At 36.0% G+C, this 257500-nt stretch overlaps 11 protein-coding genes and 1 pseudogene across 20 annotated transcripts; 1 reads left to right on the top strand and 11 right to left on the bottom strand.

The window, feature by feature from the left end:
• Positions 1 to 1225: 1225 nt before the first annotated feature.
• Positions 1226 to 8106, bottom strand: LOC113106987 (lysosomal amino acid transporter 1 homolog). Its single transcript, XM_026269096.1, has 9 exons — positions 7964 to 8106; positions 6977 to 7043; positions 6588 to 6759; positions 5664 to 5793; positions 5396 to 5483; positions 4584 to 4744; positions 4410 to 4502; positions 2762 to 2947; positions 1226 to 1942 (listed from the first exon to the last, which is right to left on the bottom strand). The coding sequence occupies exons 3-9, from the start codon at positions 6755 to 6757 to the stop codon at positions 1856 to 1858; spliced, it is 915 nt and encodes a 304-aa protein (XP_026124881.1). The 5' UTR covers positions 6758 to 6759; positions 6977 to 7043; positions 7964 to 8106; the 3' UTR covers positions 1226 to 1855.
• A 494-nt stretch (positions 8107 to 8600) lies between these two features.
• On the bottom strand, positions 8601 to 37288 carry LOC113106985 (E3 ubiquitin-protein ligase TRIM33). 4 transcript variants are annotated; one of them, XM_026269086.1, is made up of 21 exons: positions 36647 to 37286; positions 31637 to 31755; positions 29232 to 29379; positions 28714 to 28846; positions 28329 to 28445; positions 28057 to 28171; positions 26105 to 26251; positions 25747 to 25864; positions 24936 to 25240; positions 24440 to 24613; positions 22822 to 22836; positions 21817 to 22026; positions 21282 to 21408; positions 14698 to 14761; positions 14344 to 14494; positions 13877 to 14244; positions 13105 to 13228; positions 12671 to 12745; positions 11694 to 11846; positions 9838 to 9888; positions 8601 to 9636 (listed from the first exon to the last, which is right to left on the bottom strand). In XM_026269086.1, the coding sequence occupies exons 1-21, from the start codon at positions 37191 to 37193 to the stop codon at positions 9421 to 9423; spliced, it is 3477 nt and encodes a 1158-aa protein (XP_026124871.1). In that variant the 5' UTR covers positions 37194 to 37286; the 3' UTR covers positions 8601 to 9420. The 4 variants fall into 4 exon arrangements, with proteins under 4 accessions (XP_026124871.1, XP_026124873.1, XP_026124872.1 ...); XM_026269088.1 differs by lacking the exon at positions 9838 to 9888 and having other exon boundaries at positions 36647 to 37288; XM_026269087.1 differs by lacking the exon at positions 22822 to 22836 and having other exon boundaries at positions 36647 to 37193.
• Positions 37289 to 46105: 8817 nt separating this feature from the next.
• Positions 46106 to 53399, bottom strand: LOC113106982 (pre-mRNA-splicing factor SPF27). Its single transcript, XM_026269083.1, has 7 exons — positions 53239 to 53399; positions 52916 to 53008; positions 52759 to 52829; positions 51463 to 51624; positions 46975 to 47025; positions 46775 to 46855; positions 46106 to 46642 (listed from the first exon to the last, which is right to left on the bottom strand). Exons 1-7 carry the CDS (start codon positions 53329 to 53331, stop codon positions 46516 to 46518), a joined length of 678 nt encoding a protein of 225 aa, XP_026124868.1. The 5' UTR covers positions 53332 to 53399; the 3' UTR covers positions 46106 to 46515.
• A 4107-nt stretch (positions 53400 to 57506) lies between these two features.
• LOC113106981 (DENN domain-containing protein 2C-like) lies at positions 57507 to 76807 on the bottom strand. Of its 2 annotated transcripts, XM_026269081.1 has the most exons (20): positions 76409 to 76807; positions 75808 to 75860; positions 73044 to 74080; positions 69391 to 69512; positions 68740 to 68852; positions 68382 to 68552; positions 65992 to 66064; positions 65862 to 65906; positions 65563 to 65750; positions 64793 to 64902; positions 64641 to 64710; positions 64372 to 64449; positions 64129 to 64269; positions 63045 to 63193; positions 62784 to 62961; positions 61417 to 61458; positions 60348 to 60456; positions 58624 to 58866; positions 58450 to 58536; positions 57507 to 58367 (listed from the first exon to the last, which is right to left on the bottom strand). In XM_026269081.1, the coding sequence occupies exons 3-20, from the start codon at positions 73913 to 73915 to the stop codon at positions 58336 to 58338; spliced, it is 2823 nt and encodes a 940-aa protein (XP_026124866.1). In that variant the 5' UTR covers positions 73916 to 74080; positions 75808 to 75860; positions 76409 to 76807; the 3' UTR covers positions 57507 to 58335. The 2 variants fall into 2 exon arrangements, with proteins under 2 accessions (XP_026124866.1, XP_026124867.1); XM_026269082.1 differs by lacking the exon at positions 75808 to 75860.
• Positions 76808 to 77899: 1092 nt separating this feature from the next.
• LOC113106979 (AMP deaminase 1-like) lies at positions 77900 to 92887 on the bottom strand. Of its 4 annotated transcripts, none has more exons than XM_026269074.1 (17): positions 92722 to 92887; positions 90330 to 90341; positions 89154 to 89159; positions 88047 to 88212; positions 86236 to 86341; positions 85622 to 85787; positions 84764 to 84983; positions 83633 to 83762; positions 83356 to 83550; positions 82933 to 83064; positions 82695 to 82858; positions 82490 to 82616; positions 81899 to 82062; positions 80948 to 81068; positions 79931 to 80104; positions 79719 to 79829; positions 77900 to 78387 (listed from the first exon to the last, which is right to left on the bottom strand). In XM_026269074.1, the coding sequence occupies exons 1-17, from the start codon at positions 92741 to 92743 to the stop codon at positions 78232 to 78234; spliced, it is 2172 nt and encodes a 723-aa protein (XP_026124859.1). In that variant the 5' UTR covers positions 92744 to 92887; the 3' UTR covers positions 77900 to 78231. The 4 variants fall into 4 exon arrangements, with proteins under 4 accessions (XP_026124859.1, XP_026124860.1, XP_026124862.1 ...); XM_026269075.1 differs by having other exon boundaries at positions 90330 to 90338; XM_026269077.1 differs by lacking the exon at positions 90330 to 90341 and having other exon boundaries at positions 92722 to 92886.
• A 190-nt stretch (positions 92888 to 93077) lies between these two features.
• LOC113106980 (GTPase NRas-like) lies at positions 93078 to 107003 on the bottom strand. Of its 2 annotated transcripts, none has more exons than XM_026269079.1 (5): positions 106719 to 107003; positions 97405 to 97536; positions 96298 to 96476; positions 95060 to 95216; positions 93078 to 94892 (listed from the first exon to the last, which is right to left on the bottom strand). In XM_026269079.1, the coding sequence occupies exons 2-5, from the start codon at positions 97513 to 97515 to the stop codon at positions 94773 to 94775; spliced, it is 567 nt and encodes a 188-aa protein (XP_026124864.1). In that variant the 5' UTR covers positions 97516 to 97536; positions 106719 to 107003; the 3' UTR covers positions 93078 to 94772. The 2 variants fall into 2 exon arrangements, with proteins under 2 accessions (XP_026124864.1, XP_026124865.1); XM_026269080.1 differs by lacking the exon at positions 106719 to 107003 and adding an exon at positions 102826 to 102936.
• A 197-nt stretch (positions 107004 to 107200) lies between these two features.
• LOC113106978 (ankyrin repeat and SOCS box protein 13-like) lies at positions 107201 to 112868 on the bottom strand. The gene is made up of 6 exons (XM_026269073.1): positions 112820 to 112868; positions 111687 to 111886; positions 111458 to 111608; positions 109111 to 109245; positions 108522 to 108713; positions 107201 to 108170 (listed from the first exon to the last, which is right to left on the bottom strand). Exons 1-6 carry the CDS (start codon positions 112866 to 112868, stop codon positions 108013 to 108015), a joined length of 885 nt encoding a protein of 294 aa, XP_026124858.1. The 3' UTR covers positions 107201 to 108012.
• Positions 112869 to 113714: 846 nt separating this feature from the next.
• Positions 113715 to 120162, bottom strand: LOC113106977 (pleckstrin homology domain-containing family A member 2-like). Its single transcript, XM_026269072.1, has 12 exons — positions 119887 to 120162; positions 118549 to 118698; positions 118337 to 118393; positions 118206 to 118254; positions 118027 to 118124; positions 117651 to 117782; positions 117455 to 117571; positions 116819 to 116887; positions 116654 to 116724; positions 116298 to 116361; positions 115794 to 115871; positions 113715 to 115071 (listed from the first exon to the last, which is right to left on the bottom strand). Exons 2-12 carry the CDS (start codon positions 118687 to 118689, stop codon positions 114775 to 114777), a joined length of 1173 nt encoding a protein of 390 aa, XP_026124857.1. The 5' UTR covers positions 118690 to 118698; positions 119887 to 120162; the 3' UTR covers positions 113715 to 114774.
• A 3632-nt stretch (positions 120163 to 123794) lies between these two features.
• On the bottom strand, positions 123795 to 145661 carry LOC113106975 (uncharacterized). 2 transcript variants are annotated; one of them, XM_026269070.1, is made up of 22 exons: positions 144834 to 145660; positions 143110 to 143258; positions 142919 to 143014; positions 142743 to 142815; positions 139866 to 139957; positions 139602 to 139739; positions 139392 to 139519; positions 139266 to 139279; positions 138943 to 139042; positions 138709 to 138803; positions 138495 to 138595; positions 138329 to 138401; positions 135658 to 135729; positions 133337 to 135541; positions 132183 to 132966; positions 131108 to 131498; positions 126575 to 130207; positions 126365 to 126487; positions 125833 to 125986; positions 125623 to 125728; positions 125316 to 125497; positions 123795 to 124187 (listed from the first exon to the last, which is right to left on the bottom strand). In XM_026269070.1, exons 1-22 carry the CDS (start codon positions 144862 to 144864, stop codon positions 124090 to 124092), a joined length of 8838 nt encoding a protein of 2945 aa, XP_026124855.1. In that variant the 5' UTR covers positions 144865 to 145660; the 3' UTR covers positions 123795 to 124089. The 2 variants fall into 2 exon arrangements, with proteins under 2 accessions (XP_026124855.1, XP_026124856.1); XM_026269071.1 differs by lacking the exon at positions 135658 to 135729 and having other exon boundaries at positions 144834 to 145661.
• A 2827-nt stretch (positions 145662 to 148488) lies between these two features.
• LOC113106974 (protein unc-45 homolog B-like) lies at positions 148489 to 155699 on the bottom strand (annotated as a pseudogene).
• A 669-nt stretch (positions 155700 to 156368) lies between these two features.
• On the bottom strand, positions 156369 to 195190 carry LOC113106973 (phosphatidylinositol 4-phosphate 5-kinase type-1 beta-like). The gene is made up of 15 exons (XM_026269069.1): positions 195037 to 195190; positions 183531 to 183672; positions 183244 to 183312; positions 182141 to 182271; positions 179974 to 180091; positions 174172 to 174324; positions 172903 to 173199; positions 165061 to 165254; positions 164197 to 164280; positions 164046 to 164094; positions 163852 to 163936; positions 162663 to 162818; positions 160656 to 160791; positions 158557 to 158665; positions 156369 to 157295 (listed from the first exon to the last, which is right to left on the bottom strand). Exons 3-15 carry the CDS (start codon positions 183310 to 183312, stop codon positions 157293 to 157295), a joined length of 1584 nt encoding a protein of 527 aa, XP_026124854.1. The 5' UTR covers positions 183531 to 183672; positions 195037 to 195190; the 3' UTR covers positions 156369 to 157292.
• Positions 195191 to 195695: 505 nt separating this feature from the next.
• On the top strand, positions 195696 to 199720 carry LOC113106972 (frataxin, mitochondrial-like). Its single transcript, XM_026269068.1, has 6 exons — positions 195696 to 195875; positions 196285 to 196371; positions 196742 to 196818; positions 196989 to 197109; positions 198391 to 198488; positions 198703 to 199720. The coding sequence occupies exons 1-6, from the start codon at positions 195732 to 195734 to the stop codon at positions 198842 to 198844; spliced, it is 669 nt and encodes a 222-aa protein (XP_026124853.1). The 5' UTR covers positions 195696 to 195731; the 3' UTR covers positions 198845 to 199720.
• Positions 199721 to 257500: the final 57780 nt, after the last annotated feature.

Here is a 257500-nt window from a genome sequence, read left to right as displayed (position 1 = left end):
TTCCCAGGACAATTGCAAAGCCTTCTAAGAAAAAGCTGATTTTGGCTAAATTCAAAGGCAGCATTGCAAATATCTTTTAAAAAAGGGAATCCAATAATGCACTGAGAGTTCTTAAAGAAAAAAGAAAAAAAACTTAAGTCGGAAGACCAATTTTACATGTTTGTCTACTGTATATTTCTATATAAATGAACACTATTGATATGACACAGAATTGCTCCCTATGGAGATCAATGTTGTTTTATTGTTAAAGGGAAAGATCACCCAAATAAATTTCTGTCATTAACTACTCACCCTCATGTCGTTCCAAACCTGTAAGACCTTTGTTCATCTTCAGAACACAAATTAAGATATTTTTTTATGAAATCCAAGAGCTTTCTGACACTGCCAATGGCTTTGTGATAGTCTCATGAATGAATGGCAGAGATGACATAATGAGAAGAATTGTTGAATAAAGTCATTATTTCTGGGGGGTTTTCCACACAAAAGGAATTCTCATAGCTTCATAAAATTACGGTTGAACCACTGATGTCACATCCTGGGCCTTGAATGTGTCAGTTGCATTGCGGTCTATGCAGGGTCAGAAAACTCTTGGATTTCATAAAAAATATTGGAATTCTTGTTCTGAATACCTTTTAAAAGGTCTGGAACAACATGAGGGTGAATAAATAATGACAAAATTGTGATTCTTGGGTGAACTATCCCTTTAACTAAAACTATTAAAATATTTGTATTAACTGAATGACAAAATATAAATATTAGAAAGTGTACCCTTTAAAGAATGAAATGAACTAACTGAATAAGGTGCAGTAATAAAGTTACTTAACCTGTAGAATAAAACAATTACAAAAGCATATACAATTAAAAAAGTTTCCATTCAATATATTAATAAATACTAAAACAGTATATAAATCTTAGTGATGGAGATCCATTTCATTTAGGCAGCAAAGGCAACCCACTAGGTTGTAAAATAGAACTTAATTTTATTTAAAAAGCCATTAAAAGCTCCTGTGATGAGAACATGACTTTAAACCTATGGAAAGGGAATTGCTGCATTAACATACAATCACAATTTACCCTACAATAGCAAATAATAGGATTTCATATCACTCACGATATTACAGAAGTAAAAAGCAATTTAATGTTGATGATTTGTTTGGAAAGATAAATATGAATGAGATTTAGACAAATTGATTGTCCACACTAAAAAAGAAAACGTTCAAGCATGTTTGGCTTCAGAAAAACACAAATCTTTAGTGAGTGTTGTGCTGTGATACAGAACTAAAAAGAAGAAAAACAGGCAAAGTAAAGAAGAACTTCAATAAAGGTACCCAACTGAATGACAGGTGCAGTGCTAAATCAAATCAAAGGCCACAGAATAAAAATTTAAAACATCTTTACAACGTCAAAACATTTTTGACAATTGATTGCACAAAAACAGCCTTTAAACATTAGTACAGTACACATATTTAAGACAGAACCTTTTCACAGTCCTGAGTCAAGACTGCTAGGTCTGCCGAATGCAGCATTCATTCCACTGTACAAAACAAAAAAAATACATGATTGCATGCATTGTATATATATAAAAAAAAATCTGAATTCTGAAGTACAGTACAAACATTACAAAAGTGTTTCAATAAGTCCCTTTAGTGCCAAATATTGAACCAATTAAGAAAGTTAACTATTTACCATCAGACAAAAATATACTTAACCACTGACACTTCTAGGAATAAAACCTATTGAATAAAATCTAGATAAAACTATTAGGGGAAAAAAGGGATTCTTGTCTGTCAGCTGTGGCTGTGTAAATGTGAAGCTCTCCAGCATTTCATCCAGTCACAGCAGGAATGGGAATTGTTCAGTTATGGAGAAGTGCAGCGGTCTCTTCATCTCCCCCTGCAGAATCCCGAGGAGATTTGCTGTACATCATGAACTGTACGGATATCTAAAGAAAAGTGTCAAGGGAAAAAGACTAAATAATTTCAAACTATACCAGGCCCAGTGCTCATGAGATTATGACAAATGAGCTTCACATGAAAGGAAGACACATGGCTTCAGTGATGTAAAACACAGCTGGATGCTATGGCAGCAATCAAGAGTTTCGTCAATATGTGTGACCTCAAGTGATCCAGAATGTCAATCATACAATGACCCCAGCATTTATGCAACATTGTCTAAAACATTAGTCATGTGACCTTTGACCGCATGTTTTCAAAACAAACAATGTCAACTAATCAATGTAATTCAACACAGTTAAACAAAGTTGAGAAAACCTCATAGTTCAGCGTTTTATTTTAGCATCACTGATATTTTATTAATAATTTGAATTAATTTTTACACTAGCAAGTTTACATTATTTTATTTTTTTAAATATAGTTTTTATTTTTTAGTTTCAATCAAGTAAAAAGACAGAAATAAAAAAATATATATATATTTTTTCTTCAGTCAATATTTTTCATTCTAAAGCACCGAATAATTTTTTTTTTGTTTGTTTTAGTTTTAGTTAACTATAATAATCGTAGTGTGTCTCTGATAAAAACTTTTATCCTTCCATGGCTACATTAAATTAATATTACAATAAAGCCTGTTTTAGGTCCATTACGGTACATTATTTCATGCAAATTTCATGAGCATGTTTTATCCTCCAAATTCTAATTTTGATGATGCATCTAGAAATGTCATGTCTTTAGTTCTAGGAGGACTGTGTTGGGAATCAGTGACCTCATTAACAGCTCAGTGGCTAACACGTGACTTTAAAGGATACAATAAGGTCAAGTGAGAGTGTTCCCAGGCTGCCGATGAGCCAGGGGAGGTGGTGTATGATATAGCTGGCCTCTCCCTGTCCTGGATCTGGGTTCTTCAGTAGCACGCTGATGCCATATGTTGTGTTTCCCAGAATCACCAGAGCAAATAGGAAAAAAGACACGCCCTCTGTTGACTTCCTCTGAAACTGAAGGACAGCAAGACAGATTTCCATTACACCAAGAAGAAATACCTGTACTTAAGTTCTGCATGCATATGTAGCATGCAAAGTATGTATAATAAATGTAGTCAGTCACTGCATTAACACAGATGATGTCTGCAATGAAAAGCAACATTAAACATGTAGAAAATAAGAATTTACATTTTGTATTAACAAAATAAAGACTTTTAGAGACTTTAAAGGAGTAGTGAAAATGGCTGAAAATGTACTCACGCTCAGCCCATCCAAGATGTAGATGAGTTAGTTTTTTATCACAAAAGATTTGAAGAAATGTAGCATTGTCACTTGCTCACCAATGGATTATCTGCAGTGAATGGGTGCCGTCAGAATGAGTCCAAACAACTGATAGAAACATCACAATAATCCACACAACTCCAGTCCATCAATTACCAGCTTGTGAACCAAAGAGCCGTGTGTTTGTACAAAAACAAATCCATCCAGACATTTTGAACCATTGTTTCTAGCTATAATGTGAGTCCTCTATCTATAATATTGATTCTCCAGTGAAAACGTAGTCTCACCTGAATCAAGAGAAATATGCACAGATCAAGCAGAGTTTACCAGAAAAACAGTCCAATTCAGTTCTAAACAAACATTTTGGTGTGAGAAGACAACAGGAGATGGACTTTTTCACTGGAGGAAGAGTTAGGGATTTTGGACTCATATTCTGGCCAGAAGAAACAGTTTAAGCTTAAAATATCTTGATAGATTTGTTTCTTACAATACATACAGCTTTTCACTTAACAAGACATTAATTAAAGGACTGGAGTGGTGTGGATTACTGTGATGTTTTTCTCAGCTGTATGGACTCTCATTCTGACGGCACCCATTCACTGCAGAGGATCCATTCGGAGCAAGTGTTGGAATGCTACATTTCTTCAAATCTATTCCAATAAATAAACACCCTCATGCCATCCAAGATGTAGAACAGATTGAGTACATTTCCAGCAAATTTCAAGAGTGGCCTGCAAGGCCCCTTCTGTGAGATCTAATGTCCAACTAATGAAAAATACTGTTGCAAATATTAGAAATAATGTTGCAAACACAACAATGAACACATTATGTGATCAGTGCAAAAGAGAAAACAATGTACCATTACTTGTGACAACTTCTAAAATCACAAGTTTTAAACACACTGATGGGGAGCAGGAACAGATTACATGTTTTTCTTTTTTTTCACATTTAAAACGTAAAAAAAAAGAAAAACAAAGTTACTGTCAAGAAATTGTTTTATTGGAAACAATCTGATTAGCCCTTAAAAAAAATTGGTTTTATTATTAAAATATAAAGCTTATTAATATTAAAATGCATTTATTAATGTAAAATAAATTAATATGTCTTTCTCATGATTTCGTGGTGACATATTACCTGAACATGTTCTGGAGAGATTTAGTGCAATTCATCAACACATACATGCAGTAAGACTTACATTAGTGTACATCTGTGGCACTCTGGAGCATAAATACAGTACTGAAGATACTGAGCCAAAGACAAAGCCTATAATCTCCTTTGTATCAAAGGGCTGAAAAACACAAAAACAACCGAGTCTCAAATCAATGCTGAAATCACATAAATGAGTGAAGTGCATCTCATCTTAACTCACCTGCACCGAACCGCTGTCCCCCTCCACGGCCAGCAGCGCCCGACCCTTGAACCCCTCAGGCATCTGTTCCTCTAGGGCTGAGCGAGGGAGGCTACGGAGGGACGATGAAATTCCCAGAAGACATAGCACGCTGACCGCATTCAGCAATGCGCTGTTACTGGCTGCAGAGGAGAAAGACGCTTCTATGAATTAGCGTTTCAGGCATCAGCACATTCTTATAACAGACTGTGAAAGCTGAAGGTCACAGAGGAATAAACAGTAATGTACGGAGAGATGGGATACTGAGAGACATTCTTGAATAATGTTATCACCGTTACTATAACAAAACTTGTCAAGAACTGAAATAAAGATGAAAGTTTAAGTACTAAAATTATTCCTACTAAAGCTAATATGAAAAGTAAAGAATAATATAAACAAAGCTAAAACTTAAACTTAAATAATGAAAATATTCAAAGAAAAATTAAATACAAAATATAAATTAATACTATAAAAATATATAAATTATATGTATTCATATTTTGTACTTAATTTTAGTTTTAAAACAATATACTATAATAAAAATATAATGACAATTAAAGTATTCAATCAATTAAATTCATGTATATATGTGTGTGTGTGTGTATGCTTGTGTGTGTGTATACATATATGCAAGTATGTGCACATTAAATGCAACATAGTTTGATTAAAAAGGAAAAATTATTGCTGGAGACAAAAATAGATGAATGCAAGATATGTCTCGAAAGCAACCAATTACATAGAGCCTATCCTAATGGCACATTTAAGTCACTACTGAAGTATAATTTCCAACTCACCCCTCGATGACTTATTCTTTAGTTTATAGTAAGTGTACATTGACAGCATTAACAGGTCTGCCAGGACGTAGTAGACTGCAGTGTATTTCTAAAGGAGAAATAAGAGTAATAAAATAATAATTAAATCAGGCCTCAGCTCAAACTGCAGCAAAACTAGAATCATTTAATAAAAAAAATATATATATATATCAATTAGGGTTCATTTTCTTTCATTGAGCAGATATTTTATCTAAAGCGATAAATAAAGAATGTGTCAATTGTTCCTTACCTGTAGTGGAAGTTGATCAGCTAAGAACGATCCAATGAGATTGCACGAGTCACCGGCCAGCCAAAATAACAAGAACCAAATCGATAGAGCGCTGTCCATGTTTCCTGTCTTGCAGGAACTGTAGTATTGCCTACAGTAACAGTCAGTATGAGCTCATCATTTCTCATGTGCAAAATGTGTCCCTCTACACACAGAAACTACCGTTCAAAAGTTTGGGTGCCAGTAATGCTTTGAAAAATATCTCACCAAAACTGCATTTATTTAATCAAAAATACAACAAAATAGTAATAGTGTAAAATACTAATACTTTTTAATATGTATTTAGTGTTCCTGTATCTTAACTGGTAGAGTATTGCGTTAGCAAGCAACCAAGCACAAGTTTGGGGGTTCGATTCCCAGAGAACACATGATATGTAAAAATTGATAGCCTGAATGCACTGCAAGTCGCTTTGGATAAAAGAGTCTTGCTAAATGCATAAATTTAAATTTAAGTTTAAAATAAATGTTAAATGTGTAGAATGTAATTTATTCCTGTGATGCAAAGCTGAATTGTCAGCAGTCATTACTTTAGTCTTCAGTGTCACATGATCCTTCAGAAATCAATCAAATTTTGTTGAAAACATTTGTACGGTTTAATATTTTGGTGTAAACCATGACGCATTTTTCAGAATTCTTTATCTAATGGAATGTTCAAAAGAACAGCTTTTGTTTTAAATAGATTTAAAAAATATATATATTTTGGTCATTGTAATGCACCATTGCTGAATAAAAGCATTACTTTCCCTAAAAAAAATCATACCTGTTCCCAAATTCTTGAACTTTTATAAGAAATCTTAATTATTGCTGTGCCTGAATGAATTTTATATCCATTATGTCAAAACTACACCATACAGAGTGCAACAGCACAACCGTAGGCCTACTCACGGTAGTGAAGACACCATGAAGCAAACTATCGACAGCAGTCCGAGAACAACACTGGCGATGTCTCTGCCATCCTGAGCACATTCACCCAGTCCATACCAGATCCACTCGATCCCGTGCGGGCAGAGAGAGCTGAAGTTCCCATCACCGCCGAGCACCACCCCATCCGACATCACTGGAAAACAGCAGCGAGCAATCAGAAGAGCTGACATTAGCAGAATATCGGTTTAAAAACACTAGCACTCTCTGTTCTTATGCAAACAGCTCAGCTGGAACGCTTATAAAAACAGATGCGTTATGGATCCAAACAAAGTGCAGTGATGTTTAAACACTAACGGAGCCAAAAGACATTACAAATATGTTAATACATGCATATACGTTCAGCACATTACCGGTGATGTAGATCTTCAGCTGCTGAGGTAGAAAAGTAGCAGTGTGTCGATCTTAGTCCGCGGTTACCTCCAAAGGAAAACAAGTCGTCAAAAAAAAAAGAGAGGTCATCGTTTAACACTGTGATTGGATCGTTGAGGCAAGACGTCATCATCGGCGAAGACACCGGAAGCCTCGCTAGTGACTCATTTTGCGAATCGGTTCTTTCGAACAGTTAATTTAAGAGTTCCGGTACAAAAAAAGGAACATTCAGCTTTTTTTTTTTTTTGGGCGTCATCATGACGTAAATTCGTCATGTGATCATTGAAATATGACATGCTCTAAAATCTTCAAACTTTTAAGTAATATTATAAAGACAATATATATTTGCATGATTCAGCTTAGAAAACAAAGGTAATTTAGAACCGAAACAGTGTATTTAAAGTGAATTTACATTAAACAAACTACAATTACTTATTAAAATAAGATACGTGTTCTATAAAACTGTCATGTAATTAGGTGGTAAACGTTTCGGTGAAAGTGGAGAAGCGCTCGAACAATTCGGCACGAATCGTTCAACCATTTTCTGAACCGGTTAGACCTATCGCTAACATTTAACTCAAGTCGTAAGCTGTGTCGGTTTCTTTAAATTCTGAATATGAATATTACTTTTAATGTAGTTTTTTTTTCATATAACAAAACACTATAATATCGCTTAATTTAAGTAACGATAACAACAATAAATCTCTGAAATGTCATTTTCCCACAGTATGTGTTTTGGTCAACAAAATCACAGTTTAGGCACTACATAGTGATTAACATGTCCGACATTTTCACAGATAAGTGTTTTTTTTTTTTTTTTTTTTTTTTTTTATTACAGTTACAACGTTACACCGTTGATTAAACGTGTTGAGTAGCCTTCAGAGCTTTGAACCGCTAACTTTACAAATAAGGTAAATGCATTACCAGTGTGTAATGAAAGGGGGGTAAACCAGCAGAATTGTCTTTACCTTTAGGCAGTGTGACGCTCCGTCTCCTCCAGAAACAAGCGGCTCCGCTCATATCAGCTGACCATCACGCATGACTTCATGTCCATTCAGCAGAAACAGGACGCGCAGGTGTGACGCAAAACGTAATTTCCTAAGAATCTCTAAGCTGGCAAACGAACATGTACACAAGACAAACTGAGACTGCATAGGTCGCCACATTAGTAAAATACATCGGAGGACGGGGCTTTTCCCACACAAGGTCCCCATTTTATCTCCAGTAAACATTTCTCATTGGTAGTTTCATTTTTAAAGTCATTACCTGTATAGAAATAACCTAAAGTCATGACTACCAAAAAAAAAAAACAATATACAATTCACTGGAAAGGCCCAGCATTTCTGAAAACCTGCCATCAAGAAAATATATACACCTATTAAACCAATTACGAAGCACCACATATCATTGTGAGGTATTGTAAATAATACAAGAAAATACCACTGTAAAATGCTGTAAATAATACATGTAAAACCCACGTGTGACAATTTGCTTCAGTTTGACAAAAATACTCCTGCCATGGAACATAGTTAAAACCTAAATTTAGTTCGTTATATGGTTGACTTGTCTGAATGTATCAGCAGTTACAGGAAAGTCTGGAGAATAAAAATTCTGAGATATTTTATTTAAGGTTTTAGAAATTGTATAATACTGCGTCTTGAAATGTTTACATTTTGAACTTAATGGATTTCAAATTATTGGAATATACAAATGAAGAGTTTTAAATAATACAGTTCAACATTTACTCAAACATCCAAGGCTGTAACCATTCTAAATGTAACAATGGCAATACTGTCGTTTATATATAATTGGAAAGAAATAAACAATGCTTGTTGAGAATACTTTTGTATTAGCTTTTGTTGTGCATTTACTATGCATCTTTTGAGTTGAAGGGTCTGCGATTAAACTTTCCAACAATCCAGAAGTCACCGTTTTATTGAAAATAAAGATCAAGTTTTCATCTACTGAAGGGATTTAAACTGTAGGAATAAGAAAATACACATGCAAAGGAAGCAGGTGGGCCATATATGATAAACTTTATCATACAACAGAAGGGAGATGAGTATGATTTATAAAGTATAATTCACAATAGATTTACAAATATAATAATTACTCATAGTTTAAGAAAGAAAGAAAAAGAAAAACATGTTATTTACTAAATCAGACTAAAACAAGACTATTTAAATCTGTACAAGTGTCTTTATCCACACCCAACGATTAAGTTATCGATCCTCCGAGTGTCCACGATGCATGTTTTAAAGTTCTCACGCTGTATGTACAATGAATCGTCAGTGTTTGGGAGAACATGAAAAAAAAAGTATTTGACTCGCATCAGTTCCAGCATTATTCCACCCTTCAGAAGGCAAAATAAGACTGAGCTTGAGAGGAAGACCGTTTATTTCTCGCAGATGTTTCCTCATTTTCTTCACTTGAAGTGCAACAGCTTCTCGGTGTCCACTTTTAAGCGTTTGCGTTTCGGTTGTACGACGTCATCATCAGAGTCCTCCGAATCCTTATCGGCCTCCGCTCGCATCTCCTTCTCCACGACTACTGGGAACGTCTGTTCGGGAAAAATCTCAAGCAGTTTCTCTTCGAAATGCAGACTCACGGCTTTGCCGGCCTCTGCCACTTCCGAGTCGGCCTAGGAGAGGGAGGAGAGGGGAAAGAGTGTGGAAATGTGAGGAAGGGCGAGGGGAGAGCAGGTGAAATGCAGGCCCAGGGATGAACGGGTGAGGAGAATGAGGAAGAGGAGAGAAGCACAGAAAGAGTTAAAACTCCCATTTTAGATGCTTTGGGTGCCAGCACTGCTGAACCCATCGGTGTGGTGTACGAAACATCTTACCTGAACATTACTCTCTTTCTCCTCATCATAAACCTGGATTATTCGTGACATCTAAAAAGGGCACGACACCAAAAAAAAAAAAAAAAAAATTCAAAAGAAAAAGGGGGGGAAGAAAGATTTTATACCATCCACACAGTGAGGTCACAGCCTCATCTGGATTTAAGAATGTCCAAGGAGCACAATTTTCGGTTTGCTCATAATAAATGCCTTTCAGTTAGAAGGGATAAGAAAACGGCCTCTATATATTCACCAAGAATATAAACTAGAAGGGGATTTGCCTTTAAAATATGGGGGGGGGAAATAAAAATACGAAACTGTGCCAGTAATGATGACAAACAAACAAACTAAATGCAACAGAGATAAATTAAATGGAAAAATTACAGAAAATTTAGAAATAGCTCATAATAACGTGCTTCTTTGACATGAATGCCACAATCATGAAGTTTTGTGAAGATGGTAAAATATCTACCACATTTTACAGTTATCTTAAGGACAGAAATAACATTTCAGTAATCCTAAAAATCATCACAATAAAAGTGCAACAGTTCATAACATGAATGTTTCTACCGTTTCTACCAACTAACAACCTATTTGTGAATTTCAAGCATAATGTGGCCACTGTGATGAATTCCCAAACAAAACAAATCCATCCACTGAAACGACCTAAAATGGACGTACTCATCCTTTGGTAAAAAAGAAGCTGAAAATTCTCTATAACATTCAGTGTAATAATTGCATATTTGATTAAAGCATTGCCACTCTCTTTAAAAAGCCAGCTATCGCTGATGTCTAATGGCATGACTGAGATTTGCTGTCAATAAACACTTAAAACTTTCATAATCAACTAAATTGTAAAAATGATATCAAAAACGTAACTTGGCAAGGTTATTACAGACTAGTTGACAAACTGAAACTAAAACCATTTTTCTTACAAAAACTACCAAAAATTACAATGAAAATGGAAAATATAAAAATATTAATAAAAACTATCTTAGTACCTCAATACTAAAATAATAGCTTCCATGATGTATAAACCTGAAATGTAATAAGTTGTGTACATGGGATGCAAGTTTGAATGCATCAGAGCCATTTAGTTGTATTTTACAGTTTCACACTCACTAAACATGTAGACTTTACATACAGACTCCAAAAGACCCTATGAAATCAAAATGACGGTTTTACTACAGGTGTGTTTACTTTAAAGTTACTAATACTATGCTAGTACAAAAAGCTGAGAAATTCAATGTATTCTTTAGAATGAGAATGTTCCTCATTAAGTCTAGCAAAACTTGCAATTTAAAGCATGTTGGCCGTTAAAAAATAAATAAATTAATAAATATAAATAAATAAATAAATAAAAGAAAAAAAAAAAAAGAAAAAAAAAAATCAAGACCCGCCCAAACTTCCATTATTAACAGGAAATACAAACTATTGGAGTTTGCTTCATGGGGTCTTGAATGAATGTCAGAAACCGTGAATGACTGCGAAATCTGGCATTCATATCATGCATTTGATTGTCATCTTTATTGTTCAAATAACAATACTGAACAATAATCAAATGTATCATACCGAAACACTGTGCAACATTAAAATAAACATCCCTTCAATGACGTGAAACACCACAAAGTGTGTTAGCCCTGTGACAAACACAAGCTCAACATCCAGCCGCTGATTAATGCTCAGCTTGACTGAAACCATTCTTTAGATAGTTAGTACTGGTGACCATAAGAGGCAGTAAACTCATGCAAATCCATCACATGTTCTCATGCTGTGCTGCTTTAGTGCATTTCATACTCTCTAAAAACGTGTTTCTTACATGCACCCCCACACAGGTTAAACACATGCCCCGAACTCACCTCATTATATTTGGCACAATTGCTAAAGACCAGGCGCACGTCGGACACAAACTCTTTAGGGCTCTTGTAATGCAGAGGATGTTTTCGCTGCAGTTTCCGCTTTACCAGGGTCAAATCCATAGGATGCTTTATTATTTTATAGTAATTGGGTACCTGAAGAGAAATCAAGGCTTCAGCATTAAAACTATAATGTTGAACATGGGGATCTCTTCCAAACCCTTCAACTCAACATTAGGTATTATGTGTGCATCTCAAATGGAAAAAGTACAACTATTAATACTATTTAACAGTATTAAAGCTCGGTTTTCTCTGCTCCAGTGTAGTTAGTTAATACTAAAACCATTAAAATCATATTCATTCATTAAAGTGAAGCTAAAATAAAAATGTTACATGAAAAACTGACTGAAGAAAGACCAAGCTGTTTGTATGTCAGTGTGAAATGTAAACAACATTTCATATCAGGAACAAAATCTGACAACAATGACATCGCTTGCTGGAAATCCCCATGTAGACAGCAGTACAGCTCACTAGGTTTTAAAACAGAGCCACAGACTCAAGTAGTCATGAAAAAAAGTGAGTAAAATCAGGGGGTATATAAGACCAAATCCAATGAAAATACAAAATCACTGTTATTACCTGTCAGCCTGATGCATTATTGCATTCACTCAATAATGTAATTACACAAGAATCATAATCCTGCTATGACAAATAACAGCAGGAAATGGCCCAGAGGCTCAATCCATGTTTGAAAACAGATGACTGGAGTCACTACAGATCTACATGTGAGCGATGTTGCTGTTTTAGAAGCTTTATTGCAGTAGTGATAATGACCTAGCAGAGAGGCAGCAATTAAATAATACCAGTGGTACTGAGAAATGGTCCAATTACACATCTGAGCTTTGCCCTTTAAGAACACTTTATCAGAAACGTCTGCATTTATGGGAAATGAGGATATTGTGGGCTTGATGGAAACTCACCGATGTAGGAACAGGCTCTTGAAACTCTGTACTGAGCTCATGACAAAACACGTGCAGCAGCAAGCGCTCACAACGCTAAAAATACAGGAAGAGGAGAGAAGAAGAAACATTAACAATCTGCAGTTGTGGAAAAACTTGAAATGTATATTAATGAGGAACTCTGGTGGACAAGATTTGTTGACCATATATGATTGATGGGTCACTAAAGTTTACATTTTTAGCATCATCATTACGGTTTGTCAAATAATATACTGTGCATAATTTATATTACATTATAGAGTGTCTGGTATGAAGTTTTGGGATAAATTAACTGTCCTCATGAAGCAATCTTACTTTGCCAGTCTTCTAATTAGGGCTAAAGTACTATGTGCTCCCCATAGTTCACTCATTTTCTGAATATGATTGTTATGCGTTTGTTTCTCAGTGTGACTCACTCGCTGGTCCTCTGGACTCATTGACGTCTCACTCTTGTCCTTGTTACTTGGTGGATCATCATCACAGTTGTATTCCATCTCTGGATTTGCTAGACTTCTGCAGAAGGTGCACATCCAATCCCCACTGCAGCAGAATGAAGGTATAACATCATTTAACACACAAAAATGTATTAAAGCCTTAAAAAATTCATAAATGTTTGTTTTTACCCTGACGTCAATTTACTAATATTAGTCAAATTTCTGGAACCATAAACAGAACCCTCTCCCTGACCTACAAGCTGTTACGCTACTGAACTTTTATGACCACAATATGTAAAGTTCCTCTCTGTAATGACTGGCTAAACAAATTGGTCAGTTATTTATCTCTCTGCTCAATTTGTTTACCAGAGATAAATATTAGTGCAAGGTCTAACAAGCTGTGAAAAAAAAGAATAATTAACAATATAATTTAACATTGATATTATACCACCATGCCCTTTTAGAGTCAACAATCCCCTGTGGGCGCAGTAGTATAATATCAATGCATTTTCTATTCTTCTTTTATTCAATCTACTTGTTTTCGGTTTATTTATTATAAAAATGTCTAACACTAGCGCATTCTATTCTTTTATTATTATTTCAGCTTTCAACTGCTAATAGTCCACCGATTGCACCTTGTAGGGTTCAAACCCATAAACTTTCAGTTACCAGCCCAGACGTACTACACAAAAACAGCATTAATGCTGAATTAAGTGTGTTGCATTATCTGGATAAATAAAGCCACATTCTTCACCTGGGAGAAGATTTGAGTGTTGGGATATGGCAGGTCATGTGGAAGACTTTAGGACAGCGATCACAGCACAGTAGTTCTCCTCCATTCTGACAAACGGCACACCAGTCCTCGTTCGGGTCGTCTTCCTTTCCCACAGTGGTCTGGCTGTTGGCGTTAGCGGTGCTCCCCTGCTGACTACCATTTGACGCGCTGGTCCCATTGGTTAGAGGTGCGCTGGAGTTTGGCTTTGTACAGGATGAGCGCTGATTGCTCTGTTGTTCTGATTTAACATTTTCACCAAGTGTTCTTAAAATGTCCTGGACTGAACCGGTTGACACCGAGCCAAGGACAGGAAGAGGGGGAGTTAGGCTTCCTTCTGGGCTGCTCATCTGGTTTGAGGAAGAAGAAGAACAACAGTAAGACATCGTATAACAAGAAACAAACTGTATCTCTTAGAACCAAAAAGAAACTAAGTTGAAGATAAATACCATGCAAGCACTCCGTCTGCCATCTTTACAGCGCTCCGTTTTGACATTTGCTCCAGAATAGCTACATTCTTCCTCAACTCCCGGTTCCTGTTTGACCTTCACCTGGTCCACTGCAGTGTTCCCCGTCCCAGGTCTACCAGCTGACCCACAACTGAACCCACACACATAAGCAAAAACAGAAGACACAAATAACTATTTTTTATTCAAATGTCTCTTTTTTAAAGATACATAGTTTCTTAGCTATAATCAACAACTGCTGATATTAATGCAAGTATTAATATCAAAGAACAGAAACAAATTACTTTATTTTTTTTATACTTTAAATGACTAAGGTAAAAAAATGCAAATGCTGACCTGCCCCTGCTGCCAGTGCTTGACGTGCTGGATGGACGAGCTGGAGTGTGAGAATTAGATAAACCTAGAGAAGAGGAGTCATGGAAAGCATTAAAAGAATTAAATCTTTTAGAAAATTTACACGATAACAGTCATTGTTATAGCTGAGAAAAAAAAATACATCTAAAAAGCCTAAGTTTTAATAATGCATATTTTTGTCAATTTCCAAGAGGTACAAAATGCACAATTAGGGTGCTTTCACACTAGCACTATTGGTGTGCACCAGTGTTCGACTGACTTCAGAGTTCGGTTTGTCTGGATAATGTGAACGCTGTCTTCCAAACTCAGGTGTGCACCCGCAAACCGTATCCAAGTCCACTTTAAATGGGTGGTCTGGGGTACGGTTCATGTGAACTGTGGTACGGTTTGCTGCTAATGTGAATCCAATTATACTGAATCGCAGAAGTGAACCGCTATTAATGATGTATTATTTGATATAAATGTGTGTTTGTGTTTCACTCACTTTCCTGATGAGCTTGACTGACAGGGGGAGGGGGAAGCACAAGCTCAGGTTCAGACCAGGCAAGCAAAACTTTTCAACCATTAATTGTTTTTTATTTCAATTACCAAAATTTGTTTTTTGATAATTTTGTTATCATAACACTTGTGCACAGCAATGAATGAATATGCAAGCTGGAGTTGTTGGTGAGATACAGTGGGGCTTGAATGTTTGGGCACCCCTTGCAGAATCTGTGAATCTTCAAAAACTAAATCCATGTTATTTTTTATTTAGTGCTGTCCTGAGTAAGATATTATACAGTATTGTTCAAAATAATAGCAGTACAATGTGACTAACCAGAATAATCAAGGTTTTTAGTATATTTTTTATTGCTACGTGGCAAACAAGTTACCAGAAGGTTCAGTAGATTGTCAGAAAACAAACAAGACCCAGCATTCATAATATGCACGCTCTTAAGGCTGTGCAATTGGGCAATTAGTTGAAAGGGGTGTGTTCAAAAAAATAGCAGTGTCTACCTTTGACTGTACAAACTCAAAACTATTTTGTACAAAAAAAAATTTTTTCTGGGATTTAGCAATCCTGTGAATCACTAAACTAATATTTAGTTGTATGACCACAGTTTTTTAAAACTGCTTGACATCTGTGTGGCATGGAGTCAACCAACTTGTGGCACCTCTCAGCTGTTATTCCACTCCATGATTCTTTAACAACATTCCACAATTCATTCACATTTCTTGGTTTTGCTTCAGAAACAGCATTTTTGATATCACCCCACAAGTTCTCAATTGGATTAAGGTCTGGAGATTGGGCTGGCCACTCCATAACATTAATTTTGTTGGTTTGGAACCAAGACTTTGCCCGTTTACTAGTGTGTTTTGGGTCATTGTCTTGTTGAAACAACCAATTCAAGGGCATGTCCTCTTCAGCATAGGGCAACATGACCTCTTCAAGTATTTTAACATATGCAAACTGATCCATGATCCCTGGTATGCGATAAATAGGCCCAACACCATAGTAGGAGAAACATGCCCATATCATGATGCTTGCACCTCCATGCTTCACTGTCTTCACTGTGTACTGTGGCTTGAATTCAGAGTTTGGGGGTCGTCTCACAAACTGCCTGTGGCCCTTGGACCCAAAAAGAACAATTTTACTCTCATCAGTCCACAAAATGTTCCTCCATTTCTCTTTAGGCCAGTTGATGTGTTCTTTGGCAAATTGTAACCTCTTCTGCACATGCCTTTTTTTTAACAGAGGGACTTTGCGGGGGATTCTTGAAAATAGATTAGCTTCACACAGACGTCTTCTAACTGTCACAGTACTTACAGGTAACTCCAGACTGTCTTTGATCATCCTGGAGGTGATCATTGGCTGAGCCTTTGCCATTCTGGTTATTCTTCTATCCATTTTGATGGTTGTCTTGCGTTTTCTTCCACGTCTCTCTGGTTTTGCTCTCCATTTTAAGGCATTGGAAATCATTTTAGCTGAACAGCCTATCATTTTTTGCACCTCTTTATAGGTTTTCCCCTCTCTAATCAACTTTTTAATCAAAGTACACTGTTCTTCTGAACAATGTCTTGAACGACCCATTTTCCTCAGCTTTCAAATGCATGTTCAACAAGTGTTGGCTTCATCCTTAAATAGGGGCCACCTGATTCACACCTGTTTCTTCACAAAATTTATGACCTCAGTGATTGAATGCCACACTGCTATTTTTTTGAACACACCCCTTTCAACTAATTCAACTAATTTCCCAATTGCACAGCCTTAAGAGCGTGCATATCATGAATGCTGGGTCTCATTTGTTTTCTGAGAATCTACTGAACCTACTGGTAACTTGTTTGCCACGTAGCAATAAAAAAATATACGAAAAACCTTGATTATTCTGGTTAGTCACATTGTACTGTTATTATTTTGAACAATACTGTACATAAGATGTTTACATTTAGTCCACAAGACAAAACAATTGCTGAAATTATTAAAATAACCCCACTCAAAAGTTTGGTAACCCTTGGTCCTTAATACTATGTGTGGTTGTCTGGATGATCCATGACTGGGGTGAAAACTTCTGGAATTTGAAGATCAAGATAAATTGTACTTAATTTGTGTTCTGGGAAACATACAAGTATATTCTGTTGCTTATGAAGGGCAAAACTAAATGAAAAAAAAATTATTTCAACAAAATAAGAAAAATTTGTCCATCTTCATCGTGTTCAAAAGTTTTCACATCTTGTTTCCTTCTGGAGTATCAGTGAACGTTTGAACCTTTTTTAATAGTTGTGTTTGAGTGCCTCGATTGTCCTCAGTGTGAAAAGATGTATCTCAAAATCATACAATCACTGCTGGAAAGGGTTCAAATATGCAAAGATGCTGGAAAACTGAAGAATCTGCAGGACCTTAAAGGATTAGTTCATCGAAAAATGAAAATTATGTCATTAATAACTCACCCTCACGTCATTACAAACCCGTTAGACCTCCTTTCATCTTAGGAACACAGTTTAAGATATTTTAGATTTAGTCCGAGAGCTCTCAGTCCCTCCATTGAAACTGTGCACGGTCTTCTGTCCATGGTTAGAAAGGTAATAAAAACATCTTCAAAGTAGTCCATGTGACATCAGAGGGTCGGTTAGAATTTTTTGAAGCATCGAAAATACATTTTGGTACAAAAATAGCAAAAACTACGACTTATACGATATCCGGTTCGTGAACGAATCATTTGATGTAACCGGATCTTCTTTGAATGATTTTCTTAGAATTGTTTGAAACGGTTCTCGTCTCCAAAAAGCATTAATCCACAAATGACTTTAGCTGTTAACTTTTTTTAATGTGGCTGACACTCCCTCTGAATTAAAACAAACCAATATCCCAGAGTCATTTAATCAAACAGTACACTGACTGAACTGCTGTGAAGAGAGAACTGAAGATGAACACCGAGCCAAGCCAGATAACAAACAATAGACTGACTCGTTCTCCAGTCAAGAACCGGTTGCATCGGTTTTCAGATCACCAGTAGTGATGGGAAGTTCAGTTCTTTTCTGAGCCCTTTTCCTCACTCTGGATGTATACGGTTCTTGAAGGGTGGGCAGAGGAGAACCAATAGTCCTTTCGGCACTCTGAACAGTTCTCTGCAGTCTTCTGATGTCTGATTTTGTTGCTGAACCAAACCAGACAGTTATTGAAGTAAACAGTACAGATTCAATGACGGCTGAGTAGAACCGTTTCAGCAGCTCCTGTGGCAGGTTAAACTTCCTCAGCTGGCGAAGGAAGTAAAACCTTTGTTGGGCCTTTTTAGAGTCAATGTGATTGTCCCACTTCAGGTCCTGAGAGATGGTGGTTCCCAGGAATCTGAATGACTCCACTGCAGCCACAGTGCGGTTCATGATGGTGAGTGGGGAAAGTGCATTGGGGTTTCTCCTAAAGTCCACAATCATCTCCACTGTTTTGAGCGTGTTCAGCTCCAGGTTGTTAAGACTGCACCAGACAGCCAGCTGCTCAACCTCTTGTCTGTAAGCAGGCTCATCACCGTCCTGGATGAGGCCGATGACTGTAGTGTCATCTGCAAACTTCCGGAGCTTGACAGAGGGGTCTTTAGAGGTGCAGTCGTTGGTGTAAAGGGAGAAGAGCAGTGGGGAGAGAACACATCCCTGAGGGGCACCAGTGTTGGTGGAGCACCTGTTTGACCTGAATTTCCCCAGTCTCACTAACTGTTGCCTATCAGTCAGAAAGCTGGTGATCCACTGACAGATAGAGCTAGGAACAGAGAGCTGGGTCAGTTTGCAGTTTGGTCTGGAGGGTTGTTGGGATGGTGGTGTTGAAAGCCGAACTAAAGTCCACAAAACAGGATCCTCACATAAGTCCCTTTTTGTCCAGATGTTGCAGGATGAAGTGCAATCCCATGTTGACTGCATCATCCACTGACCTGTTTGCTCCGGTACGCAAACTGCAGGGGGTCCAGTAAGGGTCCAGTGATGTCCTTCAGATAAGCCAGAACCAGTTTTTCAAATGACTTCATGACGACAGACGTTAGAGCCACAGGTCTGAAGTCGTTAAGTCCTGTTATCTTGGGTTTCTTTGGAATGGGGATTATGGTGGAGCGTTTGAAGCAGGAAGGCACTTCACACAACAACAGGGATCTGTTGAAGATCTGTGAAAAGATGGGGGCCAGCTGGTCAGCACAGATTTTCAGACTGGCTGGTGTAACGCCGTCTGGGCCTGGTGCTTTTCTTCTTTTGTTCTTCTTGAAGACCTGGCGCACATCATCTTCACAGATTTGAAGAGCAGGAGGTATGGAGAGGGGGATTGCAGGAGGTGTTAATGGTTGTGTAAAGAGATCGTCAGAATGGGTGTTGGGGGTTTCAAATCTACAATAAAACTCATTCAGGTCGTTAGCAAGTCGTTGATTAGCCTCAGTGCAAGGGGATGGTGTCTTGTAGTTTGTGATGGCTCTCAGTCTTCTCCACACTGAAGTTGAGTCGTTTGAAGTAAACTCGTCTTCCAACTTTTTAGTGTAGGTCTTTTTAGCCGCTCTAACCTCTTTGTTCAGTGTTTTCCTGGCCTGATTGTACAAGACTCTGTCCCCATTTCTGTAGGCATCCTCTTTGGCCTGACGAAGATGTCTGAGTTTTACTGTAAACCATGGCTTATCATTGTTGAATGTTAAATAAGTCCTGGTAGGAATGCATATATCCTCACAGAAACTAATATAGGATGTTACAGTCTCTGTGAGTTCATCCAGATCGGTGGTAGCAGCTTCAAAAACACTCCAATCAGTGAGGTCAAAACAAGGTTGTAAATCCTGCTCTGTTTCGCTGGTCCATCTCTTCACAGTCCTTACTACAGGTTTAGCAGATTTAAGTTTTTGCTTGTAGGACCGTATAAGATGGATCAGACAGTGATCAGAACGTCCCAAAGCTGCTCGTGGTACAGAGTGATATGCATCCTTTGTGGTATAACAGTGATCCAGTATATTACTGTCTCTGGTGGGACATGTAACATGCTGTCTGTATTTTGGCAGTTCACGGGAGAGATTGGCTTTATTAAAGTCCCCAAGAATGATTAAAACAGAGCCCTGGTGTTTTTCTTTTCTGTGTCTATGAACTCTCTCTCACAACAGACACGGAAGAGAAGACAATGCTGAATAAAAGGCGTAGTTTTGCTATTTTCGATGCTTCAAAAAATTCTAACTGACCCTCTGATGTCACATGGACTACTTTGATGATGTTTTTCTTACCTTTCTGGACATGGACAATAGACCGTACAAACAGTTTCAATGGAGGGACTGAGCGCTCAGACTAAATCTAAAATATCTTAAACTGTGTTCCGAAGATAAACGGAGGTCTCACGGGTTTGGAACGACATGAGGGTGAGTTATTAATGACATAATTTTCATTTTTCGGTAACTAACCCTTTAAAGATTTTTTCTGAAGAACAGTTCTAAGTTTAACTGAGAACAAACAAGGACTCTTGCACAACCATCACAAAACAGAAAGACAGTCGTGGATCATCCAGGTAACAGCACACTGTATTATGAACCAAGGGTTCCCAAACTTTTGAATGGGGTTATTTTAATAATTTCAGCAATTGTTTTGTCTTGTGGACTAAATGTAAACATCTTTAATGTACAATATCTTACTCAGGACAGTACTAAATAAAAAAATAACATGCATTTAGAATGATCTCTCTTATTTTTTTAAAAATATTCACATTTTCACAGATTCTGCAAGGGGTGCCCAAACTTTCGAGCCCCACTGTAGGGCTGTGTGGTGAAGTAGCATATGGCATTAATAATGGTCTTGGGGCTAATGCAGCCTGAGCCTCCGGGGTTGGTGCATATGGTTGGATGGGAGACTTTGCCTTACAGAACCAGAGGCACTGAGCTAGGCAACTAGTGTAGCCTTAGGCCCCCAGGTTGGTTGGATAGGAGTTTTTTCCATATTTTACCAAGAGTAAGATGAATATGGCATATTTTAAACATATAAATACTATACATTCCAAATTCTTATGTGCATGAATATTATAATGACATTATTTAAATGCATGCAAATTTTTCCAAACAATCCATGATAAAAATTGACGCAGCAAGTACCTGACGATCCTGGGGAATGTGTAGAAGGTCCCGGTGAGGGATTGGTTGGGCCAACAGCAGGATATGAACTAGCAGAAATATATCGACTGAGAATGTGACCCAGTGTGCTCGAACCAGCATCTTCAAGCTGAAAATTACAAAAACTAAATTTGTTTTTGCAACACGAGCTCTAAATCAATTCAGCTTTGTTTAATTTTGCTTTGGTTAAGGAAGCGTCTGTTATATAAAAAACAATAATAGCAGAGAACAGAGATTGTCTTAGTCTCGTTGCCTTGGGTGCCTTAAACCTAATTATGTTTAAAACCTTTATTGCATTTAGGCCCAAAAGTTATTACATTTAAATGGTTTATTACATTTAAGCCCAAATGTTATTACATTTAGGTCCTTTATTACATTTCCACCCGATTATTAGATTTGTGTCCTCATGATCACACTTTCTGTGGTTTGAACTTAGAACCTTTGGGTTACCAGGCCAGATCTATATCATTCCACATTAATCTGACAGTCAGTCGAAGGAAATGCAACGGTACATTACCTGAATGGGAGGGATGTCAGGCAGGCAGGGCAGATTTTCGGGGTTGGTGACTGATGGTATGAGCTCTATGGGGGCGACAACAGGACTAGTGGGGCCACGGTGAATGTGGGCATTGGCTATGCTGGCACTGGTAGGACTGGTGGGGTTGGCAGCACTAATGTTGTGTAGCGACGCCACAGGGAAGGGCCCAGCATGCCCAGGATTAGAGTGCTATGAGGGAAAAAAAGGGAAAGGTGTTGGAAAATGGCAAAAGTTCTTTGATACAGCAAGTACATTTACTTTTTTCTTAATGTGGAATGTGTTGTTTATTTTAGTCCTGTAAGAAAGGCAAGACAAAGTAAACAACATCAGAAAACCATAAGCCTCTGTATTAAAGACACTGAATGTCTTTATAAATATAATTTGAGTATGAATAAGAATGTGTAAGCAGTAGGGCTGGGCGATTTCACAATATTATCATATATCGACGATGTCTCGTAAGTATCACAATGTTAACAGTCAGGTAATGAATTTCCAACCGCTTATATTTTATTTGTCTGTTGTTCAGTGCTGACTACTGTAATGGCAAAGTGCATCTGTGTATGCTATTATTTTGGAGATGCGTTCCAATATAATTTATCTTTATTTAGAGTATAAGCCTATTTTATTTTCTGCTGTTTAATAAAAGTTAAACAGAAAAAAAGACAAAGTAACACTGCATGCGTTTCTGAATATTTATTTAAACAATGTATGATGATGAAAAAACAAAAACATGAAAGGTAGGCTACAATTAAAATAAGCAAATTCCTGCAATAATTTCAGTGCAATATTTGTAAAGATTTTTTAAACCGTGTATACAATAAAATTGTCAAATTAAGCTGAGATAAAGCACTATAAATTCTTAATCCATCGGCAAAAAAAACTATGTTTATATTTAAAAAAAAACTATTAAATCAAATTACATTATAGATTTACTACAAGTTTAAAACCAAAGCTAATTGTTATAAATAAGGAAATTGAACTTACCATCATGAAACGTGTCTACACAGGCGAAAATGCCAAAAAGAAAGAGAAACATCGGAAAATAGGCATATTTTATTCAAGACATTATTATAATGACATCAACATGTATTTATCATTCTTACAATCATCGCCAGAATGTCCAACTTCCCCATTATGAACTTAAAATGGGGTTCTACAGCCCCTTTCACACTGCGATTCCGGAAAATACACGGGTAATGTGTCCCAGCAATTGTTCCCGGGGCGCTAGTTTTTTCCCCTTTCACACTGCCAGTGATTACCCGGAATCTGTGTGTGCGTTCACACACAACCCGTAAAAGTCCCTTAAAGACACATGACATCAGGATGTGATGTGTAATTTACGAGTCGAAAACGCTGTGCAGGTTAACTTTCACTTAAGCTGGTGAACGATCTGTCGCGAACGTTGATCTGCCTTCAAAACACCTGGTGAAAGAGTCGCACAATAACACGCGTCATCACTACGACACACCCTTTACTGCATTAGTGGCTTTTGTTCACACAGAGGTAGTTTTGGGACTGAACACGGCAATGTTACTAGATCCCCCGACCCGGGATCAGACCAGGGGTCGATCCCAGGATGCTTTTGCGTTCATACAGAAGGTGACCCAGCAATTTTCCGGGACCAACGTGCAGTGTAAAAGGGGCTTATTTCTTTTTCTCAACAGTTCTCACAAAATGAAATTGAAAGAACAGAGGGGAAATTATTAGCAACACCAAAATAACAGCAAAGCTAATGTTTTTTATTAGTTTAAGCACAAACTAAAAAAAGTCAAACCAAACTTTGAAGTAATAATTAAGACAAAACTGAACCTGGTGTGTGTTTATGGAGTATGTCGGCAATGTTATCTCGACGGGGGCGGAGCGAGGTGGAGGTGGGGCTTAGATAGATGATATTATCAGATTTCACTGTATTTTTAAAAGCGATTATCGATAAGAAATGTTTGACATATTGCCCAGCCCTAGTAAGCAGCGCTACGAAACTAAACTAAAACTATTGAATCTAAAATAAAACTATTTAAAATATAGAAATATTACTATTACACATTTTCATATATGAGATCAATATCAGTATCACTGTCCCGTATAAGGATTACATTATTGTTATAAAGATTCTACATACAGACAAGCTATTGTTTAATATGCAATAAATATTTTTCAAAAGTAAACACTGTTCATATTTTAACACTGTTTATATTTTTACATTTCTAATCCTGGGCTTTATGTCATGTTACTTACAGGAGCCAATGTCACATGTTTTGTTGGTGTCAATAACAGAAATGCTCACTCTCCTTAATCACAATAATTACTTAATTAAAAAAAAAGTAATAATACAATAAATAATGTAGTATGATATTTCATACATCATGTTTCAGACAAAATAAAATTAGGGTTGCAATGAGGCAGAAAACTTTCCGAAATGTTTGGAAATTTTGGAAGTTTCTGGAAAATTACCGGAAATGTTCCACCCTTTGCAACCATAAATAATATAAATAAAAATAAAAAATTCTCTCTTTTCAAAACAATCAAAAACAGAGAAGGAAAAGAGAGATATCTTAATTTTTATTTTTTTAATCATATGACCTGCTAGAGCCTCTGCACTGACCTGTCTCTGTAACTGAGGCTGCATCATAGGATACGGTTGCCCGTTGAGTCGGGGCTGCGCTGAAGACATGCGGTTCTGCGCTGATACCATGCGCAGATGATGAGGTGGATACATGTGGGAGGAGCCATTGACCCCACCCCTCTGGAGGGCTTGCATACTAATGAGCCTAGGTGGCTGAAAAGCGAGACAGAGAAAGAAATGACAGCCGGGCCAGGAACAAACACTTCAGATGACAATAATTTTGCTGACATCCATTCTGAACAAATTGTACAGTTATTTCAAAATTAAATCTTCCTTGTGTTTAACAATGTTCATCTGAAAAATATGAAGCTTAACCAGAAAAACCTTAATGGTCATCAACTTTCACCGAAAAACAGAGCTGGTCAACCAGGTTTTCCAGCTTTACAAGCTTTCCTAGTTAAACAGCACATCTATACTGGTCCAGAATAAACCAGACATGTGTGGAAAAGCAGGAAAGATCTAATCTCTTACTTACCGGTTGCTGTATACTGGTTATCTGTGGTGGACCTCCTTGCCTGGGATGCTGGGACATCTGTGAGGCGATGCGCATCTGCTGCTGAATTTGTTGCTGATGCTGCTGTTGTTGTTGCTGTTGCTGTTGGTGCTGGTGCTGGTGCTTTTGAGCGATTGCAGCCTGCTGCATGTGCTGCAACCTCAGCTGGGCCAGGTTTATCTGTCCTGAGTGCTTACCTGGGTGGTTGTGACTGGGAGAGATCTGCTGATTGACCATCATTTGGGGAGGAGGAGCAGTATGTGGCACCTTTTCAATTACCAGATTGCCTGGACAAAAAAGGAGAGAAGGCATCAATGCATTATATAAATGCCTGTTCACACTAAGTCTAAATGCACACTATGTTCTGAAAACCTAAAAAAAAAACTATTTCATTTTATTATATAAAATAAACCGAAAATGATGCATTATGATATTCCTATACTACTGATAATAAATGTATATTTAAAAAAATTGGAAATAAAAATACAATAATATGATATTTCAAATAAAAATGTTTAATTTTAGTATATATAAGCAAAAAGCAATACATTAAAACGTGCTGGAAAACTAAATTAAATAAAAAATAAAATCCTGTATTATGATATTTCAAAAATATCAAATAATATAAATAATATATTTTTAAAAATATATTTTAATAAAATAAAATAATTAAAGAATTATATTTCAGACACAAAGTTTAATTTTAAAGTGTATTAAACTTGGTGTAAAAGGGCTTTTGCTCTCGGTGTGCTATAAAAACAGGTTTCAAGTTTAGTTAGTGGTGAGTCAGTACCAAGATTAACCACATTCTTGGCCCAGAAGGTGGGGTCGCAGAAGAAGCGGACTGCTCCATTACTTTGAGGTACTGGGTCCACACGGGCCTTCATAATGAAATGCAGCTGGTATGTGATCTACAGTGTTGACAAAATCAGAAACAAGCAAATGAGGAAAGACAATGTAAAGAATAGCAATGCTGTTTGTCATTTAAGTAACTGATGTCAGCAAGGTCCAGATCCTGTTTAAACAACATCCTTTAGAATGAAGTAGTTATGTTTGAAATGGTGTAAGTGGCATCTCCAAAAACAGTACTGTTATTGTTGGACACATTTGCAAACACAGAACCTAAAAGAAAAGTAAACGTGTGTGCTGACCAGTCTCTTGCTGTAGAGCAGGGCTGTGCTGCTTCCGTTGCTGATGGCCCAGTTGGTGAAGTTGAGCACATGGATGATCTGCTGGGCCAGGCAGCCGATGTCCCTCTGTTGGCTGAACAGCTTCATACTCCTCTCTTTGGTCACACTCTTTACACAGTGATGGAGGGAATGATAAGGGAAGAGAAGAGTATTATGCATGACTGAAATTAAACAAATTCTGGGCCTCAAAATTAGGAACTTTCTAATGCCAACATCAGATGTACAGAGGCAGGGTAACTGTGTTCACAGTTTCATGAACAACAAAAACAAAACTAGATAAAACAATTAAATCACCAGTGTTACTTTAATATTTTATATATATTTTTATTAAAGTCTTTAGAAATGGCTTTTATTTTATAATACGTTTTCAATGTAATTTTAGTTTTAAATTTTAGCAATGCAATTTGGTAATTTTATTAGATTTTGTTTTACTTAATTCCATTTAGCTTAAATAGTTTTTGGTTTCAGTTTTTGCTTTGGGAATTTTATAACTTATTTCAGTTAGTCCCAAAGCAAGTTTTAATATTTTTAAACACCTTTTTTTACATCTTGTTTTAAAGAAAATAATGTGTAAAAGTTTTACTTTCCAGCAAGTTCACTGGTCTATGCTGAAAAGTACAATGTGGCAATGTGACACTGACTCAAATGTGTCACACGGCAAATTTTATACTCCATCAATCTAAAACAAAAACAACACATTGAGAATTGTATTCACTGTAACACCACCACACTGCAACAAAGCAGTAAAGTAGTCAGTTATCTCACTGTTCCGCTCTGTTCTTAGGTTAGTGGAAATTAAATGTGAGCAGTTTCTTATGTCTGGAGTCAGAAGACAATCCTCAAAGTCTGTTCACAAGCAGTCACAAATGACACGTTCATACCAGGGAAAGATAGCCATCTGTCTCTGCTGCCCACTTATGATCGGATCACCAGAAATGGAAATTAACATCAGGCGTAAATACAGACGCTGGTTGCTTAAAGTTTTACCACACTTGAAGGGCTTCATCAGTTATGAGATGAGAACAGTGAAGACTCCCTGAAGATGTAACATCACACACTGTGACATCTGCAGGACTCAATTCATCACAGAGTGGTGTGAAATGGAGTAAAATGTGTCAATTGGGGCTAAATTGGGTTGAGCCCTGAAGGACAGTGTTATAGGTGTCTAATAAGCAGCACTTCCATTTTCAGCCATCCATCAAACCATCTATCTTCAGTGTCCAAACTCTTCCTTGAACATGTCATCCTTTTTCCTTCAGATGTCGATAGATTGATTGTTGTTCATACTTCCGTCTTGCCTCATCCATTTCTAAACTCAAGTCATTTTGTTCATACCCTAGCAGTTTTGCTCCAATTCACACCATCAGTAAAAGATTCCTCCACAACAATTCGCAAGATCTATAGCATGTGATAAGATTCACACAAGATGGTTGCTGGAAAAACACAATGAATTTGTTTGCACTAGGTGTATTAACATGCATCCCAGGTGATCCAATCACAAATGGTCAGCTGAGACAAATCACTGTTTACATCTAGAATTATCTACATCTAGAGCTCCAATGCATCACCTGCGACGACTCAGGATCACATTTCATATGATCAATACATGCATCATTTATAATAAATTAATACATTAATACATATTTACTCTTTTAAATATTTTTTTTTTCCCTTGTTTTGTTGTAAAGGTTGTTTGAAAGGTCTGTAAGCAGTCTTTGCCGTTTGATCCAGCTTACACAACTGGACATATTTTCAATTCGCAATTTCAATTTGCGCAATTTGAAAAGTAATGGATATGCAGCTCATGATGCTTTGTCTGTTATTTCTTAGCTGTCCATGCAAACTTCTTTTAACTGGAATTTCATTCTTGCTGCCATTGGAAATCAAGTATTTTTGGATGCCTGTATTCTTACCTCCAACTGCTGCAGTAGAGATTTGCCTTTCTTGTTGATCTCATTGATCAGAGTAAAGACTGCTATTTTTATCTCATGTTCAACCTTCTTATGCGTCTCAGAAACTTCTTTAATTCTAAAGGGGAAAAGGGGAGCAAAATACATCAATTTTTTTACATTCATTACTTATAAAAAGTGCATAATAATTCAGTCATGTCCAGGCACTTTTCTGTAACAGAAAAAAAATATCCATGAATTGCATCTGATAAAACTGACGGGTAATAAAGTCCTACCTGTTTTGCACCTGAGATGCAGAAAACTCCACAAAGTTTCTTTTGTCTTGCAACTTAGCCATGAAGGCCTCAATGATGCCCTTCTGGTTTTGAAAGGCTTCTTCTAGAAACTGGTACCTACAAAAAAAAAAAAAAAAAAAAAAAAAAGATGGAGAGGGTAAAGATTATCTTATATGGTGCATATATATTCAGACTTTTCTGGAGCTATAAACTGTCGTCTGATATATTCCTTTAATACCATGCATTTGTTCTAGGTCTCTCTTTATTTAATTTTCTTGCTCAAAAACGCTTTCATACAGTGCCAGATGATTTAATACAGATGAAGATGATCATTATGAAGATGATGATGGTATGTGGTTACTGTAAACACTGTGATCCAGCTGACCTGTGTTCTTTGTGTTCAAGTAGCTGGCAGTCTCTGCAAGTTAGAGTGTCACATGTCTCGCAGAAGAGCTTGAGGGCTTCTTGTTTGTGCACCGGACAGAAGACAGGTCTCTGGCCTGACGTCCCAACCGATTCTGCAACACAGAACCACCTAAGTCAAATTCATTTTTTCCTGCTCATTTCTTCCCCCTACCCTCAATTCTCCCATATGTCTGCCATATGTTCTCATATGCCCCTCGCCAATCAAAATGAGGGAAAGTAAGTGGGTTAGCTTTAATGAAAACAGTACAGGCTGAGCAAGCGACTCACTCAAAACTCTGCCTGTTTCCATAGCAACTGTACTACGATTCAGTCTGCTAAATGTGCAAAACAGATACTCCATAGCGTTAATGAAAGATCCAAACTAGAAGACCACTAGACCAAAGCTGAATGTTTTAGCATAACGAAAACCGTCATATCGCAACTCCCTAGCAAATATAAGCAACTGAACATGCAAATGAACTAGATCCTAGCACATACCAGAAGATACTTCCTCTTTTTTGCGTATTTTATGGTCTTTAGTGAATTTGACTCGTTGATGTGCTTCAATGCAGGTTTTACAGAGCCACTCCCCACATTCAACGCAGAATCCAATGGCACTGGCATCATCGTCACAGCTGGTGCAGACCTGTTACAGAGCAAATAAATGACGACATCTCTTAAAATAATGACCAGAGGACTGATTTAATGACTTAAAACTCAAACATTTATAAACGATAGCATGCAAGCTAATAAAGCCAAGTTTAATCTAGGGGTGTGAATACCAACTTATTCATTCGTTTTAAATTTGATTTAAAAGCCATTTTAGTTAATTTCAACAAGATGACTTTCTAAAATACATTTATGTTATCCCTGCTGACTAACACAAACATTTTTTATTTAAAAGCCATTTCATGACTGATGTCAATTCTTTTTAACAGATGCAGTTGTTACACTAGGGATGTGCCACATCATACCATCCATGATAGTACCGATATAATTTTTTTACATGATAAATATATATATATATATATATATGATATGATGATATGATATCAATGATATAACGAAGCAATGACATATGAGGCACACGGAGGCTGTGTCAGAGACGTGTGCAGTGTAAATAAGGGGTAATTAGGTGTTTTTTCTGTCTGTGGCTAATTTGTGTGTGCAGTCACACTGGCGCGACCACCGCATTGTCCAACTCATAAGCGCTGTTATTTCTGTTGCATCTGAGAAACAAACGCAAACTAAACAAAAGTGAAACGAAAATGCGCTACTTTACAGAAGCGGTTATCAGCTCGAACTGTGATGCAAACAAACTTGCTTGACCTCAGAACATCTTTACACCAGAGCACCAAGTTGATTTCGCACAGGTTCTCCACAGATGCAACAGAATTATCTGTTATACACAACGCTCAGGAAAGCAGAAGCGGTTAGGGCTGCACGATTTTGGGGAAAAAATGAATAAAATATTTTATTTCTCTGCGATAAATACTGCGATATGAAATCTAATCAAATTTTTTTTTACAAAAAAAATGGGGTGAGCACACTTACATTCTCATTTTAAATTATTTAAACATCGACACCATCGTGTCAATTGATTAATATGAGCGAAGGAGAGAGAGCAAGACAGCACTCGTGTTGTTTGAAGACGGCTCTCTCTCTCTCTCTCTTTCGCGCACGCTCTCTCTCTCTCTCTCTGCCCTGTTAAACTTGCATGTGTCTTGCACAATTTTTATTTTGCACCTGTTACTGTTGTTAATAAAAGTACATTTTGCATGCATCTTAACTCAAGCTTAGTGCTATACAGTCAAATCTGTATAAACAATAAACAAAAGAATAATAAACAAGAAATTAAGATGTAATATTATTAGTAACTGCACTTATCAATGCAAAACAATAGTAATTTTATGATTAAATAATCTAGATTTGAATACTGCCGCACACACCCCGCAGTGCTACCACATCTGCTCCTTGTGACACCATCTGTAGAACTCTCAAATGTTAGTTTGGATCCCTGGGGTAATAAGGTATTTTGACGTCATACACTGATCAGTCTGCTTAAAGGTGAACACAGAGAATATGAGAATAGATTTACACTTTGAATTAGGTAGTTGGTCATCGATGACAATAGCTTATTGGAAAATGGTAGAAAATGCCCTTTATTTTGTATGCACTAATAAATGCTGCTGCCTGCCAACTACAATCACCATTAAAAAAAAGTTGTTCCATATTGTTTTTTATATAGTCATAAATCTCTGTAATCGCAAATATTCTTGAAATATTGTGATATAATTTTAAGGCTATATCGCCCACCACTATAGCCCCTTTCACACTGCCATTCCGGCAAATACACGGGTAAAGTGTTCCGGCAATTGTTCCCGTGTCGCTAGATTTTGCACTTTCACACTGCCAGTGATTACCCGGGATATGTGCGTGCTTTCACACACAACCCGTAAAGATCCCGTAACGACGCGTGACGTGTAATGTACGAGTCGAAAACGTTAGGCACGTTATACTTTCACTGAAGCAAGCGAACGATCTCGGCGTCAGCGCGGAAAGTAAGGAACTAACTGATCTCTTCATTAGAGTTTGCACATATCTTTTCACCGCGAACGTTGATCTTCCTTCAAAAAAGCCGGTAAAAGAGTTGCGCGATAACGTGCGTCATCACTTTGACACGGCATTAGATCTGGCTTTTGTTCACACAGCACTCGTCCCGGGTTGAACCCGGCAATGTAACTAGGTCCCCGACCCGGGTTCAATGCCGGAATCAATCCCGGGACGTGGTTGCTTTCACACAGAAGGTCGACCCGGCAATGTTCCGGCAATATGCCGGGTCCGACGTGCAGTGTAAAAGGGCTGTATGTTACACTCTACAATACCACAGGGCTGATACTGACCTGTGTAGAGTTCTCCACTGATGTGCTTGTGGCCTCCGAAGTGTCCTTGACAAAGTAATTGTCCACCATGTCAATCTGTTTGTACTCCTGATGGCACACCGTGCAACGCATTACGTTCACTGCACAAAAACATGAAAAAGGAACAAAGAAAAACAACACAGAGTTAGAAAAGTCTGGAAACAAACAGAAGAGTGCTTCATCTTTGTATACCATATAGGAGAGTCATGCAACTATTTTTAAACAGTCCTCATTTGAATCCCTAGACAAAAACTGATATTACAGGAAACCAAAGGAAAAAAATTAAATTAAATTAAATTAAATTAAATTAAATTAAATTAAATTAAATTAAATTAAATTAAATTAAATTAAATTAAATTAAATTAAAAACAATGACTTCAGAATTCTGTTCTGTTTCAGGTTCTGTTCCTGATATAATGTATATATTTTTATTGTGGGTTTTCTGAATGAATAGTTGACTTTTTTGGTGTTCAGGAGGTCCTGGTTTCACGTTCACCTGACGTCAGGTCAGATCCATTTATTTAAGGCCAGTTCTGGCATTTGTAAACAACTAAACAGAGTGCAATAGAATGAAACTACTTGGACTAGGAGAGTAGCTGACCATCAAGACACATCTCTAATTGCTACAGAAAAGCTTTTACAATGAGAAAAAAATCATGACAAAACAACAGGAAAGAAAAAAGAAAAGATCTTTAGTGGTGATCAGGAATGTGACTGGACTGACCAATCAACAGATAAACTGATGACTTCTTTCTGGCACAATGTATAAACTTTTTTTTTAACAACCTGAGATTAAAAGATACAAATTCAAAGGCTTCAAGAGGTTTTTCCTCTAATGAATACACACACATGCATAAACCTTCCTATAGGGAACGCTGAATTTTTTACTGAGATTGCATAAGACAGTAATGCCGTCTTCTTATGCATTTAAAATCCAAAAAGGGATTTTGATTTATTAATAATTCATAAGATTTTATTATCCATTATTGCCATCTGCTGCAATAACTAAGAGTCAGCTCTTTGTGGCAGGCTTGCAGCAGCATTTCACCACAAATAATGATCTATTCATAAAACTAATTTAATTCTATCCTAATTTAATTTGAAAACATTGAGTGATTGGAAACGCACCTCCCCCATCCATCACATGCAACACCCCCCACCTCTTTTCCATGACAGCCCATCAATCCCCCCACAAAGCTACAGATAGAACCAGTCCAAACCGGTTTGAGCCAGTCTGCACTGGCTCATACAGCTTTCAGCCGGTTTCCCCTAAGCACCCAGCTGCAAAACCCCTCTGATGATTGGCTGGTGAGCGCAGCTGGAGACACTGCACTGAAACACAGTGTAACTCACAGCTGAATTACTCTGTACTGATATTAACTGGAGGCAGTGGAGCATTGCCTGAGGCACATTTATTCATATGCAGAGCACTGGAATGCAATTAAATTGCCTTATTACTTTAAAACCAAGGGTGATGAACCACTCTCTTTAATATTAGGATACACTTAAATTATGTTTGAGCTCAAAATAGGTGATTGTTACTGATTTGTTAAGATTCAATAGCAAAATTCACAACATTTATATGATAGCACTAACAAACTAGAGCACATTTAGAAAATTTTGGTTTTAAATTTCATAAACATGCTGTACATTACTGACAAAAATAGGTTGCTGGTGTTTATATTTCTTTGGAAGGATTTATTTGCTCTGGACATCAAGGAAAGTCTCCATGAAGTGTCTGAAAGCAAAGCAAACAGCTACAGTCAGGCTGAGAATAACAGTTTGACAACTGTAGTTGGACGACATGCTTGAGTACAACAAAGTGCTTGTTAAGATTCTACAAACAGCAAAGTGTGTGTCATGCAGTTTCTTCACTCAGTTACTGTGATGAGTCACGCTGGTAAACTCTGAGTTACCTTCCTCCTGAACTTTAATTAAACGTCTACGACAAGCCCAAAACAAACCTGGCAAGTGAACCATCAATTACTGATCCCAAAAAAATTACAAGTAAACCACCAAATAATATAGCTCAAGTTTAGGGAATCATTTATACACACACACACACACACAAGAAAAATTTAAAAAGAAAAAAAGTATTAAGGAATGATGACTGTCCTGAAATTCATAAGCTTCAGAAAATTTTGATCATCCACTTAAGACTATCAAATTAAATATTATGAGTTGATAGTTTATTTTTCACCCATGTTTCAGAAATTAACTATTTAAAACCAAGACTTCCTTCAATAAAAAAAATAATTATATAATTTAAAAGTGATGGTAACAGGGTTTTTAAAAAAATCTTAATTGCAGATTTATACTATACAACTCTCTATTCTAGTTCTATTCCATCTATTTGCTTTAATTTTTAAGAAACAAAAAACATGACCTACTAACACTAGCATTCTCTATTATTTTTATCATAGCTCCTTGTTTTCTTTTTAATAACTGTAATAACTTGACACTCTAACACTAGCTCTATCTATTCTATCTACTTTATTGTTTTTATTTATAAGAAAAATATATTTTTTTAATTAAATTACATTCACAAAATTAATTACATAAAAATATTTATTTAAACATTTTCCATTCAATAACTTTGTTAACAGGACTGAAAGAATGAGATTGATGAACTTTTAACAATTTGAATTAAAAAAAAAAAAGAACTAAAAAGCCTGAATAAATTACTTGTTTTTGCCTATTAAAATTAGTTAATAAATAAAAACAATCAATTGAATATACATTATACCAGAGTATTTCCAAAATCTTTTTAGACATTAGCGGTTTCTATTCAAAGATTCAAATTTAACTTATGTGCAAAACTGGAATAATCGCATAAAACAATTGTGAATAAAGCACTGTTTCCATTCAACGCATCAAAGAAAACAAAATCATCACTTCCTGATAAACTGGCACGAAGTATCACCAAGAAAAGTAGGAGAAGCCCCTAAATACAATCAATTTCATATGATTGTATATGTATTTAAATTTCATGTCTGTAATAGATTCAAATGTAATGTGACACCCAATGTAGCCTATTCAATTAAAGCAAACAAAATCCTACGAATACAAAAATATCATTTTTGTACAAATTTGTTTCATACACTGAACCTGCCCTTAATTTGAATACTTCTTGTCAATGGAATGAACTTTTCAATATGTGATACACTGACAAAATATTCTGCAGTGTAATATGCACTGATCCAATATGATCATATTGTTCTGACTGCATTTAATAATAACAGTGAAGAGACTGCTTAGTGAAGTGAAGAGGTTTATCAGTGATCCCTTACATGGGCGAATAAACAAACAAAATATGAAAACGGCTTAACATGCAGCAGCTAATGCAGAGTTCATCTATTATTAACTACAGTGCATGGCACTAACTTATTATAAGAAACGCAAGCATAATGAATAATACACTGCACTCAGGAGTCAACAGAAAAGCAAGTGCTTGACCAAAATGTCATGCTGATCATTTCATACCTCCACTACACCAATAATGACACAAAGTGATAACGCTCCAACAAACCACACTAAAACTAAGCCATGCATCACAAATCAACAACACCACAGCATTGCTTCTAGCCTCATTTACAAGCAAAAACGCAGCAATTGTGGATGACACAGTGTGCATTGTCAAAGAAAACCATTGTTAATGAATGACAACATGAGTTCAGGTCACAGGCCATGACCCCTGCATTATCACATCCTCAGTTACCTCGTGTGTTAACCACATTAGGTGGCTCTTATGGCACAAATATACTGACAGCACCAAATCTGATCATCAGTACACAGACAATGACGTGTCAAAACATCAGGGCCATTTGTCTCATAAACCAGCAACTGTCTGAGATTGTCCACTGAGAAAAGATCAAATCTGGTTGCTGCATATCACTCAGATTGACACCTGTCGCATCATTTGACTGACCGTGCATGAGGCCGCAACATCATAGCATCCAATTTAAAGCAAACTAATCGACTTTAGAAAAGGCTGATTACTTTGAAAGGTTAGTTAATTGGAGAGTCTTTCATTAAAATGTAATGGTTGGTTAGTGCAGGGGTTTTCAGACTGCTTGCCTGTGTCAAGTCAATTTTATTTGTATACTGCTTTTTAACAATGCACAGCATTTCAAAGCAGTCTTACAGAAAATCATGACATTAACATTTATAACATCTTGCTTTATAGTCGCATTTAGCAGATTTAGAGCTGGGGAATTATTATAGTTTGCATTTTGTGATGATATAAACAATTAACCAGTTAAGATTTGCATTATAGCAAGTATTGCTTTATGTAAGCGTACTGCATGTAAAGTTGAATATGCAAATATTTAACTTTATATATACAGCTGTGCAATTCGATATCTCCAATATTGCTTTGTGCAAACCTATAGAACTATTGCAACAATACAAATCGTGACAAAGAATTAATCAGTAGTACATTGCAAGACTGTAAAAAATACAACAGGGTTTAACCAAATTAGGCTTAATAGATTAAAATAAATACCGTAATGCAAAGAATTAATGAATAGATAGCTACCTAACGGTACAGTATTCTGGTGAGTGTAGAGAAAAAATAATTGTTACTTAATAGAAATTAAAAATGTTCCAAATAATATTTATATATATTTATTGCAATCCTGTTGATTATACAGTGTTAACTGAATCTTTCGCTATTTGCACTTATTGTAAATAACAGATCGCTAAGAAAAAACTGCTATTTTAATTTAGTGTAAAGAAAATCTATCACTGCTATTTAATGCTATTTTAACGCATTTATCACTATTTACACTTTATATAATAAAAATAAAAATATATGGCTGTCTTTCAAATTTTAGGATAGTGACCCTCTGCGCATATTTGGGAGTCGGAGGCATCTAAAAGATTGAAACCAACTGGGTTACAGCATCCATAGGCACACACACAGAATAGTCGGGGAAAGAACTAGAATAGGAGACAGCACTGGCGAAGCTAACTTCCCTTTTCCTAACTTACCAATACGAGTGTCCTGTCCATGGGGCCCTTGCACCGGGACAGTGATCTTTCGCTCCGGCTGCGGGATGCACTTGAGGCAGAAGGAGTGCAGGCAGGGCAGGAGCTTGGGTTCACAGTCGCGGTTCTGGAGACTCTGTTTACACACAGCGCACGTATCCAGGAGGTTTATCGGGGCGGCAGGGGTTGAAGAGGAGGAGGTTGAGGATGCTGGTGGAGGAGGCGACATCTCGTTAATGAGAGCGGGTGATGCTCCAGCAGCGGTGCTTTCCGCTGAGGAGGAGGAGGAAGCCGGCGGCGGTGGCTCGGTGCTCTCGGTGTTTGGGGTCTCGTCTGTAGCTCCGCCGCCGCCGCTGCTGGATGTCGTCAGCGCTGGGGGAACTGTCTCTTGAGAATTGAGCTCGTCTGTTCCTTCCTTCGGCTCCGAGTCGATTAAAATCACCGCCTCTGGGTCCTTTGAGCCGCCGTCTCCATTATCTTCTGTTCCAGAAGCCCCTACCTCCATATTCGCGGAGCTCTCCGTACAATCTTGGCCTTTGTTGCCCGCCATCTTTGCTCCTCTTTGAACCGCCTGACGTTCGACGCACTCAGAAAACCTGATGGGTGTGACGTCATGCCGTCGCTCTCTTGTTCGTCACAGATAAATACAGAGTATTTCTGTATTTAATCTGTAATCTGAGTCATCTTTATTTGGCATCTTGTGAATGTCTTTTTATTTTAGTTTTTGATGCCTGTTTTTTCAGTAACGTTATTTACATGTTCTCAATAAAAAAAAAATAAAAAAAAAACGTTTTTGTTTTTTTTTTACTTTTTTTTTAAGTACGTATATTGTAAATTATAAAATTAATTAAACATCATAACGATATATTTGGCGTTAAATAAATCAACATCCGTAAATTAACATTTAATTGCAATACAATCTTTTTTATTCTTTAAATTAGAATTTTAAAGCTACAATTTCTTCCATTAATGGTCTGCAAATTATCAGACTTTTGATAATCAAAAGCGTCACACAAACCTATTATAATAAATGCCACACTTATATTCATTAGCTGATGTTGTTCTTTCACTGCTCTTTTGCGAAAGTAAGATGTTTGAGGGCGAATTGCGTCTATTTTTGTGCATGTTAAAGCTGCACTCATTAATAAGGTTTACACATAAATAACTGAATACTACTTTCGATAAAATGTTTACTCGATGATTCACGTGTCCAAATAAACGCTCTTCTATGATCATGATGTCGTGGCCAAGAGATATTAATTTGTGGGAACGTCATATTATGTCGTGTCCACGAGATCATTTTGTCAAGATAACGACTTATGTCGTGGCCTCGAGATGCTATGTTGAGGGAAACAACGTCCATGTATCGTGGCCACTGACTTCTTATGTTGAGGGAATAACATGTTTTTCTAGTTGCCACGAGTTTAATGCGTAAACAAACCTGCGTGACCATAGCAACCCAGGATTATCAGAGATGGATTCATTCATATTTAAATTTGAATCACGAAATTATTACATTATTTATACATATAAAATTTATGCATTTACATTATGACATTTTATGTTAATGTCGAGCATTTACAGTACGTTACTATTTACAAAAGTATTCAGAATGTTAAGTAAAGAGGTCGAAATTGAAGCAAAAATAATAATAATATAAACGAAATAAAAAAAAACCCAATAATAATAGGCTAATAATAATAATAATGTACACATATTATGGGGAAAAGACTATCAGTTAATGGACTTACAAGACTGTAGGATGGATAAGAAAAAGGATAAAAAAGTTTTTATATTTTATTATGCACTTTATGTAATATTTATTTATGATATTGAATGCTGACAATCGCATGTAATGCAGCCCAGTAGCCAAAGCATATGGTTAATAATAATTACTTAATTCAAGATAAAATATTAATGAATCCATCCTGGGTTGCTATGGTCACGCAGGTTTGTTTACGCATTAAACTTGTGGCCACGAAAAAAAAAAACCTTGTTCTATCCATAGACATATAAATACCTAGACGCCTCATTGGCCGCTTTGAGCCGTTGACGTATCGTCCGCCATGTTAGTGAGGGCAAGACTGCCTTAAAACAAATGAAAGTAACCGTGGGAGCTGCGGTTTTTACTGAATAAAAACACGATAACGTTCACATTTATCAACCGATTTCAGAGGTTTGTGATCTACGTGCAGTTAAAAAAGACTTTGCCTCCAGTTATTTTGTTAGGTTTGGAAAATTATGAATTGAAAGCTCGCATTTGCCTCACTTGTTGATTTCGTTGATTTTTTCGGTTTACAAATCTATATGACTGTAACATATTCATGTAATGTAATTTGACTGTACCTTGGAGATTGAAAATGTTTCTTTTTGAGACCCCAGCCCAAATTCAGACCCAGAACAATAAAACCCACAGAAGAGGTGGGAGTTTAAAAGAGGAATCTTTATATTACTGCAGGGAGAGGAAGATAAGATATAAATCATGATCTGCAAGATTAACGTTAACCACAATCTGAGGCATCGGAGCGAGTTCGCAAAACATTTGATTCAGATCGGGACTCCGAATCGCGTTTCACGAATCATTTGATCTGGGCTTCGGAGTGAGTTCACAAAAAAATGATTCAGATCGCGACTCCGAAACGCGTTTCGCGAATGATTGGGGTTTCGGAGCGAGTTTGCAAGATATTTGATTCAGATCGGGACTCCGAATCCCGTTTCGCGAACCATTTGATCGGGGCTTCGGAGTTCGCAAAACATTTGATTCAGATCGGGACTCCGAAGAGCGTTTCACAAATCATTTGATCTGGGCCTCGGAGCGAGTTCACAAAACATTTGATTCAGATCGGGACTCCGAAGCGCGTTTCGCGAATCATTTGATCTGGGCTTCTGAGCGAGTTTGCAAAATATTTGATTCAGATCGGGACTCCGAATCGCGTTTCGCGATTCATTCGTTCGGGGCTTCGGAGTTTGCAAAACATTTGATTCAGATCGGGACTCCGGAGCGCGTTTCGCGAATCATTTGAGATCAGGTCTTTCGAGCGGATTTGCAAAGCATTTGATTCTATCATGTAGGCTACTAGATCAAGTTTTAATAAAGAGAAAAGAGGTTTAGGGGAAAATTTTTGTTAATAGCCTGTTAGTAATCCCTCAATCCATAGCACCAGTAACTGTATTATTTAGTAAGGGAAAATTAAAACAAAATAGGATTAGTTTCAATTTTTATTTTATTTATGTAGCAATGGTCATCTTAACCTCTGTCCAGTGTTCAGGGTATTTCAGGACCCTAAATTAAATTCTAATTCATCTAAATGAAATGACACTTAATGACTTTACCAAAAACAGAAGTTGGGAGGTCTGATTGTATATAAGTGTAATAAAATCACTCAGAATTTTCATATAGTGCTTTTGTTTAAAATTGTAATTTTAAATGGTTTCCAGTAAATGGCAGAAATCTACCACTTAAGTACGGCAAATTTTTCATATGACCATGTATGAAAGCAAGAAATGTAGATATACTTTAAAGTTAACTACATATTTATTTTGTATAAGCATTTCATTTAAACATGTAATACTATTTTTTTTTTTTTTTACATTTAAACTAATTCCATATCAAATGTATAGTAAAAACATTAAAGGAAGTGATGTTACAATTCATGATTGTCTAGATATTGGTGTTTTTCATTTCACCTCTTAAAGCACTTTCTTTTATCATTGCAAATATCAGTATTCAACATTTTGGGATTAAAACATCAAAACATTATACATTTGTAATTGCAGGTTAAATGCATTTATATCATGCATTAAACAGTGTGTGTAAACATCTGTCGGGGCCTCTAGAGAGCGATGTGTAGAGGATTAAAACTTGAGCCAGAGGTTCTTCACCGCTATGAAGAGACCTTTGAAGTTAACGTTCTTCCATCTGGTCCCATCATCCACCCTGATGCTCCACACCTTGGTGCAGATGGCAAAGTGGTGGACCCAAATGAAGAGCCTCTCTGTGGCCTGGTAGAGGTTAAGTGCCCTGATGTGAAAGAAATTGGAGAGGCATCCCACGTTGAGTTTGTTGGGGACCATGCAAAACTGAGAAAGAAACACAATTGGCATTCCACGGTCAGCTGATGGTTACTGGCTTAGTTAACCTGGTGTGATCTTGTGACAAGTACAAGAGGTAACTTCCATGTGGACAGGGTATGGAGAGATGATGAGCTGATCAGAGAGATCACGGCTGAAGTTGTTGAATTCTACTTTTGGAAATACATTAATTTTTTGCTAGGAAGAAAATAGGCATGAAGAATTTACCAACAAATGATGTTCCTGTTCTATAGTGAATGTAGTTCTATAGTGTTCTATTACAAGAAAACAGTTACCTCAATAAGTCATGCTTCAATCAATTATATTTTATTGTTATTTATGTTATATTGTTGCCACATACCTACCCCAAACTGGAAAGATATGTCAGGAGGGGTTGGTGATTTCTGATGTGTTCAGAATCTGAAACGATATTGCAGATCATAAGTAAGGAGTTAGATTTTCATAAAAACATTCTGACTTAAAATTTCCCCCTAAAATCTAAGCATTAAATTCAGCAAAAAAAGCACACTGAGAATTATGTGAAAGATTATTATGTATAATGTTGGTTAAAACCCTGGCTGAGAAGGTAACAAAAGCTTAAACTTACTAGAAGATAGCAAAATTTGCTCATCACAAAGCAGACAAGTTACTAGCAGGTGAAGAGAAGCATGGTGTCACTAGCAGGTGAGGAGGAGCATGATGTCACTAGCGGGTGAGTAATGCATCTCTTTCGACAAGCATTCGAATAATGCATCTCTCAAATTGTGAGTGTAGTTGCATCTGATCAAATGTGCATTCTTATTTATTAGCTTGGGTTAAACTAATTTTACTTTGTTGGATCAGCAGCATGCTAATGATGTCTCTATGGATCCAGAACACCTGAGAAGAGATGATGCTGACCCTCAGAAGAGCCCAGAGGATGCTAACCCTGAATCAACAAACAGAACTAACAAATATTGCTACAAGTGTGACTGCATCATATAATAATTATTAATTAATAATATTAATAATGTTCATCGTCTGGCTGACTACGTCTTGTATTAATTTTTCTAAAAATCCTGTCAAACATGCACAAACTGACAGTCACCAACATAAGCTACCACTAAATATTGTAGAAACATAATTTTCTGTAAATTTACTTTGTAACGATTTGTATTGTAAAAAGCGCTATACAAATAAACTTGAATTGAATTTAACTGAATTGAGTAGATGATGCTGATGTCAGTAGCAGGTGTGTAGATGATGCTGATGTCAGTAGCAGGTGTGTAGATGATGCTGATGTCACTAGCAGGTGTGTAGATGATGCTGATGTCAGTAGCAGGTGTGTAGATGATGCTGATGTCACTAGCAGGTGTGTAGATGATGCTGATGTCACTAGCAGGTGTGTAGATGATGCTGATGTCACTAGCAGGTGTGTAGATGATGCTGATGTCACTAGCAGGTGTGTAGATGATGCTGATGTCACTAGCATGTGTGTAAATGATGCTGATGTCACTAGCATGTGTGTAGATGATGCTGATGTCAGTAGCAGGTGTTTTTTCCAGCTCCTTTATTTTTCCCATGCCTCAGCAAGAGCACTTAATTAACATAAAGCAAACAACAATACATGTATTATTTTGTGTTAAACATAACACTTTAATAAAAACAACTCATTAATTTGGAAAGTTACTTAGAACATCAATTCAAAGTTAAATAACCTACAAACTATTATAAAATAATTTTAATTCTGCTTGTACAACAGATGTTTGTTCAACTGCTCGTATTTCCTACATTGTTGTGGATTTTATTGATAACTTTAAATGTCTTTGTTAATTTTGTGTGACTTCAGCCAGAAAGAGAGCAGTATAAAAGGGTGATGGCAAAAGTATAAAAACACCGCTTCACTAACCTGCTTGACTGTTAGCATAACTGCTACCATATGCTACATTAAATGTATAACGTTACATCTAAGAATACAAATAAAACATACTATATTTGATTAATGTCTATAGTTGCCGATAAGCTTTTAATATAAGTTATTGTTTTAGTTAACACATTACACTCACCTGTGACTGGACGGCTGTTGTCATCGTGCTCCCGCACCATCTCAACATTTACTGCTCTGCACCACAAACATCCCGTTTTGATGGGTTCTCCGCAACTTTTCCACGCAAACCTGGAAGGCACAGCCCACGGTGCGAGATCGACCGTACTCCGGGTGGACACGGACCTCATCCTCCGTGAAGTGCTTAGCACACACTAAAGTACCTTTCCTCACAGTAATTGTCGCCTCCTCCTCTCGCCTTATAGCCCAATTTCTACGCTTTTTTTATTTTCGTCGGTAGGAAAACTATTAAATGATAACTACATTTATTATTATTATTATTAATTAGAACACAAAAGGCACACTATACACATCTGAATACTTTTGGTCTCCGCCATTTTAAGAGAATGATCGCTATAGCGCTAACATTTGATTCAGATCGGGACTCCGAATCCTGTTTCGCAAAGGGGCTTCGGAGCGCGTTTCGTGAATCATCTGATCAGGGCTTCGGAGTTCGCAAAACATATGATTCAGGTCTGGACTCCGAAGCGCATTTCGCAAATCATTTGATCGGGGCTTCGGAGCGCGTTGCGCGAATCATTTGATCGGGGCTTCGGAGCGCGTTTCGCGAATCATTTGATCCGAGTTCGCAAAACATTTGATTCAGATCTGGACTCCGAAGCGCGTTTCGGGAATCATTTGATCGGGGCTTCGGAGCGCGTTTCGCAAATCATTTAATCGGGGCTTCAGAGTTTGCAAAACATTTGCTTCAGACCGGGACTCCAAAGCGCATTTTGCGAATCATTTGATCAGGGCTGTGTTCAGCCCCGACAAAACATTGCACAACGTTTTTTAAACAGAAACAGGTGATGCCTTGAACACACTGTTCTGATGACGCAAGAGTTGCAACTATGGCAGCTGAGAGGGCCATTCTTTGTGAAGAATTTTCGGAGCCATCTATTTAGCCTCACATACTGACTTTATTTGTAATTCATACGGTTTTAATACCCTGTATTTTCTTTCTCATTTTTAGGAAAAGCACTTAATTACCATTGTTTATTTCTATACCAAATGTCATAACACTTGCAATGAAGCTAAAAATATAAACAACTACATCAAAATGTTGATTTACAGTAAAACTTGCGACAAACATGTCTTCTAATATCCTTAGTTGTTGCGTATACCGAGCTGCAACGAACACATTTGTAGCTACATTATTTTCCTTGAAGCCATTGTGCGAGTTCACTTTAATACCGAATGCTTTATATACATGTTGCTGCTGATTGGACTGCAGTGCAGTTCTGACACACCCACCAAACAAGAGAAAACGCGTCTCTAACCCCGTTGCACAGCGGTGCACGACGACGTTTCCAGGACACATCACGTTCAAAATGAAGGCAGATATTGTCTGAAGATTTTGCCAAAATATTTGACTCAAAAAGTCCAGATGATTCAAGCTGTTCGTGACTGTGAGTGTAACAGCAGCAGCAGAAATTATTAACCGTAAATGAAAACATTTAAAACTTTGATTCCTCGATTAAATATAAATAAATAAAAAAGTAGCAAAACATTACATTCAGATGATATGTAGAACTCTCTGTGATTATCAGTGTCAGACTGTGTGTGTTGTTTTCTCCGGGGCTCGTGGGACAGGGGTACTACTCTGGCTGTGACATCATCATCCTGGGGAGGGACTTTGAGAGGATTCAGATCATCCCAGGAGCCAAACACGGGAACATCCAGGTAAACACACACACACACGGTTCTGGCGTCCAAACAACATCAAGGTCTTTATAAACTGTTACAGCACTTACTCAGAGTGACACATAGCATAGCTCTTAGCCTCATGGTTGCAGTTTGAGGTTTAGGAATTAGTTTTTTTTTTTTTTTTGAGCCTTTATGTTTATGTCAGTTTTAATAATTTTAGCATTTCAACTTTTTTTGTAAAAAGTTACTACTTTAATTTTAGTACTGTTTTCATTTAATTTATAGTGCTTTTTACTTTACAAATCATTGCAAAGCAACTTTACAGAAAATTAAGTTTCTACAATATTTCGTAGTAAGCTTACACGATTTATCTATATCATTTTACTTTAGCTTTATTTCAATTACAGAAAACTGTTTTTAGTAGTTTCAGTCTTAGTTAACAACAATGACACATAGTTGGTTGCTTTGGGAATTACTAGTTAGGAATAAAAGTTTAACTGTGTGTGCTTATTTTACATATTTTTTTTTTTTTTTCTAAGTAAAAATTATATATGTTTTTGTACGAGTTTCTGCCTTCTGCTGAATGCTAAAAAGATGATGCTTTAAACACCAAATGGTTGATGGTACCCATTCACTTCCATAGTATTTCTTCCTCTATTATAGAAGTCAATGGGTGCCGTCAACTGTTCGTGGTGTTCTTCTTCACTGCAGAGAATGATGCTCTTCCTCTTGTTTTCCAGCTCAAATATCTGAACATTCTTAAATCGAGAAGCATTTACTGAAATATAAATGAGTTCATGTTTAAAACAAGAACTAATATCTGTCAGCGGCTAAGGAAAACGATTCAGTTGTTTCACAAACACAGACGGGGTGAATTTATGAATGAAAGTGTAAAAGTTTTGTGTCAGAACTTTTACACTTTCATTCATAAATTCACCCCGTCTGTGTTTGTGAAACGACTGAATCGCTGAATCCAGTCAAAAATAGAACTTGTTGTATAATGCAGAATGTCACGGGATTTGACTATTTTGGAATGAATACATCTATATTAGGGATGTAAAATGAATCAAATATCGATATGGACTAGTGTATATGAATATTAAAGTTAAAAGAGACTACAATTGTACTACGTGTCTCTGGGAATGAGTGCTCAATATGTGCATTTTGCCGTTCAGATACACACGATGCTCGCAGTGTTTTCCCCCACGCTGGCCACGCCCCCAGCTATGAATATTAAAATATTTTATCAATGTGATCGGGAGGAAGATCAATTAATTTAATTTCGTAGTAACTAACCATGTTGCATTCAAATCGATAAAAAAAAAAATCAAGTTAATGAGCAGTGTGCACTATTTTGGGAGATCAAAGAAAAAGCACCCAATTAAGCATATATTTAAAATACCTTGGGACTCACAAACAGACCACTAACTGCAAGTAACTAACCACTGTGGTATGTAACAATTTAATACAAAAGTTTAAAACTAAAGTTACTTTGATTCATGTAGAAGATTAACGGGAATGGCATGAGAGAGGAATTAAAAGTGAAAAAAGAAAATAAAAAGAACAAATGTGTGGAATGTAGCCTGTGATATTTAGATAATTTATATTTTCCATTTCCAGACACATTGGTGGAGTCTTAACTGAGAAACTGAACAATGCAAGTCATTTCACCATTTTATTGTATATGTAAAAAAAATATTACAAATTGAGTAGAACATAAAAATTAAGGAACTAAATGTCCACCAGGTAATCTTACATAAACATTAAATTGTTATAACTGCCAACACACCCACATTAAGTACTTTATTTATACAGTAAACAAATGTGAGTTACTGATTTCCAGAATCAAAATGGACATCTGGTTTAATTTTGGTGCAAAATCATGAACTATACATCAGCTCATCCTCTGTTTGCACTAAAACACTATTGCTCATTTGTGTTTTACAAAGACTGTTTTCTCGATTCATCACGAAAACAGAAACAAAACAAGAAATACAACATCACTCTTTGGTGATCCTCTGCTTCAGCAAAGTCTGACAGTTTCAAGATGGTGTTGAACGGTTTTCATTATTTAAAAATCCTGTCGAATATTCTCTTTGTTCTCATCACCCTGTTGCCGTTTCATCTGTGCCACTTCGTTCTCCAGCTGTACAATGGCTCTCTCAATCTCATAGTTCTTACTAACCAGAGACACCCAGCTGTAAAAACATAAGCAGAAATGCTTCCATCAGAGCTGAGCAAACTAAATTCAATTGAACTTGGGGACAATTTCTAGAAATGTCATATAGAAATATAATCAATTTCATATAGAAACAAAATAAAGTACTTACTTTGACTCAAGTTCTCGTAATTTGGCTCCTCCAGCCAGCTGATCATTTTTGCGCTGCCAGTTCAGGTCCTGTATCTGCTTTCTGAAAGGAGAATAGAAATATTAAGATTCATTTTGAAAGCTAGTTTAATAGATTGTGCACAATCACAATATACAACACCCATATGTAAAGTAAATTACATTGACCAACAAGTCACTCACCTAGCCTTCTGTAGTTCCTTTTGTGCATTTTCAATCATTAAGGCCAAGTTACTGTTTCACAGAGAAGACAACAAATTACGATCAACAAAAAATAATCCACAAACAGAACTCAGAATTGTTTATATTTTCTATTTATATTGTGAAATTAAAGAAATAGCATTTTAATCCTGTAAGCTTTTTAGTCATGACCCCGCAAATAGCTTTCACCATTTTTAAACTGACTTTAACCCCCCTAATGTAATATAAAGTAGGTCAGTCCTATATTAAAGGAATAGTTCACCCAAAATTTATCATTTGCAGAAAATCTAGTCACCCTCAGGCCATCCAAGATGTAAATGAGTTTGTTTCTTTGTGTGAACAGATTTGGAGAAATTTAGCATTATATCACTTGCTCGCCAATGGATTCTCTCTGCAGTGAATGGGTGCCGTCAGAATGAGTTCAAACAGCTGTTTAAAAACATCACAAGTAATCCACTCAACTCCAGTCATCAATAAACATCTTGTAAAGCTAAAAGCTGCATCTTTGTATAAAAACAAATCCATCATCAAGTCTTTAACTACACTCCATTGCTTCCAGCTAAACCGTGTCATATCTAGGGCTGTCACATCCAAAATAAGTTTCTGTTTACATGTGTGCGTGTACTGTGAATATTTGTTTACATGTATATACACATACATATTTAGGAAAAATATAGGTTTATATAATAAATTATACAAATATAAATATATAGATGTAAACATGCAAATATTTCCAAAATATATACTTTATACACATATATGTTTTGTAAACATTTTTTATTTTGGATGCGATTAATCACGTTTAATTGTTTGACAGCACTAACTCTATCCATAATATTGCTTTCTTCAATGAAAGTCACCTTAACTGAATTGTTAAAGTACTATGTACAGATCAAGCACAGCTTACAATTGCTTTAATGTTAAAACACCTTGATGATGGATTTATTACAAAAACACAGCTTTTCACTTTAAGCTGTTAACTGATGGACTAGAGTCATGTGGATTATTGTGATGTTTTTATCAGCTGTTTGGGCTCTTATTCTGATGGCACCAAATTACTAAGATGCGATGGATGCGTTATGATACCCCTTTGCAATATATTTACCCGACCTTCGGTTAAAATAAGAGAACGGTCACGCTGTCTGTTAATGTACGCATCTGAAGTGTCTGTGCAGGAAATAATGCATTATTTATCGGATCTAAGGTATCGGACAAATTCTCTTATTGGCTCGATAAAAATAACAGAAAAATGTAAATTTATCGGCCGATATTGATATGGTGGCCGATATATCGTGCATCCCTAGATGATTATACATGTTTGTGTTTTTCCCAATCCTGGTAAAAGAAACATTTATTTTTTATTTTTAGTGATGACTAAAACTACTTGAAATGTTTTGTTTTATATTGTGTGTTCCCAAAATATATTCTCATTTCATTTAAAAGAAGAGAATAAGACTCGGGACAACTGAATGTGCACGTGTGCATGTGTGTGAGAGAGAGAGAGAGAGAGACCTTTTTCCTATAGTCTGTCTGAATGTGTGTCTGTATGTGTGTGTGTGGAGGGGGGAGATACCCCTGATTCCTTTAGTCTGAATGTGTGTCTGTGTGTGAAAGAGAGAGAGAGAGTAAGTTTTCCGAAAGTGAACATGTAAAAACTCAGGGATCCCCTCTCAGTCTCGTATCTGCTGTTCTGCTCCTCTTTGCACTCTGAATTCAGCTTCAACTATCAACTGGCATTGTGTAAGATGTAATATCCATACCAACCCCTGAAAAATTTAAGACATTTGTAATGATTTATTTTTATTCATCAAGCTAAACATTTTTATTACTTTATTTTCAATTCAGTATACAATGTTATTTTTTTATATTGCTGAAAATCAGAAAAACAACCATTAGAATGAGTGTGTGTCATTTTATTGCAATATTTCAAATATTTTATTATTACTCATTTATTGACTCATTTAGTGATGTAATTTTATTTTAAACATCAATGCATTGACAACACGGTCAATGTCCACAACAATAATCAACATGAATTTTTCTCTCTAAAAATGTATATTCTTTTACTTATTTTTCAAATTGTCCCTAAACCAATATCTCTCTCACATCTGTGAAGGATGACCAAAACCCACCGGATAAGACCCTTCAGTTTGATTTAAACAGATGTCGCATAGCATACTACAGGTCCGGCATCTGTATTACAAACAGGTGACTGTATTGGATGACATAACCACTATCTCATTTCATGAAATATCGCAAACAGATGTCATAGTGCATCTGCGTGCATTAACGGACGGTGTGACCGTTCTCAGGTTTTGTACAGAAACTGCAGAATGAAATTCCAGAACTTTAAGCACTACTTTATTGGTTTTCAGGGACTAAAATCAGAGATCTCACTTATCAAACAATATTGTTATTATCTTTCAAATTCTAATATACTAATTAAAAACTTTAACATTTGAAAGGATATTATGGAAAAGTTAGATTTTTTTTTTTCATGAATTTAATTGACCTGAAGAATGAAAGCTGTATCATAAACTTGGGAAATAAGATATTTCACCACTTATCAACACTAGTGTGTGAGAATACACTTAGCTCACAAGATATACAGATACTTGGTTCACTATAATGAGTCAATATTTTTATACTATTTTTAAGATTTTTTAAAATTATAAAATATTTGTCTTTAAAATCACAAAAATCTAAATGCAGTTGTATTTTGAAATATTTGAACTAATCTCGGGCTGTAACTAAGGATTATTTTGGTAATTAAGTAATCCACTGATTATTTTGACAATTGAGTAATCTGATATTTTTTAGTAATACAAATAGACCTAAGTGAAAAACAGGCTTTAGTATGGCTATTTATATATAAACTAAGGATGACGCAAAAATAATTGGTTCAAATAAAGTATCAAAATCAAGTAAATACATGGTTTTATTGAACAACCCTGAAAAAATGGGCATACATAATTTAATATGCCTACACACAATATGAATATAACCAACTCAAGTATATTATGCACTATAACAAACACCTTCAGAGGGCGCCAACGGCCTGACGATGGTTCACTTTTAAAGTGTGATTCAAGGACTTTAAATCCATGTAATTTTAATATTTGGCCACCTGCAAACTCAGAGCGAGGATTTGAATTTATTTTAAATTGAGAAATATGTCAATGAACTCACTGCGTTGGCATGGGTTTATAAATGATTTACAATACAAATCTAGTGAGATAACTATCTTCCTAGATGAATGTAATGCTACACAAACTCACAGCATATGTAAAGGAAGAGTTTGTGTCCCAAGCGGCTGAGATGGAGATGTGCTCCATGCTTGTACCGTATTTTCCGGACTATAAGTCACACTTTTTTTTCATAGTTTAGCTGGTCCTGCGATTTATAGTAAGGTGCGACTTACTTATCAAAATTAATTTGACATGAACCGAGAGAAATTAACTAACAGAAAACATTACCGTCTACAGCCGCGAGAGGGCGCTCTAATGCTGCTCTGTGCTCCTGTAGTCTACACTGAGCAGCATAGAACACCCTCTCGCGGCTGGAGACGGTAATGTTTTCTCTTGGTTCTTGGGTCTAAATAAATGCCCAGTGCAACTTATATGTTTTTTTTTCTCGTCATGACGTATTTTTGGACTTATGCGACTTATACTCAGGTGTGACTTATAGTCCGAAAAATACGGTAAATTATAACAGTGCAACACAAAATGCATCAGACTTTAAATGCATTGCCAAATGAAACCCTAATGAACAGCACATGCAATAAAAGAACGAACAATATAATGCAATCACTATCAAAGTGATCGCGAGACTGCTTTTCACCTGAAGGAGTAACATCACAAAACGGCTCTGTATTTATATCAGACACGCTGCATCGTTAATTTTGCGTATACTCATTTCATATGTAGTGCCCTTTAAAAACTAAAGTACTTTTCAAGTACCTTCTCAAAAATATGGCTATTTTTAATGGTTTTCCAGGACCTCAAAAAAAAAAAAAAAAAAAAATCAAGCACTTTAAGCACCTTGGACAAACCGGGTATCTCAACGCATCCGCAGTACAACAGCTAAGCATGATATATTATAAAGCAGCTGGAGTATACTGGAGGTCCGGTGTCTATGTTATAACAGATGTTATAACACTTGTCATAAGGTTAATCCCTAATGACAAGTGTTATAACAGATGTTCCTAATGACATGATATATCAGAAAACAGATGTCACATCACAGCTGCCAATCATTCACGGATATTGTAAAGAATTACATATGCATGATTTATTAAAAACAGATGTTATATCATGTCATATCCACAGCTGTGACCATTAAAAGGTCATAAGGTTAATCCCCAAGGGGGCGGGTCAAAGGTCAAAGTCATCAATCATAAATTATGACTAATACACTAACTACTATGGCCTTAGGGTGGCTACACTTATGTTTTCTGGCGTGTTCACTTACTCATTAGACACCTTCCATGCATTAGATCCATACTGAGCCATGAGCTCGAGGTTTTCAATGCGCACTGCCTGGTGCTCCAGCTGGGCCATAGAGTTATTGACACAGTCCTGCCATGCTGTGATGTCATTCTTCTGCCCAGACGTTGGAGCAGGAAGCTCATATCTAAGAAAACAAGCACAAGAAGGTAGATTTAACAGCAAACAACTCACTTTTTTTAGATAAGAATGTAGACTCAAAATTAGCCCAACCAACACATTTAGGCCTTCCTATAGCTCAAAAGGTAGATCATGGCATTAGCAATGCCAAGATCATGAGTTTGATTAAACCAAGAACTGATAAAAACATGTACCTGGAATGCAGTACAAGTCTCTTTGGATAAATGGATGTGAATCTGTACATTGAATGTAATCAACAGTGAAGCTAGTTTGATTATTGAAACATCACTTATCCATTCAGTTTCACTTATTTTAGCTGTACTGCAAACTGTTATCATATTTTATTTTATCATAATGCAAAGTGCAGTAAATCAGTTTATACAGAAAATAGCTTACTTCTGCAATGCAAAATAAGGTGGATTGGATTATGCTAGTGTCATACTTCACTGGGAAATAGGCTGCTACAAGCTATTAATATTAGCGCTGCCTTTTCGCCCAGAGACATCTGTAGATTGGAAATGTTCTTGTGCCTCGTTATTCATTTTGTGCTAATGTTAGTGATGTGCATAGAAAGTTATCATGGCTGTTGGTGAAAGTTACATTTTAAATTACATTTACCACTACTGGTATATTGCCATAAAATATTCAAGTATCACACTCCCTGTTCTTTCTTTGAAAAGTTAGTATATGTGGGTTTCAGACATGTGAGTAAGGCCCATCTTATTATCAATATTATTATTTTACAATATCCACAAACAAATTTGATGAAAAGACTGTTTATCAAGGCTCTGTTGCTTGGAATATGGTTCCCATAAATATACAAAAGAGTAAAGGCAAGTATGCGTTGCGAAGAAAATGTGAAGGTATGCTTATATAAATGTTTATGTGCTGCTACTGCTAGAGGTATACTTTTGTGATTGCTGTAACTGTACTTGGGATCTTTTTTCTTATTTGTATGAATTTTGTTTTGTACAGATATGTAGACCCCAGGAAGATTAGCCAACAGTTTGTGGAAGCTCATAGGGATCCAAATAAACAAACAATAGATTCATTATAATTTAATTTAACTTCATTAAACTAGAAGAGGTTACATTAAGCAGAACACAATATTGGATTTGACCACCTGTAACAGAAACTTTACCTCTTCATACTGAGCAGCTCCATGGGTTGACGAGCCGACAGTCTCTCAAACTCATTCCTCATGATATCAGTCTAGTGAGAACAACATAACACTAAGATTATTATGCGAACATGAAGATTATAGTACAGAAGGAACAGAACGGGTATTTTTCTTTCACCTCAAAAGCAGAGAAATCTGGCGTGGGAAGATAGCTCAGATAGTTCTTGGTTGGTCTGTATCGTCTCGTCTCTTCCTCCACCAAAGCTGCTGCCTAAAATCGATTCGAATGTAATTTATTTTCTGCTAATAGAGATAACAGTAATACTACAGCGTAGTTAAAACAGAAACATGAGATGGTTAAACAACTGAACGGTCTCATTTTAGAACCAGAAGCAGGCTCCGCCGTTAGCTGACTGCATAGTGAGAACACAGGTCAAACGTATTATTTATCGTCGTTTTAAGAAGACAGAACGTGCAGATAGACATATTCAGTCTACTCACGGCTTCTCGGACCCCTGGAGCATCGTAACCCTGGTCGAAATAAGGCAGAGCATCGACAAAAACATCACCAGCGACTGAGGCTGGTCCTGCCATCCTTTACAAAAACCATAGACAGTAAAAGAAAACACGTTCCGTCTTCTTCTTCTTCTTCTTCTTCTTCAAGGTTTAACGGCGGCTTACATCCGAGAGCGTTACATTACCGCCATCTTCTGGATTATTCTCCTGAGACCCAAGCTTGTTTCCCGCGATCATATTTTCCTCATCAAACCCGTTCTAAACTACAAATAGTTTTCCTGCTTTGTCTAATCACCCCACTTTGCACTATATCTTTAACACCTGTCCCTGCCGACCCATCTCTCATCATGTAATCTCCTTTATTCGTCATAACTTCTGCATATTAAAAGTAGGCTATGTTCTGGTTTCTAATGTCTGACAATAGCTACTCACAAAAAACAGTAGGATGCTTCCCTGTAATGTACTATTTAAATGACTGTGTCCGATTCTTAATCTTGTCATCACTATTTCTTCTCTCCTAGTCCCTCATCCCCAATTCCTTTCTGTACCAACTTTATTTTGAATGGCATACAAATGTGTTCCTTTAGCTTTCCTGTCCCAGTGATTTTGCCATTCTCTCACTGTTTCTTTCCAAACTTTACTTTTCCACTTAACTCAACTGTATACACATTCAGTTCATCTATGGTTCATTTGCTTTCCTCACTTCCTTGATAAAAGGGTTAGTTCAGCCATAAATGGAAAATTGATCCATAAATTACTCACCTTGAAGTCATCCTAGGTGTATATGACTTTCTTCTTTCATACGAATCCAGTCAGAGTTATTTACAAAAATTGTCTTTTATCTTTCAAACTGCTTGATGCCTCTTAGTGGGTGTTGCACTGCATCAGTTCATGAGAAGTAAAAAAAAAAAAAAGTGTCTCAACTGGCTTCGGGGGGTGAACAAAGGCCTCCTGTAGATGTAGATGTTTTTGTAAGAAAAATATCTGTATTCAAAACATAATAATCACTTTAATCTAGTTTTTTTTATTTTTATGGATGCACTTTTTATTAAACTTCTCATGGACTGATGCAGTGCACCTGATGAGAGGCATCAATGAGCTTGAAAGATCAAAGACCATTTTTAAAATAACTCGACTGGAATTGTATGAAAGAAGAAAGTCATTTACACCTAGGATGACTTCATGGTGAATAATTTTTTAGTAATCATTTTTGGGGGAACTAACCCTTTAACTATAAAATTGGCTGATCCAGTCCTTTCTTTTTCAGGATCTTTCGACCCATCAGTATAAATATGAACATAGTCTCTGTATTTACCATCCACATATCTGTAGAATTCAGCTACAAGGTCTATAATACCATATTTTTTGCCTTGATGTAATTCAACTTCCATGGTTTCGATCTACCATACTGGAAAGTCAGGCCATCAAATAATTGGGCAGAGTTCTTTTTCACTCACCCCCAAATTTCTAGCTGCCTCATCTCATATTCATCCAAAACTAAACTTTGGCTCCCTCTCCTTTTCCCAGCTAGCTTGCCGAACTCTCTTAGTAGGATGTCCATCTCTATGTACCTTTAGATTTATCCAATTATTTACAGTAGTTTATGTCGAATGTCCAGTGGCATTTCTCCTACTTCTACTTGTAGTACACACACTGGTGATGTTTTTACTGCTCCAAAGCATAGTCTTAATGCTTTAGCCTATGTTATATCTAAGTCTCGCAAGTACAGATTTGGCTGAGGATCCATATACCACACATCCCATAATATATTCTTGAACTTATTAAGTTTACATATATATTTCAGTGATTGATAATCAAATCCCCATTCTAACCCTTATAAACATCTCATTATATTTATTACTTTTTTAGACTTATCCTCCACATTCCTTATATGTTCTACCCATGTTAATCTTGGATCAAAAAGTACTCTGAAATTACTTATGTATAGTTTTAAATTAAAGCCTTCATTGAGTTTTCTCCTTGTAAGAAAATATTATTTTTTTTCAACAGAAAATTTAAAACCCCGCTGAATACCATCTTGCATCTTGTTTTAAACTATGTTCTACATTTCTTCCTCTTTTCCAAATTGCTCCATCGTCCATATATGTTATTTATCATTACGGCATGTTGTTTTTCCCCCGTGGTTTAAATGTTTTACATATTGCATAGATTGTAATTGACTGAAATGTGTGTATTTAAATATTTTGATTTGATTTGATTTGATTTGCCTTTATTGTCTCCTGACGGAGAAATTTGTCTTGGGCATTCGGGATAACAGATACACACAATATACATATAACACAACATACATCCCCTACACATAATTTACCACCAACCCACACCCCTTATTTGTTCTTATTCAATATTTTAACAGAAAGTGGTACAAATGAAAATTTAAACCTATTTAGTCTACAGTTTGGTAACCTGTACCTTCTACCTGAGGGCATCATCTCATACTCACTGTAAAGGACATGATTCGGATCATTAGGAATTTTTAAACTTTGTTTCCTCACCGCCTCCTCAAAAAGCTCATTAAGAGTGGTCGGTGGCACTCGTCCAATTATTTTTCCCGCCCTTTTAATCAATGTTTGGAGCTGTGATTTTAATTTAACTGACAGGTTACCGAACCAAGCTACCATACCATATCGGACAATAGACTCAATTGCTGCCTTATAAAATAGTAACATAATATCCTTGTCAACACCATGAACTCTTAGTTTCCTCAAGAATGTAGACGCTGACATATTCTTGAGGAAAAATACTCCACTTGATTTGACCACTGTAACTGTTTGTCTAATTGAATTCCTAAATATTTATATGTTGTTACTTGTTCAATCGGTACTCCTTCAATTATAATAGGGCTTTGATCGCCTATAGACCTAGGGTCAAAAATCATTTCTTTGGTTTTATTAACATTAAGGAGCAAGTTATGCTTATTGCACCACTTAACAATCTCCTCTATCTCCTGTATGTAAACACCAATGTCTGATTTGTTGTAGAGTAAGCTAAGTATGGCCGTATCATCTGAAAATTTAATAATACAATTATTCCTAGCTCTGCATTCATTTGTTTATAATATAAAAAGTAAGGGCAAACTTACACAGCCCTGAGGGGCACCTGTACTTACACTAATCATATCCGAAAGAGTGGAGTTAACTCTCACCTGCTGCTTCCTTTCTGTCAAGAAAGAGCCATACCATTTAACAATAAAGGGGTTCACTTCCATCTGCTGTAGTCTACTTAACATTATCTGCGGAAGAGTACAATTAAATGCAGAACTAAAATCCATAAATAATAAACAAACATAACCTGATGGATTTTCCAAGTGCTTTAAGATGGAATGAACAGTTGTAATTAAAGCATCATCAGTACCCCTGCCATTATTATAGGCAAATTGGTACGGGTCCAAAAGATGCTGTACCTCACTCCTTAATTTACAAACCATTATACGCTCTAATGACTTCATCACTATAGATGTCAACGCTACTGGTCTATAGTCATCATTTTGCTGTGGGCATGATTTTTTGGGCAACGGAATGACAATTGATGTTTTCCAGATAGTTGGAATATTACATGTATCCACAGAAAAATGAAATAAGGGGCACCAAGCTGGAGTTAGTTCATCCGAGAATGTTTTCAAAAGAAAAGATGAAATTCCATCAGGTCCACTAGCCTTATTACTATTCAGCTTTTTAAAAACTGCAGTGACATCTTTCGGGTTAATTATTATTCTATCCTTTGTTGGGTCACATTGGTATTTACATAGATAACTCTTTGCAGCAGGTCACATTTGTTTCACAATTCACAATTCAATTTTACATTGTGCTAATGATAAAACTGTGCTAGATTATAAGTTTGGGCCCTTACGAGTAGACCTACTGGTGATTTTCAAGTAATAAATTATGTATAAGGCATTGTCATGACTGTAAATCATGTGTTTTAGGCATAGACTGTATAAAAACAATTTTAGGTATGAGAGTGGCATATGTTGAGTTTTAATATTTGGGTATGGTCTACAGGCTTGTTACAGCCTAGTTATAATTAGCCTTTGGGTTGATTTTATTACACCGACCTGGCACCAGTGGCTCACTTTTATTACTACTTTACATGTTTTAGGAATTATAGTAGTTGTAAAAAGTATGAAAAAACACAAATGCAATTTTGTAATATGTAAAAAAAAAAAAAAAGGGGTCAAATCTGTATTAGCCTTTAGCTATTTAGCTTCTTTCAAGTAGCCACCAAATCCACATTACCACTGTAAGTGCTGTTTTTTAATAATACTGTACACTCCACATTCATTATAAGTTTCTCACATATTACATCCACGCACCCTTTACATTCTCAATCACTGAACATTCATCCAAACGTTCCATTTCTACAAGATCACATTGTTTAACTCCCACTTCCTGTCCAACAATGCATCAGAAACTTGCTTTTTTATTTTCAAATGTTACAAAAAAAATCTAGTTTGTCTAAAAACAAAACTGTACAAAAATGTAAACTGAAACATTTTCATCGATCGTTTACAAGTCAGAAAATTTGGCTAAAAATAAATGTTGGACATTTAACTGGAAAGGCTATTTCTGTGCATACGAAGGATCATAAATTAATTCCTGAAGGGGAATAGAAGTCATCCTTCATCATATTTTCTTTTAAGCAACACATTTCCAGTTGGAAAAGGTTTTCGGTTAAAACATATGCTTACCTTATTGCCTGGTTTAAAAAAAATTACATTAAAGACAATAAAAACATGTAAGACCTCTGACATGGCCGTTAACCCAACTCTTGTTATTATGCATTCATAGTCCGATTTTTCCTTATTTATCAAAATTACAATGGCATGACACAGACTCCTCCTTTTCCTCTTTGTTCTAATTCAGTCGTCTTTGTTCCTTGTGCTTATGAACTCATTTCCAGCCTTTTCCTCTTTCGTGACAGGAGAATTCTCAGGGCAGAACAAGCTGATTCCAGTCTTGAACTCATCTCCACCCTTCAGCATTGGCTACGGGAGAGGAACTGACATGCTGGTCGAGTCATCACACATTTTTGAACAAAAAGCCTCTCCTACTTGGCATCTGTTCGCTATTTCTTCTGCAAGAATTTCATTTTATTTCCTGCAAAGCAAAATATTTGTAAATAAAAATGGAAATAAATGCGTTTTATTTTAGACAAATGCAAAAGAAGCTAAAGATTTACCGAGCCCCTTAAGAAATTTGTTGACTCCACTTGGTTCAGGTTCAGGATAAGAATCCAAATATTCTGCTGCTCTCAATTCAAACAGCCCTGTTCAACAAAACATTGCTCTCATTACTTAAAGGAATGGTTTACCTTAAAGATAACAACTCTAACCCAGAATATTTCTTTTCTCACCTTTAACACCTCCTTTTCGGAGTTCTCGGTCATGAATGAAACCAGCAAACATCTGCGTGTCCATGAAGAGCTGGAGAAACTGTCGCACTCCTCGGGACGGATGAGATTTCCTGAAAGCGTCGCTCTGCAGCTCTCGGGTGCCACGGGGTCCTGTGTCGCTCATGTACAGAGAATAATGTCCCACCAGCTCAACAAAGAACCACACGAAAGCCTCTGACACCAAAGTGCTCAGGTCTGATTTATCTGTTAGGAGAATAAAACCACAATGTGACACATTGATACTGCATAAAATATATAAAAATACACGGAAGCTTAAAAAGCCCATCAAATAAGACTTTTGTGGTTTATATGCTAATGTGAGGAATAAGAAATAGTTCACACCAAAATGAACATTTGGTGACAATGCCTCACACTATACAATATGTAGAGATGAGTTTGTTTCTTCATTGGAACAGATTTAGGGAAATTTAGCATTGCATCACTTTCTCACCAATAGATGCAGTGAATGGGTGCCGTCAGAATGAGAGTCCAAACAGCTGATAAAAACATCACTATAATCCCACCACTCCAGTCCATCAATTAACATCTTGTAAAGTGAAAAGCTGCATGTTTGAAAGAAACAAATACATCAAGACACTTTTAACGTCTTACCATTTCTTCATATGCTAAAATAAGACACCTCTATCCATAATTTTAAATGTCATCTCATATCTATGGGGAGAGAAAAATGCACAGTACTGTTTTAAAGCAAAAACCGTCCACTGGAGACAGTTTCACCGGAGAAAGCATTGGAGGATGGATATGGACTAATATTTTGACTAGAAGTGAAAGATTAAAAACTGCCTTGTTGGATTTCTTTCTTAAAAACACACTTCACAAGATGTTCATTGATGGACTGGGGTGTGGATTATTGAGGTGTGTTTATCAGCTGTTTTGCTTGTCAAACATTGAAGAAAAGCATGCAAACCTTCAAAATGGGACTTTAAAAACTATTTTAAAATGTGTATTATATACATTTATATGCATTAAATTCTATCACATGTAATTATATATGACTATAGCATGTCTATTTTCCTATTTTTAAACAGGACATTTAAATAATCAAACAATAAAATATGCTTTGAATAATAAGAATACATTTGAATCATAATAAGTATTTTTAATACATTTTACACAATAATTTATCCACTTGATTTTATTTACAGCAGACTATCATGTGACTGGCCACGCGAGCAGGCTTTTAGGATCACAGAACTTGTTCCTCCACTGTGAATAAAGCATCATCCGTATTCATGAGTGAATTTATTTTTACAGACATCCACATGAGAAACAATTACCATCCGAATAGGGTTTAAAAGTATTTGCTATTTTTGCTATTTGCTAAAACTCCCTGTTTTAACAGGAAATCTCAACAAGAAAATGCTGCTTGCCAAACCATTTGTCCTTTAATATTTAGTATAACTGCTATAATGACTATTTGTCATTGGGCCGGCTTAACGTAAGATCTATAACAACTTGATGACAACTGGATGATCCTGACCTCATTGGCCTTGTTTAACGGTTGGTTACTCATCACATTATGAATACACAGACAGTAGGGCTTTAAAAGATAAACAGCTCATTCTGACACAGTAAGACAATGGAGGAAACCTTCAGTTAAACCAGTTTAAAACTGAACTGCTGTGGGTTCGGCTGTGAATAACGGCACGTGTGAGGACTCTAACCTCCTTTCCTGTCTCTGGTGTTTTGTTCTAGGATCTCCTCCCTGTTCTCCAGTATCTCCTGAAGCGCTGCCTGCAGCTTTCCAGGTAAGATACAGTCCTCGTCTCCAAGCTGGGACAACAGAGAGTAGAGAAGATGAATATAGGCGCAAATGTAGGAAAGACACAGACATTTTGAAACAAAGACCAGATTGGCCCATGATTACATTTCACAAAATGATTTGTCAGCAATCAGATATTCAGCTGTTTGTAGTCTGATTGTACAAAGGTTGGAAATGAGTATTTATTTGTCAAGGATGCATTAAATTGACAGTTAAGACGTTACCAAAGATTTCTATTTCAAATAATGTTTTTAAACTTTCTGTTCATCAAAGAATCCTGAAATTGTCTCTCGGTTTCCACAAAAACATTAAGCAGCACAACTATTTTCGACATTGATAATAAAAAGAAATGTTTCTTGGGCACATTAGAATGATTTCTGAAAGCAGTTATATAAATAATCTTTCCATTGATGTATGGTTTGTAAGGATAGGACAATATTTGGCTGAGATGCAACTTTTTGAAAATCTTGAATCTGACGGTACAAAAAAAAAAAAAAATCTAAATATTGAAAAAATTGCCTTTTAAAGTTGTCCAAATGTATTCTTAGCAATGCATATTATTACAAAAAATTAAGTTTTGATATATTTAAGGTAGGACATTTAAGACATATCTTCATGGAACATGGTCTTTGCTTAATATCCTAATGACTTTTGGCATTAAAAAAAAAAAATCTATAATTTTATAATTTTGACCCATACAATGTTGGTTTTTTTTGGCTATTCCAGTGATTTAAGGCTGGTTTTGTGGTCCAGGGTCACAAATATGACTAAAACCACTTCTTTAAACAACCAGATTTATGTCTTTGAATGATAATACATCACAGCTAGTCAGGCCGTGACTTGAGTTTCATACCACACCCCACAAACACACACACACACACACACACACACACACACACACACACACACACGTGGTACATTCAAAAGGGCACACCTCGTATTATTAGGAGACTAATAACCTGCATACTCACCTGAACAACAAACTTGTCCGCACACAAATCCACAATAAGAACCTGGTTGAATAAGAAAAAAAGAAAGGAAGGTCAAAATGAAAACAAAAAGCAAGAACCTTTTTTTGTGTAACAAATGTATGTCTTTCATGCCCTTTCTAAATGGAAAGCATAAGAAAGTCACAAGATGGACCTGACAGGAACCTCAGAATTCAGTGTTGTATATTATTCCAAAGTTCACCAGTTTATTTGAACAAGACAAATGCAATTTTGTTTTCAGTTATTAAATTTTTTACTTAGCATCTGCTAGACTTTAAAAAAATAAAGGCTCCAAATGGAGCATTTTGCAGTAATGTCATAAAATATTCATTTAGGGTTCCTCAAAGAAACTTTTTAAGTGAACCACTCTTATTTTATTATAGTAAAGAACCTTTTTTCCCACTAAAAAGGCAATTTTGTCCAATGGAAAGGTTCCATGGATGTTAAAGGTTCTTCATGCAACACAGATGCCAATAAAGATACTTTATTTCCAAGAGTGTGTAGCACCTCAAATACAAAACAAGTCTTCATTTTTTGGGATCCTCTTATAGATGATTTTAATACCTAATACTTCTATCAGAGTATTTTATTGCTGGCATGGGGATTCTCAAGCTGTTAAACAATGGGAACAATTCAAGGCATGGCGGTTATTAAATTAAACTCCGGCTGTAGTCGTAATCAAATCTCAGAGCTCTCTTCTGTTGATTAGAAGCATCTTATATAAGATCCATGACTGCCTTTGAGAAAATTCCCTTTCTACAGGCCAGAAGATTCTGGAAAAGTTTTGTACATCACGTAAAACTGGATGGTTTTGAAATAAAACACTCATAACCCAGTTATGTTCATAACCCAGTCAAAGTATTAAAACTAATCTGAGAAAATCTCTGGAAATCATGACCACCAATACATGCATCAACATTACTCAGTGTTTATTAAATCATAACAGGTAATGTATGTAAAGATCTTTATTCTCTGGATCTTATTTAATCTTATGCAGATGGAAATGAGGCCGTGAGGGATAAGACGTACAGTCTTTACAATGATACGCACTCTATAAAGGTCCTAGAACAGGTTTTTCTCAGTTGAAAGTTATTTTCTGAAAGATGTTTCATCAGACGAACATTAGTTGCTAAACAAAAGTACAATCCATGAGCCCACTGTATTTCTATCCCTCACAGCCTCAATGTAATTTCTGTTAAAATTTAAATATGGCACTACCCTGAGTAAGGTCTACAGGTCAGAAAGAGGTCTGAAATTATTACTAAACAATTAATTACTACCAAATTTGGTGGAAAATCCTTGATTAGAAATCTAAGAGAACTTAAAAAGGCTCCTTCAAAGTGACTGACCTCCTCAATGGGCATGTCCAGCACCTCGGGCAGGGACGGAGACAGCGCCCCCATCACAAAAGGAGTGGGAGAGCAGCAAATGTCCAGCATGCTGGCAGGAAGAACCGGGACGAACGTGTGCTGCCATGTGAAGGGATACAGCAACGCCAAGGCAGAATGGGCACATCGGGACAAGACACTGGCCAAGAAAAACAGAGTTAGGTTTGAATTTATTTCTAGCTGTAGCTCTATTTGGGTATCAGCATGGGTGGTGGTCTGCACCTGAGTTTGTCTGCGATGAAGATCACTCTCCTCTCCAGCAGCAGAGAAGCGAAGACCTGCAGGAGTCTGGTCACACTGAGACACTGCAGCAAACTCTCAAAGTCTACGTGCTCCAGACGAGAGTCCACCGGCCTGCACAGAGTCAGAACCTACACACAACAGAGACGCGCGGATGATCCTCAGGAGACCGGTTCAAACAGTTAAGAAACTCCATGTAGAAGACAAAAAAATGTATAACAGCAACATGTAAAATAAGTGCCTACAATTTTTTTTTTTACATACTCATAAAACTATTTTCTTACAATTTTTTTTTAAATTAACAAAAAATTAAATAAAAAAGGTTTAATTAATAATAATAAATGTTTATGTAATTAATGTAATTATTATTACATTTGATAAAAAAAATATTTATTTTTGAGTTATATTATTTTTCAGAATAAGTGTCACAGGTGTTATGCTGTAAAAACAATTTTGAAAATATAGAAAGTTGTAGAAAGGTACTTCAAAGGTCAAAGTTCATATTAAAAAGGCTGTTCAAATGCGCATATGATTTTCCTACCATGTCGAAAAAGTTTTGATTTACATTCAAGATGATATTTTGATGTATGGTTGAAGTTCACTTTAACATTAGTTTAATGTTCATGTGATTTATTTTCCAAGATATTCTTTGAATTGATTATTTGATATTATTGTTATTATACTTAATTGATTTTCATCTGATCAGTGGCATGTGTTTTGAGATGATATTGACACATTCTTAAAAAATATATATATTATTAGAAGTCATCACTAGTGTTACAACCATTTATTTCTGAATTAAAATAATTATAAATAATAAAATAAATGTTGAAAAAACAAAATTATAAAACAAGAAAGATCAAGTCCTGCCATTTATGACAAGTAATAAATAATGTAAAGATTTAAATAAATACCTATAATCTGCTTTTATAGGAATAAATAAATTCAAAACCTCATTTTGTAAGCCATACATTTTTTTTTAAACCCACATGTAGTACTGAATACTAAATGAATGCATAAACTACAGGAATAAAGATGATCTTTCCTGAGTTACACAGTATCTTACCTCGTTCCCGGAGCCCGGCAGGAAGCTCTTGACGGTGATGGTGCGTCCAGGAGCAGGGAAGGGAGCTTCCATGACACTGTGCATGAAAGGATGAACCAAGGCAGGGGAAATCTCTCTCCTCCTCTCCACCTCCTCCAAGATCTGCTCTCAAACAATTCAGACGGTTACAATTCAGCGTCTGTCTTACAGGGTTAGTGCTGATTAAACAGGAAGTTCATATCTGATCTCTGAAATGTCCCTGACCTTTGAGAAGAGATTGAAGCAGCCCAGTCTGCTGATGATGCAGTGAACTTCAGGCAGTCTCTTCCCCTTCCCGCTGGGCTGCAAGACACAGGTCAAAGGTCAAGGTTAGTGTAGATTTACTACAAAATATGCCCTCCTTTATAATTTATTCACCATCATGTTTTTCAAACCTCCATGATGATCGATGAGAGGTTTGGAATGACAATGAATTAAAGTGACAGAAAGTATCATTTTTAATTGACTAGGTGAGATTGCGTTTACAAACTCACCAGGATTTTGCGGCAGTATCCAAATAAGCGACTCCCATCCTCCCCGGTTAGGACAAAAGAAAATGTTTCACTGTGGGCGATAATCAAAGATTATATTTGGAGTGTGAATTAGTTAGCCAAGTTACATCAGTGGTTTAATATTAGCATGCTACCTGTTGTGGTCCGAGGAGGGACGCCAGTCTTGACAGTCAGGAAAACAAAACTTGGGAATGGCCTTTAATCTGTCTTCAGCCTCGCGAGACAGACGAGAAGACTTCTCAAACTGAATGCAAAATAAAAGACAGAAAAATATTTTTTACAATCAAATAGAAAATAATGACATTTTCTATACTGATTTCATATTTATATAATTAAAATTAATTTAAAATTAAAAAGTAAAACGTAAATAATGTTATTGTATTTTATTACAGTCATATAAAATAAATGATAATTACAACATATTAATAAGTATTATATATAGTTATATATTATAACTTAAAAATTTGTATCATTAATTTGAAATTAAAATGTAAATAATTTGTATTATATTGTATTATATTTATAAAAAATAGTTACAATATATAAATGTAAAAATACATATAAATTACATAAAAGATCTATCAAGATAGATAGAAATGTATATTATAATTTTTTTAATAATTTAAAATTAAAATGTAAATAATTTTATAAAATTGTAGTATATTTCTATGAAATAAGTCAGAATTACAATATATAAATATAAAAATTATATGATATTTATATATATATATATATATATATATATATATATATATATATATATATATATATATATATATATTTTTTTTTTTTTTTTTTTAATAAAAAAAAAAGAAAGAAAATGCTGAAACACACATTCCATAAATTAAGATCTACCACGTATTATTTCCAGAATTTGTCATTACAATTTATAAGGTCTCTTCACCTTTGTGGGGAACTGTTGTGTGATCTCAGGGATGTATGTGTTTCCAGGGGAAGCTTTTCTAAGTGACACCACTACAAATTGCTGGAAAAGCTGCTGCTCTTGTAGTTGGATCAGGTCCCTCTCTAAAGTGTGGTAACCCGGCCGTCGCTTTAAAGTTGACTGAACGTACACTGTTCGCTGGGAGCGATCTATGGGAAAAGAATGTAAACAGCCTCGATAGGTTTAGAACTGGTTTAATATACAAGTTAAGCTTGAATAAACTAGAGTTCTCTGAGCCCAGGCCTGAAGGAGACACTAACCTTTAGAGCTCTCCTCAGGATCACTCTCTGTTCCACTTAATTCATCTGCCAAAAAAAAACACACATTTACTGCCTGGTAAGATGACTTCTCTTGGTAAACCAGGTAAATATGAAATATGTATCCTCTTACCTCTGGTTGCTGTCGCCCATACTCGTTTCCTTCCTCTTTTGGCTTCAAATATTTCCTGGATCCTGTTTACAAGCTGCATGAGAAACACAAATAAGATTTCATTTTTGTCTACTAAAAGCAATATTCTAACTTTAGATTTTTAAAATGTTTTTCTCATTTTCATCAGTAAAAACTGTAATATTGTGAAATATTTTTACTGTTTAAAATAATTGTTTACTATTTTAATATATTTTAGAATGTAATTTATTCCTTTGATGGAATGCTGAATTTTTAGCCTCATTCCTCCAGTCTTCAGTGTCACGTGATTCTTCAGAAACCGTTCTAATATGTTGATTTGCTGCTCAAGGAGCATTATTATGTTGAAAAGAGTTCTGGTGCTTAACATTTTTGTGGAAAATGAGATCATTTTTTTTTCAGTATTCTTTGCTGAATAGGAAATGTTCAAAAGAAGGGTTCTCTGGCAACAACCTACTTCTGATCAATTTAATGCATCCTTGCCGAATGAAGAAAGAAATCTTACCGAGCCCAAACATTTGTAGTCAACATAAAACATATTTACAAAATGCAATTAAAATAGAAGCCAAACAAATAAATGTTTTAAATTCAAAACAAATGCAAACAATACACAAAACTACAACCAGAAGACTAGATGCATCATAATGACCAGCGACATGCATCCAATGTGTACGTCTGGCCAGAGCAAACATGAGATGCTAATTATGATTCATATTCATGGAGAGGACAGAGGTCTACCCACATCACACAGTGAGACAGCACACTGTTGTGGCATCTGCCCTTGATGAGCGGAAACAGCTTGATGGTGCTTTCCCCAGATAAACACATAATGCTCACCATGTGTGTGGACAGTAAAGGCCTTTTAGGCACCACTCAGAGCAAGCATCATGCCTGCTTCCAGTTTCAAATAGCGTCATGGAAGAGGGATTTTATGAGGTTGCTAGGTATCACATTGCAATGCACTAAACAATACAAACATGTATTTGAGCTTAGAAACAAAAAAGTTGTGACTGAAACTTAGCAGAAAAAAAAAAAAAAAGAGTTGAATGTGGGTTCATGAATCTCTTATCTCTTATAATGGGTGAAGAAAAGCGGGTTCTTGCCTCCGCTTTCTGCTCATTCTCTTTATTAAAACAGAATTTCTCTATGAGCAACATCTACGCTGCCACGGCCTGCAGATTTGAGTTCTTCCAAAATAACTGTATGGATCATACTGACACAAAGCTGAATATAGCTGATTAGTCAGCAGCAGCGTCCAGTATGATGCACAGGCACTTCATGATAATCCTCAACCTCTCGTGTTTCCTGCCACCATCCATCCATCTTCTCACCACTTCCTCCCTCCTTTTCCCTCTTCCTGCTAAAGCATCAAAGCTGACATTTCTACTCAGACTATGTCTTTTTCTCTTCTTATATTCATTGCTATTTTATTTGTGAGAACTGGGACAAAACAGGCTAGAGAGATGATTTATGTATCAAATCCATCAAAAATAATTTATGTAAAATTATTACCCAGCCCTGCATCATATTTTTGGAATGAATTTCAATACTTGTTTCTTACTTGCTTACAAAATAGAACATGCATTGCTTACAAAATCTTACAAAATATGATGCATGTCATTACATTTTCTTGCTTTTGACAACCACTTGTAAGGTTAAGAGGGTTTGTATTATCCCTTCATCAGCAGAAAAACTGCCATAAAGACGTGATTCTTATTTCCCTCTAAGCCAGGTTACAACTATATGTTGAATTCTCAGAACACATTAACATGCATGAATCATGCCTATTCCTGATTTTATGCATATTCACGGTTAGAATTATGATCAATGAAAACGCAAACATGACACACGTTTTATGCTACATCTGTGGGTGTTTTACTACATCCAAATAGTGTCAGAAAATTACAGATTTTGTATTTATAAACTTGTGTTTATGTGAAGTTCTATGACATTAAACTGAGTTTTTTTTTACCATATTTTCCCACTCCTTTGGAGATTGTTAGTTCAATTAAAAAAAAAATTTGTCATTTAAACTATAATTTTGACATTTGACTGCTTTTGTTGTTTTGATGAGTGCATTAAAGCTAATATATACTTTTTATTAAGTGAAAAAACTGTCCCTAATGTAACATTTGTTTGAATATTTTTTAAACTCAACTTATGTAGGTAATATTAGGTCTTTTTCTCAAGATGCTGGGCTGTATTATCAGCATTTGGGTGCAGCTTCAGTTTCTAATATACTGAAGAATTTATTATATCACGTAACAGTTTGGTTAAAGTTCATATGCGTACAATCAGAGAAACAGGTGTCAGCAGGCACATGTTGAGCAATGTTTAATGACGTCTCAGGCACGTGTTTGTGCGTGTGGGTTTACCGGGGGTTGTCGGTTTGTCCTGTATGAAGTGGCAGGTTTGGCTGCTGTCGATGATTTAGGACTGTTTGTAGTACAGGTACGTGTAGGTGACGTTATGGATTCTTTGCGGTCCCGCCCCATTTTATGTAACCTGTCGGCGTTAGGTAATAGTGTGAAGGGCTTCGGTGAGATCTGCATACAGTAACGGACAAGAGAAGAAGTTTAGTTAATAAAGAAATTTACTGCAACATTACGAGTGCCTTTTATATCACTTTTGATCAGTACATCCTTGCTGAATAAAATAATTAAGATTTGAGCGAGTGTATATGCTACTAACTGAAATCGGACAAAATCCCTATGCATTTAAAATGACAGTCACCTTGATGTGTGGGCTCTCTCTCTGTCCGACTGTGTAGTTTCGTGGCCGTCTTATAGGTAAACACATAGGAGAAAGTTTGAGGTCTTCATATGGGTTCTCTTTTGAAATATCCGCTGTAAAAAATTGAAAATTGCAGCTACTATGATAAGAAGTCATGCAAAAAAAACATTTCGGTGTTTTCTACTCAGGTTTCATTACATTTAGGGGCATGCAAAACAACATGTTTTCAAAATCAACTGTTCGGCAAGTAAGATTACTTTCTGCTGCCAAAAACAGCTAGATGGTCTCATGCAGCTAAAACGGGATGCTAGACTATCAAATTGACATGGCATCACAAAAACAGAGGAAGACATCTAAGAAATCTGTCTGTGGAAGCATGTTACTTAATGCAAGTAAAGCATGCAACACTAAAACTAACAAAGCAAAAATAAATAAATAAATTTGTTTAGTTTAATGTATCCTTCCTAAATAATAAAAAAATAATAATAATAATAATTTACAAAAAAAAAAAAAATCTTTCTGAACCCAAACATTTGGATGGCAGTGTATGAAAAAATTAATACAGTAATTAAGAGTCGGTGTAAACATTTTCTAGTGCTTCACAGTAATATCTGATCGATGACATGTCTTGGCGTTCTCAAAATCACTCACAGATGTCCTCATAGATGCTGTCTTCAGACCAGGCGTGGTAAAGACCTGATCGGCGGCCCTCCTTCCCTTTAGAGGCCTGTTGGGCTGTCCGCCGTACCACATCCTCAAACTCAAATGACTTCCTGTGGAGAAGAGGACCAAGAGTGTGAACAGTCACTGTATTGTGATCCAACAACAAGTTTAGGGACTTTCATAAAGGGTAACCATTAATCCAAAAAGGAATGTACCAGAATTCATATCAAACCGTAAAAAAAAAAAACATGATATTGAATTGATACATTATGACTGGAACAGAGACAGGGTTCCAAATAATCAAGAAGAACAACAATTACTAGAGGAAGGAGTAAACACAACAGCGTGACCATACGAGTGTTCAGAAAGCCCTTGAGTGACTACAGCAGGCTTCGTTGAAACAGAAGTAGGTCAAATGTGGACAATGGGCTGCGATTCTGCCAAAGAACAGCTGACATGACAGCTGGGGACGAGGCCAGACAGCTAAACTATCAGCCACTCACAGCTAAACTCTCCACGCCATCCTCTGACACAAAGCTGTCCAACTCAGAGTTTGAAAATAAACAAGAACGACAAGTAGATCTGTACACTTTCTTAGGAACCTGTGAGGTGTTTACACAAAAGTTCACCCAAAAAAATCTGTCATAATTTACTCGCACTCAAACATGTATGACTTACTTTTATTCTCTGGAAATTTGACGAATGCTTTAGTGACAGGTCACACAGAAAGCGTCTAAAAATGTGAGACGCAGTGCTCAGGAATGTTTTTTGTTTTGTTTTTGTTTTACTTGCAACTTTAAGCAAAAGCTTTTAATGCTTGCCCCGCCTCCGGGGTCTTCTGATTCTACTGTTTTGAAACTGACATTGATGAATGGTGCTGCATGTAAAAGATGAAATTATTTTAACTTGACGACATCTTAAAAACATGGTACTCATGTGCAATACACTGCAAAATATGGTAGACATGAGCGCGACAGTCATGCATGTCCTTCTAGTGCATGTTTAGATCGACAAACAATTGCAATGTAGCGCGTTGCAATGGAAAAATGGATTCTGTGTGAATGGCCCCTTATGTTTTTTTCCCCATAATATGAAGGTCAATGGGGCACCACTGTTCTTTAGAAAGAAAAAAAAAAAGAGACATAAGGTAAGAAAATTACGACATTTTTCTTTTTCCGCTAAACTGTCACTTTAAAGTGCCATGAAGCGTGAAATGTTAACATATATGAACATGCTGAACAATGTGAACATCAGTGAAAACAATAATAGCACTCATTATGTATATTATTGGGGGAAAAGTGTTTTTTTTTTCCATTTATTTGGAGCAATTTCATTCTTCCACACTGTCACTTCACCTCTGTAAACATGAGCATGACAACACGTGGCGTATGCATGAGAGATCGTTTTCTGCGCTGAACACCGCTATGAGTTTAACTCACTGCTACGATCATAGTTCATGTGTTTCAAGTTTGGTGAACATATTTTATATTCTCCATTCTGTGATATTCGTGCTCGGGTCCTTTAATGTAAGTCTAAGGGATGTTTCAAATCTGATCACTTTGAAAACTAGTAGCACACACCTCTCCTCAACAATCCACATGATTTGAGCTGTTAATCAAGGTAAGGCATGTCGGTTATGAGAACGGTTCAGGCCAACACCTATTGTTCGTGAGGATATATCATTTGTTACCAGGTTTAACAGGTTTTGAAAGCCAGCAAAACGCTATTTATAAAGGGTTATCAACCCGATTTTTTGTACAACATAATTACCGTATATGAGGAAGTTGTTTGATCACGTTGTATTTCTAGTTTTTGGAATCTGCCATTTTAATAAACCAGTTATTTTAAAGAGCCACACAGATGGGAAATCCAAAATTACTTGTATTACAGTGTATGATGTAGCTGTACATCAGTGTAAACAATGTCCAAAGTAATTAAACCAAAAAGTACACGATTTATAAAGTTATTGGCTTCTAAAGTAAGGAGTCGACTCTGAATCGCTGAAACGAGTCGTTATAGTTTTCAAATCTTTTGCCCATCTCTATGTACGTCACTAGGAGCACTTTGCATAATAATCTCCGCCTACCTTCTTGGGAGAAATGTAACTCTGACCCGCCCCACACACAGATGCTCTGGTTGGTGTTAGAGCATCATGTCGAGGAGACCGTTTGTTTTATTTTCACTGCCAATGAATGAAGATCAGAAGAACCAATGGCTAAAATTCATTTTTACCACAATACCAGAGCAGTACAACAAATCCCTTTTGTTGTGTTCACAACATTTCACTGATGACTGCTTTTCTAATCTCGGTGAGTACAAGGCGGGATTTTCAAAGCGTTTGGCCATAAAAGAGGGTTCATTACCAACTTTATTTAGACCAACAAGCATCTCCGAATCACAACGCGAAGTATGATTATAAAGTTATGAGTCTGTTTTCTCCCGAGCGTCTTATCAGTATGTGTGCTGTCTGCAGCCTTTATCTGCGCTGATCTTCATTTACAAACACGTCATTAAAATGAACTGTAACTCCGTGAATACTCAACGAAGAGACATGAGAGAGATGTCTATAGAAAGCTTGACATGTCTTCTTTAAAACTAAACAAGTGCTGCTAACAGATATTCTGTGATAAAGTAATCCATATGAAAACAATGCGATGCCCGTTTTTCATATCTCCCTTCGTTATATCTATTGTGACCACGCCCCCGCGCTGAACGCGCTATTCAGATTCAAACTGAAACGCGCGGCTTGAATACACCCACGCAGAAGAAAAAGCAGCGAGACTGTTCAATTTTTTTATTTTACTGTTTGCTTCGCGATGAGAGGAACAAGACATAATTCACCCCAAAAAGATGCTAACGCATAGTTTACTGTGGAGGTGTGTGCGGAACAACCAATCAAACCTGACTATGTCAGTTGACCAATCAGAATACAGTATGCTACCGAAAGGTGGGGCTTAAGGAAACTGAATCTTTTGAACAGCTTCGCGCAAACCGTTTGGGGATCTCTGAGAATTGAGGTAATTTTAAAATGATATTTTGACAAAATGACAATGTTTTTAACCTTGGATGGATTTAAACCTATTGTACAGGACTTATAAACAGTGATAGGAAGCTTAGAATTTTCATCTTACTGGCTCTTTAAATCAACTCATTTGAAGCCATGAAATTACTTATGATCCAGCAAAATGAAAATTTAACAAACTGGGTAGAAAACCAAAAGTGGAAATAATAGATTAGAAATTAGAAATTCAAAACGGATCTGAAAGAGTGAACGTACAATGGTGGAAATTGCATCATATGAATCTAAAAACGCTGTTAAAGACTTCAACAATAAAATGTATTTTCTTTTTGTCTACCTTGCCCCTCTAGGAACTTGTAAGCCATATGATTGTTTTGTTGTATACATACTTGCTACCTACTCTAAAAACATCAATGAAAAAACTTATTGTTCATATATTGTGATTGTGAAGTGATTACATAAACATATTTAATGCAGCACCTGACAAGATCTTTTTATGAATAAGAAATTGAGTTTAAAGTATTTACAACTCATGGACGCTGTACTCAAACCCCCTTCATTTCCCTTCTTATGTTTGGAATTAGCTGTGTAATGTAAGATGCAGTGTGGGAAAAGTATTCACCTGTTCTTCCTGTTTCTGGAAAACCCGTTGATAGTACTGACTGGACAAGGAGGAGGTGGACAGCTGGGTGGCTTTAGTATGATGTCATGCTTCCGGACTTGATTCGATTTGCTGACTGATGGAGTCTGGTTCTCCAGTGGGATCCATTGGCCGGGCGGACTGCTCGCACCCTTGTACTGGAATGTGCGCTGTGGTTTAGGTGGAGGAGAAAGAGGTCTAATTTCCCCAAGACCCTTAGTCACCATCAAGGAATCCTTCTCCTTCTCCCAGAAAGAGTCATCTGTCTCCAGTCGTTTCCAGAAACCCCTGGAGGTGTAAAAGTTCCCTGGAGGCAAGGACGCCTCTGGATCCTCTACACATCGAGGTAGAGATGTAATTTCGACATCTGTGAAATGGTTTGTCTTGATATTATTGCTTTTAACATTCAGTTTAGCATCTTGGACTTGGGTTACAGTGCTTAGAGGCTTCGTCACAGGAGTTGATGTAACAAATTTATTTGAATGAGTTCGATTTCTTGGGAAATCAGACTGGAGTTCACCTGTAACTGGTCTAAAAGTCATCTGGTTTTCCCTGAAATCCAATCCCAGGTTTTTGGCTTTTGATACAGTCGCTTTTTTACAACCTCCATCATTGCCATCAAGTCCATTTCCAAGGAGGTCTCCCGAAAGCCTGCGAGATGCAAGAGTCCGCTGGGGCTTAATATTCCCACTGGGGACATCCTCCTGCTGGCTGAGTCCCTCCCATTGGGAGATTTTCTGCTTGATGTTGACGCCAGGCTCTCGCGTGATCGGCCATGCTGCCGTTGTTGTCGCCGTCTTCCCTGCGACGACATTCCCTCCTCTTTTTCCATGGTCCCCTCCAAGGGCTAGCATCACCACGAGGCTGCCGTCACACCGCAGGACTGTGTGGCATTGCAACAGTGAGCCGATGAAGGAAGAAACCCTTCCTTTGTGGTGCAATGATGTTAATAAAGATCAACAAAGAACCCTTTTCCTGTAGGAGTCAGTTCCTCTGCCATTCTTCCTTCACTTTGAAGCCTGCAAAGGAAAAAAAGCTAACTCAACAAGTGGATTTATTTAAAACTGAAATGGTTACTGAAAGAGGCTTACCATAAAAAAAAAAAAAAAAAAAAAATATATATATATATATATATATATATAAATGAAATTAAGCATGGTTTACAACCCCAAAAAAGTTTTCCCAAATCTTGCAGCCCTAAATTTCATTTCATATTTCATGCTCAAAATACATCTTCAAGGTAAACTTTTCTTAGATTTTTTTTTTTCTATTTATATTATCTTTGCAAATGCACACCTCAACAAAATCACAACACTTATTCTAGCATGATTCACTTTTTTAAAATATTGCTGTACAAAAACTTTCTGTATTTTCTCATATCACATATATATATCTCACAAAAACATGCAATGTCAGGTTTAACATTATGCATCCAACTGACAAGCACATTTTGCACACATAAAAGATGACAGTCCCTGCATGCTGCATAAATGCAGGAAACCAAAGATCGTCTCAGTCAAGGTCAGCAGCGAAACCAAAAATAAAAACCCTAACAAAGAAGAGACTGACAACCACAGGAACATGGTAGAACACAAAGCATTCTGGGGGCCTCCATCCCCAGGAACACCCACCACCCCCACTCCGACCCTCTTTATCTGGGCCCTTCTCAAACACGGCCATGCATTAGCACACTTGAGCATAATGCAATTCAATTTCACTCCTCCCCAAAAGCTTCTTTCAGCCGCTGCACGAAAAGGACGGGCATTCCAAGTATTTCCACATCCATGTGCACATAATAGAAGGGCCTTCATTGTGGCAAAAGAACGAGTGGTCAGCACATCAATGAACAAAATATGCATGATTTCATGCATGTTAATAAGTGCTGGTGTCTATGCAACAAAAAGAGGCCACTTGAAATTCCTCTTTCCTGTGTCTACTGTAGACGGGATCGATCTGGCTGCTCTGCCGCAAGCCCATCTGCAGCCAAAGTGTTTTGGACACGTTGCACATTACGCTGAGAGTGAGACATGCTGGAATTTCTTGGCACTGCGATTGAACGACATAATTCAGTAAATATGACCACATTTGATCAGCCGGACCCAAAAATGATGCCTTTGTTCTGGATGACCGACATCTAATGTACGCTCTGGAATCTCTCTGTGATTCGAGCCAGATCCCATCCCCCTTGATCATCGCATCTACTGACCCACTTGTGTCTGCGAGCGTGTGCAGGAAGGCCTAGCCTGTGTTTCCTGATTCACAGGAAGGCCGGATCAGCAGAATGTCCATAACGATGGTTTTACAAATCTGGTGTTGTATTTCCAAGCTTGTTTTTTGTGACTCAGATGTCTAGAATGAAATTGGACACGACAAAGTTCACACATGGTGTTACGTAGGTTTGGATGAGCCAGACCAAGCAGTTAATCATAACTTCTGAGGGTCTGTGGTAAGCCATCTAACTCTAGTCATCTTGACTTCAACTTCCCGACTGCGTGCGAGGAGGAAGTTCTCATGACGTTAACCCACAACCTGAAAGGCGGTATACATCACTTCTCTCTTTTCTCCAAGCCGCCTGATTCCAGGTACGCCAACGGAGCTCTATGTTTGGGGGTTGGTTATCAAAAGAGTCATCAGCAACCGCAGACATACACAAAACACCCCTACAACACCAACATCAACCAGACACTAGTATTACCCAAGCCCTTAAATGGTAGACAATCAAGACATAAATAAACTATAATATTACCTTGAACAGGTGATCCACCCACCGCAGGTACTTGTGCATGAGGGGACATGTCTCTGGGTGGAGTAGATCAAGAGGGGGGGAAAGTGAGCAAGTTCACTGTCAAAACTACACCTAATCATGTCTATATGACAAAACATTGTGTCAAATACTGTCTAGAATATTGAGCGGAAAAAGTTAATAAATAACTCAATTATTGTGTCAACACTACAGACATTTTCACCCAAAGGCGAAATGAGAAAAGCTGAATAATTAGACTTTATCCAACATGAATAAATTATTTTTTAGATAAGCATGTTTATTTGCAGGCTAAATTCCAGCATGGTTTAAATGCAAACAAAAGGTGTCTATAATAAAACATGAATTAAAAAGGGTATTTTTTTATTAAAATCAAGTAAGAAAAATAAAATATAGAATGTAAATATAGAATAAAATAATTAATTAAATCAAATTTAAAACGCAATAAATTAAAATAAATACAGCTTAATTAGGCTAAGTAAATAAATGCATCCATAATTACATAAAGAAATACATACATGCAAGCAGTAGAGCTCTATCATGTCAGCTAGTTCAGATCTTTTGTTATGAAGAAATATCAACTTACTTGCTCGCTGTTTCACAACACATATGTTGCACTCCGCGGAAATAAATCGAAATAAAAGTTCTCATAAGAGTTCACTTATTAGAGTAAATACTGAGTCTGTAAATCTGTTGTGGAGCCGAAGTCTTCATATCTTACGGCTGGTTAGCCAGGCGGCTAAAAAGTTGCTAGGAAAAAAAAAACTTGCTCGGGAAAAAAAACAAAAAAACTTTGTATCCATTCACTTTCACGGCGAATAAGCGACGCGTTTTCAAAGTAACAAATAATTCCCGGTAACTGGCAACAATGTAACTCCTGCTGCTGTTTATATTCCCGACTGAACATGTAATCGGCGTTCCTTGAGGAGTGGATATGTGTTCCTGTAAGTCCTCCTCCCGTGCTGTCAGTTCCTCATCTGAGCTTCGGTTCCTCTGAGTAGATGAATCAGCTGCAATAAAAGTGTCTCTTCATAAAAGCAGCCATGTGTGTTCATGGGAACCTATTCGGTTGGAAAGTCATCATCTTTTTCTTCTTATTTGGGTTTTAACGGCTGTTGCATCCTTAACGTTGCTTTAACTCGGAAATGCTATTTTATTGTCTTGAATACTTTTTTTTGTGTTAACTCTATAATGAAACGAGGAAAATGTATGCTATAACTGCTTTTTATTTAAATGCTTTGGCAATATTTTATTGGGAGCAGTGTAGCCCATAAAGCACTCTTTTATATAATTAGGATATTATTATTTACGAGAGCTTACAATACAATGAAATATTGTATTAAAGGTAAAAAAAAAAAATTAAGCACACTTGACGTCACATATTAGCCTGTTCATATTTATAGCAGTTATTTATTATATATTATGTACAACATGAAGTATAAAGTCATACAATAGGTCTGAGAATCTTTTATATGATATTCTTTGACTATCTTTTATACAATGCAAATTTTTCAAGATGCAGGACACATCATGCCTGTGTTTGGCATCGATGATAGCAAATGTCATTGGTTCTCATGTATCCATGACATGTTTACCGTATGTGTCACGATTCATTTTAATTAGCAGAGGCGCAAATTTCTGTATAATTATTATTTACTGAAAATCTTGCAAAAGCTACAGATGGGAAGATTTCATATAGCTGCTTAAACTTCTTGTATGACTTTAGAAGACTTGGTGGAATACAGTGAAAACTAACTTTAATGATAGTTTTGATGTGTGTGTTTGTGTGTGTGTGTGTGTGTATATATATATATATATATATATATATATATATATATATATATATATATATATATATATATATATATATATATATATATATATATATATATATATATATATATAATAGTAGTGGATGTTCTTTCTAAAGCTTGGTAGTCTCATTGTATGAAAAGGACAACATTAACATCTTTTAAGTTACTTAAATTATGGCAAGTTATAGCAAACAATGGCGTAATTTTCAATTCTGCATTAAAAATAAAAATCCGAAACACTTTTTAATTATACAGAACACTCATTTTAAATATAGATTTTGTTTATTGAGTCAACTGCAACAGGCTTTTTTCCAAAGTACGACCACAAAAACATGATACATTAAGGCACAAAGTAGATGTAAACTTAGTTAACTGTAAACCTCACTTACAGATCAGATATAAGACACAATGCACAAGCCAATGATGAATCGGACTCCTGTGTAGAAGACTCAATATGTTCTGGAGTGTCAGTTCTCATTAAGATATAGGCTATGTTTCATGGATGTTATCTCATGGGCTTCACATTGAACATAATATAAATGTCGATGGAAGTGACATCATTTAAGAAAAGTGAAGAACAATCCACTTTTCATGTTTAGTCAGCCATCACGCCCTCTCTAATGAGGTTCAGCTCATAGCACAGGGTCTCGTAGCGGTAGGCCATGCGAATCTGAGCTAAGTTGGTTTTGCGGATGTCATTACCTTCGGGACCATCCTTCAGGTAGTTGGTACCAAGGAAGTGAATCTTTTCCTGTTTGTGTAAGAAAAAAAGATAACGTTGCAATGTCAAGTCACCTTTATTTCCATAACACTTTATACAGTACAGATTGTGCATAGCTGCAGGGTATTTTAAGCTGGGGGGGGTAGTTAACCCGGGGTGGGGGGGTATGCGGGTTGGAGGCTGGGGTCATGTGATGCGAGAAAACGGACAATATGAGGATGGATCCAAAAGTAGCTTTTGTTAATAAAACTTAAATTTCTTTTTTTAATATAAGTGAGTGTCTTTATTGTTTAAGAGTAAGAGTAATATTGAATCAACCTAAAGCATTAATTTTGTTTCAAGAACAGGAAAGATGTAATGTTAAAGATCAAAATAAGTGCTACAGATGAGAGAATCCAAGATTTGTTGCTGCAGAGTTAAACACTCTTGCTCTTTCTCTGCTGTTTCTGATATTACTGTAGAAATGCTCATTAATTCTTAATTTGGGTATGACACAGACATGTTACAGATAATAATATGATCAAAAAATCTTTTTTTAAGTCAGGTTAATAAGTTGAAATGACGGCTCAGCTGGAAAGATGCGGCTCAGCTGGAAAGCAGCTATACAGAAGATGATGGTGCTGAAAGTCCACAAAAACAATGCTTAACCCTCTTAAGATGTGTAACTCCCAAAATTAATAAGTTAGAATGATTAATTATTAGATATGGAATCATTAAGTTCCTAAATACTCAAAATAGTTTTAGTAAGGTTTAGTTTAGAAACAAAGATGAAATAAAATAAAAAATATATAACTATGAACTGAAAAACCTAAACTTAAAAAAAGTAAAAAAAAAACTGAAATGTTCCCTTGGCAACTAAATTAAATAAAATGGGTTTAAGTTGAAGTAGCAAAATTACAAAAAAAATAAACTGATATAAATAATTAAAAGCTAAACAGAAATTTAAAATAAAAAATGAATAAAAATTGCAAGTTACTGAAACTTACAATGAAAACTCTAATATATATAAAAAATAAAGGCTCATACAAAGTATTAATAAAATAACTGATTAAATTCAGATACATAAATTGTAATCTGTGTTGTTATTGTGATATTATTTATTAAGATTTTAATCCAAATGAGCTTTAAAGTAAAATTAAAATGAAAACTGAAAATATAAAAATAAATATTACACTTACACACATAATTTGTGATTTACAAATCATGTATTACAGGGTTGCTCGTGAGGTTGTTTAGCTGAATTAAATAAATCTTTACCACCAGTAGCATTACCAAATGGAATTTCTAATATATATATATATATATATATATATATATATATATATAGTGTTTTAGTGATGTGTTTGGTCAGGTGCCCTCACCTCAGCAGACAGGCCGCTCTGGAGAACACTGTTTCTGGCAATCTCACACATATCACAGGTGCTGAGCTTGAACACCTGGGCTGCAATGGCATATTCCTCCATAAGGGGCTCCTAGTGTTGCAGGATTCAAATAAGTACACAGGTATCATATCAAAGGAAAAGAGGGAGAAGAAGCAACTCATTTGTACATAAGAAAATGGGTGAAGCCTTACCTTAGTGTAGTGGAACTGCATGGGGTCATCAGTGGACAGAGAGACCATCAGTCCCTTCTTGTGGAACTCCAGCAGAGGATTCTTGTTGTACTCAAGGAACAGACTGTTATTGCTGAGTGGGGACATGGCAATGGGGACCTGGGCTAGGTAATACAGATACTGCAGGACAGGGCTCTGTGGAACGTGAGAAGACAGTGAGTGTATTTTGAAGACAGAGAAAGTATATTGGTAAGGGTAAATGTAATAAATCTTATAAATTAGGGTAAAATGCCTTTATCACACAGAACAACCTCCTCAACAGCAACCAGTCAAGTTTCAGAAGTGAAAATTCAACCGAGACTGCCTTGCTCTCAGTTGTTGAAGCCCTAAGACAGCAAATGTTCAATACTTATCTTGCTGGATCTCAGGGCTCAGTTCTTGGACCATTTATCTTCTCGATCTACATGGTATCACTAGGTTCTGTCATTCAGAAACATGGCTTTTCATACCACTGCTATGCTGATGACACTCAACTCTACCTCTCATTCCATCCTGATGATCCGACAATAGCTGCTTGCATCTCAGCTTTCTTGCTCATTCTCTTCAAGAATCGGCTTAAAACATCACTTCCATCTTCTGTCTTTATTTGACCCTCTAAACTCTATTCTGATTCTATTCTTTAAACAAAAAAACTTTTGTCCCTTTAAGACTTGCACTCTATATTCATTTACTGCTTGTTTTCTTAAAAAAATTAAAATTAACTAGCTTTTCTAATCTTTTTGTATTCTATTTTCTCTAACACAAGCTTGCTTTATTCTTTTACTATTGTATCTGTTTTCTTTTTATTTATTATATAATTTAAAAGCCCTTGCTATGTGTACTGCATCAAGCTAACTGAGACTTGTTATAGCACTTGTGTATCATTGCTCTTTTGCTGATTTTGATTGCTTCCATTGTCCTCATTTGTAAGTTGCTTTGGATAAAAGCATCTGCTAAAAGACTAAATGTAGTATAATGTAATGTAAATGGTGCATTAACCTTTTTGAGGTTGAGACCGTGAGAGATGTTGTCTGCAGTCATGAAACAGGCCAGCAGGTGAGTGACAGCTCCAGCTTCACCACAGTGAGGTCTGAACTGGAATGTGTTCATACCTCTCTCCCTGGAAGCCACAAACGCACAGCACATAGTCAATTGCATCTTAGTGCAACTTTTCTTATATAATAACCTCTTATGGACTGGTTTTAATAATTTATTTGTTTGTGTACACAGTATTCCATATGAAATGTACATGACACAATGTTCCGTTTTAGATTTGTACATTTTTTTTTAAGTAAATGTGAATGGTGCATTCTTGTGCAAAAAGTAGTGCTCTACAACTCTACATACACTGATAATATGTATGTATATATATAACCCATGTATTACTATTACCATATTTTCCAGATTCACTCATATATATATATATATATATATATATATATATATACAGTAAACATTCCTCAAAAATATTAAGCTGCACAAATGTTTTCATCATTAATAATAATAATAAGAAATGTTTGTTGATCAGCATATTAGAATGATTTCTGAAGGATCATGACACTGAAGACAGAGAATTCAGCTTTGCATCACCGGAATAAATTACATTTTAATATTTATTATAATAATAATTACAATATTGATCCAATAAATGCATCTCTGGTGGGTTTTTCAAAAGCATTAACAAATGTAAATAAATGCCAATTTTATTGTCCAAAATAATTTTTCTTAGCTAAAATGTCGGACTCCAGTCTCCCTGCAGGCTGTGCAATAAGTGGTTTTATTCATGTCAATGAGAGGAACAGTGTGGGATGCATTACACACCAACGTTTATTAAATGGGGTTTGAGATGGAAGGAAACCCCTATTATTGGCTGTAATGATAGTAGCAAGCACAGCAATTATCCAGTCTACAAAGCTGCTTGCATTTTTTGTGTGTTATCGAGATACTCACTTGCGCAGCTGGTTGAGTCGGGCAATGTTTGCATACATGTAGTAAATCCAGTAAGAATATGATGGGCTCTTCACGACGTCCCACTCCTCAGGTTTGGGGCTCTTTGTGGAAAACATGTGACCGCTGTGTTTGGACTCATCATCAACACTGTCAAAGGCAGTCACCTGTAGACAGACAAAATGCAGAGATGAAGGAGATAACAGGCTACAGTAATATTGTGACATTTTATTATATTTTAAAATGTAATTAATTCCTATGATGACAAAGCTGAATTTTCAGCATCATTACTCCAGCCTTTAGTGTCACATGATCCTATAGAAATTATTATAATATGCTGATTTGTTGCTCAATAAACATTTATTATTATTATATCAACATTGAAAACAGTTGTGCTATTTTAGAAATGAATAATTTGATGAATATATCACATTACAAATGTCTTTCCTGTCATTCTCGATCAATTTAATGCATCCTTGCCGAATAAAGTGTTTAAAAAAAAAAATTTACTGACCCAAACTTTTGAACAGTAGTCTATATGGAACAAATATTGTCCCATGTATTACTATTACCATATTTTCCAGATTCACTCACATGCTTCAGGAAGACACTGAGCTCTGGGTTGGAGTTTGGGTCAATGGTGGCCTGGAAAACAGGGAGGAAGATGTTTTCCAGCATCTTTCCAAAGTGTGGCACAAAGTTCCTGCCTCTGAAAATATCACTAAAGAAGGACAAGAGACAAACTGTTAGTACAGTTTCCATAATGACTGAGTGTGAGGAGTGGAAAAAGTTCACCTACTAGATTCTGGGCACTTGAATCATCCACTTGAGGTGAGGAGAAAAGACTCTGTGCTTGTTAAACCAGCTTGCAAGCTTAGTCCACTCATTAGGGTTACAGCCATAGATGGACAGACGAGGCTCTGCGTACTGATATCTAGCATCCTCCAGGTCACTAGCAACTTCCTGTGAGATTCCAGTTGATTTGATTGGTTTCCCGTTAGTATAAACAGTAAGTGCATGGTTCACCCAAGTCTTACCTTAATAATGGTTGCAAAATACTCTCCGGATATGTGGTTCTCAGTCTTCAGATAAAGATCCCGCAGCTCACTGGCACCCACAGGGTTGTACTTGGCATTGAATTTATCAAAACGCTGGAAGGTTTGTCTGCCCTGCATTAAATCACTGTAAATAACTTTGGAGTCATCACAAATAACAGTTCTTGTAAGCAATTAGGAGCGCTAAGAATGCTGTCAAAACAGCTGAGGATACACAGAGTGGATTTTGTAACCCATGTGATGGCCTAAAAATAAAGCACTTGACAACTGCATAATGAGCACTGGATAGTGCTATAAGGATTCTTTCAAGTTCTGAAATTCTGTGGTGATTCTCTCTATATTTTCCTCCCATATCTGGGTAAGTAGGCCCTGAAGAACCTGTGTGAGGTGTTGTGTGATACTTACAGCATGCACATCCAGAGAATCGACAGTCAGGTCATAGGGGTGCAGATTAAGAGATGCAAAAAGCTCCTTCATGGTCATTTCCTTGCCCTTCAGAACATGCACCACACGATCCGCATCCACGCGGTAGGATTTCTTGATGAAGCGGAGGAGATGCTTCTGGTTCATGCAGGCAGCAGCGTGGATGTGAGTATCAACCTACAATTACAACAACAGAACTGTCAACATTTGTGGTCGTCTGTAAATGATTTAAGTCTAAATGACCTACTGGGAATCATACCTTTCTGCAGTTGTAAAAGTCTCTGTGAGGATTTTTCTTCAGCTCTTTCATTTCCTCCATCTCATTCAGCATCTCATGCACATTGAATTTTGACATGAGGAACTTCAGACGACGATGAGTGTATGTCTTTCTGAGAAACAAAACACAAGAATCCATTAGCACTGTTTTATTGTCTATAGCCTTAAAATTCAACATTAAACATATCACAAGTCTGAGGTCAGTAAGCGTTCAAAGATTATTTAGTTATTGCATTAAATTGATCAAAAGTGACAATAGAGACATTTATAATGTCACAAAAGTTTTCTGTGCCAAATAAATGCCATTCTTTTTAGCTTTCAATTCAAGAAAAAAACCTAAAAAAATAAAATAATAATAATAATAATAATAATTATTATTATTATTATTATTATTATTATTATTTTATATATATATATATATATATATATATATATATATATATATATATATATATAAAATGATTTCTTAAGGATCACTGAAGACTAATATCTGCTTTTACAGCATTTTCATCAAATAAATGCAGCCTTAGTGCAGATAAGACACTTCTTTCAAATAGATTGAAAAATCTTATCGACTCCAAACCTTTGAATGGTAGTGAATATAATATAATATAATATGTTAAATACCATATTTTTCAGACTATAAGTCGCACCTGTCCAAAAATACGTAATGATGAGGAAAATAAACATATATAAGTCACACTGGACTAAAGGTCGCATTTATTTAGAACCAAGAACCAAGAGAAAACATTACCATCTACAGCCGCGAGAGGGCGCTCTATGTCTTCAGTGTAGGCTACAGGAGCACTGAGCAGCATTAGAGCGCCCTCTGGCGGCTGGAGACGGTAATGTTTTCTCTTGGTTCATGTCTCTTAGTTCATTTCTCTTGGTTCATGTCAAATTAATTTTGATAAATAAGTCGCACCTGACTATAAGTCACAGGACCAGCCAAACAATGAAAAAAAAGTGCGACTTATAGTCCGGAAAATACGGAATGTACTGTAACATTCACTTCTTAACTGTATACATTTTTTTCTCCAAAAACTTGGATAGTGACATGCAATGGAAAAGAGAGAATATAGAACATAGATCTGCAGTGCTTTCGTGAACTCACGTTGGGCCCTGAGCAATCAATGCGATGAGGAAGTTCATGTCGTCTAAGAAGGTGACAAGATCTGGACCGGGGTTGTTCAGAGGCTGGTGTTTATCAGCAGATGCTGCATCTTTGTACACATAGATAACTCCATCCTTCATGCGAGCGACGTAGCCGAGGTTAGGAGGGAAGTCTTTCGTGCAGAAGGGATCCTCACCAGACTTAGGAGGAGAGGTGAAGACTGCAACACAACAGTTGTGTTATATTTCACTAAATTCAACAAACACAATCATTTTTTATTTTTACAATGAAAGAGTAAAAAAAGAAGTACAAATATTAAGGCAGCTATGTTAAAGGGATAGTTCACCCAAAAATTCTGCCATTAATTACTCACCCTCATGTCGTTCCATAGCGGTAAGACCTTCATTCATCTTTGGAACACAAATTAAGATATTTTTGATTAAATCTGAGCGCTTTCTGATCCTTCATAGACAGCAGTGCAACTGAAATGTTCCCAGACACAGTAAGGTGACATCAGGGGTTCATCCCTAATTTGACGAGGCTAAGAGAATACTTTTTGAGTGCAAAAAAACTAAAATAACAACTTTATTTAACAATATTTTCTCTTATAAAGATAATATCTTAATTTGTGTTCCAAAGTCATTATTTTAGTTTTTTTGCACTCAAAAAGTATTCTCGTAGCCTCGTCAAATTAGGGATGAACCCCTGATGTCACCTTTCTGTGTCTGGGAACATTTCAGTTGTATTGCTGTCTATGAAGGTCTTAAGGGTATGTAATTAATGACAGCATTTTCATTTTTGGGTGAACTATCCCTTTAAATCTTAGTTTTTATCATGGAATTCTGTTTCTGTTATTACCAGGGTGCACTCGGTCTTCGGCTTTCCACTGCTCTCCTTCAATCTTGCGTAAGAACTGAGAGGGAGTGTCGGGGAATCTCTGGAAAGCCAACTTCATGTACTTCTCTCTGATGGTCAGGGCACGGTACAGACCCTTACAAGCCAGCTCAAAGTCATCCATGGTCACCTGCAGAACAGTTTGGAAGGACGTGATTCTGTGCAACTCCGACGCTGATTGTCATCTTTCAAATGCCAATATCTATGATTGGAAATGGGATGTGTTGACAAATGCAAATGTATATTGAGTAATAGAGTGCACTGACTGGGTGACACTATATTTAAATGTCACAATGTCCTTGATGTCATGCCAGGGTGGATGAGATTGAATCTTAGAAGAGAGTAGGCAAGAATTTATGACTACATGTGAAAAGCGAATTCCTGAACTCTCTTAAATCCCCCTCCTAAATGTCAGATATAGATATCAGAAACCACATCCAAGGATGGGCTTCAGACGGAGACCCCCTCCCAGCTGATCCATTTCAACTGGCCGTGTACAAAGGTCAGTGTACAAATCAAAACTCACATAACATGTTCATGTTCCAGTCAGTTCCTGGAATGTATATTTTGGAACGTACCCCAGCAGCGTAGTCGCCAGTGATGGACACTCTCTGGAAGTGAGGGACCTCCAAGTAGGTTGGTTTATCTTCTAGCACAGTCTGAGTGCGACTGAGATACTTCTTACTGTGTAGGGATTGGTTAAAGATTAGGTTTGGGTGGACCTTCTCCACAGACTATGAAGTGTTTACATTTTCATTTACAATGTATATATATATATATATATATATATATATATATATATATATATATATATATATGCAAAATCAAATACAAAATAATTGTATTCAGAAAAAAAGTTTAAGAAATAATTAGTTTTCAAACAAAGTTTTAATAACCTCAAAACAAGTAAAAATAAGCTAACAAAAGTAGCATTTGCCTGAGGCCTGACAGTAGATCGCTGTCAGATCAGTATCAGACAGTAAGTACTCGTACCATCATTATTGTTGACGGCTACTTAAAGAAAAAAAATCATTAAAGCAAACATTAAAGCTGCAGTCGGTAACTTTTGACGCTCTAATGGTTAATAAACAGAACTGCTTGCGTCTTGCGGAAGAACATCGTAGCCGGAACTACTTCTCTCTGTTTAGTCAATGAAGAATCACAAAGGTACTGGGTTACTCCGCCGCGGTATCCCCGAAGCAATCTAAAATAGTCCGAATATAAACACTTATTATAGGTGCACCCTAGTGATTCAGGACAGGCTAAAAACACGGTTTGGAAAATGGATTCATGATGTACTTGCTTGTTATATACATTTTTCTACATTTTGAACACAAACAAAGTTACGGACTGCAGCTCTGATTGGTTGTTTCTTAACGGGAGCGATGCTTTTCTGCAAATGGCAATAGGACCACTGCGAGGAGCCAGAGGAGCTTGATTTTTTCACAGATTATTCGTCTCATATTCTACTGTCAGGACATAATGACAGATTTAACAAATATGTAAAAAATATATTTTTACAAAAGTTACCTACTGCAGCTTTAAGTACATTTTATAATGATGTTTAACAACTAAATTCATTAATGACAGTTCAAATGTGTTTTCGTTTGACAAATAATTTGCACTCAGAGGTTAAGCCTCCAGTCGTATCTGGCCTAAAAAAGGGAGTTCTCTTTCATGATGCTAGCCATGTTGAGACTACAGGTGAGTATTATCCACTTAAACTTAATTAATTTGAGTAGACCTCATGTTTGGTATTGAGGAGTAGACATTGCTGTTAAATATTGTATATTTCTACAAGTGGTCGTTACCCTAAAACATTTTATGCTGCATCCTCACCAATAGATGTCAATATAAAGTTCTGTTGTATCAACTAGCAAAACAATAATTACCTAATTTACCTAAAGGGATAGTTAACTCAAAAATGAAAATTCGGTCATTTATCTCCCTTGTGTCGTTCCAAACCTGTAAAGCCCAAAACACACGGCACGATTTTAGCAATCCTATAAGAGGCTGAAGACATTGTTAGCCTATATTTTTGATGAAATCCGAGAGCTTTCTCTCTGAACTGAAACATTCCCAGGCCCAGAAAGGTAGTAAGGACATCATTAAAATAGTCTATGTGACATCAGTGGTGAACTAATGTTATGAAGCTCCGAGAATACTTTTTGTACACAAAGAAAGCAAAAATAATTACTTTATTCAATGACTTCTTCTCTTCTGGGTCAGTCTCCGCCACCATATTTAATCAAAAATATATTAATTTGTGTTCTGAAGATGAATGAAAGTCTAGGTGAATAATTAATGACAGAATTTTCCTTTTTGGGTGCACTAACCCACTAATTAAAAAGCAGTTATGTAATTGAAATTGTATGACTTGTACACTGACCGCTTCTCCTCATTATCATCCTCAGTTACATGTTGGGCCATCTCTTGGTTGAGGATAGGACAGTCATCAGGCACATCAAACAGGGATATCTCGTCACGGACATCATCATCTTTGGTCTCCGAAGCAAACACACGCTCTGCAATCGCACGTGTGCGATCATCCGTCTCTGATGACCAAAAAAAAGCATGCACCACATTGGTTTTAGTACGAATTCATTATTTAAGGAGATGGAGGCAAACCAAAGCGGAGCAAGAGGAGATGACTGAGTTCTAAAAGGCCCAAGAGCAGTTAAAATGCATTAAGTGAGACCAAATTTTAAACATTATTTAAGTTTAAAATAAAATGTTATACTCTAAAAACTATAAAGACAAGATAAGTGACAAAAAACTTGTACTTGTATTAAGCATCTGAATGATTATGCTTTAGACATTTTTGAGACTCGTTCTAATGTTGAACTTTTTAATCAGAGCCTGGTTTTGGCAAAACAAAGACACTTTTTCAGAATGATTCAACTACTGAGTCACTGTGACCGCTAACAGAGATGGAACAATCTCCCATGCAAAGATGAACAAAACCATGACAAATTCATTAAGCCAAGACACACATCACGAACTAACAGCACAACCCAAATCATAACTGAGAAATGAACAGATAAGAAACTATGAGGCCTACCTCTTAAAAAAAGCTTTTTAAGAATCATATTAAACATGCACAGAAATACACAACTTTTTCATTTGTTTGCTTATGAAATACAGTGGGGTGCAAAATGTTTCTGATTGAATAATCATTTTTACTTGCACTACTTGTTTTCATAATTTCAATGTCTTTCTTGGTATTCAGTAAGTCAGTGTATAGACTACAGCAGAATTCAAGCATGAAAACCTGTACAGAAAAGTTAAGATCAATGTTACAAATGCACGTACTTCATTAGTTACCTAAAACAAATGATTAAATATTTTCAATTGTTTTATGCCATAACATTTTTTGGCTTAGATTTTCGCACCCCATTGTATATTTTCTACTAAAACAAACAAATGTAAAAATATACAGATGGACATTTGAAGCAGTTTTGACATGTTGGTCTCCGACGGTTTCCTTTATACTTACTCCCTTCTGATTATGCATTTCCAAAGAGTGGGCAAGGAAGATCCAAAACATTGAAAAGAAAAGGAGGTTATAGGTTAGACTGAATTAGTAAACAACACTTTGGAACTGTCATTTTATTCACATTTCAGGGATCACACGTCACATTAATAACAAAAAATTCTGTAATATTAAATCAGATCTCTCTGTATTGCATGCAACCTGTAAAGCATGAGTCATGAATTTTACAATAAATTAAGAAGGTTGTATATAGAAAAGAAATTGCAATGACTGATAAAGGTAAAGTAGAAAGTACAAAAATCTCATCAAGTCATGCTCGTCACTGTGACACTTTCACAAGATTGTCAACATTCTCAAAAGTACTCAAACAAGGCTTGACATTTCTCTGTTTATAACTGTTAACTCACACAGAGGCAAACTTATGTTAGTGTTCACTTCCAATGATCATACTTCTTTTCTTTTCTTTTTTTACAGGTCAAATCAAAGTCATGGGTGGGTTTTGGTCCTGTGGGGCCCTCTTTTGTCACAATTGAACAAATAACAGGAAATGACATCACAAATTTGAAAACTAAGGGCGCGTCTCATTTAGCTTCCTATCAATCAGTGTCCTGGTGTGTCTCACCAGTGCCTAAATTTGTTTAGAGTTCAGACATTATACTGATCTACACCCTGAGGGAGATAAATGAGACGCACCCTAAAGTTCAGCTAGAGGCCCGAATAACAATCCACCCTTAAATGTATAGTTCACCCAGAAATGAGAATGGTGTCATCATTTCTCACCCTCATGTTGTTCCAAACCTGTATACATTTCTTTCCCCTAACAATATTTTTGGACTTCCATAGTATTTTTTCAGCATTCCTCAAAATACCATCTTATATGTTCAAAATATATTTTGGAACAACTTGAGGGTGAGTAAATTACAGCTATTGGTAAATGACATGCATTGTGACAACTAAACAATTTGTTTATCCTAAATAATATTCAATGTCCCCTAGTCCACATTCCTCTACTCTAAAACGTTCTTCAAAAATCACACTCAGTGTATCCACCTGGAGTTTCATGGCCAATCTATTGGATACGCCAGTATGGGACGGGTACTGAGATTCCCATATCTACCAGTTCATGCCCTCTCCAAACACACAAACAATCATCTGCCTACGATTCTTCCCAATACTTACGCTTCTCCTCTGCTGGGTTAGTAACATGTACCCATCAGACATGGTACAGGATTCATGTAGAGAGGGGCAAATTAAAATTTAGTCACTGACAACCCAAATGGACTAAAACAGTCATCAAATGAAGTGTTGTTTACACAGTTCACTAAACTATAAAGGAGAAACAGTTACAGAATCACAGCCGCAATCTGCCATTGGTCACCTAAACAGATGGTCCCGCCCTAAACTCACATCATCAACCAACAGATGACTTACTTTCTCCTGTCCAGCTTAATTAGGCAGAGATAAATGTATTAACAACTAATAAATTACATGTTTACCAGTATCAGTACTCGAGGGTCTTTTACACGGGTGTGAAAACATTAATCAGATGATTAAAGCGGCCTAAGCTCATGTGGCCTTCCCTTCTTTCTATTTTTAAACCTGGTGATATCAGTGACTGATATCCAATCACAGCTAGTAAATTTAAATTTAGATTATTCTTAGCCTACACATGAAAAGCAGCATGTCTAGCAATGCAAGTCTGAAAGAAGAACAGAATACAGCTGTGGTCATGAAGTTTACACACACCTTACAGAATCTGCAAAATGTTAATGGTTTTAACATAAGTGCTGATCATTAATTTATTTAATTTTTTTATGTTCATTATGCCTAAATAATCTATTTGAATTTACATAAATTATAATTTTCAAAATTGTACATATGCTTGCTTCTTAATATTGTGTTTTTTAGGTTTAGAATAGTTATTTGTCTACGGTTTTTGTCATTTTCATGATTCTTCTTATTTTGTTAAAACTATTAAAGGGGTCATAGGATGCTACATGCACTTTTACAAGTCGTATGAACTGAAATGTGTGTTGGCAGTGTGTGTAAACAACCACCCTATAATGATAAGTGTTACACCAATTTATTTTTTTTGACCCGATCTCAGATGTCTGTCTTTGTGACGTCACACAGACAGGCCACTCCCACAATAGTTTGAGTGACAGTAGCGTTCCAGCAATGTCATCTTACTTTAGACCCACCTTGAGTGAGCCTTCATCAGTCCACCATTGTTTCACTGCTGGAGCAGATGTAGAGAATGACTCCTAAGCGATTGAGGTGTTCTGTTGTTGAATGTTATAATGAACATAGCAGTTGTCAATTACTTACGACATTTCAGCCGATGAAGACGCAGTGGATTACGTTTGTTTGTGAAGGGAATGCACCCCGATCTACCTAAATGCATCTATGTTCACAAGAATCATTCTTGGTCCAGCTTCACCTACAGAAAAAAGTGAGTATAAGGCTTTTTTAAGGAATCTTTGCAAATGGCCTTTCCTAATAATGTGCCAATTAGCAAGTTTCATGATGAATGCAGCTAAAGTAAACAGTCCCTCAGAGAGCAGAGAGGGGCGGGGTCAGCAGAGCTCATTAACATTTAAAGGAAAATGCTACAAAAACAGCTTGCTCTGAAATTAGTCATTTTTGTTATTTTTTTACACTACCACTGAGAATTTTTAACCAAACTATGCTATAGTCTTTTCATCAAGACTTTAAAGAATCCTATTAACTTGTGGAAAATGGGCATCCCATGACCCTTTTAACATTTCGCAAATTCTGCACTGAGCATGTAAACAAATGACCACAGCTGCACACACTAGGGCTTGAGAACACCGTGGACAAACATTTATGATGTAAAAATAAACTTTGAGTGACTTATGGCATGTCAAGCACCACCATGACATTTGAGTCACTAGAACGCGCTGACTAGCAAAAGAATCTCTTGCATTTTCAGGCACGCCTATGTACTGTAACTAATAAGTCAGAAACATCGCTTAATCAGACCTAACAATCTTCCACATTGCCACAGCTGCAAAAAGCATCAGTGTGAACTCATGCATGAATGCATACAAATATGATACAAATTGCACTCCAGTCTAAACAGACTTAACCTAATCACAGGTGTTAATGAAGTAATAGAACAGGCTTGAAAACCTCACACCTGTTTTCAATCAGCTGCTATTTAATAAAACATCAGGGGACACAGTTGAAGAACTCAAAAGGGTTACAGTTGCTATTGTCTTTGAATTAAAGGCCCCAAGATGCTCTCCAAAAATAGTTTTTGGAATACCTAACCTTGCCTAGTGTACTTTTTGTACAAGCTTCTGTAAGAGTTGATCGGCAGAAATAACTACTCGGACACTCCCAGTCCTAGATTACAGTTTCTGACGGAGACCAAGGTGTCGTACAGATCTTATGCAACATATTCTGTTCTTCAAAAAACTTTTCAGACACATCAGTTAAGTGATTATGCTCATTTAATGTGATGACAAGCAACTCTTATAGTAATATGTTTTGTTAAAACTAAATCTTTTCATTGTGTGATGGATTCAGGTGGTGAATGGACACTCACCGGGCACAGCGATTTTGGGCATGTTGGCTGCTGGTTCTGACACTATCACTCTTCCTGTTGAAAGCTGGCTGTTCCGACACTGCTCCTTGGTAGCGGGGAAGTGAGCGGTTGGACACTGTACATGGGCAATATTAAGCAGTATTTGCCCACTGTAACCAGAGCTGTGTACTGGATACAGTGGGCTTCAGAGTACCTTCAACTCTATTTTAAGGTTTGACAGACAGACAAGTTCAAGTGACAAGTTCACACATGGGAGAGAGTGATATTATGTAAGTATCTATTTACACACACACACACACACACACACACATACATTCATACATCCATGGGTATGTAGGAGAAATACACACAATATGCTCAGTTTTCAATTAATTTACTGGTAAAACTTGTTGTAATATGATAGGCACATTAAACATCGGATAAACAAATTTCCACCCCAAAAAAAGACATGAAATGTTTGTTTCACAATTTTCTGACTAAAGAAAGTCTGAGATAGTAATAAGATAGTAAAAAAAAAATAATAATAATATAGTTTTCATATAGCTGAAAAAGAAAGGATTGTTAATGTAATGGCAAACTTAGTTTGTATTCTATAGAAAACATCCTGCCTCTGTTAAAGCAAAGACAGAAGGCCAAACGCAAACACAGTACGATTAATGGGAACATGTTTACAGATTTCACTGTTAATGAAATCAGGCACAGGTTCATATAAATGCCTTATAAATAACACAATAGTCAACACCAATAATAGTTTTAACGTCTTGATAAACCTTCACTGGCTTTCAAGAACAGACTTGAAAATAAACATTGCAGCAAACCTTACTGTAGTCTGTTAAAATCCCAGCTAAATGCATTTTTACAGCTTTCATTTGAAGATTTAAGACATTATTTAACATGGGCTAAAAGATGTCATGCTATACAGGACGCAGAAGGTGGCACACAGATTTGGCATGTGCTTTACACCAGCAGCACCAAGATTCAGAAGGCCCTTTAAGTAAGATCCATCACATCCCATGTTGGAAATCTGATTTTCTGTATCTAAACCAAGTCATTCTATTCATTATGTATTATATGTCAAAATATGCAATTAACATCTGACAGCAAAGAGGATAAAAGAAACTCTAGAGTCTAGAGTGAAGAACTACAGTATGAGAGACAAAATGGTAAACGTAAATGCTAAACAATCTCTTTGGCTACAACAAAAAATAAAAAAGGGTGAAAAGAAAGGCTAAAGGGAAAGAAAGAAATAGAAATAATCCCATACATTTCTGAAGATCTTCTGCGTTCACAGTATTCCTGAGCATTGACCCTTCGGATTAAGATTAAGGGGCATTTCATGTTCTCTCTTTTCAGGTCTGAGATTTTGGGTGGACAATTTTAATAATGATAATAATGACTATTACAAGTTTTTGGACTTTTGTCACATTTTCTGACAATTAAGCACATCTCCCTCTAATTCTCATTAGAGAAAAAAACTGAAGTATTTATGCATATATAGTATATTTAGGCTATATTACAGTAAACATATGGATATCACCAATGAGAATAATGGGAATTAAAAATAAAACATTTGGATGCATTACAATGAGAATTCCAGGGAGGGATGTCTATGAACATTTTAAAACGTGAAAAAAGCTTCAATACATAATTTCTGAATTCTTAAAATTTTGTGGTGAAACGTGGGCATGTTTTTATATGATGTACCATTCTGCAATTTAGAATTTATGTTCATCAACGCCAATGTGTTGTCGTGTTCATAACAGCTCAGAAGCCAAGAAAGAAGAACTCAATGCCTGTTTACATTTTTTCTTCCCAATGAACAGGGAAAACCCAAGTACTAAATGAGACAAATGAGCCTCTGTCGAAACATGTAAATGTCCAAAGGCCTCATTTTTCTATTACAGCAGGCCAACAGGAAAGATGACCAGTTGTGCATGAATCCCTTTCAGCCAGCAGAGGGCGAACTCTGCACACACGCAGTCACGTGGCTTCTAGCTGCCTGGTCAACACACTGCTAATAAAAACAAAAAACAAAGGGGGAGGCAGTGCAGTCACATGACTTCACAGGACACACCCAGACAGCCCTGCTTCCTGTCTTCTCTGCTGTTGAGCTTTTTCATGCGATAATGTCGGATCTCACGGACGAGGGTGTAAAAAGCGTCCTCAACCCCCTGAAAAACAAAAATAGACCAAGGATATTTTATAGCATTGAAGAGTTATGCTTGGATTGATATTACAGTAAAAGCAATCACCTGACAATAAAGTGAATATAAGCAAGCTACATTAATACAACACGGTTTCATGAAAAGCAGAGAACTGACGAAAAGTCTTTGCCCACCTGTCTGGTCTTGGCAGAAGTTTCTACAAACTCAATGCCGTAGCTTCTGGCAAGTTCCTGAGCTTGCTTGGTGTCCACTGTTCTGGCCAAATCGCACTTGTTCCCTACTAGGACCATGGGAACATCATCGGAGTCCTTTACGCGCTTGATCTGTTCTCTAAAAGCACATTACCATATTACAAACTTTGTGAAAAACATATTACAAATACGCCATATTTATAAGAGAAATTATGACATTACTGATATGTCTTGCACTTCATCCACTTGCTTAAAGGGGTCATGACACGAGAAATCAAATTTGCCAAATAGGATGTCTTTGTACCGTTAAAACATGTACATGTACGTTTCATAGCTTAAAAGAATCCTCCCCATTATTAACAAAGCATTTATTTCATTAAGCTCCAAAAACAGCTCGTTCGGATCTGTGGGAGCATGATGATGTCACAGGGCTGCAACATTTGCATAAACACCACCATCCTTCTCACATAGACCCCGCCCACTAGTTTTCAATCATTTAACGGCTGACACTTGATTACGCGACGTGACACTCGCATTAAGCGTGGGGTCAAAAGCAAATAGAAATAACAATCACTGCCGATATCTTGTCTAGACTGGCTATAGTATACAGATGCACGTTTCGCTTTCGGAAACACTCCCCGCTCTTGAGTCTGTCGTTGAAAGGACAGCTGAAATGAATGAAAGTTCACTTTGACACGTTTGGGTTAAATAGATTGTTCGCGTCTTTGTGCAGATATCAGAAGGATCCCAGCATAAGGAACAAGTGTAGAGTTCATTTTCAATTAAATGCCAGATCGCGTCAGAGAATTGTTTAGAGCATTTTGTTTTGTAAACGAGGCACAGTGTCATGGGGAGTTCACAAAAAAAAAACAATAGTTGAAAGATGAAGTGGTAGTAGATTTCACTGCAGCTGTATCAATCTGGAAGTAAATGATTACATAATGCTTGCTTTGTCAGGAAATTACCATTTTATTTTTATTATGTTGTTAAAACACACATGCTATAGTGAGGGGGCATTGATACGGTTTCCTATGCAATGATGTTAGCCAATCATAACAGTGGCTGATTACTGACACACCCCTTAAAAACAGAGGGTCAGAATTAGCATTTTTTTTTACTTTATAAGTAAATCTCAAGGGGGAAAAATCCATGTCATGACCTCTTTAAAGTCCAGATGATTCATAAAATACAACTGAAACCCCTTTAATCAGCATACGGACCTGTACAAATGCACATCGGCGAAGGATTTGAGGTTGTTTATGGCAAAGACACAGAGGAAACCCTCTCCTGTCCTCATGTACTGGTCCCTCATTGCGCTGTACTCTTCCTGACCTGCAGTGTCCAGGATGTCCAGCAGACACGTCTCACCGTCAATCACCACCTGCTTCCTGTAAGAGTCCTGAAGACACGGACATGATCAGCACTGGAAATCTGCATAGAGCCTGACAGTCTCATGATTACATGACTCAAACTAATCATTAGAGTAATGGACGTTTATACATATATCCTATTCTAATTAAATATTCAATAAAGGCCATGATGATGGTCATGTGTTAAATATCAAATATGAGAAGTCCACTAGTACATTCACTTCTAAAAATTCAGGGTCATGCACTAAATTGATCAAAAGAGACATTTATAATGTTACAACATATTTATATTTCAAACAAATGTAACAAATGTTTTTTTTTTATTATTGTTACAGTCCACGAAAATATTAAGAAGCAGTTTTCAACATTTATATTAGGTGGCCTTAACTACTATGTACTTACATAAAAAATAAGTACAATGTACTTACTGTGTTCATATTGTATTGTAAAACACTTTTGCTGCTATTGAGGTGGGATGGGGTAAGGTTAGGGAGAGGGTTGGAGGTATGGGTAAGTTTAAGGGTGGGTTAAGGTGTAAAGTATGGGTCAACAGTGTAATTATAAATGTAATTACAGAAAATACAGATGTAATTACATGTAGTTTTTTTTAAATATAAGTACAATGTAAAAACATGTACACAATAAGTACATTGTACTAAATTATTAATTAAAAAGTACATAGTAGTTAAGGCCACTTAATATAAAGTGGGTGCATAAGAAATGTTTCTTGAGCGCCAAATCATTATTTTAGAATGATTTCTGAAGGATCATGTGACACGGAAGACTGGAGTAATGATGCTGCAAATTCAGCTCTGCATCACAGGAATAAATTACATTTTAAAATATATTAAAACAGAAAATAGTTATTTGAAATTGTGATAATATTTAACAATATTACTGTTTTTACTGTATTTTCATTAAATAAATGCCGCTTTGACAGTTCAAGTAATTATGCACCTCAATAGTAGGGTCATATTCATCCACAAAATGATTTTGAATGAGCTGGATGGTTAAAGCACTCTTCCCAACACCACCTGCTCCCACAACAACTAACTTATACTCCGTCATCTTACAGTCCTGAGAGACCACCTGTGAGAGAGAGAGAGACAGAGAGAATGCACAAGCATATGTTAATAACACTTTAGTACTCACAAACAGATTGACATACAAATAAATATCACAAAATGTCTTTGTTTGTATACTAGTGTGTTACTGCTTTGGCAATGTAAAATTTTTGCCTAAACCGAAAGAGTTTATCAGAGTAATAAAATACACTACCATTTAAAAGTTTGGGTTGGTTTCTTTAAAGAAGCTTTACATTCACCAAAGATGCACATTTAATAAAAAATACAGTAACAGTACCATTGTGAAATATGATCATCATTCTTAAGAAATAAATTAAGAAATTTCATGAGATAAATTTCACGAAGTTCATAAGAATGTTAGCGTAAGTGCAATTCTTGTAAAATTCTTAAGTTCTCAAATATATTTTGAAAGTGAAAGTGAAGTGACATTCAGCCAAGTATGGTGACCCATACTCAGAATTTGTGCTCTGCATTTAACCCATCCGAAATGCACACACACAGAGCAGTGAACACACACACACCCGGAGCAGTGGGCAGCCATTTATGCTGCGGCGCCCGGGGAGCAGTTGGGTTCGATGCCTTGCTCAAGGACACCTAAAGTCGTGGTATTGAAGGTGGAGAGAGAGCTGTTCATGCACTACCCCCACCCACAATTCCGTCCGGACCGAGACTAGAACCCACAACCCTTCGATTGGGAGTCCAACCCTCTAACCATTAGGCCACGGTGGCCTATATTCTTAAGAACATTTTTTTTCATAAGAAGTGAATAACAGCCGTTACCTGAATGAATACATGACGCACTGCTAAACTCACACTAGGGATGTCAACGATTAATCGATGATCGATTAATTGTCGATAAGAGATGCAATCGATTAAGGCTATCGATGGTCGGTTAACCTATTCAATGTTGGGCTGCGTGCGGCTCATGCGCACTCAACACGTGCGAGCGGCTGTGAGTGACGGTGACGATATATAAAAGCATCATCATTCATTCACAATGTACAAATTAAGCTTTTAATGTGATTTAAACTTTAAAGTACATTAAAATAGAAACAACATAAAAGTTCTTCAACATTAAATGCAATAGAAATGTAGTTACTAATCATTTCATCAGATAACTGTTTTATATCGTGCGCTTTGCAGGGCTGCGGGACACAGTGACAGGACCATAGACAGTAAAAGAAATGGACACAGCGACCCCATTGGAACTCAATTGAGACAAATGAAGCCCAGTTTTAGCGTTTTTTAGCACTTCCGTTTCTGACGCGCAGACTCAAACGAAGCTTGACGACGTCAGCAACCTGTCTGACAGATGTAAATCTTCTAAGTGGCTGTGCGTGAAAACTGCCATCGTTAATCTTGCAGAGACGGCGAGCTTGAGCGGGGAGTTCTTTGGCGTGAGTGAGCAGGAGTAAGTATTCTGATTAATTATTTTGTATAGTATTTTAAAATGTAACGCCAGTACGCCATATTAAGTTAATTGCCTGCGAGCTTCTCCTCCTGTCTGTACGGTAATGCGACATAGAGCCGAGTGGTTATGACGCAATTGTTAGCCTATTTTTTACAAAAACTGTTTATACGGGGCCATAATGTAACATAGAAGGTAATGGAGCCCTTTATACATTGTCGTGTATCTTTAGAAATACATAATGGACAAACGGAGTCTTTAAACGCCTCAGATGTAAAGTTATTCGCTGTCAAAGTGACGCCAAAATGAATGGGAGTCAATGGGAATGCTAACGCAAGTGAAGTTCTGCTAAAAGATGGCAGCCCCCACCCGACTTCAACTTCCGGTCGAGTTCCTTGCCCCTTGGACAGGACAGGTAGTCTATTCATTCCTACAACTTGTTAATTCATTCCTACGAATTATTAATGTGGCAATTGTCCATGTTTTATTAATTTTGTTCCCTAAATAACCCATGATTTAAGTGAAATAAGGGAACAAATTAATAAATCGAACGAATTCTTAATTCATGAAATCTTTAATTTCCCTTCCCATGTTTACCACAGTAAGAGATGCGAAAACAGTTATTAAAAGCGAAAGATAATAAAATAAACATGGGAAATTAGAGGGTTAGACTATGAAGATTTAGGAAAAGAAACAATGCCTAAATATACTGAATTTGTGGAAATTCGTGACCAACCGGCAAACCAGAACAAAGCCGCGTAAATGAAGACTATGGGGTCCAGTTAACCTATTATTCATCTAATAAACAAAGCTTTTATACCACACTTGTCATAATCAGATCTTATCATTTCTAAATAAATAATTGCTGGATTCAAAACAGCGATTAATAGGCGCTGTGACCGACACGGTGACGCCGAGCATCGTTCACAAGTTTCTGCATGGACCTGACTAGGGCACAGGTTCTAAGCCCTGGGACAAAATGGGATGCTTTAAGGAAAATTTATAGCCTACTAAGTAATAGGCTGTTTTCATGTTTTTTTTTTTTTTTTTTTTTTTTTAAATCGGCTATGCGAAATATATCCGACTTAAATAGGCTAATTAAGATTAACGGATTTAAAACAGAAGTGTGGGCGCGTTTTTGCTCATATGAAGAGGATCATCTTTTCCGTCTATATGCGAATGCGTGTTAAGTACAAGCCTAGTTTACATTATAAATAATAGTTTAACATTCAAATACATTGCGAATATGGAAACATTTCGATTTGTGCCGAATGAGACATGAGCAATAACCTCCAAATAAATCTAGACAAAGCCGCGCTCGCTCATCCTCGTGTGCACGCATGCACTGTCACGATCTAATGCGCTGTATGCCGGATTTTTAAAAATCTGACATTTTCTAGGACAGAATCCAGCAGGATCAAATTAATGTGAGCAACTGTGTTTTGGTGCACCAGCTTTTGCACATCCTGTCATACCGCTGACTGCGTGCCTGCAATAGACACATTTTGCAGTATTATGGTTAACGATTAATCGATTAATTGATCGTTAATTTAAACGACGATCGATCATGGAAATAATCGAAATTTGACATCCCTAACTCACACTATTGTAATTTTATATATATATATATATATATATATATATATATATATATATATATATGCTGAATTGCTAATATATTAATTTGCTGCTCAAAAACAAAAAAAACAATCAATGGTTATTAAAATATTCTTGTGGAAACCGTGACATCTTTGATGAACAGCATTTATTTTACACAGAACTATTATAATTGACACTGTCACTTTTGATCAATTTAAAGCTGCAATAGGTAACTTTTGTAAAAATATATTTTTTACATATTTGTTAAACCTGTCATTATGTCCTGACAGTAGAATATGAGACAGATAATCTGTGAAAAAATCAAGCTCCTCTGGCTCCTCCCAGTGGTCCTATTGCCATTTGCAGAAAGTCAGCAGCTCCCAGTAAGAAACAACCAATCAGAGCTGCGGTCTGTAACTTTTTTATGAGCTCAAAATTTACAAAATGTATATAATAAGCGAGTACACCATGAATCCATTTTCCAAACCGTGTTTTTAGCCTGTCCTGAATCACTAGGGTGCACCTATAATAAGTGTTTATATTCAGACTATTTTAGATTGCTTCGGGGGTACAGTGGCAGAGTAACCCAGTACCTTTGTGATTGTTCATTGACTAAACAGAGAGAAGTAGTTCCGGCTAAGATGTTCTTCCGCAAGACGCAAGCAGTTCTGTTTATTAACCGCTAGAGCGTCAAAAGTTACCGACTGCAGCTTTAAATGATACTCTAAATAATAAACTAAAACTGCCAGTAGGTGATGGTAAATGTCTTAATGGTTAAGTCATAGAGTCATTTATTCATTCGTTTGATTCGTTCAAATGGCCGATTCATTCAGTAGTGAAATAAATGGTTCTTTATGAGTGGTTCAATGAATCATTAGGCTTGTTCGACTTGAAGCGGGTCATCACCATCAGACCGATCGGTGTGTGACATCAAAGAACCGCAAGAGCTTAGAGAGCAGACGACTCCTTGTGCTTTTTAAATCGATCTCACGATACTTTGATGTCAAACACCGATCTGTCTGTGCAGCGCCACTTCAAAGCCAACGTAACTATGGTCAATGGTTCAATGAGCCAAACGGTTCACCAAATTCAACATTGTGTTTAAAATAACACAATATTAACTTCTTAATGACCTTTTGTATAACAGGAGTGTCACATTTGCACTCGTTTGATATTTCTTAACTATGTGATGTAAATATGAGACACAATCTCAAATGGGCATTTTTCCCCCTATCTTGAATTTTATGGATATTCTCTAGGCTCCATCACGCAGTTATTTGTTGCCCTGCCTCATATTAGTCATCAATGGACTGTATGAAATGGCAGATGATCCATGGACTGGGACGGGGCAAGTGCGTTAAATGCATTAATAATTTTAAGGCCGTTATTTCTCTCCATAATTAATTAATCTAATTGACACGTTAAATTACCAGCCCTTATATTATATATATATATATATATATATATATATATATATATATATATATATATATATATATATATGCACTGCCCCCCAAACTTAATAAATTATACAGAATGATTTCAGTCGTCTCGTCTCTAAGATGCAAAGAAAAGTAACATGCTCCACTTGATTTATTAATTGTATCCTTTATTTTTCCAGAAATGTCCCACTGAGAAAAGAAAATCTCTTCTTCGAGGGAATCCTGGACAAGATGAGCATATAAAAGTTTCACAAAAACACACAAGGTTAAATTATATACAGCCAAAACAAAAAAGTAATCATGAATCAACAAATGAATTAAAACAGCAACATGGTTCATTCATGACTCGACCACAGTACCCATGCATGCAAGCTTTATGCAGGCTTCAGCAGGTGTCAGGGTGACAGTTTACAGACAGTGAATTAACAGCATATTGCACAGTGAATTTATATAATGTTGTCTTATGTACCTTCTCATTTTTACGACTCATACTGGAGGCTTTTCAACTATTTCCCCACTGTAATGTGACCACCAACATCACAACAGTAATAACAGTTTCTTTAAGAAAGCATCCCCCTCTGCAAACATTACCCCACAATCTATTTATAGAATGGCTAAATGTCAAAGTCATTCTCAGAGTACAGCCAGGAAAAAACATAAACCTGAGAGAGAAGCAGAGGTCACTGACCCCCGGAGCTGTTTACTTGACATTTTACATCCTCAACCTAAACCTGAGACACAGGTTTTTTTACTGTTATCAATTTAAGATATTACACATGTTTAATCAAAATTGTAAGCTATGTATCTGAGCATATTGATCTAAAGAAAAGAAAAATTTAATTACATGTTCTTCCTCTTCAACAACTTTCCCTTTTCCACTGACGTCACTGTGTGGCCAATTGGATAATGTTAACCAACAGCCAACCAGCAAACTCACATTCAGCCCGGATATAAAGGAAAACACACATTACAGAAGTAAAATGGGTTGTGAACTATGGAAGCTGGTTTCTGCAATGGGACAAAAAAAAAACCCTTAAAAATGTAATTGTTACAAAAGGTAACTGTAAACAAAAATATATATATATATATATATATATTAGGGCCGGGACTCGATTAAAAAAATTAATCTAATTAATTAGAGGCTTTGTAATTAATTAATCGAAATTAATCGCATTTTAATCGCATATAAATATTTGACCTGAGAACAGTGAGAAGTAATTTTTTTTCACATGGATTTATAGTATACCATTGAATAATGACTGAATACATAAGCTTAAGCAACAAAATATTGTTTATTTTTGTTCAACCAAGTCTAGCAGACCAGTGCAATTTTTGCCATGAAGTGTAGCAATAGCATATTTAGAAACAATTTAGAAATAGTACATTTCAGAAATTCAGGAAGCTTATAGGTGCTGGAACCTTCTGTAAAGTGTTTTTTTTAACTAAAACACAATACTGTCAATTACATTCAGAACATTAGAAACACTGACTATTAGAAAACATCTCTCTGTTGCTTCAGAGGCCATAACATACTAAGTCCAACTCTCAATAACCTTGGCCAAAACAATAAAGAGTTCAACATAAACTGTTGCACCAACAAAATAATACATAGTTCAACATAAAATGTAAAGTCCACGCTAGCTGCTATATGTTTTGCGTTGAGGTGATACTTGAGGCTCAATGTGCTGCTGCGGTGATATGCGAACGCTAGTTGGTGCTCCAGTATAATCGGTCCGCCGAAACTCATCCAGTGAGAAACGTTCCGCGGTGCAAAAATAAGTTATTAAAAATGCGGGAATTTTTTTTTCTGTAATTAATTAATCTTAGTTAACGCGTTATTGTTTGTGTAATTAATTAATCTCAATTAACGCGTTAAAGTCCCAGCCCTAATATATATATATATATATATATATATATATATATATATATATATATATATATTTTTTTTTTTTTTTTTATGTAAAGTCGGTAACACCGGTGGAGCAGTGGTTATTGTAGATTGAATAAAGAATAAAGATTGAAAAAACTAGCAGACCGCTGAAAACTCGTATCTCTGAACATCGATGTGCAATTAGACTTCGCAATCCAAAAAGTCCGGAAGCACAGGACTTTGCAGATTCGAGACACTCAGTTTCCACTAGAGGTCGACCGATTTATCGGTTTTGCAGATTTATTGGCACCGATAGTTGATTGATGGAACAATCGGTTATTGGCAAAAATCCATGCCGACGCGTTTCGTCCTTTGCTGGATCGGTTGATAGTTTCCCAGGTTGCGTCCATTGCTGGAGCAGTTGAGAAGGCTCGGTTTTCAGATCAGCTCTAACAAAAATATTTCGGAGATTAGGTGTTTTTTTATACACTAGACGAGGTTTGTCAAAACATTTCTTGAGGTTGGGATCACTCTCTATAATGTGCCAATGTTTCATTAAAATGATTTCAATGTCCCTAGAAACGGGCAGGCAGCAAACAATCAAAAACTAGATAAACAGTCCAACGCAAAAAACTAAGGCAAGGCGAGGAAGCAACGTAAAGCACGGGAACAATGGCTGGCTAGGAATGAACATACAAACAGTACTCAGCAATGTGAGTGAGAATGTGTGCAATCTTTATAGTCCTCCTGATAAGAAACAGGTAGAGTCCGATAATGAGTTCCTAGGCAGGGGTTATGGGGAATGGAGTCCAGAATGAGTTGCAAAGGTATGGGGTGGAGTGCCCTCTAAAGCAGCTAATGGGTACACGAATTAATGTTTCACGCCTTGATTTGATAACAATAAAAATGTAAATACAGAATTTTTGAAGGGAAAAAATCATTAGACTTCTTTAAGAAAAAATAAATAAAGTTGTTTTGTGTGTTCAAATAATTAGACATTGTTAAAACAGAATTTGGTAACAATAAAAAAAAATGGTGAGAAAAAATAAAACATTTCATAGGGCCCTAACTATTTAACTTACTATTTAACTATTTAACCTAACTTATTTGAAAATGATAATTAGACTTTATGATTAATACACTTTAATTTAACTATTAAAAAGGAGTGGAATAAAATTAAAATGGAAAATAACAATAACAGAATTTGGAAATAAAATGGAATTTAAGAAAAAAATAAACAGATTTCATGGAGCCTATTAAAGAGTGATAATTTCAACATTTATTATTACTAATACTACTGTTATTATTACTACTACTACTACTTTTTTTGTAAATAAAGCACTATTTTATTTTTTTAGTATCCATTTTAAAAACTATTTGTTAATTAATCGGTATCGGCCAGTGTGGTCCAACCTAGCTATCGGTGATGGCAAAATCCAATATTTAGGGTAAGTAACCGCGTTGCAGAGGTGATATTAATAAATTACTTTTACAGCGGGAGGTCTTCTGGATCTATACACTGGACACGTTGTCACCTAGAGGATTAAATGAGGATTCTGACATCTGTCCATTTCTTTAAAACACAGGATATTGAATTATATAATGTTTTGAGGTTATCATTTATGTACTTAGGTAGGTATTTATTGATGTTGATTGATATATTAAGATTTGTATTTTGCATAGCTCTTTATATTTGGTTTCATGTATATATATATATATATATTATTTTTTCTTAGTCTTTCTCCTTGTCTAATAAGTCTAACTTGTTGTTATGTTAATATTGCACAGTCATGTGACCTTTAATTACTTGGAGGTAGTCCTATAAAGATTGGAAAATCAGTGTTCTTAATTTGTCTGATGAAAAGCCTGCATGCTCGAAACGTCACATACGCTATGCGATAGTTTTTAAACAATACATTTTTGATACGTTTGGAGCTTTTGTGTTGCCGACTTCACATTTAATTATTTTTCTGCTTGTTTTTTGGTCGTGCACACAGTTTAGATTGATGTGCGTGCTTTTGCCTGCTTTTTTTTATTTTTTATAAATAATACAAATAATTAAAATATAATTATGAGATGTTAACTTGCTTATTAACCTAACTGTTACATTTTTTAAAAAATCTGAATTTTTAGATAAGTTGCAAATATAGTTTTTTTTAAATTTCGTGGCAGAAAAAAAAATTATGAGATATAAAGTTTATATAAATTATAAAAGGACTGAATTGTGAATACAAACTCAGAATTGTGAGGAAAAAAAGCCAGAACTGTGATATAAAAATATGTGTTTTATCCTATGGTGGAAAAAGGCTTCCATAAATAATGAACAGAAAATCACATTGAAAACTTACAAGTTACAAGATGAGAACAAATATCAATCTTTCGGAAAGGAATAATTTCCCTTATTCTGTTACTGCTTACATTGTTTCGTAATCTACAGAAATTAACACAATTTAACCAACCATAGGGTTAGTAAGAAAATCTAACTTTATACACAATTGTGGTTGTACTCCAAGTAAATATTTACTTTACACTGGTTTGAACGTCTCATACCATCCCATTACCTTGCTTGTGGCTTTTATACTTTCACTGATTATCATGTATTGATATCATGTTTGTGATCAAATCAGGTCAAAACCCCTAAAGAAAACCCGATCAACAGTAAACGCCTGGCACAGAAACCTTAAAAGATGTTATTAATCAGACAAAATATCAGGAGAAATCTATTTAGACAGCTCACTATGGTTTGACGCAAAGCCTTTATAAGGAAATCAGCGGTTTAAAAATGCACTCCGTGTCAGTTCAGATGAAAATGAATGTAAACAGCCGAGGACAGAATGAGTGTGTAAGGCGTGGAGAAGGAAACTCACCGCTTACACTGCAGTTCTGCGACCTCTGGCTGATCTGATCAACAGGGCTCTGCGAATTACTGCTCTCTCGCCCAAAATAATGCCATGAGGAGCACTTTAAACGCCACTTCACACTCGACTGGAAGCCACGAAACCCGTACGAACAAGAGCAGTCAGGAAACTACAGATTCAGCTTGTAAAGACAGCAGTTAAATAAGTCTGACCAAAGTTTTGAATATGAGTTGACCAAGCAGCTTCCCCCAGAACTTCACGATTCACGGCAACTTCCGGCTTCAGATTTCCACAAATCATGTCAAAATAAAAGTCCTGCCGTTGTTGCTGCCTGAAATACGGCTGATGTATTTCTGATGATGTAAAAACAAAACTTAGATAATAAAAGTGCAACAGTAGCGTTCCTGTTCGTATAGGAATAAAAAAAAATTGACTTCTGTTTAACATTACTTGATACTTGCATCATACTTGGAAAGATAATTTGTGCAAAGTGCAGAGAAACATATAAAAACTTTAATTAGTATGCACAAACTACACCAAAATTAAGACTTTATAGCAGTGACTAAAAAATAAATAAATACCAATTCTGTCATGTCCTTGCAAGTAGTAAGTCTGGTTAATTCTAACCACAGGTCAAGTAAAACATAACAGTAATAGTGTGCAAATGACAATTTCTGTTACAATTATGTTCAATAAGTCACAAAAGATGTAAAACCAAAACAAAATGTTTAAAACAATCTATGTACAACATTCATTTATAAAGCATTTGCACAATATATTCATGTATATTTTATACAAATTGTTAATGAGAATAAGCTATGATATACACAATTAGCATTATTCATATAAAACTGAATTCAAATAAGACTATTTTATATACAGTGTATTTACAAATCTAATAACTTAAATGAAATCACACAATGCAGATTAAGAAAGTTAATTATACAACTAGAATATACAACTAGTATTATGGATTGGACTCTTGTTTTTGTTTTTTTGTCTTATTGTGCCTCATTGTAAGATGCGTCAGCAGCCAAAATGTGATGCAACACAGAAAATAATACCATGAAAAGTGCTTCTTTCCAAGTCCAATTATTCTAGGAATTTTGGCAGTAAACTGCTTCCATACCAAATGTCCATGTCATCTGTTGGACTGGTTCACTTCTGTGACAGCAGGAAAATATCGAATATACGTGACAAATACTGAGTGCAGCTGTTACAGTAGCTGTACTTCACAATAAAGAAATCTCCCTTTTTCTTAAATGCAGTCATTGTCGTGGCCATTATTAAGCAGAGCAGATCGTCAGGACTGGAAGAGCTCCAGGGGAGGAGCTGGTAAATAAGACAGGAAACAGATGATTCGGTTTGGGAGACCCAGTTGAGCCAACACCCCCAGCCCCTGTTTCCCGAGGGCATTTCTGAAAGCAATTCTGCACAACTGTTGAAGACTGAGAGGAGTGGCTGGAAGATGTCAAACAAGAAAATTATTTTGCTGCTTTAGCCAAAATAGTAAAAAAAAAAAAAAAAAACATTTCATTCTTGCAGTTCACCGACTTTAAAGGATTCATGTTATTCATATTTTACTTTCCCACTTGTTCTATAACCCTTAAAATAAAACATACCGTGCTGTAAATGGTCTGGTTGGACTTTAGAGGATGTTTCTAATGTTAGACTATGTTTAACACTCACAATTAAGCGTTTTATGTCATATATACAAGAAAATATATCTCATTATATAACCCCTCTACAAAAAAATAACTCTTCTATAATTTTACCAGATCCAAAACTTATAAAGGAAGCACTTCTACTCACATTCATAAAACTCTAGGCAGAGTGCGGGCGCTGAGCCGTCTCTGGTGTACTGAATGGGCTTTTTTCCAAGGTTGTCTCGGGCGAAAACATTTCCCCCAGATTCTACCAAAAGCTCAATTAGTTCCAGATTTTTCACTTTGGCAGCGTGATGCAGTGCGGTCTCGTGAAGTTTAGCAGCATTTACATTTGCACCTAAAAACAGGATCAAATACATACAAGAATACACAGACATCGTTAGAAGCATAATTTACTATGTGGTACAATGGAAGAGATTTGATTTATGTTCATTTTAAGTTAGTGAGCTTACTATTTTTTTCACATTAGTTAACTACTTTAGTAGCATGGACTCACAATGAACAATACTGCAGCATTTATTTATCTTTATTATTTAATAATCGTATTTCAAGATTTTTAGAATCTAGTGTTTCTGTAAGCATTGATTCTGTACTGTGAACTAAAATGAACAATTTTATTAAAGACTAATAAATGCTGTAAAAACTATATTGCTCACTGTTAATCAAGTTAACTAATGCATTAACTGAATTTAAATAAAAAGAAAACAAAAAGTAAGGTAAATGTAGAAGCTGACCTGCGTTGAGCAGAACTTTGACGCAGTCGAGATGTTGTCTTGCACACGCCACATGCAGAGGAGTGCCGAAGTGACAGTCATGAGCTTCCATCAACGCACCTTCATCAATCATGAGCTGAACACATTTAGAGTTACCTGGCAGTCCAAAAAATATTGATATATATGTGGTTATTTGTGATTAATCTGAAAATGTAATCAGTGTATGATTCATATAATAATAATTCATATTTTTTTATATTATATAATTAAATATTAATAGAATAATATAATGCTAATACTACTACTATTAATAAAAATAATCAGTTCTGGCACTAAAAAATATCAATAAACAACTCTAGGTTACATGTCAGATATAACATTATATGTTATTATAAATTACTACATTATTATTAATTAATCAATACATTATTATTTATTTTTATTATTTTACATTTTTTATTATAATTTCTTTTAACCAGTTGACAGCTGTGATAAACATACAGACATTACCCTAGGTTAAATTGTATATGTAATAGTATAGTATATTATATAATAATTATACATTAATCATATTTATTTTAACCAGTTGACACCCATAATAAAAACCCTATATATATATATATATATATATATATATATATATATATATATATATATATATATATATATATATATATATATATATATATATATATATATATATCAACTAAATTTTATATAATTGTTGTATAATTTTTTATTTTAATCAGTTGACAGATTTTTCTAATTTTAGATCTAATAATAAAATAAATATAAAATAAAAATAACAAAATAATTATAACAAAATGTATTATTATTATTTATTTTAATCAGCTGACAGCCCTAACAGATATACATAAATGACTCTAGATAAAATTGTAGATATAATAATAATATTTCATAATTAACCTGGGTTATATCGTATAATATTATATATTAAAGGTCCTATGACATGAAAATTTCACTTTCTGAGTTTTTTTTTAACATTAATATGAGTTCCCCTAGCCTGTATATGGTCCCCAAGTTTCTAGAAATTTGAATCGGTGTAAATTGAGATTTTTCTATCTTTCTCTGCCTTTGAGAAAATGGAAGCTCAAACGGGCTGATCTTGAATCTCCTCGTTGTGACGTTGCAACGAGAATTGTTACCTCCCCTTTCTCTGCTTTGCCCGCCCAAATATTTACATATAATTCAGCACAGGCGTTACAAACGGACTTTTATGATATGGATTCGACAGCACCGGCACAAACAGTGAGTAACAGTGTTCATTAATGCCTGATCTGTGATCAGTGATTTCTGATGTGTAGTTAATCATTCAAGTTCACACAGACTTTCTTTCTAAATCGTTTAATACTGTTTATGCATCAGTGAATCAAGCCAGTGACTAAACGATCAACTTCACGTTGTTTCTCTTAGTAGCATGAAACAAATCTGTTATTTAAATTGTGATTTAACTACAGAGAGCGATCAAAGAAAGCTCACTTTTTTTCTGGAGCTGTCACACATCGCGAGTATATCTGCACACTTGCCCAAACTGCCGTTACAATGAATGACGCTGTTATGCTGCACAACAGAGCTCTTACTGTATTCATGTGTTTGCTGTTAGCTGTGGTGAAAGCATTTTTTGAGATAAAGTGTTGCAATAATGACAAGATCACTGCATCCACGCGATAAACAGACTTTGTCTACTCAATGCTCATCACTGCAGCCTTTCATCAAGTGATGGGGAAAAGATAGATTTTTTTTTTTAATATAATCCACACTTCCACGATTCATTAATCTCGACAGCTGTAATAGTAAATAAATATATAAATAAATAAATAAATAAATATATATATATATATATATATATATATATATATATATATATATATATATATATATATATATATATATATATATAACCTTATATTTGAGAGGGGTTCCACATGAACGCATTTCGAATGCAACAATGTCAGCCAATCACAACAGTTGTGGTTTCCTCGGAGTCTCACAGCAGACACGCCCCTTCAACCAGAGCATTCAAGCCAGAGGGCTAATATCAGGATCTAAAAATGCTTTTTATTTCTAAATTTTAAATGTAAAAATCATACTAACAATATAAGTACACCTAAGAGAACATTAAAAAGCATTTAAAGATAAGGAAATGATCCATGTCATGGGACCTTTAATGATAATAACATCAACAACAAATTACAATTATTATTTATTGTTGATAGCCCTAATAAACACACATCAATTTTATATATATTTATATTATATATTAATAAAATACTAATAATTTCTTTAATCACCTGACAGCCTTAATAAACAAACGTAACTGTGTTACATCAAGCTTCAGGTCACTTACCGCCCATGCAGGCCTCGTGCAGGGGAGAGAAGGTGAAGAGGGGAGGATTTACCATGGCTCCATGTTCTAACAACAACTTCACACACTCCAGACTCCCAGCAGCACAGGCGTCACACAACGGAGTGCTGCCGTCAATGTTACGAGCATCAACCTGTTAACAGTGACACTTATATAAACAACCGATGCGCTGACAGATTCATGAGGCCTGGAGTATGGAGAACATTCTTACATGAGCTCCAGCATCCAGGAGCAGCTTCACACACTGTGTCTGGCCCCGAATGCAGGCCTCATGCAGGGGTGTAATCGAGTCCACAGCCACAATGTTGACCGATGCTCCGTTCTCAATCAGTTTTTGGAGTTGCACAGCTCTGCCCTGAGCTGCGGCCTCATGCACCGCTGAACGATCGGTCCAGAACCCCAGACCATGAGCTGCAGGTAGAATGAAGAAGCAGAACGTCAACACGTTCTAGGTGTTTATGGTACATATAAATGATTTTCAAATAATGCATCAGTACCGTAAAGTGAAATTTTGACACCAAACGTAATATGAAGATGAGGCGTCCCATTTTGGTGTTTGCATCAACTTAAATATAAGTGATTTTATATTCATATGTATATGCATTTTAAATGCAAGTGGTGTCTACTTTAATGTAAAAATTAAACAACATACTTATTCTGATCTGTGCTTTTTGAAATATATAAAAGAAAAAAAATATCATACAAAATTGTATAATATTCCAAATAATATAAAAATCAGAATAATTCTTTTTTTTTAGAGCTGGACTGTGATCCTTAGAGCCTTTTACTGGCAACTAATGACTAATTAAGTCATTATCAAATAATGCACCTCAATTTAAATTGGAATAATAGGAAAATACATTGATATATACTTTTAAGTGTTTATGTCACACAACAAAGAAATTTCAACAATTGTGCAAATAATAAATTGACGATCAGGAGTGTTTGAAATGGCTAGTCCTTAACTCAGTGTTTTTATAAGGAATGTAACAGTGTCATGGTGTATAAATGATTGATTTATTTAATTGCACAGTAAAGGAAGATTTCCGCAGGACAGAGAGACTGACTCATCCATCTGTTGACTCAGGTCACACTGATCCAGGGCTTTAGGAACCTAATTGTCATTGGTGACTGATTCAAGGCCAAACGGCATGTGATCACACTACAGTTCTGCCAGCAATATTTGTCATCGAGTCTGGATCTAGTCAACTATATGAAAGCGTGTCATACATTCACAGTGAACTCTGTCCTGTAGAGTCAAATGATTACCAGACATCTGGTTTCGTGCAGTCTAACAAGTCTCATTTAACAGGTCATACATCTAGCATCTGCAGGTCAACTTACCAATGTCACCAAAAAGCGAAGGCCTCGTGCGCGTTATTTCAAATTCCATAATTTACTCCTTTTTATACGAGAATAAACTTAGAATATGTGTGTCGCATATCTAAACGGCATGAGGGTCAGCCATAGTTTACAAACACTCGACCTGATTTCAGTTCTGTGGCGAATTATGCTGTAGTTGTACAGAACATATAAAGTAGTCGTCATGCAGGGGGCGCATTGTGGCTCAAAGAGACGAATTCTCATTAAGCAAGATTAAAATCTGAGGGTGTTTCGTCTTACTGTATATATTTGTATATTAAAACCCTGATAGTTTAAAATGGTTAATTTGGAAGACTGGTATCTTGCATATATGTAAAGCCGCACCAGCAATTTGTTTAAAACATAGACATCGTGTCTATGGTTTAAAAAAGCAACTGTACGACTCTGACGAATAAGCGTCTGTGATTGGTGCATTCACATCAGCGCTGAGAAAAGTAATTCGTATCACGTGACATTGCGTGTCTACTTCGGACATAATCTGAAGGATAATTTATACATGAATGATGTCATTCTTAATATGTAACCGCAACGGAATTAGGAAAATTTAAATCATTTATAAAAATAGCACATTTATATCTGATATCTATATATTTAAAACGGTCAGGCCGCCAAACTCCGCCCATTTTTAGCTAGCTCTGCTTTATCACGCGCAAGCCTGAAATAAATATCGGTTCAGTGTCAAAGCGCGACGCTGTTTGGACAGGAGGAGCAAAGATTGTAATTTTTCTTTTTCAAGGACTGGTTTATTTCATGTGCAAAGCGATGATGCATATCTAACAATGACGCATATATATATATATATATATATATATATATATATATATATATATATATATATATATATATATATATATATATATATATGTAAAAAAGCAACAGGAACATTACCTACTTGTAGTACCATTCACAGCAACAAAAGAAATGTCTATTAACATTTTCAGGCATTTCAAAGCAATCAAGAGGCTATTAAAATGTTTTCAGTCATGAAAATGTCTAGTCAAAGTTTACCTAATCATACAAGCGCCTTCATTAGTGATATTGAACAAAATGTCTTCAAAATAAGTCTACATGCCTTGACTGAAGTCTACTACACGTACCAACAATATTTTCAAGTGTACAAGTGGGTCCAAAAGTCTGAGACCACATTGAAAATTTAGGTTTTTTAAATCTTGAAATTTTAATATCTCACATTAAAAATAAAATAAAAAAAAGTTACGATGTAAAACAAAGCAAAATATTAATTGCAGTGCACAAGATGCTCTTTAAATGACATTTTTAAATCATGCTGGATAACATGTTTGTCATTTAAGCAAAAGATAGATCTACCAAATACTAAGAATCTTATTAGTTTTATAACTATTCACTCATATTTTGTTGTGCTGAAAATATAATTATACACATATTATATGATATAAAAAGCATTTCACAAGTTGTCTCAGACTTTTAGACCCCACTTTATGTCACGGGAAATTAACTAAGGCAATACAACACATGAAATGTCTTTTCACCAAATCATCCTTCCTCATTTTACATTCCTTCATACATAAAAAGACACATTCTTGTAAAGGAATAGTTCAGCCAAAATTACAGTTCTCTTCTACATATTTTTGTTTGTTTGTATGTTATTGTTCCAAAAGTATTGTTTTTTTTTTTCTGTAGAAAGACAAAAGTACAACTGCTTGAAGAATCGGTACACAATTCTTGCCATACATTGCTTGTTGGAGTTTGATAGGTGATTTAGTAAATAATGACAGAAGTTTTGGGTACTAATTAGGAACTATTCCTTTAGAGTGAGTGAGCAGCATTGCAATGACTGAAGCTCTTGTGTGCACACCACTAAACAAGAAAAGCAACAATCAAAAAGCTAAAATCATAACACTATCCATGTGCTGGCCAGCAGTATCCATTAAAGCAAACTAAACATCAGTGGAGCGGAGATGGTCAAGACTGTCAGGAAAGTCTGTGTCGCTGGGAGCGAGCTGAGGCTGGGAATGGTGTCGTTGTCGAGTTTGTCGAGTCGTTGACTGAAAGATGTGGCTCATGTGTGAGAGTGAGGGAAGAGAGCTGTACGGCCCTTCTCTCTGACCCTCTTCCTTCAAATGCTTCTCCTGATTGGGCACCGGGGTCCAGGGCTGCCACGAATCTACAGTGGAGCAGGACTTCACAAGCTGAGGTTTCCTTTGCACAGAAAAGACTTTTCCGGAACAGCGCAACTGTCAATCAAGAGAGAACTACTGTTAGAAATGCTCATTCATTGTGTTTATTTTAGAAATGTCCTAAGATAAGATCTTAAAATGCACAGTAATATGTATTTTTATTCGTTTAGAAAAAAGAAATTTGTCCTAAGAAATTTTTTTTGAAGACAACTGAAAAATTATTTAGAAAAAGAAGCTAGGATTGTTGTTAATATTGTAGATAATGTCTATAAGTATAAAAATGTAATATTTATCTTTAATCATAATTATTATAATTGCTTATTCTGTGTGGCCCTGGATCACAAAACCAGTCTTCAGGATCAATTTTTGGAGATTAGCAATGCAAGTAATATGAAATGATAGCAATGCGTATTACTCATCAAAAATTAAGTTTTGATATATTTACAGTAGGAAATTTACAAAATATCTTCATGCAACATGATCTTTACTTAATAGCCTAATGATTTTTGGCATAAAAGAAAAATCTATAATTTTGACCCTTACAATGTATTTGTTGGTTTTTGCTAAAAAAATGTATCCATGCAACTTATGACTTATCAACTGGAAAGAAAACTGCCTGACTGAACAATAATAACAAAAAAATGTACATTAGGAAACAATATCTGAAAAGTATGAGAAATAACATTGAATATAACAAAACAACCAAACAAATAATAATACCTGAAAGAATGAATAGTACCTGAAAGATCAATGACTTTAAACACTTCAAGAATATTTACCTTAGACGGTCCTCTGAAGTCTTGAATTTTTGAGGAGATATCCTTGATCCAGCCCTTCATGTCTTCTGGGGTGTCTGTCTGTACACACACACACACACACACACACACAGACACACAGACACACACACACACAAAAGAAGGTTAAGCTGACGTTTTTAACTTCAAGTTGTTTAGTTGTGCAGTATGAAATAAAAGATTAAAGATCTCCATAAGCCTCATTTGCATTTTCAACATGGCTCAACAGTACAGTAGCCACATAAACACCTGTCACATACTTGAAAAGCATTTATAATGAGTTATTTATGTTTCGCTTGAGTGCCAGAGCATTTATGCAAGGATGATTCAAAAAACAGTTGATCTTTAAATACACTGACACACAGCTGCAGATCTGGATCCTAGTCAATGAGATGAACCATGTGCATAATATGAGGTCCACCTACACCAACAATATTATCTTTATCACTGACACCTGAATCAGTGTAAATTAATTCAGTCCAGAGTTACCTGGATGTAGAAGGTTCTGGTACTGGTGATGATTTCAAAAAGGTTATCACGAGACAGCAGATCTCTACAACAAACACCACAATTAATGACAAAAAACCCTTTTGTATGACAAAGCAGATAAAAACTTCATTTTAAAGCACCAAATCAGAATATTGGAATAATTCCTGTAGGATCACGTGACAGTGAAAACTGGAATAATGACTAGTGAAAATTCTGCTTTGCATCACAGGAATAAATTACATTTTAAAACATATTCAAATAGAATACTGATATTTTAAATTGTAGCCTTGTGAGCATAATGACTTCTAATAATAACTTACTTCGAATACACACACACACACACAGAGCATACTCACCCTGATTTCACAAGACACTCATTAACTTTCAGCACATCCTGCAGTCGAATACTGCGTAATGGCTCCTTATCCTGAAAAGAGACAGAGTACTGGTTTATAGATCTGTTCAGTATATAAATTAATCATTTCTATTCTTTTAAAGAGTTTACCATCCCAGTATCTTACCGTTTCAGATTTATAGTAGCTCACAGTTTGGTCATCTAGAATAAAATACCTCCTCTTCCAGCTTTTCCTCTGAAAAATGATGCAGTTTAATTGTAGTGCTAACAAAATTCTTGTAAAAGATTTCTATAGAAGTATCTGCATTGGACATCCAGCGGTGATCCAATGCCATATTGTACACAATTCTATTTAACAGAAATAATGTAATAAAACTATGAACTACATAGACCCAACAACATGCTAAATAAAATAAAATAAGGCTCATCCTTAGGCCAAGTTGATTATTTTGTTTCTTCATCTGAACAGATTACTAACAACCACATCTTTAACCTATCAGTACATTCATTCATGGACTGTGGTTGTGTGGATCACTTGTGGATTATTGTGATGTTTTTATCAGTTGTTTTGACTCTCATTCTGACGGCACCCATTCACTGCAAAGGATCCATTGGTAATACTATGTTTATTCAAATATGTTCCAATGAAGAAACAAACTCATCTAGGCTACATCTCAGATGGATTGAGGGTGAATAAATGTTCATTTTTGGGGTGAACTATTCCTTTTACAACATCATCTATGGCATATTATCGGCAAAAAACTGATTTTACTCAACAGATATGACAAGACACTGGTCTTACCACATTGCCTTGCTTGACACAATAGCCAGACCTCGAGACATTTGGACGCACACTCTGACATCTCCTTAAAGTGACGTGTGATCCTAGTTCACTCGTGAAGACATCCTCATTATCGCTCTGAGAAAAACACAACAGATTCATATTCATATTTTCCTCAATTAAATAGATGAATAAAGAACACATACAAATCTGTTACCTGCTGGACTGGTGTGTGCACAACCACACCTCCCACAATTGCTGTTTTATACGCCTGTCGAGATGTTGACTGAGTTGGGTTTGAAACATTTGTGGCATCAGAGCTTTGGGTCACTGGTGATGCTTTTGGAACCTTAAAAAGATATGTACTGATTAGGATATGCATATTGTTTCATTAGTTTATTTAGATACAAATGTATATGACTTTGCATTAATCAAAATAAAATGTCATCTTTTATCTCCTAACTGATGTTGCAAAGGCTCTAACTAAAAATGCTTATTTGTGGATTTTTGTCATTTTTATTAGCATATGAATGGGATATTACAAAGAAAACCCCATACATAACAACAGTGCATATGCAAAAAGCTCCACATACTGTAATTTTGGTGGCATTATTCAGAGCAATGACCCATTCCTTCAAATCCATAGCATCATTGGCCTGCAGAAAGTACCGTCTGGACAATGCATTTATTACTGAAAGACAAAATGTAGTAAGTTATTGATATTGTGGGGGAGAAAAACAACAACAAAAACACACCCATTTTATGTACTTACCAAAGCAGAATTCTGCTTTTGGTTTCTGCTTTACTGATACTTCATTAACCTACAAAGTTCAAACAAAATCTAAATAAATTATTATAAAAAAAGTATTGTATTTCTTTTTATATTACGGTAGAATTTGATACCTTTGAAATGTAACTGAGTCGTAAATTTCCAACAAACTTTGTTCCCGGAGGTAAGTTCTGTTTTTTTTTTTTTTAAAGGAAACAAGTAAAAAAAGTTATGCAAAAATACAGGATGGATTTTTTTAGAATGCAAAGTTGAGGTTTGGAGTGTAGGTAAAAAAAGAAAATCCTCTGTAAAGCCATACTGCAACTTGAAACACAAAGAGCTATACCTGTGGATTGTCCATATACCAGAGGAGAAAATTCTCATGAGTATCCAAGATAAAATAACGCCGATAAAACTTATCACTGTTCTCATTTTCCTCAATATCCAGGAATCCACAGGTCCGATTTTGTCTGTCCAGGTAAGGCATGTCCCAGATCTACAAAACAAACAAATGAATGAATAAATAATACAAATAAAAAAAATAAAAAAAAATCTCTCACACATAACTCTTGAAATCTCACACATAACTATTGGTACCTTGTTTAAATAAATTAACTTGAAACAAAACTTGATATTGATTCAGAAGCAGACCTCATCATATATGTGTGTGTGTGTGTGCGCGATTAATCGTTTGACAGCATATATATATATATATATATATATATATATATATATATATATATATATATATATATATATTTGTGCAATGATTAATCTCGATTAATCGCATTCAAAATTAAAGTTTTTGTTTACATAATATATGTGTGCTTTTTATATTTATTAAGTATATGTAAATAAAACACACATCCATGTATACAATAAAAAAGTGTTTGCTTATTAAATATATTTTACAATATTACAAATATGAATATAAATATACATATTTTCTATATATATATATGTGTGTGTGTGTGTGTGTGTGTGTGTATTTATACATACATAATATACACAAAACACACATAAGCAAACAAAAATCGTGATAGCACTAAAATATATTTATATATACATATATTTAGCACATTACATATTTATAGTCCATGTGTGTGTGTGCGTATATATATAGGCCTGAAACACAGCTATAAATATATATATTTTTTAAAGAAACTAATTTAGACACACTACATATGATTATACAATATATACAAAAAATGCAACAACGAAAATATCCTTATAATAATAATCAGTATCTATCAGTACTCGTTAGAACATGGTAGTCTAATATTTGTCTTTATTCTGTCAATAATGGATCCAGGGTTCCCACATCTTATGAAAAATGAATTCATGACTATTCCAGTAGCTCGTGATTAGATAACTAAAATGTATTTTATAAAGGCAACACTTACAAAGAGTATTTTTTCTAAGCGATACTAATAGTCGAGCATAGCTTGGAAAAAAAAATCACTGACTATAAAAGTTTAAGGTAAACGTTTTCATGTGCGTGGGAATCCTGTAAAGCCAGCATAAACGGAGAAAAAGCGAGTTTCAAGAGGGTCCATGACAGGTGGATGCAGGTGTGCTTCACCTGGACCAGGTTTTGATGAAATCCCATGGAAAACGGTATTACGAGTCGCCTATGAGAGGAAGTCGGTATTGTGCGTAACTGCCACACCTAATATCAACTTACTTCACTTCCAAAGTCCCAAAGTCTGGTGACTCATCCACGTTCTGATGTGTGTGTGTTATTCAGCGCTCTCTCAGGACACAATACACGGACAACATGCGTTCATTTATCCGCCAAAACAGATGAAAGTTACGCGCCGAAAGCCGAGCCCCGTGCCTCGAGCGCAGCCTCTTTCCGGGTTGACAGCAAGTTGAGTTAAAACCAAAACTAAACGCATCCGGTAATGGATCTTTATTTATTTTTTCACATGCGGAAAGCGGAACCCAGCAGATGCCATGTCAGACGACGCAGTGGGCGAGGGTTTGACAAGAGTGTGCTAAGCTATTCGTTTTTAAACAAGTACTTTTAAGTATTAACACTTTTAAAACTAGCTACATTGAAGCATCTGACACCCATTATGAAGTTAGATTATAGTTTGGACAGACCGCGAATCATTTGACGTGGTATCCATAGCAACAGTTCGCAGCTTTGATGAAAACTGCGAATGGCTACAAATTACAATTTGCAACGCGCGAGACCGATGAAGCTCTGAAAATAACGTTTACATTTTTTTTTTTATTCATTGATGTAACCATGCAAAATCCGTTTAAAACAGTCAAAGCCTCTTAAATATTTTGGATCTATTCTAAAGGTATATGATATGCACAATAATCACAATTATGTTTTTAATTGGGAAACGGTATAAACTATTTATTGCCAAACGTTTTGGCACACATAAACAGGTTGAGTACTTTAGTCATCTACATTTGTATAAATCTTACATCTTAAAGAATATAAGGTAATGCTATTCTAGGGAAATGTGTGCTTCTAATTTTATAGCAACAGTTTGGACAGGACTCTTTTCTATTCTAACATTATAATACAAATGTATAAGGCCTATGTGACTTTAAATGGAAACCTTGAGCCAAAAACCATCACCTAACACCAATGACTTGTATATATGGACACAGTAATGGAAACAGATGGAACGACCATTTTTAAATACATGAATTATGTTTCAATCTTTGTTGCCACAGTTTTGGAAGTGCCTTTTTTCTGTTCTAAAGAAGGTGGTGTTCCAATACTTTTGTCTATATACTATATGTACAGGTGCTTCTCAATAAATTAGAATGCAGTGGAAAAGTTCATTTATTTCAGTAATTCAACTTAAATTGTGAAACTCATATATTAAATCAATTCAATGCACACAGACTGAAATAGTCAAAGTCTTTGGTTCTTCTAATTGTGATGATTTTGGTTCACATTTAACAAAAACCCATCAATTCACTATCTCAACAAATTAGAATATGATGACATGCCAATCAGCTAATCAACTAAAACAGGGAGTGTAAGTCGCAAAAATTAATTGGCAGTAAGGTGGCTGTTCACAGAGTGCTGTATCCAAGCATGTTGAGTGGAACAAAAAAGTGTGGAAGAAAAAGATGCACAACCAACCAAGAAAACCGCAGCCTTATGAGGATTGTCAAGCAAACTGGATTCAAGGATTTTAGAGAACTTCACAAGGAATGCACTGAGGCTGGGGTCAAGGCATCAAGAGCCACCACACACAGAAGTGTCAAGGAATTTGGCTACAGTTGTCGTATTCCTCTTGTTAAGACACTCCTGTACCACACACAACGTCAGAGGCGTCTTACCTGGGCTAAGGAGAAGAAGAACTGAAATGTTGTCCAGTGGTCCAAAGTCCTTTTTTCAGATGATAGCATGTTTTGCATTTCATTTGGAAACCTAGGTCCTAGAGTTTGGAAGACTGGTGTTGAAGCTTATAGCCCAAGTTGATTGAAGTCCAGTGTTAAGTTTCCACAGTCTGTGATGATTTGGGGTGCAATGTCATCTGCTGATGTTGGTCCATTGTGTTTTTTTTTTTTTTTTAAGTCACTGCACCCGTTTACCAAGAAATCTTGGAGCACTTTATGCTTCCTTCTGCTGACCATCTTTTTGAAGATGCTGATTTTATTTTTTAGCAGGATTTGGCACCTCCCCACACTGCCAAAAGCACCAAAAGTTGGTTAAATGACCATGTTGTTGGTGCTTGACTGGCCAGCAAACTCACCAGACCTGAACCCCTTAGAGAAACAAGAGACCAAACTATTCAGATGAGCTGAAGACCACTGTAAAATAAACCTTTGTTTCCATACCACCTCAGCAGTGCCACAAACTGATCACCTCCATTCCATGCTGAATTGAGACAGTAATTAAAGCAAAAGGAGCCCCTACCAAGTATTGAGTACATGTACAGTAAATTAACATACTTTCCAGAAGGCCAACAATTCCATACATTTTTATTTTTTATTGGTTTTATGGAGTATTTTAATTAGTTGAGATCGTGAATTGGTGGGCTTTTGTTAAATGTGAGCCAAAATCATCACAATTAAAAGAACCAAATACTTAAATTACTTCAGTCTGTATGTATTATATTTATTTAATGCATGGATTTCACAATTTGAGTTAAATTACTGAAATAAATGAACTTTTCCTCGACATTCTAATTTATTGAGAAAAGAACCTGTACATGTCATTTGTGTTTGGTAATGAGTTTTTGGCATTTAACACCAGGAGTGTTCAGCTGGAATTAGGACTTTGCTTTCTGCAGACCAGTCAAGTTCTTCCACACTGACTGAATCAGTCATTTCTTTTTGGACCTTACCCATACACACAGATGCATTGTCATGTTAGAATAGAAAAGTGTCTTGTCCAAACTGTTGCTATAAAATTAGAAGCACACAATTCCCTAGAATATCATTATATGCATAAACATTAAGACTTGTACTCATGAACACTATTAAAGTAGTCAAACCTGTTCATTATAAGGGGGTAACCCAATACTTTTGGCATGCACAACTTGCATTTGATAACAATATGCACAAACTTCAAATAAAATAGTCTATCAAAATCTTTTAACACTTGTCTTTGTCAAACAGTTAAACAAAATATTTTGTGCATGTAAATTAACATGCCTCTATTCCTATTTTTAAAATGATATGAATTCATATACTATTCCTTAATCACCTACTTTTTGTGTACATAATAATGCTAATGCACTAAATATGGAAAATAAAATAAAAGGAAACAGGCCTTACTGAAGTAAAAATAAAACCTAAGTAAAATACAAACCAGAATCAATAAGGAAGTAGCTTACCTTGACTCTTGAATGCTTTTCCCCTTCCTTAGATTTGTTTTTTTTTGAGTGAGTGTGAGTGAATGAGTGAGTGAAGTGACATTCAGCCAAGTATGGTGACCCATACTCAGAATTTGTGCTCTGCATTTAACCCATCCGAAATGCACACACACAGAGCAGTGAACACACACACACACACTGTGAGCACACACCCGGAGCAGTGGGCAGCCATTTATGCTGCGGCGCCCGGGGAGCAGTTGGGGGTTCGATGCCTTGCTCAAGGGCACCTAAGTCATGGTATTGGAGGTGGAGAGAGAACTGTACATGCACTCCCCCCACCCACAATTCCGTCCGGCCCGAGACTAGAACCCACAACCCTTCGATTGGGAGTCCAACCCTCTAACCATTAGGCCACGACTTCCCCCCTTCCCCTTTTAACCATATCAAGTCAAAATATTTATCAAAAATTTTGGAATACATTTAGACTCTCACAAAGGTGAACTACCAGAACAACAATGAACACTAAATGGGCGATAACAACCTATTATAATAACTAATGATGAGCTATTATCTGTATATTAAACCTTTTCAGAGCAGAGCCAAAAGTCTAATCATAAAGAAGACACAGGCACGTTAGTAGCTTAACACATTATAATCAAAGTTTGTTCCTACAGTATTATGTATTACATCAACTATACATCTTAACACCCATAATAGATAAAAGAATATGCCGCTGTGTATATAAATTATGATATAACATGTTTTAAATACACAAAGCTGAATAATGACAACCATATTAAATCATTTCATTTATTAGAGTTTCAGTCAAATTTCATTTATAAAAAAACAACGTCTGGTAAAAACATACTAAAACATTTCCATGACCAATATTTGTACATTTACGTTGTATTATAAACTGTAAAGTGGAAAATGTATAAATGTTAAGCAATTACACATGAGTGACAAAGATAAATGCTTTAACATTTATGCTAAACAATAAATTATTTCTATTAACAGAGGTGTACTTACCAATGGTAAGACATTGGATTTAGGAAAAAAACTAAAAAACAAACAAACAAAAAAACACGGATTTATGACACGGAACATGTATCGTTTGAAAGGATCCGTGAGAATGTGTAAATGTTCATTGTTAAAATTCCATTTGTTCCAAAAGATTCACTTGTTGTGTCTGCAATACAAAAAACAAAACAAAAAAAGGTAAAAATTATCACAACATATTCCCTAAATTGAGTCATTTAGATAATTTTATAACTTTAATAATAACAGCTGTTTGAATTAATTTAAACTGTTTAATTTAAAGAAGTATAAAGGTCTGCTATAGACTACTGTGTGGCAGATTATCTTTTCCTCGTACAACCAGGAAGTGAAAGATAAATAGTGAAATTAAAGTGAAATAACCTCAGATATCAGCAGCAGGATAAGACAGTCATCATATTTTATATGCTGGGACAGATTATGGATAGGAAATGAAACTCCTGATATGATAATGCAATATTTTCAATATTACCAGACTGAATTCAAGTGGAGATTTTTGCCTAAGTGCAGAAGAAAAATCTCACTTTAAGGAAAATGGCCTTTAAAAATATGTATTGAAATCCACAGCTGCAATTAGATCAAGTTCTATAAAAGGAGCACTTAAAAGTGCATTTTGGATGTTTTCTTTCAACAAGTCTGAAAAATACTTGAAAATTTTACAGTTGCATGAAAAAAACTGTGCTTTTGCCTGTAGAGTCTCACCTTTATAACTTTCAAACCAAACTTACAACCTGGTCAAGAGCTGTCTGATTATGAAAGAAAGCAACCAGGAACCAAGATAGAGAAATAAAACTTAAAATAACAGGAAACAAGTTTTCTCTAGTTAATTCCAGCCATGACATGTAACAACAAGACTATAGTGGATAGCAGAATCAGAGACGGAAATTTGAGTCTTCGAGACAAGACTTGGACTCAATACTTGAAGAAGACAGAGAGTCTTCAAAAATACATGACATTGCCGATTAATATCTTCTCATTAAAAAACATATTTTTCAATTCATTATATGGGCTGCAGCATCAAATATCACAACAATTCATCTACAAACACACCGTGTCAACATTATTATATATTGTAACTCTCACTTGTAATAAACATAGGAATCCGGTAAAATTTATATATTTGATACATTTAAATAATTTTTTTATGTAAAAAAAATTAATTGGGTTATTGTAATTCTTAAAGTATTAAATGAAATATTATTCATGAATGTTATTCGTAGTACTCCAACTGTGGACTTCTCAAACAAATCTAAATTCTTACCTGTAATAAACACATGAAACCGAACTGAGGCGTTTTGGATCTGAAGTCGAGTCAAACAAGAGAGATAGTCGGGTCGGTCCCGTGACATGACATCACAGTTATGATAGGGCAAGACCTCCACTATGCCAGCTTTCTGACAGAAATCTAGAAACTGCTGTTTCTTGCTTGCTTCAGGACTGGACCTGTCGAGGACATTAGAGGAGAGTGAGATTCAATGCCACAACTGAATAAGCAAATACCAACTAATCGTAGCTTTTGTATAAACACAATGAGGATCAGTCCTTAAAAGCCCACACATTTTTAATACCTTGCATTTTCCCGAAGTCTGCGACTGTCTCTGTAGTGCAGAAACCATTTCCATTTGCCTTGCTTGTCTAACTCTTCCAGAATCCCAATTACTTTTTTCATGTCACCTTCATATAAATTTAACAGAATAAGTCCAGTGAAAATGTAATAATGTATCAGTCCATTTCCAGTAAACCAACATGCATAATTTGTGTAGCAACTTGATCAGTACCTAGAGTAAGTGTGTCGAGAGCCAATTCATCACATACTATAAAGCCTCCCTTAGCAAAAAGCTCTTGGTGAGTGCAGTTCACCACATCATCGGGTCGGTCGATGCCAGCAAACAGGACACTGGGTGACTTCTTTAATTCCAGCAAATAAGGCACCTGGTTAAATAAAAAATTCAGAAGCCAACCTCAATTGAACTCCATTTTCTGCTTTTAAAGATTATCTTCCCCCCATTTTTTATTTCGATTATAGCTACCTTTTTGATAACAGCAAAGGCAATTTAAATGTACAAGTATGGAAATGAGCATGCAAAATTAAATCAAATATCAAATGCAAAATTGACCAATCTACAAATACATTTAATCATGTCTTTTTTTTACTAAATGAGTCAATGAAATGACTCAATCTGCCATTTTGCATCTGGGACAAATCATCCACTTCAAAGATGATTTACACATTTTTAGCTTAACATCGTTGTTACAAAGGAATTAATGCTAGTGCTTTAATTCAATTTTGAGTTTCATGCATTCACTTACCTTACATGTGTGCTCTGCAATGTCCTCATTTCTCAGTATAATGAGCAAAGGGGACTGATTATCACCATTGAGGTCAAACTCCTCTGGCTCGACCGGTCTGTGGCCTTCCATCTCCAAAAGGTTCTAAAAATCATTGAAATTCACTTGAAAATCTTTCTTCACTGTTTTGGACCACTTTATAAGATTCTTTTAATGCATTAACTTTCTTACCTTGGTTTCTTCAAAGAAGGGATCTGTTGATGTGACAAGGATGTAAAACCTGTACTTAATTTTAGCTTGACTCACAATAGACTTAGGACTGTCGAAAACATCTTTTTTCATGCGACCACAGAATCCAGAATAACGGTCAACTCTATCCCGATCAAACTTCCTCTTTCTTGGCTCAGTTGGATGAGGCAGAGTCTTCCCACTGCAGACATCGTTCATCATGGACTTGTATGCAACAGCGCATTGCTCTGTTATTTCTGATATCCCGGAGAACTCAACAGCACTGCCTTTTTCACAGAAAAGTCTTTGGAGATGTGGTTTGCGGTTTCTCACTGTTTCCCTCAGCTCTTTCCTGTCGGACATGTCCACTTTAATCTTAAAATCAGTAAGTGATAGTTGTGCTTTACAAAGTTCAGGGGAACTCTCTACTTCACTGAGATTTGAAAACTGGACAGTCATGGGACATGAAGCCGGGTCAGGATTTGACCTACAGTGTGACGTGGTAGAGCTCTTAGTTTCATTGAGAACCCGATTAATTCTTTGAGAGAAGATGAGGTACTCGCAATCAAGTGCAGACCGGGTCACGTCAGCCTTACTTTGTTGTTCCTGCCATTCATTAAAAGAGTCTTCAAGTCCCTTAGTCAAACTAACTCCATCGAAAGATGGTTTCATGGTGGGAGAGTTATTAAATATAACACGGTTTCCTTTCCCATCTAAAATTGTAACAATGGATGAGGGTGGAATGTCAAATTTGTTATCCCTCTCACTCGCATCTAATAGCTGACTGCAAGTCGCCTCCCTTCTGAAATACCTGCGCCAGTCAAATTGCTGCGTGCTTGGCTTAACATGCGACGTGGAACTAACTGTGAATGACCTAGTTGGCTTTGTTTGATACCTTTCCAAATACAATGTTTTTGGAATGTTGTCAGAAGAATCATCATCCCGCTCAGCATTTTCACAGAATTTTCTTTTTCGAGACTTCTTTTTTGGACTTCGGGCTACTTCTGTCTCATAGTCTGCATTACAAGTAACCTTTATTGGGTATTTGAAAGAAAGAGTGTCCGATTTATATTTCTTTCCTGCCCAACAGTTGTCATCCCTCTCGGTCTTTGCATGCTTTTTGTGCTTGTAGGAATAGTCGCGTTCAGATGTAATGTACTTGGAACAAATGGGTGAATCATTGTCACCACCAGAGTCATTTCCACATGAGTAAAACTGGTGATTAATGGATTCCTCTGTTTGGAAATCATACCATGGTATGTCTTCATAAGATCTGTGGTAATATCCATGTAAATCGTCTATGTAATAGAGTTCAGAATCATTTTGTGATGCACCCTCTATGAAGTTACAGTCGTCTTTTTCTTGGGAGGTGGGATAGAGTTTGTGCTTTAATGGAAAAGAGTCTTCATTGGGTGAATGCTCAGTAGTTGTTGCAGATTTATCTTTAAGATCCACTGTGCCAGTGTATTTGTTCCTACTCCATCTTAGGTTGTCATTGTGGATTTCTTCATAATGCCCTGTAAAGTCAGATAATGTCTTTGTGGTAGAAACATGGGGTTGAAGGCTTACTGGACTTTTAGGAGGCATCATGTCAGCGTGATCAGTGTCATCTTGGTAGTACAAGTCCCTATTCAAATCCTCTTTCCTGAATCTTTTGCTTACCTCTGGATAACATGGAATTTCATCTTGAGTGGGAGTAGAGAGCATGCGGTTTACCTCCACTTCTGAGGGTTTGTCAATTAGAGAAACTGCTTCATCATGAGATTCAGTCATGGTATTTGGGGGTGATGCACAGATTTTTAGGGACAGAGGTTCTTGGTTTGAGTCGATCATTTGATCTTCACAAGAATCTTGACTTTGGGTTTCATTCACATCAAAAAGTGCATCATCCTCACCAGTGACTTGAAATGCATTTTGTTGGCCTAAATCTTTTTCGCCATCTTTTTCTAAATGACTAATATCTATTTCTGTGAGGTCAACAGTACTTGTTGGTTTTGACTCGTGACAAACATCAAAAGCCTCTTGATAAACCACTATACTCTGCTCAGTAGTCTTGGTTTCACCCTCATCATGCATTCCATCAGTAGGATCATTAGCAGCTAGGGTGTGTTTCTCTTGAACAGATATGAGCTGATCTTCAACTAGAAGTGAATCTTTTCTAAATTCTTCAAGGGCACAATCTACAAGGTTTGCCTCCTCTGGTGTCTGAGGTTGTTTTTCACTCTTCTGCAGCTTCATGTCATGGTCATCATCATTGAAGACAGAGGATTTCTCAGTGGAGCCATTTTGTTCATTAACTTCCTTCTCCAACTTGGTTTCAGAATCCTCATCACTGAATTCCATATCATCCTCCAAAACCAAAGTAAAGTCATCTAGATATTCCTCCGTTGCTGTGGACGTCTCATGTTCAGTATCACTGCCAACCAGGTCTGCCTCTTCTTTTGATTTTATCTCATTTTCTTGCATCATTTCCTCAGCTGTATAACTTTCTTTCGTTTTCACAGGCTCTTTAGTGTTGTTACCTTCAGTTTCATGTGATGATGCATCAACCACATTTGATGGATCTTTCAGAATAAGCTCTTCTTTTGCATTAGGAAACTCATTACACTCTTCAATATTAGTCTCTTCCGATAAAGCATTTCTCAGCTCATCAGCCATATTTGAGTGATCTTTCAAATCATGCACAGGCCTAGGTTTTTCAGTTGTATTAGAAGTCTCATTAAGCTCTTCAGCTCTCGTCTCATCTGATGAAATATTACTTAGCTCATCAGCATGGTCAACTAGACTTGTGTCATCTAGTACAGGTTTAGGTTCTTCCATTATAAGAGGAATCTGACTATGCTCTTCAACAGTCTCATTCGATGAATCAGCTCTCGGCTCATCAATCATGTTTGCATGATCTTTCAGATCTAGTGTACTTTTAAGATCCTCCATTACATGAACAGTCCCTTTATGCTCTGCATGACTAGTCTGATCTTGGCTAGGCATTTCGGAAGTCATGTTTTCTTCAATGCTTCCATCTTCCATTATTGTCAGACATCTATCCTGGTTATCTTCATCTAATACAACTTTACTCTCTTCAGCTACAGATACACTCTCTTCCTCCACAAAAACGGATGCTCCAGTTTTAAGTTCAACAGTCTTGTCAGCATTTTCATTAACCAGAGCCTCTAGGGAACCATCTTTGTTTCTTTCTGTCTTTGCTTCAAAAATCTCTTTACTCTCTGCACTGTCAGACACCTTCTCCTTTTGCAGTATTACATGTGGTACATTCCCAGTTTGATTCTTTAAACCCAGATCAAAACTTTTCCTACCCAAAATAAGCCGGTGTTGTTTTGAGAATGCTGATGGTTTTATGGGACCAAGAATTTGATGGAAAACACCAATTTTATGGGGACCAGAAGTGGCCATGCTGGTGGATGCTTTATTATTTGTAGCATTTCTGACCTTTGGTTGAAGTATCCGAACACCTATTCTCATATTTGATGCTTGCTCACACAACTGGTTGTATGCACTGTTTTTCTCCAAGTGCTGTGAATATGAGCAGTCCGTGGTGACGTCATTTTCATCATCAGTGTCATCATCATTGTCAGGGACTGAACTTTCCACTGGTACATCTACAAGATTTCTATAATTCTGTAACAGAATTGAAAATATGAACACATTTTTTTTTTTAAAATCACACACACTGTAGAAGAAGCAAATATATAACTTATTTATATATAAACAGGCGCTGTTTTGAAAAGTTAAAAAAAAACACAGAAGAAGAATATTCTGAGAGAGTGTTATGAGTCAGCGGTGTACACTCAAGAACTGTCAATCATGGGATAATATCTCTTGATATAATGTATTAAAAATTATTGAAATATTTTTTTATACATGAAATGTGTAAGAAAATACACATTTATGACGATAAATTTTCTTTATATGTTTTATGCAGCTCATGATATTTTTATAACAATAAAGGATATTTATGACAAGTGAGAAGCAGGTGTTGCGTTCAATCTTTTATAAAACATACAAAGAGTGCATGTCTGCTTATTACAGAATTATAATCCACTTTAGATCTCAATCTAAAGTTATTACAAGTACTCTGTGACGGTTTAAAGTGGGTTTTGAGCAAAAACCTAATCACATACATTTTCAAATGTAGCTTGATGCTCATTATACCCTCTATTTATATTTTAAGCTATATACTTGTAGGCATTATAGATAGTTTGTGTTTCTGGCGTAGAACCAAACTTTATTTATCTTAATTTAAAGCTGTATACTGAGCCGTGGACCATATACAACATACATTACATATCTAAGGAAAAATACATTACTGGTCGGTGCCACCTAGCATAATGGCGTGAATTAGCAGACGGCAATCATTGGGTTCACGCTCGGTGTGAAAGTGATAAATTACTGATTTATATTGTCATAGAATATTTTAAAATTCTATAAAAAATATTAAATATCTCATCAAAAAAAATTTATCAATTAAAATCACCTAAATACAGTTCAATTTTAATGGTGTAAGATATAATACATTACCACCAATGCTGTAACTTTTGGACTGGAGGAGAGACTTGTCCCAGAAGGTGAATGCCTGGGTGCCGTTTCATGCCTATTAGATTGTGATGCAGTGCCTTTTTTTGTGCTCTGATCGGAGACTAAATTAAGATTTGCAGGCTCATCATTTTTCACAGAAAGATCCAAAACCGAGTCCTCTTTCTGGCTCAAATCAACATTGAGCAATGACACAGCATTCTGAATAGCGTTTATGTCCAAATGAACCATTTCAACCGTCTTCTCCTTTGGAAATGCAGTGCAGTTTTCAAGGTGAAATAACCTGGACGTGGCCTTACTATAGAAAAGACCAATCCACATGTGAAAAATAAGATGGACATCCTCATAGGTATCTTCAATGTTGAAGTTCCATTTCCTGTCAATATTAGGAAAGAGAAAAAGAAATCAGAGCCTTTCTGGATTCTGGGTTAGGATGACTCAAAGGATTACCACAAAAACTGTTAAAATATGTTAAACTGTTACAGAGGGTGCAAACCAGATCTTTGGCATATTTTAAGCATGTGGAATTTTTTCTATCTTGCAAACTCAAGACATTTTGGTGTTTTGTAAAATTCTACATTGGTTTTGCAAATTCCACTGATTTGTCACCACCTGCATAAAAATGTTATATGGCTAAATTAGAGAAATTTTAATTGTAAAGACTTGTGATAGTCTTGATAGTATCAGAATAAATACAAACCAATCAGTAATGGTTTGCATCATGTGGCATTTAATTAAACAATATAAATATTTATGGAAAATAGAAAAAATTAATAGTTTTAAAATAATTGTTTTAGTGGGATGGATGAAAATATTGGAAAGGCAAGTAAAAACCAGCAGATGAAAAAACAAATCCTTATTTTTTTGTTTTTAATTTTGGGTGAACTATTCCTTTAAATTGTCACTATACACATCCCTAATCAGAAAAATAGTAACTTAAGGCCATAATATTTTGATATTTGTCTTGTGCAAATATCAACATAAAAACAATATTAAATATTCACTTTAATAATCATATTTAAACCTTAACCGAAATTTTGGGGCAACAAGCAGTACTTACCCATGAAGTGCTCGTGTGACAGTTTTGTCTTTACTGTCATTGGTGAACTTGCTGTCAAATTTAAAATCATAAGGTTCTTTCCAAATCCTCGTCACATGAATCATTCCCTCCTTTTCGATTATGCTTCTGTTGCGTAAAATTCTTGATCTTCGCGGTTTTGTCTTGAGGATCTCAGACAATGGCTTATTTGGAGAAATCAAATGCTTCCATTCTGCTTTACCCCCTTCCTCTTGACGACATGAGGCCACAGCATCTTTGGGTAGGCTCAGATGAAGCCCAGTTTTCAATGACAGAGGCGATTCTACACTTCCGGATGGAAAAGAAACCTTGAGAGATGGACCTGACAAACCTGACAGCGGAGAGGTGGGCTGTGAGTAAGAATGTTCTTTTGATATTTCCAAAATCAGTTCCCCAGTCACTAAAAGACCTTCTGGGAAAGGAGACCTGGGGGGTAATTTAAATCTGGCCGATGGATAACGAAGAAGTGCATGAAGGACTGACTCCGGGGAGCCGCTAGCCTTCACTCCATCAAGGGCCTCCTGGCCAGCTTTGGCTTCTAAGTTTTTTAACATTTTATCGTTACTTGCACCAAGGGCCAAGTCAGCCAGTAAACTCAAAGCATCTGAGGGCAGAGACGCACCCGTGCTCAGTCTCTGTGCACTGGCTTTGGCATCAGTGCTAATTCGTCTGCTTCCCACCCCATCCCCAATAAGTGAAGAAATGAGCTGCGGGTCAGCGTGTTTAGCTATTTCAAAAGGTGCTGATGTGTCAAAATTGAGGGACCCTGTAAGAAATAGACAAAAACAAAGACAAAGCATAAAATAGCAGTAGAAGCAGTGCATAATCAAGCAGACATGCAAAAGAAGAAGGGCGTGTAGAGTAAGACAGTGGCCTTAAGAAGCAGAAGAACGTGCACACAGAAGATAGACACATGGAGAGGGAAAATGTGGGGCCAATTTTAATACACCAGCATAATTATGCCTCAATATCAAGCCAGTGTAATTTACTAAATAGAATGAAATGTAATCACAAAGGAGGTTTGAGGTTTGAAATTGGTTGCAAATATACACACAACACTTTCCGGACACTTTCTCACTCTTGGTATATGAAAATTTTTTTAAATGACAGAATGTCTAAACTAATAATTTTCTTACCATTTTCTTTTGATGCTTTGTGAATAAGACCTCTCCAAGACACAGGTTTTTTTGTCAACTCCACACCTTTCATTGGCGTGTGCTGTGCCTCATCATTTATGGGTTGTGATCCTTTGTCTGTCAGCTCATTTTGGGCAGTATTACACTTCTGATCCACGATGGTGCTCAGTTTTCCTTTTTTGGACTCTGGCCCTGCGTTATCCGACTCAGATTTTGCATTGTCACCAGGGGAAGGAGATTTCACCCTCTTTCCCCGTCTGAGCACCGTCTTCAATTTGCTTATAGATATTGCACTGTACACATGTTTTGCTTTCTTTTTGATTTTGTCAGGAGAGGATACTTTTGGGTCCAAGGACGTGGATTGGTCAGAAACTCCAGGAACACTGGAAGTTGCATCCGCTTGAACAGCAACAGGATGATCTTTATTTTTTTGGACACCTACAGCCATGTTTGTTGGAGCATTAATGGACTTTTCTGGACATACATCCTGACTTCTGTCACTTTCTGATGGATGGGTTTTGTGAAGTTTTCTCAAAATCCTTAATGCTGACAAGAGAGCACTTGGCATGTCTTTAGAAGTGCTGTCTGAGCCTTCTTCATCATTGACCAGTGGATCTTTAGAGGGCAATTCTTCCTTATCCTTCAAGGGAGATTCTCCCTTATTTTCCACCTTTTCTTTGGATTTGTTTTCCAGAGGAGAAATAATTTCTGCATCGGTGTCAATGCTCATCTCAACATGTGTTTTCTCCTTTTGTGCAGATTCTATGTCAGCATCTGAACCATGTGGGACAAAGACTCTACCACAGTTCGTAATTATGGTCTTTAGGCCATATCGTTCCCTTAAGTTAAATCCCTCCATCTTCCTCTTGGGTGTGCTAGACAAACTTTGTTTTGTTTCATTGTGCTGTATATTTACTTTAGTCTCCTTATCATTCTTTACAGCATATGATCTTAAAGACCGTTTCAGATTGGCATCTGTATTCCACAATCTTTTACGCCTTGGATGTGACCGCCAATCTCTTTTTGAGGGACTTTGATCATCTATAGTTTCAGTTGTCACACTTAATAAAGGGTCTTGTACTTGTCTGGCTTTAATCAGATTTCGTTTCACACCCCTTTTCCTGCGTCCCTTGCCCCTACGAGTTGAATGGGTTTTTTGATTGATGTCATCAGGATGAAAGGTTTCAGTCTTAATCTGGTCTTTCGTAGGTTCATCGGGAGAATTCACTGGCAAAACGACAGGCAAACTTGAAGTTGGTAAAGCAATGTTTTTTTTTACTTCTTTTTTATTCTTCATGGTTTTCCAATGAGTTCTACGCCTGCTACCTCTACGCCTTGAAAAGGACCGCCGATTTACTTTCTTATCAGGATCAGGTAACGTTTCCCCGGGTTGTGTATTATCCACCATCCCCCCAGCAGCACCTTCTTCTGTTGATTTGATTAATGGTGTACTGCTAGTTTGGATGGGAGTCTCTTTTGTAGATACGCCGACTCCATCAGCATCTCCTCTAATACTACCTTGAGATGTTTTCTCAACATCATTCTCAATACTTACGCAATTCTTTGCAGGGACATCACCCAATTTGGGTGACACTGTGGAAGTTGGATATTCCAACACACTGTCACCTACTGTAACTGGCAAAGCAGGCTGAGGCTGCTCTGTGGACAAATGCTTTTGCTCATCTTTTTGTCTCTTAACTGTTTCAGCTATTCTGTCAGAGGCATCACTGATGTCCTCAGATTGCTTTGTCTCCTCCATTTCAATGTGGCCATCAGTCTGTGGCACCTCCTCTGGTGATGATATACAGTAATAGACATCATCGTCATGATCATCACCACGCTGTTGTCGACCAGCAGTGAGTAACTCCAATGCCCTCCCTACTGGAATAGTAAAGCCACATGGCTCATCAAAATAAGATTTTAATTGAGTGCCAGCCTCCTTTGACCATTTAGGCGATATTAAGGTAAAACCACCAGGCACATCATATTGATCTGGAAACATACTGGCTTCCCTGGTGGGAACATCCAATAGCCCTGGGTGAAAAAGAGTGCCATAGTCTTGCAAATGCTTCTCTAAAGACACCTGGGAATGCCCCTGCTGGTTTGGAGGACATTTTTCCATCTCGGTTTCTGCATAGTTGAGCGCTGGGATTACTTGCATTATTTCTGTTGACACCTTAGTATTTTGCAGGTCACACTTGGCATCTAAACATAAAACCATACAAAAGATATGTTTATAAGATGTGAAAGACTTTCAAATAAAAGCTGCATTAAGTACATAGTTTTAAAAATCTAATAAATAAAATTATTCTCCTTAATACCTCTTGGCACAGTTCTTGAGTCTGGGAAAATAAACATGCCTTGAATTGCTGCTGCCTTACCAGACTTTGCATCTAGAAATAAAATAAATTAAAATAACTTTTACTATTATTTAAAAATGACTAAAATGGTCACAAAATCTCTCTCTCTCTTATATATATATATATATATACACACACACACACACACACACACACACATACACTCACACACGCACGCATAGCCGGATTATCCACAAGGGATTTGGGCCAGTGCCCAGGGGCACCAACCATTCACAACAACTAGGGGGGCACCACATGACACAAGCTTTAAAAATATTTTTCGTAAATTGTTTTATTATTAACTTGAAATTTTTGAAATACCATACATAACTTGTTTATAATAATTATATTATTATTATTAAATAATAATAATAATAAATTATAAATAAAGATTACATGACCACTATCAGTCCCCCCCTTCCGTCCCCAATCTGTCAAGAGTCCAGTGCGACTTACATATGTTTTTTTCCTTATAATATTTTGTTTCATTGTAATGGCTGTATATATATATATATATATATATATATATATATACCACATTTCCCTGAACTAAGTACATTTATGGGGCTATTATTATGTTTAAATGAAAATGAAAGGAGGCGGTGGTATTTGAAATCCTATTTCGTTTTATTGTAAATAACCTGTGAGGAAAATTGCAGTAGCCAAAACGAGCTGTCTGATGTTATCAAGTATGCTGCTGTTTGCAGAATTACCGGATTTGCATCACATCGAATGCACAAAGTCCGAACTACCGAGTATGCACTTCCAAAATATGCATACTTTTGTTGCGTTCAAGTCCTTCTGGGAAGTTTGTACTTACGAGTTGACAAGATGTAATTACAATGACGGGTGCGTTGAAGTCAGTCAGCACAATAAATAAATTACAAGAAAATACAACATACAACTCTCCTTATAGAAAATAAAAAGCTAAGAATTTGCATCAGGTGTGGTTTGCATTTTTATTAATTTTTTTTTTATAATTTATGAAGCCACTTAAATCTGTATCACATAAAAACGTATTAATTGTTATATTGCAATCCTGTCTATCAATTTCAACTAAAAAATTACTTTCAACAACAAACATATCCATTGTTCCATTGATTCTCTCATGTTTCTCATTGACAAGCCCCCAACTCGGAAACTCTTGAGCTTAAAGAAAGTTTCCCACTCGTAATTACAACTGTGGCGGCATTCATGTGCATTTAACTCGTAAATACGATGTATCCGACATGACCCATTGAGAAATGCGCGCAGACCTACGTCACCAGTCTATTTACCTAATCTTCCCAGTACTTTAGACCGCAGTGGAAATGCAGAAAGCAACAGGTCTAGTGGGGGAAAAGTTCCTGGGGAAAAAAGTTCCTGGTACAATTGTTTCGGGTAATTTCGGTGGAAATGCGGCATAATTCACTGAGATGCACCTGTATATATATATTTTTTTATTTTATAATATAAACAAATATATATTTAGGATTTTTGGTAATATAGTGTAGTTTAGGAATTGACAGCATTAAAGGGGGGTTGAAATGCTAATGCCTGCAACTGGTTTAAACTTAAAAGTTGGATTCTCATGCTAAACATGGACAAAGTTTCAAAAATTAAGTTGTACGTTTGAAGGAATATTTTTGTTCCAAAAATACTCCTTCCGGTTTGTCACAAGTTTCAGAAAGTTTTTTTCGAGTATGGGTCTGTGTGACGTTAGATGGAGCGGAATTTCCTTATATGGGTCCTAAGGCACGTCTGCCGGAAGAGCGCGCGCTCCCATATAGCACAGCACTGAGAGCACAAAAGGCATTCACTGATCAGAGCGAGAGTGAAATGTCACAAAAGAAGTGTGTTTTTGGTTGCGAGGGCAAGACAACCCTAAAAAAAAAAAAAAAAAAAAAAAAGGGACCAGTGGACGGAGTTTATTTTTAAAGAGCATCGACGGAGTTGTGAAAGTGTTTTTGTTTGTTCCCTCCATTTCGAAGATGCTTGTTTTACAAACAGGGCCCAGTTTGACGACGGATTTGCATATAGTTTTTTTCTTAAGGATGATGCAATCCCAACGAAAAAGGTCGTGTTTTGGAACCACAGGCGGTGAGTAAAACTGCTTAAAATGTCTCTGCCTCCTTATTAGTGCATCCGCCTCCCATGCCGGAGACCCGGGTTCGAGCCCCGCTCGGAGCGAGTCGTTGCTGCTGCTGCTCTCGTTCAGTTTCAGCCTCGGGATCTGATTCTGGATCATAAATAAACAGCTGAATCTGACTGTAAGCCATGGTTTGTTTTGGATGATGGTTTTTTTTCCCTCACGGTAATGTCACAACTTCCAAACGCTCTCAACGCAAAAGCCTACTTGAGCTCGTGATTCTTTAGCTCCGCCCACACGTCACACCTCCAGCGGCTCGTGTTTTTCCGAAATAAATCAGCACAGACTATTTTTCTCTTATAAATATAATAAAACTAAAGACTTTTTGGAGATATGAAGGATACAGTACTACTCTACAGGTATTCAAGATTAACAGGATATTGAGTGAAAATGAGCATTTCACCCCCCCTTTAATAAAAGCATACATTACTAATTAACAAACCGGAACTCATGGTGTATTTTTATTTATTTATTTATTTTTTTCTCTGTTGGGCAACATCTTACCTTCATAAGAGAAGAGGTGCGAAGAGTGTAACAGTATAAGAAACCCAGAATCTTCCAGAGGGATAACAAGAGCCTGTTGAATGAAAAAAAAAAAAAAAACTTTAGTCAACATTAGTTCAGAGATTTATCCAATTATTAAAAATATTTCCCTCTTCTCCATATTTACCATGTCTTTTTCCTTCAGCTCTTGGGCTATCTGAGCCAGGTCATTTTTCGCCTTAGAGGACACAACATCATACAAGTTGAAACATCTGCCATCTATGCAAACTGTGTGGAGATGGAGGGAAATAAATTACAAAATGTCGACCAAGCACTCATTTACAGTTTTAGCACCAATATTGGTGATACTGTCAGTTACCAATATAAAATGTTAAACACACCTTCACCCACTATGCAAGTTTCAAAGATTTCACGTGGCAAGGTCCTCTTCAGTTCAGACACACAAATTGCTCGGTCAATTTCAACTGTCTTTGGGCTGAAAATACAGTTTGCATTTCAGTCCTATGGCGTATAAGTACATAGTATAGTATACATATTAATCTACCCTTGATTTTTGGGCAGCTTTTTGGTGAATTACCAGATATGGTTTGTACATGTTGTTAAATAAAACATACAGTTTGGCTGGGAACCAGGCTCCGCTCGAAGACTGAAGACCAACATCATAGATAGTAGATTCAATCTTGAACTGGCCAATCCATGGTTGGTAATGAAACACTACAATACAAGATTAGCTTAAAACACCATGTTGATATTTACACACTCTCAAAGGAAAATTTAAAATACAGTGAATATTATGCAAAAGAAGTGCAAAACCCTTTACAATAAATGAAAGAATGCAAATGGACAAGATTGTGAATTAAACAATCTTCACTAATTACCCTATTTGCAATTTCACCACAAAAACAGAAAAAAGCATGCAAAATAATCTAATGCTTACCTGTTTTGTCTTGGCTTTAAAAGAAACAGTAGGGAAAAAAAAACTTTAGTTGTCAAAAATCACCATTATCACATGTAAAACAAAGTTTCTCTTAATAAATACTAAAGAGTATAAAAACTGTCAAACCTTTTTTGCTCCAACTCTGGCGTGGTGCTCATCTTCCCATATGAGAATGCCACAATGGCATATGGACAAGCATGTCTTGGACATGTGTCTATTTCATTGCTTCCATCACGGAGTTCATACATGTAGTACTGTAAGACAAACCAACTTCGTTAAATTTACAGTTTGAAACTAAGGAAGGAAGGAAGGAAGCTTTTTTGAAAGCTTTAGCACCTGTGTTAGCTCATAAGCCAAGAAAGAACTAGTAGTTGAAGACACAGCACCAAGCTGATCTGATATGTGGCAGTCGTAGCCAGCTGTCGGAGGAGTGAAATTCTGGGTGTAGTTGTCTGTAACCTCTTTCACTCTCCCCTGATACATATATAAGAAATATAAATATATAAGAAAACATGTTTGCATTAGGTGCATTAGGAAAAAATCAGCACAAAGTAATAGAATGTGGGTGGAAGAATTAAAATTTTCCAACAACTTGCATACCTTGGTCAGCTTCATAAGGACTATGTACCCTGTCTTCCCATCGTACCAGCGCTTCAGGTCAAGGCAGTCCGAGTATTTTGAGATATAGACACCTAATTTATATCAGAAATATAATTAGATAATTATCACCTCAACAATACTAGAAAACAACTACACAACAGTGCAACAGAACTCTATGCAATAGCTACATTTCACACAAATGTTCTACCCACATTTTCATCCCACATTTCAGATATTCACAAGACAAAACATATAAGGCCCTGAGAGCTCTGATGGTGTTCATACACCACGAGATCACAACTGTGAAATATGAGCCCTCAAAGAAGTCTTTATGTTACAAAAATATAATGTCTGAAGATCAAAGCAAACAACGTGTGCTTCAAAGTAAGGTGTAATTCCAAAATTCTAAGGAAGTGTTTTACCTACCCAATACTAGTTTTTCAGCATTTTTTTGGATGAGAAAAAAAGGTGCACAAGGAGTTCTCAGGAAGGTCTGTTTACCTTGACATGTCAAACTGCAGCAAACAAGTTTAATCTTTAGCGCTGGTAATTATTAAGCCAGCAAGTCCTGGTCTTGCATAAACAGGCTTTTAATAGAAAACACAAAAATCTGGTCAAGACTGCAGGCAATATTAAATCATATAACAAAATGGTTTTGTTATAGATTTTTCAGGTTGTTTGAAAAAAATGTGTATGCCCTTACACCCAGTTCTTGACGTTTTGGTTTACATCAGATGGTCAGAAAACATATAGAAACTTTCCCTTACCCTCCTACTGATTACTCACTGGGTCTGAAAATATATCTGCATTTAAGGACACTAATATGATAGTAACAGTCATCCATAAAATATGTTGCTGATCTGTTAAAGATTCCTAAATGCATCTACTTTCAGAAGGCCAAATGAAGTGCTTTTGCTTTTACCTAGATACACACAGCATCTCACTGACATGGCTGCTTCAACACTAACTGCAGTTAATGAAACCACACCTTCCTTCTTTGCGTGAACATTTGGACAGAAAAAAGTTCAAATCACATCATATGACCCCTTTAATAAATTGTAATTAAAATAAATATTTAAACCTATTATCCTCTGCATTTGACCATAGGGTCAAATAAATGGTCAGAAATGCTTTAAGGATATCAGTAAAACAGTCCATGTGACATCAGTGTTTTAACCATAACTTTACAAAGCTACAAGAATAATTTTTGTGCACAAAGAAAACAAAAGTAACCAATTTATACAACAATTATTCTCCTCTAAGTCACCCTGGGACCATTTTGGAGAGCATCACGACGCAGGCTGCTTATGTGCAGGAATGCACGTGTAGTGGTACTCTCGGTTTACTGATGTCCTTACTGTGTTACTGTGCCTTGACTGTGGTAGCTCCCTTGCTGTCTATGCAAGGTCAGAAAGCTCTCAGATTTCTTCAAAAATATCTTAATTTGTGATCCGAGGATGAACGACATGAGGGTGATTAATTAATGACAGAATTGTCCTTTTTTGGGTGAACCATCCCATTGAGTAAAATTGTATTTATTTTTTTCAGTTGCAGATTGTTTATTAGTCAGTGATGTAATGATTAACCATGATTTAAATACGTACCGATTCAAATCGGTTGATGGTAAACAAATTGCGATTAATTTAGGGGTAGTGTTTTATATGTAAGTCTGAGGGAAACTTACTGTCTTTAGAAAAGTTTAGATGGTATTTTTTTTCTTTTCATCTTGCCTCTGTATAATGCATATTAAAGTTCAAGTGCAACGCTGCTTTGTTTACAGCAGAAACCAAGGAAAAGCTTTAAGTGCTAAATGCTGGCAAAGAGGACATCTGCGTCTCATTCAGCTCATCTGCCATTTCTGTTGCATGCAGATATTCTTTTATGCAAAGTTTCACTAAACTGAAGTCAGACCATTCTGTTTTTGCTTTAAATTTTTAAATTATTCAAAACAATTTAGATAACTGCTCATGTTGCATGTATTCAGCATCTTTTTTTGGTTCTTGATTAAAATGCAGTGGTTGCCTCTAATTTTAAATGTAAAGAGCACAGACAAAGTCGTATTTTGTTTATATGAAGATAATTATTTTGTGTTATTTATTTGATTCGGGACTTGTTTTAAAATTTCAATTTTTGTTTTGTTATTTACATGTACATTATATTTACATTTTGTCATTTAGCAGACGCTTTTATCCAAAGCAACTTACAAATGAGGACAAGAGAGGCAATCAAAACCAACAAAAAAGCAATAATATGCAGGTATATTAGTATATAATTATAGTGTTATATAGCAGTAGTTTATAACGGTCCTGCAGTCTCTAGCAAACATGTAATATAAGTAAATACTTCTGTATCTAGGTTATTTGAGCTCATAGTGAGAAGACCAATGTAAAAGCAAACCTTCACTTTCTCTTTCTATAGATTAACTGTATCTCTTACGTAGCATACTTTCACTTTTCTTTTCCATTTGCAAGAGAGACCAGACGAAATGTGCAGTTATACTGAACACTACTACTATTAAAAGCCATAATTTTAATCTGTTATATGCTATTTTGGTTAGTAATTTACTTGGTTTGAAGCAGTTGCTCAGTTGCAATACAACAAAGTTGCAATTCACTTACAACACTTATAAAAAGAATCAAAGCTATGATTTATTAACAATTCACTGAATTGTGCCAATGAAAATCATGCCAGTAACCGTTGCTGACAATAGCACATTCACATCAAGTCCTGTCAGAAAAAGTATGAAGGCTTCAGAACCTCCCCTTGCCTGATCTTGCTGCAGTCACATGTGAAATATTATCTTGTGCATGCAAGTAAACACATCGGGCTGTCAAGCTGAAACGACCACCAAATAATGCAATGGCTAGTTTTCTTTACCTTTCGAGGAGTCTCCAAGAGTAGTGCATTTTGCTTGTCCAACCAACAAGCCTGTTTTGCCAATTTTCCTTGCCTGTGGAAAAACAGATATTACAGTAATGGGTTTGAAGTTTTAGAAAGAACAGTTTTGATATCAGGTCAATTCAATAAGCTCCCTTAGTGTTGTATTCCTATACCCTGTTCGCATCATCAAACAACAGGAAGCCAAATGACTCTTCAAGTTCCTTTTCAGAATATCCTTTTTCCCGTTTCTCGGAACGAAAGGCAGCATACTGTTGGAAGAAGAGATTTGTTATAACATGATGCAAATCTCACTAAATCACTGTAAACTAAATGCAGAATGGGGAACATTCGGACAAAAACTTACCCGTTTTTGTAAAGCGCCATTGTTGATCAAATGGGCAGAATTGTATGTGAAACATTCTTTTGATTCTTCATACAAATAGTTGTTATGAAGTGGGGCTAGAATACTCTCGTTAAAGGTTACTGAGCCTGGATGCACAGGCTGCAGAAGACCTGGTAAAACAGGACACATGTTTGAGTTATATTAACTGCTTCACAACCTTCCAAAACATTACTTATTTCCAATAACTAACAAAATGGAGGTCACATATTGTCGCTCTGGAATCATAACCAGAGAGCATGTTGTAAAAGTCATCTCAAGGACATTTTGAGATAAATGCTCAATAAAAGCAAGAAGTCTCGTAGAGAGACATTTTCTGAATAACTTTGTTAGGAAAAACCAACAGTTTCATGAACTGGCTTAACAACATTAAAACAAACAAAACAGTATTCAGCATTAAAGAAAGAACAATTGTGCAATCCTTATGCTGAAAGAACCCCATGTTCATCAAGTGCAGTAAAATTGCGCAAGACTCCTGTTTCCAGACTAATCTTCCTAATGTAGAATACAATGACTTTAATTTCACATATTAAATGAATCTTTTCATTATTAACTGATGCAACTATACAGAATATGAAATGCAGCCTATTCTCTTCAGCACATGGTGGATTTCCAAATTCTAACTTTTCTAGAAAAAAAATGTATTAGCTGGTCATACCAGTTAAATGTGGTCAAGCTGGTTTTTGAAACGCCTGTAAACCATGCTAGAACCAGCTAATGTTCATCTTAGACCAGATACAAACAGTAACCACATTTATAATAATAAACAAAATCGATATTGCAATGTCAATTGTGACACAATCTTAAAAACTCAACATTTATACCCTTATGAAAATTATTATACTAAAAGTGTAGTACTCGTGTGTTATTTATTTTATTTTTTGGCATATTGATCATTATTTGTACAACCAGTTTTACTACACATACCACGGCTAAAACTATGGTTAAGTGGATAAGTTGTGGTTACTGTGGTTTAAATATAGTAACCATGTTTTTTTTGTTTTATTTGTAGCAAAACCATGGTTAATTTTCATAAGGGTATACACAAAATAAAACATGGAAAGAGGTTTATATCACATAATGGTAAATACATCAACATTACTGGCCATAATTTACATTTAGAAATGTCAAATCATTGAGAATAAACAAAAGAAATTTTCATATAAGAGATCATGCAGAAAGATCTAGAAAACACTTATTGATCCAAGTACAAGAGAGGACACTGTTCAGTTGTAAACAGCAAAAAACGTGATTGTAGTCAACCCTTATTCAAATTAATCCAAAAGCTTGGAGCAAAGTTAAAACTATCACGTGTAGTTTTACCAGGCCCATGCTGACTCAACTGCAGAACTTTAGTTAAGAACACCCAACCAAACCTTTAAGTTATTCCTGTTTTCTTTCAACCAAAATAGGATAGTCGTTTAAAATTGTTCACAAAGCTGCAATAGTGTGACTATATTGAAATACCTATGACTGAACCTAAAAAATTATTAACCAGTTTCGGTAACGTTAGTTCTCAAACAAACAAAATGAACACACACACACACAAATAGTGTGGATTGAATTTCTGAATACATAAAAATGTAAAAATGCACGACTAGATATTTCACCACAATACGGATGATACAAACGCTATTGACGTCAAAACAGAAACTAAACGTGTCCATTAGGGCACTAAAGCCAGTCACCTTCTGTTGATCGAGTAGTCACATTCTCCATGAAGACGAGGCATAGATCCCAGCTTTTCGCTTTGCACTCGATATATTAGATATTTCTAATCCTCGACGGCTCACGACATTCCACTTAAACGAATAAAAAGATACTGCCTTTTCCGTAAAACATTAATGAAATGTTTATTTAAAGCTGTAAGGAGGAATATAATGCTCGACGACTGGTCTCTCAAGCTTGAACTGCGTTTTGGAGGACTTGAATTGGGCTGTGTGACTGTGTGTTGCAACCAGGAAGCGAATCCACATAAAGACAACCAAACGTTGGGCTGTGGGAAAGAATGGCTGCCAGCGAATCGTTCTGAAGAACTGTTTTTATCGGAATTCGAATTCTGACCGGGATTCCGATTCATTCGACAGCGCGCGCCGTCTGCTCGAGGGACACAGCGGTATCTAGAAGAGAGTGGCTCGCGCGAGCAAATTCGAAACGAAAAAGAAACAGAAAGTCAGAAGCTCGCGTCCATCTTGCGTTCTGCGTACAGTTCCGTTTGACATCGCTAGTAGTCGTAGTCCAACAATTAAAAACGACGCAGTTCGTAGCAAATTATACGATGATTTATCTCTGAATGTCGATTCAGCGATTAAAATGGAAGTTGAATATGGTTATATATCGATAATGAGTAGAAACCAGTTGCATGAATTTAACAAATATCCATAGTTGCTCTGACAAGGCCTCATTTACTCTTCCGGCCTTTAGGTGGCGCTATTCAGTTTTCTGAATTCCTGAACTCCACTCGTACGCCTAAAAGAACATTTAGTCCTGGACGAAATGTTCACTGAGCAAAACAAGGCTGATTTTGTCCTGGGGGTTGTTTCGTAAAACAAGTGTACGAAATGAGCCAGGCTTGTTTCAGTTAGTCTGACAACAGTTGATTTGGTTCAAAATAAATCAGACTAACTGAAATAAGCCTGGCTCATTTGGTAAACTTGTTTTGTGAAACGTGCCCCTGCTGTGCCTGCAGACCTTTGGTCAGGCAAAGCCAAAGAAGGTGTAATGCATATAGAAAATATTTAAGCCTAGTTTTGAAGGAATGCAGACAATACAGTTTAAACATATTACTTGTAAGTGGAACTAGACATATTAATATAGGATAATAAAAATGGGTAATTCTACAGAAATGTCCATTTTTGGTATGGCTTACATTAAAACTTAGACCACATTATTAAATTACCCTTTGACTTTATGAATACACATAAATGACAGCTTTATCCTTTTTTTATATTTTTTGTGCCTTTATTTAAAAACTACGTGTACTACCATTTTTGTCTGTCACTGATGTTATCTTACTTTGGTTAAGATACTTAAGGTTTTAATAAAATATTATTTCTCAATTTTTTTCAGCACTTGTAGTCAGATACAGAAAAATAATGATAATGTAACAAATGAGGAGATTTTGTTTTATTTATTTTAATCAGGTTTGTTAAAAGTGCGAATGATGTTAGTTAATTTGCGCAACTATGTATTTGCTATAACAATGAAATATTTGAAAAACAGTTATAAACCTGTAATGATGCCAACCTTTAAATCTTAACTCTTGAGTGTAGCAGAAATCAATGGATATAAACATGTCATATATGACACATTTTATTTAGTGTGATAGAAAAATAAACATGGTAACACAAGTGGCACAGTGAATCTCGTATAAGGGTATTCTATAGTCTTTGACTTAACAAATGGTAGAAAAACCTGTTTTTGTTACCTCAAAATAAAGCACTTAGCCCTCTGGCTGTGGGGACAAGCAGTTTTGTGGTGCTTGGAACTCTTTATAATTAATTAAAAACAAATATTGCCATCTTAATGGCTCAAGAAGGTTTAACTGTTGAATTAACTGATTGTTTTATTTTAAAATATAAAAATTTTAACCCTTAAGTGTTTTCAAGTGTAATATTTGCGTAAAGGCTGGGGACAGAAAAATTAACATTTCCATAGAGAATATAGCGGTGGCCAAAAATATTAGAACAGTAGTATTTTCACCAGCTAAAAAAGGTTTTAAGGCAGTTCTTTCTTTTGTTTTTAGTGTGTCTGTAGGTAATAGCAGTTTATATTTCCAAACATTCATTTTGCCGTTAATTGTAATAATCCAGTGAGATTTTTGTCTGACAGCATCCAGTGCTCCACACAGAGATCTGATCTCATCATCAAGCAGTCTGTTTGAATTGACATGAAGAAACAGAACAAACTGAGACAGACTCAGTCCAGAAGAACTGTGGCAATGTCTCCAAGATACTTCAAGAAACCTATCTGCAAATACAGTGCAGTCAAATGTTTTAGGCATTTGTGTAAAAATGCTGTAAAATGAGGATCCTGTCAAAAATAATGTCATAAATAGATTTTCTTTATTAATTAACTACTATTAACTAAATAAAAGGGGTTTTGCCCTAGGTGCACTTTCACATAGTTTTTCCGGTAGCTTTGCAGGAAGGTCTCTTGAAGCATCTTTCCATACAAATGTCCATTGTTTAGAACAATTATGTTAACATTTAAGTATCAAATATGATAAAACAGGCTTTGAAGAAATACATCTCTCAGTCACTGGATATGTTTGCCTTCAGAATGAAAACTAAAGAGGTCATTAAACTATGTATTTAAATTTGACACATTATTCGGAGGTATAGAATAATATTTATATGCTGAAGGAGTGGATGCCGAGTTGCCATATCCTTCATACTGATATTAATTATATTATTACATGATTTCTTGTTTGACTATTAATCAAGTTATGGCAAGAGTGAAATGTTTAACCTTATGTGCGCTTACGAGATATTAAAGAATCCTGTTCTACCCTGTATTTCTTTTGCTCAAGATTAATGTCCACATATTATGTGTGTGTATCCAACCGTAATGATAAGACACTCGCCCATGCTAGAAAGCCTTGAATTTTAGATTAGTTTCTCTGTGTATGTGTGTTAGTATCTGTCTGTACAGGGAGAAGCTCAGACAGTCCCAGGACAAACGATCAACTGCCAGTGTCCAGCGTATCAGATATACGTCTTTGGAGAGTTTATCTAGGTTTTGGAACCAATCAGAATTTTGTTGACTTATGTATTGACGCAATTAGTATCCTCTGTCAGGGTATAACTGTGGTTGATTTTGAGTTGTATGGGGGGCGGCCTACGAACTCCGTCGAGAGTATTGAAGCTGACTTCTGCTGATGAAATTGCAAACTATTTTCTTCAAGTAAAATTATTATTAGTAATTGAACTCATCTCTGACTCCTGGTCTTCATTGCCAAATATCTGGTCCTTGGGTTTTAACTGTAAATTCCCCAACAATGCATTTTATGAAAGTAGTCTGAAATACCGTCTTATAAATCCTATTGATTGACTGTGCAATTGAAAGGGTGGTGTCCCTATAGTGGTTCAGGCTGTAGGATTGCCAAAGGACTAAAGAAACGTTATCAGCACAATGGTATATGAAACTGGACGTTTCTAGTCTATTACCACCCACTGCCACTTATACCAACGACGGAAATAAGCACAGTTACAATAGGTAAAGATGTGGGAGAACTTTGCTATTAAGTGACTATATTGCATTGCAATAGGTAGCACTTCAAGATAATATAGAATCAAGACTAGTTAACACATAATTAATAATTGAAATGGTTTAATAACAAAATGTTGTTATGGTTTCATTTGAATTGGTTACAAAATAGATAGATATAGTTAATTGTATCCAACATGTTAAATATTACCTGACACAGAAAGAGAGAGGGGGAGGTAGAGAGGGCAGGGCCCCGAAAAGAGCGCTCCAGCAAAGGAAAGAGTCAGCAAAGAGAAAGAGCGAGCAGTAAGAGAGAGCAACTCTTCTTTTATCCCTTCCTTGACCATGTGACTGAAACCCAAATGTGAGACATTCAAACTGACCAATCAGCAGGCTACACCTCCCCCCACTGTGCAAAAGGTGTGACAATTAGCAGACCCAGATCTAAACACATGGTGGCCTACAGGCCTTGATTGATATCAGCACTTCAGTGCCTTCAGAAATGCCAAATGGGACTTTTGTTACTCAAGATAGTTTGGGACAGGAAAATAGAAGTCTTTTTGATAATTTTTTACCCTATACTATCAATAATATGGCCATACTTTCTGGCCATATAAATGTCAGCATTTGCATCAAATTGCTGTTTTTGCTCATTGTGGGCTAAAATGTTTTTATTTTTGCAATATTTTAATAAGGTTAATTCAACTGTTAAATTGTATATTTTTATTGGTTTACTTGCACAAATAAATTAAAAAGGGTAATTGTGGTAATGTCATTATGAAGAAATTGATTCCATTCATCAAAGATTTTTATCTGTGAATCAAAACTTCACAAGTGCATATACATAAAATATTAAATGAGCATGTAAAATAAATAACAAATTCCACAGCCAAACAAACATATCATCTATTAAAAAGAACAATGCTTATCAGTAGAAAAATAAAACATATTGCAAATGGTTTGCAGTCTTTCCACTTTCCCAGAAAACAGATCGTTCTCTATTCGCCTCTAATCATATGTCACAATGAATTGTTCTCTGTTTAATTTGAAAATGGTTTGATGAGTCCACTATCCATGGCTCTAGACAGACAGGCGCGGGCAGCATTAATAGCATCCTGCTTCTTGGGGTTGTCCTCTAGTTTTGCCATATGTCAGGATTTCCAGCAGTTCACATTCACTGAGCTTCTTGGCTAGTTGTTCATCAGCATCCAGCATATTAAACACTGTCACAAGACCTCTGTGCTGAATTTCAGGGTTGTCATGAATGCACAATCACTGTATGATCTCAAGCCACTGCCCAGTCTGTAGATAATAAAACATAATAACAGACATCATCTTTGGTATGAGTATGTGATTGGACCACATGTACCACAATACTTAGGAAAGTGGTAGATGACAGTTTGACAAATGATTCACATAGAACTGACTGCTGTTTATGATACATACTACTTTAGTGATCTTAACAGCCAGTTTTTTCAGTTTTTGATGGCTGCAACACATAAAAAGTTTCTGGGACAGAGGCAAGGTAAAAGGTTATAGAATATCCATGTTAAACTGATTTGAAACATTTCACAGTAAGCAGGTGAACTGGTAATATGTCCACGTATCATGTATAAAAGGTTATAAAAGGAGCATCTCAGTCTTTGCAAGCAAAGCTGGATCATGGCTCATCACTTGTGCCAAATTTCACAAGAGAAGTGTCAAACAAATCCCGTTTCGCATTGCAGAATTGCAAAGAATTTAGGTCTTTCGACAAGTACATAATATAGTGAAAAGAAAAATATTTTCTTTGTACATTTGTCAGTTAAACAAAAGTTAAAGAGAAGGAACAAATCACAGATTTATTGCATTTTACAAAATATCCAAAAGTTTTATTTTGAATTTGATTCTGAATTTGAATCTTGCTTTCCATCTTTGCAGTGTGCGCTTGCTTACAGTTCCTCCTACAGTTTCACAAAGTTCTAGGAAGTCACTTCCTGTTTCAGTTTCTAACTGCAGTCCTTTAGCACATTTTGTTCTCATTTCTTGTTGATCTTGGTCTTAATGCATTTTGTTTTTGGATTTTTCTGCCTATTTTGTTTCTGAATTCTGCATTTCCTAAATTATTAGCTTTTAATATGTAATTTTTGGGGTTTTAGATCAACTAAAGTGTTTTAAGATCATCACCAGATGACGGATGGGACATTTTCTATATACACTATAAGTTTGTCATTGAAGGCAGCCAGATTTGTAAGACCTAGTAAAGCTTCAAAGTTTTCTAGACCATCTCGTTCTGAGTTTAGCAAGGAAACCAATGGTCTCACAACTTCATATATCTGTTTTGGAAAGGAAAGATATATGGAAAATGAGGTATTTGATTTGTAAATGCTCAAAAAACATGCAAAATAAGATACTGTGTTGCAATTACTGTGCAATGTATACATATCTTTTAACATCTCACAAACTGACTTTTGTAGTGATAAACATGTAAAAGGTTATCTTACCCTCGCGCCAGGGAAGATGATTTCAGGGTTGGAGATGGCTGCTATCTTTGCCAGAGCATGGTTGGCCTTTATTTTTCCTTTGTCAGTTCCCTCGAGTGCTAATGGTATCAAAGCCTGTAGCACATAGTAGTGAAAAGTTTTAATTACAAAAGATTTACTGAAGTATCTACTGGGGCTGTGTTTGGTCCGTGGCCTTTTACCTTTCCTCCACCTTGAGCCACGATCTTTAATATTTTCTGCCAAGGCAAGAAACACTCTGTGTGGACAAAAATAGTAAGAGCATTAACTTCAGCAGCAAAAAATCATCAGCTCATATTAGATTTTAGAATGCTAGCTTTAGCATCAGGCTCTAGATTTAAAAACAAAGCATGTAATAACAAAATAAATTACAATAAAAAAAGTTTAATCAATCAATAAATAAATAGTCTTTTATTAAATGTGATTTCTAAATGTCTTTTGAATTTCAATGCTTATTTGATGAAGTCAGTAATTCAGTGTAAAACAAGCTGTGTTTGCTGCCAACCCTAATCAGAACAGACTTTTGACCCATTTTTGAGTCTTACCGTGCTAGCATCTCTTTGGTCTGATCAGTCAGGATAGAATTATCTGATTTGACCATGACAGCGAGAGCTGATGTGACTCCAGCTTTCAAAAGCCTCTTCACTCGCCTTTCAATGAAGTCCTTCTTATCCTGAAGCACAAGATAAATGTTTTAAAATGAAGCTATATATTAACTCGTCCAGCATAGCATTTCAAGAAGTGACATCACAGACCTTATCTAAAACAAATTCTAATTCTTGTATACTAAGCATACATTAATTGAGAAACTACGTGGAGTATTTGTAGTTTTAAAGATCGATTTGCCACATCACAGGATTCTGTGTATGTTACCTTCGGGTGCTGCCCAGGGACGTGTTGTTTGGAGAACTTGGCCAGCTGCACCATCTCAGGGATGATCTCTTTCTTGTCATAGCTGTTGGTGCAATTGACCAGGGTGCAGGCGACCGCATAGAGGATGGTCTCATCTTTTGACTAGAAGAGAACAATGATGTGTTACCATTTGTACATGTAAATCTCTATTAAGTAATATGGATTGAAAAAATCTGCACAATTGATCAGGTTAATTAAGTCTTTTTATCTTTTAACACACACCTTGGCAAGTTCGAACATGGCCCTTGGGGCTGCTTCATCCTCAACAAAATCATCTTTTACGTCAGCATCATTCGTAAGGTAAGCCAAACCTTCAACGGCCCATTTCCTTGTACGCACATCAAGTGTAGGGTTGCAGAGCCACCTGGAATAAACCAAATCTAGTTGAAATGCAATGCTGAACCACTGCCACTGTTGACAATGTAAATGAAGGTGGTCGTATGTTAATGAATTTTCAGGAGCATTACTCCAGTCTTCAGTGTCACATCCTTCAAAAACCAATATACTTATTTCCTGCTCTAGAAGCATTTCGTATTATTATCAATGCTGAAAACAACCACTTAAAACTGTAAAAAAAAAAATACATTTATTTGAAGTATAAATCTTTTGAAAATTACAAGTGTCTTTACTGTTGCTTTTTAGAGCCAAATACAAATCTCACTGACCCCAAACCTTTGAATGCTACTTTATGTTTGAACAGAGCTCATGCAAAATTATATTAAAATATCATATTAATCCTACAGATGAAGAATAGCTGGCATGCTCACTTTCTGCACTGCTTGTTTCTCAGTGGAGCCCTCAGCAAATTCTCTCATGCTGTAATCTCTCCTCCAGCGGACCCCAGTTTACACAGACCCTGAGAAAATAAATTAGATGTATCATGTTACATATGCAAAAATATAACAACTGCTCTTGTTCAATAACTAATGAACACAAAAAACACAGTTTGAATAGTGCGTAAAATGTCTGCTCACCACAAGGGCTCTGATCTTGATCTTCTCATTTTTAGTTTTCTTGTACATGTCCTTCAACAGAGTTACTCAATTGCTGATGAAGAAGGAGGTCTTGCTGGTTTTGGTGGACGCGTGAATGAGGGCCTCCACTGCTACCAACTGATCCACTTCTCGCTTAGATCCACACAGGGCCACCATCATCTCCATAACCCCCTGACGACCCGCAAGGACGTTGCCCACATCGAAAGGCCCCTGAAGAAGGCCTGACAGAGTATTAATTGCATGGATGTTTTTACCCATGTTGTTGGGGTCAAACTTGCTCCTGTTAATGGTAACCAGCGACATTAATTATCAACTACACATAGATGTTTATATTCAATCCTAATTTTTTGTAGTGAAAGAAACCAACAAAAAACAGCTTTGGGTGCATTTTATGCAAATAATTATCCTCATACACACAGTTGCTCAGTTAGAATACTCCAAATACATTAAAGCACATGCACAGCTATCCACTGTTATTATGACATTGATATATCTATGAACTAAAATGATTAATAACAAACCATGGTCAATGGTGAAAAGGCTTTTGGAGTTATCCGTGTTTTTCTTGTCTTTTCTTGGCACATTCTTGGTCAGGAGGTTCAGAGCCTGGTCTCGGCCGTGTCCAGATACCTTCTACCTCGCGATCATTTCCAACAAGGCAAGTAGAATTTCCTTCAAGTCCTTACTGGAGTCTGCCAGTCATTGGACAAGAGCAATTTGCAATTTATCTCAATTGCACTCAGTCGGGTCAATTATGACAATCTTCAGTAATATGTGCTCAGATATCCTCTCTTACCGAGTACAAGGGCCTCTTCTTTGCCGTAATTTCTCTTGTCTCCTCCAGAAAGGGAGTCATAGACACACTGGAACAGGTTTGCAGTGGCCAGAACAATCTCTTCATTATCTATGCTGCACAGATTTCTAATTCCCACCGTGTGGATGATGGCAGATGTCTTTAAAACCCAAACATATTATTAGCACAGATATTTTAAACAAATGGTCACAAATAAAGTGAAAAGAGGAAGGGCACCAAGATGACTGATGTTCCTTTAAGATCCCATGCAATTAAATGGGTGTTTTGTGGCCTTTTTTTCTTATTAGCTTACTACTTTCATCGCATTTGTTTCTGCAACTGGCAAAACAATTTTAGTATTTTTTTTAATTATATATATATATATAATATATATATATATATATATATAAGTGAGTATCTTTATATTATATTATATGATATTATATGTTTATTGATAATATTTAAATTTAGACAATATGTTGATTTAAGGATGTTTGTTTTTCTGCCAAAAACAAGAAAATGCATTTTTACCAATTATTTTTGTTTGGTAGCCTTTATTGTATCCATTATTATATTATTCATCTATATTATTTAATTTTTATTAATTATTGCACAAAACACCAAAATAATTTTAAACAGTATCTTTGTCTTGTTTTTCAAGAAAATAAAATTCAATCATTTAAAATAAAAAATAAAAAATAATACAGCATCTTAATAAGTGCATGAATTATTATATTATATTATATTATATTATATTATATTATATTATATTATATTATATTATATTATATTATATTATATTATTATTTTTTTCTGATAATGAATAACAAATTTATAAATTCAAAGAATATGTTGATTGAGGGATATATGTCTTAGTCACAAAAATAAGCATCAAATTTGATGATTTATGCTTTAAAAAAGGGGAAAACTGCAATATTGTGAGGATGTTTAAATGGAGGATTTTTTTTAGGGGGAAAAGGTTATAAAATTATTTTTGTAATGAAATCATTAAATTATTATTATATATTTTTTTTTTGCAGTTTTACTTACCCTTGCTCTGTGGCCTGTGCACATTCCTGACAGGGTTTGGATGGCAGCCAGGATCATCTCAGGTTTGCCTGTCTCAATGAGTTGCACGAGTAAAGGCACACCGTTGTTCTGGAATATTCCCTCTGCACCCGCGTCCTCTCTGGCCAGGACAATCAGGTTGTTGGCAGCCTAGTGGACCCAACAAGCATTTTTGTTCAGGTTTACTGAGAAATATGTGACTGAGAATATGTGTTTTTACTGTTTTAAGCTAACAGTAAACAGCATAGGAAGTTGTTTTCTTGCTTTTCCTTATCTGATTCATCTGAAAACAGAATGTCAAACATGTTCTGTACTCTGGAGTCGGTTGAGAAGGTTGTTTTCAGCTGTGGGGAACTCTTTAGAAACTCAGATGTGCATGTGAACTCAAAAGCATCTTGAGAAAAACTATCATTACCTTCTGTTGGATCTCAGCTCTAAGGTTTTATATAGGCTTGTAATGTATAAATGATTCTTACCTTTTTCAGGAAACAGACTGATGTGTTCCTGTAGATGACTGCCAGTGCTTTCTTGTCTTTACAGGACTTAATGGATTTAGTATAGCACTCGATGGCTTTGTCGATTTCTCTGGCCTGGAAGTGCTTGTTGCCCTCTTCCTTGAATAGAACTGGATCTGCGATTTCTCCCATCTAACAAAGAACTCTTTCCTGTATACAGTCAAATTCATTCAAGTGTTCCATTTCAACTTAGTTTGATTGAGCTTTCAGACAATATACTTGCACACAACATTAAAACAGCAGGATTAGCCTCTTAAAAAATACAGCAAATGACCAGAGCTGACCGATGGGAGGAGGTGTGGAGCTGTGACTCGTACTTTCTAGAATGGAAGAACTCTCGAAGATAGTGGTAGAACTCGGGGAAGGTGTTACAATCATAACAAAACACCCTGCAGACTTCTGGGAGGTGCTGGTGAGTGACACTGTTGTGTCATGTTTATATTGGGTCGAGAGACACACTGATGCTAAAAGTGCTGTCAACACTACTTCTACTACAGCAACAACTACTAGCCTACTTATAATCACTACATTATATATGTTACATTATATAATATATATGTTGTTTATGCACAGTAATTAATTAGATTTTATATTATTTTTAAGTGTTAGTATTAATACCTATATATAAAATGTTTTGTGGTTTTAAAATAAAATAAAATGAGCTAAAAACACAAACCTCACAGACAGAAAAAGCTTTTACTTTATGCCCGATATTTTCTGTACTGATCAAAAGTGACATTGAAAACATTTATAATATTTACAAAGGATTTCTATTTTAAATAAACCGTGTTATTTAAAAAAAAAAAAATTGTTTCTTGAGTACCAAATCTGCATATTAAAATGATTTCTAAAGGATCATGTGACACTGAAAACTGGACTAGTGGCCACTGAAAATTTAGCTTTGCCATCATCATTATTAATAAATTTTTTTAATTTATTCAAATAGAAAACTGTTTTTTTTAAATTGTAATAATATGATGTTTCTGTATTTTTGATCAAGTGATTACAGCCTTGGTGAGCACAAAATACTTTTTTTCAAATATATTCAAAAATCTTACTAAACACGAAATATTTGAATGTAAGTGCAGACTGTACATAACACAATTGAACGGGAGCGAAATACATACAAATTTGCCAAAATAAAATGGACACTCATTCACAAACAATGCATGTCGCTATAATCTCAAAACGGCCAAATACTGGTTCACATGAAATTCAGACCAACACAAAGTTCATTTATAATAATGATTTAATAAATTATGGCCTTAAAACAAATAAAATGTGCAATAATATTCAAAAGACGGTTCTGACATGGCATTTCAAATCAGAAGTGCACTAGCATCTAACATCAAGCAATCATTTGGACAGCTCTAGGAAAAGGATCTTCTGAGAGATTGTATATGCGTGTATGAAACTCACCCGTCCCCACTTGAAAGACTGAATGCATTTTAGCACATAAAATCATTCTGGCATCTGGATACACGTAAATAATGCACACTGCCAATGCAAATCCCACTCTTGATTATCAGGAGCTGATGTACCAGTGTAAATCTGAGCATGACTGACGTTACACAGTGAAAGACACTCCTACATTTACAGTTCATTTACAGAGATGTCTGAGAACATCTGTTGTTTCCTAGAAACTGTGTTGGCTTGGAAAGAAAACGTCAGGATTATTACTCCAGTGGGGAGAACTACGGTAACACACACTTGTATAATGTATGAAAATTGCACAAAGCTCGGTTCCATAGAGTTTGAATCGCCACGCAATGCATCACTAAAGACTAGATCCTTTAAGAGGTAAAGAAGATAGCCGTTATAAACCATCTTTGCATATCAAAGGAGCGTAATTATTGCATGTTTCCAAAACAATGAATGGCGTGATGTGACGTCTGTCTTCAGTCAGAGCCCAGAGCTGGCTGTAATGTAAGGGCTGCAAAAGCTGAATCAGCATCTGGTTACAGATGTCCATGAATCTGAACTCTTGTAGCCACATTCGCTCCAAACAGAGGAAATGTTTAGCACTGTGATCTGATGATTGTTGATGTTGTATTGGCAAATGTTTTCTTTGTTTGGCAGCAGGTGGCGCTCTCGGCACATGAGGATCTGGAGGACTGCAGAAGCAGGTGATGGGGAGGTCATCTCATTTTGGTCCTTACTGGAAAAGAGAGCAACAATATGATCAACGTTTATAGAAGTTGTAAATTATTAGTGGCAGTACTACTTTCATAATATACAGTACATTCAAAAGTATATTAAAGGCTTTTAATGTAATATAAATAATTACAGTATTGTTTTTTATACATTTATAATATTTTAACAGTAGGAGATTATTTTGTTTTATATTATTATTTTATGCTTATTATTTATTTTATATAATATATTACAAAGGTTTATCTTATTACTTCTTTCCTAATATATTTTTGCATTTTTATACATTATAGACATATTCTGATATGTCTAAATATTGATATTTTATTTAACATGTTATAAATGTTTTAATATTTATAATATCATATTAAATTCTAAATTGTATTATTTATATTACAAATGTTATTCTTTTATTTTTATTATTAAACCTTTTTAAATGATAAATTGTAAAACTGACTGACTAGCCTTAATCTGATATTTATAAATATTGATAAAAATCAGGGATAAGATTTGTCAGTCAAAACTACAAGTTATAATTTTATTATACATTAAAATAAAAGAATAACATTTGTTATAGGTAAAAGGTTTGTATTTATAATAATAATAATAATAATAATAAACCTTTTTAATATAATATAAACAGTAACTTAGAATTAAATCTGTTATTCATACATGATATATCTAATATTTTATACATTACATTTATAATGTTAAGAATTAACATATAACATTAATATAAAAAACCTAAAAAAAAGAAAATGTATACATACATGTTCATTATTATATTGTATATATTTATAAATATTTAATTCAATAATAAATTCAATAAAAACAATATATTCATATACTGTACATATGCACAAAATAGATTATAATTGGTCCTGAATGTTTATTGGTTAATATACAGAATATTACCTGCTATGCTGCAACTGACCAATTAGAATCTTCTATTCCAAAGAGCCACATAATAACAGATTTGTATTATTTTTGACAGTTTCATTGCAGATCCCAAACACCTTATGCAGGGTAGGCATCATATTTAATTCAATGGAAGTAAAAATAAGGCTGTGAGGGATTAAATAGCACAGTGGATATATAGTGTTCCTTGGTATTGATAATTAGGTCAATAAAACACTCATAAATCAAAAAACAGTGCAATCTATTGAACTCATTATACTTATGTTCCTCATATTTAAAAATGTTCAATATGACCCTGACTAAGATCCCTAGATCCTTAGAGATCGACTAAGTGTCCTGCACAAACTCACAAAGTAGACATCCAGCACCGAGTCGTCATCTCTGTCTATGTCCATGGTGCTTTGCTCCGATGTCAGACAGATGCCGCTGTCCTCCAATGTAAATGTTGAGCAGGCACATCTGAAAGGAAACAACAGCAGCAGTGAATCAGAGGACAAATGAAGAGTCCTCAAAACATGACGGATGAATATTGAGCAAAGCCTGTGTGTGTCTGTGTGTGAGGGAGACCAGTACAGAGTGCTGTAAATTTCTCATCATTACTGTGACATGTTTCAGATGAGTGCTGGCCATCTAGATCCACTTTGGAATGTGCTTATGTTTTTATTGCCTGTAATAATCTCTTGAGTTATTGCTGCCATGGCAACCAGACCCTTGTTCACCTCATGAACATAAAGCACTTTGAGCATGTGACACTTTTCAGATGCTGAGGGTGTTCATTAACACAGGCTCACCCTGGACTTCATCAAACGCTTTGACTGCCTGAGGTCAGCGAGGTATATTTTTTGAAAGAAATCAATACTTTAATTCGAAAAGAACGCATTAAATTGATCAAAAGTGACAGTGAAGACTTGTTTTTTTGAAGTTGTTTTTTTAATTTCTTAGAATTTTCCACAAAAATATTAAGATGATGATAAAAAAATCAGAATGATATCTGATGGTTCATGTGTCATTGAAGACAAGAGTAATGCTGCTGAAAATTCAGCTTTGCATCACCGAAATAAATTTCATTTTAAAATGCATTCAAACAGAAAACAATATTTTAAATTGTAAAAATATTTCACTTTTTATTACTGGTGTCTGTATTGTAAATCAAATAAATGCAGCCTTGGTGAGCAAAATGTAAACTTTTCCGAGATCAAACTTACCATTTGAAATGTGTACATCCCTAAGATGAAGTCTAAGCAATAGCAATAGTCTGCCTTAGCAACCACCTTTACTTAACCTATTATGTTAAGTCAACAAGATAGCATCAGACCAAGCTCTTTTATCTCAGTAATCATTGTTCAAGCTGAGGAGCACCGAATGCCCCTTTTCGTGGTATTGTGTGTCATAAAACAACACCACTATTATATTCGTCCTTAGCAAGCAGGTGAAATATTTATGAGGTCTTTTCACAGGAATTCCTCTTAAAACAGGTGTGAGTCAAAGGTGAAGAGGTCAGTGAAAACCAGACACAAAGAATCCAGCAGCAGAACAAGTGTAGCATGAAAGCACCTGGTCAGCTGCTCACGCTACAGCAGGATACAAGACATCGAGCTCAAGTGTCACACGGTGGCATTGTTTGGCTATATTCAACTGACTTGGTTAGTTAAAGGAATAGTTCACACAAAAATCGAATATTTGTCATCATTTACTCAACCCTCCTGTCATTCCTAAGCTTTCTTTAATGGAAAACAAAAGGATTTTGAAGTATCTGTTGCTCTTTTAAATGTAATAAGTAAATAAGTAAAGGAACAAACCTGAAACTCAAATCATATGACAAAAATTATGATTATTTAGCTTTCCTTGGTATGTATCTCTATGAGATAAGTTTTAATTTGTGAAGGAATGATTCTTTTGAACTTAACCGATTCCCTTTAAATTCACTCTGAATGATTTATTAATCAACTGAACTGATCTGGTTTGTCAATATTTACTCAACCCTCATGTCATTCCTAACCTATTTCACGTTCTTTCTTTGGAGAAACAAAAAGGTTTTGAACAATTTCCATTCACAAAACTGCTCTGAATGATCACTGTGGTTCAAAGAGGATAGTTGGAGCATAACCACTTACATTTTGGTCTGTTCATCTCATAACATTTAAAATCATATGATGCACAAGTCATATGGTTATTTTTACGATACTTTTATGGTGCTATAACCCTCTTCTGAAGCCTGAAAGCCTTAGTCCATATTCTTTATGACTAAGTGGCTAAAAGAAAAAATTATCCATTTGTGTTCCATGGAAAGAAGTCAAATGTGTTTGTTAAATTATGACTGAATTTTCATATTTTAGTTGAACTGCCCCATTCAGTATCTCTGTGGTTTTAAGAGAAGTGGAGATGTGAGGAGGTAAGAGGTGTGTGTTGGGTTGATGTGTCTGAAGCTTTGTGAGATGTGAAGTGTCACCTTTCGTTCGATCTGGCCTCCCGGTACCCATCGGTGACATAAATAGAGGGTGGGGAGAGGGTGTGGCTCAAGGAAGAGGCTTCATAGGGGTAAGGAGTCTGAGGGACCAGGTCAGGACGGTTATAGGACCAGTACACTGTGGGATGATAAGACAAAACATCATACGAGGTGACTGGGAGGAACAATAAAGTACAGTACATGACAAAGTAACTAAACTAACATTTAAATGTGTGGAGTCTACAAAATATTATTGTTTTTGTAAGAAGTATTATTTGAAACAGCAAAAAATGTAAAATATTATTGCAATGTAAAATAACCATTCAACCATGTCAACGCTGAATTTTCAGCATCATTACTCCAGTCTTCAGTGTCATATGATCCTTCAGAAATCATTCTAGTATGCTGATGTGCTGCTCAAGAAGATTTACAGTTGTGCTGAATATATATATATATTTTTTTCAGGATTATTTGATGAATAATGTTCAAAAGAATAGCATTTATTTAAAACATAAATAATTTGGGTAACAATGTGAATGTTTTTACTGTCACTTTTTATGAATTTAATGTATACTTGCTGAATAAAAGTATTCTTTATATACCGGTATATACCGACCCCAAAGTTTTGAATGGTAAGATCTCACATTTTCTATTATAATTCATACCCAGCAGCAGCTCGGAGCAGATGACTAATATAGCAGTACAAAAGGTCAAAGCAAGGACACTTAGTAACTTCTGCCGCTGAGGTTTGTGTATGGTAGTAAATGCGAATTAAACGAGGAAGACATGACTGTCAGGAAAAAAAAATGACTGTCTCAGGCGGCAGCTCATTTTTCAGGGTTTTTCCAAGAAATATTGCACAAAATAAAAAGAAGACACTTCTTGTTTGTGTATGTCAGCGGTAATAGAACTGATGTTTGCAAGTAAATGTCACCATTTGTCTTTAGTGATGGCATAAGATGCCAATCAAGGGCTTTTTACACCGCACTTCACCCAAGGTATCTTTTTAACCCCAGACTAATGTCCTTCTTACCCCATTAATATGCAAATAAGAACATTAAAGGGATAGTACACCCAAAAACCCAATTACTAACCCTCCACTTTTTCCAAAATACTAAAGATATTTTAAAGAATGCTTGTAACCAAACAGCTGATGGTAGTCATTGGAGCCCTGCTTTCATTTTAAACTGCCATTTTAAAACAAAAATGATCCTCGTCTACACTGGCGTTTTTACTGCGTTTTAGAAACATTCTCTGTCTATACGATACCAAAACTAAAAACTCATGTCACATGACCATTTAAGCAGGTTCAACCATAGATATGTATAGGTAAATGGCTTATTATTTAGATGGTGGACGTCTCTACATGCTTGGAGCGGCTGAATAGGCCATCTACCTACACATATCTATGGGTACAACAATGAGCATGATGTTATTGTTTACACAGTCGTCATGGATACGCAGAGCGAATGTGGGCAGCCACGCCAACGTTTTCAAAACTCTCCGTTTCGGTTCGTTTACACTAAAGTGCAACCTCAGAATATTCTAGAGTCTGCAGCATTTTAAAAATGCTTCCTTCTTTGAGGGTCGAAAAAGCTAGTTTAAATGCAGTCTGACATTCATAGTATTTTTATTTTTTTCTCCATAGTACTATGGAAGTCAATGGCTACCGTCAACTTTGGTCAGCATAACCAACATTCTTCAAAACATCTTCTTTTGTGTTCAACAGAAGGAACTCATAGGACAGACATTCTTATAGGTCTGACCATTCGGAGGGTGATTTAATTTATGACAGAATCTTCATGTTTGTGTGAAAAATCCCTTTAACCCTGGGTTTACAGATGTACAATGTGAAAACTTGAAACTAAAACTAATCCATGGTCAAATATGAAACATGATAACCAATGATTATGTTAATCCAAAGTTTAAAATGTCTCTCAGATAATATTTTCTCATGTGAAAAAGCCCTCTAGGCCTATGAAGAGTTTTCATATGGTCAGTGGCGCCCACCTTGTCCATCCAGACTGGCAAGACTACGGGCTCCTCCGAGTCTGTCCGTCCTCTCCTCGGCCTTCTCCTCCTTCTGTGAGGACAGCACCTCTTGAGAAGAGCACTTCAGCGCTGATATGGAGCTCCGCGCCCTCTTGCTCGGGGAGAAACGATTTGCTGGATGAGTGACAAAAAGACTAATTATGGACACTGTCCTAAATGAACTGAAAATATGATGATGTAACTCTGCTCTAACTGTTACCTGGCAGCAGACAATTAGACCGTGAAATGAAATCTTGGTCTGCTGTCTTACTTTATTAAAAAGGATAAAAATAAATCTGCATTCTGCTATTTTAATTTGGCTTGTAAAAATCTGATTACCGAGGTGAATTACAGTTCCTGACTTCTTGTTAGGTTGTAGAAAGTGCAAGGAGAAGTTCTGCTTTTGTAATGTTGTTTCACAATATTCTTAGTAATGAAATTAAAGTTGAAAAATAATGACGGTCGTGCAAGAATACTGAGGCAACTTCTGTTCTTATGTTTTTTCACTGACAGGAAGTTTTATATATACTGTATATATTATATATGTATATATTAGATTTATTCAAATTATAATTCCACTGCTTGCAATGCACTTCTTTGACCCGGTTTTAAACCAGAGGCCAGAAAATCATAGAAAATTATGTAAAATTTAAAAAAATGTTTTATTTAATTCATCTTTTTCATATCCACATATATATTGTTAAATGTCTAATGACTTAAACTATTTCTTAATTATTAAATAATCAGTAACATTTACCAATAAATTTTAATTTGTTAACATAAGTTAACTATATTAGTTAATAATGAACAATATTTCTACAGTATTTATTAGTCTTCATTTCTACATTTACATCTACATTAAGTTAGTCAGTTAAGCATCTGTTAAAATCATTTTATGCACTATGAACATGAACAAAAAATATCAACTGTATTGGTATTATTGTTTTTTTTAAATTTTACAACTGTTTTTCACATCAACAAACTAATATATTGCTCATAGTTTATGTTAACTAATGCATTAACAAATGAGACCTTTTTGTGCAGTGTTATCACATTTCCTAAAATATTAATTTTGCAGACCATGATAACGTTGAACATTCAAAATGTATCCCATTGTGATTATTTTATACTTGCATAATGAATGAGTTTGCTCGCATTGTTGACTTACGCTGAATCTTTCTGAATACTCTGGAGCTCATGAACTTGAGAAATCTGTTTGCATAGAAACTCGGTCTGTGCACAGACACCGTATCCTTGGAGAAAGAGAATACAAGACAATTAAACCAGGAAGCATCTTTAATTCCCCAGCGGTATGAATAGTCTATTCATAAGCAAAGAGAGCATAGAGTCATATAGACTTACACCATCATAGACGAGTGCCTTCCAGGAGTGCTCCAGCTTCTTCATGAATCTTGGTGGGAAATAAGAGCAAGTATGAGCTAATATGCTGTAAGCTGGTGGGTAACATGACATTTGGACTCTTGGGTTTGTTGTTAACTGACCCCAGGCTTACCTGTAAGACTGCAAGATGTCGATAATGCCTAGAAATATAAGTAGTTTCTCATCCCTGTGTGTTTTTGCAGGAATGCCTCCCATTCTGTATGAAAGGAAACATTGTATTTAAATTATATTATGTTACTAGTGGCTAGGAAATAAATATATCAAGGTTAAGACAAGCAATTTCACCCACAAAAAGAAAAAAAAATCATAAAGCTTTAATCTTATTTTTTGCACTGTGACAAATTGTAATTGAAGTCTAATTTGTGTTTTTATTATAATAATAAAAAAATAAACTGAATAATTATTTTTCTTTAAAGACATAACTAATCATAAATAAATAATACAGTTCAACAAATATGTGTGTGTGTGTGTGTGTGTGTGTGTGTGTGTGTGTGTGTGTGTATATATATATATATATATATATATATATATAAATAAATTAAGGTTTCTTTAAATAATTAATTTCTATCTAATTTATCTTGGATATAACAGTTTCTAAATTAGATCATTAAGACATCCTAACAAATCCTATAATTGTTTTATTAGAATTTTACAATTCATATTGATATATAAATAAATAATACACATATTAATTCATACAAATAAATAATATATATGAATAATAATGTATATAAATACACATGTTCTTGAATAAAGTATTTAGACATTTTTTTTCTTTAGATTTTGGGGTAAAATATCAGTTTTTTTTTTTTTGTGGTGAAAGTCACTTGCTAAATACGGAACAAAAAATATTTTACAAAAAAAAAAATATATATTGTATTTGCAACCAGTGTGCATTAATCAGTTTATATAACTACACACACATTTTGAATATATATGAACAGGATATACACTGGTTTTAATATCAGGGACTCACGTGTCATCGGTAGTCAAAGCCTCGGCTGCTTTGCCGTCTCCCTGAATTGACTCCATGGCGGTGGAGTAAAGAACTTTCTGTCCCACGGTCCTCTTCCCGTCCACAATGTTGACGTCTCCTTCTCTGTGACTCTGGTCCAGAACGTGCACCCCCAACAGCAGACTGTAGTCCATGATCTTAAAACTCTCCAGAACCTGTGTGACATACAACACAACATTTAACTCACTATGAATCTCACACACAATATCACAAGGACCACAGCCAAAATCCTCCTGATTAATGTACCTTGTCTTTGGCCACTGTGCTGTTGCTATTTTTTCTCTGTCAAGATGGTAACCCTCATTCTGCAAAACTCTTGTTTGCTATGTTACTTTTTAAGGGCATAGGGTTGCTACAGGATACCAAACAAATATCTTTATAGTTTTTATTTCAGTTTTATGATTTTGTTTTATTTCATTGAAAAAAGTTATTTTGTTATTAACTAACTTTTTTATGTTTTTAGTTTTAGTTAACTTTAATAAAAAGTTAACACCCACTTGCACAGCTCTAATGCTGCGTTCAGGCCATATCGTAATTACCGTAATTTAACAGAGCCTGCGATGTTCAGGTGGTTCAGCGGTCACGTGGTACAAGTCATAGCTCTCAGAAAACTCCCAGTTCACAAGTTGTGATTACAAGTTCTACGAGGATGTGAATGCTTCTCACAAGTTGGAATCTCATTATCACGGGAATTCCGATATGGTGTGAATGCACCTTAAGCTTCTGTATTTTGCAGCATTTACTTGAAAGGCAAAACTAATAAAAAAAAAAAAATTAGGGCAAAATTAACAGATTTTTTTTTTTTTTTTTTATCGAGATGAATAATCTTGTTTTCATCTGAGGTAAGTTTATTTTTCTTACCTCATTGAAATATTTTGTCGTTTTAAGCATAAGTTCACTTAGGGGCCATTTACGCGACAACGTTTTCAGCCAAAAATGGGAACTTTTTATGAGTTTTGTCTGTCCGTTTGAACAATAATGGCATTTTGGGTATTAAAAAATGCATGTTTTTATAAACGGGTTTCAAAATGTGAGTTTTCGTATACGCCACCGTTATCGTTTCCATAAATTGGTAAACACCCAATACGGGAATCTTTGAAAACGGTGACGTCATGTGCGTGCGTAGTCAATGTTAGGAATGTAGACATGCACAGTACATGTCAATTTTACAAACATACACAACAGTGTCAGAGTACATGGTACTGTTGTTGCTGCTCAAGAGTTTGCTAACACTACTTCACCAATATTACAACCAACGCATATACTCCATTATATACATAATTATCACTTCCCTTCAGGTACTGTTTACTAATAAGGTGACAGTGCCAACTACTGGCCTGGCATAAGTAATACAGCACTTTTGGCCGTTTTCGTGGATATGTAAATGCAAATCATTATATGAATGTTGTTGTGTATACGTGAAACTTTTTAAAAGTGCAAAGAAAAAACTTTTCCGTTTTTGACTACATCGTTGTCATGTAAACATAGCCTTAATTTGTATGATTTTTTCAGAAAACAAGACTTAATATCTTGAGTCATTTTGCTTCTTGATATAAGAACTTTTAGACATTAGTCATAGAAAACAAGACAAAATAAGTAAAAAAAAAAAAAAAGAAAAGAAAAGAAAAGGCAGAAGACTGGGGAAAGTCTGCATAGCATCTTCATAAATGTGTCAAAAGAAAAAGTGATTTGTTTATCAGTGTTAAGAAACTATAAACATGCTTTAAACAAACATTAGTCATAGCTCACTAGATAAAAGACCTCAGCAATGATTACTTGTTAAAAATACACAAGAAACCAACCATAGAGCACATAGATGTGCGCTTCTAGCTCTTACTGTTATAGGAATACTATATATCTACACTAAATACTTTCCTGGCCTGCACATCACTAACGTTTGGCTTTAAATGAAACGTACTAAAACAATCAGGTAAAAGCTGTAGCCGCGAACCAGTGAATTTCACTTTTGCATGACGCTCTTGTTCCCCTCATACCCTCCATATTCAAATGCATAATATTTGAATAGAGACACACAACATCCTTGTTTTGCATCCCATCAGGACCATCTAAAAGCCTACAAATGGGCCCTCAACTAGGTCACAGTAATACCCAACAATGGCAGCAGTGGAAGACAACACCACTTGTTTGGCAATGAAGTCATTGGGTCAAAGGTTGACCTGTTTTTGAAAGGCATATACACATTTCTTTTGGGGTGGAGTAACAGATTAACATTTTGCTCCGGGAAGGAGTGTATTTGAATATATGCCCCTTTTTTACGTAAGCCTAAATATGCCTGAGCACTAAACATTTTTTTACAAACTAGTTTTACAACATATTTCCATTGTTAAAAACACTTTTTTTTGTTCAAAAAGTCTTCTACTTCAAAATTGCATGTTTAATTCAACACGTTATAATTCTTTGTGAAATTTACTAGCGATTTCAAAGTGAAGAGTGTTTGTACATGGATTGTTTTTCAGTGTAGTTTACATTTGGTTTTAGACTGAATACCTGTTGTTGACGTGTAACTGCGAATGATCGTGTTCTCAAATATTTTAAGTAGTCTAAAATCAGAAAGTTCAAAACAAGCCATTTGGTCTTTTTGAACTGGAGAGGAAGTTTTGAGCTCTGAGAGTTGCTGTATGTTTTCATAGCACATCAAGATTTCGTTTGATTCATTATGAGCCCTTAACAAAATATAACAAGTACAAATATGGGCTAAATATGACAAGTGGTTCAGTGCGTTAAACCAAAAGGAAACAAATGTTTTGAGATACTCATGTAAAGTATTTTCCATTTTCCACAGTAAACATCCTGGGCTTCGGGGCAGCAGTCCACAATGGCTCGCTGCTATACCACTATTAAAACCACATGTTTTGCAGCTTGGTTTGTAGCCATCAGTCGGGTCAGCTCAAAGGAGAATGTCGTTTCTCTTCACAGTCACTGGTCATTAATTAACATAAGGTGAAGAGTTTAGTTAAAAAATGTGTCACTTGTATTCATATTGTATGTAAACATGAGCTACGTGACCTCCCCTGACCCGATAAAAAGATTTCATTAGGGTTTATTAGGTTTTATTTTCTCATTAGGTTTTATTATTGTTTGTGCACTTGACATATTTAAAAAATAAAATGTATTTTTAATGCACATAGAAAATACATTAGCAGTGCCTGTATTTAATAGGAGTTTAAGCTAAACATTTTTTAAAGAATGTTTTTCTTTTAAGACAGAAATCTTCCTATAAACTTACAAGAACCAACTTTACACGAAGTTTCTATGTAATACATATATTAAACAATGATTATTTGCATTCACTTCCTGGTAAGTTGTGAATACATAGGCATATCAATCTTCATTGTGTTTACTCTTTATGGGCAGCTTGTTAGGGAAAAAGTTCAATAAAAAATAGTAATAATTATTATTATTATTGTTACTATTATTATTATTTATAATAATAATAATGATGATGGCATTTTAATAATAAGTTTCATTGTATATAATTTTTATTATAATATATTATATATAATTTTATGTGTGTGTACGTGTGTGTATGTATGTATATAACTATAACTATACATATATATATGTATATATACGTATATATATATACGTATATATATATATATATATATATATGTATATATACGTATATATATATACACGTATATATATATATATATATATATATATACGTATATATATATATATATATATATATACGTATATATATATATATATATATATATATATATATATATATATATATATATATATATATATATATATATATATATATATATATATATATATATATTACTGCTGTCTAATGATTAAATGTGATTAATCGCATGGGCAAGATAAATGATAATGGCAAAATAAATGGGTATTTTTTTGTTTGCACAATATATATGTGTGTTATGTGTATATTTATTATGTATGTATATATATAAATACACACATACAGTATATATTTGATTTTTTTATTTTAATAATTTACATGTCTATATTTACTTTCATATAATTTATATTATATGTAATTATATTTAATATGTAAACACAATATTTTAACAGCACTAATATATATACATGTGTCAGATACGGTGTAATGAAAGCGTTCTTTTTGTCAAAATCAGGTATTAAAATGAATGCTTACTCATTTCCATTCAGCTCAGAGAAGACATTTACATCAAGAGTGAAGATAAATGCTGGCGACGTGCTCTATGCATTATCGAAATCCTATAAGTGTTTGGAGACGAGTCGCATAGAAACCGTTTAAACACTTGTTCTTGATTCTTATAGATTTGCTTCTATTGTGCTTTGCAGTTGAAGCCCAGGGTGTGTTGCTTACTCAGGAGAAACTTTCTGCTTAGTGTTCATTTCATTTTCTGCACAGGACATAGCCAGAAGGAAAAGCTAACAATAAAATCTTACAGCACTCATGGGAATGTGTTTGGACTGCAGTTTGTGTTTCCTTGCATCAAGAACATAGTACGATGTAAGATGACAGAAAATAACTTCTTTTCAACTATTTCAATCCATAAAAGACTATGTTCTTCCCAAATGCTGGAGCTGGATGGCAGGGTGGGCTACAGCGGGCTGAATGTCCCCAAGTATGGTCATTATTGTGTGAAACTCGAGTTCTCATTTTTCCCTCGGCCCTCTTGTGACTCGCATTACGGGTGATCCTTTTAGTTCAGTGCTCACAGGGGCCGACCGGTCAGCACATACCTCAGGTGCCAAAAAAGACAATCTCTCAGACTGTTACATATAGGGAACATTCTGTCTCGAATCACTTTTAATAACAGGTCATGTCTGGAATGCCATCGCAATGGCACCGTTGTGAGCTTGTTTGCTGGTAAACAATTGAACAGTAAGAAAGTCGAGTGCCAAGTCTGCTGAAGAATTCGAGAAGCACAAGGCGACCACAGAGGGCTGGTTACCTAATGCAGCATTGGGACACTTTAACATCACACCACAATCATTTGGGTAATTCAGTTACTGGGCTGTTTACTTGCAGCTTGATTTTGGAGGAACTTACAAAGTAAAACAAAACATGTCATTGAAAAACACTGCAGTGGGCAAATAGGAAACAAAAATGAAAAATGAGATAATTTTAATAGAAATAATTTTTCCTGGACAGCAAGGTGAGGGGCGAATACAGAAAAATAAAAATAAATTTCTGTCGTAATTTTCTCACGCTTACATAGTTTCTTACCTGTATAACATTCTTTATCTGTTTTGAAAAAATGTATAACTGTTTGTGTCCATGCAATGAAAGTCAACAGGGTCCAAAACAAACCCAAAAGTAAAATGAGAACAAAACTTACATTTTGGGGTGAATTGTTCCTTTAAGTATACAGTTTTTTGTTGTTGTTTGTTTACAAAATTGTACTTTGATTTGAAAGTCAAATATCAAGGATTTCAGTATGAACTCAAACAAAAGACCAAATTAGGCTCAAAGTCTCTTATGCACACCAAGGTGGCATATATTTGTTCAGAAATACATTAGTAAATAGTAATCTTGTCAACTAATATTACAATGAAAAATATAACTTATATAACTTATATAAAATTTCAATTATAACTGATGATTTATCTGAATTTTCAGCATCATTACTCCAGTCTTCAGTGTCGTATCATCCTTCAGAAATCATTCTAATATAATGAATTGCTGCTCAAGAGACATTTCTTATTATCATCAATGTTGAAAACAGTTGTGCTGCTTAATATTTTTGAGGAAACCATGACGTAGTTTATCCAAGATTCTGAAAGAACTGCATTAATTTGATATATAAATATTTTGTTACATTACATAACAAAAAAAATAAATTCTTACTGACACATTTAATCAATTTATGCACCTTTTCTGAATAAATGTATCAATTAATTAAAAAAATATATTTTTTACCGACCCCAAATTTTAAATGGTACTGTATTTAAGTTATTCTAATTACATTAATTTTAGAGGTGTTGGTTATTCAACCACCCAACAATGCCCTAAAACCACCCAGAACAGCTTAACAACCACACAGCAAAGCCATTACAATCACCTACAACTAATGTTTTTTTTAGAGAACATAGGAATGCTGCTAATCGGTGGTTTCACTGTCGTACTGTCAGTTCACGTCAGGCAGACATTATCAACCAAGTGCCAATATTTAAGCAGTAATGGAAACTGTCTAGGAGGGAAAATACCATCTGGTTGTTTACAAATCATTTCCTGAAAAAAAAAGACCCTAAATAATGTGAAACACAACAATATTTACCAGACCACGTCGACAGCCTGAGCTGCTGAAATAGAAAGGAATGCCAGACTGGATTTATGCGGTTTGTTTCCCAGCTGAACGGAGATGTCTGCCACGCAGCACATTTTGAAACTGTTAATAAGCTACTGTGGAGCTGAAGACTATCATGAACTTGTTTTCCGTGGAACTGCGGCATCTTCCCCGGTGCTTGTGCATGAAGATGAGACTAAAACATCTTTACTGTTGATTACAGTAAAGGAACAATTGTTCCAAAACTTTATATTGAATCTTGGGAGATCTATGCGCCATGTTAGAAAGACACTTGTACTTTTTAAAACACAAAACATGATGCATATCAAATGCAGCCTTTCTATTATGTTGCACTCAAAATAACAAGCATAGCTGGCAGTTTTGTGGTTCTGTTCCATTCTACCTCATACTTAATGTAATTGTATCACTTGACCTTCTCCAATTCTATTTACACTGATGCTGTTGATTTTCTTGTCATGCTTAGAAACGTACTTGTAGTCTTGAGGTCTATCTGTGGTGTTTTAAGGTCTTGAATACATGTTTTTATTTCATGAGGTTTCATGTAATGAGTGTTTTTGTGATGTTGTCAACAGTTTAAGACAACAGGCAATTAGTTCTCCATGTAAACTACTGTTCAAAAGTATGGAGTTGTGAAGATTTTTTTATGTTTTCGACACCCATGCTGCATTTTTTTAAATCAAAAATAAAGTAAAAACAATGGTATTGTGGAAAAATAAATTTGAATATATTTTAAAATATAATTTAATGTAAATTTTCAGCATCGTTACTCCAGTCTTCAGTGTCACATGCTCCTTTAGAAATAATTCATAAATATGCTGCGATACATTTTAAATTGAAAGTTCAAAAGAAATTATATATATCATATTTATTTGTAATATAACACATATCTTTACTGTTACTTTTGACTAATTTAATGTGCCTATGCTGCAAAGTGCTAATTTCTTTAAAAATAAATACATGAAACTTTTGAACAGTAGTTTGCATTGATTATTGAAATGTCAAGGAGACACATCTCACAATATTAAAAATAATTGTGAAAAAAGGGAAAATTTGCATGTAAATCTTTTTAGAACAAAAACAGAAAAATGTTAAGAGAATTGTTTAAATGATTGCAAATTGTAAGAATTGTAAGAAATTTTCATTGTTTGTTCTGCAAACATCTCATTTTTAGCAATGCAAATTACAAAATAGAAGGATTTTTTGATAGCCCTGTTTTTGAACTTCATTTATTCTAGTAAACCATGAGCCATATGATACACTTTAGTGCATGATTTGTCACAAGATATCTTTTAAGCTAACACTGTGATGATCCTCAGACCAGATTATCAGGTTTAATCAAACCAAGGGTGGTCACCACAGAAACTGTTTTAGTTTTACTTTCTAACTTGTTTTCTATTCTATTGGACTCACGCAACACAAAACTCCAAACTTGTTAACAACCACAACACTGCTCTGGAAACCACCCACAACTTTTGCACAAGAAAAATGCCAAACTAAGAGTAGCACTCACCCGGCAGTCTCGCTGTAGCGTCTTCATCAGGGCGTTATATGTCTCTGTGTCAAAGTACAAGCCATCATGCATGTCCACAAAGTCTAGGTCTTTATATGTGGGGCAGGCCTTTTCCCGCTCTTTTCGTGACGCCTGTCTCTTGTACGTGGAGCCTTTCAGGTCATATTTGTAGTGCATCTTTAAAGACCGAGGCAGAACATTGTTCATAACCACAAGACGAATGTTGATTCCTCCAGATTGAATACAGTACAGGCCGTAGAACTTGGGGAGGAGAGTCCTTGGGTTCTGGTTGAGGTTCTGAGAAAAAAAAAAAATAGCTTTATTAAAGGAAAATGCCATTTTTGATCTTGAAATACTTTCTTCCATGTTAATGTTTATAGTCAACTGTAAGTCATACTGCCGCTCTTTGATGCAGTTGTTCATGTGAACATCCTGACCAGCCTAATGCAACAAAATATGAAACCAATGACAGACAGTTCTGGAAGCCTTTTTTGGTTTTATACTTCACCTTTAATTTTGATCTATAACAGCAAGTCAATTTGTACATAAACAATATTTTCAAGTTATGCAACAGGGACAATAAGGTCAGTTATTCATGACTATTAGCAATCATGTTTACATATAATAATGAACTAGAATGGTTGGAAAAAGAGACACAAAGGACATGCATATGCCCTCACGATAAAGAATAGTCCTCTATGTCAGTAAGATAACTTAAAATGTATATAACACTTACACTAAGCAATGAGCATTAAAGCTTTACATTAAAGCTATCTCACATTTCACTGTTGGTTATATATGCTCTATATAATCGTGTATGTGACAAATAAAAAAAATATTGAAAATAAGTGCATAAATAAGAGAAGCATTTAAAATTGATATTAATATATAATGCACTGTGACAGTGACACAATGGCCTACCCTGGTTACTACAAATATACATGTAAAAACTTTTAAATATATGAAAAAAAAAGAAAATAGATAATAATAATTACATTTATATATGTAATTATTGTATTTTTTAAATAAAAATTATATAAAATACACTTTTGGCTGGTTTGAAATAATTGTGGCTCATTTGATCCACAAAAAGTAGCTTCACAATAGTGAAGCTGATGAGAAAGGGTAACTTCAAAATAAAATAAATTTGAAAACCCCAGTAGTAACCCTCTAAAATAGAACAGAACAATCTATACTACTGAGTCACAGTGTTTTACTCAGCTTTCTTCACAGAGGAGACCAATGAGTCTGTATTCTACTGAGACCTACCATGTAGTATCCTGGAAGCAGTTTTTGCAGGAACTCTGCCTCCTTGTGCTGGACGGTTTTGATGATGAATTCATCATCGCTGGTCAGGTAGAAGAGCGAGCCGCTGGCGCCCGGATTAGACAGCTCAATCAGGGGCTCTTTACAAATGGAATACTGCAGGATTACAACAAAAACAATCCATTAAAAGAGTCTTTAAATAGAGCACAACAGCATGGGCCCAGAAGTACAATTAAATTACAATCAGATTGAAAACATTTAAAAAGGAGTTAATTAAATATTTGATTTAATTGTGACAGTTCCTATAAAGAAAATGAATAGAAACCAAGGTCGCTGAAACAGTGGGCGTCTGAAATGCTTTAGACCACAGATAAACAGTGTGTGCAATTTATAATGAGGTACTCTGGGACCTTTACAAAAGGGCATATATTTTTACCTGTGTTTTAAATATATGCTTTAAAACACCTAATCACCCATTCATATTTATTAAACTGGCAACAAAGAGTTAACCCAAAAGAAAGGAGTTACTCATAACACATGATTTATAAAACATCACCAAACTGACTGGCTGCATTATACTGAATGGGTTTCCTAAAAACACTGTAAAATCTGATTATTACTGCCTGGAAGTCCCGTGGTTTAATTGGGGTTGCATAAAAAGCCCTAAAGTTATGAGGTCTTAAAGCAAACAGTTTTCTGGCGGGGTTCCCTGAGGAGGCTGGGACACAGCAGCAGCAGCATGAGGACAGTGTTGAACCGAAGCCAGACTCACATTCAAGGCCTGCCTAATGAAAGTCAACAGTCACGTTGTACTTCCAGCCCAAACACATGGACATTTGCATTTGGACTGCGTGTCATCCTGTGTGCATGGGGCTTGTTAATTAGCTTGTGCTTCCTCTGCCCCATCTACATAATTATAAAAATGTACACAACAAAATCAGAAGAGCATGAAACATCACTTTCTTTCATCTTAGCCTGCCCGTTTTCTACTGCATGTTAGACCTCGCTTCTACTTTATACAGACATTTGAATCTTTAGTGCCCAGATACAGTACAAAACATCCTTCATTGTACTAAGCAACTTAAATGAATAGTTCACCAAAAAATACACATTTGCTCACCCTCAGGTCAGTTGCCCTATCACACCAAAATCCAATTGATGTGCTGCTAAATTTCTCCAAATCTGCTCTGATGAAGAAAAAATCTTGGAAGGCAAATTTTCATTTTTGAGTGAACTATTCCTTTAATATGTATGAATAAATGATGAACGAATATCATGTTGACCATTTAATCAGACTGCCTAAATGTAAGATACTTTTTAAAAACAAAAAATGGGTAAATAACTGTATTTGGGAAATATTGGAACACCACCCATTGAAATAAACATTAAATGTAGCAAGACTACTGACAAGGTTAACAAAATCACTGTTATTAACTGTATTCTATCAAATAAATGCGGCCTTAGTGAGCACAAGAGACTTTGTTCAAAACATTAACAACCTCAGTCTTTTGAATGGGAGCACATATTCCCTGAAAACAGAAAATGTTTACCATGTTTTACCCCTTGAGCTATAAGAACTCAGATCTTAAATAGATATACTGTGTGCTTGAGTCACTTCATGCTGATTTTCTAGAAGTGTGTCCATAGTAAATGCAAATTAAAGGAACTCCCATTATGTGTGTGGAAATTACCAGAACCAAGTTACACAGAACAGTGAATTTCCAGAAATATCCATGTACTCCGGTGTACTCAGAAATATACAGGAATCCGTAAAGTTTCATGGACATATGCAGCTAAAACACTGCTGGTTGTGAGGACTGGTGGCTGTCAGATATAGTGAAAAGTGAAAAGTGAAGTGACATTCAGCCAAGTATGGTGACCCATACTCAGAATTTGTGCTCTGCATTTAACCCATCCTAAATGCACACACACAGAGCAGTGAACACACACACACACACACTGTGAGCACACACCCGGAGCAGTGGGCAGCCATTTATGCTGCGGCGCCCGGGGAGCAGTTGGGGGTTCAATGCCTTGCTCAAGGGCACCTAAGTCGTGGTATTGAAGGTGGAGAGAGAGCTGTTCGTGCACTACCCCCACCCACAATTCCGTCCGGCCCGAGACTAGAACTCACAACCCTTCGATTGGGAGTCCAACCCTCTAACCATTAGGCCACGACTTCCCCCAAAATAACAATTAAATTAAATTAGCTGTGATATGTCATATAGCTGGCCGTATTGTTTTTGACAGAGACATTAGAAAACATATCTATAGCCCCTTTCACACTGCACGTCGGACCCGTCATATTGCCGGAACATTGCCGGGTCGCCTTCTGTATGAAAGCAACCACGTCCCAGGATTGATTCCGGCATTGAACCCGGGTCGGGGACCTAGTAACATTGCCAGATTCGACCCAGGACGAGCGATGTGTGAACAAAAGCCAGATCTGATTTCGACGCGCGTTATCGCGAGACTCTTTTACCGGCTGTTTGTAAGGAAGATCAACGTTCGCGACGAAAAAATATGTGCAAACTGTAATGAAGCAGAGATCAGTTAGTTCCTCACTTTCCGCGCTGACGCCGAGATCGTTCGGTTGCTTCAGTGAAAGTATAACGTGCCTAACGTTTTCGACTCGTACATTACACGTCACGCCCTGATGTCACGTGTCGTTATGGGGATCTTTACGGGTTGTGTGTGAAAGCACGCACATATCCCGGGTAATCACTGGCAGTGTGAAAGTGCAAAATCTAGCGACACGGGAACAATTGCCGGAACACTTTACCCGTGTATTTGCCGGAATGGCAGTGTGAAAGGGGCTAATGTATGTTTTATAATTTGGAGGCATTCTCTCTTCCCAGTTTTATTCTTTCCAAATTCCCTCCAAAGACTTTTGTGTTTGACCTGATCTCAAGTCACACTTCTTGAAGACACCAACAGCTACAGGCTGAAACATTTGTAAGCTTGCACAGTTCTTGGAAGAATCCACTTCAACATCATCCACAAACCAGGTAAAATGTATTCTTTATATTGTGTAAAACTAATATATTTAATGTCAAAATAATATTTATACTGTCATTTTTCTCAGATAATGTTTTCTCTTTTCTACAGTATCTTCAGAGATTACATATGGTAACCTAGGTTCAGGAGGTTGTGGCAATGTTTTATCCATTTTTGTATTGTTTCACTTATCATTTACTAAACCCATTTTATGTGTTTTAGGTATCCTGCAGGAATTATAATGAAGCTATGAGGAAGAAGTATTCATAGTTTCACTCCGGAAAGGTCTAGCTAAAACACTCAATCAGCCAAAGAGAGCGAACAATAAGTTTAGAAATTGACATAATGTAGTTTCTTAAATAGGCTATTAGCCTGTTAAGATTCTTGTCAACATTACTGTTGTTTTGCAGTTGCTGGGGACAAGGTCAACCAAGGCAAACACAGAAAGAGCATTGCAGAGGACAGCAATGGTGGAGCTCAATATAAGATGAGGAAGATACTGTTGTTGATGTGGATGCACACAGGATCCACAATAAGGAATGTAGTTTGCTGTTGTTTTTTTAAATCTGCCCACCTGGTCAGCAACCAACCACATTATTCCCCTGTAAGGTTTTTGGGAGGGATGTATTGTAAATGTAACCAATGAAGTCATTTTACTGTAAGGGGTTTGGGTTTACCAATGAAATTAATTTTGAGGAAAGTGTGTTTGCTCAGTGGCCCAATGGCTATCTGGTTTAGGGGTGGATTTAGTTTCAAACCAACCAATCCAGTTTAACATGAATGACCAAAAGGGCAGGGAACAGTGCCACGAAGGTTAGGCCCTCTTCATTTGTCTGAAAATCTGCGGTGTGTACCAGAGTTTACTGGTCCGTATGCAGCTCTTTTCAAAGTGTCATGACCCATACTCAGAATTTGTGCTCTGCATTTAACCCATCCAAAGTGCACACACACACAGCAGTGAACACACATACACCCTGAACACACACCCGGAGCAGTGGGCAGCCATTTATGCTGCGGCACCCGGGGAGCAGTTGGGGGATCAGTGACTTGCTCAAGGGCAGCTCAGTCGTGGTATTGCTGGCCCGAGACTTGAACCCACAACCCTAGGGTTAGGAGTCAAACTCTCTAACCACTAGGCCACCACTTCCTCTTATTTTCATGCAGTGCTATGCAAAATGTAGAATGCAAAAAAGATTTGAAGGGTATTATGTAAACAGGTATTCCCTTGTCATTAGGGTCATCATAAACCCAAGCATCTGCATTACATTGCATATACTATAATTAACATTTTTATTTAAAGGCGGTGCACAATAGATTCATAACAGGGGATGATATACAGCAGGTTCATAAATTACACAGGAAGACCAGACTATCAGGCACCTGAGAGCGATACCGCTCTGCTGGGCTAATTACAAGGCCATCAGATGTCAAAGAGCAAAGGAGGTAATTAACAGCTCGACAAAGATCATACGCCTAATCAGCATCATCCACCCTGACTCACACACATGCAAACATGCGGATCAAACTGTACGAGAGCTGCAGAGATGCTGCAGAGGCACTGCAGTGACTGCGAGTCAGAGTGAGGCGGTGTTGCAGTGCAGGGAAACTGTGCCACGACACTTTTTACATAGTGAGAACACATCAGACAAATTTGGGTATTTACAAATGAGGACGGAGATTCAGAGTTCCTGCCAGTCACAGTTGGCACGGTGCAGCGGTGAAGTTCGTCAGGGGTCAGTAGTACTCTTGGTCAGTCTTACTGGCACCTGATGTAAGCAGCCGCTGAACTTTAATTTACACAAAGATGCTTTGTTAGTGCTCAGGTGGAGGGAGATTTTAGGGAACTAAGCACATAATAGTCTTGGCATTAATAGGAACATAAAAACTTGGCTTAATCAGAGCCATAGCAGTTCATTAATGTCTGGTTTACATTTCCCAGTCGCCACATCATTACTTTTCATAATATGATGATATTTCCAAGATAAACATTATTTTCTATTTAAAAAAATGTAAAATAGTACTAAATTTAAACTATTAACAATTTTTGTATTGCGAAAAGTTGGCGTTACGCTCTAAAATAATACAGATGGTTGGAGGGGAGGCGTTTAAAGGCTAAAAGGATTTGTGATGTCATAAAAATAAAAGTTGTTCAGAGGGCAAAATAAGTTATTATATTTTAATGAAAAAACACAAAGAAAAATGTTCTTTCCCCTTTCCATTTTTTTCTTTGCAATTATATATCATACAAAATAAGAAACAAGTTTTTTTAAGAAGTCTCATGCTCAACGAGGCTGCATTCAATTGATCAAAAACACAGTAAAAACAGTAATATTGTGAAATATTATTACAATTTGAAATAACTTTTTTCTAGTTTGATATTTTTTTTAAATTTAATTTATTTCTGTGATGCAAAGCAGAATTTTAAGCATCATTACTCCAGTCTTCAGATCCTTCAGAAATTACCTTTGAATATAATGATTATTATTATTAATATTATTTTTAAAGGTAAATACAACTGTGCTGCTTAATTTTGTTGTGGAAACTGTGATGCATTTCTTTTCAGGATCATTTGCTGAATATAATTCAAGAACAGTATTTATGTGAAATTTGTAGTTCTTTGCTAACATAATGAATGTCTTTATTGTCCATTTTGATCAATTTAACGAGCCCTTGGTGAATAACAATGAAGCTCTTTTAATAAAAATCTAACTGACCCCAAATTTTGAACAGTAGTATTTCATGTTGATTTTAATAAAAAAAAGTGAAGAGAGTGGCCATAACCAATGAAAATCAAAAAGTATGTCTTACCAAGTAATCATCTGGCTTGATCCCAAACAGCTCCCGGAAGTAGCGGAAAGCCAGCGGTGCGTACGTCTTGAAACGGAAGTCTGGATAATGATGCGCTGGAGTCAGGTTGCTCCCCTCACTGCAAAAGTGAAAGGATTTGCTGAAGGTATCACAAAAGAAACAAAGCATATAAATGAATCAACTGTGTGTTGTTTTAATGATCGTCACATTCCCCAATGCAAGAGGCTTCTGGGTAGAATCTGGGGTCTGTCTGTAAATAAAATCCTGGGAGAACACCAGATATTGTGAGAAACTGTTACCTAACCTAAATGCTTCTTTATGCCCAAGGAACAGAGACACATTTGATCTTTCTGAGCCCCATTGAGTGCGTCCTTGTTGCAATGTGAGCCACCAGCAGTAAACACCAGAGGTAATCTTTTCCAGAGACACACAACAGTAACTAATGCCCGAGGACAAGGAGGTCCTAGTCTTTCTCTATTAACAGTTACACAAACTAAAGACCAGGGTCAGTCATAGCAGTTCCACATGATGAAATGCAAACAAGCCCTGGGGAAAAAAAATATAAGTCCTGTAACCCATTTTTTTGCCTTTTGCGATTATGAGGCAGGCCATTAGTATTTGGATTAACCCCGTTTGAATAATTCCTAAAAGTGTGACTTGAACAGGCCAGATGATGTCATAATCACTCAAAATAACGCTTTGAAATGATAAACAACAAGCATTTGTGGTCCCTCACAAGTGAGGTAGTGAGTTGCTGTTGCAGACTATGTCTCAATATCAAACCCCAATCCATGCCCATTGTGTAACCTAATCCAAAATTTACAACTGACCTCTGAATTGCAGCTTTTCTCTGTGAACTATAACAACAGCAGACTGATGAGGGGCAGACAACTGACCTAACGCTGAAAAATGAGGCTTCCGCATGTGCAAATCTGTCTCATAGACGTATGCATAATTTTTTTTGCCCTTGTTTTGGGTAATGCAGTCTATGTAGCTTACATAGTAGAGCATAATCTAGCAAGATCAAGGTCATGGGTTCGTTTCCAAGGGAAAGCAAGGACTGATCGAATGTGTAGCTTGAATGCAATGGAAGTGGCTTTGGATACTAGCATTCTGCCAAATGGATGAATGTAAATATTTTCAGGATATCATAGTAGTGTATTTCAATTATTTCAGGAGTATAGGATGTGTCTGATTACCTTATTTAGGAAAAGCATGAATAATGTCTTTAAAATTAATAACAAAAGCTTTTGAGTAATAATAAAAATTATAATTATTAGACATCACATGTAAAGTTACAATCTGATGTAATGTCAGAGTCAATAATATAAAAGACATTCCAAAAAATGCATGTGGTGCCCTGTTTGCAATTATGTATAAGCCTAATAGAATAATAAATTTATGTTTTTCTAGAAAATTGCTGCCATAATGTAAATCATGCAATTGTCATTTCATTTAATTCAATTGTCATTCCCAGTGGTATGAAGTGCATGTGCTTTAAAGAAATGATCAATTTACCTCTTTGATAGTTTAACCAACTTACTGTAAGTCATGCCCACTTTAACTTCAATCCGAATGCAAATACCCAATATAAATACAGATAATGGCTTTGCTGCACATCCCTAGTATGCAATAAACACAGGATGCAAAATGTACTTCAAACTCTGCATAATGCTTCATTTTTTTTAAATAGCAAGCATCACAAAGTATACACAGTAGCTAGTACACTATTAATCCATCTCCACAGACTGTCAAACTGGTCCAAACTGAGCACATGCAACTGGAGTGCAATCCCTAGTGGGAGAATCAGACTCTATAAATAAGGATGTCAGGCTAGTGGATCAGTGTGGTCCCTTTGAATCTTGTATAAACTTTCTGCTTACTCTGAAGAGCCTTTTGGGAATCATTTGCACGAGAATCAAGAGTGCAGGATGTAGCGTGAGCTCAAGTTTCTAGTTCTCATGATACACTGCCTTTATGTGTGACTGATCACTGCAAGATGCCCTGATCTTAAGATTTCCTTGTTTGACAAGAAACAAAGAGCAGATGACCCAAACTAAATGCAATGGGTGAGAAATTGTGAAAAAATGTCTTCATTCCAGACCACTCTGTCAATATCATGCAAAGTCATGCTAATGTCTTGTGCATCACTGTCCTCTGTTCATACCTGGGTAAAAACACACTCTCCACCACATAGAAGTCCTGCATGAGCACATCTCGGTCAGGTTTTGAGGTCAGATTCCCCACGGTGTAACCAATGCCAAGCTGGATAGCTCCTTTTAGGGCAGATGAAGTAGTCTGTACCAGTACCGGAAATACATAGCAAAACAAATGAATATACTTGAGTCATTTGAGTTTAGCAACACTAAACTTGTCTCCTAAATTTCCTTTGGTTAAACAAATGACATTCGTGGCTCAGAACCCTTAAGCGAGGTTCACTGGAAATATTAGATCAGACTTCGCATGAAAGGTAGGCTACAAGTGTGTAGTGTCTGTCAACACTGTAAAATCCTGGAATTTTTGGAAGTTGATTGACAGCTGATTGGCCTCTGTTGATACTAACATTTAGGAGGGTGGACATTAATCAACATACTACACTTGTCACTGGAGAAACTGGAAATAAGGTGACTGGAAAAAAGTAGCTCATTCTTCACTGAACAGAGTTGTTGGCGGACAATTTGTCAATCTTTTTTTTATTATCAACATTCAGGGACTCCCTCATTTAATAACTGCTCTACATAGTCATGGAATGAAAGGTCCTGCTTTAGAAATAATAATTTACAAGTCAGCAAAGTACTTTAAGTTTTGTTATTTGTGTATGTCTATGTATATACTTTGTTTACTGAAATTTTATGTATTTTGGTATATTTAGTTAATTTTTCTGGTCTATATTATATCTAGCAAAAAAATAAACTATATATATATATATATATATATATATATATATATATATATATATATATATATATATATATATATATATATATATATATAATTTTTTTTCAATTACATTTAAGGTGTTATTTAAATTGATTTTTTTTATCTTCTAATTTTCTAATTTAAGGGCAATGGATTAGACCTGGTTATACTGACATAGAAAGCAACTGTGGCTAATATTTATATATAAATCACACATTAAAAATGTCTGCACATAAACACATGAAACACAAAGCTAGAAAATGACACAAAAACTTATTTTTAAATACAATAATATCATTTGTTATAATGTTATGGTCAACATAAAGAAAATATTAATGAAAAACAATTTACCTTTTTGTATGTTTTCTCTCTACGGTTATTGCTAGACCCGCTGACTCCATTCTCATTGGCGGATGACATCTGAAGCGATAAAGAGTTAAAAGTTAGACAAGTCTAGTTCACAACCATAAGCCGAGCCTATGTAAATAACATCCTCAGGCTCTGTCCAGCTGTATACCATCAGATTTGTAAAGGAGCCTGACACAGACCACAGGATATCCTGCCAGAGTAATTGAGTGGCTTATAAATGCAGAAAATGTGTGGCTCTGCTAATAAAATATGATGCAATTGAGGTTTACCTTGTTTTAACTGAGAACACAGGTGCTGGTCTGCTGTTCAGCGCTCCTGCGTGGCTCAGTCATGTGGACTGGATGGAAAGCAGAGGTCAGGGTCAGAATCTCTGTTCTTCCTGTCAGCCAGAGCATAGGTGTGTGGCAGTGGCTGAAAAACCAAACAGTTTACAAGATGTATGGGGTGAATCACGAAAATCTGTCAAGAACATGTCAAGGTTACATTTCAACCCAAAATCTGAAAAAAGGACATTTTATTTTGATCATTAAGATTTTGTGTACTGTTGAATTATTATTATTTTTTAGTTGTTTTATTCATTTTTATTGATTGCTTTTGTTATGGCAATTTGTATTTTATTATTTTTTATAAACTAATATCAGTGCCTACTTTTTATATTTAAAAAAAAAAACTTTACTATATATATATATATATATATATATATATATATATATATATATATATATATATATATATAAATATAATTATTATTATTTTGTTATTGTGTTATTGTGTTTTTGTATTTTATTGTAACATTTTATATTATTACTGTTTTTGCTGTATTTTTCGTTTAAATAAATGTATTCTTGGCGAGCATAAGAGACTTCTTTCAAGAATGTTTTTAAGTTTTACCGAAGCCAGACTTGTTTACAATGTTTTCTTCAGAATATGAAAAATATTCTGCTGTTTTAGAAAAATATATTTTTATACTATTTAAATAATATTTTAATGTTCAAACATTTAAACATTTGGAATGTTTTTTATTTCTTTAAAAAAAAAGATTATCTTTTTTTTTAATTATCTTTCAAATGTGCATTATTGTTAAATGACAAATGACAGAGAGAAAAGCTTAAATTTTTGCAGTTTTGTTTGTAAAGCTAGTGATGCATAAACCACACTTCAGCTTTAATGAAAGATTGATTTCAGCTGTTCTTATTGAGGCAATGCAGAATTGTTTTAAATTGATCTTGTAACCAACTAAGTGTCTGTCTGCATCCACAGCACTGAATAAACGGTGCGTCGTAAAATCAGCAGAAAGAGAGCAGGGCCTCACAGTCTGTGTAAATGACAAATAATGGCCTTCCAGACTGTCTGCATAAACAAACTGCAAGCCCTTATTCAGAGTCAAGAGCAGCCTGTGACTCTAAAAGGTTCGTGCCATTCGCTCTGTGCCAACACATCGATATCGGTGGGCCTGCAGAGGGGTAAAACACAGGGAAAGTGTGGATGTTTGCTCCTGATAACCAGCTGCTGTCGAGGAGCGTCTAACACCTGTGTGTCAGTTTGCCCTAAGACTGCTTTCCAGATCTATTACACAATCCACTGTGAGCAAAACAAGCCAGTGGCAACTTTCTTCTTGAGTCATTACCCACAATACTGTCATTAATTATACGTCAGGAGTGAAGAACAATCAAAACAAAGTTGAGAAAATATTACACTTGGAAAAGGGCACATCGCACGTCACAACATTTACTTATGGATCAGTGTTCAAATATTAGCCAGGTACAATCATGGAACATTTAACGATCAAATACGCAATATGACACAGTAAGATGATTGCCATAGGGATTTTATAAAATGCAAATGCAAATTCAAAAGTTTAATTAATTATTACAATCAAGTTGTTTACGATTTACTAAGCTTGGGATTTGGCACATTAATTTTTATTTTTTTAATTACATAGATTAAAAACTATCTGGTGTGTAATTAATATCTATATAATTAATATGTATATATATATATATATATATATATATATATATATATATATATATAAAAATATTTTTTTTTACATATACTGAAACTTTTATGCTCATCAAGGCTTCATTTATTTGACCAAAAACTGTAATATTTTGTAATATTTTTACAATTTTAAATAACTGATTTTTATTTAAATACATTTTAAGATGTAATTCATTTCTGAATCTTTTAGTATCATTACATGATCCTTCAGAAATGATTATAATATGCTGATTTGCTTCTTAATACATAATTATTTGAAACTGAAATCGTCTTTATTGTCACTTTTGATCAATTTAATGCATCCTTGCTAAATAAGAGTATTAATTTTAATATTCTTATAAAGAATCCTACTGACCCCAAACTTTTGAACAGATGTGTATCTTTATAAATATGCATGACTAACTGCTATTATGATAAAGCAAAATCATTATAAGCAGTGTCAATATAAAGTAAGATGATTTATGGATACAAGAGTTTGAGAAATGAATAACCAAACATCAGATTTAGTTAGCGAAGCAACTTATGCAAGTTACGGTAACGTCTTCCTGAACTGGAGGCCCCGATCATCATATTCCTTGTTAATATAAACCTAAAGTTTAACATACTGCATATGAAGATCTTCTATAATCCGGTTACAATAGTCGCATTATAAGAAGCACAAACAAATTATGTTGCACTGACAGTGGAAAAGACATGGACCGTGAAGTGCTCTTAGAAGAAACAAGTGCCCTTTAAAGGTATTAAAGATATGTGAGCATGTGCCAGACATTATGAGGAGAACAGAAAAACATTTATGATTCCATCACCATAAAACTAATCTATCTCTTCTCTCTTTCTTCTCTTTGTGGTTGCTATGAGCACAGGTTCAGTGCTTGTAAACAGTGGTCTACCGAAGGCAATGATTATTCCAATTGATTTGAATGATACAAATAATAGTTTGGCAGACTAATTGGGGAAGATTTTAGCATTTTTGAGGTCAGAATCTCAAATCTTTTAGTGGCATCAAACGTTCAAATTTCAATTTTAATGGAATGGCAAACATGGGAGCAGATATGTGAAATTTGGCATTACATCACTTGCTCACCAATGGATCCTCTGCAGTGAATAGGTAGCTGATAAAAACATCCCAATAATCCACAAGTAATCCACACAGCTCCAGTCCACCAAAAATCCACCAACATGTTAGTTTAGAACAGTTCTGGACTGTTTCCAGCTGTAAAAGGTGATTGATCTGTGCATATTTCTCTCCTGATTCAGAGAAGATGACTTTATCACTAGAGATGCAATATCACGGATTATGAACTTGTATTTTAGCTAGAAGCAACAGCTTGAAGTTATACACGTCTTAATGATGGATTAGTTGATTACAAACATGCAATCGTGTGGATTACTGTAAAGTTTTTATCAGCTGTTTGGAGTCTCTTTGTGATGGCACCCATTCACTGCAGAGGATCCATTGGTGAGCAAGTGATATTCCTTATAGTCTATAGTATTATATTATAGTAAATATAGTTTATATCATTAGATCTGACACATTAACTGTAAGCAGTGTTACCCAAGAGTTTACTATAAGCTTGCCCTCATTGTGCAGAAAAAAAATCTACATTTCTAACAGTTTAGCCTAAATGCATGTTTATTCTCAATTTTCCCTCCAAATTTTTTTTTTTTACAATGTGCAGTTGTGCAATGTGCAAATTCTGATTAAATGTTATTTTGAAGTGAAAACCTAACTTTTAACTTTATAAGAGAATTATTTATGAGTGAAAGGCTCAAAATTCCATGTCCTTTCATTTTAAATGAGGGCTTAAAGCTAGAGAACTGGATTAGGAGCATATCCAACAAGCCACAGGCCTCACAAATGCACTCTTTGTTCTGACTGGAGGTTCGTTCTTCAGTTCGCTAATTGGATACAGTGATAATCATTACATAATGCCTTAGTGTACTGTGTAAATGTGTCCCGCTAAAAACTGTAATTGGATATGATGTTATTAAAGGCATTTTCGAGAAATCAGTCGAACTTGGACAATATGCATTACTTCACATGAGAACAATGAAACTGTAAATACTAATTATTGGTGTACAGATACAGTCAGTGAGGAGACACAGCCCAACCGCAGGGCATATCAGATCCTGCAGATGGAGTAAATTAAGAGAAATATCCAATAAAGACTTGGCTATTTTTATAAAAATCCAGATTTTTTGCCCTTTATAATAAGCACTCAAGGTCTTCAGGATTACTTTGCAAGTGTGTTTGTGGTGGGTTGGAGCTAAACTCTGCAGGACATTGGCCCTCCAGAAGCAGGATTGAAAACTCCTGTATTAAGGGGATCCTCTCTGTAATTTCCAGTACTCTCAGAAAAAAAAGAAAAGAACATATGCTATATATATTTGGCGGTGTTGAGGAGCTTATCTTAAGACCTATGAGGAGCAGCAGGGGAGTGTCAGAAGGAGGAAGTGCGAGATAAAGAAAGGGAGCAATGAGTAAAAGGAAGGTATGACATTCAGCCTACACTTCTATTTACTATTCCGGGCGAGTTCAACTCAGCATGAGCGCAGAAATGTGAGCCAGGTGATCAAGCAGACCAACTGCTGAAAGACTTGACTCATAGCAAGGGCAGCGCGATTAACCGTGGAAGTCAAAGGAGAGAAACGAACAGAAAAAAGAAACAGCTTGAGAGAGAGGCCACAAACATACTATTAACGCAAGGGTCGCAGTACTCGAGGGGGCAGTAGAGGGCAATTCTCTGTGCTATCCAACCAAAAGTGGTACACGGTGTCCTAATTAGGTTTGGGGACAAAGAACCATTTTATATTTCTTAACAGCACTTCAGCCGATGCATACTAGTAAAATACTCAGAAAGGTTATCCAGCAACAACATTGTAACATTTAGTGAATCCATAGTGCAATCAATGAAGTAAGATTACTGAGCTACTGACTTGATCATAAGTAAGTTGTTACTAGTGAATCAAAAACATACAGCGTAACCTGTATAGTCTAATTTTCCAATTAATGACTCTATTGTGCCAGCTCTTTTAAGTGACTCAAACACATACAGCATATTCGGTGTAGTCTGTTTCTAAAACAAATTACTCTTAATCGGTTCGTTTTAGTGAATCTCATGCATACAGCACATCCTGTGTAGTCCGATTCTTGAATGAATGAAATGATTCTTTTTAGTGAATCAAAAACATACTGAGCATTTAAGAAAGAGTTATTTATGTGAACAGGTGAATACACTGCGATTCTAAACAATTCTAAAACAAATGAATCTTTTGATTCCATTCTTTTTGGTGAATTAAACACATACAGACTCAACTTTCTTCTAAACACAATTATGCAAATAAAAAGCACCCCTTGCAGGAACACATATGTGCTATGTATTTATCTAACTATATTTGTATGTACTTGCATATGTGAGTCTTCCTGTGAAAACCCAGCTTTTTTTGTGATTTAATATTTTACATAAAACATCCTTCATAATAAGAACATTCTGTGAAAATGAAACCTTGATATCAAGCTCAATAAAGCTGAGTAAGGCCATGTCAAAGATTGAAATCATAGTGAAATTAATGGTTGAAATAAAACTTTGATGGTTTTCTCGTAATTAGATTTTGAGACTTCAGCCTGGATTTCACAGAGTGGGTCACATATAATAACTGACTAAAATATAAAGAAAAATATCAAATTCCTCTGCAGAATTACAAATGTTTAAAAAATTGTAATATATATAAAAAAAAAAAATTCCCTCTTCAGGTATAAAACTAAAATGTATTGAAAGTCAATGATCCATAACTGAAAGATATGAAAGGTAGATGTCTACCAGGCACATAATAAACCTCTTAATGCACTTTTATCACACTGCTATCTGATAATGATGTACCCAGGATGGAGTTGGACCCGCTGTTCCACTCTCACTCTGGCTGAGGTCCAGTCCTGTGATAAGAAAACCAGTATGCACTTCCCTTTACTGTGCCTGTTAAGTCATTGCATGCTGCAGACAGGAAGTTGTGAAGTAGCCATGGAATTAAATGACCTCTGTAATACTTAAATCAGCACATACAGCCAGAATTATTCCATGAAATCTTCAGGAGTAGTCAGCACACCACCTTTCAAAATTTCAGGGTCATTATTTTATTTTGGGGAGAAATTAATACTTTACATGGATACGAAGTGACAGAAATACATAATAATGTTACAAAATATTATATTTCAAACAAATGCTATTTTTCTGAACTTTGCATTAAATGCATCATGGTTTACAAAAAAAGCATTAAACAGCAGAACTGTTTTCAACATTATAACAATAAATAATCATATTATAATGGTTTCTAAAGAGCACGTCACACTGAAAACTGGAGTAATGATGCTGAAAAATCAGCTTCGGAACACAAGAATAAATGTAATTTTTAAATATATTAAATAAAAAAAACTGTTATTTAAATGTATAATAATATTTCACTATATTACTGTTTTTTTTTATTCATTCTTGGTGAGCATAAGAGACTACTTTTCAAAAATATTACCAACCCCAAACATTTAAATGAATAAGATAATTTCACAGTAACGGAATCAGATTTAATTATCAAAATAGAACATGCACTTTGACCTTAATAAAATAACAATAATTGAAACTGATTACATTTATTGTTGTTTTGTATTTGCAAAAACAAACTGTCAAGGTCAACATGATGTAAATTCTCCGGAGCGATTTCAAGTAAATAATGTTGGTCATAATCCAGCTGCTGATGTAGGTATCCATTAAACACTTCAGCTGTACATAGTTTCCATTGCATATGACATATGGAAAACATTTCCAAGTTCTCTCATATTGTTGTGGGGACATTTGCTTATTGAAAGGCATATTATACACGAAATGTTTGAACCTTTCCGTAAGACTCATAGCATGCTCACTAAAACAAAAAGCCCCGTCAAAATGCCCCATCCATGCAGGGGATATATAATTCCCTCAGACTGTATCTGACAATAAGAGCCTTTCCAGGAGCCTGTTGTTGCCCGCTGGGGACATGTTGCCATTGGGACAATTGATGCTTTTTTGGAAAATCAAAAGAACAGGATATGCATGTCTAGATTCCATTGTTATTATGAAACCATTGAGATCAACAACATCGCCTGCAGTTCCATTCGTCTCTCCCCCACAGTGCAGTTAACATGCACTGCTCTCTGACATTTAATACTAAATGTGAGAATGTTGGCTCAGTCTACACATAAAGCAGCCAATCACTACAAAAAGCTCATTGACAGGTCCTCCCAATGTAGTCTGAGTAATCGCTTTTCACTTTTAACTGAGACATAGTGGTGCTTACAAATGCAATTAGTGACTGCTCACACTTAATGTGAGTGCATTGGTCAAACATGACCATTTAGTGTGTGTTTCTGTTAAGAAAAGAAAACTACGGAAAAGTAGAAGAATGGAAAAAAAATGGTTGTGTGTTTGATGATTTTTGGAAAACTAAGTTGAAGTGTATAGTTTTCACACATTTTGCATCACTAAAGAGAATTAAACAAATTAATTCACTTCAAATTTAAATTTTCATCACACCCTTGTTGTGTTCAATTAAAACAATGGTGCCACTGAAAAGTTGCAGATTTGAATCCGAACAGCACTGGCATGTCATGTGACCATTTGTGACACTAAAGAATCAGAAAGCCTTAGCAACTTCATAGCAACCACACACAACATCTCCGCATGGAAAGCAAAAGTCAGGTTTATTTTAACTTATCATGTTAGACAATGGGATTTGTGATGAAAAACTACAATACCCCTGATTCTGTACAGAAGACTGCACCAATCACTGAGTATATATTAAAATAATTTTTTTTTAAATATGTAGTTTCTGTACAAAACAATGAAATTATAAAAAATGTAGCTTTCTGGTTTTCTATTTGACCATTGTTTTTAATTTGATTGTCATTCGCCATGCTTCATGGAACTGTAGTTCTCTCCCTCAATTAAGCTGTTAAGTACAAAGACCATTGCCTTTTCCTCTGATTTTGGATAACTTCTTTAATACTCGAACCCATTACTTGACTTGGGAGTTGAGCGCGCCTTCTCCACTATAATTCTTCTCTGATTTTCACATACTTTTTGTAAATCACCTTGTAGCTGGTTATAACAATTTATAAAGCTTTAACAAAGGCATTTTTAAAAACGCTATACTTCTGGAACCAACACCACTGAAAAGTGGACAGGCAAGTTTTATATACACTATGTACTGTTTGGCTTTTAATGGATAGACAGTTATCTGATGTACTCCCTTACGAAAGGAAAATATATTTACCAATATATTTCTTAAAATATATTGTGATATATTGTAATATATTATTTTCCCTTTTTATTTTCTAATATTTTATATATTTGAATACATTTAATAATATATTGATGATACATATATTATATAATATATTGCAAAATATACAAATGATTGCCGCTTTCAATATATTGCAATATATTGGGAAAAAAATAATTATATATAAGAATATATGCCTAATAAATTACATGATATTTTCCAATATACTGCAATATATTTTTGTTTCATAAGGGCTAGGCAGCTGTACATTTCTCTGATCTTGCCAGTGATGGATCAAAATCTATTCGGCACTCCTATTTTATTATTTCCAGTACGTGGAGTATCCAAATATAGTGGTATTAAAACATAAAGCAATTTCCAAACAAGCTATTACTTCCACATTCTAAATAACAGAAGACATATTCAGGGCTGGCAACGTTCAAGAATGCATTTCATTATGCTTTTACAAATGTCACAAGACTCAAGTGATCATGACCGCCTGCTAAACAGCCTACAGGCTGAAACAACCTCAGGGAGCATGGTTATGTAACGTGTCAAATGAAAACTGCACATTTTTCTATGGGTCAATTGGAGAAATGTCCTTTGCCTTTTATTCATGAAAGCTAGTATTACAATCACAGTTAACTGAATCATCCACGTTTATATTCAGGAACAATGTGGTACTGATTGACCTTCAGTCGCTCAAACGAAAGAGGTTCTTGTCTCGTAAACCTTTGGCTCAGGTTCATTATGTAATTCTTTAAGTGAGAGTTACACACAGGTGTAGAAGGAAAGTTGACAGTGATGCAGTGGATGTGTTTTTGCAGACGCTCATTTACATCTGGTGATTTCCCATTCAAAAGCACTGGCTCGATAACCTTCAGCAATGAAAGCTGCATGAAAGACTAGGGAACATAAAATCCTACGCAAAACATTGTCTTTCGGCTCTCTCTGTATTAAATAATATAACCTTCACTGGTGAATAATATAACACAGATTGCTTTACTGCAAAATTATCCATTAATACCAACTTAGCACAAAATCTGTATCTGAAGTGGCATATTATTTACTATACTAAAGTGCATTTACACTATTTAATGTTGCAGAGGCAGTATTAAATACATATACATAAACAAATGTCAGTGCAGAAATAAAGTTAATTCATTAGAATTTTAGTTCATTTTAAATAAAATAAAAAAAATACAAATTCAAATATTTTAGATACATTTAAATATGAAATTATGTACATCAAAAAAGAAATGAAAATGTAAAATGAATTTAATTAATTTAAAAAGTATTTATCTCAATACATTTAAAAAATAATAATAAGCTTGTCATGACAAAAATACATTTTAAAGCTGCACTGATGCTGCATTTCTTTTCCACAGAACCAAAGCAGCATCAGAGCTGCCACTTATATTAGGGGAGAGCTGCATATTTTATTAAGCTATACATATTTATACAGAATTTTGTGCCTTGAATAACACCAAAAGTGATGTGCCAAAATTAATTCTATTAGTGAAAATAATAATGATTATGGTGGCACAATCCAGCCAGAGAGATGGCATCTTACACATCAAGCTGAAAGAAGTATGTCACGTCCCATCCCAACTCTTCTGTGCTGATCTAAGAGCAGTTTAGTTAAGGTAAACTCTGATCTTTTTTCTTATGCTGATAAAGAGTCGGTAAATCTGGTATGTGTCAGCTGCTGTCTATTGGCTGTCTGCAGTCTGAATTCTAGGGAGGAATGTGGCATGCCACTGTGGGAGCAATAAAGAAATGTGCATGGGAGTGAGACCGCTGCTCATGACTGCTGTTCATCAATCAGCTGCAGCTCTGAAAGGCTCCAGAAAGATTAAAAATGAAATGAAATGATGTGGCTTATTAATCTGATTCTGAGGTTCAGATGACTGGGATACAGATGAAACTTGTCTGTAAACAGAACATGAAGTACTTTTCACATAATAATCGCCTCATCAAGTTGCACATGAGTGGCAAGCAATCAACTCTTTATTTTTAGTACGATTTTCCGCAAAGAAATCTAGAGTCATTCAGAAACATCTGCTAAAATATAATCAAATATTACCAAACAGACTTTTTACATCTTAAAGCATACAGAAAATGTGGACAGTATACTGTAGTAGACACTAGACTGTTATGCTAATACTATATTCTGAACATACCTTTTATTTTTGTTGCATAAACAAGCAAAACTTGCAACTGGGGTATTTTGCACAACATAAGAGCACAAAAGTACCAGCATCAGACAAGCTTCTGATACAGAATCATGCAGTTTAGTACTGCTGCAGAAGGCTTTTGGGAAAAGCCACCTGGGAAAAGGATCTGCGCAAGAGACACGGAGCTTCGATTAAAGAGACCGGAGGAATATTTCTTCTTCCTCTCATTGTTCTTTGCTGTCATGCGACTTCGTGCCTCCAGGTACAAAGCTTGTCCAAACAACTGTCCAGTCTGGGTTATTTTCAACATGGGTAAAAGTTATGAGACTTTTCTCACAACCTCATCTGATCTATTAAATTTCATGTGAACAACTATGAACATGCAATAATCTTTATGGCTTTCCTCAACACATACATGTTTCCTACAGTGATATGACCAGCCTATTCGATATGGATAGTTTGAAATAACTATCAATTATAAATAATATCCATTATTATCCATAATAATTAATATGCAGTTTTACATAAACACATACATTGTTCTTTTGTTCTCACTGACATCATAAAAGTTAAATCAATAAAAGGGAGACCAGGGCTAATTGTCATACTTTTTAATGATCATTTCACAGTTAGTTTTAAAGTTGTTTTTTGTATATGTAAATATTGACATTGATTTTCAATATTATTGTTCAGAGACAAATGATAGCCTACAATTCACTGAACCTTGGCTAGATTAACCTTTTGTGCCAACATAGTTACTGAGATGTGACCCTTCTGACGACTTCCTGGTCTCCCCTGCTTTAATGTGTATACGGGTTTTAAATCAGAAACGTTTAAAAGAGAATAAAATATGCAAATATGTTTTAAAACGGCAAATGTTTACTGTATAGACAGCGCACTAGATTTGGAGATGCAGTCAACACATCTACAAGACCTCGTAATATTTCTGAGAAAACACTTCCCTGCAACATTACGTAATTTGCCAATCTTAAGAGAGTATCCTAAAAGACAAACTCTTAAAATGTAAAAATAGCATATTTTATGATTTTGAAATTAACAAATATAACTATACTATTTGAGTATATATATATATATATATATATATGTAATTTAAAGTTTTTTTCTACATGCGTACTTATAGAAGTATAATTAAACGCATGTAAATGTCAAATATGACATTTTGAGTATTTGAGAGCGGAAAACACACCGCAGAACTAGTACAGGTACGGCTATCTGACAGGTTCGCACAGTTTACATCACAATAAACAATTAAAAAAAAAATTCTTACCTGTCTATATGTCTTTTAGGGTGGGGGTCTGTCTTGCCTTCAGACAGAGAGATTTGAGTACACACTGATATTGCGAGACTTGTAGTGCTTCGCTCACTAGAGGTAAGTGTACTCAGTGTCCCTCTACTTTGTGGAATCGATAATGAAGACGACTGAAGTCACAGGGCTGCGAGTCTCCGCCTCCTGCGCTTCAGAGAAATACCTTTCATTTGCATAATGTCAACTCGCTTTCTTTGACGCCACCCAGTGGTTTGAGGTGGTATCTATCTATCTATCTATCTATCTATCTATCTATCTATCTATCTATCTATCTATCTATCTATCTATCTATCTATCTATCTATCTATCTATCCATCTATCCATCTATCTATCTATCTATCTATCTATCTATCTATCTATCTTAAACTTTTTTATTTTTATTTTTTATATCCATGAAAAACTATATTCGTTTCACTTTTAAAATAACATAAAATATTTTGTTTAAATGTATTTTTCCAAAAAGCAAAAACTTTCTACTCATTTCTGGCATTTGTAAAAATAGAGTTTGTTTACATTAAAATTACTGTTATAAGAAACGAGACGAATCGATTGAGAGAAACTTATTGGAACGAAAATCTTCCTGAATAAAGCGGACTTTTATTTTGTTGGGACTTGTATTTTGAAATGTTGCGAGAAGAGAACCGTCGAAGCGGCATATGCTATCCGCGGACTGGCATCTTTCAGAAGCTATGTCAAGGTTAACTAACAAGTGTCATTGTCTTTATTTACTTAGCTTGAGCTCCACGTGGAAATGTCACCAACAAGCCTCCAGACTGTCAACAATGAGAAGTGGACTTGAAGTGAGTGAGTTGTAAACAAACGTTTAGCATGAATTGAATTGTCAGTCTGCGTCGTGGCAGGTTATGATGAGACGTGTCTCTTATAATTGACTCTATCTTGTCTTAAAGTTAAATGTCTTTTGCTGTTTTGTTTTTTTTATTATAGACAACAAATCTATTATATAAGGTCTGAACCGAGTGGCTAGCTTTATTTTATTAGGTGCTTCTCATAAAACGTTGCATGTTAAACAAACCGCTGTAGTTTAGCTCTTGCAATTAACGTTAGTTACATGATTCTGGACTTTTGCGCTGTACTGTAGTCCAATTTTGATTAACTTAATTAGTGTAACTGTTTGTGTTTTAGTTGTCAGAATAGTTTGTCTTGATTTGTGTGATTTTAAGTCTGTTTTGTTTGTGACTCGTGTTTTAGTCAATATGTGGTGGCAGATTTAGGAGTATTTCTTCAGCACAGCCACAGTTAGTCACAAGGACCTATGGATGTGGAGGACATTTACAGGTAACGAACACAGCTCTTTTGTGCATTTTTTACATTTTTAGTAAAAGCTTGAATATTTACATGAGACATTTATTACATTTTAGCTACACTAGAACATGAAGTGATTAAGGAATATCGAAAGCATAGACATAGGAAAAGTGAAAGTGAACGCATGCTTTTACTTTCATTATTCCCTAAACACTTTCTGTTCTACTGGGATTTCTTATTGACATCTTATGATGAATAATTTGTATTTCTGAACTGTAAGTCACTTTGGATGAAGTATCTGCAAAATTAATACATGTAAACTTTTTAAATCAGGTCTCAAAATGTCTAAAAGGTTAAATTAACTTGTTTCACCCATATTAACCGCTATTTAAATATTTGCAAGAGGTTTGATTGGATTCTGAAGAGAAGGGAACTCCATTCAAGCATGCCGCTTGGAGAAGAAAATGCACTTCAGTTCAGGTAAATAGTGTTTGCTTATTCTCAGTGTAAAATTTAATCACTGAAAGAGCACAACATTTATTCATTTTAAAATAATTGTGCAGTATGACATAGCAGTTGTGATTTACAATTATTTTGCTATGATTGGAATCTAGTATTTTCTTAACTTACACAGTGATTGTTTTGTATAGAGATCTAACAGAGACAGAATATGAGAGACTAGCAGATGAGACACTGGATGCATTGGCGGAGTATTTTGAAGACCTCACAGATGAGAGCTTCACTGGAATGGACTATGATGTTGTCTTCTCTGTACGTACTCATGCCCATGTTTTCACATCCTTGCATGTTAAATATCAGTGGTGCTTTTCCATCTTAACCCTGATGAAAAATCTGTTGTGCCTAAATGTCCAGTAGGGGTCATTGTTGGTCTGTGTTAGGCTGTTTGCAAGCCATTTTTTATTTGGATGAACCAGGATCTATAATTAGAAATAAATGTAGAGTAGAAACATTTGGAGGTGTAAATTGATTTCAAATATATTATATTATAGTTTTTATTCTTAGATTAATTGACATAGACCATTGCCATTACAGAAATAAATACAAAATTATAGCTAACAAGATTTAAAGTTGTGAAAAATTCCCAAAAATTATTTAATTCAAAATATTTTTGCCATTATTTGGAGTTGCTTTATTCCATCTTCTCTTAAAGTTGCACACTTCACCTGTCATGTAATTTATTTATCTAAACTTGATATCCCCATCCTTTTTGTGGAACATTGCAGTTAAGTAATTGCTCTGTAGAGTGAAAAAGGAGTCCTAAAACCTTTGTAATAGTATCTTTTCTCTTCTTTTATAGGAAAATAGGTTTGTTTGAGTGTTATTGTTGTTAAGTGCTCTTGCACGACTTCTGTTAAGAGTTCACAGCAACAACAAAAAAAGCCATTTGTGCAGCAGCCTTTGTTGCAGCACCATACAGAGAAAATGCACGTCTCCTGCAGGATTTATGAAGGCTGTAAACACTCAGAGCTTTTAGCTTGTTATTGTAAGACTGGACTAAGGCCTCTTTCAGTTTTTTCCACACACACACACACGTTTGTTTTTGTGAAAATTGGGACATCCCATAGGCGTAATGGTTTTTATACTGTAAAAACTGTATATTCTATCGCCATTCACCAACCCTACCCCTAACCCTAACCCTCACAGGAAACTTTGTGCATTTTTACTTTCTAAAAAAAAACCTCATTCTGTATGATTTATAAGTGTTTTGAAAAATGGGGACATGGGTTATGTCCTCATAAGTCACCCTCTCCTTGTAATACCTGTGTCATACCCATGTCATTATACAGAGTTGTGTCCTGATATGTCACAAAAACAAGAGCACACACAAGCATAGATATGTATTTATTCATTAATTTATTTAGCAAATATCTTTCTCAAACCCAGTGAATGATTGAGTCCATGCACTCATTGTGATTGATTGACAGATTGATCGGTCATTCACGCCCCTTGCTCTCCTCTGGAAGGATAAATGTTAAAGCCTCAGACTGAAGCCCTCGTATGATTACAATGAGTGTTAATTTTTTTTAACAGAATGGAGTGCTGACAGTGAAAGTGGGCTCTGACCATGGTACATACGTTATCAACAAACAGACACCCAACCGACAGATTTGGCTCTCCTCACCGACAAGGTTAAACACCAAGTTCTTAATGTTCATTTGTTATGCTTAACTGTTTAACCAGTTTTAAATAAAACCGTTAGAAGTCTCAATTTCAAATTCTTAAAGTGCCAGTATTATTCGTTGCCTTTAGAAATGCTATTTCTGGCATTAAATATTAACTGTGATATAATGAGTGCAATATGTTCGGTTTTCAGCTTGATTTCTGAAATGTTTTCTTTCTCAGCGGGCCGAAACGCTACGATTGGACGGGGGAGCGATGGGTGTACGCTCATGACGGCGTGGCTTTACACAATCTGCTTTCCAAAGAGTTGTCAGTCATCTTCAAATCAAATATAGACCTGTCACATCTCATCCATTCACGATGAGACCAATGTGAAGAACAGGCACCGTTATAGATCCTTTCCACACCAGACTCTCGTGATCTTTTTGGTGAGACCATAAAACTGTAGCTAGTGCTCAAAAGACCTTCTGAATTATACTATTGGAATGGTTTATGCCTCTTTTTGCATGCAGACCTACAAATTCAGCCAAGCTGACCTCGAATGAACTGTAGAGAAGATTTATTTATCTACATCAAACCTGTACACAATTATAAGCTTAAAATGCACTCAGAAGAGCAGAAAGTGCTCTTCTAATCCCTGTAAACCTGTACCTGGTTAGATTAAAACCAGATGAAACAGATCACATTTAATGGCTCTTAAACCAGCTGAATAAGACAAATGGACACAGATTGTGTTTATCTGCTCGCCTGGCCCTGGTTGAACTAGAGGCTGCTGGCTAGATGCAGGAAAAGAAGGGGATTATGACAGACAGATGGAGAAGTTTTGGCTCTAAAAGCCCTCTGCCAGAGCCTTTATTAAGTGTTATCTGTGAATAACGGCATCACATCTGATCATAGTCCTCAGAGCTTTACCGCCACCCTCAGATGATTAAAAAATATCAGCGTAATTTAGCATCAGCCCGCCCATACAAAGCTAACTCTGGTGATACATACTGTACAGTAGTTGATCATTACTCCCCAGACGCTCCTTCTTGATGTAATAGCCCATGTAACGCAACATTAACTTGACACGCTGTCTATGCAGATGTTAAAATATGAGATTGATTGTACTGCGGTGATACTTTTGATGTCTTTATTCGGGTTGCATGCGCTGAAACAATGGCACATCTGCCGCCATGCTGATGTCTGATGTACTCGTCCATTGATGCATATGTAAATATAATGTGTTAATAAATAAATTAGAATGTTGTTGTTTTTTTCATTGAGTACACATTGTGGTTTATGGTTAATTTTAGCAGCTTAATAATGATAATAATAAATTGTTATAAATTAATAAATTATGTAACATTAGAAATTATAAAATAGAATGCTTAATGTAATTTTAATACATAAGTCATAAATCAAAATAATACATCTTAATATTATGCTACTGCACATAATAAATTTAATGCTTGTATAGTTATATTGATAATAATAAGAACTAAAACATTACTACTTATATTAACATTATGAAATATTTATAGTATTAGTAGTGTACGTTATTAGTATTTGTTTTTTATTTAGATTTATGAAGTTTAATTTAAGGTTTCTACTAATATTTAAGGTTTCTGATAATATTTAATAATTTATTATGTTACAATATTGCATTAAATATGTATTATTATTAATAATAATTGTAATATATAATCATAAATAAATGTGAAAGTAAATTGTCAATTTTTTGCAAGAAAATGTTTTAAGATTTATTAATTTAAGTTTTGTACATGAGTATAATATCTCATAATTTATAATGTTACAATATTACATAAAGTATAATAATAATAGTAGTATCATACGTGCTGAAATAATAATTCATACAGTATACACATTATTTACTGATTGATTGATTATTTATTTATTTGCAAGAAAATGTTTTGGGCCAGTATTTTCTGCAGCAAGTTTAATTTCAGAAGGTGTTTGAGAATCAAAGGGAGTCTGTGTGAAGGGCTGCTCATGTGTTGGAAATGCTACGGATTTCAGTGTTACACATTGATATTAAGATTTGAGACCAATTACTTTGAGATGGGTCTCTCATAGTAATTGCACCAGCTGCTTTTAAATCTTTGTGAAAACTGTAACCCTCTGTCTTTGAGCTAAAGGGTCCTTTAAGATGCCAGATTGTCCCCAGTACTAATGGCACCTAATTATGATACAAGCATCTATTCAATCAGCGCTCATGGTCGATGATAAACGCTTTGAGCATCTTTTCTCTCTTTGGCCAGACATGAATATGTAAATGTCTATTATACAGCTCGACTCGCAGGCCCAAAAATAGCATGAAGTTTCCATGGGAACATGGATTTATCACTGAACTCTGATGTCAATTGAGTCGTTTTGCTTCAGACAAGCCAAGGAAGTCTGAAAGATTCTACGAGCTCATGCATGCTCTGCTGTCATCTCGCCCTTGTGCTGGACAGACATCAGACATCGCCCTCAGCAGAGCGTTTCTCAGAAGAATGCCATCTAATGTAAAGATTCAGGAATACCATGAAAACATCGAGCTAAATATGCAACGCGGCCTGGGAAAATGAACTCAATTATGTGAAGCAACAAAACAACACTTGTCTGATGATGCAATAATGATATTTTTGAACTGAAGATTAATGTTGCAAAGAAGAAAAAGGAACTGTTCTTTAAATCAGGTGAGTCTTGTCCTTTCTTGTTATTTTACTCCGTTAACACCAGTGCCATGAATCAAACAAAAGGCCAGATGCACTTCAGGTGACTCAACTTTACTGTGAAGAGATCATGTGGCCTGTTTGGAATTAATTCCACATTAAAAGAAATGGCTTAATTGGAATTTGTTGCCTGTTAATTAGCACAAGCTGTTTGAACTTCAGCTAAAAAAAACTGTAAACCTCATTTCTTTGTTGTTGTAACCCATGACTATGCAAAATTATCAAAGGGATTTCTACATTATCCAAATGCTACTGTGGTCTGCTTATGCGTGTTCTCAAAAAGAAGAAAAAAGATCATTTTGACTTATGATTGCAATGTTATATATTATCTTTTATTTCTCACAGTTGTGACTTAATATCACAATACATCACCTTTTGAGAGTCTCACTTAAGATATAGTCAAAATGATAGGAATATGACTGTATCTCACAACTGACCCGTTATTTTCTGTAATTGTTACCTTGTTTCACACAACTGAGACTTTATACCTCAAATAAGGTGTTCTGGTCGGTTGATACCATTAGCCAGTTGGTAGACTGCGATATGCTGCTTCCACAGAAGAAAGTAGATATTTATTATTTAACTTCTTTTAAGCTTATTAATGCTGAAATCACAACAAGGGTCTAGAATTATGATTTTTGCCACTTTAATGACGGGTAAATTAAGAAAGTACACTTCTTATAAATATATATTTCCAGACATTAAACTGTATTTTGCATTATTTTTATTTAAAACAAAAAAAAATGATATTTTATTATATTTTATAAAATATTTTGGCTCTTATTTCATTGTGTCACTTATTTAGACAACTAATATTTATGTTTAGTAGACCGTTTTTACCTGTTACTTTTAAAATGATTCAGATCAGTCATCAGTTACTCTTGGCAATTGTTACTTTTGGACTCTGGTCACAGCAGAATTGAACATGGAAGAAGCTCTTCATAAACCAACACAAACACAGTTCATAGTAGGAGATAAAACATTCTCCTTTCTTAACTAAAATGCCTAAAAAGCTTATGTTGAGGTCCAGATTAGCAATATATTTTCAAGGATCCTCAAGAGATTGCTCTATAAAATGACGTGTCATGTTAACTGCCGCTCTGTAGTTTCTGCCTCTTTTCCCCTGGACATAAAGCATATCAAAGATGACATTGCACTGACCTTGATATATGAAAGCTTAAGCAGCAGCCCTCAATAATAAACACTCCTGTATTAGCTTCACACACTTCTCAAGGCTGCAAAGCAATATGGATTCATGGAATAAGAATGAGCTTCCGGATCTGAAGCTGTTAATATGACGCATGATCTGCTGAGCTTTGTTGACCTACATCAATACCAAGAGGATTTTTATGTCACACCTTTTAGATATTTCAGTGCAGGATTATTTATTGATCTGGATCGGCTGAGACACAAAGAAGTTGAGGGCAAGTGAAACTCTAGTCCAACAAAAATTTGGCTAATTCATTGTGATAAAGCAACATTTATATTGATATTACATTCAGTTCTGGATGCAGTGTTTTTTCTGAGCAACAAACGCAGTATTAAACATCATGGAGCCACAGGAAAAGTTTAATGCACATTTCAGACATAGAGAGACACTAAACTAGTTGTACTATCTATCATATGATGCATGTTTGTTTCTCTTCTTTGTATTTGATCTTTATAAGTAGATTATTGTGTGCTTGTATTACAGATGATTTTCTGTTTAGTGTTTCTCTGACATAAGACAGTGGAGCGAGTCAAATAGAAAATATAGATGACATGAAAATATTGACTGGTTTATTGGCCACAGTGATATATCCGCAACAATTTTAATATTAGTACATTCCTAATTATATATTTATTAAATCTTTAATACAATCTCAACCTATACTGTACATCATGGAGCTATGATCCTGAAATTCACTTATAGCATTTAAAATGAAGCTGGCCATCTGTTGAAAATGTAGATATAAAAATATTGATAGATTTATTGGTATTGGCTACAAGTGTAATATTAGTGCATCATTATATATTCATTCTTTTCCATTTTTACTACTGTACATTACAATTTTGTAATGCAAAAATTCCCTTGAAAATTGGCTGATTTTATTAGTCCATCCCTAATTCATTCGATACAGTATGTTTTAAGGACTCTTAAAAGCTTGAAATGGACTTATGCTTTCCCATCTGCTGTCTTTTGAATCAGCTCACGACTGTCGCTAGTGAAGGTCTTTAATACCTGGAAAAAGCAATCTGTTAGCATTCCCATTCATCTCAATGGCAGTTGCTCAGCTGTTTCTGGACCCCCTGGAAGTATGTCATTTGAAATCTGGCAAACCTTTGAGCAGATTTATAGTGATTAGTCCGAACTGAGGTGCCCATCAGATGAACCTTTGAAAAGTTCATTATCCAAGGCCCAAGGCTTGTGGCTGCCATGAATGTTCTCCAATCTAAGTCTCATAGGCATCATTTACATCATTTGCAGCGCTGTTGGTGATACGACAGGGGGTGTGTGTCCTTTGATATTTAATAGAGATGCATGAAACTACTGTTCACCAGATCTGTGGTTTAATACATCATTTAGAAGTATTGGCTCTCCATTCAAGTGAAACACAGTGTGCTAATATGAAGGTGTGAGGACACACACACACACACTATGCACATATTTGAGTGCAGGTTGCAAATAAATCACATTTGTGACTCTGACAGAGTGATATTAAATTATGTGCATGAGAAATACATTGGTAGATCAGGTGATGAAAATCCTGTGTGGTGTGAGTATTGATTTATACTTATCTATCACAAGTTGAAGTCATGGATCACAAAGTTTAGAGATTTGCTTTCCTTGAGTTAGAGTTATACGTTTGAGATGTTGAAGGTAAAGGCAAGTTGTCACACTCTGTAACATACAAGACCACTGCTAGAAGAAGAACATCGTGTAACTGACTCAAAAAAGGACTTTTCCCTTGTGACAACTATCCCCAATCTGCTCTACAGCTAGATAGTGAGCACTCCCCCTTGTTTAAAGTCATGACTGTGCTTACATATGTGTTTTGTTGAAAGTGCATATGAAGCAGCTTGTATTACGCTGATTTCATATGATCAGTGCCCTTCCCAGTGAGGTTCTGTCCAATCGGTCAGTGCAATGCTTATAAGAAGTCAGCTGTTCCCTTCAATCCCCAAATTCCATATTTCATCATGAGAATGACCCATACGCACCTTCCACACTCTGATGCTCACAGCAGTAGTGTACAGTAAGCTGTGGTGGAGTAAAGCCAAAGTGCTGCATTAATTGGCCAAAAATTGGCCATAGATTTTATTTTTCTCCAGGAGATTTTGTCCTTGACACTCCTCCCCCTCGCTGAGGAGCCAGCCGATGTTTCAGTCTCGTTCACATACCTGAAGGTTGTGCCTCACGTTCAGTGCTCCACACAACTTCAACTCTTGTGCCTTGCTCCTGTAGTTCATTTAACCACGTGTACTTGGATCAACAGCTTTTATTGCTTCTGGAATAACATCTTTTGTAGTGAAGGCTGGTGGGAAGCATCTACTCACTTATTGTTTGTTGGGCATTATATACTGTATGTTTTCATAACGCAAGAGCTGCAAGAACTTTCAAAATGTCAGTCACTAACAAACATCTGCTAAAATATCACAAAATATTTGCATTTAAAAGTTAAAAGTCAATAAGAATTACACTTTTTTGGACAGAAATCTTAATGCTCACTCCGTCTGCATTTATTTGATCAAACATACAGTAAAAACTGCAATATTGTCAAATGTTATTGCAATTTGAAAAAATAACTGTTTTTCAATGTTCCCTCAGAAATCATTCTAATATACTGATTTGGGGCTTAAGAAACATTTCTGATTATTGAAAAGATAAAGCAACATTTTCCCCCCCAGGATTCTTATATGAATAGCAAGTTCAAAAGAACAGAATTTAATTGAAATATAAATATTTTGTAACATTATAAATATCTTCGCTGCCAATTGTAATCAATTTATTGCATCCTTACTGGAAAAAAAAATCTCAGACTTATAGTGTATATGTTTTGTAAAAAGAAAAAAAAAACTAACTAACCCATGCATGCTATTGCTTACCAGCTAAAATGGACTCTCTGCCTGGACTTAACACTGGACCTAACCCAAAAATCTGATTGGCTGGTCATAATGTCATTATGAGACTAACAGAGATGTTGATTCAGGAACATGTTTCCCTTGAGTAAATCACGTTAAGCATTTTGCAGTCACATACTTGCATATTTTGCATATTTTTGGGCAATCTGTGCTATATCAATTGATTTTAGCAGTGATTAGTTCTCAGCCTGACACCAGGACAAGCAGATAATTGTCACCCATTTGCTATTCAGCTCTTAGCAGTCGTAATGAAAGGACTAATCAGCACATCCTCAGGGTGCTCACACTAATTAAAGAGGCAGAGTGTTGTGACAGGGTCACCTCTGTTACTGGCACTGAACCAACACAGATACAGTTCACTCCTGTGACTGCCGTCATGAAACACACAGTAGCTCTGTCATCAAATACTGTGCACTTTTTCTGTTTCGCTTTCATTGCTTTTTGATTCAGCTCTAATAATAGTTCGCCCCAAAATGTTTCATTTATTCAACACATGTCATTCCAAACCCATACAGTATTTATTTTATTTTTTTTAATAGAAGAAGTTTCAAAAATGTAATATATTTGTCAATATTACTATTCATTTATTTAGGTGCAAAATATTGCAATGAGAAAGACAATGTTTTTAAAAACAAAATGTAATTACTGTAAAACCTTTCATAACTCAAGAAGGTAAGCTCATGCAGTTTTCATTTTTGAATCGTACAAAAAATTTAAATAACTTTGAACAACAGTGCATTTATATATATATATACATACACACACACACACACGCACACACACCGTATATGTATATATATCAGGTAAAGTTTTTGCCAATTTTGAAAGTTGTGAGTTATAGAATTATGTTATCTACCTTTATACAATGCATGACACTGACTGTAATTCAGTCTCTCACAGCCTCATTTTCATCTGTGTAAAATCCTGACTAAGGTCTAATGAATGCATCTTTTTTTTAACCGCTCCCTTGTGATGAAATTCTATGCATAAGTCAACGCTTATATGTTTAAAGGGCAGATTTTATTACCAAGATGAAACACTCCACTTGCCTACTGTCACTGCAAATTCTCAGTCTTAATGCAAGTTCATGCTGTATATCTCAGTTCATTTTAATCTAAGTTAGTGCATGTGGAGAAATGACTCTGATGCATGAAGGTCTCCAATGTTACACAGCAGGGCATCTGTAATGTCGCAGTGGGAGCTAGTTGGTCAATGCTTAAGCTTCATATTTGCATGTAAATGCAAGTTCTTAATATTTCCAAGTGTCTCAGCATTGATTGATTTAGCAGAAGCAGAGTCGCACATGTGCGAGCAGACCTGAGCCAAATGCACAGCCATGCTCTCATAATACTGCTGACTCCAGACCAGCTGACTCCCAGCGAGAGGATCATGACTTGTAATCAAATGAGGATGATCTCCACACCAACACACACACACTCTCTCTTTCTCTCTATCTATCCCTTCCTTACCTTTTTCCATATCATGCGGTTTAGTTATTGATCTGAATGAAGCTGGAAACACTTTTCAGGCTGTTTAATGCTACCGATAACCTTCTTTTCAGGAGAATCATTGTTTTTTTATTATATGTTTGGGCTATTAGAGGTATTTGTTATTACGCATATGTAAATCAAAGTTAAGGGGATGGTTCACCTAAAAACTAAAATTCTGTCATCATTTACCCATCCTAATGTAGTGTTGTTCAGTCTTTATTGTTCATACAATAAACGTCAAGGGGGTCCAAAAGAACTCTCACCACTGACTTTCATTGCATGTGATCTTCTTTTGTGTTGTCATGAACAAAATAATGTCAGGTTTGGAACGACACAAGGGTGAGTAAATATTTTTCAACAAAATTTTCATTTTTGGGTTTCACTCTCACTATTAAACTATTAGCACTGTTTCTAGTTTAAACCATATACTAGTGCTGAATACACAATTAACTTCTCAGGTCATATAGTTTATTCAGCAGAAATCTGTAATTATATAATTACTTTTTAAAGTAATTGTTTTTTTTTTCGTTCATGCTCATTAAGCCTGCTTTTATTTGATGAAAAATACAATACTATTCTGAAATATTATTATGATTTAAAATAACGGTTTTCTATAAATTTTTATATATTTAAAATACAATTCATTCCTGTGATGCCAGGCTGAGTTTCAACATCATCATTCCAGTCTTCATTGTCACACAATCCCGCAGAAAATATTCTAATATCATGAATTAAAACCATTTTTTATTTGAAACAAAAATTTATTGTAGCATTTTGTATTTTCTTTCACCTTTGGTCAATGCGTCCTTGTTGGATAAAAAATATTAATAAAAAAAAAGAAAAGACAAAACATTTTTACCGACCCAAAAATTTTCAATGCTTGTGAATTTTAAAGAACTGCTATACCATATATATATATATATATATATATATATATATATATATATATATATATATATATATATATATATTTACTTAAAGCAATACAAAATGTAAAATTCTGTTATCATTTTCTCAGCCTGATGTTATTTCAGATCAATGTGACAAAATATATTTCAAAGAACAAATCAAACAACAAACTATACTGAAGCCCATTGACTTCCATTGTGCAGTATGCACAAAAAATCTTCAAAGAAATTTCTCAAAATATCTTTTTTTTCTTCTTCTTTTTTTCTCAGAAGACAAAGTCACTGAAGAATATCAGGCTAAGTTAATCATGACACAATTTCTATTTTTGGCTAGATCCCTTTTGATGTCATTCATCCATTGCACCAAATGTCCAAATGTGTGGGTTTCTGAAAAAACTACTAATCCAGTATGAGAAGAACATATATGTAGATATTACACTGTATGAGAATATAATAGTATAACTGATAATATTGAGCAAATACACAGGTCAGAGCTGCACGCCATAGTCTCTAGCACCTTATGCAGTCATTATGCATAGAGGATAACGTCTTATGGTTATTAAATCATATAGCCTATTACATATGCAACATCATAAGCTTTTATGGGACTTTATGTGCGTGAGAAAATGCTTTCAAATCCTTTCATTGCCAGTGGCTCATTGCGATGCATCTGTGCGGCCAAAACAGACCTAGGCTATTCATAGATTGAAAGCGAAATCCCACTTTGTGCTTGTAACCAACGCGGACATAATCCGTCCGCACAGACCGCCATCGAGTAATTTCATTTCCAAAGCTCACGCTGGCTCAGTGCCTACAACCCTGACAAGTGATTACTCATCCTACGCTTTTTTCCATGTTACACGTGTTTGTGGCCGAGACTGTGCGTACATGCGCCTTCACTCATTTGGGTTTAACTAGGCCTTATGTCCATCCCTATCCATCCTGTCCATGGCTGTTCATTTGAATGCCATAAGAGCCGGGACAAGAACAGAGGCTGTGTGTTTTCCTGTGGGGTCAGTGTTAAATGCACGTAAGGACATTTTGAGCTGCAGTTACGGATTAAAGAGAATGGAGAGTCTGTATTATCTCCACAGGCTTAGTAACACAATTATCCCTCTGCTCCGTTTTCATTTGTCTAATGTTATAAAGGTCTTCCCTGAATTATGTAAGGATGACAGCCACACAAATCTCGAAATTAATTTTTTAAGACAAAAGACATGTTTGGACAAGGTCCACTGAGCCACAGTTGTAGAGGAGCGTGTCGTGGTTGTTGTTTCTCGTGAACGGCTGTCCAAGATGAAGTACAAGAAGTTTTTTACCGTGATGCAGGCGGCTGTTGGCATCGTGCCGCTCAACAAACGAGAATTCCTTCCTCCCCCTCGAAGACTCTGGAAATCTCATGAGTAAGTGTGTGTGTTTGTGTCGGTTTGTGTGTGTGTTTAGTGGGCAGGTGAGCGCAAAGGAAAATAAAAGATGGCTTGATGCCGAGAGTCACACCTCGCAGAAGTGCTGATGTGGTTATGTTTGGTCTCTATTTATAGCATCGGTCCTGTTTTTTTTTTTTTTTTTCTTTTTTTATTATGATAATGAGCTCAAGCTAGTCTCCATCAAATGCTGTTTTCCCGCCAGATCGCTGTTGGTTTTATATGAGATGGAATCCTGTGTCCTAATGGACTGCCGTATTTCATTTGGAATGAACAATGAAGTCATGAAAATACAATTCTGATTTTATTTTTGGTTAGCATTCATTGAATATTTTACCCTTTTTTGATGTTTGAAATATTCAGTCTTATCCATAATGCATGTTACTGACTGAAATCTGTGGACCCTTTTTCACATTTCCAGGGTTCTCAGAAGCAGAAGTCGTCATAGTTGGATAAACTTTATTTGTGAAAAAAAAAAATATATAGCTGGAGAAATACATCATCACTCTCAATATATATATATCAAAGGTTGACACCACTTTACATACAGACTCAAATTTAAAAAAAAAAATATTTGGTGGATTATTGGACATTCTTATGCATTTAAAAATAACATAGCAGTATGAAACTGTACAAAGCACAAGCAAGCATCTCAACATGCATTTTTAAAAATCATTATTACCTGGCTCTCAAAATTCTGGAGAAAACGGATTTTTTTTGAGTACCTATTTACTTAAAAAAACATTTATGCTAAATTGCAACTGATCTTTGTTTTTTATTTATTTATTTATTTTTTGCATACTGAATTGTGATCGGTATATTTTATCTATGTGTAAAAGCTGACAGATAGAAAAGGACGCCCACTCAGAGTCGTGACAACTACTGTACAAAGCATCTCACGTAGTGAATGGTTTCGGCTTAGGATCCTGCTTTCAGGCTTCAGATATTTTTAACCAAGTCTGATTGTTTTTCTCCATGCTACATTCAGTAGATGTAAAAGTTAAGCAAATGTAACTCGAGGCTTGAGCGATGTGACATTTGACATGAATGTAGGGTTTGTTTCAGTTTTCTGAGTGGAAATGTCACATAGGGGTCAGTTTACCCACGCTGAGTCCCGCGAGACGAATGCAAACCCTATCCCAGAGCGGTTCAGTCATGTCACTCTGACACTGACTGGAAAACAAGCAGCAAGCAAACACTAGATATTTGCATTTATGGAGAAAATATGAGTGGTGCTCAACTCTGCAAAAAAGCGAGTGTGTTGCAATGTGGCTGCTAAGGTGCATTTTCTTTACATATTTCTATGTGGTTGCTTATTGTACCAAATCACAATAGCCCACAATTCGGGTCTCTATATGACTTGGATGATTCCTCAAGTCTAAGTCAGCGGGTTTCAACCAGGAAAAAATAATCTAAATTAACATGCTAAAAAGACAGACAGTACAAGACAGTAAAAGGTTAACAACCACTAGTCTAGGGGATTTTTACCTGCTTTATCACATGCATCTGAACAATTTCTTTGAAAGTCCTGTCACAAAAAAAAAGTAGTTTTATCTATTTTGTTGTCACTTGAAAATCCTACAGGGAAAATGTTTGATTATACATAGCAGTAGTAACGCATCACATCATTATTAATGATTAATGTATGAATCAAACCTTTCCAGAACGTTGACACGTTTCTGGCATAGTTTATTAAGCATCATGAAGGCCAGATGTCTTCATCCTATATCATTAAAAGAAATGATATCACTCACACAGGAACATGAACTTCTCCACCCAACAAGCGAACGTGTCAACTGAAAAAGTTGCTTTGTCACTGCTGATCACAGTGCATGACATCTGAAAGGTTTGAAATTGGTATGATTTTAAAAAATAATAATACTTTTATTCCATAAGGATGCATTAAATTGATCAAAAGTGGAAGTTTTGGTTTTTCTTTCTTTGTTAAATTTAATTTTTTTTTTGTAAAGGCTAAACTGATTTTCCTTCGAAGTTTGTATGAATACTGAAAAAAATTATCGTGTATTATGGTTTCCACAAAAATATTAAAGACCACATCAATTTTCAAAAATGAGAAATATTTGAGCAGCAAATCAGCATATTAGAATGATTTCTGAAGGATCATGTGACACTGAAGCCTTGAGTAATGATGCTGAAAATTCAGCTTTGTCACAGGAATACATTTTTAAAATATACTCAAATTCAAAAAGAAATGACAACTGAAACGATTCACAATTATTTTTCATGCAAATAAATGTAGGTTTTCTGAGCATATTCAGAATCATTTAAAATCCTCACTGTCCCAAATGTTTGAATTTTAATCTGTATGAACAAACATCCCATCGGCTCTTACAACTTTGTTTCTGAGAGCCTGTGTTTGTTAGAAGGAGCAATGCTAGTGCTCTATACTCTGTATGTCACATCCACATGCTGAGGAAGATTTACACACAGACACCCTACAGCGTGCAGCCGACTGACTGTGTTATTGGATGCATGTTTATCTGTGTGTGTGTGTGTGTGTGTGTGAGGAGGGGGAGGACAGTTGCCATTGGCTGGTCGGTTCGGGGCTGCACCTGTTGTGTGTGAGTGTGTGTGTGTACGGAGTGCATGGGTCCTGCGCTAGGAGGAGGCAACAACCTTCTCTCTCTCTTTCTCTCATTCTGTCTCGTTCTCCTCTTCTCTCCCACTCGCGCCTCACTCTCCACTCTGACAACATCCAGGGACCCAAACCTCTCCTCCCTTCTTCTCTCATCTTCAACTCTTTCATTCCGGCCATCCATCTGTCCCTCTTGAGCCGTCACCATGCGTCTGGGAATTACGGGCTTCATTACGGATATCCTCAGCACCTCCAGCAACATCTGCTTCTGCTGGATGGAGGGAAAGGTAGAGCGACCCCTCTCCTCTCCTTTGGAGAGCGGGAGAGGAACTTAACTTCTTTAACACTTTGTCTTTCTCTTTGTAACGCGCTGCCTTGGTGTTTTATAGTCTGCTTTTATTGGAATCATCTTTGTGTGAGTGTTTCTTGGCAAGCAGGGGTGTTTTGATGTGTAGAGTGGCGGCAGCTCACTGTCACAACATGTGGTCACCGAGTGTGGGAAGACAAAGAGACAGAGACAGAAACATCTAGATTAATGACAAATAACTCTGAGGCAGACGTCTTGATGACACTTGTGCTTGTTTGAAACCAGACTGACAGCTCTAGATGGAGCTTATTCTGTAGGATGTTGTGTTGCTCTCACCTTGTTTTTAAAGCACAGTTAACCCAAAAAATACCAGTTCTGTCATCATTTACTTACCCCTCATCTTTTCTCAGACCTGTAAGAGAAGTTTAGCAAAATGTTGATGCCGCTCTTGTTCATAAGATGAGATTGCTCTGAGACTGCCAAGCAAAAAAAAAAAATATGAAAAAGTAGTCGATATGAGTGCTGTATTTCAAATTCGTACGTAAGTCGTATCATAGCTTTGTCAAGTTTTGTCAAATTGTTTGGTGCTTTGAAATAAATGTCTTCATTTTAATTTAATATTTGCATGATTTAATTATTATTACTATTTTTTATCTGTTCATTCTATATTTTATGAAGTTTTTTAAATATGACATTCATTTGAATTTAAAATATGCTCTAATCTAATGTTAAATTATAAAATGTATATATAATATATACCACCATATTTTGATATTTTGAACTGCTTTTTTATTTTGTTTATTACAGACCTCAAAGTTAGAGTTTTGTGGTTTTGTCTGTTGGCTCTGAAGTGTTCCAAAAGTTAAAGTTGGCACAACTAATTTAGATATGCATATTTATTAAAAGAAATCGGATACTAAGTTTTAATGGCCTTTACCAGTAATAGCAAGTGGCAAATTGTGGTTCTTATCTTATTCACTTACATACAAATATCCATCAGTAAGTATAGCAACAGTTTTGATATTAGATACATCAGTTGATTTTGCATGTTGCATCATTGATGCCAAACCAGAATCTATGTGCATTTTACTTTTTGAGTGAACTGTTCCTTTAAATGTTGTGTTTACAGCTTTGGACATTATGACAGTATTTCTTTTTAATTTTCTTATGTGGGGGTTGGCTCAGAATTGCTAAGGATCATGGGAAAGATGTGTTTGGTGCCTTTTTCACAAGCGGCTGTGTCTTTGTGACCTTAGAGGAGAAAACAGCAAGTGTTGACAAGCGATAAATCCACTCTGACCACCCAGCGACAGACATTCGGTTGCTTTTATTTGCTTTGGAGTCCTGTATACGAGATCCTAGCGCTGCAAAACTGTCATTAAAAATGAAATAAAGAGCAAAATTGATGTTTTCACATTATGCTTTAGCCTACTTACCTGGCACTTTCACATTGTGGGCTGTATTTACAGAGTCAATCATTTAAAAGCACAGTAATTCTGTTTAAACAATGTTGTTTCCATTAAAGTGTAATACATGTTTGTGTGTGGGTTTAAGCAGAGGCATTCTCCCTCCCGTCCCAAACGCTGTGAATCTTCAGCTCAAGGCGAGTGGGAGGACGTATTTCATTTTCTAATCAGTCTGTTCTGGATGTGTTATGACATCACTTGGCCAGATTAATGCTTCCGTATTGATTGATCAATTTGGATGTGTAGATCTACGACTGTGATGCAGCATGCCAGCACTGTTTATTCCCAGTGGTCCAATAGATCGTTCTGTCTCCAGAGAGCTGTTCTTCTGCATAACAGAGCCACATAACCATTGCTATATCCATCTCTGCCTATCATATTCGTAGATATTTGATTGACAGTGGCATGTTTTGAAAGAAAGCACTATTTATTTATTTTTGTAAATGACCTTTGTGAAATGTCTCAAATGGTGTTCAGATGAAATAGTGGCACAACATTCTTGTCCCTCTTCTCATAATTGTCAAATCTGGGTAAAATCAGATGACAAAACCAGCCAATTAGGGGTTGTTGCCCGGTTTGTGATGTTGTGTTTTCCATGTATACCGTCAAAATCCCTTCTTTAGATGGAGTTTTTTGGGCAGTTGTCTGAGATGTTGTGTTTTCTTTGTATACTGTCAAAATTCCTGAAAGGTTAATGAGAATGTGGATCAAGAAGGTTTTAAATCCCAAAGGTTCAGTGGTACACCAAAACAGACTGCTCTTTTTTGGAAAACATTGTAACATTTGCAAAATGCAAATAAACCTAGAGCTGACTGAGACTTTGCATTGATCCTGAATAACCCGGTGAATTGACTACATTAACATTAGTTCATCTACTTGTAAAGCACAAAAACAAACAAAAGTAATTAGCATTAGTTGCATGTCCGTGTTGAAGAGAATGGCTGATCTTTGCTGACATTCCTCCCAAGGCTGAAACGTTTGAAGCCTGCAGGACAGCAATCATGTGTCCCATTTTTAGGATGCAGAGTTTGTCCGCAGGCGTCAATATGTGTCAGGACACTGTGGTTCTGTGAGCAGCCAGTATCCAGTAAAGCCAACCCATTTGGAACAGACAAGCTTAAACATGTTTTCATTACTTCAATTTTGATGAGCTTGTAAATAATGGATGTCACTGTAATGAATGTGAAATAGGGTGAAGTGCACTGTGAGGTCATGGTTTGTTTCAAGCTAGATTTTGAAAATGATTTTGACCTTGAAATGAATTGCTGAAAAAAGACAACCACATGGTTTCTTTCTTCCAGGTGGATGCCAGTGGACTTTGGAACTGGGAAGTATGAGTATGCATTTATTTAGATGTATATGCTTACAGTATGCTTATTGTTTTACTGGCACACTGATTCTCCTCTCAAGAACATGAAGTAAAATATTTAGCTTAAAATTAAATTAAACCACTTCAGGGCCATTAAGGTGTTTTGTTTTTTGTTTTGTTTTTTTGCATTGTGAAATTGTTTTAATGGCAATAGGATTGGATGTTTTTTCTTCTTCTAGGAGAACAGTATGTTGGTGAAAACGTAGAGAGGAGAAAAATATTCATGACTAACCTTGTGCTACAAACTTTTTCTAAATCAAATGCTTGTTTGAAGTACTTCGTCTTAATATATAAATTATATAGTATATTCATATACTGTATATAATTTGTATTATAATAATGTAATATATGTATATAAATTATATATTAGTATATACATTATATGTATGTATGTATATATATATATATATATATATATATATATATATATATATATATAATATGTATGTGTGTGCGCGCGCGCGCGTTTGTATATATAATAGATTATAATTAAATAATTTAAAATAATTTGTACATATTTTCTTGACCATTTATTTATAAATATCTCCTTGCAGAGCTGTTCAAGGATGCAAAAATCATTTTTTGGAATTTGCTCATTAACAGCCTATAGTGTAACTCGTTACCATCACGTGGTGCCCTTTAACCTTTGTTTATTTAAAGAGCACAAGTAAAGGTTGCACGTTTGGCCACACACACACACACAGTGATGGTGAGGCACATTTATGTGTTCTCCTGTGCTCTGCTGATTAGTATTTAATGAGGTGATTTTCATATTTATATACTCAATCAATCATATTCTGCATGCTGGAATGTCATTTGTCGTTTCCAGAAAGATGTCACATTACTTGTGGAGGACGGCATGTTTAATAGATTCATGTGGGGGATGTGACATTCTCCTGTGTTTTATGGGAAAGATTAAAGAGATTTGAGTGCGTCACCGAGTCAGCGTCTTCCCATCGAGCAGCAAACAGCAGCCGACAGGGCTGAATGTGTCTGACCTTTGAACCCTGTGGACTGCAGGCTCTTCCCTCCATCTGTCAAGGTGTAATCAAGGTGTAAGAACTGGAGAAATGTTTCTATTAGCTTTCCAGTTCATTTTAAAGGCAGCCTAGCACATGTATTCCTGGAAATGTGCTTCCTGCTAGTGATGTTCAATCAGCAAATGAAACTGTGACCACATATCAGCAAAACGTCAGTCAGCAAGATATGTTTAGAAAGTCACTTTTAATATTCAAGGAGAAATCCCAAGGTTAAAAACATAGACACAAGAACAGCAACTAGTGAAACACAGATGCGGGTTAACACGAGAGGGTCATTATCTCTCTTCCCATGGCCTCCTCTGCCCCCTCTCCTCATCATCTTCTGTCCTCTAATCCTTCCTGAGCCTTCTGTCTTTCCTCCGTTCTTCCCTGTGCTCTGTCCTTCCCTCTTCTGGTGATCCCCTGTGATGTTGAAACTGTGATTCAGTCCGATGTCTGTCAGGAGAAGGCATCCGCCTCATTTCACTGAGGTCTTGTGTAATTTAATCTCAGTAACGTTCTACAGGTTTGTTGTGAATGTAGACATAATAATCAGTTAGTTTTAACTTCTTTTTTTGCTTTCTGACCCTTAATAATAAAGCCTACAAGTCTTTTTCAAAGTTTTATTAAACCAGCATGTTTACTAATATATGATATTTTTGTTTTAGTCTGCTGATCAGAAAGAGTTGGTTTATTGAGCCATTTTCTAGTTGGATGCTGTTAAATAGAGAAAATTCAAAATAGATTCTTGATTCAATGAGTCAAGAATCACTTGAACAACTTAAAAAGTGACTGAGTTGTTAACCCTGCTTGTTAACAAAACAGTTAAACAGGTTATGTGAACCGAATTAAACAAATAAAAAATGACAATAAAATAAATGACATGTAACAGACACTTTATACTTTACTGTACGTCAATCTGAAATAGATTCTTTAGTCAATGAGTCAGCAAATTCGAGAAACACTTAAGTGAGTAACTGAGAATTGCAAATAATTCATTCAGACATCTGGTTTTGTGAACCGAATGAACTGATGAACAAAAAATATGACTTGAAATTTGATTCAGAATTTCAATTTGTTCTTTCAGCACTGAATGAATACTGTATACTGAATACTGTACTATGAGTCAGTCCGAGTTATTCTTGATTAAGTAAGCCATTAATCCGAGAGCTGCTTGTGAACCAATCATTCAAACAGGTTTTGTGAACCGAATTTAAAGATGTAACTTATACTGTACTGTACAGTGATGCTGCAAGCTGGATTCAAACTGACCTCCACAACTGATACTCAACTGTTCGTTTATCGCATCCCAATATGACACCAGTTTTGTAGATAGGATCCTCCCTTGGTATCTTCCCTCATGTTTTCCAGCTCCCTCCACACCACCACCGCTCTCGTCTTGATCACAGAGAAAAGCAGAGGCAATTAACAGCAGACAGATGGTGGAGGGAAACGGGACACAATGCCCATAATTACTCTTTTCTGAACCGCTGTACTGAGAACACTGTGGGCCATCATTACATAATCACCTTATGGGTCAGAACACGGTGGAAACACGCGGAGATGACACAACACTTTCTCACAGCAGACGCCACAAACGATGAATGATATCCAATCTCGCGAAATGAAATGAGTGCAGACTATTTGCAGTACTTATGTCCTCCGCACTGTCAATCAAACGGACCTCTCTGGGCAAACGATGCTGGAAATGTTGGCAAGTTGCATTGAGCAATGACACCGGGGAGTCTGGCTGAAGTTGGCACCGATATTCATGACTGGCATTTGGCTGTGAACCACTGCCCAGGTGCACTGCAGTGCCGGCGGAAGATGACTGGCTTTCTCAGCAGGTTACTGTACTGTGGATGTATAATTCAAGGACAAACACGTGCCTTTGTGGTATCACCTGAGAAATTCATTTTTCCTTGTTTTACTACATTCTAAATGTCTGAGTTCTGTAAATGCCTAGAAGAGAATTTGATATGGCTTCCTTTGTGCATAAACGTTATATGCAAGTCTGTGTGATGGCCAAATTCAGTTATCCCTTAAAAGCATGTGGAGGCTTTCTTGTCAATTATTGCGCTGGGCTTCAAGAGGGAAAAAAGAGGAAAGCTTGTATTATTTTGACAGGGCTGGCATGTGAATCCCTTTAGTCTGTGGGTCTGCTCATGCGTTAACAATCAGGGTTTAAAATTCAGATAGGGAGCAGAGTTATGCTGACATCTGTCCTCTTACATTGATTTATGCACCCCAGTGTGTATAATCTGAAGCATTTTTATGTGTGTAGAAACACTTGAGAAATCTGGGAGAGATTTTCATCATTTATCTTACTCTTGAATGACTTTGAAAGTCTACATAACTGGAATCAGTAAAATTTCTTTCTTTTTTTCTTTTGAGGAATTAATACTTTTACTCCACAAAGATGCATTAAATTGATCAGTGGCAGTGAAGACTGTCACTAATATTTAAATAAATGTTGTTCCCTTGAAAATTTTATTCATCAAAAAAATGGCATATCAAATCACATATTAGAATGATTTCCAGATGTGACACCGTAGATTGGAGTAATGATGCTAATAATTACGTTTTGACATCACATTAGTTCATTTGAAAATATATTCATATAAAAAACTTATCTTATTCTGGACAAACAGAGTCTGTTAAATATGTGAAGTGTCCAACCATTTGACCAAACCGTGGACAAAAACAGATCGCCATGGACAAAAAAAATAAAAATTCTGTTAAAAATAATTGCACCATGGGGCCTGTTTATAACGCTCTGCAAAGCAAATGTTGACTACATTAGCTGAAATGTGTCTTTCAATTATTTGAATAGTCCTTGCAAACTTTGATAATTCTAGAAACTATTTTTGAGATGTGCAATTTTTGCATGCGATATGAAATTGGTTGTTAACAGTAATCTAAGAAAGCCTGTTTCTGCCTCATAATAAAAAAATCAAATAGGTAATTGTGAGAAAGTTTAATATAAGAAATAATGTCACATTGTGAGATTTAAAGTAGCAATTATGATAAATAAAATAAGCTGTGCCAATGTCATAGATTCAATTACCAGTTGCATGAACAGATAAAATGTGTACCTGCACGTTGCTATGGATAAAAGCAACTGAAAATGCATACATTTAAAGACAAGAATGAAAATATATTAAGATATAAAGTCCTAACCTGTGACGCTTTACAATAAGATCCCATTAGTTTTACAATACAATATATGTAATAGTAATGAGCAATACATTTTTTACAGTATTTATTCACCATGTTAACTACCATGCAAAGGTAGTTGCTATGGTCAGCTTACAGATATCTTTTGTTAACCTTTTCCTTCCTTATCAGTACTTCCTGTGGAATCCATGATCCTCACAGTAGCACTCATATGGTCTTTCTGACTGACAAAAGTTGTGGATGTTTTAGTTGTTTTGTGATCATATGCACTTGTAACAGCCCTGTTTTGCTTCCCAGAAATGAAGCACTTAGTCAGGTTTATATTATATGAGGCATAAAGCATCACTGACATTATGTTTTACATCATAGTGGCACAATGCCACAACACCATCATCAGTACTGCGCTTCAGTGGTAAGCTTATTGTATCAGGACCTTGGAGGTGTTTTTCTATCATATTTGACTGTCTGCCCTGCCGTCTGTTTTGAATGTGTGTGTGTGTGCGTGTGTGTGTGTGTGTGTGTGTGTTTGCGGCTGTTTTTCATGAGTCAGAGCAGATGAGACTCGGGTGAGCCCTGTGGGTCAGTTGAAGAGGGAGGTGTCACATCAGAGTCTGATCTCCACTGTCAGTTTGAGATTGATGTCTGGCCGTGACATTGCCAACTCAAAATCCCTTCTCACAGGCAGCTCTGCTGGCATCCGCCAACATAAAAATACACATGTCACCCTCTGAGCAAGACAGCACTGTGTATTTATCACAGATTGCCACCAATGAGTTCTGGGATGGATTTTTGAGGTTGAGGGATATGTCACCTTCAGTGTTTCTATTTCCTGTCACACAATCTACCTTTGTCTTTTACTCTCTCTCTCTTACCTCAGACAAGAGGTCAAATAAGGGTTAAGTTTTGTCCTTAGGAAATTCTCATTTGAAATGTATGGTCTGTATATTTGTATAAACATCAGTGCACAATTTTCCACACCACAATCTGTCAACACATCTTACTAGCAAACATACACTCATTCACACCCTGTCACTCTTTGAGGCAGAAGTCTCCAAACTCATCCTTTCTAATCATCCTACTTCTTGTCCGCCTAAACCTATTCCATCTCATCTACTTCAAGCCATTTCTCCTGCAGTTGTACCTGCACTCACTCACATCATTAACATAGCCCTGCACACTGGTCTTTTTCCCTCAACATTTAGACAGGCTCGTATAACCCCACTACTTAAGAATCCCACCCTCAACCCATCTATTTTTGAGAACTACAGACCAGTTTCCCTTCTTCCCTTTATTGCAAAAACAATTGAACGAGCTGTGTTCAAACAAGTGTCTGCCTTTCTCACACAGAACAACCTCCTTGAAATCAACCCATCTGGCTTCAGAAGTGGACATTTAACTGAGACTGCCTTGCTCTCAGTTGTTGAAGCCCTAAGACTGGCAAGAGTGGAATCCAAATCTTCAATACCTATCTTGCTTGATCTGTCCGCTGCTTTTGACACGGCTAATCACCAGATCCTCCTGTCAACCCTATTGGCAAAGGGCATCTCAGGAACTGCACTCCAGTGGTTTGAGTCTTACCTATTAAATAGGTCCTTCAAAGTATCTTGGAGAGATGAGGTGTCCACATCACAACTTCTAACTACTGGGGTGCCTCAGGGCTCAGTTCTTGGACCACTTCTCTTCCATGTCTACATGGCATCATTAGGTTCTGTCATTCAGAAACATGGCTGTTCATAACACTGCTATGCTCAACTCTACCTCTCATTCCATCCTGATGATCCGACGGTAGCTATTCGCATCTCAGCTTGTCTAACAGACATTTCTTGCTGGATGATGGACCATCACCTTCCACTCAACCTTGACAAGACAGAACTGCTTGTTGTTCCAGCAAACCCATCGTTTCATCACAATTTCATCATCCAGTTATGCACATCAACCATAACTCCTCAAAAACATCCCAAAAACCTTGGAGTTATGACTGATGATCAGCTTTCTCAGACCACATTGCTAATACAGTCCTGTCCTGCAGATTTGCTTTATTCAACATCAAGAAGATCAGGCCCTTTCTTTCAGAACATGCTGCACAACTCCTTGTTCAAGCTCTTTGTACTGTCCAGGCTGGACTATTGCAATGCTCTCTTGGCAGGTCTTCCAGCCAATTCTATCAAACCTTTATATATAATCCAGAATGCACCAGCAAGATTAATTTAAGATGCCGAGAAGAATGCACGTCACACCTCTTGTTTATAAATTTGCACGGGCTACCAATAGCTGCTCTCATAAAATTCAAGGCATTGATGTTTGCCTACAGAACCACCACTGCCTCTGGACCCCTTTACCTAAATTCATTACTTCAGACTTATGTGCCCTCTAAAAGTTTGTGTTCTGCAAGTGGACGTCACTTGATTGTGCGATCCCAAAGAAGCACAGTCATTTTAACTTTTAAAAATTAAATGTTCCCTCCTGGTGGAATAACCTGCCCAACTCAATTCAAGCAGCCTTCAAAGAGTCCTTAACCATCTTCAAGAATCGACTTTAAACATCACTTTTATCTTTATTTGACCCTCAAAACTATAGCACTTTCTATTCTAATTCTATTCTTTAACAAAATGAAAAACTTGCATTCCGTACAGTATTCATTTACTGCTTGTTTTCTTAAAAAAAAAAAAAAAACAGTAGTTTTTCTAATCTTTTTGTATTCTATATATTTTACAAAAGCAAAAAAAATACCTCTAACACGAGCTTGTTCTATTCTTTTTCTATTGTTTGTTGTAATGATAACATCTCCATAATCGTCGGGAAGAAGGAGGAGGGAAACGTTGGACAATCAAAGGTCATTTTAATAATTCAAAATAAATGCAACACAGTGCATTAGCCCCTCACGGACGTAAAATACATAAAATAAAGCCCAGGCCTGGTCCTCTCTCGTCCTTCACGGTCGTCGCTCCAGTTTTATATCCTTCCATCTCCTACGTGGGACTCGAGACCGGCGGTAGGTCGCAGGTGTCACTGATTTCCCAATCATTCCACGGGCCTCGCTCCTCCCACGTCCCTCGGCCCCGCCCCACTCGTCACATACCCCATCGCCCCTCGCAGGCTGGACCTGCGGGAACCTGGGTGTAGGACAGACGAGGCGAGAGAAAAGGAGATGGAAGGATGAGGAGCGACAGAGACGAGAGAGGAGAAAAAAAAAAAAAAAAATTCCGGTTCCCAGACGCACTGCTGCTCGGCCCTCCACCAGCTGGGTGATCTCCTCCGCAGTGCCTGGTGGTGGCACTGGACGGCTCTCGGCGGACGCCACGACACTCCTCCGCCGCCCGGTGGACGGCGACGGCTCCTCCGGTTTTGGGCAGCCAGCAGGAGTCCCCGTTCCCTGCTCCTCCCAGTTCCGGTGGATGGCAGCAGGCTCCGGCCCCCTGGCGAACGGTGCCGACTCCTCCGCTCCCTCACCGACGGCAACTGCCCCTCCACATCACGGGCGGGCGGCAGCGAGCTCGCCCATCCCCGGCAACTCGCTCCAGCCCACCGCCTCGCCTGCTCCATGGCACCGCGGATTCACCACAGTGGCGAGGGATCTTGAGCAGCGCGTCCCTCCTTCTCCCGGGCTTCGGCACCACTGTAATAACATCTCCATAATCGTCGGGAAGAAGGAGACGGGAACCGGTGGACAATCAAACATCATTTTAATAATTCAAAATAAACACAAAACAGCGCATCTGCCCCTAACGGATGACTGATGCGCACAAAAAAAGCAAACATAAAACAAAGCCCAGGCCTGGTCCTCTCTCGTCCTTCACTGATGTTGCTCCAGTTTTATATCCTTCCATCTCCTACGTGGGATTCGAGACTGGCGGTGGGTCGCAGGTGTCACTGATTTCCCAATCATTCCACGGGCCTTGCTCCTCCCACGTCCCTCGGCCCCGCCCCACTCATCACATATGCGTTTTCTTTCTTCCTTTATTTATCCTCAAGGGAACATCAAACACGGGACATGACTGACTGAAACAGAGACAAAAGCCAACAAGACATGACAAATAACAACAAAGGCAAACATGAATACACTACGGCAGGGTTAGTGTGGCAAATCAAAAAAAAACAAACAAGGAAGGGGAGGAGGCGGGACAATAAAGTTCATGGGGGGGGGGGGGAGTACAGGGAGGGTGGGTGGTGCAGGAGTCTTGGGAGGATGACAACATCTACTGGACACGGGACAACATCAGTGGAGACAGAAACTGGCTCGGGATCAGTGCTCACTGCGGCTGGCTTGGGATCAGCGCTCACTGCGGCTGGCTCGGGACCTCTGGGGACAGGGTCTGGGGACAAGACAGGACTGGCAGGGACTTCTAAAATCTGAACAAGACGTGACAAATAATCAGAGAGAGTCTTGGCAGCAATAATAACAGGCATCTCTTTACGAGCCGAGACAGACTGCAACAACGCTTCTGCTGCTTCCTCAGCCCTCACGACTGCTGACACATTTCTCTCAATTGCTGGTACAGGATCGCCCTCACGACTGCTGACACATTTCTCTCAATTGCTGGTACAGGATCAACGTTCACCGCTGCTGGCTCGGGGACGCCAGCGCTCACCGCTGCTGGCTCGGGATCAGCGCTCACTGCTGCGAACTCGGGAGGCATCGCTGACTCAGGAGGAGACCGAGACACAGGACCGGAAGACCCCTTCTTCCTCCTCTTTCTCCTTGGCCGCGGTGCAGAGGTCACAGCTGGGTCTGAGACTGGTTGAGGAGGTTCAGTCTCCGGCAGGGCTGACTCCGTCGCTGAGGACTCCGAAGCGGACTCCCACGAGAACCGTCTCCCTCGCTTCCTGGGGAGACTGATGGGTGTGGGAGGCGCCTCAGGATTTGGAGAGGGATTTGCCTGATCCCCCAGTGTTGTAACAGCCAGGAGACGACCCTCTGGGATCACTGGCAGCTGGGTAGATGGTGGGGACCTCTGCGGCTCCTCCTGGGAGAAACTCTCACACAGCCGGGCATAGTTGTTAAGAATCCACTCCCCCTGGGACGACACCGGGAGGGTGACACTCCTCTTGACAGTGGGGGACGACAACCAGCATTGCTGGCAGAACTCCAATTGACGTTGTTGAAGCTCGGTGGACATCCTGTCTGCTGAGCTCCTTGCTGGTTGGTTCATTCTGTTATGTGGAGGGTAGGGATGAACTCAATCACAGACAGGAATGCACAAAACACAGGATTTATTACGGGAAAAAAGGGGAAAACAAAACCCACGAGGGGGAAAACAATGACTAAGGCAGAGACTAAATAACTAAACAAGACTGGGTTGACACGATAAACAACGACTCTAAACACTAGAACACTAACTACAAACAAAACACTCACGGGTAACACAACGACTTCTTCTAGGGGTAACAATGATACAATATCTCACAAGCTAACAATCACAGGAACCATGTAGAAACATATATAGAAACAATGAACCGACAAAAGACAGAGCACGCTAGGGGATATAAATAGGAAAACTAATCAAGACACAACAGGTGGCACAGGTAAGGCAATCATGACAACTAGGATAACAAGGGGGGAGGAAGGGAACGAGACAACACAAGCACATGGCCCAAAGACAAGGCCATGTGCTTGTACACAAAACACGGGTCTGTCATGATCCTGCCTCAAGACTAGAGGAAAGTCAGGACATGAAGGAAGAATCATGACACAGTGTCACATGATCCTTCAGAACTCATCCTAATTTTATTTGTTGCTTAGTTATTATAAATTATTACTGTAAATGGTTAAATAGTAAATTTTTTCAGGATTCTTTTATGAATAAAAAACACTGTTTATTTGTCACATTAACAGAAATATTTAAGCACATTATAAATGATAAAATGAAATATTTATTATTTTTTTGTCTGTCTCATTCTAAAGTTTTTAATGGTATCATGAATTATTCAAAAATATTAAGCAGCAACTCTTTTTAACCATGTTAATAACTAGAAATGTATATTTAGCACAAGAAACACACACAATCTTATATACACACACTGCTACCATGAAAATAAAATAGATAAAAACTTATACATTGCAAAGCATTAAATTACAAAATATCAAACCAAGTGACTTTTATCTTAAAGAAAGAGCACAAGCACATTTTTCTAGCAATAGTTTGCAAAATACATGTTTGTTAGGTTAAAAATGATAAAACAATGCTGTTCAAAATAATCACAAAAAGTATTATGACAATTTGTGTTGGTCAATTGTTAAATCAATTCAATTCACATTTATTTATGTAGCATTTTTTTTTTACGATATTGCTTCAAAGCAGCTTTACAGAAGATGTAAGTTTATCCATTGTTTATGTTCACAGTTAATATAAAATGCTATCACCAAGATACAAGTTAACCATTTTATCATCTATCTTTGCTCCTTAAGTATCAGCATCAGTATTGGCCACCGAAAATAAAATGCCAGAAGCTTTCATGAATCTCCGCTTGAGTCATCTGTGGTGTGAAGAGGCCATTCTCCCTAGCCGTGTGTTTTTCTCTCCACTCCTTCAGTCTCTTCTGGGATGACAGTTTGTGTTGTGGGCTGTTTTGTCCTGTCTATTCTGTTTCTTCCATTATAAGAGACAGATTGTATGACTGCTAGCACTGCTAACCAGCCCCCTACACCCCTCTCAGCGGGGCAGCTCCAGCCCGTATCTCCACTTTTGCTGTCACATCCTATTACAGCAGACCGGGCTCTCGGTGTGTCTGCACAGCTTGTGGCAACGGTCCTCTATGTCTCAGACTTGCTGCCCGGGGCCAGGAGTCTGACTGCTGGTAGACGAGGCCTATGGCCCTCATCGAACACCCATACGTGTGTGTCCCTCTCTTTACAAACTGTGTTTTCTATGATTTCTAACATCAGGTGTGTCAGTCAGAGGTCTTTTTTTGAGTTCACATCTGTGGCAACATTCAGTACAAGAGTGTTTGAGTGTGTTTATGTTTGCCTGACCACCCGGGTTATCTGCGGTGGTCCAGTGTCAAATGAGTCTTTGTGGAAGCAGCGGCTCATTTGCCTCTGGATTGATGAACTGAACTCTGCGGTTTTACTAACGAGGCCCTGGACGACAATGCCTCAGGCCAGAGCCCACATACATCACGTCACACACTGCCACCACGCTGTGTGTGGGGAAATATATTAGCTTTGGAAAGAGACACTGTCCTTCTGAAACCATCAACATCTGAGAGATCTATCTATCTATCTATCTATCTATCTATCTATCTATCTATCTATCTATCTATCTATCTATCTATCTATCTATCTATCTATCTATCTATCTATCTATCTATCTATCTATCTCTCTGTCTGTCTGTCTGTCTGCCTGTCTGTCTCTGTCTCTGTCTCTGTCTCTGTCTGTCTGTCTGTCTGTCTGTCTGTCTGTCTGTCTTTCTGTCTTTCTGTCTGTCTGTCTCTGTCTCTGTCTCTGTCTCTGTCTCTGTCTCTGTCTCTGTCTGTCTCTGTCTCTGTCTCTGTCTCTGTCTCTGTCTCTGTCTGTCTCTGTCTCTGTCTCTGTCTCTGTCTCTGTCTCTGTCTGTCTCTGTCTGTGTCTGTCTGTGTCTGTCTGTCTGTCTGTCTGTCTGTCTGTCTGTCATCTATCTATACAGAACAAAATACATCACGATGAGTTTGATGCGTTTGGATTGCAGCAGCTGTGATTGTTTCTCGACTATTTTATTACTATAAACGCTATTGTTTAAACAACCCTTTTTCTTGTCATGGCGGCCATAATTGCTTTAACAATCTCCAATCACTCAATGACCTAAATGAATGGAAGTAAACTGAATTGATAGCTGCAGTCATCCAGGTTAGGTTTTAGCTAGCATGTGTGCTAATCTGCATGTTCTATTATAGGGACCAGTACGCCTCAGAGTTGTTCCTCTCCAGCTACTCCAGGGAGAACCATTACTGGACCAGCGAACCACAATATATGTACCTCGCAGAGTTACGGCGTGCATCTGTACGCAGTTTAACACCGTTTTGGCAGGTATTTCATGTTTCCATTCATTTTGTTTCTTTTTAAATATGCTTCTTGGAATTCACCTAATCATGTCACCTGATATTTTTTCATTTTCATTAAAAACTTTATAGTGGACATATTCCACCCTTTCATAGCATTATGGTTCCCTAGGCTATACCTGTAATGTTAGTCAATGTTTCTTGCACTGGAAATAGCTATAATTTAGTTTTTATATAACCATCCGCCTTCACTCTTTTTATTCTTTTTACATTCTTGCAGCTTAGACGTATTTATCATGCTATTATTTCAGCACAATTGCTTTTCACCCAAGAGCATTTCCAGTTGTTGTGTCACAGATCTTACATGATGAACAACAGGGCCACGGGGTCCACACTGAGGGTCACAGCACCAGAGAACGTGCAGAAACATCGTTTTTAAAACAACATCATTTCAGTGAAAGTCTTCTCTGTGTATTTAGTCAATATCGCTTTCAGATTAAAAATTTTCCATAATAGGACAACATATATAGGTCATTTTGACATTATCATAATCATACAAACAGCTGAAATCCTGCAGACTGCATGTAAATCTTGTCTTTGACTTAAAGTCTAATCCTTCAATAAGCATTTAACACAATCTACCTTTGTGTCCTTTGGGTGACATTTCACTCAATCTCTATTCAAAGCAGAGCCAGGAAGGGTTTGATGGTTTAATACATCTGGCAAATTGATTTAAAACATGTAGCTTGAAATAACAGACCCTGTGGGTTCATTTATATGTCCAGACAGAGGTGTAATGTAGTTAATTGTGTTGTCTTCATTATTTAATATTAGCATAAATCCCATTAATCCAAAGAAAAGTTGGTTGTTGGTTACATCTAAATTCATTTAAATATCAAAGTGTATTTTTCTTAAATGTTATTTTTTCCAGTTGCATTGATATAATGTGATGATGAAACCATTTTCATAATGTCTCATAATGTCAACTTTAAGGCTCAACCAATGCTGCATGAAGGAAAAAATAAGAATTAATTAGGTCAACTACTATACAGATAGCCTATTCATATTTTATCTCTTGTCCTCTTGTTACATCAATAGGCTGCAACAACATTTCTTTTCATACATAATGCATGTAAATATGTCTTGCATCATGAATGTTAGAACAACTCGAACCACTGAAGCTGACATAATAGTACAAATGTGACCTGTATCATCTGTGCCTGGACACAATAGCTGGGGTGGCCTTTAAATACGTCTGCTGATTTAGACTTTTCACTGAAGCTGGCATTTGAGAGCTCTGATTTATACTCTGATCCAGAGGGAGAGATATAAAGGAGATGGTCAGGGTGACCTTTATCCATCCATTGCTTTCTGTCCAACCACGGAGGATGTGTCTTATAGTCTTGCTGTGTATGAACTAATCAATTCATCACAGGCAGGCACATAAGGGGTCTAAACAAACTTCAGAAAGCTTTGTTTATTATTGAATCGTTAGGGTCTTTGCAGATACAAAACTCACTGCTCTTCAGCAGTTATTGACAAGATAAGTGTTCAGATTAACAAACGTGTTAAATAATTAATGATTTTTTCAGTCAGATGAGATATGGGTCATCATTCCTACTATTCAGTACATTTTAAATAATGTCATATATGAATATGTTGGATTAAAAAAAAAAAAAGCTCACAGTTTTAAAGATGGAAACCGTATTAGTTTTCTTTTATTATATTATATATATTAATACTTAAATATTTTTATTTATTTATTTATATTTTTTATTTATTTAAATATATATTTATTTATTTATTGCAATATTTTGTAGAACTTCTATATACAGCACAAGCATTTTTTTTTTTTTTTTTTTTTAGGTGTTGGAGCTCAAAAAGTACTGCATGCAACTTGAGTGACCCATACCTACAGTATAATGTGATTTTGACAGATTTCTTTGTGCATATCAAGTTCTGTAAGTCAATCTGGTTTTGTGAAGTTAAACATCACTTCTTAATCATATGAATGAGATCTAGTCACTCATGTGAAAAGTGTCCCTCTTGTGTTTACAAGTGGTATTACATGAACAATTCTTCCCTGCTGAGAGTAGATTCAGGCCCATTCAGCCTTACTTTTATTCATAATGATGGTAACCTAAACCATAAGTTAAGACAGCTTCACATGCTGTACATAAATCTAAAGTATGCTTAATATGATGATGTTTAGACCATGTCAGATCCTCTGTGTTCCAGCTCACATGTTCTCCTGCAGGAACTGGACATTGACTCAAATGGATGTACCTTATGTGGACTTATTTATTTATTCATTCATTCATTCATCTTGGTTATTTCTGTCCCAGTCGAGCTGGCCTCACACTTTTGAGATGTATTATTCATTCAAGCGTAGCTGCAGGCACTGTAATCTAGAGGGCACACCCTTCATACTTCATGCCAATACATATTTCAGCAGCAATAGCAATCTTGAACTTCAATCCAGAGCTGTGCAGGGTAAAACATTATTACTGACCTTTGACCTATAATCATGTGTGATATCCAGAGGGTGGGCTTTTATTTATAATGCATTTCTTAAGGAGCAGTGTTGCTGTATGTGCATTCTGATTGGTCCGTTTACAATCAAAGGAGCCTTTATGCAATCAGCCTCCTCTGTAAAGCCTGACTTTTTACATAATAGTCAACATTTGTGCTTTTTTTAAAGAATGGTTTGTTGAACCTTTAGACATATTTCTTTAAAAAGTTTGCGTATGTGTTGTGTCATATTTTTGCTGATATGATGAGAATATGTACCTTGAATAGAAAAAAAACCTCAGTTTTATTAAATGGCCCAAACTGAACAAAAAATAAAAAATACAATTTAGTGCAGTTGCTGATATTTATATGGCCATAAAGTAGGATGAAACTCAATTAAATAAAATGCATATAAATGCCAGTTAACGCTAATTCCCAATAACATTTCAAATCATAATTCTTCAAAAGTCTTATTTTAATCACACTTTAAAAAACTTTATTTTTTATTTTTTAATGCAGTATGGATAATTAAGAAAATATTGCTTCAGTATTAGTGTGTTCATCTTGAAATATAACTAAAAATATAAAAGTTATTCTTACACAGCAAAAAACACATGAACCTGACCTGAGGGGGGGCATTTTTATAATTATTTTAATTTCAGTTACTAAATTGACATTTTACCTGCTGAAAAAGACTAAGCTTTCGGTCAGATGACAGAAGGCATGTAGTAGATTGTCATATAAAATATGACACAGTAGGCTTTACAGGGTTAAAATTATGTGTTTGCATAATGTCCATCTAGGTTATGTACACTACTAAGGGTACGTTTACACGACAACGATGTAGTCAAAAACGGAAAAGTTTTTCCCTTGCGTTTTTAAAACGTTTCACATATACACAACAGTGTTTTCAAAACGATTCACGTTTACACACATCCTAAGCCAAAAACGCTGTATTACATGTAAACGGCCCCTAAGTAAACTGATTGAAATACTAAACAGATAATTTAGAATTATTTATTTTTTTTGCCTCCTCTGATGAACCGTCATTACTTTTTAAAAATGTTTCCATGTTTATTGTGGTGAGAAGCATGCCTATTTTCTGATTAAAATTAAATAAGGGCTTTAGGAAACTGGAGATAACTGCAAAGCCACCACACTGTACTTCATCTCCACTGCGTGAACTCAACTGCCTGTTAATCTTTTCTAATTAGTATGTGCAAGACAGCTGAATCAAAACATGCCCGCTAGGCCACTGGATCACAATTTGCTTTAGTCTTCATTCTGAGCTGTGTTTTTACCTCATTTTATGCTGCTCTTCTGACATGCTTTTTCTGTAGGTGCTAATTAGGTCCATATGCCAGATTTTATTGAACTCTTGTTTTTTTTCTCACCTTTCATCACACCTAACGTGGATGTGCCGAGGGATAGAGACGCTCTCGTACCCTTTCATTTCAGTGACAGACCCAATCCAGGCCACAGAAACAGGCTTTTGTCCTCTGCTGAGTTCACACTTGATGCACCTGTGCTGCACAAAAGGTCCCTGTACACGTTTGCATTCTTGCTTCTATTCCACACATCTAAGGGTTTTATTAATTATAAATTCATGGCAGTCTGGTTTAGAGATGTTGTTTTGCCAACAGAATAGCCATCAGCATTTTAATTATTTTTAAGTCATAGGTTGAAACTGTATTTAATTTAGAATTTTTCTCTGATATGTAGAATGCATTTTTATTAGACGTATTCCTCTAAACTAAGTTCAGTAGTGTCAGATTTTTTGAAAATATGAACAAAACATGTTCAAATGTTACCATATTGCTTCGACGTAGGCTTTTTAACATCCTAGGAAACTGTTCATTCCACAAAAAGTTTGTTTATAGTAGAAAAAGGTTCTTAAGATCAATAAAGTGTATTTACACTAAGAAAAAAATATTTGAGGAATGCAAAATGTTTATTTTTTACTTTTATTTTTTATGACATCTCTGCAAAAATCCCTTATTGGTAAAGTGCCAAAAAAAATTAAATAAAATGTCCAGCACATTTTTAAATATATATAATCATATGACTTTGAGGTAAAAAAGAGCATACTATTTTTTTACCACATTTTTACCATTTAATTACTACCATCTTTGTTTATTAATATCATACTTCACATGTTGGGTGTGTGATATCATGTTTATCAGTTATTCATAATGAAATATATTAATGAAAACATTGCAGTTTACAACATATATTACTCCTTCCAGGATTTCAGCTAAAAAAATATAGGACTTTTTTCTCTATTTTTTTTTTAATCCATTAACATTAAAAGTGGGTGTTATATAGAGAATTTTATTATCAGATTGCCCATGTGGGCAAAATGGAATCAGCAGTCAAGGAAATTCATTTCAGACAAACATAAAAGAACATTCAATTGAACAGCTCTTAAAAAAACTATTATTAACTTTAAATTCATATTTAAACTACATTTCTGTTTTCTATTTGTTTAAATTCAGCATTTGAAACTGAATCAAAAAGGCCTTCTCGATTCAGTTCTGGATTGCACACAACCCCAGCAGCCAATACTCATAGAGACATATTTTTTTTATCCACTTGTGATTAAGAGGCCAGTCACTGAATCAGACTGGTTCAGCATCTTGCTGTCATGATTACAGCAAGGTCAGTCACCAGAATATCACTTAACACAACAACACACTCCACATGTGCACACACCCACAACAAATACTACAGATAAGAAAAGGCACATGTTTGATCACACATTTTGACATTAAAGATTCATGCTAATGCATGTGAAACATGATATAATTCACTAAACATCATGAAATCACTCACAGAGATACTTAGACGCTGCTCTGATCCGTAATGTGTCCAGCCATGCTGGAGTAACATCTCTTGTGGTGACATCATCCGTAACAGAGAATGCTGGGAGATGACAAAAGACTTCTGTGACAGAGTTCATGTATGAGTAAACAAGCTCACTGGGTGTTTCTGTTCATAGTACACAGCTCTGAGTGGGACCACTGAGGTCATAATTGTGTCTCAGACAGGGAGTTGCTCATATACTGCACATAAAATGTATTATGTTTCTATTGTTTTATGTTGTGTTGCTTTAAGCACTTTTAATTATTGCAGTTTATTTACACTCAGATATTAGTCATACCAGAAGCTTCTGAATGTTCCAGGGTGTCCTTTTGTAATTTAGATGTTTTAAATTTAGATCTGAGCAGATAAATTTAGATCCTCATGAAAATATCTCATGAAAAGGCTTAAGGGAATTGTTGTAGTGCTTTTTCTTTGAGAGGGTTGACATGTTTGCTCTGAAAATCAAGACTGGAGTTTTGACACTTTGTCATTTGGTCCCTCGCGTTTCAGTGAGGACTTAAGATAGACCATGCACATTTATAATGTTCCTTAATTTAGTTTTGGAAGTATTGGCTGTTTTCTGTTTTGCTTTATAGAGCACAGGTTAATGTTAACTATAAGAGAGTCAAAAAAGAAGGGTGCTTACAACTTCTTATATGTAGTTGGCAGAGCATCGCATAAGCTCATTCCAAAATAACACATATACTGACATAAAGTATGCATACTCGTGTACACTACTTGCAAGATTTCTGAAAGATTAACAGTGCTTATATATAGAATTAAGTTATGGAACATTGATTTTGATTTATAATCTTTCAAAGAAAAAACATTTTCCCCCGGCAATTTGTCTTGCGGTTTGTGTGCACCTGACGATTTATCATTTTTATTAGGATTTTAATGACTATCATCAATATCTGACTTTTTAAAATACATAAGCTACTGTATCTGAGATAAACACCTCATATCAGGACCTTAACTTTTAAATACGCATTTAAACTTTTTTTTTTTGTAATAAACCATGTTTATATTAAACATGACATAAACATAGCTTCTCTTTCGTGGTATATCTAAAGTTGTTTGCTACACTTGACAGTAAACATGGTTCAGTGTGTTATCATGCAACTCTCTCAGGGAACAGTTAAATCAATGTTTGCCCGCTGGGCGCAACCATTCGACAAGCGGGGGAGGATGATTAATTAACAAACGAGTGCAATAAAAATTATATTAAGCTAACAGACTAAACATTTATTGTTTTTTAATACGTTGCAAGCATATTGTTTATACTAAACACGTATTTTTAAATTACAACGCAGGGTTTATAAATAAGTTGCGTCCAAGCACATCACACACCCCTTTTCCGTTGTTGGTACAATCGTGAAGTAGGTTGGCTTGGGTTGAAAGTCGCTCGCAGCAAAAATGTTTCCCAGGGTCTGACTTCGCGTCCTTATTCGCTGTTCGCTCCACCAGGAACGATTTCACAAGGATCTCTTGCTCAAAAGCCATGCTGAATCCAAGAGACTGACGACAACGACAGATTAGGGGGAAATAGCCTTTGTTCCAGCGCTGAAGTAGATTTAAACAGAGAAATCAGGATGCCCGTGAAAGGTGGAGGAAGAGTTGCTTATCCGAATAAAAGCGACAATGTTGTAAGTATCGCTGCCGAGGGAATGTCATGTACAGTTTTTCAGGAATAGTTTTATGTTTATTATGGAAAATAAATCCTAAGCACTAGAATATAAGTCATTTTGATCAGACATAGAGTATATAAATTTTTTTATGATAATAATGTTGCTTCAGTCAGTGGAATGCTGTACTGTGTACTTCACCTGTTGAGTTTTTCCTCAGGGCGGACGCTACTGTATCAGCACTCTCCCAAATAATTTACTTTTAGAGCCGATTATATGTTATATTTCTAATGGTCAGAAATGATCCTTGTCATTTAGAGACGCCCACCTCTAAATACAATTTTATATAAACATAACGGGGATTGTTGTAGTGCTTTCGCTTTGGGAGTTGCTGACATGGTTGGCCTAAAAAGTCAGGACTGAAGTTTGACGTTTTGTCGTTTGGTTTCTTGTATTCCGGTGAAGACTTCAGATTTTTGATATAAACCAGAAACACTCCAGGCACAGGTGTTGTGTCTAAATAATTTCACTTCCAGCTTTTGAATAGGCTTATATTGGTTCATTTCTATTCTGTTTCAAACAGCACACCTTGCTACGGACCATATACTATAAAATCTAAATTAATTTATAGTAAAAGAAAGTTTTAAAGTACTAGTACATGCATTTTTAATATTAGATTTTGGATGGTGTGAATCAAAAGTTTGGACACACCAACAGTATTTGCATTATTATCTACATTTACATAACAGTGAAGTTAAATTATGAAATATCTCACAAGGAAGAAAAGGAATTATATAGTGACCACAAAATGTTAGACCAATCCAATGGAATAATTATCTCAATTTCTTTGCTCGTCATCCTAGGATGCTTTTTAAACCGTATTGAAGAATTTTGCAAGTATGATAGACACTTGTTGAGTGCTTATTCCGTATATATTTCAATATATATTTTTTTGTATTTGCAAAATTAAGAAGATTTATAAGGTATATATATATTCAGTTAACGTTCATATAACCCAATCTTTGCATCAGCTCTACTATTTATGATTTTATATCAGCTCAGCTACTGTTGCATCAGAAAATAACTTATTTAAACTGTCAGTGATGCAGAAACTAGTCCTGGAGCTCTCTGTGAGTGCTGGGACCAAGTCACATTGACTCTGTTTGAGTCAAACTATGGCTGTGTCTCATTACCTTTAGTGAGCTGCCTACATCAGATGTATGTTGGGGCATTCTAGGCAGGTACTGAACCTGCCGAGTTGATGTTCCCCAAAAATGCAGTCTAGGTAGGCAGCTCACTACATTTTACAACTGAACCTATGTTTCCTCTTGTTGCCTCATCCGAATGGACAGCTGATGTTGTCGTCTCAATGTGGAGGTATTGTGTTCACCCCAGTGGCCTCCTCATTTGGCTTGGTATTTTCTGTCTGGTTTGGCCCAGCGGGAGAGCAGCTTGGGCTGCAGATTATCAGACCTCATTATTCAGGAGAGAAGAGGCCTGATTCTGATGTAAGGATGAGAAGAGTTGTTATAATCACACCCAGACTTATAGCTTCTCAAGAGCCAATCTTCTTATACTCACACTCACAAAACTGATTTAAAGTCTTTACTACTTTTGTGAGCAATATTCAGTGCATTCAAGTTAACTTAATGAAAGTTTGAGGACTCGTTTGTGTGTAGGATATGCACAAATGCAATTATACATCCCCACAAAAATCATAAAATAGTGTTTGTGACTATTGTGCTGTATTCTAAGTCATCCATTTCTTTAGAGCTTTGTGTAAGGAGCAGACCATTCAATAATAATCTCATTTGTCATTCTGCATATTTAAACCGAGGTGACTCATTCAGTTATGACAAACACATCCACCTCATTTGCATCCATGTTCAGATTAAAAAGAGACGTGACAACATATTGACACCTAGTTTGGTGTCATTGATTCTAAATGATTGATTATTTCATGTGTTGTAGCTAAACGTGACTTTTCAGATGAGATTTGAGAGTTGCTGCATAGGGAAATCATTGCTGCATGTTTATCAAATGACTTCTGAATACTCCCAATACAGTGCATGAGTCATTTTAACCACTTTTCTCTCTTTTTTTTTTATTTTTTATTTTTTTTTATAGTGTTTTTGATTATTATTTTTTAACTAAACAGCTGTGGTAACCATGAACAGTGCTATTTCTGGAAAAGAAAAAGTGAGAAAAACTGATGACTGAATATTTACTGACCGATGAATGTTTAGATACGATCTTAGCTTGATGCTTACTTTTTCCCCAAGGAGCAAAATAAAAAAAAATTTTAAACAGAAAAAAACGATCAAATTATATTTTTCCTTAATAAATCGATACAAAGAGATATTTAAAAGCAAAATGTATGCTACATTTTAAATATTCCAGCTTCAAACTGTATTTAATAATTATGTAATAGTTTTTAGGCCTAGTTTAAACTATGTACTCTTTGTATACTTTGTCTGTGTATAAACATATTATTGTTCCAATGCTATTAAAATCTTTATATTAAATAGGCGAAAGAGTTTACACTGATGCCAGATCCATTGTATTGCATAACCAAAATACCAATAATAACAGGAATAAAATAACTTTTTGCATAATGCGGGACATTTAATTATAGCAGGCCTGAAATACACTAGGACTCTTATTTTAAAATGTCAATGCTTTACTTATCTATTAACTTAGTACATAGTACTATTACATTAACATCGTACAATATAAACACTAAACATGGTCATAATTGATCAATAATTGGCATATTTTTCAACAGCAAATATATATAATTTATTGACTCATTACCACATTGTTACTTTAAAACATGCAACACTCATATTTATTTTATTAAGTCATAGGGTTTTGAAGGTTTGAACATTTTAGTTTCAAATGCAAGTGAAAATCTCACATTATCGAGTGCTGATTATTACTGTTACCATGTTGTTTTAGCATTGTACTGTTGTGTCTAATCGGGCTCATCTAGGGGCCGCTTGCTCCCCCTGACCAAACACGTGGAGCAACATCCTCCAATCCGGCCTAATCCACTAGAAGGCTTTTAATTCTGGCTAGTTGCCTTTAATCTCCCGCGAGGCTGCTTGGCTTTGGTTTTTCCGCTTCAATCACACCTTTTAATTAGGATTCTTTGTTTGCAGATTCATATTCGGACATAATTTCCTCTGTACATCCTGCATGAGGACAAAGACAACACTGAAGGTAGTCTTGTTGTTTTGGTGCTGTGTTTTGTAAGACATCCTGATGTTTTGAGGCTGTGTCACGTCTGCACATACAGTAGACCAGTGCGAGCTGGTTTATTGCAAATGCTTTTTGCCAGGCACAAGGGCACTCGGTTTAAATTCCTCCTGCACAGGCTGCGCTAGTGGTTCAAACGAAACAATGGTTCCACCTGTCACTCACATTCTCTTCAAAGGATTAAACTAATTAAACCTTTAGTGTGTGTTAATAATCTATTTTGACACCTAAATTGCCACATCAGTTTAAAGTCTGAATGTAGTGTGTGGCAAACAGTGATTGTCTCAATTTTTTTCTTGAAGGGCAAGAGCTGTAATTTGCTTCTGCATGAAGATAAACTGTAATTTCTGTAATAAAAAAAAAAAGTATAATATATATCATTGGGGGTGGAGCGAATGTGTTTTAGTAATGTTTTTTTTTTTTTTTGAGAAGGGAGGGGTGGTTGTAATGGTCTGTTTATTAAAATGAATTCAATAATTAAAGAGTTTTAAATGATTCAAGGCAATAAAGAACCAGAAAGAAGAATGGTAAAATAATAAGTATTTAATTTGAGCTATTTTGTATCTTTTTTTTTTTAGATATGCACACATTTATTCTTCGGTGTGCCCAAAGCGTGAATCTTTATAAGGGAAAACAACTAACGATTCCTAAAACCGTGTCTACACCAGATGCAAGCGTTGCGGCGCATCAAAATACTATAGAACCACTGATCTATAATAGAGATTCACTATATATAGAGCTCAGTATAATCAATGATGCTGTCTACACTGGATGCTGCATGGCGTGACACACAAAATCCCTGACAGTACTGCTACTGGGTTCTGTTTATGACGTGCTGACACAAAATTCGAATGATTTTCAACATTCCCTTTGTCGCGTCCAGTGAAAGGCCGGCGCAACATCGTGATTCTATTGGCCATGGATTATGGCATCATCTATTGGCCCTAGTCCTACCAAAGGTTGTTCACACCAAGGATGAAATAACGATAACAATATAACTAAAAAAAAAAACTTTCTAAATTTATAAGAATAGCAAAGATCATACCAAAACTATAACATTAATGACACAGAGAAGCAATATTGTTGGAATCACTTTCAAAATGTTTTTTTTTCCCAGCTCATGAGTGATGATAACATGGGCAACCAATCAAAATTTATTATAAACAGAATGTTATTATGCATTGGTGTGGAGTCTGCAGACGTTCTTGGTGCATGTGAACGGATCTTAAGAGCTGAGGCAATTTTGAAACATTAGCCTGAAATAGTCATGTTTTTCTTTGTAGTTTGTGGCTGGATAATGCTTCTAAATTACATGGAACAGTTTGAGCCTCTGCGCTGGATATTTTAGGCCTTTGCTCCTCTCACCAGGGTGTACATCCTGTATACATGCACATGTATCAGTAGTTTGGTTCATGCAAGCTGTGTGATCGTTTGATCTCAGTTGGACACACAGAGTGATGTCAAGATCAGTTCTCATGTACTGCGGTTTCCTGTCTTCTCATCAAAATTTAGTTTAAAAGAAAAAAAGGTCAGCTTGTTTTCATTTAGACTGACTTCTTATACAGAGTCTTATGATTTTCCAGAAGTTGTTATTTCCTCCCTGGCCGCAAGGAATTAGATTGGGCTTATCTAGGAATGGCCATGATGAGGACAGTTTACAGCTTGCTTCCTCTGCTGCATTGCTTTCCTTTTTTAACTCTACCACTAAAGTTTGCAGACCCTGTTCACAGAGCAAACTCATTAGATCCCTATAAGGCTCTCCAGACGTTGTCCTAATCGCCCGGTGATGACAGAGAAGTGAATCTCTTTCCTCCTCTATCATATTTGACATCAGTCATCTGTTGTGGATGCATTGAACGTTTTGTAATTCCAGGTTATACTGCCTCTAATTTAAGTTTCATTACCTTGTGATGGAAAGTTTTTGCCCCTTCCCATTAAGGGTTTCATCAGTTTGGGGGGTTGCTTTAATTTATGGTTTAATTGAATTTACCTTGGTTGTCAATTTAAGGCAGATGTGCCTCAGTTTGATTTCAGGTTTCTGCAATTACTTGGTCATAAAAAAATGCTTCTTTTAGCTGTAGGGCAGATTTGTTGTTTAGAAGGCCTGTTTTGATTTCCCTTGAGACTATGGTTCATTAGTGAAAGCTAGGTGAGATTACGTAACCGAGACAATGGCACATAATTGTTTTTGTAAAAACAATCATAAAGGACAATAATTCATTTCATTTGAGTTTGACAACTTATTATTTTCATTTGTAAGCGATGGTACTGGCTTAAAGTCACCCTGACATTTTCTGAATAGATGTACTAGATCTTATTGTGAATGATTCATTTATTTGTTAAGTTTTATAAAAATAAATAAAATAATAAAAAAATAAATAAAAACGTTATAATTTTTAAACAAAAATTGTATTCATAACTCAGTTTTTTTCAAATAGAAATTACTTTTAGAATCTTAGAATTAAAATTTGAATCTTAATTTTAGTTAAATCTTTAGTAATTTGGTTTGTCATTTTTGTCTTTTTTTTCTTTTTCCTTTTTAATGTGTCTGTGCAGTTTTTAATTTTTATTTAAGTTTGAGGTATTTTAGTACCAAGTTCATTTAAATTTAGTCAATTATTTGTTTTTTTGGTGGGGGGGGGGGTTATTTTTAGCTCAAACTACAATTTTCAAGTAACTAAATTTTTTTATTTTATGGTTATGCATTGTTATTTTAGTTTATTAATAATATTTAGTCAACTATAATTACCTTGATGGCGAAAATGACTTTCTGGTTATGTATGCCGAACTTCTCCAGTCATTTAGTCTGCTACTTCTGTGTCATTGTGACTTAAAGTACAATTACTACATCCAAAATGTATAAAAATTACAGTGAAGTAAACGATCCACTGAAAAAATGAACTAAAGTTTAAAGAAAATGTAAAAAAATTGTGAAATTAATTTAATTAAATCATCATGTTTAATCCATATATATATATATATTTATGCAGCAAATACAATTATATATTGAACTTATTATAGAACATTAAATTATTTTAAAACCTCATTTAAACCTACAACATCCTTTGTATTTATCTGTGAAAAAACACTAATGCTTTGGGAATTACAAGCATTTGCACAAATCCAATTATTGAGGAATTCGTTTGTGTCAGAGATGTGACCTCAGAGAGACAGCAGAAGATTGGAGGACAGGAGTGGGCCGGTGGAGAACATGGGATGGTGGATGAATAAAAGAGTTGTTTACACTAGCGCAGCGACAGTGAAAGCAGAACATTGTTTCTCCATAAACACTCTCCGAAACAATGAAGCTCTCATGCTGGAGAGACCCTCAGAGGAAGAGGGGGAGTTTGAGGACCGGAGATCTGTTAAGTCCGTTTATACAGTATGTGATGGTACTAATATCAAATGATCCAAGATCTAAATTTCCACTTGTGTGGGTAGAAACCTTGAGTTGATCCTGTTACTGGTGCTCTTAGACGGTGTGTGCATAGGGTGTTACTTCAAACATTGGCTGCATTTTGTCATTTAATGCAACAGGAACAATAGTGCTATGTTGTTGTCATTGCTTTTTGGACTTCCCCATGACTGGGGAAGTCGTGGCCTAATGTTTAGAGAGTCGGACTCGCAATCGAAGGGTTGTGAGTTTGAGCCTCGGGCCGGCAGAAATTGTAGGTGGGGGGAGTGCATGTCCTGTACAGTGCTCTCTCCACCTTCAATACCATGACTTAGGTGCCCTTGAGCAAGGCACTGAACCCCCAACTGCTCTCCGGGCGCCGCAGCATAAATGGCTGCCCACTGCTCCGGGGTGTGTGTTCACAGTGTGTGTGTTCACTGCTGTGTGTATGTGTGCACTTCGGATGGGATAAATGCAGAGCACAAATTCTGAGTATGGGTCACCATACTTGGCTGTATGTCACGTCACTTTTAAAAAATCTTGAAGTTTCATAAAAAAACTATTGTACATTACCGTGTTACATATATTTATTTGCTACAGTATTTATTAGTAGAGCTTGATTCTGTTTTTCCCCTCAACATTTTGTTTGATTCACTACTGATAATGTTGAAAGTTTACATCTCTCAATGCTAATTTTGATGTCACAGCTGAAAATAATATATGCTTTTGAACACTCTTATAAATCTTACACTCACTATAACTATGAATTAATGTAATTAATTACTTTATCAATTATTAATATATATATTTATTATATTGATTATCATATGTGACCCTGGACCACAAAACCAGTTATAAGTAGCACAGGTTTATTTGTAGCAGTAATCAATAATACACTGTATGGGTCAAAATTATAATTCTTTGTTCTATTCCAAAAATCATTAGGATATTATTAAAGGCAATTTTTCTCAATATTGTTTTTTTTTTTTTTTTTGACCTTCAGAGTCCAGATTTTCAAATAGCTGTATGTCAGCCAAATATTGTTATATCCTTACAATTTATTTATTCAGCTTTCAAATAATGAAATCTCCATTAAAAAAAAAAGGACCTTTATGACAGGTTTTGTGGTCCAGGGTCACATATGTCCTCTTTAAAGTTTGCACCAAATTAAAATAAATCTTAGTTAATTTCTTAGTTAAAATACATTTTATTTTATATTTTTTTTATTATTGTACTTTATTATTATTATTTTTTATTTAATTTAAAATGTTAATATTACATTTTTAACTAATATGTATTTTTCATTTGATTTTAATCTATTACTATATTGTATTATTTTGAAACTGTATTTTTATTGTAGTATTGAAGTACTGGTTCTTTGCGACATCGCTGTAGTCCCTAAACTCACATTATCTGAACGTGAAATTGGTTTGGTGCTCATATATTCCTACAGTCTAAGCTCAAATACCGCTCTTTCTCAGAAATCATTGTGAGTCGTCAGCACATTAGCTGGGAGAAAACAACCTCTTGTTTTACCAGAAGAAGACCACAAGGTTTGAAATGTCAATAAGAATCCATTGTCCTTAAAAATGACACGAACGTTCCCTCCTCCAACCGCTGTTGGCATTCGACATGCTTGGGTTTTGAGGTTTCTTTTTATTTAGTGACTGCTCTCGAATTCCCAGCGGAGCTCTACTCAATCATTTAGAAACATCTTGGTATCCTTCATGGAAAACTGATGGAGGGAGTGTTGGTTTCGTAAGCAGCAGGTTCGTGTCGTCTGACTGCTGCGAGTAAGAGAGTCTCATGTGTTCATCATATTACATTTCAGCTGGTCATCAGAAAGCATTGACCTGATTGGCTGAAACCAGCAGTGTGGGCAGAGTCCCGTGCCCTTATATATCCCTCACGGCAGATCCTTTTTTTGTTATGCAAAGCATTGTGGGAAGTATACAGGTGTAATCTGCTACCTTCTTATCTTTCATCATATGTTTGTTTTGGTTTAATGTGTTGACTCGGCAGAGCAAAGGAATGTGGATAGTAGAGGATCTGGGCTCGACTTGAGAAGCGCTTCGCAGGATGGCTGTTAGGTTTCTGCATCAGGTAACTGGTAATAGCTGGAGGTGTGCACCTGATACCTGAAGGAAAAGCATACAGTACAACAGTTGATGGAGCGCAGGCTTGGTCTGAGCTGTCTGAATGCTTTTTCATAGCTGGGCTTTTGACCTGTAAGAAGCTCAGCCTGAGCTGTATATTGTGCAGGCATTCATGGCTGATGTGGGACATTAATTACTGAAATTACTGAATCGCATGAAGCAAAATATGAACTTGAGTTAAACTACTGCATATGCTAAACATTACCAGTCTTTGATTAGGAATAATTTTATCTATCTATCTGTCTGTCTGTCTATCCACCTATCCATCTATCTGTCGTATCTACTGTATCTGTCTGTCTATTGTTCTATAGTTCTGTCGCTCTGTATCGTTCTCTCTATCGTTCTGTCATTCTGTGTCTGTCTTTTATTCTATCCTTTAGAAAAAGGTGTATCTTTTGTTCTTTACCCCTTTAACAATTATATTAGATACATGAAAAAATGAAAGTTTCAAATATTGGTAATAAATTACAGAGGCCATTATTTATTTAGAATGGCATTTATCTTTGATAACACTAGATTTATGGACTTATTTTATGGTTTTTGATGATTTTTTGTTTTTTTTTTACCTTCAGCTGATTGATTAACTTGATCACTGAGAACCATAAACAGCAAATTTTTTTGACAAACCATTTCTGTTAAATGTGTTTTCTTTTTTTAATTTATTTATTTTTTGCCATTCATTTGAGCTAGAACTTTTTCTCTGGCATTAGCGAATGTGTTGGGTCATTGGAATGTTCAGAAAACACTGGAAGTATCATGATATAATTCCGGTGGATTGTTTTAGTAACACTTTGCCATTAAAAATGTGTCACATGGTATTCTGACTCACTTATTTGTAATTATAACGGGCCATGATACAGTCTGTTTACTTTGATGACTGTGCTTTTTTGTGAAATTTAGCTGTAGCCAAACAGGATTCACATGAAAACATCTGAAGATTTCTGTAGTTTAGGCATTTGCTTATTGACTAAGAAGAGTCTGACACATACATGTTTGTGGAATGCAGGGTTGGGTCAAATGGGAAGTGGGTAAAAATAGTCTGTGCTGTGCACATGCTTGGGAGTTTGTCTCGTTGAATAGATGTTTGGGTATGCGTCAAAGGTGGCTTTCTAATGACCTCTGTTTACGGGATGAGCAAGCTTTGCACATCCTCTTTGCTCTTATCTCCACGTAATAGTTAGACAACTATTGTTTTACTCTCATTGTTCACAGTGCAAGTTGGACCTCTTTCTCAGTGCTGTGAGTTATTTTACTAAAGGCTCCACAAATTCAGTGTAAAACCCATCATAATAAGATCATGTGAGCATCAGTTTACATGACCCTCCAATCCCGCGGCGAGACCATGAGAAATATGCCGCTATTCTGCATTAGACACCGCCTCATTCCAGGGATGTAAAATCACTGTGGCAGAATAACCGGCGCCGCGCTCCGCACTTGTCCAGACATTTTCTTTTGAAAATTTTAGTGAGTAGCGTCAGATTGCACAGCAGGAATGCTCTATATAAGGCGGCGAGGTTGGAAACCCTCAAGAAGACGACACTGTGACCTTCAGATCTCCTTACAGTATGTTCTTTAGTGTCAGAATGGTTGTGATGTTTGTGGGTTTTGGATATTTGGAATGCAGGGTCGCTGTGATTGTGTCAGCACCAGCCTTCGCTGTAACCCTGACCTGCCCTAAAAATACCAGAACTCCTTGAGCTTCATGCCTCCTGTCTGTCTCTGTTTCTATGAAATTCATCGCTCCCATGCTGAGTTTAAGAATGCTTTTATAAACTTGAGCACAAGAAGTCAAAATAAGGGTTGCATGAAAAGGGTGTTATTCTTGTAAGCTGAATTTATATATATATATATATATATATATATATATATAATATATAATGATGTGAATCAATACCCTCATTTTTTTATTTTTATTGGATGAATGAAAACTCTTTGCATCATTGTTTTATTCGCACCAACATTATTTGATTTTAAAATTTTGGAATAATCTATTTATATAGCATACTTTTATTTAGTCTGTAAATAATGACACTGGTAAAGACCCTTTTTTTAATTTAAAAACAAATTTAAAAACTAATGCTGATCAAGAAACATCTTATTGAAAGTGTGTTGAATGTGTTGTTTGGACTGTAGAACTATGCAGTTATTGCCTTTTAATTTCACATGGTTACAGTTAATCTTAAAGATCTTGCTTAAAGATTAAAAAAAAAAATCGGAAATCGGTATCGGAATCGGCCAGTTTGTTTGTAAAAAATCTGTATCGGCCATGAAAAATCATGATCGGTGCATCCCTAGGTGTAACGGTACTCATAAATCACGGTTCGGTACGTACCTTGGTTTTAAAGTCACGGTTCGGTTCATTTTCGGTACAGTAAGGGAAAGAAATGCTAACATTAAACTGCAGGTTGTTTATTACTATAAACTTTTTTTAACAATTTTGTTTACACTTTTTTTATACTTTTTGATTAAAATGTATATAAAATAATAAGAAATAAAATACTGCTGCAAAGTTCTCCACTAAATAAAATACTCCGTCTCAAACCAATATCATACAATAAAATATTATGAAAAATATAAATAACTATGATTACAGTGCCGCATTACCAATCCCTCAGATTTCGTTATTGCGTTGGACCGATCGGAATTAAGAGCAAAGGTCTGTTTAAACAAGATTCTGGTCTGTCGGCGGTCTCCCGCTATGTCACCTACAGTAGCAGCAGCACGCCAGTGCCGCACCAGGCACGATTCTGGTGTGTAAAGACACAGAAAACGTGAAGCATCCGTCACGCAACTGACATGCAGCAGAAACGCCACGCTCACACCACGCAGCCAGTGTGTCACCGGCCTTATTAGAATCAGCTGCAGGGCAGGATTTGCGCTGGACACGGAGACTTCCGCCACTTAATATGTTAGTTTGGAAACATGAAAATTTACCAATGTTCCGTGCACAAAATATTGCATTCGGTCATTTGGTACACACGTTCACCGTACCGAAAGCCCTGTCCCGAAACGGTCCGGTACGAATACACATACCATTACACCCTAATATATATATATATATATATATATGTGTGTGTGTGTGTGTGTGTGTGTGTGTATGTATGTGTGTGTATGTATGTGTGTGTATGTATGTGTGTGTGTATTATGTATTTGTGTGTGTGTGTGTGTGTGTGTATATATATAATTGTTATTTTAGTAATAATAATTATGCTATTTATTTAGCTTAATTTTTCATTTTAAACTTAATTTTGTACTTTTAAACTTAATTTCAAATTTTATTAAAATTGTACTTTTAGTTATTTTATGTGGTTTTGTCTTTTTTTATTATTCATTTTTGTATTTTTCATATTATTTTATTTCATTTTTAGCTATTTTAATAATTAGAATATTTCAACTTAAATTTGTTATTTCTGTTAGTTACCTAACAATTTTAATTTAATTTAAAAATATTCATTAATAATGTTCTTTTTTTTTTTTTTTGTGGTATTAGTTTCAGTTTGTTAATAACCCTATTTGCACGTTTTCTCTGTTTACTTGGATCTTTTGAGTATTTCCAGTCAAGTAATTATTCATACAAAACTATTGGTTCAATTATTGGTGTTCATCTTATTTTTTATTTTTTTTCAGTACCCTTACATCCTTCAACTGTGTCTCTACAATAACCCAGGCTCTATCAGTTTTTGAAATATTGTGTGAATAAATTGGCAATCGCATACCGTAGAACAAAGATCAATGCAATATTGACTCGAAACAAGCTCTATTCTAAACCGAGATTCAAACACACACCCTTATGATGTGCAGAAAACAGAACATGCTGACCTCAGAATGACCCTCAGACTAATTATTGGATACAAGTTCATCTGTGCCCACAAATGTACTACATTAAACACATCAAACTTTCACTTTTGGCCCTTCACAGTCATACCATTCCCCTGAAGGACACAGCACATGAGAGGATATCAAGCACAGATAACAAACACTCGCGATAGGCGTTCGTCCCAGTTTCCAGTCTTCACTGTAACACTACTGCTCAGAGGCTTTAGACAGGACTCAGATGAGCTGCATGAGGACACGACTGGTAAAAGACCAGGAAAAGCTTCCCCTGCATGGGCTGATTTACATTTTACCCACTTTACATGCTCTTTTTGTTTTTCAATGACCACCATTTAACATTCCTCTGGCTGCATAGTAGGCAATTATCGGATGTAGTGGAGTTGCTATTCTGAGATGCTAAGTCTCTCTCCTTCTCTATACTTTATGTGTGTGTGAGTGTGTGTGTGTGTGTATAACGTTTCAACATCCAATGCCAGAAACCTGTTCATGGTATCGTTTACATCACATAGCAGAAGTGTGCGTAGCTAAGTGAGGTGTCATCCCTTCGGTAATGACACGGAAGCTGGGATGGCATCGGTAGCTGTTGTATTATTAGCGGAAGGAGTGGCGCTTCAGGAATTCTCCTCATCTCTTGTAGCCGTTTGGACGTGTTTTTTATGTCCGACACCCCTTTAACCAGCCACTTGAAGAAATTCGATGTGACATAGAGACGAGCCTGGGCCATCCACACATCCAAATAAAGATTTATCCCACACCACGGATTTAAAGTGCCAGGTTTCTCCTGCCCCACTACAGAACACCAGATCCTTGTCTGAGATGCACGCTGACCCTCTTTACGACTGTCTATTAGATGTAGACAGCACGGTTAAAGCCTCATAACAGGATGGGAAACAGTTGGGCAGCTGCTCGGTGAAACGGCACCATTTGTTTCTCTTTGAAGATGAAGCGGCGTTTCCAATGAGTCGGAACAGAACAGGGTCATCTGATTTAGGACGCGGGAAGAGTTTGTGGGCTTTGGTAATGCGCTTGTGTTTCTGTGCTTTGATCTTGATAGAAGTGTCATTGGGAATACTCTGGACTTTCTAAAGTGTCTCTAAGAACATGCCAAAGCTTTCGGACAGTTTTGCTATCAATTTTTTAAGCTTTACTTTGACGACGTTGAAGTAAAAATGCTGACAGTTTTCCATACTTCCTGACTGCATGATTTTTTAATTTGTGGCTAACAGAACTGTGTTTAATATTTGAGAGTGGTTAGAGACTACTTTTAATAAGACATGAACATGGCGTAGATTTAATGCGTTAGTTTTTTTCAGAACAGTGCCGATTCACTTCATGTCAACTGACACAACTCTTATTCAAGGTTTGGGTTCAGGGTTTTTTATTTATTATTATTATTTTTTATGTATTCTCATCTTTTTTTGTAGCAGTATATAAATACACTGCTATAAAAAAAAAGAAATGAATATCTTCATTCGGCAAGGATGCATTAAACTTATCAAAAGTGACAGTAAAGACATTCATAATGTCACAAAAGATTTTATTTTAAATATGTTCTTTTGAACACCTAATCATCAGTAATTATATCTGTCTGATGTGAAAATATAAATACACTGCTATTCAAAAGTTTGTGGCTTGGCTTTTTTTTTTTGTTTCAATGTCTTACATTCACCAAGGCTGCATTTATTTGATCAGAAATACAGTGAAATTGAGAAATATTACAGCATTAAAAATTAACTTAATTTAACTAAATTAAAATGTAATCTATTCCTTTGATGCAAAGCTGAATCATTACTCCAGGCTTCAGTGTCACATGATCCTTCAGAAATCATTCTAATATGATGATTTGCTGCTCAAGAAACATTATTATTATCATTATCGATCCTGAAATCGATAAGTTAAAGCTGTTATGTTTTTTATTATAGAAAGTTCAGATGAAAGCATTTATTTGATATAGATTTGCAATCTTTTGTAACATTATAAATGTATTTACTGTCTTTTTTTATCAGTTAAATGCATTCTGTGCTGAATAAAATGATTTCTTTAAAAACAAAAATCCTACTAATCTCAAACTTTTGAACGTCTGTATGATTTTTAAGCTAGCTGGATTTTGCTATAGATGAATGCTGCTAGATTTATCACAATGTTCCATAACTGTTTTAAGCATTAATTGTAGAGTTCATTTGTTATGGTCTAAAATAGGAAGTGTCTTTTATTTAAGGAAACACATGCAGAAAGGGGGAAACGTTTTATTACAGAAGGAACCATATGGAAAGTGACAATGAATTTCAAGGAGACTCTTAATCATGTGCTAATAGTCCACTCACAGCTCGAGCAGAAACGCTCTGAATTCATAGAGCGATGCACAGCTTGTTAGACTTTATGTCATGGTGTATGCAGAGAGGACTGTGTGTGTGGCGTTGAAAATGTATCTTTTAAATTGCATGGTAGAGGTGTGAAGGACATTTACAATCAATTACATCATGATTTATCTTCATTTAAAGCTTTTAACCACACATGAAACGTCCTTCTTTCTGACGGTATCACTGAAATAGGTGTCTTCACAAATCACACATGTCTGTTTTACAGACTCTATATACAGCCTCTGCCTGTCATTTGGCATGCTAACATTAGATTGGCTGAAATATCTTTGGAGGCGGGGCTTTGGAGAGAAGCTGTCTTGTTTAAGGATGTGATGGGAAGTTTGCCAAACAGCTGAAATGATTGATTTGAATGGCTGACCACAGCAACTTTTAAGAATCTATGACATTTTATCAAATTTTATTTAATTGGTTTATTCAAATTTTGTATTTTACATTTTTTAATACCACCTTGAATTGATTTGAACGGCCTCAACATTGTGTTGTTTTGACATGAATTTGATTGTAATTGTGCAGGGTTTTTGCAAACATATATATATATATTAGGGCCGGGACTTTAACGTGTTAATTGAGCTTAATTAATTACACAAAAAATAACGCATTAATTAATTACAGAAAAAAAATTCCCGCATTTTTTATAACTTATTTTTGCACTGCGGAACGTTTCTCACTGGATGAGTTTTGGCGGACCGATTATACTGGAGCATAGGGGTGGGCGATATCTCGATATTTAAAATATATCGAGATATTTTTTAAACACGATATGGATTTTGACATATCGTATATATCGATATGTTGTTTATATTTAATTCTGATTCCGCCACTTTGCTTCTTTGCCTTCTCTGTGCTGTGCTCGCCCCCGCTCGCTCGCCCCCGCCTCCTTACTTTTGTCCCCACTCCCTTCGCGTGTATAGAACTAGACTAAAAAACAAAGTCTAAAAACAAAAGGACAACTGGCTACATTATATGGAGATACTTTGGTTTTAAGGCGTAGGACGAACAGAAGGCAGATGTCTAACGTAGGGCCCAATGATTTCCGCGATGCAGAAAACGCGGACGGAATCCAGTCATAAAAACGGTATTTACAGTTTAACGCGGAATGTCACGGAATTGGTTACATTTTGAATGAATTATCAAAAGTAGGTCATGCACTTAAATCAAATCGCGATATAGACTAATATCTGCAAATATTAACCCGGAAAAGTCTATTTAAATATGAATCCTGCATGTTCTGCGTGTCTGTGTTAACGAATGGCGCAGAAGCGCGTCTTCATTCATTAAACACGGAAGCGCGTGATGCTCGCGCTGATTTCAGCGTCTTTCCTATCACTGATAAAGATGTGAACACATGAGGAACATCTCCAGAACTGCACCGAGAGTCACTTCATGAGCATCTGACCATTTGATTTGAGTAAAACTAGCTCATATCACATCATAGACTGTAGTATCACATACACAGAACTGTAAAGGTAAACCCGTCAAAATAAAAGTATTTGGCAGAAATATTTTACTATTGTTCAGCAGAATGTACATAGCCCACTACACTGTAAAACCCGACAAGTTAACTTAACTCAAACCGTTTGAGTAAACAGATAGCCTTGATTTAAACCCTGTAAGTTTTAAAACTTTGCATTCAAGTAATTAAGTGATTAACTAAGTGCTGATTGAGAATTAGTGATGAACAGCTGCTGTTAACAAACAGAATCACTGAAGAAAAGAGAAACACAAGAACTACTACAACTGACTTCAGACACAGCCTTAGATGAAATCAACTGAAATAAAATACATGAAATCTCTCAAGATCTCATTAAACAACCCCACAAACAGCATCAGCAGCTCCACTTATTAATAACCAGACTGACTTTATTTCTGTCAGACGTCTACAGAAGATCTTTTTGAGAATGAACTAAGGTTTAGATGTTGATTTATTGTTTCATTTGAAGTAACCATGTTAGAGATCAGTGTTTGGTTTAGTTGAGCTCTTGACCCTTGATTTCTGTCTTAGTCTTTTCTTCGGCTGTTATAACTGTGTGTTTCTAAAACACATTTGTTGTAACTCAAAAGCCCAGAAGAAATGCCATCAGGTGTTAACCTGTACCTAGATGTAGGTTGTTTTACTTTATATTGGTGATGATAAACATCAATTATTAAACTGCTAGGAGTCTAATCTCTGATGAAATAAGTGATGTGTAATTTGATTTATTATAGTAAAAGTGATTCGAAAGCCAGTGGTTCTGTAATAAGCAGTTAATACAAAGACTTTCCAAACAGTTTGGTCTTCTACGGTGTCAAACAGTCACACAAAGACATCAATAATCAGAATATGAACCTCTACAATGGTGACCATAAAAAAATAAAATAAAAATGCTGCAGAGCATGCTGGGAGCCATGGATGAGTTTTGTACTACAATAGTACCCAGCATGCATTGCAGCATGTTTTTTTGTCACCATTGTTGAGGTTCATATTCTGATTATTGATGTCTGTGTTTGACCAGTTACTGGAATAGAAGACAAATGTATGTGTACAAAATATTTATGAAGTCATTTTTATATTAATGATCACATAATCACTGGCTCTTAGTGTCATTTTTATTAGGTCCTCTTCTACTAATTACACATTTGTTTCATCAAAGATTAGACTCTGATTAGAGCGATCAATATTTGCGAACAATAATGAATAATTATCATCACCTATATAAAGTATAACAACCTACATCTAGGTACAGGTTAACACCTGATGGCATTTCTTCTGGGCTTTTGAGTTACAACAAATGTGTTTTAGAAACACACAGTTATAACAGCCAAAGAAAAAACTAAGACCAAAATCATGGGTCAAGAGCCCAACTAAAGCAAACACTGATCTCTAACATGGTTACTTCGAATGAAACAATAAATCAACATCTAAACCTTAGTTCATTCTCAATAAGATCTTCTGTAGACGTCTGACAGAAATAAAGTCAGTCTGGTTATTAATAAGTGGAGCTGCTGATGCTGTTTGTGGGGTTGTTTAATCAGATATTGAGAGATGTCATGTATTTTATTTCAGTTGATTTCATCTAAGTCTGTGTCTGAAGTCAGTTGTAGTAGTTCTTGTGTTTCTCTTTTCTTCAGTGATTCTGTTTGTTAACAGCAGCTGTTCATCACTTATTCTCAATCAGCACTTAGTTAATCGTTTAATTACTTAATTGCAATGTATATCTTCTTTCAATGAACTTAACTGAATTAAGTTCAGAGTACTCGTAACTGTTAGTTTTTTCAACTTAAATGGTTTAAGGCAATCGGTTTCCTCAAACGGTTTGAGTTAACATAACTTGTCAGGTTTGAGTGAGGCTGTATCTGAAGTCAGCTGTTGTTCCTTTCTCTCTTTTCTTCATTAATTCTGTTTGTTAACAGCAGGTGTTCATCACTAAAGCTCAATTAATCACTTAATCACTTAATTGCAATGTATATCTTTTTTCAGTGAAGTCAACTGAATTAAGTTCAGAGTACTGATAACTGTAAGTTTTTTCAACTTAAATGGTTTAAGGCAATCGGTTTCCTCAAACGGTTTGAGTTAACATAACTTAAGGATATCTGTTTACTCAAACCGTTTGAGTTAAGTTTACTTGTCAGGTATTACAGTCAAGGCAATCGGTTTACTCAAACGATTTGAGTTAAGTTAACTTGTCGGGTTTTACAGTGTACTACTATTATTAAAATGAAATGAACATATTTTTTAAGGAATAATCACACAACATTTCTTCCATGTTTTATTTTTAATAGTAAATCCCCTTTGTTTACCAAAAAATAAAGTTTGCTTAATTTTAAATAATTAAAAGATAAATTAAATAAATGTTTTATGCCTTCATTTGACAACCAGAAAAATGTAAATACACAGAATTTCTGAAGGAAAAAAATTAATTGTTTTTATGCATTTAAATAATTACACATGCTAAAACACAGAATTAGGTAACAATAAAGCATATGGTGAAGAAAAAAATAAGACGTTTCATAGGGCCCCAAACATGTAATATTTGGCATATTTGTTTTTGCAGTAGTTTTAGGGGGGTTATTTTTCCTGTAAATATATCGAGATATATATCGCATATCGAGATATAGCAAAATATATCGAGATATATTTTTTGCTCCATATCGCCCAGCCCTACTGGAGCACCAACTAGCGTTCGCATATCACTCCAGCACATTGAGCCTCAAGTATCACCTCAACGCAAAACATATAGCAGCTAGCGTGGACTTTACACTTTATGTTGAACTATGTATTATTTTGTTGGTGCAACAGTTTATGTTGAGCTCTTTATTGTTTTGGCCAAGGTTATTAGGGCCCGAGCACCGATGGTGTGAGGACCCTCTTGTATCTGCTTTGTTTATTATTATTAGGGCCCGAGCACCGAGGTGCGAGGACCCTCTTGTATCTGCTTTGTTTTTTATTATTATTATTAGGGCCCGAGCACCGATGGTGTGAGGACCCTCTTGGAATTGCTCCGTTTATTATTATTATTATTATTATTATTAGGGCCCGAGCACCGATGGTGTGAGGACCCTATTGGAATTGCTCCGTTTATTATTATTATTATTCCGCTTCTCCAAAATGAATCGCATTTTTGAGGGCCTAAACATTCTCAAAAAGTCACCAAATTTTGCACACGCCTCCGAACTGGCGAAAATTTACGTCTGATATGGGTTTCAGAAGTGGGTGTGGTAAAATGGCTCGACAGCGCCACCTATGCACGTTCAGCGGTGTGCGCCTCGAGCTACATTTCACGTACATGTATGAAATTCGGTACACACATGTAACACATCAATACCTACAAAAAAGACTCTTGGAGCAAAATTCTAAACCCAACAGGAAGTCGGTTATTTTTAATATTATGGGCAAATTTTGTGTCATTTTTGCCATTTCTATGCGTTGTATTTTAACGAACTCCTCCTAGAGATTTCTTCAAATCAACACCAAATTTGGTATGCCTAATCTAAAGGCCTTTGCGATGTTAAATTGCGAAGATTTTGAGTTTTCGTTGAAGGGCGTGTCCGTGGCGGCCTGGTGAATTTCGATGACTCGCCATGAAAAATGAAGTTGCTATAACTCAGACATACAATGTCCAATCTGCCCCAAACTTCACATGGTTGATAAGACTCTGGAACAGAATAGATTGACATGCCCATATGCAGTTATAGTCATAGCGCCACCTATTGGCAACAGGAAGTGTCATATTTTATGCTGCGAAGAACTACTCCTAGAAATTTTATGACATCAATGTCTTTTTTGTGGTCAGTCTAATCTAAAGGCCTGTGCGATGTTAAGTTGTGAAGATCTTGAGTTTTCGTTAAAAGGCGTGTCCATTGGCGCCGTCACGAAGTTCGATGTCTCGCCATGGGAATAAAAGATGTTATAACTCAGGCATAAAATGTCCGATCTTCCCCAAACTTCACATGTGTGATAAGACTCCTGGCCTGAACACATCTGAAGGCCAAAATTCCATCAGGTGTGGCAAAATGGCTCGATAGCGCCACCTATACACTTTCAACAGAGTGCGCCTCGAGCTATGTTTCACGTACATGTACAAAAATCGGTATACACATGTAACACACCAATACCTACAAAAAAGTCTCTTGGTACGAAATCCGAATCCCAACAGGAAGTCGGTTATTTAGAATTTTCTCTGCAAAATTGGCGTTGTTTTTGCCATTTTCAGGGGTTGTACTTTAACGAACTCCTCCTAGAGATTTATTCAGATCAACACCAAACCTGGTCAGTGTAATCTTAAGCCCTTTGCGATGTTAAATTGCGAAGATCTTTAGATTTCGTTAAAGGGCGTGTCCATGGTGGCCTGACAAATTTCGATGTTTCGCCATGAAAAAGGAAAAATTTGATGTCTTGCCACAGCAAGAGAAGTTGTTGTAACTCAAGCATAAAAATGTTCAATCTTCCCCAAACTTCACATGTTCGATAAGAGTCCTGGCCTGAACACATCTGAAGGCCAATATTCCATTATAATGATAGCGCCACCTGCTGGCAACGGTAAGATTGGCACATATATGGGATATACTTTGATATATTCCACTTATATTTAGGACATTAAATGCATATTTCTTAACGTTCACCTTTTTACTAAAGCAACACGATGGCGGTGAGCCCGGGTGCGAGGGCCCGTTCATCGCTGCTTGCAGCTTTAATTATTAGGGCCCGAGCACCGATGGTGTGAGGACCCTCTTGGAATTGCTCCGTTTATTATTATTATTATTATTATTATTCTTCTCCATAATGAATCGCATTTTTGAGGGCCTAAACATACTCAAAAAGTCATGAAACTTTGCACACACCTCAGAACCGGCGAAAATGTACATATGATATGGGTTTCAGAAGTGGGTGTGGCAAAATGGCTCAACAGCGCCACCTATACACGTTCAACGGTGTGCGCCTCGAGCTACGTTTCATGTACATGTATGAAAATTGGTATACACATGTAACTCTCCAATACCTACAAAAAAGACTCTTGGACCAAAATTCTAAACCCAACAGGAAGTCGGTTATTTTAAATTTTATGAACAAATTTTGTGTCATTTTTGTCATTTCCATGCGTTGTATTTTAACGAACTCCTCCTAGAGATTTATTCAGATAAACACCAAATTTGGTATGCTTCATCTAAAGGCCTTTGCGATGTTAAATTGCGAAGATTTTGAGTTTTCGTTAATGGGCGTGTCCGTGGCGGCCTGGCGAATTTCGATGATTCGCCATGAAAAATGAAGTTGCTATAACTCAGACATACAATGTCCAATCTGCCTCAAACTTCACATGGTTGATAAGACTCTGGAACTGAACAGATTGACATGCCCATATTCAGTTATAGTCATAGCGCCACCTATTGGCAACAGGAAGTGTCATATTTTATGCTCCGAAGAACTACTCCTAGAAATTTTATGACATCAATGTCTTTTTTGTGGTCAGTCTAATCTAAAGGCCTGTGCGATGTTCAGTTGTGAAGATCTTGAGTTTTCGTTAAAAGGCTTGTTCATGGCGCCGCGACGAAGTTCGATGTCTCGCCATGGGAATAAAAGATGTTATAACTCAGGCATAAAATGTCAGATCTTCCCCAAACTTCACATGTGTGATAAGAGGCCTGGCCTGAACAGATCTGCAGGCCAATATTCCACCGGGTGTGGCAGAATGGCTCTATAGCGCCACCTATACACTTTCAACGGAGTGCGCCTCGAGCTATGTTTCACGTACATGTACAAAAATTGGTACACACATGTAACACACCAATACCTACAAAAAAGTCTCTTGGTACGAAATCCGGATCCCAACAGGAAGTCGGTTATTTTGAATTTTCCCTTCAAAATTGGTGTTGTTTTTGCCATTTTCAGGGGTTGTACTTTAACGAACTCCTCCTAGAGATTTATTCAGATCAACACCAAACTTGGTCAGTGTAATCTAAAGCCATTTGCGTATGTTAAATTGCGAAGGACTTGAGGTTTCATTAAAGGGCGTGTCCATGGCGGCCTCACAAATTTCGATGTTTCGCCATGAAAAAGGAAGTTGCTGTAACTCAGACATATAATGTCCAATCTGCCCCAAACTTCACATGTTGGATGAGACTCTTGACCTGAACAGATCTACATGCCAATATTCAGTTATAGTCATAGCGCCACCTATTGGCAACAGGAAGTGACATATTTTACACTGCGACTAACTACTCCTAGAAATTTTATTACATCAATGTATTTTTTGTGGTCAGTCTAATCTAAAGACCTGTGTGATGTTTAATTGTGATGATCTTGAGTTTTTGTTAAATGGCATGTCCATGGCGCCGTGACGAAGTTCGATGTCTCGTCATGGCAATAAAAGATGTTATAAACTCAGGCACAAAGTGTCCGATCTTCCCCAAACTTCACATGTGTGTTAAGAGTCCTGGCCTGAACACATCTGAAGGCCAATATTCCATTGGGTGTGGCAAAATGGCTCGATAGCGCCACCTATAAACTTTCAACGGAGTGCATATGCACATTCAATGGAGTGCGCCTCGAGCTATTTTTCACGTACATGTACAAAAATCGGTACACACATGTAACACACCAATACCTACAAAAAAGTATCTTGGTACGAAATCCGAATCCCATCAGGAAGCCGGTTATTTAGAATTTTCTCTGCAAAATTGGCGTTGTTTTTTGCCATTTTCAGGGGTTGTACTTTAACAACTACTCCTAGAGATATATTCAGATCAACACCAAACTTGGTCAGTTAAATCTAAAGGCCTTTGCGATGTTAAATTGTGAAGATTTTGAGGTTTCGTTAAAGGGCGTGTCCATGGCGGCCTGAGAAATTTTTGATGTTTCGCCATGAAAAAGGAAGTTGCTTTAACTCAGACATACAATGTCCAATCTGCCCCAAACTTCACATGTTAGATAAGACGTCTGCCTTAACAGATCTGCC

The sequence above is a fragment of the Carassius auratus genome, chromosome 8 (genome assembly GCF_003368295.1).
Source record: "Carassius auratus strain Wakin chromosome 8, ASM336829v1, whole genome shotgun sequence".
Classification (NCBI taxonomy): Eukaryota; Metazoa; Chordata; class Actinopteri; order Cypriniformes; family Cyprinidae; genus Carassius; species Carassius auratus.
This window is presented reverse-complemented; position numbering and strand designations above follow the sequence as displayed.

What these genes read in the sequence shown, in the direction of transcription:
- LOC113106982 (XM_026269083.1), bottom strand. Translation starts at nt 53,331, where the DNA reads ATGGCAGGACCAGCCTCAGTCGCTGGTGATGTTTTTGTCGATGCTCTG. An exon ending in CTCCAGGGGTCCGAGAAGCC is followed by an intron (nt 53,009 to 53,238) that starts GTGAGTAGACTG and finishes AATCGATTTTAG; the next exon opens with GCAGCAGCTTTGGTGGAGGA. An exon ending in GAGCTGCTCAGTATGAAGAG is followed by an intron (nt 51,625 to 52,758) that starts GTAAAGTTTCTG and finishes TTGTTTTCTTAG; the next exon opens with ATATGAGCTTCCTGCTCCAA.
- LOC113106977 (XM_026269072.1), bottom strand. Translation starts at nt 118,689, where the DNA reads ATGCCTTACCTGGACAGACAAAATCGGACCTGTGGATTCCTGGATATT. An exon ending in GGTATATGGACAATCCACAG is followed by an intron (nt 118,394 to 118,548) that starts GTATAGCTCTTT and finishes AAAAAAAAACAG; the next exon opens with AACTTACCTCCGGGAACAAA. An exon ending in AAAAGCAGAATTCTGCTTTG is followed by an intron (nt 118,125 to 118,205) that starts GTAAGTACATAA and finishes TTTGTCTTTCAG; the next exon opens with TAATAAATGCATTGTCCAGA.
- LOC113106981 (XM_026269081.1), bottom strand. Translation starts at nt 73,915, where the DNA reads ATGCTAGCCCTTGGAGGGGACCATGGAAAAAGAGGAGGGAATGTCGTC. An exon ending in TCCTGAGGAGAGCTCTAAAG is followed by an intron (nt 65,751 to 65,861) that starts GTTAGTGTCTCC and finishes CTTTTCCCATAG; the next exon opens with ATCGCTCCCAGCGAACAGTG. An exon ending in CGGACAAGTTTGTTGTTCAG is followed by an intron (nt 60,457 to 61,416) that starts GTGAGTATGCAG and finishes CTGTTGTCCCAG; the next exon opens with CTTGGAGACGAGGACTGTAT.
- LOC113106972 (XM_026269068.1), top strand. Translation starts at nt 195,732, where the DNA reads ATGCTATCCGCGGACTGGCATCTTTCAGAAGCTATGTCAAGGTTAACT. An exon ending in CAATGAGAAGTGGACTTGAA is followed by an intron (nt 195,876 to 196,284) that starts GTGAGTGAGTTG and finishes CTCGTGTTTTAG; the next exon opens with TCAATATGTGGTGGCAGATT. An exon ending in GATGTGGAGGACATTTACAG is followed by an intron (nt 196,372 to 196,741) that starts GTAACGAACACA and finishes AATATTTGCAAG; the next exon opens with AGGTTTGATTGGATTCTGAA.
- LOC113106975 (XM_026269070.1), bottom strand. Translation starts at nt 144,864, where the DNA reads ATGGAGAATGTGACTACTCGATCAACAGAAG. An exon ending in AACTTGCATAGTGGGTGAAG is followed by an intron (nt 138,596 to 138,708) that starts GTGTGTTTAACA and finishes ATCTCCACACAG; the next exon opens with TTTGCATAGATGGCAGATGT. An exon ending in GCACCTCTTCTCTTATGAAG is followed by an intron (nt 135,730 to 138,328) that starts GTAAGATGTTGC and finishes TTTTATTTCTAG; the next exon opens with ATGCAAAGTCTGGTAAGGCA.
- LOC113106973 (XM_026269069.1), bottom strand. Translation starts at nt 183,312, where the DNA reads ATGTCATCCGCCAATGAGAATGGAGTCAGCGGGTCTAGCAATAACCGT. An exon ending in GAGAGAAAACATACAAAAAG is followed by an intron (nt 182,272 to 183,243) that starts GTAAATTGTTTT and finishes GTACTGGTACAG; the next exon opens with ACTACTTCATCTGCCCTAAA. An exon ending in TCAAGCCAGATGATTACTTG is followed by an intron (nt 174,325 to 179,973) that starts GTAAGACATACT and finishes GTAATCCTGCAG; the next exon opens with TATTCCATTTGTAAAGAGCC.
- LOC113106980 (XM_026269079.1), bottom strand. Translation starts at nt 97,515, where the DNA reads ATGACGGAGTATAAGTTAGTTGTTGTGGGAGCAGGTGGTGTTGGGAAG. An exon ending in AATATGACCCTACTATTGAG is followed by an intron (nt 96,477 to 97,404) that starts GTGCATAATTAC and finishes CCGTGTCTTCAG; the next exon opens with GACTCTTACAGGAAGCAGGT. An exon ending in CTTCTGCCAAGACCAGACAG is followed by an intron (nt 94,893 to 95,059) that starts GTGGGCAAAGAC and finishes TTTGTTTTTCAG; the next exon opens with GGGGTTGAGGACGCTTTTTA.
- LOC113106978 (XM_026269073.1), bottom strand. Translation starts at nt 112,868, where the DNA reads ATGGAATTTGAAATAACGCGCACGAGGCCTTCGCTTTTTGGTGACATT. An exon ending in GCACGAGGCCTGCATGGGCG is followed by an intron (nt 109,246 to 111,457) that starts GTAAGTGACCTG and finishes TTGGACTGCCAG; the next exon opens with GTAACTCTAAATGTGTTCAG. An exon ending in CTGCCTAGAGTTTTATGAAT is followed by an intron (nt 108,171 to 108,521) that starts GTGAGTAGAAGT and finishes GACATCTTCCAG; the next exon opens with CCACTCCTCTCAGTCTTCAA.
- LOC113106987 (XM_026269096.1), bottom strand. Translation starts at nt 6,757, where the DNA reads ATGTCGGATGGGGTGGTGCTCGGCGGTGATGGGAACTTCAGCTCTCTC. An exon ending in AAAGAATAAGTCATCGAGGG is followed by an intron (nt 4,745 to 5,395) that starts GTGAGTTGGAAA and finishes TCTCCTCTGCAG; the next exon opens with CCAGTAACAGCGCATTGCTG. An exon ending in CACTCTCACTTGACCTTATT is followed by an intron (nt 1,943 to 2,761) that starts GTATCCTTTAAA and finishes ACTTTTCTTTAG; the next exon opens with ATATCCGTACAGTTCATGAT.
- LOC113106979 (XM_026269074.1), bottom strand. Translation starts at nt 92,743, where the DNA reads ATGCCCAAAATCGCTGTGCCCG. An exon ending in CGACTCAACCAGCTGCGCAA is followed by an intron (nt 81,069 to 81,898) that starts GTGAGTATCTCG and finishes TGTGGCTTCCAG; the next exon opens with GGAGAGAGGTATGAACACAT. An exon ending in ACGGTCTCAACCTCAAAAAG is followed by an intron (nt 80,105 to 80,947) that starts GTTAATGCACCA and finishes CACGTTCCACAG; the next exon opens with AGCCCTGTCCTGCAGTATCT.
- LOC113106985 (XM_026269086.1), bottom strand. Translation starts at nt 37,193, where the DNA reads ATGGCGGGCAACAAAGGCCAAGATTGTACGGAGAGCTCCGCGAATATG. An exon ending in TGGACAGGACACTCGTATTG is followed by an intron (nt 31,756 to 36,646) that starts GTAAGTTAGGAA and finishes GTTTTTGTGCAG; the next exon opens with TGAACGTAATGCGTTGCACG. An exon ending in ACATTCCCCAGGATCGTCAG is followed by an intron (nt 14,762 to 21,281) that starts GTACTTGCTGCG and finishes CCTCTTCTCTAG; the next exon opens with GTTTATCTAATTCTCACACT.